At 38.8% G+C, this 236,276-nt stretch overlaps 2 protein-coding genes and 1 pseudogene across 2 annotated transcripts; 1 reads left to right on the top strand and 2 right to left on the bottom strand.

Annotated features, from left to right (window-relative positions):
- The first annotated feature begins 5,618 nt into the window (after positions 1-5,618).
- On the top strand, positions 5,619-22,835 carry LOC121954833 (annotated as a pseudogene).
- A 4,396-nt stretch (positions 22,836-27,231) lies between these two features.
- On the bottom strand, positions 27,232-64,442 carry rasgrp3 (RAS guanyl releasing protein 3 (calcium and DAG-regulated)). The gene is made up of 17 exons (XM_042502545.1): positions 64,215-64,442; positions 46,497-46,635; positions 46,048-46,150; positions 44,222-44,284; positions 42,042-42,173; positions 41,494-41,641; positions 39,269-39,442; positions 36,922-37,038; positions 34,936-35,214; positions 33,936-34,016; positions 33,300-33,413; positions 33,046-33,161; positions 32,147-32,294; positions 31,752-31,788; positions 30,808-30,957; positions 29,645-30,012; positions 27,232-28,232 (listed from the first exon to the last, which is right to left on the bottom strand). Exons 2-17 carry the CDS (start codon positions 46,564-46,566, stop codon positions 28,224-28,226), a joined length of 2,109 nt encoding a protein of 702 aa, XP_042358479.1. The 5' UTR covers positions 46,567-46,635; positions 64,215-64,442; the 3' UTR covers positions 27,232-28,223.
- Positions 64,443-80,029: 15,587 nt separating this feature from the next.
- On the bottom strand, positions 80,030-224,030 carry ltbp1 (latent transforming growth factor beta binding protein 1). The gene is given in 30 exon segments (XM_042501812.1): positions 80,030-81,128; positions 81,228-81,377; positions 82,876-83,028; positions 84,454-84,630; positions 84,992-85,132; positions 86,647-86,775; positions 90,200-90,289; positions 91,877-92,029; positions 93,342-93,479; positions 96,331-96,459; positions 97,693-97,821; positions 97,953-98,078; positions 100,319-100,441; positions 108,067-108,188; positions 108,425-108,554; positions 111,173-111,259; positions 114,513-114,615; positions 115,096-115,118; positions 119,367-119,534; positions 124,216-124,383; positions 132,536-132,658; positions 138,361-138,420; positions 144,150-144,252; positions 146,016-146,317; positions 147,826-148,023; positions 161,567-161,734; positions 173,221-173,372; positions 190,286-190,634; positions 212,747-212,817; positions 223,288-224,030. Coding segments are annotated over 30 exon segments (4,527 nt in total). The 5' UTR covers positions 223,665-224,030; the 3' UTR covers positions 80,030-80,943.
- Positions 224,031-236,276: the final 12,246 nt, after the last annotated feature.

The raw sequence follows: 236,276 nt of genomic DNA, 5'->3' as shown, positions 1-236,276 counted from the left end.
GATTTTATTGTTATGGTTGGTTGAGGTGAAGCTCCTTTTCATCTGACACCTGAGAAAATTGGAGCGATTTCTTTCAAAAGAATACAGAAAAACAAACAAATTGAGCAGCTTGGCAAAAAATGTACTACAAACTGCAGAAAAAATTGTAGAAATGAAAAAAAAAGACCTTAAAATTACCTACAAGGGGTTTATATCATTTTTTACTTGTCTTTCTCTTTTTCTGTCTCTGTCTTTCTTTCTGTCAGTCTTTCTTTTTTTTCTTCCTGCCTTAGTTTCTTTTGGTCTTTCCTCTCATTGTCAGGGAATTTGCTTGGGACTTTTCACTAATGTCTTGCTCCTTTTTGGGCCCTTGTTAAGTTGCTCATTGCCTTCTTTCCTTGTTCTTGAAAGGAATCAAGCCAATTTTCTCAGGTTTCAAAGAGAGTTAATCTGCTGATTATTTTCTTCATTAATTCATTGCTTAAAAATGGCGTTTCATTTATTCAGAGCCCAAACTGACAACCTCACAATGTTTGTTTTTTCCAACCAACAGCCTCAGCATTATTTGAAATACAAAAATAGAACCCTTTCAAAATAATTAAAAACAAAAGCAGCATAAAACCCTGTAATCCTTTTCTTCATGAAAAATCACTTAAATCATTATCAGAAAGGTTGACAATAAGTTTACCGTCAGAGTAAAAAGTACAGTATTTAAGCACAAGTCTTTCTCCTCATGCTGCTTTCTGCTTCCACTCCTTTTAGTTACATTCCACCTGAGAAGGACTTGATTTGTAATTTGCATATGTGTGACTTCCACCCACCTCAGCTGGAATGTATAAGAAGTGTCATCCGCATGCCAGAGAACATGGGGCCTCCCCACACGGACAGAACCAAAACTATTAGAAAGTATATAGCATCTGACTTCCTAGAGTGTTGAAATGTTGGAATGCTTTCTGTGTGTGTGTGTGTGTGTGTGTGTGTGTGTGTGTGTGTGTGTGTGTGTGTGTGTGTGAGTGTAGTTAAGCAGCAAATTGGAGTTGTCGTGACACGATGTGCCGTTGATGCATGTAATGTAGAGTCAAATGCAACTTTCGCCAGGAAATGTTTAGCTGTACGTCATTGGTATCAAGTTCCAGCCTGTTCTCACGCTAAATTCCGCAAATAGCGCAGCTCTGTCAGTGCTTTCAGCGTGTGAGTATGATGCCAAAAGCCATCTTCCGTGTCCAACCAGAACGTGGCTGGACAGCATCAGGTGAGAAAGCATAGGGCAGAACTATTGGCGTTGTTATTATACACGGGTGAACAGAGGGCCAGCACCAGGGGCATCCACATGCAACATGAACGGGTGGTGTCACTTGAAACGCCGCCCGTAACCGTGTAATATAAGGAGCCCAAACAGCGATTTTCTATAGGATTCACAATCATGACGACTCCATCCTAGTCTGCACCGGCCAGCACAGGTTGCGGCCAGTTGACACAAAAATCTGTAAGCAGGCATTCCCATTAACCCTCAAATTATGCAAATTAAAACGGCAAATATAAAATATGCCAAATTGAAACACAAGTTCAAAATGTATTGCAAAAAAGTTTTTACGCTGGCCTGAGGTGGTACTTCAGGTGATTTGAAAAAGCTGTATTTCACAAAACGAGTGAAAACCCTTCTTTATCTTTTCTGGGCCACATGATGCTATAGCTATGAGCTTGTCAGTAGGATCTGGCTCCCTCATGATGCAGCAGGAGCTACAAGAGCTGTTATTGCATTACATAACTATTCAAAAGTTGAGCAGATCATCTAGAAGTTTTGAATTCACAGTTCCTCTGTGAAATCGTGGACTATCATCTCACAGAAATCCCTCATATGTGGCCGCTCCAGCGTATAAGGGACTCGCCTTTCCATTATGGCTCCATAACACACCTACGTGGCCTTGGACTGGAAATAATGACAGCTAGTGTGGTGGCTGCAATAGAAATAAAGCTGCAAATGTTTTGAACATCCATCACCATGCTTCTTGCAATGTTTTCCTGAGTGAAGCTGCAGAACATCACTCAGTGGAAACGTGGTCATCTCGCAATTGTGTTTTATCGACATTTCAAAAGTATAGCTTAAGTTTTGCGCAAATCTATATTGGAAACCTGCCTAGCCAACATTGCTCAGGCTTGGATCCAGTGTGTTATGTTACTAGAAAATACTTCATTATTCACCTCACACGAATCCATACTACCCACTTCTGCCCCTACACCACTTCATCCAAATGCATTTTCTCCTTTTTTTCTTCAAAATTCCTTCAATCCCCAGACCTTCTGATTTAATTTTGTAGTTGGCAGTGCTATAAAATAAAATGCTCAGGATATAGACATACCTAAATACTGGAGTAAAATCTTTTATTCCAATGTATTGGAGTAAAAGTATGCATTTTATTTAGGAAATGTAGTTAAAAAAGTGACAAAGTTGACAGACTGCTGCATTTCACCACTGCCTGTAAGTACTCAGTGCTTACAAAATACTTAAGTAAAAGTAGTTTATCCTTTCCTCTAAAACACTCAGTAGATACCCAGGTCTTACAAAATAGTTCATTTTATTTCTTTTTTCTCTAAAATACTCAGTAGATACCCAAAATGTCAATACTAACAGTATAGGTCAGTCTCTACAGTTCTCTATGGTTACTCCATTTTTTTGCTGTACCCACATTTAAGCAACAGAAGGAACAGGGAAGTACTTCATTTGAACTGGTTCATACGGCGATTCTTCTGTTAAGAGAACTTACCCAGTAAGTATTGGGTAATAGCACAGTAAGTTGGGGGCTGTATTATAAAGTGTTACAGAATGTACTGACTGTACGTTATTATATCTTTACGAGTTTGTGAGATTGATTTGACGTGTTTGACCTCACCAGTGACTTGTCTTGTCTTGCTTGACTTACAGGGACTTTTACCACAGTAACTTTGGACTTGCTTAAGAACTGAAAGTTAAGACTTGAGACATGCGTGACTTACTCCCACTTCTTCTGGAATGTAAGATATGTCATCCGCGTGCCAGTCGTGTGTGGGGCCTTCCCACATGGACAAAAAGGAAAGTAATATGAATTATTCACCATCCTGCTTCCTGGACTCTGTTTTGAAATGTTTTTCCATTCTACTTTGTGTGTGTAAGATTATTGAAGTGGCCAACTTTAATTTATTAAGATCATTTCCCCAATTCTTGAGATACTGCATTCAAAAGAACAAGACAGATGCAAGGTCATGGTGACCTTGACCTTTGAATTATGACCACCAAAATCTTTTATTAGGGTTAGGGGTGGGTGATAAATCGATTTTATCAATTAATTCGAATTTGTGGTTCAGGGCCATTTTTAAAAATGAAAATCTCGAGACCCCCCGCCAGGCCTAAACCTTAGTGAGGTTTGCGTAGGACACCAAAGTACACTGTATCTTTCCCCTTAGGAGGTAGAAGCCAACATGCCAACACCCCCGTTTTTTTCCCTGCCATCTCCTGGTGTCCCCCCGGCTTCCCATTTCTCCTGTATTTCTCCCGATTTAGAGCCCCCGACCACACGTGTAATCTCCATGGAGAACCGGGGGTAATGTCCGCCCCAATACACGAAAGAGGAAAATTTGACGGAACATCCAACAGCAGCTGGTTAGAGACTAAATGCTGAAAATGCACAAAAATATTGTTTTGTTTTCATGAAAGGTGCCTGAATACAGACTGTGCAAAAGGTGTGTGTGCACATTTGGATACTAGAGCGCAGATCGTGCCACACATTCCTGTCTGAACCAAAGTAACTGAGCCCAAGTGATTAATTTTACTGTTTTTAAAGAGTGACAAAAAGTGGGCCTAATAAAAACAAGTATAGCACCTGGCTGATCACACAGCTGATCGATAGATCCATCAGAGCAGACTGAGAGCAGCGCAGTGACAGACCTCATCCAGCTGCTCTCTGCTGCTCTTGTTACCAGGGGCGGATTTAGTGATTTGGGGGCCTGGTGCTTCAGCCCAACTGCATGCTTTGATTTCACCCATTCTCTAAGATGGAGTGATGGTGGGCTGTTGGCAGATGTAGAGGAAGTTATGCTGTTCTCCCTCAACATAACTAATATAGACGAGTGCAGGTGATGTAGAAACACTGAAAGCTGTTACTGATACAGCCACGCTGCATATTGCTAAATATATGATACAAATGAATTCATGTAAATATGTTTTGTGAAATTACTGCAGCCTTCAGTGTTAAAGACAAGTTTGCACTTTACCCCAAAAGGGAAATTCAGTCTACTATATAAAAATCAAAAGCAAAACTTGTTTTGAATAATTTCTTTGTCATATGCAGTTTGTTCAAAAGAAGGAAAAAAAAGATTAAAATTGTTAATCAGGTTTGGTGTGAAAAAATCTGATATTTTTATTTGTAGGCCATATTGCCCAGCCCTAATTAGGGTATACCAAGGTATGTAGAAATCCCAGTGAAACTGATGTTTCATAATAAGTCAAATTGTTACTTTTAACGGGTCAAAATGTGATGTCTTAGCATGTCAAATGCGTTTTAAAAAGACAGATAATGCCTTGTTACCAAGTACTTTTCCAACATATTAAGACACTTAATGTTGGCTGCAACCATTTCATAGTTTCATAGGGGATGAAATAGTATTTTGTGTACATTGTACTGTATATGTGTAAGTATCCTTTAGATGGTAGAATTAAACTAGATTTGATTGCACTGGGCATAGAATACAGTGATGCGCAAGCTGGTTGTAAACCTTGTTCCATTGTCCTTTGTGCAATGCTTGATTTTCCTGTGTAAAACAAAACATTTGTGTTTAAGGATTATTTCTTATGCATACCAGATGGAAAACACACTGGCTACGGTACCTTGTGGATGGGAATGAGAACATGTAGAGCAAACGCTTCCTCATCAAGGACCCAAGAACAGATCCACATTGGACCACAGTATCCCTTTTTAGACTGCTGACGATAAGCTGTCTGTAATACTTAAGGCGTTACATGCGCATGCCAAAAGTGCCTTTTGTTGTCCTGCTCTTGACTGACTTCCTAGAACGTCAATCATTTTCAATAATAATATCAATAATAATCAGTAAACATCTTGTGAATACATAAGATAAATAAAGTCATTATTATAAAATCCAGATCACATTGACTAAACATAAATGCAGCATGTATTTCCCCCAAATGAGGTTTATCCCGAATGATGAGATAACGCTAAGTTGTATTTATCTGCATCCTCTTCTTCTGGTTTTGCAGGTGTAACTGTGTACATGTGCAACATGCCATCATTGGATGGATATTACGAGTGACTGGACACTCCCACAAAACGATGTGTATTAAAAGAACAGTCAGTGGTGATGTTGTTTGAACAGCAGTTTATCAACTTCTTGGTCTCATAAACAGGTGAGAGAGATGCTTTATTAAGTTATTTCAGTTAGCGAAGACTGGACTAGAAAAAGTAAATGAGAAAAGACTATTTCAATACCTGTTGTTCTGATGCCTTTTGCAAATTTCATTTTTCATTATGATGCCAGTATTTTAAAGTTTTTTACATTTAGGTTCATCTGGTGATTGTTAACCTAATAAATGCTGAGAATTATTATTATTCTCTCCCACCAGAGTTCCTTTGCTTTCCAGTGTGAAAATGGTGAATTATAAAGTGACCATGTACACTGGCAATCTCGCCGGTGCCACAACTTTTAACAGCGTCTGCATAAAGCTGGTGGGCACGGATGGGGAAAGTGACCGCACATGGCTCTTTGGTTTCAAAGGGCCTTTCGCCTTCTTGAGAGGAGCAGTAAGTCTGAAATTTTGCTCTCTGTATTTAAATGTATGTAACATTTAACTTCAGTTTTACCTATACATTATTATAGGGGTGTTAAATATTGATTTAGAGAAAATTATGTGCCGCCCTGCAAATCTTCAACCTAGGGCCACAGAGGTATCTAAAGCAACAAAAAAATGTAGCCCTGTGCAATAACTGGTGCGATAATGACAGCAATGCTCATCAATTATTCAAATGAGCAATATTCTTCAGTATCCCAGTGTATTCTTACCAACACCAATCTAGCATGTATCGAACATATGATGCATATATTGTATATATAACCTGTTCTTATTTCTACTATATATATATATATATATATATATACACACACAAACTCACAAGTTGAGTCAATGATATTTTATGCGATCTACTGTTGGTGACTTGAAATTAAAACACGTGTTTACATTTGCAAACGTAGATCTCTTAAATTAGGTTAATTCTTCTCCACATTTCATTTATTTATTAGGAAATATTTGTACATATGGCAATTTTATCATTTTTTGTTTTAATTTTCATAATGTTCTAAATTTTGGTTATGTCACTAGGGGGCAGGGGAGGGGCTGCATAGGTGTCTGACATTAATTTTATTCTGTAAACATTTTAATTGGGAGGCGCTTTGTGCTTAAGCTTGAAAAGTGCTATATAAATTATTATTATTATTATTATATTGCACATATTTCAAATTTTATATTTTATTTGAATGCACATATTTTATTTTATTTTAGATATTTTTTCTTTACTTCATTTTATTTTATATTTTCAACTTATTTTTATTTTTATATTATATTTTTATATTTTATTTTTTTATTTCTACTTCTATAATTTCTCTATACTTGACATCAGAGCAACTGAAATGAATCCCAATTAATCCCTGTTGATGAATTCAAGTGACCGTGATTCTAACCTTATTCTACATTCAGTAATGGTATGCTTATTACTGTGATCTTCATCTCTTGTTAAAAACTTTTTCAAACCATTTCTGTCATCACTCCGGGTGTCTAGTTTTACCTTGTCCTGCCCTCACTCCATCGGAAAGCTGGTTCTCATAGAGCTAGACAAACCACCGTTCCTGCTCTTCCTGGAGAAGTCTTGGTTCCCCGCCAAGGTGGAAGTCACTTCCCCGAGGGTGACACCTACACCTTTCCCATCCACCACTGGATCACTAACAGCAGGGTCCACCGCTTCAGAGAGGGAACAGGTTTGTGGAAAGTTGCTTGTCTGACATCCTGTAGACTATATCTCTGCAAGCTGTAAATTCATTCCAGCATTCTGTATATGGGTGGTTGACATAAACCCGAAAGTTGTTTTTATTTATAAAAATGTCAAATATTAGGCATGAAAATGATTGAATTGTGTTGCACTGACTCTTAGATTTCCAAAAAAATATATGTGATCTTTTAGATTCTGTCTTGGATTCTTAATTCAACCAATTTGTTGTATTAGTGCGTAATTACCATATGGTGTGACATAAAAATGGAATATACTTCATCTCTTCCTCTCTTAAATAAGGCACTTTGTCATGATTCATAAACATTACTATCCTGAGATCCAACCTGTTCTAGACCTGTGGTAGATTTACAAAATGCTTGAGAGTCTTCGGGATAATTAAGCAATATCAAACGAGAGGGAGTGATGTATATGATCACGGCTGTGATTTGGTCGTAGGGACGAGGCTGCAGGCAGAATGATTATCTTCGGCACTCGATTGATCTGTCTCACAGCAGATCCTTGTAACATCTGTAACATCTGGTTTACTCCCAGTGAACGGCAGTTTAGTAAAACCCATCCGTCACAGCTGCCCCCTCCTGGGCTTCCTCATAACTTTTAGTAACTCCACACAAAATCTGACCAACTGACAGCTACGTGAACAGCGCCAACTAGCCGTTTGATCCAACCTACACCATACTATAAACATATCTCACTTTCACTCTGGTGAACATCCGTGAAGCGGAGTGATACAGAGTTAAAAGTTAACAGTCCCAGTGATGTTGTACTCCTGTATCAGCACTCATGGAATGCCTCTCAAATTGCTTGGTCGGAACTAACTGTTGCATAATTTTTTTTTTTTTTTATCAGGAACAAAACTTTTATTGTCACAGTTTTATATGTCACACCAAGTGATAGTGTAACATCATAGCATAAACCACACTAAATCACAATTTGCCAATGCAAAAGCCTGTGTTGAGCCTCTTTTTCCACTGCACAAAAAAATCCCCCTAACACCTGCTAACATCTAGCTTTCTAAAGCCATGGGAAAGTGAACAATCAGTATTCACACTCTGGTCAATAAACTGCAGTTGACATGGGTAGTTATCAGCTCAGATCGGCATTGATGAAATCACAACACCCGTTCAAGCGGCACTCAAACATCGATCCAAATTGGTCTGCAAAGAGACTGAAAGAGAGGCTGAAGTAAGAGATACATAAAGAGAAGTAATCAGTGTAATTTTTTTACAGACCTCTATTCATGCTGCTATCTACGATTTCCTAACATGTTTTCCAGCCTGTTAATGGTGTCAAACGTGACACACCAAAAAAATCCACACACACAGAAAGGCAAACTTGTCTGCTTGTAGAGCTGTGTACACAGCCCTGGTCTACAGGCAATGGGAAAGGAATCTGTAGCCTATTTTTTTTTTTTTTTTTTCTTTAGTGGGTATACCTGGGTTTTAGAAGTCAACGCATGTGCTCAAAATTTTGGTGAAAAGGGGGTATTATATGCTTTTAACATTCAAACAAAAACAGCTTAACATTGTGCCACAAAGCTGTTAGCATGAATTAATTAATTGATAGGCTACCAAAACATGTAACAATAACTGATAACCCCAGATTATGCTGTAAACACATGAATTGGCTTACACTCAACGTCATCTATCAGAAACAATTTTTTAGTTTTAGATTAGATAGCAGAATTTAACTATAGCTATCAGCATTAATGTGTTAATCCGTCCATGATTAAGTCAGTTTTATTTATAGAGCCCATTATCACAAAACATGGTTTGCCTCAGAGGGCTTTACAGTGTACGACATCCCTCTGCCCTTAGACCCTCACATCACCCAAGGAAAAACTCCCCAAAAAGAACCCCTGAACAGGGAAAAAAAAAAAAAAAAAAGGAAGAAACCTCAGGAAGAGCGGTAGAGGATGATGAGGGATCCCTCTTCCAGGACGGACAGACGAGCAATAGATGTCGTAATAGCAAATGAAATACAATCATGGCAAAAAAGGAAAGAGAAAGAGAGAGGGGGGAGAGAGGGGGAGAGAGGCACAGCAATAAAAGAAACAGATGCATGTCATATTACAATAATGGTAGGTGTGAAATTAGTAATTGCACTCTATGATGATGTTGAGGGAGATGATAACAGTCTCATGCATATGTTGAAAGGGAGTTGTCCAAAGGCAAGATCACAGCATCGGCTCAACCAGGACCAGACCACAATCAGGGCGAGCGAGGGGCACAGTATCAGTACAGCCACAGCACGAGCACAAACAAAGGCAGGGTCGCAGCACCAGCACAGCTAGCGTAGTGCAGTTCAACAGACCCAGGCTCCGTAATCGCGAGCCCCAGGTAGTGAGAGTACCACATGGCTATCACAGAGCTAAGCTAAGCTTGCAAATGGCAATGCAGTTAACAGACATGCATGATTTCTGATGGCGGCATTGAGAGAAGGAAAGGAGCTCAGCGTATCAGAGGAAGTCCCCCGGCAGGTTAAACCTATGTCAGCCTAACTATGGGCTGGTCCAGGCAACCTGAGCCAGCCCTAATTATAAGCTTTATCAAAGAGGAAAGTCTTAAGTCTACCCTTAAAAGTTGAAACGGTGTCTGCCTCCCTGACCGAAAATGGAAGATGGTTCCACAGGAGAGGAGCGTGGTAGCTGAAGGCTCTGGTTCCTAACCTACTTTTGGAAATTTTGGGAACCACAAGTAACCCTGCATTTTCAGAGCGCAGTGATCTTGAGGGTTGGTAATTAGCACGTTAATTGTTTTAAATCGAGTTAATAGCCGGTACTGCATTGAGTTAAGCTAGAGTGATAATACTGTATCTGAAACTAAAAGACCTGAGGAATCCAGGCGCATCAACAATGTCATGCTAGCATCCCAGTAAGGTTGTGGTATAACGCTCCAAATTTAGGCTAAATTTTGGTGATAGATGAACACCATGGTCATTTCACAGGGGCCCCTGGACCTCTGACCTCAAGATATCTGAATGAAAATGTGTTCTTTGGGCAATAGGGCAGGGCAATTAATTGAGAATTAAGAATTTTAATTCTGTTAATCCTTCTCCCACTGGGATTGTCCAATGTCAAGTTTCTGCCGTGAGTCTCACGCTTTTGGGCTCTGTCTGGCACTCTCACGACACCAAGGGAAATCTTACGCCGAAACACTGTGATAGCAGAAGTGTTGAACAATCATGTAATGCAGTGAACGGCTTTGACTCTAGTATACAGCTGATTATTTGACAACTGAATCGTTTGTGCTTTCATGGCGTTTCATGAAGTGGATCAAACAGCTGATGGTCTGACAGCAGCGCAGTGAGACCGACAAATAGAGCGGAGCTTCTCCTGCACCAAAGTGTCTTAATGAACAAACAGCCAGTGGTATTAAGTGACTTCTTTAGACTTCTACAGACTACTTTGTGTTAGTTTCAGGTTTACTCAATCTATGGATTGAATTATTTAGAAACACTAGAGCGTATCACTCCGTGTCTCATCCAGCCGCTCGCGCTGAGCTCTCGTTATTTCCAGGGGCAGATGCAATGATTTGGGGGGCCTGGAGCCACAGGTACATACATTGCCTTATTTTCAACCTTTCTCTGACTCAATCGTGATACTGATTTGAGGTCAAATTGCCCAGCCATAGTGGGTACCCATGAGTCTCCCCTTTACAGACATGCCCACTTTATGATAGTCTCATGCAGTTTTTTAATGTCATTTGATTCCTAATCAAGACAATCTTGTCAGAATTGTTTTACCTTGTCAATATGGACCTCATAACTGTTTTGTAATGCAAAATAATGTAATTAAAAACATGCAATTAAAAATGTGATTAATCTTGCCACTGTTTCTAAAAAGGAAAATTGATAGCTAAACAATTAATTTAGTCTCATAATCCTGCTATAATGATCTTGGCCCAGCGTTCATTTACCTGATATTTGATATTGTGCTTTTTTCCTTAAGCTCTGAAAGCCTTTCATGATGAGCATCTGCTTGGCAAGTACAGTCGAAAGCAGGAGCTGAAGCAACGACAGAGACTATTGGTGAGAACACAGAACTCCACAATAGGCAGGTTTCCATTAACCCTAAAATTTGCGCAAATTGAAATTGTGAATATAAAATACACCCAATGAAAACACGTCAATTAAAAAAAAAAATCACATTTATTGCAAAAAGGTTTTACAACTCACTTGAGGTGGTATTTCAGGCGATTCGAAAAAGCCATATTTCACAAAACTGCAATGGAAGCACTTTTTTGTCTTTTCTAGGTCACATGATGCTATGGCTATGTGCTTGTCAGTAGGAACTGGCTCCCTCATGATGCAGCAGGAGCTACAAGAGCTGTTATTGCATCACATAACTCTTCAAAAGTTGAGCGGATCATCCAAAAATTTTAATCCACAATTCCTCCGTGAAATCCTGGACTATCACCTCCCAGAAATCCCTCATACGTGGCCACTCCCAAGTATAAGGGGCTTACCTTTCCATTATCGCTCACATAACAGGTCTATGACGCCTTCAGTTGAAAAAAAAGAAAGAAAAGAAGGCTAGTGTGGTGGCTGCAACAGAAATAAATCTGCTAATGTTTTGAACATCCATCGCCATGCTTCTTGGAATTAATTTCTAGCTAGCTTGACATTTGCAAAATTACTTTATCCACTAAAGTTATGAAGTAACCAACAGTAGATTTATGTTGAGTAACTGACAAGTATACAGCTAGCTGGATAACCTTAGCTTAGGTTATGGCTAGCTTGTTGGTCACCAATACATTGCTCTTGATGAATAGCAAGTGCTTTGTTAGTAGTTAGTATCATGAATCACGTTAGCTGGTGAAGTATTTTGGCAAGCTAGCCAACTGACATATACATTTCTATGTATATATATATATATATATATATATATATATATATATATTTTTTTTTTTCAGTAGAAAATTATTTACCTATCATTATTAATAGAATATTTTATTTACAACAAACTAATAGTAAGGGGTTCTCTTTTTGTTTTTGGCAAATAATCAAAGGGCAACTTATATATATGTATACACACACACACACACACACACACACACACACACACACACATACATATATATATAATCGACAGTCTAGATACAAGCAGATATGCTTGTATCTAGACTGTCCAAAGATGCTCACCACCCTGCTCTTCTCTATGCTTCCCAGCTGGCATGAGTATGCAGAGGGATTTCCCCACATCATGAAGACAGAAGGCCTTTTTTCGCTGCCCTGTGAGGTCCACTTCTCCTTCACCAAGTCTATGGAGCTTCTCTACACTCTAAACACAGGGTAAGATCCTCAAAGTCACTTTGATATGTACATCTATGTTGTTAAGTTGTATATATCTACATTGATATCTTTACCTATTTTCATATACCTGTATCTTTACATATCTAGATCTACAGTATATATCTACTGTATATCAGTGGAATGGAATATCCATGGAATCTATCTGTCTGTCTGTCTGTCTGTCTGTGTGTGTGTGTGTGTGTGTGTGTGTGTGTGTGTGTGTGTGTGTGTGTGTGTGTGTGTGTGTGTAAACAATTTAAGGCACAAATAAAGTTACTTTGCTTGTGTTTAGGATGGCTGAGCTGCAACTTAAGGGACTGGCTGAAATCCATGAAGCCAATCGCTATTCAGGTGACATTAGCACCCAAAAAAAGCACATAGAAAAGCTGCCCCCTTCCCCCATGCCCATGCCTAGAACCTGCCTTGTTGTTACAAGTATGTAGATGGCAGCTATGAATTGTGTCTGATAGGAGAAGCAGGCTGATAGTCAAGTCTGTCACAAACAAGTCAATTTTATTTACATGACACACAAACATTGATGTATGTGGACGGAGGAGTGAGTGCAGCTGTCGTTGTCAAGTTGACCCTGTGCTCTGGCCTACGCTTCATTGAAAATATGAATTTCCCTATAAGGTCGCAATAGAATATCTAACTAAAAAGCAGATGACATAGTAAGTGTAGTAAATAGGAAAACATAAGATAATACGAAAACATTCTTAAACACCTCACTCACTGGCCATCAGGCAATTCTAAAAACTGTATGAATGCCATTGCCATTGTGTGTTTTGGGGGGCCAGACGAGGAGGTTTCTACCGGCTCCTGAAGAGGAGCAACATGACAACTTTTCAGCAGGTGATATCGTGGAGCCCATTGTCATTGTGAAGTATTCAAATAGCGTTGCTTATGCAGTGTTGGTTGTTAGGGAGCCAAAATCCACCTTTTGTGTCAGACAGAACTAGTCAGCCGCAGCAGCATGATATGTGGACGGGCTGTGTCACTTAACACAACGCGGCTGGATGGAACCAGTTGCGTCTACATGACACACTGCAGGATTGCGCCAGGTTAAAACGCTGCCAGTACCTATGTAATGTAAGGAGTGCAAGGCCGCCTATAGGCCAGGCAGGAGGGGCAGTGGATGGGTCCAGCAAACCCCGAACTTTCATGTAGGAGTCTGGCGTTCTCTACCCATCTCAATGTAATGTTTATTTCTTCACCTTACCATGTGCCTTCTTCCTCTAATCTTAACCATCTGTGCCATTATGTGTGTTTGTTGACATCCTGGCGTTGGTTGCCATGCACTGTTGTTCCCTAAACATAACCTTGTGCAGTGTAATTCCACCATGTGCTTGTGCTGACATCACGGTAGTGGCATCCCGGAGCATAAATAACAGACACAGAAGGATACCCGGAGAGTATTATGTGAATGCAGAAGTCCACTTTAAAGCGGTAATATGTGACAGCCTAGGATAAGAACGTCATACCGCTAGTGCTAGGCTAGCTCATGTAGTGACAATGGAGCTAGCCGCAGCACAGCAAGTGCTAATGCTGTAGCTTACTACTCAGGTGGCTTCAACTTATGTCTTGTTAGGCTTTCATTGAGTGCATCTGCACTGTTAATCCAGTTTGAAATCCATTCAACAGTCAGTTATTTCTGAATAACAAACCACTGCTATGAATAACAGACCATTGCTATGGACACAGGGGAGGCTATAGGGCCAGTCCAAAGGAAAACAGCCAGGGCCAATTTTGTTCTCAAGCAGACCTTATTAAATATTACTGACATATACTGGTAATGAATCGCATGCATTAATTGAACTACATCACCCATCCTTCTCCTGCAGCTGAAGCAGAATCCAGCAGAGGACAATCCCATCTTCCTTCCTACTGATTCGGAGTATGACTGGCTGATAGCCAAGACTTTTGTGAGAAGTGCTGATTTCACTGAGCATCAACTCAATGTTCACCTGCTGCGCACTCATCTGCTGGCTGAAGTGTTTGCAGTGTCATTGCTGCGCAACATTCCCATGGTGCATCCACTCTACAAGGTAATTGCAAGGGAAAATAGTTGACTTACTGTAGTTATAGTTTTTTAACCCATAGCATCCTTATACTATATTAAGTATGTTAAGTAAAAGTTCTATAGATATTTTTCTGTTAGAGATAGAAACATTAAATTTTCTGTGTTAAGTGTCAAGACATGTGGCTACAAATGTCAAAATCAAAATTTTCAATATCTGAAATGTATCATGCCTTAATTGACAGACAAAGTTTGAAAGACAAAAAAAAAATCCAAAAAAAAACTTTAGCACAAATTTTTAAACAATAAATTTATATAAACACTGGAACAAATAACAAATTATTGAAATTCAACTTGTTCTGAATCCAGTGGTACTAAAAATGTGATATAGGTCCTTTTTTGAGATATAGCCATTTCTGTAACATTCTATTTTAGTAGTTTGTCACATAGGGTAAGTCGTTTTATCTTTTCCCACAAACCCTGGTGGAAATAAAGGTTCACATGATGGCATGTTCACAAAAATGCATGCACTTAATAACCAAATAGGCTGAAGCAAGAATAAATTATAAAATAGATTTTCCATTGTGTTTTTAGGGAGAAATTATGAGAATTATGGTTCTATGACCATGGATTTCCATGTACTCTAATGGGGTTTACTACCCCATAAAAATACATGGGAACTATTGACCTTTGTTTGAAAACACATCCAAAACAATAGGTTAGGAGTATCAGATCTTAATAATTTTTCATACACACATTGTCCAGACTCTTATTATACAGATTTAAAAAGAAAAATGATAATTCATGAATGATAATTCAGTGTGACATTGTGCACGGTATGGAGGCATTTTATATTGTATTTCTGTGGGGTTTTAAATGGGAATAAAATATCTGTTTAGACTCTCAATTTTCCACCCTTACTTAATAAAACTCACTTACTCTCACACATATACAAACACACACACACACACACACACACAAAAAAATGAAACCCAAAGTCAGACGCTTGTTGACAAACATCTTTGGTCTTTGAAATGCAGCTGCAGGTGCGGCATCAACTCTTGAATCTGACCAAAAACTGAATCTTTTATTGAAAATTTGTCCTATCTACAGTATCTTATGTCGTGGTAAAAAGTTGACACCTCTGATGATCTCTCTATAATTAACTTTAACTTGAAACTAATTTATCTAGTTCTTGCAAGCTTTCTTCAGGTTGGTGCAGATGTCTCAGTCAATGAACGCTGGAGAGGAGCAAAACCAGATGCAAAAAGAGTTTATTGCAGTCTTTGACAGAACAACAACAAACTTGAGTCAATCCCGGGATTAGACTAAATAATACTTTTGATACAGCCACGTTTATACTCTTTTTTTTGGGGACTGCTGGGGTCTCTCCTCCTTCCCAAGAGTCCCCACCTTTCTTATGCTCTCATGTTTTGGCTTCGACTGTAATGGTGTCTGGCCGCCAGCAGGGCTCTCTGTACTTTTCCACACCTCAACCCCACCTTTCACGTGCCACCGTTATTTTCGAGACCATCAGCACTATATTTTTAAAAAATCAATATATCTTGGTTTATTTACCATACACAGGTTACAAACTGGTTAAATGTTTACTTTGTTTCACATGTAGATTAGAAACTACAGCTTAAGAGACCACTCAGTAGATAAACACAAAATTAAGATTCAATTTACTTATGTAAAAATCATATTCAGCCACTTTAAAAGGGTGTGTGTGTCGTTAAACTTTTCACCTCTGCTGTGTGTGTGCTGTTAAACTTTTCACCTCTCCTGTTGCTCACATACAGTGTGATGAAGCTACATAAGGCCTCATACCAAACAGATACTTCTGGCCTTGAATCTCCTCATTAGCCTCATACAGCAAGATGTAGCTTTTCGGAGCCTAATGCCTAAAGTTGCTCTGGCCTTGAATGTCCTCATTATGCCCAGTTCTTATCTTAGCAACTACTCCTTTCGTTCCTCTGTAGGCTGCTGAACTTTTCACCCAATGGTTTCATTTTTTCATCACTACACTTACAGCACCTTTCTGTATAAATCTGTATTATTAGAGTGTGGTGAGGGGTTTAATGGAAAATCAAAAAATGACAAACCCCTTGTATGTTACAAAAAATGGGCGCTGTAGCCTCATACTTTGACTGATTTGAAAAATTCCAACTGATAGGTTCTTAGGTCAGCTAGTACTTTAAATGCTGTGAATGAAATTTTGAACTTCCACTAAGGACATTAATGGGTTAATTTGTTGATTTTTATAGATGTTTATGAATGATGTTGATGTTCTGATCTTTATATATTTGTATTTAATGTAGCTAAATGGTTTAAAAGCATCAGGATTTCTGACTTTGTTAACATGTAATAGTATTACTAACAGAATTCCCTTTTTTTCCTCAGCTTCTTGTACCTCACACTCGCTACACTCTGCAAATCAACTACTTAGCCCGACAAAGTCTCATATCTGAGGATGGATTTTTTGCAAAGGTACGAAAAGACCAACACCCTCAGTGTTTAAACAGTGTTTTTTAAGCCTCTGTACCGGCAATAGCTGTGGCAGGAGGCAATATGTTTTCAGGGTGTCCATCTTTCCGTTCCATTCTTGTGACCACAATATCTCAAGAACGCCTTGAAGGAAATTCTTCAAAATTGGCACAAATGTCTACTTGGACTCACAATGATCTGATTAGATTTTAATGCTCATAGGTCAAAGGTAAAGGTCATTTTCTTGAACGTGATATCTCTCAAACACCTTGAGGAAATTTCTTAAAATTTGGCAAAATTGTTCACTTGGACTAAAGAATGGACTGATTGGAATTGGTGGTCAAAGGTCAAGGTCCATGTGACCTCATGCATGTCATTCTTTTTTAGCGATATGTCAAGAACACCTAGACAGATTTACTCAAAATTTGGCACAAACGTTTGAGTGGAGATAAACTGATAAGATTTTGGTGGTCAAAGGTCAAGGTCATAATGACCTTGCATTCATCTTAGTCTTGTAAAAGCAATTTCTCAAGAGCGCCCTAAGGAAATTCTTCAAATTTGGCACAAACGTCCACTTGGACTCAGTGATGATCTGACTGATTTTAGTGTTCAGGAATTGGTCCCCCTTCGCAGCTTTAACAGCTTCACTCTTCTAGTTGAGGCTTTCTACCAGATTTCGGAGTGTGTCTGTGGGAATTTTCACTCATTCATCCAGAAGAGCATTTGTGAAGTCAGACACTGATGTTGGACGAGAGGGCGTGGCTCGCAATCACCTGAAATCAATGATCAAGGGGTGTGGCCCACTTTTTTCCATATAGTGTATCTCATAAACACCCTTAGGAAGTTTGCTTAAATCGGACTTAAGAATGAAATGATTAGCATTTGGTTGTAAGAGGTCACTGTGACCCCATCTGTGTCATTCTTTTGAATGTGATATCTCAAGAACATGTGCGAAGCATCCACATTTTCACACACATGCATGTAAACTGTAAATGCAACTTGTCTGGTGTACAGAGGCATAACCACACAGCAATAACTCTACTTTTCCAATACAACATACAGGATTTGTCTCTAACAATATTTCATTTATACAAATTTGATTATTCTTTAGTTTGCAGCCTCTGGTGGAGATGATCTGAGCACATTCCTTAGGAGATCAATGTCCTCATTGACCTACAGCTCCCTCTGCATACCTGAGGACATTATTGACCGTGGGCTGGGGGCTGTGCCAAACTTCTACTACAGAGATGATGGACTCCAGCTCTGGAATATCATCTACAGGTCATTAGTTTAACCAATTAAGTATCTAAACAAAAGTGTCTGACAGAGCGGCACCATGTGACGAGTTGAGATGAGAACATGTTGGTTTTAAAGAACTTGTTAACATTTCTTACAGGTTTGTGTCAGGAGTGCTTTGCTTCTACTACAAGAAAGATGCTGATGTCCAGAAGGACTCTGAACTGCAGAAGTGGATTCAGGACATTTTCAAACATGGATTCCTTCGCAAAGCAAACACAGGTGGGCTTTAAAGAAAAGCTCATTATTAAAGGCGTACTATGCAGGATAAAACAAAACAAAAACCTAATGTATGACTTATAGAAAAGTAATCACTGTCTTATTTACTACGTATCTGCAGAGACACTGCCCTCCACCTGTAAACTGAAATTTTGAAAAATTCAGAAAAAAAAAAAAATCCTGTGGTCAGGACGTTTATGGGTGTGTAGCCCACAGCTAAGAGAGTGCCTCAGGGATGATGTTTTTCTGTAGGCAAACCCAGAAGCCAAGGTTGCCCTGGTTCCCTTGTCAAAAAGTCTCTGGGATTTTCCATTAGATTTTGGATTATTGCAGAAAATAAGCAACAACAATAATAAAAACAAATGTTAATTATACTTACACATTTTGGCCAGCAAGATAATCTTCACAAATGAACACCTCTTTTACAGTTTTTGAGATCTTAGTGCAGTTGCTGGTTCGGCTTTTAGCCATTTAGCTACTTTTTAGCAATCGCCTTTTTTAAAAGACGCATTTAATGCTTCAAAGTTTGCAGGCGGGGTATTTTCTGACAAATTTTATGTTAGAGAACAGAGCCTGAAAGTCTCTTTAGTTTGTGTTAACCACAGACCTTATTTCAGGCTTCTAATCAAATATATATATATTTTAAAAAAAAAAACTGACTTTGAGATGAGGGAACCAGAAGTGCTGAAATGCCAATGGATTTCTGGGTTTTAGGACTCGATGCTGGGGTTCTCCATAATAATGTCCAGAATGGGGCTTTGTAAAAAGGTGGAGACAAGCTGCCAGACTGTAAGCAGTACACATTCAGCAGGAAGATACAAAAATTATGGACGCAGTGCCAGGAAAACACGAATACAACAAGGCGAAATGCCAAGAAGACAAAGCTCACTCACAAGAGTAAATACAGGGTTTGCTTTTACTTTCACTGGTGAGCACTGAGGGAGAGGATGGGAAGGAAGGGCGATGCAGAGTTGGCCTGCTTTCTGTTGGACAGGTAGGTGCTGGTGGTTAGCTTAGCTTGCTGAAGTATGGGCACTCCCATTACAAAAAACATAATGTTTCTTGAATAGTAGCTTGCAGTGTACATACCACAGAGTGTGAAAGTAATGGATTCAAGTAACTATTGTGTTATCACCTGTTAGTTTGTGGGCTTCAGTTTAGAAGCTTAGATTTTGGCTGTCACTATCTTGAATTTTTGGAACCAGAAGTGACCATAGTTGGGCGAGAGGCTGGCACTGTGGAGGAGTGAGGATACCATCAGCAGGCCTTAATAGTTAAAAGTGTAACTTGACCCCTGTACAGCTGTCATCTAAATAAGCTATACAGACCAAAACTGTTCTGGCTGTAAACATGTTGTGCCCCCCCAGTCCATGTCCAGCTAAAATATCCTGGATATGGTTGCTGTCATTTTGCCGTGGCGATGTCATTGAGATCCGGAGTCTGCACAGTAGGGGGGGGTTCCCGCAAAAACTAACCGGTCCGACCATTTGCAAGCAGCCCCATTGAATGCGAACGCATGGATTGGCTGTCAGTCATGGCGAAAAAAAACCTTTTTGTCAAACTCATTAAAATCGAACTTAACCTAAAACTGATCACTTACACAAACATCAGGGTTCAAAATTACCTTAAGTGACAGAAAGCATCTTTGGGAAAAATGTATTTGGCGTGTACTTTGAGTTTTTAGTTTGGCCAATGTCCCATCCATTAACATGGCATGCATTATGATGTGTACTGCAGAAACAAGGGGGCGATTAAGATTGAAAAGATACACTTTGGGGGAACTGTCATGTTGTCCATCCTTATATACAGTCTATGGGATTGAATGGAGCCAGCTTCAAGTGGCCATTCAAAGAACTGCAGTTTTTGGCACTTCCGCGTTGGCTCCTTCCCAGCCCCAGAGATTGCCATTTAGTACATCCGAGCAGCCAAGTTTGAATGTTGTGTTTACAAACAGTAACAGACACTTCCAGCAAAGTATATTTATGATGATAAATGTGCACATTTTTGTAGTTATATTATCATATAAAACATAAATCAAAGTTGCCATGCCTAAGTAATGTAGTTTTTTTCCTCTAATTCACAGGAATTCCACAAAGGTTCATGACTGTTGGTGAGGTGGTCAAGTTTGTCACCATGGTGATTTTCACATGCTCAGGACAGCACTCAGCTGTGAACCATGGACAGGTGAAGCCTTTTAATTTATCGGGATAATCGATTATAGTGTTGCTACTAATGTTTGATCAGTTTTTTCAGTTTTCTCTGAGGTGGAGAAGGATGGGTGAATTCTGGCCAACAAAATGCATTTGACTTTGAGGATTATTAGCAAGCCTTTATTGTTAACAAGAATGTAAACCCATGCTAGGGTCTGTGACGTTGCACTTTTACCAGACCCCCAGGAAAGCAGCTCAGCCTTGCCCTTAATTTTTCCCGGTGGCCTCACGGTATTGCAGCAAAAAAATCTCAAAGCATTTTCCCCGTAGGTCACCAGTATAAAAGAGATGTAATGTAAAACTTCTCACAGGACACCTTGAAACCAAGTCAATTATGACTCTTTCTCATTTTGAAGTTGTCAAATATCGCTGCTTTGACAGTGCTTTCAGCATACAATCCTCATACCCAAAGCCACCTTAAGCATCTACATGATACGCCCTTTGGTGACATCAGCTTAGATCACAGCCAGACAGGACCAGTTGCAGTATAGTTATATGGCACAGGACAGCACCTGATGTGGCAGCCGGACATGTTGGGCTGTGTCAGTTGAGACTGCAGCCAATCGGTATCTGGCGAGGTATCGTTCCAAAACCAGAATTAATAACAGTGCACATTCAGTGGACCACATGCTGTTGAAGATAACCCAGAAGCTAAACACTTTTGTTGCACATGTGCAAGGAAAACAGATCCATTGAAATGAATATGCAGCATCTCGGCATTCTGCATTTTGGTATTTTTTCTATGACTTAGGCAAGACATGCTAACATTCTCACACTGACAATGCTAACACTTTGACTTTTAGCTGTGGTAATAGTATACATATAAATAATTGCATTGACTAATATCAGTCCTAGTTTGCCATCTTAGCATGCAAATGCTTGCTAATGACGGGACTGTTGTTGGTTTGGCAGGTATTTGATCTGTACAGATTTTGCTCCAATCCAGTTTTCATGGCAATGTATCCATTAGTTGTTGTGGTGGACTGACTGACTGATGTGGCTTGACTTTAAAAAGTATCAGTCAGTCATCTGCCAATCATACATTCATTGCAGTTTGACTACGGTGGCTGGATGCCCAACACCCCCACCACCCTACAACATCCCCCACCAACCACAAAGGGAACAACAAGCAAGGCCACATTGCTGCAAACATTGCCCAACAAAAGCACAACAGTTCATGGAATGGCTGTCATGTGGCTCCTCAGCAAACCGTCCTCTGACTTTGTAAGTGTCCAAACCCTCATGAAAACACAAGAACACATCACAGTGCCCTCTTTTAACCATGGGGGAAAATCCTGCTCACTTCCTATAACTGTACATTCAATTAAAGTCTTATTAAATTAAGTCTCATTCCCAGGTCTTCAAATACCAGTGCTTTGGGTTGGTAGTTGGACTGAACCATAAACAAAGCACTGGTATTTGAGGACTTGGGAATGAGACCCAACAATCAACCATCCTTCTCTAGACTTACATACAGCACTTTTAAATGTTAATAGATTCTTTTTTTTATGTGAACCTATCATTAATCTTATCAGGTCGCTCTTGGACAGTACCCAGAAGCCAATTTCTGTGAGGAGACACCTTGCCTGCTCATAAAGGCTTTTCAGACGGAGCTTAAAGATCTAAGTGCACTCATCAAAGCCAGAAACAAGGATCTGGAAGTGGCGTATGTATACTTGGATCCAAAGGAGATGGAAAATAGCGTGGCCATTTAAATATGAGAGGGTGACATCGTCAGCTGCTGGCCAAGAATCAGCTTCATGCTGTAAAACCTTAATCAATAACCTGGGCTATCGTTTGCTTTAATTACTGAACTCAACAGGTTTATATTTGGGACAGGCATCTATATGGTATGGGCTTTTATTACCTTTCTCACAAAACTGCAGCCCAGCAAAGATGGGAAATACAATCAAATTGCTTTTTTAAACCTCTTTTTTGTGTCTTTCTTGTGTATTTCTGTCTTCTTTTATTCTCAGTTTCAGTAATATGAACTGAATGACTGAATTGTAGAGAATCTTACCAGCCTAACAATGTGTGTAGCATGCCCATGATGACAAAAGTTTAAACTTATGCACCTTCTCTCTCGATGTTACACAACTTTCCTCTTGCGATAACATTTCAGTAACCATGGCGAAGGATGTTCGAAACAATTGTAGGTTCTCTATTGCAGCCACTTATTAAAGCCAATCTGATATCACTGTAATTTCTGTCTTGTATGAAGACTTAACCCTCGTGTTGTCCTTGGGGTCATTCTGACCCCAAATGAAATCTTTTGCCGTCAAAATAAGTTTTTTATATTTATGTAAACAAGGTTTATTGGCCCTAAATTCCAAAACGAAGGGAAAAATGTCTGGTAATGGGTTGGACTGAAGTAAGACTAAAGGTGTAACACAGAATTGATTGACAATTTATACAATATGCTTTAAATAACAGTCAAACAAGGCGGGGTCAAAAGTGTATAGCAGTCAGGATGATCTCAGTCATCCACACATACCGAGCCATGTTTTGTAGAATGTCATGTGACTTTGTTGTGCTTTTTCTTCTTCTTTGGGTTTAGTGGCGTTTTGCATCCATAAAGTCGCATTACCGCCACCGTTGCACATCACATGAGCTATAAAGGCAAAAGAAGATTGCAGTTCTGAGAAATATGGTTTTTCAAATTGCTTCAAGTACCACCTCATGCAAGCATAAAAATAAACAGGAAGGGTTTTTTTTTTTGGCATTTTTTGTATTCAAATTGCTCAATTTGAGGGTTAATGGAAACCCGTCTTCTTTCTGTAGCCCTGAATGTGTAATACAGACTTCTGAAATACAGACTCAGTGTGATTCCTTTTTCCTTCTATGTGTGAGTCCTGTTATGTTCACATCAAATTTACTCTCAGTCAGCATGATGGTGACAGCATCAATAATAATCCAAATGTATGATTGACTCATGATTTGAAAGACATCTACATGTCATTGTGCTGAAAAAACGCCCTTGGACAAGAAATGCCACCACCATGGAATATTTGCTAATTTACATAATGTGAAAAATGGTAAGATCCACAGTGATCCAAAATCCAGCTCCTAGGTCTCCTTGCAAATCAGGAGCTATTGGGAGCAGCTGTGATGTTCTCCTCAGCTGCTGCTATCAGCCTGCTGGGAGGTTTTATAGGGAGGTTGGTTTCCTGCTCAGTTGGCTGATGTCTCCAGAGAGTCAACACCTTCAGCTGGCTTTCTGTGTTTTTTGTTTTGAGCGGAAATTTGAGTTGAGTGTGTTTTTGGAAGTGTGATTCTTCTTTTTCTCTTCTTCATTCGGTGACTCCCACTTTACTTTGGATTTAGGACCAATTCTTTTGTTTGTCTATATTTTGATAGAATCAGTGGCTGTGAGGGCCTAATTTTGTTTTCTTAGTTTCCCATATTGTGATCCATGTCCTTCAGGTTTTTATTTTCTGGGGATGCGTAATATGACATCTCCCCTTTCCATTTTGACAGTATGGATACCAAGTTTGGTATACAAGCATTGTGAGATGGAGCTTTACAATTTATTTCAAATTAACAAGGTCAAAAAACAATGAGTCTTTGTAAAGGGAAAATGCCATAACTCAAGTTGTGTGTGGAGTCCTGATAAAACCCAGTAGGAACATCCTGCACAAAGTCCTGAACATACATACCAAACTTTATTCACACCTGTTAAATAAAGGCGAAATTGTGGGTCTTTGAATGCTGTGTTATTAAAACTTTGCATACATTGTTGTCATGAAACAAATATTTGATTGTTTTCATATCACTGCTTCTTTAGACAAAATTATATCAGCTAAAGTGACTTTGCTCCGCTTTGTGAAGCCGTAGATCCCCTTGCTGCTGCCTGTGGCTTTGCTCTTGGCAATTGAGCTTTTTCTTTCTGTTAGCCGAAAAGGGGCTTTGACCCGGCATTGCCGCTTGAGGCTACTTTTAAATTATATTTATTGTAATTTTTCCCATTAAATATTTTAAATGCTAGAAATAAAACAGATATTAAGTCTGACTATCTGCATTCAAAGAATAGGACCCCAGGATAAATTTAAGTCATTCTGTTTCAGACATTCAACTGTTCTATTTATATACAAGTTACAAACAACACTTACTTTAGAGGACACCAGAACTCCTCCTTCCTGTCTAAGAGCTGTAATTACAATTTGACTTAAGGGTCAAACACAAGAAAACTCTATTTCTGCTGAGATCTCCCACCTGTCATCAACTCCCTGCATGTCAAACACATGCTAACACTAATGCTCTCTTCATGTCAGATTCATCTGGCACTTTCTTGTGTGTGAGCATCTTATGTTCTACAACGGTTCTTCTTGTTCCTTTATCACCACTGTTTTTTGCTACAGCAGCTTCCAAAAAAAGAAAAAAAAATGTTGGCAGTGTGCAAATATTGTTATTTATTAATAGAAGTAATGTTTAAAGGGTTTTATGACAATCTTCCTAGTATCCTCTTTCTAATTATTTGATTTTCTTGTTCTGGCTGATGTTTTATTTTTAGCCCCATAGTGTTCAATACTAATTAGATTAATAAATACTAAAATAAATAATCCCATGAATAAGGACCTGTTCTCACTCCAAAGCCATCTATACTGCTGCTGTGTCGGCAGTTTTGGCATAAGATACTGATGCCAAAAGCTATCTTCTGCGGCGGTATAATAGGCTGCAGGTGGGTTGGATAACACCTGGCAGGGCCGTATGATACGTGAAAAGGCAGTGTCAGTTGATAATGCCAGTGAACAGAACTTGCCAGAAAGAATGCTCCGACTTTGAGGGCTGTTCCCTGACTTATCCAAACATCTGAACCGGATTCAGGCGTATCTTGCTATGTGAATAATCCGCCCTTTAAATAGCAGGATTCAGACTGCGCCTTTGACTTAAGAGTAGCTTCTTTTTGGTCAATTGCACATTCGCTTTCTGTTGCCTCAATCCACCAACAATGCACCTGACCACACCTCACTTTAAGACCGACACGCCCAGGGGCGCACAGATGGGCGCAGGTACATTTGTTATTTAAAGGAAGTGGGCGCCAGGCGTGAAAATGACAACTGCGCCAGTCTGACACTAGCAATGACACTGTGCCGTGCGCCGCTGTGCACTGCCATGCACAAGGCGTAAGGTAGAGCCCCATGAGTTTTTTTTGTCCCAAACCCAACCATGTGCTTCTGTAGCCTACTTCTAACCACACAAACCCTTGAAGCCGGTTCCTAACCATATGCTTTTGTTGGCATCCCAGCATTGTTTGCCACATGCTATTGTTGCTTATACATAACCACTTACTTTTGTTGCCTACCATGTGCTTTTGTTGCCTAAACATAAACTGTTGACATCATGGTGTTGGAGGCATCCCGGAACATCACCAGCACACGCAGGACTATTCCCAGAGTGTTGATGCAGAAGTCCACTGAAAGCAGCAATGTGTAATGATTTGGTATGAGAACATGTTGCAATAAATTGTGTTAACTATGATATTTTTAAATAATTCTCTAAGAAAGTTATTCATTAAAGACACAAGAAATATTTTCATTAAAAATGCTGTTACCATAATTTTACTCATATCACTTTTATGTCATGTCAGCTTTATTTGATAATGTAACTTTGTGGTCATTTTGTTTCTAATGACTTTGCAACATGAAATGTTAGTGGTCACTTCAAACAGAGGCCTGGTTCAGTAATAACTCCATGAGTGAAGATGTGGTGGGCGGTTGTGGTGGAGGGACACGGAGCGTTTCAACTAATGAAACTTAAGTTTAGTCACAGACTAACAATAAATGCTGCTTTAAAGAAAAAAATTATCAATCACCAACATCTTAACCCTGCTTAACGAAGTTTTTTACTTCCTATACTTAACCCTTACCCTGATCTCTCCATGTACACTTCTTTTGCCCAATGGGTAAAAAAAAAAATTGAAAAAAAATCAAAGAAATACTGTAGTAAAAATAGTAAAATACAATTCATATTGTTATATATATTTGCTTTCTTTGCCTATTTTTACTGTCATAAATAAATTAAAAGCATTTGCTAGAGGGCGGTTATTTAGTTTTTTGGATTTCATTCAAATTAATTACATTTTACGCAATATTTAATAAAGATAATAGAGATCAATAGAAAAGGTCTTAACTTTAAGCTGGAGTATTTCTGTTTTTTTTTTTCTTTTATTTAGATTGAAACATCTGTGCCAAAATGAAAAGCAATCAACTGTCAGATGGATGTGGGACAGAGCTTATCATTGCTGACACGACGGTTAAAACAGTTTCATGGTGCTACTGTTAAAGGTCCATGTAGTTACGTTTGTGATAATTTAATTATGATACAGTAAATACACACACAAAATTGAAATAATAAAGCAATGTGCATCGTATTTCCCTTAATTTCTTTGATTTGTTTTTACGAGCATTCAAAATCTTACATATCTTATGATGTACAGTGCTTTTGTGAAATATATTTAAAAAAATGATTCATTTTCTCTGATCCAGGGTCAGGCCAGAAAGTCATTAAATATCATGCTGAAAAAATGTTTTTTTCAGCATTTATCTACTGTGAAAGTCATGAATGGCTCAATTTTGAGCCTTAAAGGTCCAGTGTGTTGGATTTAGGGGCATGTATTGGCAGAAATGGTATGTAATATTCATATTATTATTTTATTAGTTATTTATTATTTTATTAATTTATAATGACCTAAAATTAAGGACTGTTGTGTTTTCTCAGTAATCTCAGAAAGAGACGTTTATATCTACATACAGAGTGGGTCCTCTTCTAAGGAGTCAACCATGTTGTTTCTACAGTGGCCCAGAACAGACAAACTTAACATTCCAGTTCTCCTACACGCTTGGCACTCAGGAAAAGATTCAGTCATGTGAGCACACAGCTTGATTCTTCTAAATCCTAAACACTGGACCTACAGTATAACCAGTGGGAGGGTTAACCACACTGTGGTTGTCAGGTGCTGATAATGTAGGAATAAATAAAAACATAAACAGTCAACGCTAAAAAAAAAAACAAACAAACCATAATTTAACAATCCACTGTTTTTCAGTACTATTCATCTTCAACACTCTTTATGTCGGGAGGGTTGAATGCCCTTAACATTCACTTTCAGTTTCCCTTTTTTGCAACTCGCCATTCAAATATCTACACATTCGCATATACATCTCGCTCTTTCTGATCATTCCAACTCTGGAAGTGACATAGAACTTGCCTGATGCTTTCTCCAGATCAGGCTTTTACATTATCAAACTGTCACTAAGTTGGAATTTAAATCTAGCTCAGTTTCTCAAATGCTGATGCTATGTACATATTCGATCAAACTCAAACCTAAGTTACAGTACTTCCTGGTAATCTACACTGATCACCAGCCTATTACGGTGCACAGGATGGAGGTGTCATTCACAGTAGGTCTTAGACTGGTCCATTACTCCATCCACAGAACTGCTCTCCATCTTTGTGACCTGTCCTAGAGACCACTCATTATGTCCTTCAATGCAGCTACATGGCGTCCACATGCAGCTCTGCCTGTGCTGAAGTCTAGAGAGGACATGATAACTCCAGGTCACTGAAGGGGGACCTGAGGCAGCCCAGCACATCTCCCAGAGAAAAGAGCTTTCTGGTCCCAGCCACTAGGGACTTTCTGGACGCCCGGGACTGGACATCGCCAAAATGACCAAGTCAGCTGTCCTGGAGAGGAAGAGCAGAGATATTTAATCATTTGTATCTGGAATTATGGCAATTTTACTCAACACCTCTTTTTATTCATTTATTTTTTATTGCCTTTATTATACATAGGACAGCTGAAGTGTAAAAGGGGGAGAGAGAGGGGATGACATGCAGAGAAGGGTTGCAGGTCAGAGTCAAACTTGCAGCCGCTGTGGTGAGGACAGCAGCCTCTGTACATGGGGTGCCTGCTCTATCAGATGAACTACCAACATGTTCTCATCCCAAATCATCACATGGTGCCGCTGTGTCAGTGACCTTCCGTGTCTACTTAGGATGTTTTAGGTATCTTTATGTGTCAGCTGTTTTTGCTCTGCCGTTACTGTGATGCCAACAAATGCACATGGGGGGATAACACAGCATGGTCTCACACAGAAGCCAATGGCAACCAACACAAACTGTCATGGATGGTCAGGTTTAAGCTGAAGAGGCACATAGTAAGGTTTAGAAAAAAACCCACACATCCACACTGGAAGTGAACTCTGGACTCTTGCAAAAAGTCAGTGGTTTGTGGGACCAGTCAACCTCCCCAGCCACCTGCCCTATAAGTGCACACGTGCTCCTTATATTATGCGGTTACCTTCAGTGTTACTACCTGACACTGTCCTTCAGCATTTCATGTGCACACTATCAGTTCCATACAGCTGCATTCTCAGGTGATGCCGCACGTACACGTTGCATGTGGACGTGTCTGGTGCTTTCCAGCTGTCTGCCAGTGTATAATAACGACGCCACTGGTTTTGTCCAAGCACATTTTCATCTTCCTCATTCGGCCACGTTCCAATTGGATGCAGAAGGTGGCCTTTAGCGTCACGCTCATACGCCGAAAGCACTGATGTAGAGGACGTATTTGATGAGTTTGGACAAATTGGAGCAACTGGGCGCCCCCTAAATATCGGTTTAGCACCTAAGGGTCTGCCACTCAACCAAGGCTCCACTTAGACTCACAAGTTGTGATAAATCTGAATCCATAGTATTATAGATGCTTTGCTGCTTTTTACAGTAATGATCATTGTATACTGCTTGACCGATTAGAAAATAAATTTAGTTTCTCTGGACTTGTTCTTGTGTGGTTACAATCTTAACTAACTGGAGTACCTCAGGGCTCTGTTCTTGGTACTCAGCTCTTCTCTCTTTGTACTTGTTTATTGGCCAAATTGCTATGCTGATGTCAAATGAGCTGTATGTGCCTATAAAGGCGAATGATCAGTCCCAAATTATAAAATTGCTTGTTTGCTTAGAAAGACTGGATATCAAGTCATTTCTTGCTCCTAAACTTGGATTAAACTGCTCAGCATAGACAGCAGAAATTTGGACAACTGAGTGATCTCCCATTGTCAGACAGACAGGAAGTTTGAAGTTTGTTTTACGCTTACCTTCCCTCTGTGTGTAATCCCATTCTGTACAAGCTCTCCTGAAGTGCCTGACTTCTCCTGAGACTCCATGCCGCACCGAGAAGACACTGGCTGGTCCTTCTGGTTCTCCCAGCGGGCAAAACCTTTATTTTTAGAAGCTTTTCTGTGAGTCCTGTATTTCATTTTGGGGAAGGTGTGGGAGCCGCTGTCTGTGGCTCCCCAGCTGTGTTCGGGCCACAGGGGGTCGGTCTGGGTGGCCTGGCTGGTGGTGGCCCTCTGCAGGCGCACAGAGATCCTCTGGGCTGAGCCAGTCATCAGGGTGATGGACTGAGTGTCCAGAGCTGGACCCGCTGATGTGACGGCTGGGAACTCAAACACCTCATCTTCATCTGAAGGAGAGAGGCCAGAAAATTAGGGAACAACTCAATGTCTGATGTGTAAAAAATTTCAAAAATCTCATAAAACTGTTGCAACTACAATTTGTGATGAATACATCAAAAGTAATGTATTTATCTATTTTCCCAATTCTTTGTAGCTGGATTTCCATGAAAGATTTGTGCAAAACCTAAACGATATTTTTGAAATGTCGAGAAAACACAAGTGTGTGATGACAGCTTTTCCATTAAATGCTGTTATGCAACTTCTCCTCTGGCAATAACATTCCAAGAAGCATGGTGATGTATGTTTAAGCAGGCTTATTTCTATTGCAGCCACCACTCTAGCCATCATTATTTCCTATCCAAGGCCACGTAGGCGTGTTATGTGGGCCATAATGGAAGGACAAGTTCCTCATACGTGGGAGTGACCACGTGTAGGGGATTTCTGGAGGTGATAGTCCATGATTTCACAGAGGAATTATGGATTTAAAACTCCTGGAGGATCTGCTCAACTTTTGAAGAGTTATCTGATGCAATAACTTCTCTTGTAGCACCAGTTCCTGCTGTCAAGCTCCTAGCAGTAGCATCATGTGACCTAGAAAAGCCAAAAAATATGGCTTTTTTGACATACCACCTCATGAGAGTGTAAAAACTTTTTTTGCAATAAATGGGAGTTTTCGAAATTGATGTATTTAGACGTATAAGGCGTATTTTATATTAACAGTTTCAATTTGCGCAATTTGAGGGTTAATGGAAACCTGTCTTGTGTCACATTGTTTGGTAAAGTTTGGTGTAGTTGAGACTGACCTGTACATGTGGGCAGTGCCGGGCTGCTGGGCAGAGAGCTGTGGGTCAGTCTGGCTGGAGAAACGTTGCCTAGAGAGCTGGAGCGGATCAGCTTTCGACAGGCCAGAACCAGCAGCTCCCGGCATTGTTTATGACAGTTAACGCCACAGTCTGTGGAGGAAATACACTTACATTAGTGTATATATTAAGGGCAGTGTGTTCTAAGATTCAACAGAGGCAGATAATCTCATTTTTGTTCTTGACTGCCAGATGTTCAGCATTTATGAAAATCTGATGCGTCACAGCAGTTGTTAAATTAATATGTGTAATTGTGACTGATGTGGCATGACCCTTGAAAGTGTTAAGCCTGCTTTCACATCCCAACTCATCAAATATCCACGGCTTTGTATGTGGAACACAGGGTCAGACATTGGTGCAAAGAGGCACCTTTCACAGCAGTTTGACACGCACCAGGCAACAGCAGTTTCTGATGCCACAGGCAACTGCAGTCATCTAGAGCAGTGGTTCCCAACTGGTTCAGCCATGGCGTCCCTATTTCTCCTTCATTAGTTCAAGTCCACACATTCAATAAACCACTTATTTAATTTTGTTTCATAAAATGTAAAGAGCATGCTGGCTAAGAACACAAAGAAATAAAACTATTACAGGATTATGCAGAAATGGCATTTCAAAATAAAAGCTCTGTGCTGGAAATTCACTGCACCTCAAAATAAATTGTGCTTTATTTACAAACTTGACATGTTAATGAGTCACTTGGGGACCAGTAAGCATGGACCCATGACCCATACTGGATATAAATAACAAGATGGGCCTTATTTTACTTGTCTTTGAGGGATGACAACCATAACCTGTGACAGTTTACATTGCAGTCATTAAAGTAAATGTTTCACATTTATTCAGTTTATAGACTTTAGTAGTCTTTACAGAATGCAATGAAGCAATACCTTTGCACTTGTAGCCCTGTTTGATGATTCCCCAGAGCTGCAGATCCAGGGGAAGAGGGGGGATGTGGGTTTAGGAAATAGAAAAAATAACATTAGAAAATAAGGGCATAGAGGCATGTTCCTAATGCCATAAACAACATACAAGCCATTGCAACATTTTCTGTAACAGTGTGTGTGTCTGTTGCATGTGTGAGAACATGACCTAAGCCAGGCACAGCTGCTGATAACAAAGAAAATAAGAGCTTAACGGGTGCGAGGCAGTGGGTAATACTGACTGATTTGTGTCATGCATTAAGCCAGACCAGTCAGTTAATAGAAATGTTTGCAAATTTTCATTGCTCAGAGGAAAAAAAAGTAGATATAAAAACTGCAAAAATAGAATTGTAGATACACACAAATCCGGCGCAGTGTTCACAGAAGGTGGGCTTCAGGTACGTCATCTCCTGGAAGTTGTGGATGAACCCTGGACCCATTTTACACTGGAGCAGAGGGTTAGCCCGCAGGAAATACGCAATCATCTCATCCTTACTGATCAATCCATCTCTGAGAGAAAGAGAAATGGAAAGGGGGAGGAAAGAAAGGAGGATGAGTGGAAAAGAAAAGAAGTCATTTACTGGTGTTTCAGTCCAACAAGGTCTGACAAAATGTAGCCTACCGAATCTGTTATCTGTTATCCCTATGAAACCAAAGTTATGGTGCTATAATTTAAGCCACCAGTTCTGTCTGAGCGCGTTCTCATCTGGTGCCGTCCAACAGCATTATGGTTGGACTCGGAAGGCATTTGGTGTCACCCTCTTACGCCAAAAGCACTGACAGAATGGATGTATTTGACGAATTTGGAATGAGAACAGGCTGGCTGTGACTAGGTTGGACTAACAAATAGTAACTGTAGTCCAAGGTCCAGTGTGTAGGATTTAGGGTGATCTTTTGGCAGAAATAGAATACAATGTTCATAATTCTGTTTTCATTAGTGTATAAATGCCTAAAACTGAGAATCATTGTGTTTTTAATTGTTTAGAATGAGCTATTTACATCTACATAGGAAGCAGGTCCCCTTCCACAGAGCCTGCCATGTTGCACCGCCACATTTCTACAATAGCCCACAGCAGACAAACCAAACAATGGCTCTGGAGTGGGCCTTTCACATACTTATATTGAAGTGAAGCCCAGCGTAGGTTCTCTGACACACTAGGAAAGGGAGGGGGATTCTGTTGGTTGCAATCTGCAGCATCACCTCTAGATGGCACTAAATCCTACACACTGTTCCTTTAGTTACTTGAACATCAACACTCACTGGTCTTTGTCCAAAACGCAGAAGGAGTCCAGGAAGGGGAAATTTGCAGCGATGCTCTCAAAATCCTCTTGAGAAATGTAGCCATCACGGTCATGGTCATAATTCCTGAACACAGACTTCGAGATAACAAGAACAAAATTACACACACACACACACACACACACACACACACACACATACACCTCTACATCTGCCCAGCCAGTAACTGCTTGCAGTCTGTAGGAATAATTTAAAAAGAGTTGTTGTCGACTCACATCCACCACCTTCCTGATGTGTTTATTGACCACAGATGGGTCTGGTTTAGTGGTGACACCAGAGGCCCAGTCCAGTGGGGCCAGGGCCTTGTTGGGAGTTGTTGGAGAGGTAGGCTTTGAAGAAAGATAAAGTACATGTACAGTCTTGAGTGCAGACTTTTAATTGTCCCAAAAGTTCAACAGGAGCAAAAAGTAATTTAAAGCCCCCCCCCTCAAATCCTCCAGTCCACTGTTCCAACGATCACCACCTCTGGTTTTGTCCAAATAAACATGCTGTTTTTCCCCACAGTCTCTCTCTGCCTGCTGGCTGCCAGTTATTCACAGTCCTGTAACTTCTCTCTCCACCACTAGGTGTTACTGTGTCTTTGAGCTGCCTCTTCTACCTGTAGAGACCAGATACTGAGCTCTGGTGGTGCATTCTGTGCACTATATACCATGAATTTAAAAGAAAGAGGGGCACTTGTTTTTATGACAGTATTGAAAAAGATACCCTCTGGATTTCTAAATACCCTGGTATACTGTTATAGTCCTAGTCTAGGCCTCTAGTCTCTAATGTTGCAGTATCAAGTTTGTTGAAACTGCGCACACTCAGCTTGGAGAAAACACACACAAAATACCATTTCGGCTGAGACTTACCAATGATTTGGGGTTTCGCGGTTCCCTCAGCAATGACAGCTCATAAATCTCATCTTCAGTGTAATAAAGGTCTAAAGAAAGCTGTAAATACAAATGTTTTGAATATATTTAGATTTTAAAAAAACAATGAACATATCAATATTCAAGTGTTTTTTTCTCTGTTATAGGAATTTTGTGCTCCTCCTCCAATTGACCCTTTGAAACCTGGGTAATTTGGTTTGATTTCTTTCAAAAACATGGGAAGAGGGCAAGAAGCAACTTCACAAGACATGACCCAAAAATTAGCAAAAGAAAAAAAAGTACAATAAAATTACTTGAAAATATGAAAAAAAAAACCCAAATCAAATAAAAAACAAAAGACCTTAAAAATTTTTGAAATAAATATTATATCCAACTTGACAGGAAACGACCCATTGCAAGAAATTGGTGAAATATTATTTAAAAAATAATAATAAATAGTTTCTGGGACATTTCCCCTGTTTTTTAAAAACTATTTTTTGGTAATTTTCACATAACATTTCACCAATTTCTTGCAATTTGTGGGACATTTCATGTCAAGTTGAAATCAAATCAATTTACATGGGTATTAAAGGGTTAAATAGCATGTCAAAGTCTGAATGTAGCTCAAGAAAACTGATGTTGATCTTAGTTCCACAGGGTTAAACAAGTGCAATCCACAAAGCTCTGAGCAGCTTCGAATCCAGTGTTTCTCACCAGTATTTTGGAAGAAACAATGTGCAATGTTTATTGAGGCCTTCTTGAGCTAAATATATTTTTAGCAAAAACATGCTGTCTCATTGGCTGGATTTACTGATGATGAATTGAAAAAGGCAAATTGTGTTGGAAAGAGTTGTCCTTTATCTGTTTTGTAAACTTCTGTTAAAAAAAGGGCAAATCTATTGTAGGTGTGCACTACTTGGCCAGCAACACTCATTTTAGGCCAATCTGTCCCTAAATCTTTTGTCTTAAAGACCCTATCTGGGAAGTAGTGATCCCTCACCGTTAACAGGTAGATGAGGTCCATGTTGGGCTCCACTTGGGCCACTGCGCTCTGCAATGACACCAACTCATTGAAGGTCAGGTAGAGCTGATGCATCTTCACCAGGTTCACCTTGTTGCTGTCATGAACCCAGTCAGGGAAGACTACATGCACTGCAATCAGGTCCTTCAGATGCACGCCCAGGATGGGAATTTTAAAGCCCTGGCATTCGTTGAAAGCCTTTCGGTAGCAGGAGTAGTTGTTGTTGGAAGAGACCAGTTCGGTCATCTCACTCCAGATCTGTGGTGAGATTAAGTCACAAATTAAGTGGTGTGGCAATTCATATTATATGCCTTGACTGATAAACTCTGGGTGCATTTGTATCTCCTGGAGGACAGAAGTGGTTTGAGAGTTTTCTTAAACCACAGCCTCCTGGACTACTCCAGCAAATCAACAACAGCTGCCTTCACTATGGAGGTATTTACTTCAAGGGTTAGGGCTAGGACACGTGTCTTTTACTGGCTGAAAAACAGGAGGTCCACCACTTTCTGCTACTAGTGCACCTACTCTATGCCAACATTTAGGGTGAGAGGTTAGGTTGCATCTGATGTTGCTGAGCAACCACAATCTGCTTCTGGTGATGGTATGATAGTCTACTTTCAGAAATTCTAAGTTCAAAACTGTTCTTTTCCTGGCGTTGTTTTGAAGTGCGTGTTTAAATATTGTCTGTGTGACAGATTTAAAACTCTGGGTAGCCCTAGATGATTAACTTCTCTTTCATATTAACTACTGACTGACATTTATAGAAGAAAAGAAAGATATCTGCTGGTTGTGATTGGTTGTTCATAAAGTTGAATTTTGTCTATCTGAGGGCGCAGCACTTTTGAGCACACCTTCTGCGTGTTAACATGGACAACAATGGATTTGAGAGTGCAATGAGCACAGCATGTGTCCAAGTCCATAGTCTACATATCACTTTGATAGAAAGAGATAAAAGTGTCAAAACTGATAGTTAGTTAAACATAAAGAGGCAGATTTAGCCATGGAGACCATTGACCTCGGTGTTAACTTTTTGTTGAAAAACTGTACTGTTTTGTAATTTTAGAGAAGTTTGAGGATTTTTACACTCACTTTATTATGGACTTTGGCCAGGAGCCAGCCTCTAGTGGCCATTTGAAGAAATGCAACTACAGGCATTTTGACTTTTTCTGTTACAATCCAGAACATGTGGCTGACTATATAAACCAATCAGCTGTAAAGGTTGTTGGTTCTTGATAGCATGCCTTTATACCCCCATCATCCAATTTGGTTATTTGAGCTACTGACATGCTAAACCAATTACAAAAACAAAAACAACACTGTCCACCTAGATGAAAAAGTTCAAAACAAAACACATCTAACAATATCCTGTATCAGGTGATGCAATCTATCATGTCAGGTAAACGAACTACACACCTATTACCACCTATTAGCAGTGAACATAAGATCAGATTAGAGATATAACCTCTTAAAAGATGAGTGATTACTTTCTGTTCTTGCATGTGTGTACTTTATTGACAGAAAATGCATGCTTTATATTGCGGTATTTACTGGAAAGAATAGAGTTGTGTAGAATAGAGTTGTATAGAAAACTCATCATTTTAATTTAACAAATCAGTCCTGACAGCCAGGAATATATAGAATCAGGGCATCCAGCAAAAATTAATCTCAAATGCTGTTCCGCGTTGCAGAGAGCAAAACTTTGTTGCTTAGGTCAGTTAGGACATTTCAATAAAATGATGATGCAGTTGAACAGGTTTTGTCACTAACTCTCAAATGCATTGTAGTCAGTTTGGAAGTGATGTAAGCCTGGCCGCTTGAGAAACAAATTATCATTGGATAACCTATAATCATGTATAAACAAACCTTGTGTACAGTGGTATGCTTATGTGTATCTTCATGTGCTGAATGTGTGTGTGTGGAAAGGCCAATAGATAGAAGTACATTCAGAGTCTGGTATTGACCTACCTTCACAACCTCTGGAGCCAGAAAAGAGTGAGTCTCCTTTAGTCGAGAAATGGAGCTGTGGCTCAGCCCCCCCACCACCGCCATTAAAGTGTTGAAGTTCTGCAGCTGCAGAAGTTTCTGATGAAAGAAGGCAGGTTTCCATAACAATCAAAAAACAGCGATGCAAAACATTTTGCAAAAAACAATCATTAATCGCTAAACAGTTTTTACACTTGCATGAGGTGGTATTACAGGCAATTCAAAAAAGCCATATATTGTATACCTGCAATTGCAATACTTTTTGGCTTTTCTAGGTCACATGATGCTATGGCTATATGAACTGGCTCCCTCATGATGCACCAGGAGCTACAAGAGGTGTTATTGCATCGTATAACAATAATTCAAAAGTTCAGAAGATCATCTGGAAGTTTTGAATCCACAAATCTTCTGTGAAATCGTGGACTATCACTTCCCAGAAATCCTGCACAAGTGGCCGCTCCCACGTATAAGGGGCTTGCCTTTTCATTATGCTTGCATAACACGTTAAATGATTCCAACCTTGAGGCTGTCTGCAGACGGTCACTCCTATCATAGGAGACAGGATCACTGAGTGTGTCATTAGTACACCAATCCATTTCTTTCAATAATGGATCAGTGGAGTTATGGAGAAGCTCTTTGGCTTTCTCATAAGCTGAAGATGACATGCAAACAATATCCAAAAACCCCCAGTGAATATTAACAAGACAGCTTTTTTAATGGAAAGATATTTCATCTTCACTTGTACACGTTATAAATGGATGTTATCATCAACATCATGGCTTCATTTAAGAAATAGTTGTTTTGTTTTGTTTTTTTAAAGAAAAAGCCCAGATTTATCACCAGCATGACATCACTAATGTTCAGACATCACTGTTACCTGGAATAAAATCACAAAATAGATGTGAAATGCTGTTCATTCAAACAGATACGATGCTAATAATGTGATGATCAAAGGTTGTGTTATTGACTGCATTTATCACTAGAATTGTGTAAGAGTTGTCTATAATGATTTGCTTCCTTGGATGACCACTTACATAACACTCTAAGTTATTGCTCAGTGATGTCTGTCTTGCTCTAGGAAATAACATCATGAATATTTAAATTATGATCACTGGGAATAAAACATATAGTGTGGGAGGCACATTTGGAACAGGGGTAAAAATAAATTAAAATGTAAAAACAATTTAACAGTAAAACATGGTTAACACATTTAACAGTTAAACTATTTTTTGTGTATTTGCTTATTTGTATTTGCTTTTGATCACTAATATTTGTACATGGGCTATTAGACCTCTGCAAAACAGTTAGTTTTGTCAGATGTCCATAATTTATCCCAATGTATGCACGATTCAACAGGTCTAGGTAAAGAGTTGGTCATATCCAAAGTCTAAAATTTAATGTCACACAAATGAAATACAAATACCTTAATATTATCAGTGTCAGATAATGTCATTTTACGTTAAATTTAGGTTTCAGGAAATACTGTGCAACATGCATTTTAGGCAGAAGGGTTCTGTTTTAGAGTTCAGGACAGGATGTGAAAGTCTGGACCATGTGAAACGTATGCACTGGACTAGGGCTGGAAAATATGGCTTTAAAGTAATATTGTGATATTTTCAGGCTATATTGTGATACACAATATATACCTGTATATCTGGACATTTTTAAATTTTCTTTGAACTAGTGTTAACTACCACAATACAAAATTATTGAATGAACTGCAGTTAAAATATAGTTAAATAAAGTTGCTACTGTCATATAATAAGTTGAATAGACTACTGTTATTGCAACATTTAATAAACAATGGTTATAAGGTTATAATAAAGTACTTTTATAATGAAATTTTAAAAAGTATGATAAGATTAAATAAATGAAAGCAGGAGCCATGGTGCTTTTATTTTAAAGGACCTAATTCGTCTCTGGCAGGAAGTGTTGATGTTTTTTGCTGTGGATTTGAAGCTTCTGGTCAACAGTTGGATGTTAGCGTTAGCAGACAGTTAAACAGATACTGTGGCCGTGCTTCTGTGAGAGGCGAAAAGCCATAGGAGAGAGCGAGGGAACCTGCCTATAAATCTATGTGTCAATTTAGACTCAGTGTTCGCGATATAGTCATTTTATACACTAATACCTTGAGTGTGGGTGATATATTGAATACACTTGTCTAATCAGCTTCCTTTCTCAGTTCTGCCTTGCATATGTATTTCTTATCAGTGTTGAATGGAGAGAAAGCTGGCCATGTAATGTCTGTGTTTTGTCGACAAAAACGTCGAAAACATTTGAAATGGAAATGCGCTGTAAGGGACTGCAGTGCTCCCTTACCCTGTCTTACCTGAGCCACATGGATGTATTTGGTAATCACCTCTGCACGTGTCTGAGATGTTAGCTTGCTAAGCACCATGAGCTGGACCCACTGCGAGACCCCATTGAACAGGGCAATGGAGCGCTCCAGGGTCGGGTTATCCACCAGACAGCCATGGATCACATAGCTCTGGTAATCAGTGAACTGGAGACAAAAGGGTATTACAGATTAGAAATCCTGCTGTTAATTTTCAATCTTATTTTCTAGAGCCTGCAGAGTCCTTGGGTTATTTCACTGAACAATGTCAGAAAACACAACAGACCTGTTAAACCTGTTAAATTTTACATAAAATTTTATTTCTTAGGTACAAGTGGAAAGGCCTGATGATAGAGAAACATCGAGGGCTCACACATATTCAGATACTGAATGATCTTTTGTTAATCTTGCATGTCTTGAAAAATGTCATTGTCATGTAAACTCATGGTTTTGTCACAGCTCCATTAACGCCTTGAACATATACTTTGAACTCCTTGCTGGCATTGTTGCCCATGAACTGCCCCACAAGTGGAAACAAGGCAGTTCACCCAGAGGCCAGCGAGCTTCACATCAAGTTTACAACATGTGTTCAATTCCCAAGAGCTTTTCAGGAACATTCTTATCAGCCTTACACAAAGTTCACCCAGTTCAGAGTGTATTTCGAAGGGCTCCAAAATGTTCATTCTATGACAAGACAAGATTTAACCCATTAAGGCTGAAGTTGGAGAACTGACTCTATAATGTCGGTTACACAATAGCTACCATAACATACCAGAGTTTGTAGCATCAAAATCCCTGAGTGTCTTGAACAAGAATGTGTCATATTTCCTATAAATTTGAGTTTTAAGGAGAAGAATATCCTCTTTCAAATTATATATAGTCTTGCTTTAAATTATTGAACATGTCACAATGTAAGTCTTAGTTTTTTTCATCTACTTAGTCCGCCCTTCAGCCATTGTCTCTGACGGCTGTGGCTAAGGAAGTAGAGCAGATTGTCCACTAATTGGAAGGTTGACAGTTTGATCCCCGACGTCTCTACGTAGCCTTGGACAAGATACTTTCCCCCCTTAATTTTGGGGAAAGCCCAATTTTTTTAGGGTGTGAATGAATGTTGCTTACTTTCCTTCATGAGCCCCTTCAGTATATCCTGATGATTGACACTGTTTCCTGCCAGATTGTCAATGTAGTGTTCCCTGCTTTTCAGCCATCCAATTTCATCTGAATCTGAACCTAAACTCATGCCTGTTCCAGAAACCGTTATCTTAACTCTGGAACCTGTACCTCTATCTACCTGGCCATAAACTGTACCCTAATCTTGTAAACAAATCCCTTAACTTTTCCTGTCTGACCCTTTGTTTGCATTTGTGTCATTTCCCTTGTTGTCTCATCCTCACCCATCAGAACAATCTGATTTGAAAAGAACCCTGCAGATCTGTCATTTTCTGTTGATAAAGCAAATGAGGTAACCTAAGCAATTCAGTGCCTTCAAGTCTACTGCCAAAGCACCTCTCATAAAGAGCAAAAGGACGCAGGTCTGACACTGGACCCCAGCTAATGTCTTACCAGCCTTGATTGTTGAAATTATATGGACTGACAGAAATTTACTATCACTGTCTGGAAGCTCTGGATCTGCAAGCCCCCAGTCTGTACTCCAGCTAGCTAGCCACGAGCCTGCCTGCCTACAGCTTGCACCCCGGCTAGCCTCAAGATTGTTTGCTTCTGGTCTGCCACCTTGTCAGCTAGCCTTGGGAATATTAGCGTTTGGCCTGTCTTCCCTGGATCTCCTTCAATAAGAATGAATAGTGGAGAAACGCCACAATGCCTCAGTTGCCCATCACTGTGACTGACTTCCAGCCAGATATTTTGTCATAAGCCAAAGTATTGGACAGATTGAAACCTTGTTTATGAAGCTTGATGATAATTTAGGGGATGTCTAAAATTATTACAGTTCCGTGGTGAATACAAATATCTGTACCAACTTGTAAAGATATTTACTAACCACAAAGTTAAACTGCTGTTGGTGCTTCAGGGAAAGAAACAGAAGATCACTAAAGACAGCAGAATTCATCCTCTGGTGGCCATAAATGTCCACAAAATGTAATGGCTATTCAGATATTTCATTCTTGACCATAGTGAATGATGGACCAACCCTTGAGCCCCAGTGCTAGCATGGCAAACAAGCTTTTTTATTGGACAGAAAAACTTGTTTGTAGACATACCGATATCCTCCGTATGGACTTGAACTCCAGGAATGTGAGATGCTCAGCCAGCTCCATAGGCTCCAGGTGGTCAAACAGTAGTGACGCCTTGCCTTTTTTAACCTGCTTCTTGCGCTGGGTCAACTTCCGCATCCAGTCATATGATGGACTTCAAGAAAAACAATAAGCACAATCAATCTAGAAGAAATATGACACATTATAAATAATTTTTAGCTAAGACTAAAATCTTCAGAATAATCAATATGGTCCTTTATGGTCTTAGGGAGTTTTAGCTATGTCTATGTAGTTTTTCAGTTCTGTTGGTCCTGTGTCATGTTGCAGCTGTAAAACAAGAACAACTTGGCTTATGCATCCTTAGCGATGTTTTAACATTTACTCACGAGTGCGTGTCATTTAGATCTTTTAGGACTAGGTCCTGGATTTAGGGTTAAGATCAGAATTGGAATCAGTTTTATTTTCGGGTAAACGAAAGTGTTGGCACTGATATGTTAACAACACGGCTGATTGGTTTAATAGTTTCTACAATCTGTATGCTCTTGGGGTCTTACATGGTAGAGATGTCAAGGAGCTTGAAATGCTCCTCACAGCCAAGCTGAGCAGTTACATCTCTGAACTCCTCTGTTATCCGAATCAGACCCAAGTCCAGGTTGAACTCTGCTGGGAATGTCACAATCCAGTACCTGAGCGCACACATAGAGATTTCAGCAGCAAATATTTTGATAATAAAAAGATGAAGACATGATGAACTTGTGCCAAAATGGAAAACATCTCATTTTAACTACAGAAGAAATTTCCCCTGAACCAGGGGCAATGACCCTTGTGGTCTCATCATGTGTGACTCACATGTGATGTCCCTGTATTGTGGTGGCATGGTGACGGAAGTTCCCAAGAGCTTATATCACATATACAACTTTGAATTGTGGGACGTCCCCAGGCTTTTGAGGTGGGTTGCACACAACGTTAGTCATTGCTTGGAGTCAAGGTTAAAATGAAACCTAAATGTTCATTGTAAAATGTAACAGTCGAAGCTATCTAGCTGAGTTTCAGGAGCTGGGTCACAACTCAACCAAACAACTTCTGGCCATAAAAACCCAACAAACCCTCTCCTTGTTTGCTCTCACATTCCACACCAGAACCCTGAGCATGGGACATCGCTTTGAGTAGAAAAGAGAGCTACAACTTCATACTATGACAAAAATCATCCATCCACTTACCTCATCTTGAGTATAAACTTCAGCAAACCTTAAAGCAATGTATATAAGTTTATGCCAGAAGTTCAGAGGCTTGGCCACTCTTACAGACACCTTCTCTCTCAACACTGGTTCCCCCATTTTCGGCACAGATTTTCCTCCCATAAATCCTGCCCTAATACCCCTGATTATCAACTCCTAGAACTCCATCATCAGTAGTCTACCACCCTCAACCCTCTTCTCTTACTGGTCAGCTTGATAGAGATTGCATAACTTCCACGACTGGTACAACATAATGTTACTGTTGTTAAATCTTGTCACTATTACCCATTTTATTACCTATGCCTGTTCCATGACAGCCACCCAAAACACTTATCAAAGTTTACGTTAGCAACATAAGCATCTTCTCTAAACTCTGCACCAACAGACCTGCCCTGACCATCTACAGATAACGTCACTTTTTAGAGGACTTCTGGTTGACTTCTGTGCCGACAGCCAGCTCAAAATCCTCACTGGCTTCTTCTTTCTATAGTCTTAATGTCACTCAGCAACAAAACCATCCGCTCCAGACACAGCATTCCTCATGTTTCCCAAAACGTCAGTCATGTTCTTGCTTGCTTTTGTTGTTTCTCAGATGCTCCGAATTTGCTGCCTCAACCCCTTCACTGCCACCCAACTTTTCATATTTCTCAGACGACACCATGAAATTCTATTTAAAGTGAACTAAAACCAATTGATCTGGCCATTTTAAACCCATCTTTTACTTCATAGTCCAATCCCCACTGAATCCTGTAAAGACTCTCACAAATAGTTTGAAACTCTAAAAACCCAAGAGCATGACATCAACAGGGACAACTCCGAGTCTAAATAAGTGGCTAATTGATTCTGGTTTCACCAGTATTTCCCCTTTGCTTATCTGGCATTTCTCCCATTCATTACTCTTCTACACTCCTTCAGAATCATCAGAATGGCTACCTCTGCCTCTTGCTATGGAATACAATCATGGGCTGTTGGTCCTCTCAGGCATATCACCGCTCTATGTGCTCAGATCTCGTAGATCTTAGATTTGCTCAATCTTGTCAAAAGAAACTGGAGATAACCCATTTCTCGGACATCCCATATCCCTTCGTACGTGCTTTTTTCGTTTTTACAAATTATTTCACTCCTTCCTTCTCTGCATAAAAAGGGGTCTGTCATGCCCAGACTTTCCCTACCAACGCCTCCGCTCATTTTTCACTTTCTAAATCAACTCATCTTCACTGCAAAACTTTGCAGTGAAGACATAGGCAATGAGCATTGCAAGGCCAAAATCTAATTCTAGTATCTGATTTTCAAGTAGGCAATCTTGAAACTGTGTAAACTGGAATTGCATGCCAAACTGTAAGCTCTGGGTTAACAAAAAAGGGAAAAAAAGGATTGACATAAACATCGGTGTCAGTTGGCATTTCTGTGGTCTTGGGTTTATTAGAGGTTGAGAAATCCAGACAAAAAAATGTTATAATGTGTTGCAGTGGATGAGTGTAAATGGAGCACCTTACCTCATTAAATAACAAATCTTCAGCCTGGTTCTCTGGCAGCTGTCACCTTTGCAGTCACGGTATGTGGGTTCAGTTAAGGACCTTTTTCAAAGATCTGAGAAACTAATAGGCTGCACCAAAAACAGTGTCAAAGACCCTTAGCACGTAGTTACTAATAGGGGCAAATGAGTTAGTCAGGCGATACTATTATCAAGTGACAAAGCCACTGCTAGACTTGATACATCAGGCTTTCACACAGAAGACCACTGTTTGGATACCAAAAGATAATGTCAATAGTAGACTGCATGTTTTTTTTGTTTTTTTTTTTGTAGTTTTTTTTTTTAAGAATGACAACCTTTGCTTCATATCCTAAACCACATGGTTATTATCTCAACCATGGTGACAGAGCTACCCTGTAAATCTAGGTCAATTTTGTGTCTAAAGCTAATCAAATCTTACAGGCAGCAGAGAAATATATTTATTTTTCACCAGTGATAAGTAATGGATTTGGAAGACGGTAACATTCTTGAACTCTACTAACATACATTCATAAGTCCACAGACTACAACTGCACCATAACACTCTAGAAGTACAGCATTCCAGAGCTGATACTTTCTACAACCCACATATCCTACTACTAAAAAGCATAGAACTTCAAATCTTAAATTATACCTAAACATTCTACATCCCTAACATTCTAGAACTGTAACATTCTAAAACCCTAACGTCCTAATACTGAAAAACATTTAAAGCTTAACATTCTTAAATTGCAGCATAACATTCTAGAACCCCATCATTCTACAAATGTATCATAACATTCTAGAACTGTAACATTCCAAAACATTATTATTAAAGAACTAACGTCATTCTACAATCACATCATGACATTTTAGAACTATGAACCTTAACATTCTAGAACCCTAACATTGTAGAGCTGTAACATTCTAAAACCCTAACATCCTAACACTGAAAAAAATTATAACTCAACATTCATAGATTGCACTATAACATTTTAGTACCCTAACATCCTAATACTGAAAAAAGAATAACTTAACATTTTTAAATTGCACCATAACATTCTACTGTAGAGCCCTAGAATCCTAGAACTGTAACATTCTACAATTGTATCATAACATTCTAGAACTGTACCATGCTAGAACATTAATATTAAAGAACTAACATCACTGAACAATGTACAAAACATTTTAACATTTTAGAACCATGAACCTAACATTCTAGGACTGCATCATGCTGTGACAGCTGATTTCCTGTGACATTCACCAGCCAGCTAAGAAGCTTTCACATTCTCTTTGAAGACCACCTGAGTACACTATTCTGGGTTATTTATTGATTTTTGATTGCTTGACTTGACACTAATATCTGCGAAATAATCATAAGTAGTAATGTGAACCATGAAACATCCAAGAACTAACAACATTCTTCAGTTGCATCACACTATTCCAAAAGCATAACATTCTAGAACCCTAACATTCAAAATCTAACAATCTAGAACCCTTCTAGAACACTTATAACTTATAACATTCTACAATTGTGCCATTCTGAGCAGCTCCAATGAAGGGATCAATACTGCTACTTTGTATTAACATAAACCATAGCTAAAGAAAAGGTGAGGGAAAGGCACTCACTGTAATGAAACATCTACTGCATTGCCCTCTTGATTTGGAGTTAGCTTAGATCTCTGTGGTGAGAAATACTTTTTGTACACTTAACAGTGCACAAAAAGTACTTATCTTCAGTGGTACATATTTCAGCAAGCTGAAATACAATAGCCAGCAGTATTTCAACATATTGTTAAAGCACTGCAGGCTTTCTGCCAGATTGGATATATCATCAGTAGTTTTCCCGCAAGTTCTGAGGATGTAACGTACCAGCGATGCATCAGCAGCAGGCTGCGAGGAAGCAGGTTGGAATGCAGCTCCCCATTGTCGTCTGTGAAGAGAATCAAATTTTAAGTTGAGGCAAAAAATTTTTTGCTACACTGTTGTGCTAAGGCAAAAAATGAGCCATGAGCCCAAATTTCTCTTCTGTTTTTCCCAACTTTACTTGGTTATAAATTGATTGAATACAAATTTCTTCAAAATATGCAACATGTAAGTATAAGGTATTAAAAGTAAAAGTTTTGACTAAGGGCCCTTCTACAAGACAGGCCCCGAATAATTTCAGTTTCTGTCAATAATTTATTGAAACTACCCTAAACTGCCACATTCTGTACCCTTGGCCTTTGAGGACCTATAGGAGCAGTCTAATCTAGTCCTGGTTACAGTTTATCACTTACCAAATGCATGAATGCATTCATTTAAGAGAGCATCAAGAGATGCTGCCTTTCCCAGTGTGGATGATCCCATAGTGCCAAGCTGGAGGAAGCACAGAGGTCAACACTTCCAGCTCACTACTCTGGAGCAGTCAGGGTTTTCCTGGGAGCAGGAGAGAGAGAGAGCCATTAATATAAGAGTCTTCACATACAAGTATGAGAATAAAAGCACTGTGCTAGTTCTGTGATCATGTGTGCTAAAATTTGCCCATGTGTTGTTTGTCTTAAATCAGATAGCTTTAAGCAGATACGTGCAGATAGGCGTGCTTCCATGATGTAAACTGGCCTCAACACAATGCTAATCTGTATGAAGTCTTTATGTGTCTTCTTTAAAAGAGCAAATGCAGTCTTTAAATTATTTAAACCAATGTTCACCAGAACAGAAAAAATGTAAGTCGGTGCATCTACACATAATCTGCTAAAATCTATCTCTGCCAGCCATACTTGCCAACCTTGAGACCTCAAAATAAGGGAGGATTCTCAACAATGTGGAATAATTGACAGAAACTGAGACTAAAGCAAAGTCTTTTTCACTACTTTTTGTAAACTGTTTGCCACAGTTCAGTGTTTTGCTATTGATAACACTGAAACAACACTACACAGGTCATTGATAGTGCCATATGTTGATGACTCATTTGATATTTCGACCATGTGGACCTTCCAGCCATGTGATGCAGACAAACTGGAATTTACAGTTTACATAACCACCAGGTCATTTATTGCTTGTGTTGGAGTCGGAGTGCATTAAGTGATTAAATAAATTAAAACATGTATTTTCTGTCATGAACCAGGTTTTAAAAACCAAACCATGGGGCACCCAGTGGCTCAGTGGATACAGCAGGTACCCCATGTGTGGAGGCTGCGTCCTCGCTGCAGCGGCCGCGAGTTCGATTCCAACCTCAGCCCTTTAATGCATGTCATCCCCCCTTTCTCTCCCCCTTTCACGCTTAACCTGTCCTATGGAATAAAGACATAAAAAGCCCCAAGAATAATCTCAAAAAACCCAAACCATGTCTAACCCCTGAACAAAGAACCCTTTCCAACTATTTTCATGTTGTGTTGTGATGTTTCAATAATCCATAATGACATTTACACAGATGTCAGGAATATTTGGAACCACAACAAAGACAGTTTTACTAATAACACAGAGATGTCTATTTGCACGAGATGACATTTTTAACATAATTTATGAAAAACACCAATAACACTCGCTAAAAATCCCAACACAGGGCTATCTTAACCAACCAACAAATAGAGAGTATATGTCCAAGTCATGAAGACTATTTATATTTCTCTCTTCAAATCATGCGACCATTAAAGCAGTATCAATAGTTTATTTTTCAGTTGCCTATTTACACAACCATTAGGCATGGAGCAACATGAGCATTTATTTAAAGTCATATTGCTAACTCCTGACAGAAGTCCAATGGTATCTCTCCAAAGTCACACCAACTTATTAGGCTCTTTGGCTGCGAAATGCTCTACTACATTCCCACACTGAAAAAAAAGTGAGACTTTGGATAACAGTTGAATAAAAATTGTTACATCTAATATTTTTAGTTTTCCACAAATTAAAAAGTTCAGTTTTTTTAAATAAAATAAAATAAAACCAATGCACATTGTTCCACTTTGCATCAATTTAAATGTTTTAGCTTGGCTTGATTTAAAATCTTACATAATTAGAAAGTACTATTTTGTATTAATACAATGCATTATTTTATCTTCAGAAAAACTAATGCCATTGCGTCAACTGTGTTTTGAGTAATTAAGTTACTTTATTCTAAGTTAAAAAATTAAGTTGGTTGAAATTATTTTAAGACACGCACACAAAGTACAGTGCTCAATATTTATTATTTAAGCTTTTGCATTAAACTGGCAAATTGTCCATTGTAAGTGTTTGAGGTAAAAGTGCAGTCAACAGTACTCAATAAAGTCTCTAATTTTGCCTGTCTGCTGTGTAGTGCTTGTGAACCAAGAGATTGTCAGGGATTTTTTACTGTCTGCTGGAGCCAGAAACAAGATGAGTCTTCATTTGACTTCCTCTTTATGTTTGACCAACACTGTAAAATGTAATCTTCTTGTGATACCTCACATTAAAACAAGCTATAGATAAATGTATTCTTTCTATCTGTGAAAGCCTGATTTCATTTGCTTATTAAGAAATGACCCCAAGATACTTGAACTCCTTCGCTTGGGGCAACAACTCTCCCCCCAGCCAGAGGGAGCAGTCCACCATTTTCCGGCAGAGAATCAAGGCCTCAGATTTTGAGGTGCTGACTCTCATCCCAACCGCTTCACACTTTGCCGCAAACCACCCCAGTGCATGCTGAAGGTCCCAGTGTGATGAAGCCAAAAGAACCACATCATCTGCAAGAAGCAGAGATGCTATTCTGAGGTCCCCAAACCGGACTCCTTCCTGCCCCCTGCTGCGCCTTAAGATCCTGTCCATGAAAATCACGAACAGGATCGCAGACAAGGGACAACCCTGGCGGAGGCCAACACCCACTGGAAACGCATTTGACTTCACGACGAGTATGCAGACACAGCTCTCACTTTTGGTTATACACACCAGTACCCTGTACTCCCGCAGCACCCCCCACAGGACTCCCTGAGGGACACAGTCATAAGCCTTCTTCAAATCCACAAAATACATGTAGACCGGATAGGCAAACTCCCACACACCTCCAGCAGCCTCTACGAGTGGGGTAGAACGGAGTGTTAGACGGACATGCGGTTTGGTGCAGCATCTGCAGTAATGCGGGCGCTCCACCTGTTGTGGTGAAGAAGGATTTGAGCTGGAAGGCGAGGCTCTCGATTTACCACGCCATTCATGTACCATCCCTCACCTATGGTCATGAGCTCTGGATAATGACCAAAAGAATGAGATTGCGGATACAAGCAGCCGAAATGAGCTTCCTCCGCAAGGTGGCTGGGCTCAGCCCTAGAGATAAGGTGAATAGGATCTGAAGGAGGTACATGGGCAGGAACAGGTTCCCTGTTTTAGGGTTAAGGATTAGGGTTGTAGGGTACAGAGTTAGGAGGAGACAGGCAGGCTCCAGGGTTTAAGGGTTAGAGTTGCAGAGTACAGGATTAACCTTTTGTTAAGCCTAAATATATTTTAATGTCTTTAATGTAAAAAACATCTATTATCTGAAATTTTAAGGCAAATTCATTGAGAAAATAATTGACAAGTTTAATTGGTATCTGCTTTAAATTGGGTTTTATGTCCTATGCATTGTGTTCCTGTTTAAATCAGAGGCATTTAATTGAAACTTTTAGTATCTTGAGTGACTGATTTTAAAAAGTAAACACAAAGACGGGTGAAGTCTGGTAATTTGGCACACTTTTTAGGACAAACAATGAAAGACCACCTTGGATGTTTCTTTTAGAACTTGTAATGGTTCTCTGCTATATTTCTATAAATAAAACATGTTGCCAAGTAAAATATTTTAGAAATTTTGGATATTCAAACACATCAACCTCTACCTCACTCCAATGACGTGGTTGGGTAAAAGGTAGGTTTCAGGGTTAGGGTTGCAGGGCACAGGATAGAGAGACAGGGTTAAGAGGGGGCAGGCATGTACGGGTTTCAGGTTTCACAGTGAAAAGCAAAGGCGTCTGGAAAGAAAGGCCTGAAGCAACATCATCAGTCTGCATCTTATAGTAAATAGTGATTGGAAAATGGGTCACATTAGCAGGAAGATATTAGCGTCAGATGAGCAGGAAGGTCAGAGGACATACTATAGTTGACAGGTGGAGAACAGCACTAAAGCTTACAGAACATGGCCAAAAATAATCACAACTTTGGAAGCCATGATGACAACTATACTAATTTACAGTGCCTTGCGAAAGTATTCGGCCCCCTTGAACCTTTCAACCTTTCACCACATTTCAGGCTTCAAACATAAAGAAATAAAATTTTAATTTTTTGTCAAGAATCAACAACAAGTGGGACACAATCGTGAAGTGGAACGAAATTTATTGGATAATTTAAACTTTTTTAACAAATAAAAAACTGAAAAGTGGGGCGTGCAATATTATTCGGCCCCTTTACTTTCAATGCAGCAAACTCACTCCAGAAGTTCAGTGAGGATCTCTGAATGATCCAATGTTGTCCTAAATGACTGACGATGATAAATAGAATCCACCTGTGTGTAATCAAGTCTCCGTATAAATGCACCTGCTCTGTGATAGTCTCAGGGTTCTGTTTAAAGCGCAGAGAGCATCATGAAGACCAAGGAACACACCAGGCAGGTCCGAGATACTGTTGTGGAGAAGTTTAAAGCCGGGTTTGGATACAAAAAGATTTCCCAAGCTTTAAACATCTCAAGGAGCACTGTGCAAGCAATCATATTGAAATGGAAGGAGTATCAGACCACTGCAAATCTACCAAGACCCGGCCGTCCCTCCAAACTTTCATCTCAAACAAGGAGAAAACTGATCAGAGATGCAGCCAAGAGGCCCATGATCACTCTGGATGAACTGCAGAGATCTACAGCTGAGGTAGGAGAGTCTGTCCATTGGACAACAATCAGTCGTACACTGCACAAATCTGGCCTTTATGGAAGAGTGGCAAGAAGAAAGCCATTTCTCAAAGATATCCATAAAAAGTCTCGTTTAAAGTTTGCCACAAGCCACCTGGGAGACACACCAAACATGTGGAAGAAGGTGCTCTGGTCAGATGAAACCAAAATCGAACTTTTTGGCCACAATGCAAAACGATATGTTTGGCGTAAAAGCAATACAGCTCATCACCCTGAACACACCATCCCCACTGTCAAACATGGTGGTGGCAGCATCATGGTTTGGGCCTGCTTTTCTTCAGCAGGGACAGGGAAGATGGTTAAAATTGACGGGAAGATGGATGGAGCCAAATACAGGACCATTCTGGAAGAAAACCTGTTGGAGTCTGCACAAGACCTGAGACTGGGACGGAGATTTATCTTCCAACAGGACAATGATCCAAAACATAAAGCCAAATCTACAATGGAATGGTTCACAAATAAACGTATCCAGGTGTTAGAATGGCCAAGTCAAAGTCCAGACCTGAATCCAATCGAGAATCTGTGGAAAGAGCTGAAGACTGCTGTTCACAAACGCTCTCCATCCAACCTCACTGAGCTCGAGCTGTTTTGCAAGGAAGAATGGGCAAGAATTTCAGTCTCTCGATGTGCAAAACTGATAGAAACATACCCCAAGCGACTTGCAGCTGTAATTGGAGCAAAAGGTGGCGCTACAAAGTATTAACGCAAGGGGGCCAAATAATATTGCACGCCCCACTTTTCAGTTTTTTATTTGTTACAAAAGTTTAAATTACTCAATAAATTTCATTCCACTTCACGATTGTGTCCCACTTGTTGTTGTTTCTTGACAAAAATTTAAATTTGATATCTTTATGTTTGAAGCCTGAAATGTGGCGAAAGGTTGCAAGGTTCAAGGGGGCCGAATACTTTCGCAAGGCACTGTAATCTGTTGGTGGGCACCTTAAGTCTGTTGAGAAAACATGATGTCACAAGTGTACATTGTGGTGTAAAATCCCAGTAACATCCTGAAATCATAGAAGCAGCCTACACTTAGAGACCTATAAGATCTCCTAAAACCCTTGAAATGTGCTTAAATCATAGAAATTTCCTTGATTCCTTGAAATGTCTTAAAATCCTAGAAACATCCTAAAATCCTCGAAAAGTCCTAAAATCGCCCAAAAACGTCACAAGTGTACATTGATGTTGCGTTTATTCCCTCCTTTTAAATTGTTTTGCATGGTTTGTCTTCTTAAATACCCAGTTAGAACTGAACGGGGTCTATTTCAGTCACCCCATACACAACAACAGATACTCTCAAATCAAATCAAATCAAACTTTATTTATAGAGCACTTATCATACATTAAATGTAGCACAAAGTGCTTCAAAAGTTAAAAACATGAAACAACATCTAAACATATAAACCAACCCCCCCGCTCCCAGGTCCTCCCACCCACCAATCCCCCGCCCCTCCCCCAAAGCACACACAGAAAGACGACAGTAAAAAGGCACAGAACAGAATGGCTTTGGATAAGAAACATGGCTGAGCACAGAGGAATTAAATGAGGTAACGCCATCATGGAGGGCTGTTTGGACCAGGAGCTGATTAAAGCTCTCAGAGACATCGTTACAGAAACAAAATTTAGCCTTGGGGCACACCACAGTTTATTTTATAGTTCTACGAGGAGCAGGTATCCATACTTACTAAAAATTCTCTATCTATGAAATAGGAGGGGAAAAAAACGAAATCGAAAAATCGAAAACAGCACTTCGATCCAGTAGCACCAGGACAGAAGGTTTCTTCATGTCCATGTTATACCTGAGATCATTTACGATCTTTAACAGGGCCGTCTCTGTACTGTGGTTCGTCCTAAAACCAGATCAATATTTTTCTAAAATATTGTATTTATTTAAAAAATCATTTACTGAGTAAAAACAAGTTTTTCTAAAAAAATTGCTTGAAAACAGTTAGTTGGATACTGGTCTGTAGTTATCAAGAATGTTTGCATGTAATTTGCTCTTCTTCAGAAGAGGCTTGACCACTGCAGTCAAGGCAGTGGGGAAGAAATCATCTGAAGAGAGCAATTCATGATGTTTAAAAGTTTGTCCTTGAAGAACCCATAAAATGTTTTAAAAAGTGAACTGGGAATGAGGTGTAAAAATCAGTTTGTAAGATTTACTTGGGAAAAACTCTACCAAGCATTTCAAGCATTAACCAGGACAAAACTCTCCAGAGTTTCCTCAGATAGAAGCAAAGATTCAGGTGTGTTAAAAACCATATTCTGATATGGTAATAAAACTGATCTAATTTTATCAATATCAAAGTATAGTCTGTCATGATTGGAGGTGTTGTGATATACTGTGGAGTGTTGTTTGGGTTTTTTTGGGGGGGGTTCTGTTTTTTTTATTACTCATGTTCTGTTTCCAGTTTTATTTTGTAGTATCACTCCACATGCGTGTCTGTGTTACTTCCTTTCTTTGTGTGTTTTCCTGCCTTTGTGTTTCCCCGATTAGTCTGAGCTGTCCCTCACTAGTTGCAGTCATCACCTGTTCTCACCTGATTAGTTCTCTGTGCATATATACATACCTGTGTATCTTCTTTATTTCTTTGTCAGTTTGTGGTCCTTCCTGTTGTCTCTACTGTGTTTGCTGCTGTCTTCACCTCAGAGTTCTTTCTTGTTTTCCTGGTTGGTTTCTGTTCGGTTTTTGATTGGTATTTCATTGGTATTTGTATATGTGTTTTGGTCACCTGCGTGTTTTTTGGACATTAAAGCTAGTTTGTTGTTTGTACACCTCTCTGCCCTTTTTGTTCTGCATTTGGGTTCTTTATCTGAGCTCATATGTGACATACCTAGATATGCAGTCTTGTGTTCTACTCTGAAATATATATACTTCGACATAACATCAGAAAGAGAATTATTATATCTTGAAACAGGAAGTTTTCAGTTAGCATTTTTTATTTCAAACAAAAAAGTTCATAATTTAAAGGAACTGAAGATTTTGGTGGATTAAGTCGCATCTATGGTGACAATTGCTGATTGCAACTGGCTGAAACTTCTCCTGTTGTAATTCCTTCAGTGTCATAGTTCAGGAGGTATTTATGAGAGTTGAATTATCTTCAGAAGTCTCTTTCTCTCCAAAATAATTCAGATTAAACCAGTAAAAAAAAACTGAATCAACCATTTCATCTAAAAAGTCAAAGTCATTGTTTTGTCTCCGACAGACAAAACAATGCTACCAGAAACAGAAACAGTAGTTTCACATTTAAAAAAGTCACTGGGGGACTGCTAACAATGACAGACCCCGAAAACGTGAAGGCCTTTTCTAGAATCAGTGTTTGGTTTGTTCATTTAGGGCTACTGTAGAAACATGGTGGTGCAACATGATGATCTCAGTAGACCAGGTAACAAAAACACAACAATTCTTCTTTTCAGGTTATTACACACAAAAGAAAATATACTTATTGTGTTATATTCCATTTCTGCCATTATATCCCTCTAAATCATGTACATGGGAACTTAAAGTAAATTTTTGACAACATGACTGCTAACCAAGAAAAGGACCAGCACCTCTATGCTCCCAATAAGTGGTGGTTTCTGTCTCAAATATGTTACATGCAGCACCTTTGAAACAACATTGTTGGTTTGAAGTGAATCTTTGCTAGAACAGATTTAAATCCACTCCATAAGAAGTCTAAACCTCCAACCTAAGCCAATCACATTATTCAAGCTGCTGAAAGAGACTGAGGATTAACAGTGCATTGTGGGAGCTGGGGACTCCAGAGGTTTGGACCTTGTTAATGGCTCAATATGTAATCAGCTACCATCACCTTGGTGAGGCAAAAAAGACATCACTGGCCAGCATCTAATTTATTCTGTGACGCTTGTGTCAACAATCAATGTGTCTGTGTGTGTACACAGTGGAATGAATGAAGACATTGTTCCTTGATTATAAATGGGTAAGGTCCTTAAAGATACTATGCTTAGATGTGTCTGCCGGGGTATAATTACACTGCAACTGGTTCTGTCTGGCTGTGCTCTTACTTGATGCCCTGCAGAGGTGTATCATGCGGATGCGGAAGGTGGCTTTTAGCGTTGGGATGATACACGGAAAACAGTCAAAGAGGCAGTATTTGTTGACTTTCTGAATGAGAACAGGCTGAATAGGCTTTCTTTCCAAATGAAAATACTATCTTAGTGTTATGTACAAATTCTCCCTCTCCCCCATCTTTGCTGACACTGCAGTGGTTTTTGAAACATGTCAGGTAAGAGTCCTTTCACCCAGCCTTGGGTGGACGAAAGAGGAGGTAGAAGTGTCAAACAAAACCGGACTTTCAGCTGAGAGACGACAGTTTATGTCCAGTGGGAAACCAAAAGCAACTGTTTTAATGTAGCGTTGGACAATGTATGTATGGTAGTTGTGCACTGACATTACTCGTGATGTATTTAAATTAAATTACATACTTATTTTAAATCAAAACATGATCTTTTTTCTACACCTAACCAAGGAGTTTTGTTGCCTAAACCTAACAGCAACTGTTTCACAACATCAACCATTTGTTACTGTGTGTTTCACTTTTGTGGCCTTCATGTCACAATGAGATGCAGAGGTGTGGTGACAATTTGTCAGTATTTGATGACCTGGGGTGAGAACGTGTCTGAAATAAACTAATATATATTTGTGTCTGCAGAGCCCTGAACCCTAGTGTTTAGCCAGTGTTAGTGATAAACTCTCATGACAGCTGCGATAACTGTTGTGAGTATGGCATACTTTTGGATTCTGTTTTCATGAGCGCAGAGACAGCTCCATCCGTCTATAATTGATACCTGCTTATGCAGAGTTACAAGGGGCAAGACGTCACACCATCACAGGAGCTGCTGAGACATTCAAGCACTTGTCGAACCCATCTGTTCCATTAACCAGCCTATTTACAGAGCAGCACCAGCAGCCATCAAAGAGGACAAAATATTCTATACCAGTTAACTTCCACTGCAGTGAACATTTCGCATTTGCATTATGTTGATTAAAAAAAATGAAAGAAAACATATTACATGCTGTAAACGACTAACTGATCACTACAACCAAAAAAAAGCACTTCATTTTTATGAGACTGGGTTGCTGTTCCAGAGAAATTATTTAGATTTTTTATTTTGTTTTATTTTTGATTTTTTGAGTTCAATCCACAAAATTCCTGTGGATCCACATCAATAAATTTGTATCTTTCAAATCTCATATCACAGAGCTAACTAAAAAATAAGCAAAACATGTTGGTCTGTTCTTTAAGTTGAGACACTGCACTCCTTACTTTATAGAAAATCCTTATTTGAGCCTCATTTAAACTTCTGTAACATCATATGGTGTAACACTCACCCAAGTCATCTAAAAAAATTGCAGTCTTTCCAAAACAAAAAAGTTATTTGTGCCATAATCTGGTCGGTAGGCAGCTCTCCATCTCGCCTTCTCTTTCATAGCCTCGGTCTGAGGCGAAATTTGAGGAAATTAATATTTTCCACAATGCATGTACAATGTACCAGGTTGTTCACAAGTTGAATCTTTGTTTATGTGAGCTTGTTCCTGTTTGCTCTCCTCTACATACATATAACACCAGAACAAAACACCTCATAACAGGTAAGAAGCAAAAACTAAAATGCACAAGCTTTAGTGTCATGTGTAGAGGGCTGCAAATATGGAACAAGTTACATGACAACATTAAAACATCTCATTCCATTTACATCTTCAAAAAGAACTTAGAGCCACCTATCACAAACATATGTATGGTGCTGTTTTGTTTTACTGCTAATGTTTTGTTATGAAATGCCCATTTATGTCTACCAAAGGAACTTTGTCTAACCTTCTGTGCCAGTATTCATAATCCTTGAGGCCAGAAGTGGATGAGCATGTTTGCTTTCCTTTTGCTCTGGTACTGGAACTCTTTTATTGGATCTATGCAGATGTAGCGAATGACTGGGATCTTCTGTCTGTTTGTTTTGTTTAATGTTAGTGTTTCTTTTGTTTTGCTTATTTGTTTTGTTTTGTTTTGTTTTCGATGATACATGTTATAAATGCCTCCTCCCAAAAGCTTTAGGTAGCTTACTTGGGGTATCCTTTCACGTGTCTCTTATATTGTATTGCACTCTATTCTGTATCATTATGTTATTTTCCTTGACATGTGAAAATAAATGATAATGATGATGATGATGAATGTGATTACGTCACATCCAACATTACTCGGAAATGGTTGCAGTTTTAAAAATGTGGTTAACTTTGATTTAAAATAAGTATGTTAGTAGAATATACTGAGGTTTCGTAATGTGACGTATCTCACATGCCATGTGCCGACATGCTACATATATTTCTCAAAGGTGACTCAGTTTCATGCTAGACATAAACACCAGCTTCCTGGATGAAAGTCCTGTGCTTGTTTGACCCATCAACAGCCTTTCCCTCCCTTTCCTCTAACCCTTAGCGGCCTTTCTCGCTCTTTATTCTGTTACCTGACTTTGTCATTTGGTCCCATAAAAATTACTATGAGCACTAAAGGTGCAGCTTAAAAAAAGACATAAATGTGGGTGATAATTGAATCTTGGAAAAAACCCTATGTGGTTATATTTGGAGCAGAGAAATTCTCAGTAATCTGCATTAAACATAAAAACTGATGATAAAAAACATCTTTTCACAGTGATCAAGTTGACCGTCACAGACATGATATGTCACAGCTCTGGCCTTGACTCCAGGTTTTCCTTGTGTTCCTTTCCCTGTCTCCCTCATGTGTACACCTCCCCTGTGTGTCTGAATGTGGCTTTCCCTCACCTGACCTCTGATTCAGTCTTCACACCTGTCTTCAATCATCTCATCAGCATCCAGTATAAGAATAATAATGCATTTGTCCATTTTTTTTTATATTATCCATTTGAATCTGCAAACTAGTAACTAAAGTTATTAAATAAATGTTCTGGGGCACAATACAATATTCAGAGTAAAAGTATAAAGTAACAGAAAAAAGGGATACACAGGTAAAGTAAATGTACCTCAAAATTATGCTTCAGTTCAGTACTTGAATAAATGTACTTAGTTACTGAGAGTGTGACGCACAGATGCCTCAGCAACAACAAACAGGCCATTCTGAAAGTGTTTTTCTTTGACTTTGTGTGTGTGGACATCACGCTGCTCTCGCTGTGCGCAAAACATTAATGCGTTATATGTCAATTGCTACGGGATACACACACTGACACATTCTTATGTTTTTCCTCTTTTTGATTTCACAGCTCGGCCGTGCATGTTACAGTCAGCTGTGCCCTTTAGCATGACTTGTGCTTTTCTGCCTCCACAATGGGTCACTGTGTCTCTGCCTCTGCTCTGCAGATGCGTCATTGTGTGTTTTAATGCGTAATCCAGTGACATTCACTGCTTTTAGGTGCACATTCAGACATGCTATAATGCAAATGCACCTCTACACACACACACACACACACACACACACACACCTAACACTCTGCTTTTAAAATCCCTGCCACACATGATCTGTTTAATGTTAACAAAACACCAATTTGACAAAGTGAGAGAACTGTAATAAAATGCCATATTTGACTTTTAGCATACTTCTTACCACAAACACACACACACACACACACACACACACACACACAGAGCACACACACACACACACACACACACACACACACACACACACACATACACAGTGCTTCAGCCAAAAACTGACAGCCGTAATTACACATAATGTAGCCATAGCTAAAAGACTCCTTGCTAAAACAACCAGCCTTTCATTAAATCTTGGTCTTTGCTTTCAAAGAAACTAGCATTAATAAATATCACACAGACTACACAATTCTATATTTCACAAGCAGTCAGATCTTACCCCCGAACAGCAGCGTGACAGCACCCATCCAGGCTAAAGATCAGTCCCTTCACTGAGATAACTGTAGCTGCTGCTGGATGCTGCAGCCTGCGACTCGCTGTCAGGCAGAGACTCCCATGATGGAGCCTGTACTACGCTAAGACCTCCTCCTCCTCCTTTTGTTGGTAAACACAGCAGCCTGGAGCAGCGCAGTCCAGCCATGTGACTTTACCCACACACACACACACACGCACACGCACACACACACACACACACCCACACACACACACACACACACACATACACACACACACATACACACTGGGTTTATTACATTAAACCTTCCACTGATTACACTTTACCCTCGCCTTAATCACAACAAGCTTAAATTCTAATGTGTGCGCTTTGGGTGGAGGAACATTGCAAAATTCCAAGATTAGAAACGTTAATCAGTCCTTTGAAACCTAAACAAATTGGCTTGATTTCAAGAAAAAGTACAAGAAAATTACTAAAAAAGGAAATGATCTGGAAAAAGTGTTTAGAAATATATATTAATTTGTAACATAATTTTACATATGTAATTATGACAATTATAAATGCAGTTTTTCCCAGCTTTTTAAAAATAATTTTCTAAATCGACTAATATTTTGCAATTCATGGAACATGAATCTCACCAAGTTGCTTATCACAAACAATTGACTTTTGTGCGGGAGTCCAGAGCATATTTGAGTTGTTTTTTTATTTTTTTTCCTACACCTTACGATGAGCCTCTTTTGCCTAAACCTAACCATCTATGACTTTGCTGCCTTATCCTAACCATTGTGACACTCAGTGTTGGTTGCCATTGGCTGTTATGTATGGACTGAATGCAGCAGACAGCGTGGGGACCCCCACCAACAGCATACACTGAGCAGCTAATCAGAAATGAAACCGAAAGCGCCGCACAAAGAAAGGGAGGAGAGCCAGCATCAGGGCAAGGCTGACCCGACTTGGATCGAGAGCTTTCTTCTGACTAATGTCCACTCGCAGGAGAATAAACTGGATGAGATGCAATTGAGGCTCACTCAGGAATAGGAAATCAGACACTGCTCTGTGCACATCTTCCATCTTCACAGAGATATGGATAACCCCAAACATCCCAGATCAAGCTGTTGCACTGTATGGATGGACCTTGTTAAGAGCCAACAGGACTTTAATGCAAATTCACAAAATACACTGCAGATATTGTATGATGCCATCAGCAGCAATATGCTCAAGCAACGGGATGGGATCTTCATAGTAGCTGCCGATTTGAATCAACTCATCCTTCAACTTCAACAAATTGTAATTTCATCTTTTAAACTTTGTTTAAAAATGTTTTTTTAAACTTAGTTTGAAAAATGAGTAATAATTCAACCGTCTACCTTCTTATGAATCTCAATCCTCATTATTATGAAATTTCACAGGAATTATAAATGATTACTTACTCAATCTCTCATTTAAGATTAAGTTGTGAAAGGTACCTTTATCTGACAGTGTACAAAATGCTGCATAATCTGCAAAAAGCAGTGAAGCTGGCCTAAAAACAATTTTACCTGTCTTTCAATTTATATTTAATGTCCTCCTTATCACCCCCCACCCCCCCCCCCCCACCCAGCTTTCTCTGTAAAACCCCATGTGCGCTTGTCTAAAGTATGCTCCAGCAATGCACATTCATTCACTTTGTGTTGCTCTCACAGGGATGCAAATAGAAGCAGACACAGTGACCATGCAGTGCTTTAGCAATGGATATGATGTTCAGAGCAGAGCAGACAGGTTGGAGTCATGTGTAGTCTACTGCTGGAGACAGATGTTACATCGACCTTGGGTTCAGACAGCTGGTCAGACAGCTTAAGCAGATGGTCTCTGAGTGTATGAATTTGTGTTTGTAATTGTGGGTGTGTGTTCACAGTTCACAGCATAACTCATATATCCTGTTTCATTAGTCAGTGAATAAAAAGGATGTACGAGAATCTGACTATATTATTCAGGAAAGCACAAATATTGTGATGGAAGTAGTTCTACACAAAGTTGGTCATAATTGTTTGGGAGGGAAAGTCATGTCTAATTCATATTGTGGACTCTGATTTCACTAACTCATTGGTTCTTCATATGAAGTATAGACCCTGTAGCTATACATTTGTATGTGTTAATTCTTAAAAAGTCAACTGAAACATTGAAAAAAATCAACATTTACCTTTAGTCAATATTCATCTATATTAGATATAACATGCTGTCTGTATCAGCCCTAGGTTTTAGGAATTGTTTTACTTAGTGTTTGACCAACACCCCAGTAAATCTTCCATTGTAATTAACAGATGGAAATAAAAATTGTTAAGACAAACAAGATTAAAGATTAAAAGGCACACAAACAATTTCAGATTTGACATCAGTCCAGTCAAACCAGAGTCAGCAAGGCAAATTTGACATGTCTTCGGCAGGTCACAGTGGTTTAGAAAAAGACAGATCTATTTGTTCATCCTTTGAAATGCTCTCACAGCTGTGCATGCAAAGCTGTAAATAAAAGCCAGGGTTAATTTCAGCTTGTGTTGACATCATTTGGAAATAAACTCAGAGCAATAAAACAGTTATACTGAGGTTGTCCCATTGTAGAACAGTACAATCTGTCCTCATACAACAGCTCGTGACATATAACACCTTAGTTTTGAAAGCCAATTTACCTGAACATGAACTAAAAAGTTCAGCAAAAGTTAACAAAAACCAGCCCCGTCTCTTCAAGGGTTGAATATAAAATGTGCGCTTTCAAAACTGTTGCACTTTAAAGTACATAAACAATTACTCTGAAAAGCCAATTCAGTCAAACGGCTGGCCACTTGTTGCTTCCAAAGCACACTTTCAGCTCAAGTCTGAGTCCATAACATATAAGAATGGTGTCAGTCAATCCTACTCTCCTGAGGGTCCAGCGTGTTTTGTCTTTATGATCCAGGTACCAGTTAGGATAGGAAAAGAATAATGATTAGGGAAAGTTATGTGATGTATGTCAGACAAAGATGTGATGTGATGTAACATAAGTATGTAACTGATAATAACAACATTGACTTTTGGTTTTACACTTCATTTTCCTGTTTTTTCCCCAAATGTATTTTACAAAATGTGATGCACATACAAACTGTTGTATGTGTATCACTTTTTATATTTTACAAATCATGCCCCTAGTGATTAGTTTAAGTTAGGTTAGGTTTCGAAAAAAAATGATCAGGCATTGTCATGTTATGTACTGGATACAACGGGAGGATATGATGTGACATTATGCATGTAACTTTGAATTATTCACACGGGACACAAACACCTGTCTCCTGGGTCAAAGTTAAGTGTGTCCCAACTGCCTCCCTACGCAGACTTTGTTGCTCTTTACTACGTCAGCTGACTTACTTTTTTGCTCCCAAAACTGTCACGTGACCACAGTCTCCTGGCTCATAATTACGGAGGTTATATACATTATATACATATACATTATATACATATTCATTATAATGAATTACATTTTGTAGGTATACGTTCGATAATTGAATAGGAACAGCCTAAACAGTAAAAGGGTGTTTTAAAGATTGATTATAGTATCACACTTTTGACTAGGCTGCTTCCTTGTATAGTCAAATCAGATGTTGATCAGCTATGAATTATTCTGACACACAAATTCATGTGCAGTGTGTTCTGCACCCTTTTGATGCCCTTTATAGAGCCACCTGACATTATGTAGCGTGAGGACACTTTGTTGCACGTGACCCACATGGAACTGGAGCACACAGTGTCATTTATTGAGTTTAAGTACCAACACTTCAGTTTCTTTTTAGTCTCACAAAGATAAATATGCACACAAGAGACCCACTTGCACCCAGTAAATAATATTTTTTTAAAAAGCCTGTGTTCTTTACCAAAAGATTTGGATCTATTCTACATCCACTCAACCCTCTCAGAGAGCAAATATACTGTTGAGCAATTAGGGCCTCTTCATCTGAGAACACTTCTTTTTACAAAACATGATGTTAACATTTATGAAGAAAAAAACACAAAATTCAGCAATGAAGGTAAGGATGAGTGGCGTTTTTCCTCACAATTTTTCCAAAGTAATCAAAGGACACATTTTTCCACATTGATTAGTGCAGACTTTCACTCAGATTAATAAAATATAATTGAATATTCTATTTACTGCAAAAATAAACTGCAATCATGAACAGCTATTTAATGAAGGGAGCCAATCAGAGACTATGAAAACAAGCAGGAATAGACATCTTTATCTGAATAGACAAGGGGATATTTTGCCTGTTTGGGGGTAGTTCCCTCAGAGGAGCGATAGATAAATAGATAGATAGATAGATAGATAGATAGATAGATAGATAGATACACCTGATGGTGTAGCTCTGGGGCATGCTGTCCTCAGTTTATGGATTTATAATTCAATTCACTTAATAATTAAATGTTCCATAGACAAAGAGGAGACATAAATTGTGCACAGAGATGGAAAAAGACCAATCCAGTCACCAGAAAAAACTTTAGCAGTTATGTAGGAAATGTGCAAATTAGGGCTTTCAATTTTATGCGATTAAAATCCGTAATTAATGCATTAATGTTATTTAATGGCGTTAATGGCCAGCAGACATTCCTGTCCTTAAGAGGCTGTATCGGGTTGAGATGAGCAACATGTCATATGAAACTAGAAGACCTGAAGCATCCAGTGGTACAACAATTTCACAGGGGTCCCTTGACCTCTGACTTTAAGATATCTGGCTAAAAATGTGTTCTGTGGGTACCCACAAGTCTCCCCTTCATTGACATGCCCACTTTATGTTAGTCCCATGCAGTTTTTTTTGCTGTCATTTGCTTCCTAATCAAGACATTTTGGTAAGATTTGCTTCACCTTTCAGTATGGACCCTAAAAAATGTTTGTAATGCAGAATAATAGAATTGAAAACATGATTAAAAAATGTAATTCATTGCAATTAACTATTCAAATTCTGTAATTACTCGCAATTAAAATATATTTCTGTTTGACTGCCTTAGTGCAAATGTGATGTAAAATGAAATCCTGATGAAGACAAATATTCCACTAAATACCTGAAAGATGGGACTAGACAAGACAAGCAAGTCTTTACATGGTCAGTGTCCATCCAAACAGCACAATGTCATTACAGTCATGTTAGAGTACATTAAAACTCATATTACGGCATTATGGCACAAATTTACAAAACAATTTAGGGGGAGTCAGTAGGATTTGTTAAAAAGGCAGGCTTCTTTTCAAACATTAGGCAACCATAAATGCATCTTACCTCATCTGAGACTTTGGAGCAATCACGATCTACCAGCAGACCACATGGATCCACCTTTTAGACATGTTAATGTATAAATCCACTTTTTGTCTGTTCAAATCCACATCGTAACTCAAATCCAGCTGGATCCAAATGGCCCAACTCAACATAGCTCTGATAGTATCTCCTGACTTCTTCAGATGGCCCTCTATCATCCTACAGCCCTTTGTCTGTTGCTGCCATATAGTAGAGCTGTGCTGTGTATTGAGCCAGCACTGATCCCACTGTCTGTGTTGTTTGTCTAAATGGCCACTAGACTTCCTTCAATTCTTTCCCAACTTAGTTTTCCTGCCTGTGTTGGTTGGTTTCCCTGGACTGAGCTAAATATAGGGACCACACAAGGTAAAGTGGAAAAGAGCAGAGCAGGAAATGGATCACAACATGCTTGTGTGCACGTTCGTTATTGCGTGTCTTCCTGTCTTGAATCCTGCCAGTGTTTGGGATAACTTTGTAATCTTAATGTCATGTGGTTGCAACTTAGTTTATAGGATTTTTTTTCCTAAGAGTTATATTCTACCTAACCAGTTTACAAGAAGGGTGGAGGAAGTGTGCGAGTGCGCGTGTGTGTGTTGCCTACATTGTTACTCTGTACTTGTGAGAGGGTCAGCCCATCCCATATTCGCCTGTAATGACGTTGTACACATTGTTTTGTCTTTGTGGGCTTCTAAAAATGTCTGCCTAAACAAAAACACTGAGTGCACATCCTGCTGCCCGACTGGACAAAAATAATTGAACTCCAACTTGTATTGTCTCGCACACATTCTCAACAAGAGGCTGCATGACAGCGTATGTGGGGACGCTGGAATTTTGTATCATTAGTATGAGGTCAAATGAAGTGAAAATTGGTTAAAGTTGATCAATTCCCTGATTAAGGAATTGATTTGAGTGTTTGTAAGAGAGGACAGCCCCACATTATGACATATGTAATAAGTGTTGGGAAGGTTACTTTTTTAAGCAATAGATTACAAATTACTAATTACCACATTAACCCTTTGAAACCTGAGCAAATTGCTTTGATAGCTTTCAAAACATGGAAAGAAGGTAAAAAGCAACTTTGACATGGCCCAAAAATGAGTAAATGTAAAAAAAAGTAAACACACCTCAAAATGCTGAAAATTAAAGAAAATATACATGTTTACATTTTTGTTGTGACATTATATCAATGTACAGTATATCAAATATATTAATGTATATGTATAGTTTGGTTTTTTTTTTCAAAGAAAATACACCAATTTTCTCAGGTTTCAAAGGGTTAAATAGCATGCGAAAGGATACTGAGCCTTTCACAAGCTATTGATACACAATTGCACAGGAGAAAGTGGTGTATAGAGAGATCTGCATTGGCATTATTTAGTTTGATGTGCTGAAATTGCATTATTTTGAAAATTGCTACACACTGTCATCACTCTGCTGTATAGAATTCCAGACCAGGTTATTGAAGTTGTTATTATTTGTACATGGATTTACAAAATGCACCTTTGCATATTTTGCATACTTTGATATTGTTGACATTTTCAGCACATAATTGTTGCACAGAGCATTTGCGTAATGTGTAAAACATAGTTTGTTTTTACTGTTGTTTGCTTTATGTGTATGGCATATTGACCTTTGTGTGCTATTGCTGGTATTGTTGCAAATAGAGCAGTGACATAATTGTTTTTTGTCTAGAGCGGCAAATGTGCATCCAGCACTTTATGTCCAAGGCCAGCATTCTTGAATGCGTTGGAGTTGAACCCCAATTGACATTTTAATATATTTCAGTGTTTAAGTATTTATATCTCCACCTGACATAAGCTTCGAGGGAATCGTGTGTGTGTGTGTGTGTGTGTGTGTGTGTGTGTGTGTGTGTGTGTGTGTATGTGTGTGTGTCAACAGCTAATCTTGCAAACTACTGGACCAGTCAGTAAGTGTGTGCACATGTATGAGTGTATGTCTCACTGCTGCTGTGATGATTGTTGAAAATTTGGTTTTATTGACTGTTTTACACTCTTATTGACTGCAGACTCCTACAGTTGCATTACAGTCAGGTAGGGGCTGCAAGTTTTCCAAAAATTGTCCCAGCTAAAATCAACAAGCCTTACTTCATCTGTTGCAGGCCACGTTTTTTACTGATGTTTTTTTAGTATGGACATCAGAAAAAAACACATAATCGAGACAAATGATCACTGTCTCATCTTTTCCAAACAAAAAGCAAAACTTCAGTAAAGACAGATATACAACAAAAAACAAAAACAAAAATACAACTTGTGAGTTGTATTTTTCCGTCTCTTTTTTGTTGTACAAAACAAACAAACAAAAAGAAAAAAAAGTGCCTGTACAGTACCAGTGACTTCAGAATCTACATAATCTACCAATTCATCAAAGCAGGTGTCCGTCCCACATTAGTCAGGCATTCCCTACATTCATCTAAGGCCAAAAACAGTCCCAGATTAGATCAAAAATATTTTCCTCCCCACAATTCTGTATGTAGAATTATCAAACATGGCTATTTATATCTTTTTTTCATCTCTTTCTCCAGTGAGATATGACTTTTATCCTACTGAAGGATTATGCAACCCACTACAGTTGCATGGCTTGACCTTGACCACTAACTCACTTTCACACAAATGTTGCTGAAACTTTGAATTATAGTGAGAATCACATGATCCGGGCCTTCTCATTTGTATTTTAGGATATAACAGGCTGACATTCCTTAAATCTAAAGGAAACTGCTGTAATTCCAGAACACAGGGGATAAAACAGAGGAATATCTTCACTATTGTTTAGTGTGGTAGCAGAAAATCATTAAAATTACCAGTGCAATTAGATGTTCATACATGTAATTTATACTTTGACGAGGGCAATAATGACCTGAGGTTGCATCTTTCTCTTCAGTGGTAAACCTACAGTGAAGCTATTTTTAGTATTTATTTAATTTCCATCATCAAACATATACAAACTTCATCCACAACAAAATCCAAATGTAAAGTACATTCTGGCCACTCATTGCCGGGCAGTGCAGTGTAGAAATTCACCCAAAAAATTTACCAAAATTTATAAAAGCCCACAGTACCACCTGCTCTTTAACACTTTCTAAACACAAATTGTAATTCCCATGTGTTTTGCATTTTCAAACAAACTATTTTTTTTTCTCAAACACAACCCACTGTTAAAGGAAGCCTTACCTTAATGTGATCCAGACAAACATTACTTCCCGATGACCTCTGCCATGCTAATCGTAATCCCGTATTATTAGTGCTCATCAGGAGAGCAAATGATACGCAAAACTTAATTCAAGGGCTGCAAGTTATCTCTGTCCCTCCAATAACTTCCACAAACAGTCTCCCTCACTTTTTCACTCACATGTGGTCTATAAATAGAATCTGAGTTTACTGGAAACAAAGGCTGGTGTGCAGGATAGCTCTGCAAATATCACAGAGTAGCCTTGTTCCACATGGAGAAAGAGGGGAGGAGCAGGCAAAGCCAGAGAGACAGACAGAGTCTCATCTAGGTGGACATTTGGCATGTCCTTCTGCTAATTCAACTTCTAGTCTTCTATAAGAATACACACAGGTTTAATATGCTAATACTTAATGTCGACCTAGCAAAGAAGGAGGGAAACAAAGAGATGGAAAAATTGAATGAGTTTGCATTAGTATAACAATTATACAGAAAATCATGCATCAACAGTAAGTAAGTCAGCAGGTAAATATACAAAATCTTCTCAAGCCATTAAAGATGTCATAGTATAATACCTCAAAAGATGTTAATGGATATTGTGAAAAAAAGTCATAGTACTGTATGTAAAAAAACATGTCAGTGCATCATGTCATAGAAAATGTTATTTGATGTATGTAGTATAGGACAGTAGTCATCATAAAAACATCATAGTATAGAATGATGTCTAAAATCATGAAAAATGTCAAAGTATAGTATGTCGTCCAAATTAATGAAAAATCTTCATAGTATAGTATGTCGTCCAAAATCATTAAAAAAAAAAGTCATAGTATAGTATGTTGTCCAAAAAGATTTTTAAAAATGTCATAGCATAATGACGTCTGAAATCATGAAAAAACTTCATGGTGTAGTACGTCGTCCGAAATCATGAAAAAATGTCATAGTATAGTATGTTGTCTAAAATCATGAAAAAAACTTCATAGACTAGTATGTCAGAAAGCGTCAAATTTTGACACGTCAAAAAATGGCTGAAAACGACATATTATAGGTTGTAGAGACACGTCATAGTATACAATGTTGGGAAAAAAAAGGCCCAAAACATCATAATTTAGCATGTCCAAAAAATGGCTGACAGTGCCATAGTGTAGTATGTACATGCTGTACGTGAGGCACCCACTCTACCTTATTCAGTCAGGGGTTTTTAGACGTCAAAAAGATTACATAGTTTAAATAATAGTGACTTTATATTTCTTTAGGTATGTTCCCATATATACAGCTCTATGTTACAGAGACAAAAATGATTAATTGAAAGTTTTCATTAGTGCCTAAAGGACAGCTTTGGGGCATAAAGTAATTTCAGGACGATATTTAATTATTTAATAATTGGAATAATTTTATTAATAATTTCAGGAGGTGAAGATAGGAAGTACAACCTATATAAAATAAAAATGGGAGAGGGAGACTAAGATGTTTTCTAGAAAAAGTTTAGAAGGAATATTGTAAATTTCAATGGAGGATATCGAGCTCAACTGTATTGAGAACATTTGAGTGGAAGAGTCTCTAGATTTTCATTACACCTGCTCAGAAGCTGCAAAACCAGTGTGGCTCCCACAAAGCCAACCACTACCACATGTTTTGGGCCTATCCAAAAGTAAATGATTTTTGCCGCAAGATTTAAACAGAGTCAGGGACTATATTTGGGACAACAATTATATTCAAGTTATATTTACTTTTAATATCTACAAATGTTAAGACAAAAATCTATTTTTAATGTTGAGTTTGAACCTTATCCAGGGCAGGTAAGGTTTACAGGCTGCTTCCTGGAGAAGAGTCTGAAGGGCAACTTAAAACACAGTTGAAGTGTCTGAAGGTTTAGCTCAGTTGGTTAGAGGGCTTGCCTGCAGACTTTGAGATCATTAATTTGAACCTCACCCAGGGCAGGTGAATTTTACAAGCAGCTGTCCAAACCACAGCGGGAAAGGAACAGCGAAAACAGTTGTCAGCTCAGTGGGTTAGACAGCTGGCTAGTGTCTTTGAGGTTGTGGGATCCAGCCTTGTTTGAAACAGGTGATTTTTAAAGGTTGTTGTCCAAATGTGAAAGGTAGAGGGAACGACCAAAATGGTATGAGTGACTGAAGCGTGGCTCAGTGGGTAAGACGGCCAGTTGGTGTCTCTGAAGTTGTGGGGTGAGCCTTATTTGGGACAGGTGACTTCTAAAGATTGTAGTACAAATGTCAAAGGTAAAGAGAACGTCCAAAATGGTATAAGGAACTGAAGTGTTGCTCAGGGGATGAGACGGCCACTTAGAGTCTCCAAGGTCAAGTCAAGTCGATTTTATTTATAGAGCCCATTATCACAAAACACAGTTTGCCTCAGAGGGCTTTACAGTGTACGACATCCCTCTGCCCTTAGACCCTCACATCACCCAAGGAAAAACTCCCGAAAAAGAACCCCTGTAATGGGGAAAAAAAAGGAAGAAACCTCAGGAAGAGCGGCAGAGGATGATGAGGGATCCCTCTTCCAGGACGGACAGATGTGCAATAGATGTCATAAATAACAAATGAAATACAATTATGTAAGAAAAGGAAAGAGAAAGAGAGAGGGGGAGAGAGGGGGAGAGATGCACAGCAATAATGTAAACATACGCCATGTCATATTACAATAACGATAGGTGCGGAATTATCAAATGCACTCTATGATGATATTGTGGGTCATTGTGGGTCTATGATGATATTGATAAGAGTCTCATGCATATATTGATATGGAGGTGTCCAAAGGCATGATCACAGCATCGGCACAACCAGGACCAAGACCACAATCAGGACGTGCGGGGGGGCCCAGTATCAGTACAGCCACAGCACGAGCACAACCAAGACATGGTCACAGCACCAGCACAGATATCACACTGATCAGGCACAGCCAGGGTTGTGGCCAGGAAACTAGGAAACAAGGGAGCAGGAATGCTCCCAAGAGGCAACAGGATTAGCGTAGTGCAGTTCAACAGAACCAAGGTGGTGAGCAGTAAAAAGGATAAGCACTCAATGAGGATCCTAGTCATTGATCTGCAATTACGACTTAACTATGAATGCCAGAGAGCAGTAATAGAAAAGAAAGAAAGAGAGAGGAAGCAGAGCCAGAGTGGCAGGTCTGAACGGACTCAAAACCACCCCCACCGGATCGGGCCGAAAGCTCTGCCACCTCTCCCTGCTTCCCATCACATGGACGGGGATTTCAACTGAGTACGAGAAACTTTTGCTCCAGGAATATACACACTAACAAAACTAGGGTCACTAATCAGCTATTATGGCTTAAATATAAAGGTCAGAGTAGTGTTAGTCCCCACTGCTCTCTGACCCCTACAGAAAGTCCCCCAGCAGGTTAAACCTATGTCAGCCTAACTATGGGCAGGTCCAGGAAACCTGAGCCAGCCCTAATTATAAGCTTTATCAAAGAGGAAAGTCTTAAGTCTACCCTTAAAAGCTGAAACGGTGTCTGCCTCCCTGACCAAACCTGGACGATGGTTCCATAAGAGAGGAGCGTGGTAACTGAAGGCTCTGGTTCCTATCCTACATTTGTAAACTTTGGGAACCACAAGTAATCCTGCACTTTCAGAGCGCAGTGATCTTGAGGGTTGGTAAGGAACTATGAGCTGCAACAGATAGGATGGAGCCTGACCATTTAGAGCTTTGTAAGTAAGGAGGAGGATTTTAAATTCAATCCTGGATTTCACAGGGAGCCAGTGCAACAAAGCTAAAACAGGAGAAATATGGTCCCTTTTCTTGGTTCCCGTTAGAACACGTGCAGCAGCATTCTGCACCAGTTGGAGAGACCAAAGTGATTTGTTTGGGCTTTGTTTTTGCGATGATAGGCAAGTGAAAGAAAGCCGTCATTGAAGTTTGTTTTATATGGGAGGCAAAAGATAAATCTTGATCAAATAAAACTTTGAGGTTCCTTACAGTTGTGCTAGAGGCCAAGGTAATGCCATCTAGAGTAATAACATTGTTAGAAAGGAAGTTTCTGAGGTGTTTGGGGCCAAGAACAATAACTTCAGTTTTGTCTGAATTCAACATTAGGAAGTTACGGCTCATCCAGTCTTTTATGTCCTTAATACATGTGTGAAGTCTAGATGCTGATCAGTTTCATCTGGTTGCATAGATAGATACATTTGTGTATCATCAGCATAACAATGAGAATTTATAGAGTGTTTTCTAATAATGTTGCCTAGGTTGGCAGTTTGAGCCTCACAAGGGAAGAGGTTATGCAACAGTACAAGATCCATGGCTAAAATTTAATGGATAATGCCAAAATCAGCAAAAACAATAAATATAACAGGCAAGGAGACAAGGAGAGAATTGTGTCACAAAAAAAAAATCCAATACACTTGAATATTAAAACATGTCAGTGCTCTCTAATGGACATAGAGAGCACATCACAGTTTCTGACTTACCTGAGATTTTACTTTGACATTTTATTACTGATGTTTCTTGATTTCAACAGACACATCTGCCGATACTGGTTTTGTCTGTTTGGGGATAACTTCACCTGATTTATCGGGCAAAAAGATATATCACAACTTTACGTGCCTTAATTTGTTATGCAATATCACAATCAGTGTCTAAATGGTATGAATCTACAGCCAAATTATATTTTTATGGCATAATAAAATATCAGCTGATATATCTGTCTGCTGTATATATATACATATAATATATATAATATTATATATATATATATATATATATAATAATATATATATATATATATAAGATATATATATATATATAAATTATATATATATATATATAATATATATATATATATATATATATATATATATATATATATAGTCTATATATATAATATATATATAAATATATATATATACTAAATATATATATATATATATATATATATATATATAATTCTAGTATACATATATATATAGATATATATATGAGTCTGGCTGATAATCAACTAAGTTTTTGGCAGGGATAATTCAGTATCAGCAGAGACGTCTCACAAAAAGCATGACTGATATATGGGTCAGGCCAATAAATGAGCCTTTATTTTCTTGGAACAGATAAATGAGTATCAGTAGAGACGATTGGCATTTATCTATTGAAGTTTTTTGCTTCTTAAATTACCTCAAATTTTACTTTGAAAATTCTTGACCAATATTCCTTGATTTCGACGTATCTGCAGATACTGGTTTTGCCTGTTTCGGGACAACTTCACTAGTGTCATGAATCTGCCTTAGTTTTGTTTAGTTTATCGTTTGCATTACCTGTTTTATTTCAAGGGTTCCAGCATTTCCTCTTGTGTTCGTTCTATGTTTACTTATTCAGTATTCCCTCACCTGTCTTCTTAACTCACCTGTGTCTCGTCAATCATTCGCTCTTAGTGTATATATAGTCCTTGTGCTTCCCTGTATCTTTGTCAGTTCGTCGTCGGTGTATCCCCTGTGTTTAGTCACTGTTTCTTTTGTTTCTCCGTCCGTGTTTTCCCTGTTCCCGTGTGGATTCCCAAGTATATCCAGGCGAAGAATGGCAGAATCCCCGAGCACACTCACCCCTCCTGAACCACACCAACTACAGGAACAGATCAGCTGCAGCCATCCCCCCCCCCCCCCCCCCCCCCCCAAACATTATTGAAACACACACTTTTAACACACATATATTTAATAATTTCATTATTTATCTTGTATAAAAAAGTATTACACAGGCCTAACTAGAAAAATATATAATTTAACTGTAAAAAGGTCTAGATAAAATAGAAAGGAAAAACTTTACAAAAATCAAACCTCCAGGATCTGCTAAAAGATGAAATAAAACTGAAATGTTTGAAAAATGTATTAGTTTTTCCAATTTATTATGTCATCCAAAATCATGAAAAAAACGCCATAGTATAGTTTGCCGCTCAAAATCATGAAAAAACGTCATAGTATTGTATGCCGTCCAAAATCTTTAAAAAATGTCATAGTATGGTATATGGTCCAAAAAAAAAAAAAAAAAAGCCAATTAAAGTATGTCATCCAAAATCATGAAAAAACGTTATAGTAAAGTATGTTGTCCAAAATGGTGGACAAATGTCACAGTTTAGTATGTCATCCAAAATCATGAAAAAAACATCACAGTATAGTACGTCATCCAAAATCATGAAAACACGTCATGGTATAGTATGTCGACATCATAGTTCATGGTCCAGAATCATCAAAAAACATCATAGTATAGTATGTAATCTAAACTCACCAAATAAGGTCATAGTATAATATGTCATCCAAAATCATCAAAAAAACATCATAATGTAGTATGTAGTCCAAAATCATCAAAAACGACATAGTATAGTATGTCTTCCAAAACTCATCAAAAACGTCATAGATTAGTATGTCATCCAAAATCATGACAAAAACTTCAAAGTGTGGTATGTCGTCCAAAATCATCAAAAACACTATAGTACTGTATGTCATCCAAACTCATCAAAAAGGGCATAGTACTGTATGTCATCCAAAATGATGAAATAAGAAGTCATGACAAAAATCATGAAAAAAATGCCATAGTATAATACTGTCATCCACCATGATGACAAAACATCATAGTATAGTATGTTATCCAAAATCATAAACAAAAAAAAGTTATGGTATAGTATGTTGTCCATAATCATGAAAAAACTTCATAGTATAGTATGTCATCCTAAATCATGAAAAAATTGAATATAGTATGTTGTCCAAAATCATGAAAAAACAACATAGTATGTCATTCAAAATCATCAGAAAAACATCATAGTATAGCAAAAAACGTCATAGTTTTGTATGTCGTCCAAAATCAGCAAAAAAACGTCATAGTTTTGTATGTCGTCCAAAATCAGCAAAAAACGTCATAGTTTAGTATGTCGTCCAAAATAATGAAAAAATGTTGTAGTACAGTATGTCTTTTAAAATGATGAAAAAGTCATAGTATACTAAGTCTTCTAAAATCATGAAAAAAAACATCCACCATCCCCTCCTCCTTATGACAAACTCACTCACATACATGTCATCTGAACCATAGCACACCGTCTGTATGCAGCATGCAAACATAAAGCTGTGGTTTGTTGAAATGTACTATGTCAACATTTGATTCTGGCGACTGAGCAGTTCCAGGAATCTTTCTCAGTGTGACCTTGTGTTGATGGCTCTGTACTTTGGCTTAACTAAAAGCCACTGACAACGAAAACACAAACACTGGGAACACTGAGGCCACAGCAACACCTTCCTAAAGGTTTTTTCAAAGGTCATGCATAACACATAATACAGTGACATTTTAAGGAAAAACACATCTATGATTTGATGGCACAGTTTTTGTTATGAGGACAACAAGGTTATGGATATAAAAGGAAATGTTCTCTTGTGGATATAAGGTCTGAGTTTCTCTAGGTACCAAATGATAAGGCCGGATTCACATTGGACGCGGAGGCAGTGCATTGCGGCGACCTAGACGAACTGCAGCATGTTTTCACACTTGTGGTGTTCATACTGTGACACTTCTGCAGGGGCTGACTGACTTAATTTCCACATTGATGAAAAAAAGTCATTCATGAGGTTGTGCAGCTCCTGCATTGTCAACAAACACTGTCCTGCAAATATTTCAAAATAAAATACCTTGTGTCAACAATTTATGGGATTCTGTTGACAGAAACATAGGAAGTTTATTCTGACGGGAGCAGAAAAGCTGAAGTAAAATTGACATCTTTGTATTTCCTCATCTCTGGAGTTAATATAATCATCAAAACAGCATGTTCACTGTCTATTTCTACTGACAACTAAAAAAAAATCAGTGAGCCACTGTTTCTCTAGATGTGCCGTGGCTGCCACGCAGCTGAGACACGCCTTATGAGCGCTGCTCCTGGAGGCAGTGTGGATGCTCTGGGGCCTCATTTATAAACCTTGTGTGCGCATGCCCCTTTCTAAGCCAAATTTTTGGTTTTATAAAAAACAAACTTGCCAAGATTCACGAAGATTCAATGTTCATTCATTTTGAAAGGTGCTATACAAATAACGTTACTGATATAATAATAATAATAATTATTATTATCAATATTATATTATCACATTTTCGTTACATAGAGTTGCTTGTCAGTTCTCCACACATCTAGCTTTTCAGATACAGTCAATCGATGCGTGGATATAAAAAGGGAATCACAATGTGTAAAGACGCACTGTGGCTTATTTAGTACTGCTAGAGAATAATGCGCATGGGAGAAACTGAGATCCCTCCCAGTTTCTCATCAAGGAGCACACACACTCTGTCTGTGAAGGGCAGACCGTTTTTTTGGCCTTTACTTTAATATCTGACCACTTCTTTTTAATGTCGCCCACAGTCCGACTCTCTGAGGTCGCAGCATGTACACCATCAGCTGCTGCCACACTGCTGCCACGCTGCTGCCTTTTTGCTGTTTGTAATGCCACTGCTGTGTCTACCCAAGAAAGTTCCCGCACGTGTCAACAAGACCTTTCAGCTTCACTTTGTGTGAAATGTCTTTTCTTACTCTTTCTATCAGTGTTCTATCAGTCTTTCTATCAATGTTTCGTTATTTCTGTCAGCGTTTGCCATGCTCACTCCCATGCAGGAAGCATACATGAATATTAATGAAGACCGTTCCTCTGACCATTTGTAGGCACGTATGGGTGGGACAAGACGCTCGCTCACATGCATCAAATTTCAAGTTGATTGTGATTTATAAAGGGAAATGAGCGTGGGACGTGCATGCCCAATCAACATATTTTTGTCCATACGCCGCCTTTAGTCAGCTTTCCTGAGCAGTTTTGTAAATGGGGCTCCTGGGTTGTTTACATGGGTGCTGAAAAAAACAACAAAAAAAAAGCAAAAACAGGTTCTGAAACGCTCATGCACTGCTTCCACGTCCAATGTGAATCGAGCCAAAGATTTAGTTTTGACTTAATACTTAATCATATACATGATCATAATACTAGTCAATACTAGACTTGACTTAATAAAAAAAGAAATGCTGAGAACTTGCCGTCATGATGTCAAATGTTTCCATTTTGACTAAACATTTGCCAGAGGAATTTAAACAAAATTTTGAGTTGCAGTTTGTTATATTCCAAATTCTAAATATTATAATATGATATTGACAGAAAGAATTTTTGTTATAAATGCATATCAGTTCAAAGCGTCTGTTAGGAATCTCATTAACATAACAGGTATTTTTTCGGCCCTGAAAAAACGATATCAGTCAGCCCCTAAAATACAGTATGACCACATTCACAATAGATAATGTCATAAAAATGTTATAGCTCAAATGTCAGCAAAATAACATAATTAATAATAAAGACATTGCATAAAATAACATCAGTTGTAGCTAATTAACATAAATTCCATAATAAATCTGTACTGTATACAACTGAACATACTGGAAAACTTCAGTGAATAGCTTGGGCTATTATTTGCTTAAACCACTGAACTCAACAGGCTTATATTTGGGATAGGCCTCTATATGGTACGGGTTTTTTTTCCCTTTCACATAGAACTGCAGCTCAGCAAAGATCGAAATGCGATCAAAATACTCATTAAACCTCTTTTTCGTGTCTCTTGTTTACTCTGCTGGTGTTACTTCTTCTTTGGTGATCATGGTTTCAATAAAATGAATGGAATGACTGAATTGCAGAGAATCTTGCCAAGCTAACTGTGTGTGTAGCATGTCCAAACTGACAAAAGTTTGACCCTTTGTTTCACTGGTTTGATTTCTTCCAAGAAATATGGGGCAAAAGGCAATGAGCAACTTGGTAAGAAATGTAATTGTAATAATTGTAATACATGTAAATTATTTTTAAAAAGCTAGGGGAAAATTTCTAGTGAGTAAAAGAAAAAATCTAGGGCAAAACCATGTATAATTATCATAGCTACATATTCAAAATGCTGCTAAAAAATATCAGAATTGCTTTGGCATATTTTAGGTATTTCCTTTTTTTAATGATTCTCTGTTATTATTCCCTGTACTATTTTTTGTGCTAATTTTCTTGTAGTTGTAGCCTTTTGTTGGTCATTGCCTTCTTTCCATGGTTTTGAAGAAATCAAGCCAATTTGCTACAGTTTCAAAGGGTTAAACATTCACATTTGTGTGCATGATCTAAGCAACTAACAGTACCTCCAGCAGGTAACCAACAACCAAGTTTTTACACATCAAAAACAAAAAAATCCCCAAAAATGAAGTGCATGGTAAAAGAGCCTCTAATTGAGACAGACATTTATTTGTAAAAATGTTTTGCCATAGCGGGCTAGTAAAAGGGACCGGGTGTCTAATAAGAACTAGGCTAATATTTGAAGTTTTACAGTAAGTCAAAAAGACAATCTTTACATTCTGATTTATTAACATTTTAAACAAAATCCCACATTTTTTGGAATTGTGGTTGTAAATAATGCAAAGATATAAAAACAGGCACAGAAATCTGTAATCTGTCTATCTGTAATGACTTTTTCACTACTGTAATAACTTTCATCACACTGTTCAAATGCCAGAATTTCAGTGTAGTGAACAACAGAAAAGTACTTGCATCACTTTGCAAACATTAAAAAAGCAGCCAATGCAAATATCACAATGTGTGGTTTATTACCAAGGGGTTGAATGTACACTGTAATATGAATTCATAGAAAAAGCTATTCATTCATGTACAAATTACAAATACGTCAGCTGTTTTCTCCACTCTTTTGTTTAAATGTACACAAGTTTCTTCTCTCCCATCGCTGTCCCATAGCAGCTTTACAACCTGACAAGACTTTGCAGTGAAACGGAGATAAGAGAAGGATGAAAAATAAAAATGCTTTTCAGTAATCTCAACACATATCCTCCGAATGTGTTGGAAGAAGGTCTTATTGGTTCTTTGAGGACATAAAACATGAAATTGTTTTATGTCCCAGAAAATAAGTAGTTTTATGATTAAACGTAACAATTCTTACAAAAAAAAAAAAAAAAAAAAAGACCACAAAAAGCTTACTCCAAAGTCTTAGCGATGGCAACTTTCTTTAGAACATCAAAATGTGCATATTACAGGATTTGGTGATGCTGTAGAAACCCTTTTTTTGTTTTTTTCTTTTGATGGCAGACAGAGGGATGGCAATGGAGGAAGAGAGGAAGCACACAGTTGGCCTCTTCACAGAATTAAATATCCACAATCACTTTGAGTGGGTAGAAAAAAAAAAACAACTGGATCCCCCAGCGCAAGTCCATAGGGTTTGTCAATACGTTAAATGAGCAAAAACGGCCTCTTAGAACACACATAAAACGCCACGTAAAAACAAAATAAGAAACAGATTTTAGAAAAGCAACGGACAAAAACATACATTTTATACAATTCTGTGTTTCTATCCCCCACATAGGCACCACGTAGTAGATTAAGTTGAATCTTCATCTCAAGTAAAGTACTGTTTGTTTCATGTAGTGTGTTTCTTATACAGTGCAGAATATATGGGCTTTGATTAAGTAAGTGTGTGTGTGTGTGTGTGTGTGTATGTGTGTGTGTGTGTGTGTGTGTGTGTGGTTGTGTATGCATGTATGTTTCTATGTGCTTGTTGTATTTCTATACTTCTAAGGACCAAACATCCCCTCAGGTATAAAAAAAAGTAATAAAGCTCTTAAAGACGTAGCAGCTGATCCACAACTCTTTGAGGTTGAGGGTTAAAATTTAGAAATAATATAAAGATTATTATTAGGTTAGCAATTACATTTTTAATGTAAATGCATACCCCATAGTTTATGTCTAAAACTCCATCAAATGTTGAGCTAGCAAAGAAAAAAAAACATTGATAATTGGTAATTTTGGCAATACAGTATGTGTTGAGGGAAGTTATTAGTTACTTTTGTTGCATTATAAATATGTTGCTAGACATTTTGTAAGCATTCCTTAAAGAGTAACCAAACCCCCAAACCACTTTTTTCCCCAGTTGAAAAGCAATAACTATGGGTATTTAGTAGGATTGTTGCTTGAATCAGGTCCAACTCTTGACAGATGGAGCTGAAAAACTTTTTTCCCTCTTTTATGCTTGAAAAACAATTTTCATTCATTAGGAGGGCACCGTTTTAAAGTCCAGCATCGAGTTCCTAATATCAAGGATTTTCCTAGAACACAACGCATTACAATTTATAGGAACATTAAAAGGCCAACAGAAATTTGGAATGAGAGACAGTTCACGCAGCAGATATTTGACGTGTCTTTGCAGTAAAAGTACAAGTGGAACTTCTAACATTAACGCTGACTCTCTAATATTCAGTAACTGCTGCTGGCCCCTTTCTTATTCAGCAACATTTTAACATGAATGTTTGTCAAAACTCGACTAACAGCAGACGGAAGCCGAGTCAAGCTTCAGCTTTCTTCTGATTTTGATTTCTGTTTTTTTGTTCTCCAAACGGACATGTAAACACATTATTAGGATGTGTCCTCTTTCAGTCAATACTCATTTAAGATAAAAGAATAGTAACATTTTGGGAAAATACACTTATTAACTTTACGTGAATGGGATATGTTTTTTTTTTTTTAAACTTTTCTGTTATTTATTTATTTATCTTTTGCTGATTTTCAGGTAAAGTACTTTTTACTAATTTCTTGCTAATTTTTGGATCACTTCTTCTTAAGTTGCTCATTGCCTTTTTCTCAGGTTTCAAAGGGTTAAGACACATGTTTCTCCTGAAATGTTTTTTTAGCCGATGGTTGTTTTATCTTGTCTTAGCCTGGTGTTTCAACCAATTTTGATTTTATTTTAGGTATTTTTTATCATAAGTTTTTATCATCTTTTTTTTTATCTAACAAATGTTTTATGTTCTTTTATGTTCAGCACTTTGTGCTTCATTTTATACTTGAATTGTGCTACTTAAAGAAAGTTATCATTATTAATAGTTGTGCAGTGTATTAGTGTGAATGTAGCCTGGGTATGTTCCAAAATGCTGAACTATTCCTTTAACTAAAGAAACCAGATCAAGTTACAGTGTTAACACCATAATCAATGAAAATTCATTAAAAAATTATATTCTTGAGCTTTTTACAAAACTTGGCTTTATCATTGGGAGCACTTTACAATATTTAAACAGGGTTTACTTTAAGACGTCCAAATTCAAAAACACTAAAATTATTAAAGACATAATACAACACAAGTACTGTGGAAAAAACTCCATGGTTTAGTAAAAATACATGCGTCTGGTAAACAACAGATCTGGATTTGCATACATTTTAAATAATAGTGTAAATTTGGAATAATGACTGTGATAATTATTTCAAAGACAAGGTTTAAGATTTATGTTTATGAGGTCTGAATTACATTTTGAGCAAAGATTATGAACGGATGTCTGAACAGTCTTACTCCCCAATTTTGTCATTCCACCCCCAAATCTTCCAGGTCACTTCTGCTATAAAGTGTTTTGGAGTGCTGCAGGGCACTTTATCCAAACCAGAGAGTTAAACTATTGCAGTGTCTGATTGTGAGCGGACGTCCTCACAAGTATAGTAATACAAGCTTGTGCGTGTGGTTGTAGTGTCTCTTGACGGCCCCTAGTGTGCTTCACTACTCGCTGTGTGTGTTGTTTGGTGTGTTGCTGCCTCCACACAGTAGTTGGGTTTGTCAGAGGCGGTGAAGCCCGGCAGACACACACACTGATAGGAGCCCACCGTGTTAATGCACTTCGCATTTTTACACAACGACATCCGATTGTTTAGCTCTGAACACTCGTTCACATCTGTGGACGAAAGGAGGACAGAGATAACATAAAAACGCGACAGATGTTTTAAAGTTTTCTTTTTGTGTGTGTGTTAGTTGTGTGTAACTGCCCTCTCACCGATGCAGGCCATGCGGGACAGGTCCAGGGTGTACCCGTCGAAGCAGTCGCAGGTGTAACCCTCCTGGACCCGGACACAGCGACCATTCTCACAGCCGTTCAGTATCCCGCACTCCTCTGCTCGCAGACCCTCAAATGCCTTATAGGGATCTGTAACGGAAACAAACCAACTCAGATATTACAGTGTACAGATATGGAATGATGAAGTACACATTATCAGTAACTCATCGTCTTTAAACAAGAATCATCATGACATTGAAATCATGCCATGAAATCTGGCTTTAAGTCTCAGAAAGTGAATGAGTGAATTGGCTTGATTTTTTAAATCAAGAAATCAAGAATCAAGAAATTTATACAAAGTTACAAGAACAATGTCTGAAAATAAGAAAAAAAAATGAAAAGTAAAGAAACAAAAACATGACAGTGACCCCAGCAAATTTCAGGTTATTTTCTTGTCACCTGTTACATTTTTTTTTTTTTATTGCAATTTTGCAGGTCATTTCTTGAAAAATTGCTCATTACCTTCCCACGATCTCTTCAAAAGATATCAAACCACTTTTTTTTCCAGGTTTCAGAGGTTTAAATACTTATGACAGGCAGCTAAGCACAAGAAAAGTGATGTTGATCCAGGTGTTAAAGGGTTAAAGGAGCTCATTCTAACATGTTGTTAGTTTTATTTTCACAAGATGGCAGCAAAGTGCTGTGCACTGAGAACAAGTTTGTCCTCAGAGAGGCTGAACCTGCAGATTAATGATGTAATACATCATGATGAATAGCTGCAGCTCACAGTGCATTTTGCTTTTACTAACAGCACTTTGTAGAGCTCATTATTGTAGATGAAATGCATGGCCCTCCCTCTTTCAGTTTCTGGCTATAAACAGTGTGACTTTGAACATTTCTAAGGAAAACATGCCTTAAAAACCCAACTGCGAGTTTTGAATACTAAATACAACCACTTTGCTGACTGTCCCTCCACGAAGCCAAAACATAACTCTCTCCCCAGTGTGTAAAAAATGATCTGAAGCACCTCCCCTGTTTTGCACCATTCTCTTCCCCCTCTCAAAAATAATGAACAGTCCCCACAGATAATCAGCAAAATGCCAGATATCCACCTCGATAATCGGCCAGGCCAATAATCTTATTTGATCTTTTTAGTCAAAAAATTATTGGCCTGGCTGATTATTGAGGCCCATATTTGGCCAGAGACACAAAAGACATGGGGGAAAAAGGGTCCAGTTTGACAAACGTTAACATTGTGAAAATGGGCACTCGACATTGGTAGAGGTCTTTGCTCTCTGAGTGCCGTTCTGATTCTGTTTGGTATCAACTGGAAAATGCCTCAGGCCACTTTGTTCAAACTTTGATTGATTTTCCTCCTTTCTCTGGAGGTCTCTTGATAATCTTTTTTGGTTGAGCTGCTCACAACCAGTAGACATTGATTCATTTCATCACAAGCCAAAAAGGCTGGAAGCCACTTCCTTTGACTGCTCCCTGAATCGACTTAATTTTTACTTTATAATTCTTTACTTTGGCCACATCACAAGGACAGTGTAGAGACCTGATTAAAATCTGATTGTGTAAAGAAAGTCCTGTGTTTCAGTGCTGTTCCTCTGTTACTATAAAAGATGCATAAATTGAGGATACTAACGCTCGTCATTGTCGTAGAAAGGCAGGACAGGTTCCTGCTCAGGTGACGGTGAATAGTCCGGGCTCACTTCATATTCATGGACTGGACCGGCAACGAGGGCATCACGACCGTACGCCCGCCGCCCGCCAATGTTACACATGGAGGCATAATCCTCTGAGAGACAGACAGAGAGGGAGAAAGACACGAATCATCACATAAGAAATGCCAGGATCTGCCGTGTTCTAAAATAATTACCTAATAGATGTGAGAAGTTGGAGATAACTCATCGATTCAATAATCACTGCTTCCACAGACCTGCAGGCGACGTCTACTGATGGTTTTGTCTGTAACTGCAGCTTTGGCTAACAGCAGGGACCAGATGGTGAAGAGTGTGTGAAGAAACAGGGACTGGGCGACCAACTTTATTGATTCAATTAATTATTATAACAGAAAATTCATTTTCCATAAGTGTGTATAGTGTGTAACTACATTTAGTACATAATTCAGGGTTACCTGCACAAATTTACAATTAAAACTTAAGAATTTGCCAAACAATAATAGAAACATGTTGTCACTCACTTTACAGTTCCTTTTTTTCAATGCTGGCAAACACTGTTTATCAAACACAGCTGGTGCAACACACTGAGCCTCATGCAAGAAACAATACAAATCTTCTCTTTTTTTATGCTCGTATCCAGGATTTGTACTTATTTTGTTGGTAGCCACTGATTTTTGGGATTTACCAATGCTTTCTTATTTATGCTTATTTTACAAGTGGCCAAAGCAAGATAAGAAAAAAAAAAATCTTGTTTTCACAGACCACAAATTGTTGTCCAAACAAGGAAGAATGAGTTTTATATTTGAGGAATGTTTAAAAAATGCATGAATATAATTTTTATCAAATTTAGATGAGGTTTTGGAGTAATTATAATGACTGGATTATTACATTTCAGGGATAAAAAAAATACTACTGTACTTTGTGCAATGATCCCAGTTACTGTAATTTCAGTTACTGTGTCACTCTGCTGACCAGAGATTGAATGTAACTAAGTACATTTATTCAAGTACTTTACTTGAGTACAAATTTGGGGTTACATTTACATTACTTGAGTATTTTAATCTCATGCCACTTTCCACTTCTACTTCACTACACTTTAGAGGGAAATATTGTACTTTTAACTCCACTGCTACTATTTGATAACTACTCTACAAATTAAAGTTCTTGCACATAAACCAAAACTATGAAAATATATAAGTGTAGCTGAAACAATTAGTTGATTAATTAGATAATTAACTGGCAACTATTTCTTTCATCGTCAGTCATTTTTCATGCAAAAAAAATTACATAAACATTTTAAAGTTCTAGCTTATTATATAAACTGTATGTAAGATGACTTGCTGCTTTTTCTTCTAATTATTAAATTTTTTATTATTTTTATTTATTAAATTTATTTAAACCTTTGGGCGTCCAAAATTAAGAGAAAATAAAAGAGATGTTGCTGCATGAGGCCCAATGTAAGACACACACACTATAACGCATCTGAGACTACCTTAACACTCCATATGAGAGCAATGTGTGTGTTGCTGTGCAGTGTGTACCGGTGTTTTTGGGCGGACACAGGGCACAGTCCATGCCCCAGGCCTCTCCGTACAGACAGCAGCACTCTGTGTATGTGGTCTTCCTGTTGGGACCCAGCGGCCGTGTGCAGGTCATGGTCTCTGTCACCGTCTGCCAGCAGATCCCCTGGTAGTCTACCTGTTCCACCTCGTGTTGCTCTGCAAGCATACACAGACACAGACACAGACACAGACACACACACACACACACACACACACACACACACACACACGCACATTATTACATTACACAGTGTTAGGTTATACACTCTGCTTTCATCCAAACAGGTTTTATGTTGACTGGAGGATAGCGTCCGTTACCATGGACACGACTGAACCCTGATTAACCCTTAAATTAATTTTTGTAACCTTTTGATGGCGTGCTGTTTTGGAGCCATGTATTCATGATAAACCATGGATGTATTAGTGATAAACTCTTTCTCAAGGGACTTCCTGGTTAAATAAAGGTTAACAAATGTATTTTGAATGTGTGCATGGGATAGAAAAAATCCTGCCTTACCGGCCACATCAGGCATGAACACACATTGGTTACTGTTGTGGTCCAGCACCATGGGATGTGTACAGAAACACATGTACGAGCCATCTGTGTTCAAACACTGTCCACCAACACACGCCGACTCATCCAGACACTCATCGATGTCTACAGGACAGGAAGGAAAACAGACATTTAACAGAAAAATTACAAAATCAGAGCACTTTTTTTCATGTCAGCTGAACTTCCTTGTTCTAAACTGCCTTGAATTAGTGCATTCACTCCCTCACAAAAATTTATACAAAACCTCTTTCTCTCTTTTCCTCACCTTGCCACTTTACAACCACTAACATTGGTGAAAGCATTTAAGAAAAAGAATGAACATTAAATTAAATTAAAAAAATTAATATATTAATCCAATATAGACAAAAGATGCTAAAAGTGCTTAGCAGAGTTTTTTAAAGATTATGAGATGCAGTCAAATTGTTTTTGGAAAGTTAAGTTTATTTATTTATTTATTTATTTTAATTTGATTTCCTTTTATCCCTCTGCCTAACATCCTATATCCTCCATTATTATGTCTCTTCTTATCCTTCTTTTTATTTAGTACTTACTTTTGTAATTATTGTTCCCCCCTTCTTCACTGCCTTTCCCCTCAATATCATACAGTTTGTATGTTGGTAATCCATTCTGTGCTATGTCTTTCCATGTAACTTGCAAAAAACAAAAAAAAAGAATAGTTTTGGAAAGAATGTGTGAGTGCACGTTAAGATCATTCGGTTACTGTTTCCAAAGTCAAGACAAATTTGCAATTTCCCACTTAATATGAACTGGAATGTTTAAGTCTTAAATCTTGTAATGTACATTATTTTCTTTGAAATAATAATAGCTTTTTCATGTTGTCCGCAAACCATTGTGCACATTCTTCTTCAGAAATGAAGCTGTGCACTGTGAAAATCCACTTTTACATTATTATATATTATGTTATACTGGTCTGCTGGAGTTACTACTGTGCTTTATAACCTGTCCTGTCAAATTAACCCTTTGAAAATGACAGGAAATTAGCATTTAAACAAAAAAAGATGACCAAAAAATACACAAAAATTTGCCCCCAAAAAATTTTTTAAAAAAGTAAACAAAAGAAAAAAAAAACAGGAATTGACCTTAAAAAAAGATCTAAAAATAAAATAATAATACTAATATAAAATAATAAAAAATAATATCTGATAATTATAAATATAATGTTTGGGGGATTTTTTCTAAGTTGTAAATTTTTTTACTACTTTTTCTAACTTTTTAAGCTATTTTTTAGCAACTTGCAGGACATTTTGTGCCAAGTTGGCCAAGTTTTTCCATGTTTTTAAAAGAAATCAAACAATCTGCCTTAATGTTTTAAAGGTTTCAATTCTTGTGAAAGATCTAAATGCAGCACAGGAAAACTGATGCCGATCTTTGTTTCAAAGGGTTAATGTGTAGTCAATGTCACTGGTAACTGTGCTGTGCAAGTTATCACCTGACCAAGTTTTCAGTGTAACAGGAGATTCTCCATATTTCTTAAAGACATATTTTATCTCTCTAACACACATACACAACACACACACACACACACACACACACACACACACACGCGCGCATGCACACACACGCACGCACATGCAGCTTTTCTGTTGTGTCCCCCTGACCTCTGCACTCCAGTTTGGAGGGGTCGTAGTCCTGTCCGGTCTTGCAGTAACACTCATAGCTGCCCACCGTGTTCAAACAGAAGCCTTCTTTACACACCTCCTGGCCAAACAGTGTACATTCATCTGCGTCTACAAACAGGCATAGAGGAGACACGTCGTCTTACACGTTCACAGAGTTCATGTTCATGTGATTTCTATTTTTCATTTTTGCTGTTGAAGGTGAAAATACATGTATCTGGACAATTATATATATTTGTCCTTTCTTCATAAACATGGGCATATTTTAGATGAGGATCTGTATGGGTTTTTATTTTTGCTTGTGCAGTTTTCCACAATATGGTTCTACAAGTGAATGTTTGCCCTCTGCACTCCAGTTGTTACAGTGGAGTAACTGCACTGTGGCTCTTTGGTTAGGCTGTATCATTAACATATTTAGGGAAAACCGCATGTAGCAGTCATGTAGCATCAGCACACAGACACAGATAGCTAGAGGAGAAGATTACATCACACTCCTCATATCCTTTTGTCTGCATCAGCTGTCTGATAATGCTCCAGGAAGCAAACACACCATATGTATTTACATGGAAACGATATCAGCACCATGGTTGTAAAGGCGACTTTATGGATGCCGACCGCCATTAAACCCAAATAAAAAAAAGAGGAAGTACAACAAAGTCACATGACAGTCTACAAAACATGGCTCAGTTGGTGTGGACAGAAGAAGAGACCGAGATCTTGAACTGTCATACGAGACAAAGAAATTATGGCGACATTAGATTAGCTTTATTGAGTGGCTGCAATAGAAATACATCTGCCAGTGTTTTGAACATTCATTGCCATGCTTCTTGGAATGTTACTATCAGAGGAAAGTTGTGTAACATCACGAGAGAAGTCACATAATATCTCTCAGTGGAAACACAGTCATTTCACAATTGTGTTTTACTGAAATTTTGAAAATATCGCTCAAGTTTTGCACAAATTTGTTACGAAAAGCCAGCTAGTGTAACATGTCATTCTCTCTGTCTTTCAGTGTTGTCTTTGTTAATTCTCAATGGACTCTTTACATATAATTTTCGATTTTAGACATGAATGATGATTATTGTGTGTCAACACTGACAGGTACAGTGCTGACACAAAATGTAATCTTCAAGTATGTCCTGCCACAGTCACAGTCCCAACATCGAGGAAGCTCAAGGAAGCTTAACCTATAGAAGAGACCAACACTCAAATTGTGATGTCATTGTTCTTGGCTGCAGAGTTGCAGCTGAAAACGTCTGCAGTTTTTAATGAAGAATCCATCTGCTGCTCTGGCCTTCAGGCTTCTCTGCAGAGCCAGCAGAGGTGTGTTATCAAATATGGAGGTAAGTCCATTTATACGATTGTCAAACATTAACACATATGAATTTTGAATGGTCTCCATGTTTCTTTAACCCTCTGAAATCTGGAGCAACATCACTTTTCTTTTACTGCTTTCAGATGCCTTTTACAAGTATTTAAATCTTTAAACCCTGTGCATATTGATGCAATTTCTTTCTAAAACTTGGGGACTAAGGCAATGAGCAGCTTGGTAAGAAATGTTTCACAAATAAATAGATTTAGAAAAATTTACAAATGTCTCTGGAAAAATTCTATTCAGAACTATCATAATTATGTATTCAAAATTATGTTACAAAACTATTTGCTCATTTCTTCTTTTGTTGCTCATTGCCTTCTTTCAATGTTTTTGAAAATCAAGCCAATTTGCCCAGGTTTCAAAGGGTTAATGCTTCATATGATGCTTCATCTATTCACTTACTTCTGAGCCTCAGGACATCTTTGATACAAATTAATTTTAGATGAGACTTTGTGGGCTCATATGAGGCTTGTTTAAGCTTTTACATTCCAAATGAGCTTTAAATTTAGGTCCTCATGTACAGTATTAGCAATGCTGGAAAAACAACCTAAAGTGTGTTTAAGAGCTCAATTTATAATAGCACGATTTGAGAATGATCACACATTCACTCAGCAAAGTTTCAGGTTATAATGAGACACTGACCCTCCATTCTTACAAAAAAAATGTAATTATCTATTGCTCTCACACAAACACCTTTTATCAAGTTATTTCTGTATAAAATTAAGGTCCAGCAACAAGGCCAAAGGCTCTGACTTAACTCTCTCCGATTTTGCCTTACAGTTTTATTCATTATACATTACATAGTAATTCTATTTGCTATAAGTCACTAAACATGCTGCATATTTTTGCAATATGCAGTGTGCATATTGCAAAAATATGCAGCAACTTTAGTGACTCTAGTTTCTCAATGTTAGATGCAATGCATATGTTTATGTGCAATGTTTAGCAAAGCTTATATAGTTTATGGAATTGAGATGTTTGATTCACAAATAAATATGAATCATCCTAACAAAGAAGAGGGTCTTGAGCCATGAAGCCGACTGTAGATGTAAAGTACAGAAACCTTCACAGAGTGCATTGAGATTCCACTGAAGGTTTTGTTGACACAGCCCTAGCACTGACTCATCAGAAATATCAGAAATAAAATAAAATAGAATAAAACAATAAATGTGAATGATTTAGCTGATTAGTGTGGCCATTAATGAGGTCATAAAAACAATGTACAAAATTATTATTGATAATTATTGTATTATTGATCTGCCTATGTCAATAACATACCAAACTACATCATCTAAGTGTAGCTCCACTTTTTTTGGGATTATCACAGCCTGGGATATGTTTATGATTTGCATCAACATTGATTGTGACAGTGCACCTAGTGGAAATGTCATGTATTTGTGTAAAATGCCATCATCAGGTGGAAAACAATTTTGTTTCCACAGCATATTTTAGACTTATTGTAGGAGCTGAGCAGGACATTCACAGATTTAACAAAAATACAGTCTTGCCAAGATTTACACCTATACCTTTATACCAAAAACTAGATTTTTACTAGAGGGGGTCTTTAGGAATTTTGACCAAGACACATACTGGGCAGGATATTTTGTTTTGTAACAATCAGCTTGTCAGTGGGCTCTGGTGAAAAAAAAAATCAATCATGACAAAGTTTCTGAAGGACCTCGAACCTACCTACTGGTCAACATACAGTGACACTGACATGTCTCCAATAAGCTATATTGAACTGGACATTTTATCTAACCAGACAGTCAAAAAAATATTTTGCACTTATTCACTGGATAAATGCTAACAACAAAAGCTATCATGAAATAGGTCTACATGTTTTTATCATGTGCGACACAACATGACAACTAAAACACAGTGAAAAGTCAGAGGGAGGCACAGATGAAATGCAAAACAGGTCCAGTAACTGAAGGGTACTCTGCTTCAGTAAAAGTATTTTGGAACCTTAGCATTAGAAAATTTCTCTTTGGCAACGATGTGAGTGAAAACTACAAGCATTATGTATTACAGCAAGTAAAAAACAACACACAGAAAAAGGAAAAACAAGCTACTTAACATCACCACAAGTGTTGTATAAAACATTATTGGGCTGTGTGATTTATGTACGATGTTTAGTCGTGTAGAAGTAGCTCATCTTACCTTTGTAGCTGTCAGCTATGGGTACTCCATACAATGAGTCTCCACTGGGAATAAAACCTCTTCCAGATGGACACATCTGATTGAACTGGTCTGAAAGGGGACCAACATGGAGGTTAAGAGTCCATCATGCACTCTGGTGTGTGTGTGTGTCTGCATACCTATAGTATATACTGTGGGGACACTATCAGTTAGCTGTAGGCATACAGAGAGGTTCAGTCCTAGCTAAACTGTTAAAAATTGGCAAAACACTGATTTAAACCAATGTAAATATCATGCCATGGTAGGTGCTTTTGTTACTACACTAGATAAAACTATAAAAGCAACAATTTTGTTTTTGCTCCTATTTTTCATGAGTTGAAAAAAGGATCTAAGACTGTTTCTATGCACACAAAAGGTTAATTTCTTGACTCCTTAACCATGAGGATTCAATCACTGTGAGCGGGCAACAAACAAACAGCTCTCAAGTTCATGTATTACTTATATTTGCAGATCAGAGCTCTGCAAATACAAACACACCTCACCTGCTCACACTGCCACCACTACCACTCATTAAGTTAGACTGTTACTGTAGCACAGTTAAATCTGATGATCTATTCTCTGTGAGCTGGAAACAAACTAACAGCTCTCCATTTCAGATGTTAACAGTATTTGTAAATCGCAGCAGTGCTCCATGGTCGCAAAATGTGACTTAATAGTCAGCTCTGCAAAACCCCTGCTCTGAGAGAGAGCTGTAGGAGAAAACGAGAGAACTGAAATGCTTGTGGCTTATAAAAATCATGCAATTTATACCTGACGTTCGCAATACAGTCATCATCTTGCACATGGAACAAGCCACAATACATCAAGTATATTTGATATATGTCCCACCCCTACTCTAACAGCTAGTATTTACCAGATCTGTGTTCTGTCCAGCTCCGATCCGCCTTGGCAGACGGAGCAAATAGATCACACTCTAGTCTATATGTTTACTTCCACATGCTCTGCTGTGTTGCGTATCGACTCCGTCCCAGCTCTAGCAGCCTTGACTCTTGCTGATCAGATACACAAGACTAATATTTTTGCCGGGTGCCGGAGCACTTTATATCTTTTCAGCTGAATTAAGCACAGAGTAGTCAGGAAGTCATACAGCAACACAACATTAAAACATCCAGTTAATTTTCAAAATAAAACACTCCGTGTTGACACCTGATTGTATTTTATATAACTACATCAACAAAACGTCACACTGGGGGGATCCAGGGCTGGAGTCAACAGGTCAGAGGTTTTTTTAGAGGTCACTACCGACAACATGGACAAGCAAAAGCTAATTATGGAGGTGGAAAACCTCAAAATGATTTATGACACCACAAATATTTTTATAAGGACAACCATAGAAAGGAAATGGTGTGGAACACCATATAGGGAGTTACTGGAGTGGATGGTGAGTTATTACTAATTAGCTTCTATATTGATCTAATGCTCGTGATTCTTTAATACTGCGGGATCTCCTCGGTCTCGGCAGATTATTAAAACCACTGCCAGGTAATCATTTGAGACTCCAGAAAGTTACTGCCATTACTGCTGCTTCTCTCCAACTAGCGTCCTAAACTGGCCACTCAGAGTGGACTTGTTGCTCTGTGCACAACTGCAGCTTTTAGCTAGTGTCAGACCAGTTTCTTTTCTCCTCCTCTAACTCACCTGTGCCGTTGACAGGACAGGGGTGCACCTCACAGTTGTCTCCCCATCCAGCTCCCAGAGTGCAGCAGCACTCCTGCAGGGTGACATGGCTGGTCAGCACACTCTCACACAGGTTCTCGTCATTTAGACGGTAGTAGCACTCCTTACGCTCCACTGATGACCATAAAAGATGAATAAAGAAAGAGAGGATGGAACACAAAATCAAATTCTGATGGGAAATGAAATTTGTTTAGCTCAGCGGAAGTTGCTCGTAATAAATGATGAGCGTGTAAACAGCATTTGGCAGACGCGACTTCCTGAAAACCTTAAGAGTCTGATCTGATCCTTGAGTGCTGCAAGTCCAGCCAGTAGTTTATCGCTTACAGTAGAAAGGTTCTTATTTGTGTGTCCCATAAAGACAAACAATGCACTCTGTACAGCTGCACAGCATGCAGGGGTTGTTAGTGTTCCACTGAAGAGCCAGTTCATTTTTCCTCAGAGATTTTCCTGACTGCTTCTGAGTGAGATAAAGTGGAAAGTTCTCTACGTTGGCTTTAAACAAACTGTAAGCACTTCATCTGCAAAACGTTAACCATTTTCCAGAACTGAGGTTTATTTAGATCCCATTTCCTGAAGGACTCATATAAAGTAAACCTGAGTTCAGGCTCCGGGTGCCGTCCTGTCACATCTCTTTTTTTTTTTATCTTTTATTGTAAAGGAAGGCCTTTACTAAATATATTCATAGCCCCTTTCAGGCTCAGTACATAGTGTTTGACCTGTATTAACCCCTGCTGTACATGCTACATATCTTCAGGTAAAGGAGCAGTGTGAAGATAAAGATGGTGGAGAATTATAAGCTTGTCATTTTCCATTTACTGGAACTAATGTGAATAAAATTTAAACTAATTCACTCGACACAAAGAATCTGCAAGTATCTGAACTTCATCAATGATTGTTTGACTTTGTTATGACTGTTGCATCTTTGTATAACCAAAAAAAAAAAAAACCAAACCTGAGATGGCATCTCTGTCACATACTGAAACAGTGCAATTTACTCAGTTTTGATAAGTTTCTAAAATTCTCATCCCTAAAACTGGTTTTAAATGCCTTCGTAATTTAGTTCTGGATATTTTATGCAAATTCATCAGCAGGCAAAATAATGGTAGGGACACCAGCAGCACCATGGCTTTGATTATGGAGTCATTTATAGATTTGTGAGTACAGTCTATACGTACATGTGTTTAGCCGAAGCACATTTATTGATGTTTGTATAATGAAGAATAACGAAGATAAATTGCATTTTAGTCTCTATTGTAAATATGGACTTCACTTCTACAGGAGGACACGAATGGACAACTGTCCACTTTATGGCAGGTTGTTCATGTCAATGTTCATGGTTAATGTTGTATTGTATCCTCAGGGATTCTGTAATTGTTGTCTTTATTCATTCATCATTACATTTATTCCGAGGCTGAGGGCGGCTCACCTGTGGGAACAGGCTCACACTTGGCGATCATACCCTGATACTTCTGACCGCTGGGACACTCGCAGGTGAAGGAGCCATCAGTGTTCACACACTGGGCCTCTCCACACACACGGCTCAGCATCTCACACTCATTCACATCTGCGGAGAGGGAACAGTAGAACATATTGATAAATGTTATTTTGAATTTGTCTGGTTGTGAGCCTCTTAATAAGACACAGTATGATTTTGCATCATCAAGTGTGCAAAACTGGCAATAGAAGGGAGAATTCAGTAGCTGTTGCTAACAGGATGAAACAAAATAAAGATTAATATGTTTCGCCCCATCCTGCTCTCTATATGCTCTATATTATCCCCAAAAGTTCAGTCCACAGAATTGTCCAGTGAGTCTGCATTTTAATAAGCTACAAACATTTCCCCGTGATTTACTGTGATGACAAATTTGTATACCTTACTGTTTACTTTAGGAAGCTTACAGTTAGGGTGACTACAGTAAAGTAAGGAGGATTATATTTCACAGGCCTTCTATTTATTCCTTGGTTTTAGAGTGATGAATTATGTTTGGTGAGTAGTTTCTGTTATGTAATACATTGTAATACACTGATTCTTGTTGCACTTGTTGGGGAAATTCCTTTCCATTTGGTCCATACACAACAAATTAGAATTCACATAACTGGTTAAAAGGGACACACACACACACACACACATATATATATATAAAACCACCATTAAACCCAAATAATAAAGAAGAAGTACAACAAAGTCACATGACATTCTTCAAGACATGGCTCAGTATGTGTGGACCGAGGAAGAGACCGAGACCTTCTTAACTCTTATACGACAGAGAAATTACGGCGATATTAGATTGGCTTTATTGAGTGGCTGCAATAGAAATAAATCTGCCAATGTTTTGAGCACCTATCGCCGTGCTTCATGGAATGTTAACGTGAATGTGAACGTGATATCACGAGGGAAGTCACATAACATCACTCAGTGGAAACGCAGTCATCTCGCAATTGTGTTTTATCAAAATTTCAAAAACTATCGCTTAAGTTTGGCACAAATCTAAAATGGAAAGCCAGCTAGTGTGTAACAGGAGAAAGGAAAGCAGAAAAAGTTGGCTGATAAGGGAGAAGAGTAGACGTATGGGGAGGAAGACTGGGAGATGGTGCTCGTACTTAATGGTTAGTGGTACACCACCACTCTTGGTTTTCAAGGAGTATGTGTGTGTGTGTGTGTGTGTAAGTGAGTCCATCTGTGGTAATAACAGTACAGTGATGGTTTGGCAGTGAAGAGGAGGCAGCTGGCTGGGCTAAACTTGGGTGGGACCCAGCCGCACTGCCAAAGGACAGATGGGAAGTGTGTGTGCTGCACATACTGTATTGAGGTGAATAAGAGTGTGCTGGTAGTTCTGTATTTTAAATGTCTGTGTGTGTGTTTTGGTGGCATTGGGCACTGACAGAATGTGTGTGGGGAAGTTTTCTATCAGGGCTCAGCTGGGGGAAGTGTGCTCTGACAGCCCTTCCTGATGGAGGGGTATGGACTTGATGGGAGCAGTTGGGGCTCAGTTAGCTTGGAAAAACCACCAGCAGCCATCAGCTCAGGATCGTTCCAAACCAAACTTGAGGAAAAATGGTGATTTTTAACATTAGTTCCATGTATTCCTCATGAGGGATGGCGTGTCTGCAGTATGCTGCTTTCAAAGATTTTCTGGAAGAAACCAGTGCCGAAAGGTCAGTGGAGGGTTAATACCCTAAATTCTCTAATAATGGACGAGGCCTTCATTTACCTCAACTTAAGAGAGAAAGAGGCCTTTGTTTGAGATGTATTAGACTAGAAAAGTCCAGACTGTATGAAGAAAATTATGTTTGTAAAATACTTTCAAAGTCTCTAGAAATGTGGCTTGATATAGCAAGAATGCACATATCATATCAAAGTTAAGTGACTCAACTTAACTCAACAAAATGACTGTTGAGTTTTAAACCACAGACAGTGACATGAACTGATTTAATGTGTTAAATGTTCCTAATGATCTGTTTAGGTCTTTGTTTGTTCTAACTGATTGTTTGCTTTTTATTGTGTTATCTTCTGTGTTTGGTGGGCTGAAGACGAATTTCTTCCCTGGTGGAGATCTGTTGTATTGTATTGTATTGTATTGTATTGTATTGTATGGTATTGTGTTGTATTGTTTTGTATTGTATTGTATTGTAGTCTAGTCCACGACGACAGCCATGGAGCAAAGCAGAGTCGGCGTGGTACAGCTCTATCTGTTTTTAGCCCTGTGACTCTGGCTGCTTTCCTAAATCTAATCTGATGACACTAAAATGAGAGAGCTGCGGTTCAAAGCCATGGAGCGTTAGGTTAAGTTCATTGCTCTGTTTGGCGCTTTGCTGCTCCTTCTCCCCAGACAGAGTGCCCAGAGTGCGCTCTGACACTCCCAGAGTGCACTGCTCTGGATAAGTAAACGGTCCAACAGTGCTCTGAATATACCAACACTCAAGTTTGTGCCAGAGAATGCTCCAACATTTTTTAATGCACTCTATTGAAAGGAGTGTGGAGGGATTTCAGTTTGTCATGTTAAATTACAGTAGTATCAACTGACAGCTGGCTTTGAGTTTTTGATTGGCTTTATCCATATTACATGATATGAAACAGGGATACCCACACCCAAATCAACCAAGCTTTAGGAAACTGTGAAAAAACGAGAATGACAATATTTCAAATCTGGATTGAGGCTAATGTCTGATCATTTTTTATGCTTTTTATTATGCATATGAGACCCCAAATTACATATTAAGAAAGTTTTGGGTGATTTGGGGTCCTAGAGGCTTCAACATACTGCTTCACTGTAGCTGGATGGATGAATGCAATCATGTAGATTTTGGGGACTCATTTCCCAACATAGAGAAATAATACATTGAGTTTACATGTAATTATAATACAATGTACTACAATACCTAAAACTTCATATGCACAAAACTTCAACACTTACCCACACAGCCTCTGCCATCTTGGGACTCCTGGTAACCCTGTTCACAGAGGCAGCGGAAGGATCCCAGTCTGTTCTCACAGTAGCCACGAGGGCCACAGAGAGTCTCATTCAGGCCACACTCATCAATGTCTGGAGAGCAAACAAACAAGAAATGTCAAAGATTTTTACCTTGATAGACTTTTTCTCGACTTTTTCTCTGTCATTTGTTTCATTCTAACCCCTGTGACTTTATTTTAGATCTTTTCATCTTTTCTCAAAAACTTTGAACTGCACTGTGGTGCACAAACATCTGCTTAAGAAATGAACGCTGATAGTTTGCAGATTGAAACTTGTGTACACACACACGCTCAGCAATACACACAATTTCAGCTGTGTTTCCTTTGTTTCCTTTAAAACACATCGAGGAGGACTCATGAAAGGTGACATTTTAATGCAGTGGATTAAACAGAGTACTTCTGAAGCAGCTGGTGTAAAAAGTTGTAAATAAGATGTGAATTATTGCAACACATATTCAAACTCGTGTCAGCGTCCCTCTGCATAAATCAGGCAAAGAGCAACAAATATCCCTCTTTGTCTAGACAGCCAGCTCAAAGGCTTCCGTCTGTTTCTTTTCCTCTCATTTTTTCCCCCTTTCTTCTGTTTTTCTAAGGCAGGAAATGGCATTAAAAACAGCTCTGGCACAGCTCTGGACCAGGACTCCTGCCACGGTGGAGAAAACAGGAGCAGCATATACTGTACTGAACATAAGAGAACATGCATAACATTCTTTCTTGTTTAAAAGGCAGTGACAAAGAGGAAGGCAGAGAGGGTAGACAAGGAGGGATGAACATAAGGATGGAGACAACGACTACATACACACTAAAAGTCCGCTATTAATATACTTTTCACAGTATTCTTAATTTGACACAGGTCATGTCAACAGCATATTCCGTTACATTCCAAATTAAACCAAATGTTTCCAAATGAAGAATAATCTGATAAAGACGTGGGACATGCTGGAATAATTCAGGTTTTAAGAGCGTTTTTTGGGCAGCACATTCAGAATAAGTGTCTCAGCTGGGATTTCTGCTTCAGTTTATGACACACGGCCTGTTTCCTGTTTACAGTCCACTCTGCATGTCGTCATGGTTAATTTACACACAAACCGAATCACCAACAGTTCATAAGGCTAGTGTAGAGATGCCTGCCCAAAAGAAAAACCCACATTTCTGGGTGGAACGCAAAACAAACTTTTAAACACTACAAAAGACTGTGGGATACTTTATGCTGATCATTTCAAGGAGGTGGCTGAAGGAGGTTAAGCTGCAAGACACTGGCGGAAAAAAATAAATGAATATTCTTTTCTCTGCAGTTGCATGTTACCGTCACAGGAGGGCGTGTCGAGGTTGGCAGTGAATCCGCTCTCACACACACACAGATACGATCCCTCTGTGTTCAGGCACTCGCCGTGGGGGGAACAGAGCTCGGGATCATCCACACACTCATCAACATCTGGGAGGGCAAAGACAGAAACCCACTGAGGTGTGTGTGTGTATGTGCAAAAGTACACACACTCTATACTGTAAATCCAGACCATAAACTGGTGTGTTGGTGAGAAGATGTATCCCTGCTTGGGTGCTCACCCCTGCAGCTGGTGCCGTTGATCTGTCGGTATCCCTGAGGGCAGGTGCAGGTGTAGGAGCCCACGTTGTTAACACACTCCCCCACAGCCTCACAGGGCCTGGCTTCTTCCACACACTCATCCACATCTGCAACACACACACACACACACACACACACACACACACACACACACACGCACTTTAGTGTAATGAGAACATTAAGATTGAAACAGGCATTTAGAAAAATAATGAAATTCTTTAAAAGATAAATGTCAGTCCTCACATAATCGACATGTATGTTTTGATTATGCTAACATATGGAATCTTGATAAGTAGTTACTAGTAGTGCCAAATATGCAAATATATTCATGACTAGATTTGAGCTTGATAACATACCGCATTTACAAAAGTGAAACATAGGACCGAAAGTATCTTAGAAATGGCTACGAAGCATTCCAATTATATCACTGATATCTAATTTGACAATAGAAGCAATAGCAAAAGTGAAAAGAAAAAGCAGCAGAAAATGGAAATTTAAAAAGAAAAGGAATCTTTCCAAATGCCTGATTAAAACCTGTGCTCTTAACCAGTTTGTGAATCAATGATTTACTTATTTTAAAACAATTTTTAAATCATCTATTTATTGATTGTTTTATAATGTTTTTATAATCTTTTCAATAAAAAAAAAAAACTCAACTTTTATTTATTTTTGACTTTTTGATTTAGCTTTAATTTTCAAATAGATTTATTTATTTGGATTTTTTGTTAACATATTTTATATTAATTTGTAAAACAATTTAAGAATCCTTTTCTTTAATTTACATTAAATGCCAACTGATTCTAATTCATTTAGTTTATTTGTTAATGGAAAAATAAACAAATTTTTAAAATAGCTTATTATTCCTGTTTTTACTGTACATATTACAATAATAATTATAAATAACGAATCCTTTACAACATTTTCCATGACACTAGTGGCTCTCTATTAAATGTTCTTCTGGATTCATCACTTGAACACTCTCTGATGTTGATTAAGCTGTATTTTTATGTTCAATGAAGCTGATGTGATTGGCATTGTTTTTGCATGTACTAGAGAATTTGACAAATAGAATTTGACATTTTCCAGTTGGGTCTTGAGGCAATTCTTGTGAGTACCAGATTCCATAGCAATCTATCCAACAACTTTGCCACTCAAAACAACCAATGTCAACCTCATGGCAGTACAATGGGATAAGTAAGGGGATCACAAAAGTCAGTAAGATTCATCCTCAGGGTACCAAGAAGGCTTACACCACAAATCACAGCAATTCATCCAGTAACTATTGAGATTTTTCAGTTTTGGACGGTGTTGAACTGACCAGCCACCATTCCTGAAGCCATGCTTCTGTTTAGTCTGTTTCTAAGTGACAGTAACAGTTTGATGATTGTACACACATGCTGAGACCTTGTGGCGAAAACATTTGGTTACAACACAGTTCCAAGTTTGCATGTTGATGAAGAACATCTGCCCCTAAATGTCTATGCATTAACATTATTATTATTAATTAATCAGAGCACAGGTCAACTGATGCTTCTTATAAAATTAATACCATAACACCAACCCCTTCCCCACACAAAAACACAGTCAATTACATTTACACACAAGATACACAAGCTCATGCATAAAGTCACTCCTGGTTAGCTCTCTGCCCTCTGATGGCCATTAGAGCACATTCATTTCTAAAGACAACTAAGTACTGCAATAAAGCAAAACAGAAAATTTCCACCCACCCAGGTGTCAGCTACCGCCATACATGCACCTCATTCCCACCACAATTAGTGGGTGCACGTGGGGTTTTTAGTCATGGGTAAACCACTAAATAAGAACGATTTGACTGTATTCCCATTGCCACTGAACGTACTGCTGGAGAGCTAGTCTGCTTTTCTGTCAGCTGGCATGTGTGTGTGTGCGCAGTGTTGTCTTGTTGGTGTGTCCGTGCAACATCATGGAAAGGCAGGAGAACAGGTAAATAGCAGACAGTAGCAGGATCAGAGGCCTTTGAAAACTTTTCAGTGGTTTGTTCTTGTTATTTATCTCTTACTTAGGAAGCCCCCCTTTTAAATTCAGTGCAAATGTATTTGGATCGGTGTTTTAGCTACTTAGGAGGAGACAGGGGGTAATTAGTGATGGTGCATCATTGCATCTAACCAATTAAAGAGCCTAAGTTCCCGTGTTCACTCAGGTGTAGCCATGGTAACACACCAACTACAGTGGTCAAACCACCCTAGAGCCTTTTTTTTTTTATAAAGCACTGTGTGACTTCCTAATTGAAACACAATAATCACAGTTCATTATTCTTACTATTATTGTCACTGGGCCTTTAAAATTTGTATATTATACATCATACCGTCACACTGGTCTCCAGCCGGGGACACTCTGAAGCCTGGCCCACACTGACACATGAAGGAGCCGTCGGTGTTCAGGCAGTGGCCTCTGGTACAGACCAGCTGATCCTGGCACTCATCGATATCTGCAACAACACAAACAATGGAACAGCTAAAGTACATCACACAGGCATAATGCAAAGATTCAGATTCAGATCTGTGGAGTTTGCTCACATTATTGACCAGCATTTCAGTCACTGAACAGCAGACAATGTGCAAAATGCAGCAATTGATCTTAATTAATTAATATAAGTTAACACCTTGAAACCAAATTGGCTTGATTTCTCTCAAAAACAAGGACAATGAGCAACATAAGATGAAATGCCCAAAAAATGAGCAAGAAATTAATGAGAAGTGAAAGGAAATTACCTAAAAATTTGCACAAAAAAACCCTTAAAAAAAACAAAAAACAAAAACAAACACCACCACCACCAACAACAAAAAGGATGAAACTTAAAACAACTTATAATTCCAGCAAAAATAATTTGAAATATCTGATAATTATAAATATAGTTCTTTAGATATTTTCCCTTGCTTTTAAAAGCTAGCTACTAATTCCCTGCAATTTGTGAGATATTTCTTACCAAGTTGCTCATTGCCTTTTACCCTATGTTTTTTGAAAGAAATCAAACCAATTTGCTCGCTGTTCAAAGGTTTAAGTACTTGTAAAAGGCACCTGAACAATAAAAGTAATGTAGATCCAGGTTTCAAAGGAATAATTGTGAGAAGAATTTGTCAAGAAAAATGAAGCAGCTGCTTGAATAACATCACAAACAGCTCACTGCAATGCCTTCTCAAGCAGTGTGGACATAACATGGACTGGGATTTAAAGTGTTGAGAGCTGATCTAATTAAAAGCTGGAGGGTTGAGCACTTGAGGTAAACACAGGCAGAATGACTAGAGTGGCATATTATAATAGGCCAGTATTATATTAATACACAGTGGAAGTACTGACTGATCTTTAATAATGAAACTTTGTTTGGGTGGCACAAAATTGAAACTTGTCCATTGTATTTCAAACAGTTTTTGATTTCACGTAATTTTTCATATCTACTTGCAATATCTCTTTTTCTTTGTGCAGAAGTTGGTCATTCCAACACAAGGAGCCATCTGACTGGAATAATCTTCCTCCTTTCTTGAGATCTTTCTGTTGCTTCAGAACTTCTTTATGTTCTCATTTTAACCCTTTGAAACCTGGGCAAACTGGCTACAATTCTTCCAAAAACATGGGAAGAGGGAAAAGAGCAACTTAGAAAGAAATGGCCAAGAAATCTCCAAGAAATTGGTTTTTAAAAAAAAGCAAAAATTTAAAATTAGGCAGCAAAAAATGGAAATTATCTGACAAAAAACAACTTGATATGATATAAATTCTTTAAAATAATTTTAAATATATATTTTTGATATTTTACTAGTTTTTTTGTGCCATTTTTGGGACTTTTTTCCCTCTCAAGTCTGAATGCAACACAAGAAAAGTGACGTCAATCCAGGTTTCAAAGGGTTAAAACAACTTGCTCATGTTTTTAAGCCATTGTACCAGAAACTGCTACTAAACAATCCAAGGTCATGGTATCCAATTCCCATTTTTCCCATTTTCCCCAATTTTTCCCATTTTTCTTGTACAACAGCTGAAGGTTAGGGGTGTCGGTGGCAGATCGTGAGTGAGATTCACTATCTATGTATTTGCAGTCTTTGTTTCCTATGAAATGGAAAGTGTTTTTGTTTTGTATTTGTATCTAAAGGATCCCCTTTGAAAATTAGATGTTACATCTCAAGGGGTTATTCTTTCAATAAAGTCATAAATCAAGTTTCAGTGTGACATGCACAACTGAAAAAAGTCCTTTCAGTAAAAAAAGCCCAAAGGTTTGTGAGTGGTAAAGCCATAATGTCATTAAACACAGCCCAGACCTAATGCATGTTTATGAGCTAACAACTTCTTTTAATGGCACTCGATATTTGCAGTCATTATGCAGGTTATATTTATTGGGTCACTCTGACCACCAAAGATTCTGACCACCAGCTAGATCATTGTGGCTTCAAGTGGGTCAGTCTGATGATTCTAGCACAAGCTCTGCAGCGTATTCCAGCACAGTCCATGGGATGACTCAAAGTTATTATTGGTTTGTGGAAATCAGCACTTTATTACAACTTGGGTTTTATTTTTGTACCTCTGGCCAGTTATATCAGTCATGGTATTCTCCAAGTCAACCCTTCAAAACCTGAGCAAATTGTTCCCATTTCCTTCAAGAACATAAAAAAGGAAAGGAGGAAGAACATAATCTTAAATATTTAAGTATAATAATAATAAATATGGTTTTCAGGAAATTTTTTTTTAGAGTTTTTTGTTAACTTTCTAATAATTTCTCTCTATTGTCTTTTGGAAGTTATTTTTCTTGTCACCTTTTACTAATTTCTTGCCATTTGTGGGACATTTCTTTCCAAGTTGCTCACTGTTTTTTTTCCCATCTATTAAAAATAAAGCAAACTAATTTGCTTGGGTTTTAAATGTTTAAATGCATGTGAAAGGCATTGATCCAGATTTCAAAGGGATAATTGCTTTAAGTCTTTCATGTAATCTGTAGTTTTTACTGCACTTCAGGGATTCTTAAGTCGCATTTCAAGACACCACTACACCACCTTGTTGGATTTTTAGTGATGTCGCATTTTTCTGAGATCTAAGCAGTAACTTTTGTGAGTACAAAGTTATCATAGCTGACAATGCACAGTTGATTGTTTTTTAAGGAGGATGAAGGACTTTAAATGGATTGAAGACTGAAAAGTTGTATCAGCCAAAACATGAAAACAACTGGTGGGTAAAGTTAATAAGATGGATCATTTCTTTACGATGCAATGTTCTGCTGGGAAACCATGAGTCCTGGTGTTCATGTGGATGCCACTTGACATGCTCCACTCACTTCCACTCACCTAAATGGCACTTTAGACCTACTACACCCCCTTATAGCAATGGCACTCCCTGATGGCAGTGGCTCCCCCAGCAGGAGAATGAACCATGAAATCTGCTCAGGAATGACCAGAAGAACATGAAAAAGATTGAGAAGTGTCGACCTGGCGTCCAAATTTCCATCATCCCAGTCAGATTTAGCATCTGTGGGACTTGCTGGTACTCCAACTCACAACCCACAGGTCTTAAAGGATTTGCTGCCACGCCCTGGTCCAAAGGACTCAACCAAAGGACACCTTCCAGAGGTTCTGTCTCAACAGGTTAGAGCCAAGTCCGAATCAAGGAGCCCCCCTCATGGATTGGGGGTAACAGCAGTTCCACAAAAGCTAGATCAGGCTGGGATTTTAATAATTTTGAGACAAGTTTGATGTCTTAAATTCTTTGCACATTCCTTAGGCCACTCCTGAGTAGTTTTTATGGTGTGGCATGATATACTGTCCTGCAGTGGGGGGCACCACCATCAGGTGCTGCTGCCGTGAGGAGAGTACTTTGACTACAGAGGTGGTTTTTATGTTTTGGCTGATCGGTGTATATCAGCAAGCAAATCAACAACAAAAAAAACTCTGACTCAGATAGAGTGAGTGAATAAGACCCTCCATAGAGTCAATACCAAGGCCATGATGTGTTTAGAATTCGATTGTTGCAACAGCAGCACTAGACAACAAAAACTCCATTCATTACGGACATAAGCAAGATCTGGAACTACTTTAGATTCAGGTCTTACACGCGCGCACACACACACACACACACACACACACACACACACACACTGTTAGATGTGACATTTCCCTGAGCTTGGCAGTGCCGTTCAAACATCTGTGCACAGGGTTATTAACTTCTATAAAGGACTCTGTTGCCTGGCCTAATTATTTCCTCTCTCTCACCACCACCACTCACTGCCACCCCACTGTGGTATGCACTGCCTGGCTTGATGTGTCAACAGTCAAAATCCGAACCTCAGAGCTGACCCTGTGTCACATGGGATACAGGAGCAGCAGGATACTGAAAGAGGAGGGATGGCCACACCTTTGGTTTCCAGAAAAATGTGTTGCTTGGATCAGCTCATGGTTTTAATTGCTTGATTCTGCAAGCGTTTCCTGGGCTGATTTCTCTGTGTGCTGATGGCTAGACATTATTTAGGTACAATGAGTTTAGGATTAAGTCGAACTTTTTCAAGTCGGTTTAGTGGTAGGTTGAATTCAAATATTAAATAAGTGAGACTAGGACTACTTCTACTTGAAGTGTTTAGAACACAGTGATAATGTGCTTTCAGTACAACTCTAATTCCAAAAAGTTGTGACACTGTGTAAAATATAAAAAACAGAATACAATGATTTGCAAATCAGTTTTGACCAATATTCAGTTAAATACAGTAAAAAGACAAGATATTTTATGTTCAAACTGATAAACTTTATGGGGTATTTTTACACAAATTCTGAATTTGATGCCTGCCAAACATTTCATTAAAGTTGGTACACAGGCAACAAAAACCTGGGAAAGTGGTGAACTGCTCAAAAAACGCTTAAGGTTCACCAATTTGTGAAAAACAGCGCAGACAAGAAGTCCAACAGTTTAAGAGCAACATTATTCAACGCAGAATTGTAAAGAATTCAGGAATTTCACCACTGACGTGATACTATCATCAAAAGAATGAGAAAATCTGGAGAAATCTCTGCACATAAGGGATAAGACTGAAAATCAACATAGAATAGCTGTGACAATTGATCATTTGGACTGCACCCTATTTAAAACCAACATGATTGTATTAAAGACATTACCACATCAGGAACACTTTGGAAAACCGTTGTCAGTAAACACAGTTCATCACTGCATCTATAAATGTAAGTTCAGACTCTACTATTCAAAATGAAAGCCAGATATCAAGAACATCCAGAAGCATGGCTGACTTCTCTGGACCGGAGCTCATCTGAGACGGATAGACAAAAAATGGAAAAGTGTGCAGCTTTCAGATCAGATATCATGGACATGGTGACCTCCAGGCTAAAGAGGCAAATGACCATCCAAATTGTTACCAGCTCAACGTCCAAAGCATTTGTGATGGTATAGGAGTGTGCCTATGACATTATGGGTAACTTCACATCTATGAAGGCACCATGAGTGCTGAAAGATGCACACAGGTTTTGGAGCAACATATGCTGCCATCCAGACGACATCTTTTTCAGGGACGTCCCTGTTTATTCCAGAAGGACAATGAGACACATTCTGCACGTGTTACAACAGTGTGGTTTGATAGTTAAAGAGTGCAGCTACTAGACTGAACTGCTGCAGTCCAGACCTGACTCCCATTAACCATGTGTGGCGCAATAAAAAACACAGAATAGGACAACATGGACCCCGGACTGTTAAGCAACTAAAGTTGTATATTGAGTAAAATTTAGGAAAGAATTTCACTTTCAAAGCTTCAAAAGCTATTGTCCTCAGTTCCCAAATACCTACTTACATACTGAGTGCTGTTAATAGAAAAGGTGGAACTGGAAAGGTAGAAAAGTTTTTTTGTGTCAAAAAGGATTTGCAAATCATTGCATTCTGTTTTTACTCATATTTTACACAATGTCCCAACTTTTTGGAATTGAGGTTGTACAAGTTAGTGTGAGCTGTACTTTCAGGCAAAAGCGCCATCATGTAAGGTAGGCTAAGCTCCTAGACATAATCTGTTGAAGTAAAAAAAAAAAAAAACAAATCTGCAGTAAGCCTCCTTTTATACATTATTGTAATAAATCTTTTTTTTTTTTTTTTTTATCTCCAGCTGTCTGATGCATTACATCTGAAAAATCTGAAGCTTTGACGAGATGGTGGCTTTCAACCTTTCAAAATTAAGTGCTTTGGCTCTGTATAATAATAGCACCAGGGCAGACAGGTTCCAGAGTCAAATATGCAAGTCTGCAAAGTCTATTTGGTTGACTGCACCAGAGTGTAATGACTTTTTTTAGGATTCCAAATTAAGTCTAAAAGTTCCTCCACCTATTTTGGTATCGATCTTATTAATAGATACCTTGGTTGCATATCCACATCCACATAAACCTCTCAAAGAAGTCATAAGCGGATCCCTCATCCTGCGCAGCTGAGTAGAACAGATTTTATTGCCGCTCTGGAGAAACAACCATCAGGCCTGTTTGCCCTCACAACTCTAATTCAGTATCATTTTGGTGGGTGGGGAAAGCTGTGTTGAAATGGCAGGAAACCACGTAATGACAGAGTGCCGCAAATTTATATCCCAATAAGGGGGACGAAACAGGGAGGAGGGTGGTGCAGATGCTGGTAACAGCTGCTCTATGGTCTTGTCCAAAATTCCACTTACTTATAATTCTATTAGTTTGCACTTGTTAGTGTGCAGGGTATATGTTTAATCTGCTGTGTTCTTTCCAATACCTGAATGATTTCCCTGAAATTTAACAATATTCACAACTCTAATTCAGTATCATTTTGGTGGGTGGGGAAAGCTGTGTTGAAATGGCAGGAAAATTATTGTGAGAGTTCTTATTGTGAGAGTTCGTACCAATAATGTAATACTTTTCAGGGGAGTCATTTAAATCTTCTGGGTTTTTTTTTTTTTGTTCTTCTTCAAAAAGAAGAAACAAATTCTCACAAAAACGAAGCAAGTGTCTGCACAGTCTGGGGCTTTATGTGGAAATGAAAACGTACAACTGATAGCAAGTGCTACATTGTTATCAGGCAAAGCTGTATTTACCAAAATCCCCAACAGTGAGAAATTAACCCATAGAGACATTGTGTAAGGATCGTCCATTTGATGAACTTTGATCTTAAATTAGACATTATCAGAAATAAAAGCTTCAGAAGATATCTAACTTTGCACATGTGAATGATGAAGGCAGAATAGTTTAATCTCCTTGAAATGTCCTTTTTCATCTGCACCTACAATGCTTTTTCCTGAATGAAGTGTATTCCTTCCCTCACTTGATCTTATCAAAATTGCTGCATTTCAAAGAGAGGCTTTCAAATCAAATTTGAAATGAAGAAAAAGTTGAATTTCCTAAATAAATACATTTAAAAGAAGGAACATGACGACATTGCATTAATTGATGTAAATAAATGTTATTTAACATAGTCAGAAGATTTTATGACATTATTGTTTAAGATCTTACATTCTTGGGTTTTATTACATTTTCAATCAGGTTAAGCGCAAATTTGATTACATGTTTAGGAAATTTCTACATAATTTGGTGCTACAAGTTGATGTGTAGACCAGTGCCAGGGGCTGCTGTAAGTGTCTGATTGACCTATCGTTAAACCCTGCCCTTAAAAACAAAGAGCAAATCACATTTTGTGCAACTACACAATGCACTCGGACATCCTGCTTGTAGACCTCCATAGAAAAGTGTCAGAAGTTTGGATTTTCCTGCAGTTTTATTCAAATTAATGCTGTTATAACTGAAAAAAATGGTCAAACGATGTGCATGGGTAAATGCAACACTGTTACAAGGTTTCTAAGTGGCTAGAAAATGGAGTGTATTTTATCCCATTCCTTAAACATCACATAAACATAGCGTGTGTCTCATTTGCATTAAGCTGTGTGGTGGATCACACAGTCAGCTCAACATAAAGAAGATAACAAAGATGTCTACATTTGTTCTCAGGTAGGGCAACATAGTGTTAGCAAACTGTTGGGTATATGTTACATACAGTATGTTTTACTGTGTGCATAAGAAAATTGAAGTGTGCATGTAGTGAAGTCTTTCAAAGAATCAAAATGTGCTTGTTGTGGGTACATACCAACACAACTGGTTCCCTCTTCGTCGATGAGGAATCCTTGCGGACACACACACACAAAACTGCCCTCTGTGTTTCTGCAGCGCCCGCCAAGGCACAAAGATGGATTTTCCAAACACTCTCATCTGACGCACACAAACATCTGGACGCACACAACAGAGCACACAACATAGGACAACATCAGTATATAATTAAATGGAACCAAATGATTCACCCATTTATGTCGCTGTAGTCCCTTTTTGTCACTTTCTTTGATCCATTGAGAAAAAAAAACATTTTAGGTAGATGCTGCAAATTTTTGTGCACATTACAATATGACTTTTGAACTCAATGACTGGCTTCCACCACTGGACTGAACTACTCACCTACACAAGTGGTTTGGGCATCATCAAGGTGGTATCCCTCATTACAGTGGCAGGTGTAACCCTCAGCTGTGTTGTAACAAATCCCCTGGCCACAAATATAAGGGTTGATCTGGCACTCATCCACCTCTAGGCCAGACGAGACAGAGAGAGCAGAGTATTAATACAGCAGCAGTTATACAGCTAATAACAGGTCCCCACAAAATACTATAGAGAGCCATGAGGAAGCAAAACATACCATTAATGTACCGCAGGTTAAGAGCTTAATAAAAAAAGAGCACTACAAGTTCACAACATGTGACACAAAGTAACCTCAGTGAAGTGACTGCAATACAAAAAACCCAACAGAATGAAATCACTGTGATTCCTTAGTTTCATTCATTAACTTTTTATTGACATTTAAACCAGTATCCCTGTGTTTCTTCAGTTAAGCTGATTTATTCACAGCAACTCATGAAGACATTGATAATTTCATTACAGTTCAATGTTCTGCTGGGAATCCTTGGGTCCTGTCATTCATGTACATGTCACTTGATGCGCTCGACTCACCCAAATGCTGTTTCAGATCAAGAACTCCCCCTTATGGCAATGGCATTCCGTGATGATAGTGGCTCCCCCAGCAGGACAATGAACCATGCCACACCATGAAAACTGCTCCATGAAAATGTGTCAAAGACCTCAAGGCATCAACTCAACCTCCAAATTTCCATCATCCCAATCGGATCAAGCATCTGTGGGACTAGCTGGTACTCCAACTCACAACCCACATGGCTCAAAGGATCAGCCGTCAATGCCCCCATTCAAAGGACCCAACCAAGCTTCCAGACATTCCAGAGGTCCTGTCTCAACAAATCAGAGCCAAGTCCGATCCAAGGAGGCCCCATTGTGGATTGGGGGTACCTCTGGGGAACCAGAAAGTCCCACAAAAGCTCAATCATATTGAGATCTCAAAAATTTGGAGGCAAGGACGATGTCCTAAGCTCTTGGTCCTGTTCCTTGGGCCATTCCTGAGAAGTTTTTATGGTGTTGCATGGTGCATTGTCCTGCAGGGGGCACTGCCATCATGGAGTGCTGCTACCATGAGGAGTGCTTGGACTGTAGAGGAGTTTTAATATTTTAGCTGATCGGTGTACATGTCTTAATTATTTCAGCTCTTCATAAATACCTGCTAAAAGATTAACTGGTTTTGGTCTTTCTTGAGGTCAGCAGTCTGTTTAACTCTCTTGTGTGCTGCCTTACTCAGAGTCTAATCACATCCCATACAAAACAGCATTAGCTTGGAGTGAAATTAAAAGAATAAGCTCATTTTCCTGACGTATGAATTATTCCTTAAAGTATATAAGCTAATTGTCTGGTAGGCTTGGACGCTATCACACTATAACGATAAATCAGAGTATTTTTAAATCCCAAAAGTTTGTTTTTCAATACCATTATAAATACAGAAGCTCCTCTTACTATTAAACTCAGTGTATGTAGTGCACAGCACGCACCACAAGAGCTCAGTCTACAGACTCTACTAGTGGAACAGGGAGCTAAGCCGAAAGACACACTGACAGTGGTGAAGGTTGAAGTTACAGGACTGTAAACACTCAGTGGCCAGCAGGCAGAGAGAGAGCGTGGAGAATAACAGCATGTGTTTTTTTACATCTAACTTGCTGAATTAAGGATTTATTTCAACCAAACCAGAACTGGTGATTGCTGGAACAGTGGACTTACTAACTAGATTACTAACAAGAGTAACCAAAACAGTGAGTTTTATTTTGTTTTTGTCTATTTTGAATGAAGTGTGTGTTTTATGATGCGTTAATGAGGCAATTCAGCCTTGTCAGTCTCCCATTAGAGGTTGCTAAATGTACTAAATATAACTAGTAAATAGACCTTCAGTTGAGTTTGTTTTGTCAAAAGACCTGCAAAAACATTTATACAGTTCATACAAATGAATTAAAATTACTTGTTACAGGCAAGATCCATATGAAGTCATCTACGTACCACAGATATGACTCACATAGAACCTAGCTCAGCACAAAGACTGGGGACAGCAGAAAACAACAAGCCATCTTTAAAAAAAAGGGAAGAATTATGGCTTCCAATATCTCCAAAGCTGCCTTACTGAATGACGCTGCCAGTATGCCAAGATTTGTGAACTTATACAGTATTACAAATGGAGGCTGTGTATATCCCTTTAAAAGGCACCATACTGCTAAAAATATCACAGCTAAGACACATTCCTACAGCAAAGGAGACAGAGGAAACACTGATGATTACATCAGAAGTTCAAACATCAAAATCTGTGGGCAGCTTCTCCTTATAGAATTATTTTTAGTTTTAAAGATTCAGGACCAAGGACCAGGGATACCAAGGACACAATACTGGTTCAGATATACGTGATCTTAGTTTATCCCACCACCCAGTGGGGGGGGGGGGGGGGCATGCTGGAAATGGTACATACCAAGGACAGGTCTATTAGAGACCTGTCAGCTGTGCCCCACCTGCTCACTGACTGAGAATAGAACGCTCAAAACAGACAAGAACATACCAGATAAGCAGAAAAGAAAAGAAAAAAAGGATATAATAAAAGGAAAAGAAAGGGAGAAAAGAGTAAGGAAAAGAAAAAACTTGAAGATAATATGAGAAAAAGAAAGAAAGGGGAGGTGAATATATATACAGAAAAACAGGAGAAAATGGAGGAAAACAAAGAAAACAAAAATAGAAGAAAAAAGAAAAGAAAACAAAAGTGTTCTTCTTACCAGCTGACTGGGTGGGAGCAATGTCCTGTCCTGCGTTGGATGGGAGGATCTCGACTGGTGCAGGTGGAGAAGTCCTCTCAACAACCTCTACTCAATCAAAAAATATATATATATTTATATAATCATATATATTAATTCCCTCCAGTTTATATTTATGTAAGTCAACATATTTTCCACCAAATATCATACTTGCTCTTTTTCATTTTTTATATAAAGGCCCAAGGGTTTAGTCTGGAGAGATGAGTTTTCAGTCTGCTAGAGAACTACTTCTTTAAAAAAGTGAAGGATTCAAGTTGTCATCTCATCACTTCTCCAGAAGAGCCATTAAATATTCTCAGTTATGTTTGCACAGCTTATACTCTCCACAAACATGAACATGTAGCTGCCTGTTACTTATTATTGTAATATTTTTCTTCTACTTGTGACCAGTACATACTTCCAAAAAGGTAACCTGTATGTCACAGCTTCCACAAATACTCAGTCCAGTGACTCCATCTGTTTCCACATCTGGATCTGCCAAGGGAACACTTTCAGGATGCTAATCATTAAAAAACACTGAAATATACAGCTGATGAATCATAAGAAACTGCATATTGTTCTCGAGACAAACAGGGTTTTTTGTTTTTGTGGCAGGCACATCACTTGATTAATTTCCCAATGAGTGTTAATCATTGCACATCATCACAGACCTACAGGCTATTAAGAGAATAAAACAACAACCCATGAACATTGTCTGTGCTGTGATGTTGCTGCATGTCACTTTTGTATCTACTCATTATTTTCACCACTGCTGAGACACGCTTGCTCAGTGAAACTGGGACCCACTTGACCTTCATCAGATCACCTTTTTAGCATTACAGAGGTCTCCTTGTGCAAATGTGGGCACGATTTTTCAAAAACAATCAACACAGAGCTCGTACAAAGACCCAATACAAACAAAAGGAAAACATCTATTTACAGAGAATTTACTTGTGATGCAACCATGTGAAACTCATGCACAATTCTTTGATGAACTGCACCCTTTGCATAGTTGCTTTCAGCTTCTCCCCTCTGGGAAGAGGTTTTCAGTCGCAAAGTGTAAAACTTAGTGATATAAAAACAGTTGTGTTCTAGCTGCTATCACACAGGTGAACCAGCTGTAGAAAAAAATTTCACAAAATTGCACAAGATATTTGGATGCCTGTATTTCTGATAAATTTATTCACAGTTTTTTAGATTGTTTTTATTTAAGGTTTGGTTTTTGTAATTAGTTTTTTTATTGGTATTTATTACATATTTAAAATGTTGATTAGCACTGGGGCACTTTGTTTTATCATATATATATATATATATATATATATATATATATATATATATATATATAAATAGAGAGAGAGAGAGAGAGAGAGAGAGAGAGAGAGAGAGAGAGAGGGGGGGGAGAGAGATTCATTTTATTCTTCTTTTTTAGTGTGCTGTTGCTTGTTTTATGTGTTTTTATTTTATCAGATTTTATTTGTATTTTTTTTATGTACAGCACTTTGTTTAGGCTATTGTTGCTCTTTAAGGTGCTTTATAAATAAAGTTGATTGACTGATTGATTGATTGATTGATAATCTTTTTATCTTGTATCTTTTTATCTTTCTGTCATGTGTTTATCCTGTTTGTTGTCTGTGGTGTCTGACAACCACGTTGAATGGATGCCTTGCACTAAATGATGCTAACCAAATCCACCTAGGGTACAATTATTAACCTGAACCTGAATCAGCAATCAGTCTCAATCATAAATTAAAAAAAATAAATCAGTTTGAGGGCAACACAAATAGTTAAAAAAGTGCAGGCGCAGAGTGCAGCATGGTTTGTTATCTCTGGTAATTTCATCTCTAAAGAAAAGAATGCAACTCATGCTGTGATATACTTGCTTACCTTTTTTTGCACATACTATAACCAGTGGTGTAGCGGTAGTTGATGAGGTGAGTGCACTACTAGATGGGAAGGTTACTGAGGAGGTAGCAGGTATACTCTCCAATACAGTATATTCCAATAAGTATTTGGCTGATAGATAGGTATACTGTAAACAGACAGAAAAAGGTGAGTTTACCTGCTTATACCCCTCACTACACCACTGACTATAAGTGAACTATCAACACGTGGCACAGGCATGAAGCACAAATTACCATACTGTTGAACTGGTTCATATTGAAAGCTGTGTTTTTGTTGTCAATTGTGTAACAATTGGTTGAAAAATATGCCTATTTTAGCTGAGGTTTGGAAAGATTTGCCTGTTTGTGTGTGTGTACTGTCGAGCATTTTGTAAAAATAAAAAAAAAAGTGTCATTTTGGCCAGTGAGTTTAAGTTTAGGCCTGTATGTGAACTGCTTTGAAAATGAAACTTCTAAATGGACAAATACAATGCATACCTACACATGCATATACGTATATATATATATATATATATATATATATATATATATATATATATATATATATATATATATATATATATATATACGTTTCAAATTTCATGCCAACTGCATTGGGGAGAATTTTTTTTTTTTTTTTTAACTCACTCTAATTTTATTAGGCCCAAAGTTATATATTTAGGGGCAGGGCTGACTGAGAGACAGGTTGTCTGTGAGGCAGCACTTCAGTCACTTCTGAACACACACACACACACAAAAAAAGAAAATATGCCAAATTTAAGGCCCCAAAATGGACATCCACAAACCTCCTCATACAGACTACGCTTTGTTTACACATGGGCCTAAACCTAAAGTAGCTGTCCAAAATGACGATTTTCACAAAATACTCAAAACATAAAAAATGCACTCTCTCACACACACACACACACTGACACACACACACACACACACACACACACACAAACATGACAAAAACAAATATTTCCATTATACAGCACATGTAATATGGCTATATCTTTTACTAAAGATTAGAAAAGAATATGTGGAGTTAAATCAATAAATAAATTATTGAATAAAAACATCTTTTATCACCTACTTTTCCTAATGCCAGTGTAAGAGATCACAGTACATGTGGCCTTTTTAGGACATCAGACTGATCTCGTCAGCAGCAGCAGCTCATCAGCAGTCTGAGCTGCACTTTGTCTTCTTCACTGTGCTTCTTCACATTTCATCACACATTAGCATGCATTTTCTTTTTACCTTTTACTCACATTTCTGCCTCTGTTAGCATTCTAACATTACAGCACAATTGGACCTGACAAACTAGAGCTGAACTTAAGCACAGTTCAGTTGACAAAGTGCTCTGAGCTTGACAAGTTCTGTCTGAGATGTCCTGAACTGGCCACCGTAGCACAAAGTTTAAACAGTAATGAAGCAGACACCTGGGTAGGCTGCCTCGATCTTGACAGTGGATACACCCGGAGAGAGCTGGGGCAGGATAGGTTCAACTACTGGCCTATTACTAACCGCAGGGATTACCAGCTCCTTCAATGACAAGACACAGACAATAATACCAAATCAAGGTCAACAGAGCACCGTATGCATTGTTTTTCTTTGCTTTCGGTGTATTATTTAAGCTTTGCACACTGCTTCTGTCATGCAATAGCAGTGCAGGCACTGTGCTGTGAAGCAGATTGGTGTTCAGCCTGTATGGCAAATGACAGCAGTTTAAAACAGGGCATAAATTAACAGCTCAGCGAGCAAGCCGTGGACTTATGCACACACTTCAGTTTGGATTATATTTTTGGAGCAGTGTTAAGGACTTTTATCTTTTTGGGGTACTTGCGCACATAGTATATAAACACATTGAAGATTTACACATTGCTCAGTGCTGACCAGCTGATCATGCAGCAATGTCGCTGACTTCATGCAAAGGTGAATCTGCAGCTCCTCAGCAGCTGAGAGGAGCGTCTGTGTGCATGCAAACTGCTTCGGCATTTTCACTCTTTAAAGCGCCCAACCTACCTGATCGGGTGCAGCTGTTGCTACTGACCACAGGAAAAAAAAAGAAACATATTTTTCAATGTAACTTTGTGACATAATACTCTGTATGTAACTATGTCACATAGTTTACAGTCAGGTGTTTCCATAATTTTGTCCACTGCATTTATATCAGTGAGGGTAGGTTAAATAACAGAAACACATCTCAGTATTTTTAAGTTACATCACAAGAGAGGGAGTGCTGCTGTACTGTATATCATCATGGCTGTGATTTGGTTGCAGATAATCACAGCTGTGATGATATACAGTACAACAGCACAACCTTGAGTGTAATATATAATGATATTGCTTTTATACAACACTTCTACAATCACCATTAATTAGTTAACAGTAATAAGTGACAACAGATTATGATATGTTTGTTTATTTAATAATTTTTTTGGCCCCGCCAACAAATAGTTCTAAAACCACTGGAAGTGACAGGTGTTGCCTAGCAACATGTACATATACTCCTACATACCAATTTACCACTATGAGTTAGTTTTAACAGACAGTTCGTCGCTCCAACATGTGTCCACTCACTACTGTGATCTCTGTCACCTTGTGTCCTGTATTATTATTATTTACTCCCAGTAAGTGATGATGCCAGTCAGATGGGATTTCCTTGCTCTTCCAACACTGATTCAACCTACGGTAAAGTTAAATAAGAACTGGCCATTAATGTTTGCCTAAATAACGGTTTAGAACAGCTTAGAGCGGAGTGATATATGTAGAGTTAAAAGTCCCAGTGATGTTATACTGTAGCCTATATCATGACTCATGGAATGCCTCTCAACCAATCAAATTGCTTGGTTGGAAATAACTGTTGTATAAAACCTATTATAGTTCAACAGCACAACAAACTAGAACCTCCAAAATAATCATACACAGTTTCAACATAGACTGACAACATTGAAACCTCTAATAAGGAGGATTTTCTTCAGCACAGCTATATTGGAATACATTTGTTTTAGCTTAGTGTACTTAATTAATGGCTATCTGAATATTGACATTAGAGCCTTGGTCTTCAACAGGTGGTCTGTGACCCCTTGGAGGCCCTCAGAGATAGATGTTTAATAAGCCCCACCCTCTTAGCTCATTTGTACAAACAGTCGGCGCTGCCTAAACTAACAATGACGGCTGTCAGTGTCAAAGACATAACCAAAGACATAACCAAAGATGCTATGAAGGGTCTTCACTATGCCATGGTGGTCACTTTGCTGCCGGTTATGTCCAGCAGCATTCTCAAGTGACACTGCCAGTGCACGTTGCCATCCGGCCGCCTGCCAGGATAAAATAACAACGCCACTGAATCTGTCAGAGTTTGTTCTCATCTGACGCTTTCCAGCCACGCAGCAGTTTGACGCAGAAAGTGGCTTTTGGCATCATGCTCATATGCCAAAAGCACCGACAGTGACGAGATTAGACTCGTTCTTGTTCTTGTGTACTGATTTTGCAACAATGTGCATAACTCTTATAGCAGCTTATATCTGCAGGATAGTTTTGATGATCATGACGAGAGTTTATAAAATAATTTTAAACAATATCCTAAGTTATTATTCTGCAAGCTCAGAAGAAGCCAGTTTTTAACACCTTCATTGTATAAATACCATACCTTAATCTTTACTAAATGCTACAGAATTATTCTCAGACCCACATTTCCATGTTGTGAAAAGGTCAAAAATATTCCAGACCACATTCTAAGGTCTAAAATATATTTTTAAAAAACTCCTCTCTTCCTTCCACCTAGCATTGGTTTCTTCAGTGCCAAAATGCCAATAAGTAACGCTGCCAAGGACCACATTACTATCTGGTGCTATCCAAACTAATCTGTGCAGGTTTTGGGTGGTGGATTTCTACCAGATTGTTTTTTGAGGCCTGTCCTGTGTGCCTGGAAAACTCTGCTCTGCTCTGCTCCAGAGAAGCTTAGCAGCAATTTGGACTCTGTCTGGCTTTGGCTAAGATGTTGCAAAGTTTCTCCTTCCCGTGGTGGCTGCCAAGCCTGCCCTGAGTAAGAACAGGGGAGGGTGAAGCTCCAGTTTACCTCACTCTCCCTCCTGAAATGCTGTGGGCTGGGCTGTGTTTGAAAGGAAAGGGAAGTGAGCCAAAGCACTTCCATCCCTCTCATCTAAAAACAAATGTTACATGAGGGATGTTAAAGATGTGGGTTCCTCATCATATGCAAGAGGGATCATACGTCAGGTTTGTTACTCTGGAGCTGTAATTTGCAGAAGTGAGGCTGCTATTCATTCCACAGTGTAGTCATTCGTCACAGTGACACTGGCACTGTGAGGCTGATAAATTAAGAGTGCACTTCAAACAAGAGAGGGGCTGCTGATTTCGTTCAAAGTTCATTGACTTCAGTCACTTAAAAGCATGACAGATGAAATACAGCTGAATAATAGCCAACTGCAGACCACTGTACAAGACAAACAATGACGCTGGTTGCTTTTTGGCAAATAGAGCCAGTGTTTTTTCCCAAGTGGGACTTAAGCCAAAGACCCTGTTTTTCACCAACCCGTCCCTGCTTTCCAGCAGACAAATAATTTGATTATCAATTGAGGATTTTAAAGTGTTTTTACATCAAGTCTGAAATTATGTGAGATAGTCACTAAGGATGAAGATGGACCGGTTCCGCTTTTTTCGAAACTCGTAAATCAATCATTTTTGAAAGTCCTGTGGGTCCTACAACGTCGGCATATGGTCCCTCATTGTACAGTCTCGATCACTTCTGGAGGGCAACCTTACAGATGATGTACAGATGTTTTTATGTGTTTTTTATGCTATTGTGTTGATTGTTGAGAGCTTGTGGATGCAAGACAAATTTCTGTGAAAACAGATGATTACATATCATCTTATCTTATCTTGACGTAGCATTACATCTCGAGTCGAGTCATGTCATTTAAATCCAATCACTGGAGAGCCAGCACCAGGGCAAGGCTGACCCGACTTGGACCGAGAGCTGTTTCTCTCCCAAACCTTTTTCTGGCTAATGTCCCATCACAGGAGAATAAAGTGGATGAGATGCGATTGAGGCTCGCTCAGCAACTGGAGATCAGAGACTGATCTGTGCACATCTTCACAGAGACATAGTTAGCCCCTAACATCCCAGATCAAGCTGTTGCACTGCAAATACAAAAGAATGCAGGAATTGTATGATGCCATTGGCAACAAAATGCCTAAACAACTGGATGGAATTTCCATAGTAGCTGCTGATTTTAAACAACTCATCTTTCACCTCCACAGATGTAGCAGGATCAAGGACAAATTGTAATTTCATTTTTAGATTTTGTTTAAAAAATGACTAATGGATCGACCTTCTACCTTCTTCTACCTTATCTGGAGTCCCTATAGGGTGCTCCTTATATGACATCGTTATCCGAACATTTCACCCAGACCCGATAGTGGCATAACATGCTGAAGTGGCAGGTGCTAATCAGTCATCCTGCAGCATATCTCAGCTTATCAGCTGACACCATCCAACGGCATATTATTCAGATGTGAATGGGGGCTTTTGGCATCGGGATTTTATGCCAAGCACTCCAAAAGCAGTAGAAAATGTTGCATTATTTATAAATACATTTTTTAAAATTACTGGCAGGCTGTGTAAACCCATTAAGACTTGTAAATTTAGCATGAAATAGTGACGGGTAGTTTAGGGACAAATGAGTAAATGGAACAAAAATAACTGGCGGGCAGCATAAGGTCAGTGACCTCAAATATTGTTGTGCTCTGCACTATTTCGCATTAATTCATAAAATTAGAAGGTAAACTACTAAACCAAAATGATCATCTCATCTTGCATCTTGTATAAAATGCTGCTGCTATTTGCTTATAAAAACAGGAAAGAGAACATAACGCCCAGTCTTTCAACCTGGCAACCACTCGTAGAATTGGTGGTGAACTTTTGAGTCGACCTCAGAGGATATTCAGGTTCAAACATTCAAAACACTGTGTGAGATGGATAATGAAATGTTCCAAAAGTCAAGAACAAAAACAAAAGGACACAGAGCTCTTGCAGTGTGGTCCCAAAATAATACAATGGCTTACTGCAAAATAATAAGAAAGAATATGTCTGCCGAGATCAGCAGTCCAGGTATCTTTTTAATTGTTTTAATTGTTTTAACAAGTCATGATTTCAAATGAAAAAAAAAAAGCTTGTGAGATTAATACTTATGCCACACCTTTCAAATTAAACTAAACAAACTGAACATGCACTGATTTTAACTGGTTTGATTTAAATGGTAGTGACTCACCTGGTATAATCTCCTCTGGTCTTCCAAAGGCCTCCACTGGTCTCTCTGGTGTTGGCAGGGGTTCGGGGAGTTGCGGGTCAACAGGCTCCTGGTAAACTGGTTTACTGACAGGTGGATTTGGTAGAACAGTGTAGCCCATTCCTCCAGGACAGATGTCTTTGAACTTGGCTACAATGAAAACATGTATGAGTGTTGTAGTACCATTTAAAATAAGAAGTTTTACAATGAATTTTAATTGCAAATCATGTATATATGTTGGTGATTTCTTGACATTAACTACGTATATAGTCTGCACAGCAATATGCTATGATGGATCTGACAATGCTAATTTTAACTAGTGAACAGTTATTTGAGTAGCCTGTGGTGGAACACCAGCCCACTTTTTAAAAATACTCTTGAATGGTCAAATTTTGCGGCTCAAATTGCAGTTATAGGAAGATAAATAAAACAGGATATTCACAATGTTCAGATTGTGATTTGCAGCTCAACTCAATACCAATGTGAGACACTTTTACCGAAAATTCCCTGGAAAGAGACAAAGATAGAAGCAAAGAAATTGTCTCTTGGCTCCGTTAGTGCACAATTTTCACATCAAACAAATCTATGTGCTATATCTTTTCTATCTCTACTTCAGCAGCTTGTTTGTAAGAGGCTAATGTAAAATTGCATTGTCCCTATCAAATACACTATATAGACAAAATATTTTTTAGGAGTGTAATGATCCATTGATCTGGATCCATATATTAAATCAATGATTAACGATGTAATATGATTCACATCATCATCATCTCTAAGACACACCTTTATTTTGGATGTACTGTGTCACTGTCAAACAGTGGCAGGCAGATAAGTGACCTTCACTGCACTAAGCAAGTTACAATCAACAGAATTACTTAAGTGATATTTTTATATTTTATAGTTAAAACCAAAAAAGAAAGCTTCTTCTGTAATAGATTGTGTTAAATGGCCAATGATATTGAATCAAATAGGAACAAAATCATTTCATGGCAGACTCTGTGATATCAGCAAATATCGTAAGGTTGTCTAAATAATCAACATAATATCGTGACTAAACAGATTTACATCCCTATTTTTTTTTAGGAGAAATATTTCTTAGCTTCATTTAATGTTTTTTTTTAACCAGTTACACATCTCCCATGTGATAATGAGATAATGACATTGACAAAAAAGGAAATAATAGATGCATTCAGAATGCAGCGCAAGAAGGATGAAGTGCTCAATTCCCATAGAGAGATGATGGCGAAATAACTAACAGACATTACATTAGAGTGCACACATATTGCTTGGCTTGTATAGTGTTCAAAGTTTCCAATAGTTCAATTTCTGAGAAAAACAAGGCATAGTACAGGGTCTTACCAAGCAAAGCATTCTTCCTCAACCATCAGCTCTACCACATCTGATTAATCTAATATAACTAAAGACATTCAGTGTTGAAGACAAGAGTGGCTGATCAGGTTTGCACATTAATCCCTCTGACACATTGTATTGTTTAACAACCTCAAAACTCAACCATTATGCTGATGATATCGCTCTGTTTTTTAAGGTCCATCAGAAACCTTTGTTTCTGTTGTCTTGGCTACAAAAATGATTTTAGTTTCTTTTGAAGGTACAGTGGCAATACTTGTATGTTTGAGCCTTTATCCACTAGCTACAGCTTAATGTGATTTATGAGAATATACAGCTGAATGTGAGATTGCTTTATTTAAGAGCAGTGTGTCCATAAGTACATAGTAGATTTTTCATGGATTTTTGAGGGTATGGAGGACAAACTAATGCTTTTTTGGGGGAAAAAGTGAAATTGTGCTGTGATGAACACTATAAAATGTGACTAAGATTAATATATAGTGCAATGAAGTGCTCTAGTTGTAATTTACTACTTCAAAAAGTGTTAACTTCCTTGTAGAGGAATAATAAAGCTCTAACAGAAGCCTTTGTGATTGAGAAAACAATGCGCTATCTATCATATGACAAGCAAGCTCAGTAATGATGTGTCCTGCTGATAAATCTCTGAGAGCTGGCAAGACAAGGAACCTAGAGAATCAAAACTGTAAAAATTTCTACTTGAAGTATCTAAAGGCATCCAAGAATGTTAGTAGTGCAGAGAGTCCAGACTTTGACAGAGACAATGCTTATGCTTGTTCCATGACTGAATGTTTTTGCATAATGGAATGCTTGGCTTGTTTTCATTATCTTGCAATGGTACAATGTTGTTGTTTTTTGTGTGTAACTATAGACATAAAGAAGAAGCAAAGGCATTCTGCACTGAGTGTTGAGAACATTATGCAAATAATTAAAGCTACGTCAAACACTGTTAACACTAGTAAATGAAGTAAAAGGTCAGTGGTTCAAGTTGCATTACATGGTTCTGATTACCATTACTAAGATTTCAATTACTTTGAAACTCGTTAGTTCTATTTAGATAATCTGTTGAAATTATTGGAATAACTTGGAATCCTGTGCAATAGTGTGCATATAAATACATCTATGTATGTTAACCTTGTGCAATAGTACTTGCACACACGTCAATGTGTGCAAACCTTGCACAATGAATGGGGCATCATTAAATACACACTATCACTTTACAAACTTATACATTGCAATAGGGCAATGTGTAACTTCAATGTGTATTAGCACATTATAATAAATATTTTGCAATAACACCAGCATTTTAACACATTAGCACTTTAACACCTTAGCACTCTATTTTCTATGGTCCTCCTAATCCCAGTCTGTCTTGTACATCTTTGATTTTTGGACCGTTTTCTATGCGTCTTTGTCCATTAGTGTAAAGACTATTATTACTGTTGTTACTATGCCTTCATTGTTACCTCTCATACTGAATGTGTTGTGATGGCCATGTTCAAGTATGTTTTTATGTATTTAAAATCAACCTGCCATGGGACTTAAGATGGATAGCACTTTAATTGTAGAATATCAGCATAGAAAAGGTCTAGATCTTCATGCATGCTGCCACGATTATAAATATATACAAATATATTTATGCCAAACCATGAGGTGATGAAGTTCCTGCCATAAAACTTTTAAAATACATGAAAATGCACAGGCTTCTTAGGAATGCAACTACAATGACTTGATATAATAAGTTGTGTGAAAAATGAAATAAAGATAAACAAGAAAGTAGCAAAGTATCACCTTAGCCAGTCTTTGAAGCCCGTGCAGGCAGTGTATCAAGGATAAAAGAATGGAACATACAATGGGTCTTTTTCCTCCATGCTTACTCCATGCCACACAAGTTTGATGAAAACAATGACCTTTTGATCTTTTGACGAAGATCCAAGTAGGATCCAATTGAAGTCTTCATTAAACTTGTGTTGCATGGATTAAGTGTGCAGGCGTTACAAGCTTTGAGTTTGAGTCTAAAGACATGCTGGTGGATTTCTGAGGCTGTACTTGGACACAGCAGTGATTCAGCTAAACATCAGCACTCTAACATGCTTAAAATGACATGCTGATGATTAACAGGTAATGTTTACCATTTTCACTCATCTAGTTTAATGTATTAGCATACTAACATTTGCAAATTAACACTAAACAAAAAGCAAATGTGAGGCTGATGAGTATGTCGTTAGTTCTGCAGGAATTTAGTCATAAACCATTAGGCAAATTACAATTGGTGCTGGATAAAAACATAGTTTAACCTGGATCAAAGTGGTTGAATGATGGACAGAATGATCTAGCGAAAACTCAACATTTCCTAATTTTGCTGCTTCACTTCTGGGCTGATGTATCTACTCAAACCAAACCAAGCCATGCCAGCACAAGTGTGAAAAAGGGTTTATGTGTTGCATTGAGGTACAAACCTTTGCTAATAGGTTGTTTGCACATGACCACACATCACATCACCCCAAAGAACTGCAGATGGGGGGAGGAAGGGATTTCTGTATGGAGAAGCGCTATAAAAATGCCAGTTTTGTGCTGTTTATGGCTGTCCCAACCAGTCAAATTAGCAAAAAAAAGAACTACTTTTGAGTCTGGAAAGTAGTGACACATAAAGGTGAAAAGTTGAAAAAAACTCATGGAGAAAACGACAGCAGACATGGATTAAAACCCTCCATCCAATGTCTTGAGGAGTGGAATCAGACAACGCTCACTTATGTTTCGTATGTCACATTTTCAGCTGTGTTCCTGAAAAACTCTGAGAACAGTTGACCTAACAAAACAAAGTAAAAAATGATAGCTACAGTTAGCCAGCTAGCGCATACCCTGATGCTAGTTCTGCATCCGTCTATGTAAAGTTAGAGCTGAAGCAGCAATATAAAAAGACAGTGATTCTCAACTAAATATACACAGTCGGGCAAAACAAGACAGCAGTCACTCAATTCTGTTTTCGATCCAATGTTGTTGACCAGCCACACACAAAATAGTTTTAAGCGTCAAGACTCTTGTACACCTTAACTTGGCTCACTGTGTAGTAGGAGATCTGCAGGATTAAGTAATTTGTGATATCGATCACCTGCACGCCAGACAAATTGTACAAGCCGTGGGAAAAGTCACTTTTCCACAGTGTGTATCCAATTAGTCTAGTAATGTTCTGATGATATCTGATACATGCAGGTCTATACAAGGCTTTAACATTTTCACTTTCCTCCATTCCCAACAATTCCCCTCCAGTGCTCTTAACTTCCTGTCCCCATCGGACTTTCGTGCATCATCAGGATTATATGACTGCACTGACAACAAGCTATATATAAGGCCAAGCTACACAGCAAAATCCAAGGGTGTTTGGCATTCTCTTCTCTTCATACATGAGAAAGGTTTGGGGTCTTATAGAGACAGGGTCAGTGTCTGACGTGGCTTGGGGCCTTACCTGTTCCTGGAGGGGGGCATTTGTCACAACGAGGGCCCCAGGCTTTGCCCACACTGCAGCAGCAGAGCTGTTTGCTCAGCTGGGTAGCCACTGGGTGCAAACACTGCCTCCCTGAGCTGACCAAACGGAAGCAAGCCCCCTTCTCCTCTTGGATGGCAGGTGTGTTGGCTACAGAGGAGCGCAGGAGGAGGAGGAGGAGGAGGAGGTGGAGGTGGAGGTGGAAGGGAATGCAGGAAGTGGTGCACCAGAGTGATGGAGACACATACATAGGGGAAAGAGAGAACAGAGAATGGAGAAATAAAGAGGTCCCCTTCACCAAAGAAATTTTGCTTTCTCACCTAAACAAACTTCTGCCACAAACACACATCGCCTAACACATTTTTAAAACAACACGGGTGCATAGAGAAGAAAACAACTACAATTAAACAGTTCAAGCCAGACACACAAAAAACAAAACACATTCAAAGCACAGGCAACATGAAGGAAAAGAAACCATTTCATGCAAATGCATTATACACTATCAAAGTCAAGGTGAAGGCATGCAGGAGAGTTTTGGCTCAGTTTGTGTTTTTTTTTCAATCTTGTGGTGTAATCCAATATTCTTACAAAACTGGAAGCTGTTCTAATTGGAACACAAACAAAATAATGACCTTTACAGGGAACCCAGAATGATTGGTTCAAATTTCCCTGTTTGCCAAAGTCATTACCTGGAGTAAATCATTTCAATTACTGGCAAAATACTTGACCTGTTCTCCCAACAGGTGGTCAGACTGCAAAACATCAGGAATAGCTGTTATGAAAGTTTGACCGAAGCTTTTTCTATTAGCTTGTAGTTTAATGCTGCATATTTTCACATATTCACACGCAGAATTTAGGCCATTATCTGTTGCACTCTTGTGTTGTAAGGGTTCAACATTCTGGAAAAATCACATATTCACTTTCTTCTTGAGTGTGAGATGAAAAGATTTTGACCAGTTTTAAGTCTGTGTGTTGAGTTTGGCGTTGGAGTCAGGGGGGCGGTGAACCTATAGATTGTATATAAAGATGGACGACGCGGCTCCATGTCCTCCTCTCATACAAAAAAGTAATACTACAGATATGACTCCTGCCATCTTGCCTGGTGGTGTTATTTGGAGCCAGAGTCTGAGCAGAGGCAATCTCAACTGTATTGAGTTCCCACCATATAACGAATATAAAGATGGCCGACATGCCCCCGCTTACCCCCACTATGCTGATGTGAGGTTAAAATATCCCAGATATGGCTGCTGCCACCTTGTGATGGTGATGTCACTGAGAGCAGGAGTCTACATAGTGGTATTATCCACAGTGGGGGAGTTCCCGCCAAAATACCCGTCCGACCAATCGCGGGCAGCTCCATTGAATGTGAGTGCATGGATTGGCTGTCTCAGCTGTCAATCATGGTGGAAAAGCCCCCTTTTGTATAATTTAATATATTATTAAAACAGAACTTATCAGAATTTATGACCTATACTGCAGCCAGGCACCAGGACAGAAGATAGTTTTGTGTCACCTTTAAGCAGTTGTCATGCCATCCATCTTAAGCCTATACACAGTCTACTGGTTGACCTATGGAGTCAGGCGCTAACAGCTAGCTTAGCCTTGTCCAAAGATATATGCCTACCAGCACACTACAGTTAAGTAAGTCACACTTTGTGTGTGTGTATGTTTAATATATACCCAAACAGAGACTGTTGGGCACAGCAGGCCTTAGCTTAACACTAATGCTAGAATGCTAACATGGGCACACTGACAGTGGTTACATGCTAATGTTCAGCAGATACACTGTTTACCATGTTAGCCATCTTAGTTTAATGTGCTAGCAAGCAACGTACAGGGTACAAGGTAGATTTATTGTCATTTTTCTTAAACGTTGTATAAGAAGAAATTAAATTTAAGTTGATCATAAATCCTGCTACATCTTTTTGGCGTCAAAGGAGGAGTTGAGGAGTGTCACAACCTGTGAAGAGAAGCTGCTCTGTAGTCTGGTGGTTCTGCAGTGGATACTTCTGTATCTGAGCCAACTCCTCTGTAAGGGAAGTAGCAGTTGGCTCTCCAAAAAGTAGCTAGATGTAGCTAGATGAAGTAATCGACTAATTTGCATAATATGTAATTCTGAAAGAGGCTAAATGAATACAAAAGGCTGACTGGGTAGTTTACAAACAAACTATTTACCTATTTACAAATTTGTTTTTGTTGCCATATAACTATAACGTTAGCTTTTTTCTTGTCTTTTTTAGTGACCTAATGAATGTAGCGCAAAACAACGTGGTCTTATATTTGGCCAGAGGAACTGTGTGTGAGGGAGACTGACTGAGACAGAGTGAACTGTGTAAGGGATTTTGGAATGTGTCACTAAAAAAGTGAATATTTGAACAAAATATACATCGACAAAAATGTACTGAGCAAGGGCTCTGCTGTAGCTGTACAAAATCGTTGTCTGTGCATGTGTGATTCATTTGAAGGGTAGGCAGCTCTCAGAGCAGTCACAGAGGCCGCTGCAGGTTGGGACTGCGGGGCTGCTGGTCAGACTGGCTGCATAAGTAGTGAGTAAGAGGTGAGGAAGAGGAGACAGCAGCCGCCCTCATTGTGTTCAACTGTCGTGAGTTTGGTTGTAATGCAAACCACGGAACGGGATATGTTTGGATGCTTTTGCAGAGCTCTGTCAGCACAATCATTCCTCAAATGTCCAGAAAAAGTCACTAGATTTGTCGCTGTTTGCTTTTGACTAATTAAGTCGCCAAGGGGGTCCAGAAAGTCCTAGAGAAAGAGACAAAGTCACCAAGTTGGCAACACTGATGGGAACCAGTGATGTTCTGGGCAGTTTTAATCACCTGCTGTAGAGCCTTCCTGTCCTGGGCCGTGCACGAACCAGGCCAGTTTGTGATGTTTCCAGTCAGTATGCTTTCCATTGCTCCTCTGTAGAAGTTAAACAGGATCTTGCTCTGGAATTTAGCCTTCCTAAGTTTCTGTAGGAAGTAGAGTCTTTTCTGTGTTTTTTTTAACCTGGGTGGTGATGTGTGATGACCATGGTAGGTTCTCAGTGATAGTAATTCCAAAGAACCTCTAGCTGTTGACCTGCTCCACCTCAGCTCCACTGATGTAGACAGGGGTGTGTGTCTTTACCTCCTTCTTTCTAATATTAACAATCAGCTCCTTGGTTTTACTGACGCTGAGCAGCAGGTTGTTCTCTGTGCACCACTCTGCAAGACTGTTGATTTCCTCCCAGTATGAACTGTCATTGTTGTTTGTAATACGGCCGATGATGATGGCGTCATCTGCAAATCATCATCATCCTCTACCACTCTTCCTGAGGTTTCTTCCTCTTTTTTTTCCCCGTTACAGGGGTTCTTTTTCGGGAGTTTTTCCTTGGGTGATGTGAGGGTCTAAGGGCAGAGGGATGTCGTACACTGTAAAGCCCTCTGAGTTCAGTTGATGTTTGGACCATCAAGTGACTAACAAACCTAATGTGCAACTCCTTTTTCTTTGTAATAAATAGACAGATCAGAGCATTGTAACTTTCCCTAAAAAAGTAATTGTAATTTCTACATTGCTGTGTGACCTTCTCAGGTGTTGGTTGGAAAAAAATGAACTTTGTTAGAGCAAGGCGAGGTGTTCTCGACCTGTTTTCATTCCTTATGATTAGCTAGGCTTACTGCCTACTGTCTCCAACTCCATAACTAATGAACAACAAAGTTCCAGTGTGTAGGATTTAATGGAAGCTTGCAGCAAGGTTACAGAACTCACACCTCTAACATGTGCCATGTAGGGAGAACTATGGTGACCAAACTGTAAACACAAATGGCTCTTTCTATAACCAGTGTTTAGTTTGTCTCTTCTGGGCTACTGTAGAACAACCTAGGGAACTCGTGAAAGAGGACCTGCTCTGTATGTAGAGATAAATGGCTCATTCTAAGGTAACAAATACACAACTGCTCTTAGTTTCAGGTAATTATAAACTAATGACAACATAGTTATGAATATTATATTTCATTTCTAACAATAGATGCCCCTTAATCCTACACACTGGAACTCTAATTAATATAACATTGATGTCCATTTTCTGATCTTATTCGTAGAAGAAAAGCAAATAAGCATTTTTGTGAAACTGTTGAACTATTTCATTAATGCTTCCTGATTCCTTTGATTGTCCTTGAGGTGTCACCATTGACAGTCACAGTCCACTACGATTTACAAAGGCATATGTCCATATTATTCATAAAACACGTTGTGGCGTTGTAGGGAAAGGTATAAAAAACATTTAAAGTTCCCAGGAGCATAGTGAACTCTCATCATTGTGAAATGGAAGAAGTCTGAAACCCTCAAGTCTCTAATTCACAGTGGGCTGTCTGCCCAAAATGAGTCAATAGGCAGGGAGGGCTTTGGTCAGGATGGTAACCAAGAAATCAATGGCCTCTTGCTGCAGATTTTGTCTGCAGAAATGGGACAACCTGTCAGAAGGAAAACCAACCCTGCAGCACTCTGCCAGTCTGGCCTTCACAGTGAGTAGATGGAGAGTCTGCTGAGTAAAAGGCAGATGACAGCCATACTGGAGTTTGCCAAACTGCACATAGTTTAAGGACTATGAGGACATCAGGAAAATGTGTCTGTAGGTCGATGAGACAAAAAGTAAGCTCTTCGGTCTTAATGCTGAGCTACTGCTGCAGCATGATGATATGGTATAGATTTCATCATGAGGGAGTCAATGTTTGATCAATGGGGAAAATTAAATCAGGAAAAAACGGAAACTTAAATGGGGAAAAAGCGGAAACGAGTCCTCTAAAATAAGCTACCTCAGGCTCGAGACCTTGGAATGCTCCAAACGGACATGTCAAGATCCTAACATGATTGAAGCAGACCTTGCATATTCAGTTAAGGGTCGTGGGAGGATATTCACGTTCCACCGACAAGAATTTTGCCAAATACAGACTGTTTTCACCACCACCTGGACTCAGATAAGTGGCAAACCGGCAGTTGTATGCCTCTGCAAGTCCAGGAACCAGATGCAGTTTACATTGATGTCTGTCCAGACTTCTATTTAGCCATGTAAGTTGATAATGCATCAGATATGGATGGTGCTACAAAGAAACTACATATTCTAAGACATGAACACTCCACAAAGATCCAAACCAGACAGCACAGAAGATCTCAGATAAGCACAGGTTGAGCACCCTGGAGTGTGTCATCAATTCAGTGTCTGTCCAAATCTCCCCTCAAGTCTCCCCTTCTATTCCTAAATTATGGTGTTGAGTACTGACCAGGAAAACATTATGATGTCAAAGTAAAGTTATCCTTTAACCTCTTGGATATAAAATATTACCACTATAATTTTATCCTATTAGACATTTGTGTGAAATGTTGTCATAAAGTGGTATAGGAATTCTTGAAAATCTAATCAGTTCAGCCTCAGTCAAGTAGACGTTTGAGGCAAATTAAAGGAAAGTCTCTGAGGGCCTTCATGTTCACAAGAATGAGATGGATGCAAGATCACAGTGGCCTTGACCTTTGATGACTAAATTCTAAACAGCTCATTTTAAAGTCCAAGTGGATGTTTGTGCCAGATTCAAGAAAACTCCTTCGCAGCCTCCTTGAAATGTCACATGAAGGAGAATGAGATGGACACGAGATCACAGTGACCACCAAAATCTAATCAGTGTCTGTGATACCAAGTGGACATTTGTGCTAAATTTGAAGAAATTCTTTCATGGCATTCTTGGGATATCGCACTCAAGAGAATTTAAGAACATCCTGAAGATATGATACCTTCAGCCACAGCTATTGCTGACGTAGAAGCATTTAGAATAAATGGACAGTTGAAGTAGCTCATCATGAGTGGCAAAAGTCACAGGTAGGCCTGATGCTATCATTAAAAACTCTCCTGACTAGGATTATTTAGCTCACTGTGATAATTTAACATAATCATTACATTTCTGAATCAAGGGAATTTGAGGTCAATGTTAGAAATATCACAACAAATAAAATGCAAATTAGGTGCATCCCATCAAACCTGAACAAAAAGTTTTAAGGTCTTTAAAAACATGGTGTATTTGATGGCTCTGGGGAGAGATGCTGGAGTGATGCTTTACAGACCATACAGATCTTTAACTCCAGTATGTTTAATCCCAGATTAGAACGTTTGTGCTGTGTAATCAGACTCCATCACTTCAAAATGCTGGGATGGATGTCTTGTGTTTCACACACATACACCCACAGTGACTGAAATAGGATAACACTGGATAGAAAATCCAGAACAGCGCTGTCTTGAAAATAACATGATTGTGTTGTTAAATTAATGAAATTAAAGTGATGGGAAAATGCATTATGGTTATTTAGCATGCACATTATATAACTGGCCCCAGGAGATTATCCATCATTTATTTGTTTGTGAGGACAATGCTCCCAAAAATATTAGACTACCAGCTTTTATTTGAGAATATATATGGTTTATACTATAATTGCTGCATAAAATGAAGAGGAAAAGACAAATCTTTAACCGCCCTAGTTTTTGCAGTGTGCAAAGTTGGCCCTGCATTTTTTTCCAGCTGATTCAGCATGATTAATCATTGTCAGACTGGGCAGCACCCATCTGTCAATGAAGTAGTTCTGATCGACTGTTCTCAGTGCACCATGAAGAGGTGACGAAAGCAAACAAACAGCTGTATAGAAGGTGTGAGAGCATAACAAACTTGTTGCATCAGGTGAGATTATTTTTTTAGACACTGAGCTCTTAAGCAGAAACGGTTTGTACTTTGTTATTGTTTGTTAGCCCACGGTAAATGACATTTAATCTTTCAACATCAGGTTGTTTTTTCAATGTGCCAGCGAGTGGCGCTAATTACTTTCAGCTTATCAAACTGATAAATACACAATAGAAATCCACAAAATGAGACCTTTTGAATTCAGCTTTTGGTGGTGATGAAACACACTTCATTCAAACTCAACAGAAACCATCTTGGCTACTTTTTTACTTTTGTTAGTAATCTAGTTAGTGAGTCCACTATTTAAGCAATCACCAGCTGTTCCACCAATAGAGACCAGAGACTGAGCTCTGGTGGTACGTGCTGTGTACCTCATACAGTGAGTTAAACAGAAAGAGGAGCTCCTCTATCAATGACAGTTTTGAAGAAATACCTTTGGGATATCAGATTTCTGGTCAAGAAACAGGTGAGGTGACACAATAGTCCACCTTTGTCACCACTAGTTCTTTGATGTTGTTTTGGTCCGTCTGGGCATTTACATGTCAATTTCATTAATGGTTTACTACATTTATGCTTACACCTGATTTTAATCATCAGGGACCAGGCAGCAAAGCAGCCGATCCTTCTTGTTTTCCTCAATGTTGTTATTGTTATAAAAAAAACAAGCTCGCTGGGATAGTGACTTGCCCTTGTCAGAGGTTACGAGTTTGGGCCTCATGTGATGCAGAATGCACATTCTACTGCAGAGTTGTTGCTGCTGAAAATGCCTGGCCTCGACCCATTGCTGCATAGCTATAATTCTGTTTTTTCTTTATCTTTTGTTGTTTTTTTTCTTTTACTGTTAAGAAGTCTATTTTAACATCTGGCCAAGGACTACCAGTGAAAACCAGCCTTTTGGATAATTCAGGAACATTTGCAGCAATATTATTTATTGTGCACTGTCCCTGTACAAATAAACCAAACTAAACTGAATTTTTAAACACTTTTCTGCTTGCCTTTCATAGGCCATGAGCTAAAAGAGGACAGCACCCTTTTACAACCCCACTTTATCACACACACACACACACACACACACACACACACACACACACACTGGCAAACATACACAGAAACTTGCTGCACTGTAAAAACAGGGAACACATGCTCACAGCATGTCAAGACTGAAGAAAATTGATGACAAACATCGCTCATTTATCATGTTCAAGATTGATGACTTTGGCCCCTGTGCATGAACAGTTGCTTTTCTAACTACTCTTCTCTCTGTTCCCCAGATTATCTACTTGATCTCTTCCTGTCTCCCCTTGTCCTCTCTGCCCTGCTGCTTTCACATGAGAGCCATGAGATGGGTTGGGTTATATGTTCTGCCTTGCAGTACATGCTTTAGGGGGAGTCAGATTATACAATGAATACCATGCTTTCATCCATGCACTGTGGTCATATGCATACCATCAAACACACATTCACAGCAGTCTTTGCTGCTGTACCTTTGGAGCAGGTGGCAGGAGGAGATAATAAACCTTATATTTCCCATATTGCTTGTGTTGTTAAGTGATGGGAAATATCAAACTCATATAGGAAAGCTTTTGTATGAGAAAAGGACTTACATATGCATGTTGTAAGCGTGGGGTCAGGGACATAACCGGGTTTACACATGCACCTGTAGCTGCCCACAGTGTTCAGACAGTTTCCATTGGGACACACACCCTGCACCTGGCACTCATCGAAATCTGTGAATCAACAACAACAACAAATACAATCAGTCCAGGGAATTTTGAAATTTTCATTGCAAGCATGGGAACAGACATTTTCACTACTTTTTAAATAAATGTACGTACAACATGATATACATGTTGTAAGTACACAAATACAGTTTTAATTTCTGGTGGAATGTTCTAGAATCTTGTGAACTGCAACATTCTATAAATGCATCATAACTTTCTAGAACCCTCACATTCTAAAACTGTAAAATTCTACAAGTGATGTTAGTTCTAAAATGTTGCTGTTCTAGAAAGTTATGATTCAATTGTAGAATGTTACAGTTCTAAAATATTTTTTTGCAATTGTAGAATGACGTCATTTCTAGGATATTATTTTTCTAGAATGTTATGATGCAACTGTAGAATGTTACAGTTCTAGAATGTTATAGTTCTAGAGTGCTGTGGACTGTAACATTCTACAACTGCATCATAACTTTCAAGAACTATTAAATTTCTAGAACTGTAGCATTCTATAAATCCATTACAACTTAATGGAACCCTACCATTCTAGAACTAACATTCTACAGTTCCTTCATAACATTCTAGAATTAAAACATCCTACAACCATAACTTTCTAGAACCCTACGACTTTAGAACTGTAACATTCTGCAGTGCCATCATAACATTCTAGAACTATAACAATCTACAACATTGAACTAACTAACACGAACTAGAACCCTAGCATTCTAGAACTGACATTCTACAACTGCATCATAACATTCTAGAACTATGACATTTTAGAGGTATTATATTTTAGAACTAACAACACTCTACAGCTGCATCACAACATTGTAGAACTATAATAATCAAGACCTAATGTCATTCTACTATTGTAATACAACATTCTAGAACTGTAATGAATAATTAATTTGGCCTCTACTGTAATTTTACTGTTCTTCAAAAACATCTATTCCACATCTGTCAGTCCTGGAGGAGGGATCCCTTCTCAGTTGCTCTTACTGAAGTTTCACCATTGTTTTCCCCATTATAGGGCTGTAATATGTATGGGATGTAATATGTTGTAAAGCCCTCTGAAGCAAACTGTGATTTGTGATAATGGGCTTTATGAATAAAATTGAATTGAATTGAAGTTGCAAATGTTTGTTAGCTGTAGAATTTTGGGATTTTTCAAATGTTAAACATCTAGAATTTTTGTAAAATGTAATTGTAGAATTTTACAATTCAGGTATGTCATAGCTCTAGAATATATCACCATTAATTACATCCACATTCTAGAAGAGATAATATGCTACCATTCAGATGTTTTATGGTACTTTTTGTCATCTGTTTTCCAACTTTGAACAACAGCTCTGAAGCTGAAATGTTTTTGGGACATTCCTCGTCCTCCATCTTGGAGCAGCTGTACAGAGGTGGTACATGTTGAAATCCAGAAACCTCAGCAGCTGGCTTCAGCACTGGTATCGATCAACAACCTCATTAACATCCACAGATGCATCATGGTCATTATGTGCTACATAACGGTAGAAAATGGTACTTAATGCCAGTTTAAGGGCTCTGCTCTGGACTCACATGGCCTACTATCAACATTAGTCCAAGACATAAGGAAACGCTTACAGAGCTCGCTGAGTTAGCGGAGGAAGCAAAGAGAAGAGCCACCATCTGTGGTTTGCAGGATCAGCAGACGAGAGGGAAAAATTCTACTCACCATTCAAGTCTGAACAATAGTGTACATGCACATGGATACTAACAGTTAAATCTAGATGTTAATCAAATGTGAAAATAATTAACAGTATATCAGGTGGTGTATATCATGGTCTCGTGTGAATTAGCAGAATGAAGAGTTGTTAAAAAAGGCAACAGTCTAGGGCTGCAATTCAGAAAGTACTGAGAGTCAGACCAGTGCATTGTTGCTTTTGGCCTTTTTATGAGATTTGCTGATAATAAGATAAATAGAATAACAGCAGCCCTATGCTTTCAAATCATACTTATATATATCTTTGTATTAACAATGATATGAATGTCTATGTGTAATGTGAAACAGGTTGCTCATTGTGATGAACAAGCCCCTTCTTATTCCAAAGACGTCAAATACCACCGCTTTGACAGTATGATCCCAACGCCAAAAGCCACCTTTCGCATCCACGTGAAATGCCACTGGACAGCATCACCTGAGAATGCGGACGGATGGAACTTATCCCATCCCCATAATACACCACAGAGCAGCATCAGGTTGAAACGCTGCTGGTAATGGCGTAATATGAGGAGTGTGAGGGTACCTATAGGGCAGGCTGGGGGGGTAGTGGATGGGTCCAACAAACCTCGGACTTTCATGCTGGAGTCCAGTGTTCACTTACTATCAGAATGTGTTTTTTTTAACACCTTACCATGTGCCTCCTTCCCATGAATGCTCTAAATCTTACACACTGTTCCTTTAAGGTATCACCAGTTATTACAATTCATCCTGAGGATGTTTTGCACTAAATTCACTGCAATATACCCAATAGTTATTAAAACATTTTCATTTAAATCTGCAAGCTACAACCTCGTGATGGCACTATAAATTCAGAGGATCACTCGGAGTCACTCGGCCCATAAATGTCTGAACCAAATTTCATAGCAATCCATCCAATAGTCATTGAGATATTTCAGTCTGGACCAAAGTGATGGATGGACTGACAGACTAACTTTGCTGTCCTGAGAATTGTGCCATTAGCATTTCAGATATTCCAGAATAGCTTTATTGTCCTCTTCCAGCTCACTAGTGATGTTCTGAAACTCCTCTGTGAAATATGTCAAGTTTTAGCAAGTCAAATTCCTCTAGTGAGAACACACTTGGCACGTATTGCAGACTGTGACTCATGTCTGTATCCCACCATGACATCCAATTTATAGGTGAAAGGGAGCACACAGTTTTCAGCCAGGACATTTAAACAGGCTGTTGACAGCCTATTAGGTTGTTCTTTTATTGGTGAGGCCCTTCGTGTTCGCTTTTTATTGCCGAATTATAACATGATTATATTTATTACAAGGCTTTGCAAGATTATGGCTAGATCAGGAAAAACTGAGTATTCAAGATGAGAGTAGAGGATGTGCGTCAGTAAGGTGAGACCATCATCAAAATTTGGTTCACAAATTTATCATTCCAAAACACAGACGTGATGAGATTTAAATTAGTGGCTGATCGTCCCAACACTTGAATTTCAAAGTTGAGTAGGTTTAAACCAATCTTTTCTCCTAGACTTCCATTAAAAAAATCATGATTTTCAAATATATAAAACTGGATGGAATATCCTGTGATTTTAATATAATGATGACAACAGGACACAACACGGACGAACAGGAGGATAATAGTGTGAGGACAGTGTCAATAATGAATGGGAAGAAAAGGATGTGGTGGATTACAGAGAGTCCCGGCAACTCCTGAGGGATAGTTAAGTCTTTGACCACACACACACACACACATACACACACACACACACACACACGCACGCACGCGCACGCAAACACGCAAACACACACACACACACGCACGCACGCACACACAAACACACACACACACACACACACACACACACACACACACACACACACACACACACACCGGTCTGGCAGCAGTGTGAATGGGCAGCAGGCCGTTTCTTTCTCCTGCCAGAGTCCTTCTGCTTGCAGCCACAGAGCTGGCAGACACTGTGGATTACATGGCACTGTGCCGCCATTACTAGCAGTGATGTGAATTCAGCTCTCGCCATTGGTGCTATAGAGAACCACATATTATTGTGGGCAATGACTTTACTGATAGAAAAGTATTACATTGCAACAGCCATATGCCCATATGAACACTGAATCAGCTTTTGCTTTCTGTAACCTGTAGCTGGGTTTCCATTACAGATTTGCGCAAAACTTAATTGATATTTTCGAAATTTCAATAAAACACACTTGTGAGATGACTGCTTTTCCATTGAGTGATGTTATGCCACTTCTCTGGCGATGTTATGTGACTTCCCTCTTGCAATAACGTTCCACTAACCAAGGCGATGGATGTCCACAACATAACAGGTTTATTTCTATTGCAGCCGCTAAATAAAGCCAATCTAATATCGCCGTAATTTCTTTGTCTCGTATAAGAGTTCAGGATATCTCAGTCTCTTCTTCCCTCCACACGCACAGAGTCATGTTTTGTAAAATGCCATGTGACTTTGTTGTACTTTATCTTCTTCTTTGGATTTCATGGTAGCTGGCATCCATAAAGTTGCATTTCTGCGACTACTGCTATAAAAGCGAAAAAAAGTGTTTCCATCGCAGTTATACAAAATATGGCTTTTTCGAATCATATGAAATACCACTTTATGCAAGCATAAAAACTTTTATGCTATAAACAGGAGGGTTGTTTGGGTTTTTTTTTTTAATGGATGTGTTTCCATTAGACGTATTTTGTATTCTCAAATTTAATTTGGACAATTTGAGGGTTAATGGAAACCCGTCTGGTGCCTCTGTTCATACTGGCTAGTAGTCCCTCTTACAGTGCTTTCAATGGAAGTGACAGGGACTTCATTCATAGTCTGTTCTGTTGGAAAATGCATCCTGGAGTCCAACTAATGCTAAACTAAGGCTTCATTAGTTCATTAAATTAATTATATCTTCCATGTAACAGTCTTTTTAGTACAACATTTCTTGTATGTGGTAAGGATGTTAATGATGAACACCATAGCTCTTACAACAAAACATATCAACAATGGACTGAGGACCTGTCTAAGCTCACTGAAGACTACAGTTAGTATCTTAGAAATAGTGAAAAAAAAAATCATATTCCTCATATTCCTCTGCCTGCTCTACTGCCTTGGAGCACTTCTAATTAGACTACTTAATGATCTGAGCCTTTATTGATACCACTGTTGATACTTTTCTATTATTTGGTGAAAAGACAAGTAGACAATGTGTTTTTAACAGGACTGGTGTTGCTTTGATGTTTAATAATTGACTGTTTATGAATGGACTGCTGGCCACTTTTAAGGGGAAACGTTGTAGGGTTACTCGATGCATGAGCGGACGACGTGAATCCATCAACACACTTTAAATTTCAATATGACAACTTTGATCACTCCATCTGTTTTTTTTGTCTCTGTTGATGACAGATGACAGACACTTTAAGTAATGAGTGGATCTTCAAGTGTTAAAAAGATGTAATGTAATACATGTGTGAACAGCATATTGTAACCCTGACTTAGAGGGGGAAAAAACATGTCAGAGCTTTGTACTCTGTGCTCGGGCAGCACCAAACCCCTGCTCTTGTCTGACAAAGAGTCAATGCACAAATCCGCTATTTATAAATATCCCATTAAGAGAGACCCTCGCTCTAGAATATGTCAACTTGCAGCCCTTTTCTGTGGATGAAACAAGGTGCAGACTTCACTTTGTATCACCTGTGACAGAGGAAATACAGTGAGTGCTGCTGGACAGAGGAGTATGTGACAGCCCACCCACATGTAGGAGTACTGTCTGCGGTGGAGACGCTAAACATATCTAGGGTCTAAGTAAATGTTTGTAAATGTTAACTTTTGGTTCCAAAGGTATTATACCGAAAGCCTTTGATGATCAGTCAAGCCATGCCCCACATACAGCCCTTTTGTTTAATGAACAAGACGACTGACACTGGATTGTGCTGATCCATCCTGTACATATTGAGATATTTCAACAAAAGCAGGCGCTCTTACCTTGGCAATGAGAGCTGTTGATTCTCTTGTAACCTGGAGGACAATCTATCAGAGGAATAGCTGAGCAGATGAGGAGAAAGGAAAGATGAGAGCAAACATGTCTTGACATTTGATATAAACAAACAGACAAACAGTCATGAACAAAAACATTACAAACAATGCTGTTTTGTTGTGTTGGTAGCACAACAACAAAAAGGCTCAGTGTGTTCCAGTCTCCCAGAATCACCACCATTTTCATTTGCACCCACATACTATAGCAAGCACTTCACAACTAACAGTAGCCAACAGCCGGCAAGCTAACAACCAGTTAAACCTGCAATAACTGATTTCTTTGTCCACTTGTGCAGCGCTGTTCAGTATTAAAGAGAAATGAAGATTATCTTGCAGTGGGATCACTCTAGCTGCAATGCAGCTGTCCACAATATAAAATGTGTCTGGTCCACAGGTGTAAAGTGGAGGGGCAAATGGCCCCTTTCCCCACTCCTACCCACCTACTTCTTCCCTTTTATGATGACCACACCAATCATAAAACTCCATGTTTTGCAAAATTGCAACGGAAACACTTTTTGGGGCTTTTCTAGGTCACATGATGCTATGGCTATGTGCTTGTCAGTAGGAACTGGCTCCCTCATGAGCAGGCGCTACAAGAGGTGTTATTGCATCACATAACTCTTCAAAAGTTGAGCGGATCATCCAGAATCCACAATTCCTCTGAAGTAGTGGACTATCACTTCCCAGAAATTGCACGTGCATTGACAGCTGCCACAGGTAGAGACTGACAAAGCCCTTTGTTTTACTCACCCACTGCCTGCACCTATTTTGGATAAAAATACTTCATAAACTTCTTTTTCTTTTCACTCTCTTCCATATTCACCTGCTTCCACATTTGCCTGCTTCAACTGCACAATAACTTCAAAATTAAACTGTAAAGGGTCATATCAGTGGCTTCCATCTTTATCATGGAATTCTTCTCCTTGTTTACTTCCGTATGAACAGCGTGCTGTGTGTGACATGTTGATGTTCTTCTGGACATGCGAGCACATCAGGGCCATGACCGCTTTACATTGGAATCTAAATATTGGCCACATTTTAAACGCTAATGTGAACATCAGAGAAGTCAGACTCGTGTGAACCTCCGCTGTAGGTTGGAGCCTGGGTCCTGCTGTAACGCTGGACAAAGGCACCAGTGGGGAATTGGTACCCAAATACCTGAAAGCAGATTGATATTTTTGCTCAATGGGTAACAACAAGGCAATGTTTGTTTAAGCGATAAAGCCAATTTATTCACCAGCTACCAGTGTCTCCGTGGCACAATGGACTGTTTCACACTGGACTGTAAAGCAGAAATCTAAACTCTTGCCCTCTGCCATTCCTGAGGAGAGCGGACGGAGAGACAAAGCTCAATGAAGTCTGTGACCAGCACTGCTGAAATTTCCCTCTCATGGTGTTTATGAGGCATGTGGGCTAAAAGCTGGCATGAGTCACTCCTGATTAACAGCGTCTGTTCTACTTTACATGCACAGTATGACAGAGAGGGTGAACTTTCTCTGAACCTAAATAATCTGTGAACAGAGTCAAAGTTTTCATGTATCGATACATCACGAGCTGTTATTGTTCATTTCAGAAGTAAACAAAGCAAAGCAGGTTCTGGATCACAAAACACTCCATATTCTCTCTTGTTCAATTGTTTTACCATATTTGACTTACCGTGTGGAGCTTTGGGGAAAAACTACAAAAGTTCTATATGTTCACTTTCTATTTTTTACAAAAAAAAAAGCAATACGGATCATTCACAATGTCACATATCTGGATCACACTCACTCATTATTCTTACAGTTGAGATTATTGAAGTTTAAAGATCCAGTTTCTGATGGCAAAAATAACATTTCAGGCTAAAATTATTCCAGGAAATATTCAAAAACTGTTCAGTTATGTATAAGGTGGTTACAGTTTAAAGGGAATTAATTTCCCTTTAAACTGTAACCACAGTTAACCACACTTAATTTCAAAACCTGCAGTGTTCATACCACCAGAGAAAGTTTTTGTGTATGTGCAGCTACGGAACAGTTTAACTGTGGTCCAACCATAAACCAGTTTAAAATAATGTATAAAAACATGATTTCCACGAGGCACAGGCATGAAGAGAAGGTTTCACAATCACCGGCTGTTTACAGGGGTTACTGTTTATTTTTTATTTGGTTATTTAACATTTATTTTTTCCTTGTTTATCTTCCTTTTTTCTGTAAATAATAATGTAGAATTGTAGATATTCCACTTTGGGTATTTGTATGTATGTATATAGGTTTAATTATTAAGAGTATAGGCTTAAATAAATAAGGAAGGAAAATTCAATAACTTATGTAGAAGGAGCAGAGTTAAATAAGTTTGTACTTCTCACTCCTTCTCAAATATGTAAACCAAGTCATGATGTGTTTGACAATTTCTTTTGCTTTATGTTTTTCATTGTCTGCAAAGTTTAATTTTTTGGACTCTTTGCTTGTTTTAGTTTCATTTCTACATTTTCTTTTTTTAAAAAAAAGTCTTTTTAAAAATATTTTTTGGGGGCTTTTTGCCTTTATTTGACAGGACAGCTATAGTGTGAAAGGAGGAGAGAGAGAAGGGATGACATGCATCAAATCGAATTAAATGAAATCAAATCAAATCAAACCTTTATAGATCCCTTAAACCTAATTTGTGTCCTTTCCATGCAACATAACAAGTCTGTAATGAGTGTAAACCACATATCAAACTGAAGTTGTATTGGGTTGTATGTAAATCTGGGATAGTTGTCCATATTGTAGTGGGTTGTATAAAATTAAGAAAGTCGTTTATACAGAATGGGAATGTATATATAGGAGTACGAATAAATAATTGAGTACTTCTTCCAAATCCTTTTTGAACATGTGATATCTAAATTTAAGGCCAACTTTAGTGGTTCTACTAAAAATGGAAAAGTCTTTCCTTTGCATTTTTAAAAACATCTACATTCATATAATAACACTATAAAAACAATACTCGTGTGCATGAATCAGCAAAAACAACACCCGAAAATGCTGTAGTATGCATGTCCGGCCAGTAGTTGGCAGTGTAACTTTGTAATGGCATCAAAGGCCGTTCCACCAAAGCATTAAAAAAATGTTAGAAAAATGTTCACCTTTTGAGCGAAAGCTGCAATCATCACTGTCACTGCAGCTCAGTCACAGTGGAGTAGCCACAAACAGCCCACCGCAAAGACTAACTGTCACACCTGATATGAGCAAGTGCTGAACAACAACAACAATGGAGGAGATATCTGTTCATTTACTGAATATATATATATATACATATATATACATATATATTACCATAAAACTTCAAATACGAGCCTGGTCCCAATTAGATGCCCAGTCCTTTTTACTAGTCTGGTGTGGTGACACATTTTGACAAATAAAGGCCTGTTTGAATTAGAGGCTTGGTCTGGTTACCATGCAGTTCATTTCCATGGCAGTTCTTTGGATGTATAAAACTGGGTTGTTGGCTGCCTGCTGGAGATAATGTTAGTTAGCTGCTTTGATCATGCATACAAATATAAATGTTTAAACTTTTGTTGATATGGACATGATACACACATGTGCCATTCTCTTCAATTATTTGGTTCATTTTACTGAAACCATGAGCACCAAAGAAGACAGAAATATGAGCAGAGTAAGCCAGAGAGTTGGAAAAAAGGTTTAAACAAACAATTTGATTGTATTTCCATCTTTGCTGAGCTGCAGTTTTATGTGTAAGGAATTAAAAGCTTGTCTCATATAGACGCCTGTCCCAAATATAAGCCTGTTGAGTTTAGTGGTTTAAGCAAATAACAGGCTATTGAAGTTTTACAGAATGTTTCCTCTCATGAACCCCACAGACCGGTGGGAGCATTCTCTCTCCCAGCATGCCTCAGTCTTCCCCTCATCCAAAGAGCAGGTACTCTACCATTGTGCCAATATGTTTACTTCCGCAGATATTCCGAATCACAGCAACCAGACGCAACCAAAGTGTATCAGCTGAAAAAACGCTGCGCTTTCAAAATGCTCTCAGCTGGGAGTTTCCTGAGGAGCACCTGGACTTTTAGCTGAAAAAAAAAAACAAACTCTGGTGGACACGAGGCTTAGGCTATTCACATGAATCTACCTATCAAGCCTCTACTTAAATGGAATATGACTTCAATTGCTTTGGCTTTAAATTGACCTTCCATTGTTCTACAAAGGGAGTTAGATTGAATAGCTAGCTACTGTCAAAAGCACATTCTGGCTGGCAGCCCTTCCAACTTCCTCTACCAACCCAGACACGCACACACACACACACACACGCACGCACGCACGCACACACACACACACACACACACACACACACACACACACACACACACGCACACACACACACACACACACAGTCTAGCTAGGTAACAACCTCTCTAAAAAGACGTCGAGTGGGGGCCGGCACCACATGCCACCAGGGCATTTAGTGCATTTCCTCTCCTCAAATAACTCCTGCTGTTGAAGTCACCTGTCTTTTAAAACCCCGACCAGTACAAGGATCATACGTATAACGTTTCCTCATGGCTCTGATTCAGCATCTTTATTTTGCATGTTGCTAGCTGAAGCACAAGCGTGCAGACACTGAGTTGTGTAAATACATACTTATAGGGTGTATGTTTCCTGACGGCTGGACACTGACTGTGTTTCATTTGAACTACAGCTCATCAAGATGATTCTTAAAACAGTGTTAGTTTTAGCAGCTTGGTTGTGTTCACACTACGCCAACAGGACTGCTCAGACGCATGCCGCGGAAATAACAATCCATTTTATGTGTGATATGAAATCATATGCTGCGTAAATGAAAATTAAATAAAATCCTGTATGTTCCTTTAATCTATGCACAGCACCATTGATGTCACCAATAACATCAATGAATTCACTGAGTCTGTTGTGTTTTTAATTTGTAAAACAACAAGCAACTCTACCCAAAACTACAGTTAACCCTTTGAAACCTGAGCAAATTGGTTTCATTCCTTTCAAAATCATGGGTGAAAGGCAATGAGAAACTTAACAAGACATGTTTTTTTCCCTCCTTTCTGTGCCATAAAGCTGCTGGATTTTGGACGATAATTGTGCTTCTTGATGGCAGCTTGTAAGCTGAGTCAGAGGATGCTCCCTGTAAAGCCTCTGATAACCGCCCTGTCCATCCACTGCAATCCATGTTGCAGAGAGCTAGTTAGTCAGTCACATGTAAACTTGAGGTGATATTTCAGGCTTGAAGTACTCCAATGGTATGAAAATTCATGTTACAAAGCCACTGTGACGCGTCGGATCAAAGGGAACCACAGACGCCGTTAATCAATGTTAATTTGATAGATGGAAATATAGATAGATAGATAGATAGATAGATAGATAGATAGATAGATAGATAGATAGATAGATAAAGAGGTGTAAAAAGAGGAGTAAAAAAACTAAACCAAACAATTTCTTCCTGACAAAATTAGCTAAAAATTATTAAAAAAAGGACAATAAAATTACCTGAAAATTTGTAAGGAAAGAAGGGTACAATAATAACTCTAATAACATAATTTTAAATATGTCATTTTAAATACAGCTTTTCCCTAGCTTTTTTCCTTATAGACATTTTTTTTCTATTACTATTTTCTACTACTACACAGACGCACAAAGAGCCGCAAATGTTTGGAGGCAGATGTTTTAAAAAGAAATGTATCAATCAGGTGTCCAAAGAGCCAACAACTAACATCTGAGAAACACAGCTGTACTTACATGGTTTCTTTGGACACTTCTGGCATTTGTGGAAACCCCAGGACGTCCCAATGGTCCCGCAGCACTGCTCCTGCTTAGTGAGACCTGGCAGAGCCTTCCCACACTGACACATACACATGTACACACAGCAGAGACAGATGGGAATGGAAGAAGAATCATTATTTTGATTTAATAACTAGAATTACCACCTGGCGCTGGTATGCCCCCATGCACCAGTCAAGCTGCATTCACAGTTTACATCCATGTCAGTGAAAACATGTTGCTTCACACACATCTTGCCCCCCACAGCACAGACGATCTCTACAGTCAGCATAATTCCAAGATTAGTTTCAGCAAATTCAGTATCTGACCAAATGTCTCTCCATCTGTCAGAAAAGGCCAGAAAAGATGTTACATTAAAGTTGACGTTTGAAGTTTGACCTTTTGGATATAAAATACAGGTACAGGGGACAAGGTCGATTTATTGTCATTTTTCTTCAATGTGGTTTAAGAAGAAATTAGATTAAGAAATTAAATTTAAGTTGATCATAAATCCTGCTACATTTTTTTGGTGTTGAAGGAGGAGTTGAGGAGTCTCACAGTTTGGGGAAAGAATCTGCTCCGTAGTCTGCTGGTTCTGCAGTGGATAGTTTTGTATCTTTTTCCAGATGGCAGCAGGGTGAACAGACTGGCTGGGGTGGCTGCTGTCTTTCAGTATCCTTTGGGCTCTGTGCAGACACCTCACTTCACTGATGCTCTGTAAATGGGAACCAGTGATGTTCTGGGCAGTTTTAATCACCCGCTGTAGAGCCTTCCTGTCCTGGGCCGTGCACGAACCAGGCCAGTTTGTGATGTTTCCAGTCAGTATGCTTTCCATTGCTCCTCTGTAGAAGTTAAACAGGATCTTGCTCTGGAATTTAGCCTTCCTAAGTTTCTGTAGGAAGTAGAGTCTTTTCTGTGTTTTTTAACCTGGGTGGTGATGTGTGATGACCATGGTAGGTTCTCAGTGACAGTAATTTTAAGGAACCTCTAGCTGTTACCTGCTCCACCTCATCTCCACTGATGTAGACAGGGGTGTGTGTCTTTGCCTCCTTCTTTCTAAAATCAACAATCAGCTCCTTGGTTTTGCTGATGATTGAGTTAGACCCAAAATCACAGTGACCTTGACCTTTGACTACCAGTCTGATCAGTTCAACCTTGACTCAAAGGGGATATTTGTGCCAAATTTGAGGAAATTCCCTGAGGGTGTTCTTTAAATATCCCATTTACAAGAATAAGAGGGATGCAAGATCACAGTGACCTTAACCTTTGACCACCAAAATGTAATCAGTTCATCTTTGATTCCAAGTAAACATTTCCGCCAGATCTGAAAGAAATTACCTCAAGGTGTTCACGAGATTGTGCTTACAAGAATGGGACAGACAGCCCTAAAATATGACGACCTTGGCCTTGGCTATGACCAGCACGGAGGCAAAAAAAAAAACGGACACACGTGCAGATAAGAACAGGCTGACAGTCTCTTATCTTTATGGCAACATCCTTGCTGTAAATGTTACCTGGTGATGGAGTGACTCACGATTTATGGATGTCACTTAAACTCAACATTGTGAACTTTAACTTTGAGACAATTAATTTGTTCTTCATTTTACATCCCTCACCTCCAGGACTTGATATAAGGTATGGTTGTTTTTTTGGCTGTGGCTGTGTAACTACATTTGTCAGTTTTACAGGCTCATTCTAGTCTTTGGGCTTTTGCGTTATCTTGGTTTGATTTGTTATTTGATTACAGAGATGAAAGTGATATTAATCCTTTGATATGACATATGTTACGTCCTTCATAAAGGTGAGCAGAACACATGCACTCAGTCGACAGTGGTGACAGAATACCTGACTGCCTGCTGTCTCCTGGAAGCAGCGGCCCAGTGTGTTCTTGGAGGTGACCGGCTGGTACTGGGGCACCTGGTAGCCATGCTGGCCGGGGTAGACAAAATTGTAGCCATGGTGCTGGATCTTCTGGCTGCTCTCTGAATGGTGATAGGAGTAGCTGGTGGATGAGGAGGAGCCTGTCTGCGGACCTGTGAGCTGCTGTCCATTGCTGTGGTAGTTATCCAGCTGGGACACCTGGTGGACCTGGACTGAGGCCTCTGGAGGGTGTTTGATGTGGATGTTGACAATGCTGGGGCTGAACACTGGAGACACATGAGACAATATGAGCAATACAGGTATTGCAGTGACCATCTCCTACTATCTGGTAGGCATAAGATAAGATAAAAAAATATGGCAAATCAACTCCGATTGGCCGTGAAAAAAAAATGGATCAAAATTAGGCATGAGAGTCCTACGAGAATGATTCTGAACTTACCCAAGATGCATTGAAAAGTTCTTTTATTTGGTGTAGATCTAGACTACAGTTCACTGAAAGAACATAGCGGGCATGCCTTATTATGCAATCCAAATCTGTGCCTAAACTTGCCATTTTTAGCATGTAGCTTGTTAGCTCAGGGGTTGTGGTTTGTTTCCCATAGCAAAGGGAATTTTGAAAATGGTTACAGCAAACCTCCTGTATCGTACACACTGACTTTGTGTGTGTTTGTGTGTGTGTGTGTGTGTGTGTGTGTGTCTCGCTTGTTTATCAATCTGGGTCCCCTCTCTAAATTTGGAGGTTTTGAAAGGTCTGTAAATGCAACGCAGACAGAACTTCATGAGTTCTTTTCCCTCAGCAGCAGTTTGTGGAGGTTGAGTCATGAGGTAGACAATTAATCCATCAGTCCAGTTAGAAGCAGCTGCTACAGAGGGGGTGAATGCAACTTTTTAGACCCATCGCAAATAACAGTTAAGTTTCACTTTCACTGTATATGGTGCTCTGCTGCTCCGCCTGTGACTAGAGTACACTCTGCACTCCAATAATGTGGTGTGCTACACATCCAGATGTTTTAATCATGGCAGGTTGCCACAAATAAGTGGTCTCTCTAACAGACTACATGACCTTCCAGCTTACTTTAACAATCTCCCCAACTCCATTACTAAATCACAGGAATGTCCCTTTAACAACCAAAACTGATGTACAAAAGTAACACTTTTCATTTCTTGCTCTTACACTAACATTTCACATGCTTACTCTGACTGTGTACCAGAGCAGGCTGAGGAGAAAAAATTTCTAAAAATGGCAAAATTCAGACACTAATAGCAGGTGGGGAGACGATTACAGTGACTAACACAGTTACTCAGTGTAATGTACTCCTACATTTTACTGAAAAGGGTCATGAGTTGAAATTTTTAAATGACCCTCTTGAGAATTACTGAGAATGTTTCCTTTTTCCTCGTTAATCAGTCTTTAGTTACAGACCAATGAGCTGTTTCATATGGACTTTCTTAAAAGACCATTGCAGTGTTAATACATGTTTCAGACCATTTACTACAAACAACCTCCACTTTACATTCCCGCTGGCCTCCTTCCAGAGATGCACTGATCAGTATTTTTTGTTTTCTTATTATTATCGGTCTTTATACTTTTGCACTGTGTTTATTGTACAAAATCCCCAAGTCAAATTTCTTGTTTGTGCAGTTTCTGATTCTGATTGTTTTCACATCCTTCTATGCAGCCTCTGCAATGCATGACTTGCAGTAAATGGGCTCAAACGTGTATCCGTTAGCCTTTAATTGTCCCCCTAGCCTCCCAGTTGTGCCTTTCACTCACCGGGATTCTGGCCGTTGCTGTAGGTCAGAGGCAGTGTGTGTGTGGAGTGGACCTGAGTCTGGCTGTAGCCACCTGAAGGCTGCTGGTGACCATTCTGAACGGGCATCTGGCAGAACTTTCCGGTGAAGTTGGGAGGGCACTGACACTTGTCCCTGGTGCTGCACTTCCCGCCATTTATACACGGCAGGTGACACACCACTGAGAAGAGAAAACAGGATGGAGACGATGTTGATGCACTAATGGTCTCGCAAACAAACAAACCAAAAAAGGACTTGGCATCATAAACACATCTGGGGGTGTATTTGGATTCACATTTGTCTGACTTTTCAGCACATCTGTCAATAATTAGGCTTCAGTACGTCATAGTGGGATTAGGCTGTGTCTGGAAGCTAAGCAAATTCAGAGCTGAAGTAAAGCTCAGGGAATCTAAAATGTGCACAGGGGCCATCCAACAGAACTGAATACAAAAGCTTTGTTGTCAGAAATCCATATAACCATGCATGTCACCAACAGGATAATATACATTAGAGCTGCACCTAATGATTACTTTTTTATCGATTAATCTATCGAATATTTTTTTGATTAATCTATTGATATTTTTATTACTCGATTAATATAACAACGAATTCACAGGAAATAATATTTTAAAACTTGTCATTTATATTTCAATATTTTATTCAATCATCTTCAATCATGACAGAGTATACACTGCAGGGCATTATTCTCCAACAAAGAACAGCCCAGTCTTAACTGGTAATCTGTGTTTTACAGTCTGATATAAAGTGTCTCGAAAATAAAATAATAACAAGCTTGTTCCATTCAAGTTAAAGGAATGTAGTGCAATCTACATTTAGCAATCCAACAGCAAAATAAGTAAAACAATGTAAAATTCAAGTCACTTTTAGTAGGACTAATAAACATATTATATTAAATTAGTGCAATTTGAATAGCACTATAACTTTTCTCTAACAGAAATAATTATAACTAGTCCATTCTTTCTGCATCAAAATAGTCCAGCCTTAACTGGGCCTTAAGGCATATCGCTGCCTGCTGATATGAGTGCTGTATTTGACAACACCACCCTGTTAATGTATCAAAATAAAACGCATTGTATCAGCAGCTGATGGCATTCTATCCACAGATACACAGCCAGAGGGCTTTTGTTTTGAAAGGGAAGCTAGGAAGTTCAGGTAAAACAAATATCTTTGTATTTCCTCATCTCTGTAACAGAGAGAGACTTTAAACTGCAGTATGAAGTGATACAGAGTCAATGTAATCATCAAAACACCATATTCAGTGTTTATTCATGCTGACAAACTTGGCATCGTGTGTAAAAAAATGGCAAGCCACCATTTCTCTAGATGTGCTGCAGCTGACACGCAGCTGAGACGCACCTGACAAACACTACTCAAGCAGGCAGTGTGAATGCTCTCATTTGATAATATGAGCGCAGAAACAAAAACAAAAATACTTGGCGCTGCTCACGCTCTCATGACGTGCACTGTGTAATACGGTGCGACGCATCGACGCACATTGTGTGAATCAACATATTTACGTAATTGATTACGTCAACGCGTCGCCCCAGCCCTAATATACATTTTAAACTTTCTTTTCTTTTATGGTAAATGGATGGACTTCTGAAAAATCAAAGCATGTTTACAATACATGTCACATTCACACTTTCACACATACATTTACACACTGGTGGCCGAGGCTACTGTACAAGGTGCCACCTGCTGCTCAAGAACCATTCTCACACACACTCACACACTGATAGAGCAGCCTATCAGGAGCAATTTGGGGTTCAGTATGTCGCCCACCTGTTTTTATGCACATTTTCAATCTGGGCATAAGAGTAGCCCCAAAAGGGCTGTCCTCACCATTATGTTAGTCAAATCAGATTTGATTCAATACCAATATTCAATGATTCGTTTTGTTTTCCAAACAAAGTTTTAAAGTTTGAACCGGGCCGAGCGGGAAATTCAATGTGACAGCAGCATCTGCATCATATAGTAAACATCACAATGTACAACATCATTTTTTGCCAACACTAGATATCAACAAAAGCCAGAAACTATATCTTATTAACTAGCTGTGAGCTGCAAATTCACCACTTGTCAACTTTATGGTACAGTCTCTCTCTCCCTCCGTGCTGCTGCCTGCATGTCTGCAGCTGCAAAGAGTAGCAAGAAAGTCAAGAGCACTCACTTTGCAGCAAATTTTGAAGACTAAAACATCTGCTCTCTTAATTATGCCCTCTTATTATGCTCCTCCTACAAAGGTTTAATGGCTCTGGACTGGAGAATTAAGGATCATCAGCTGTATATCTCAGTGACCACACTCCACACCAATGTAGTTCGCACTTTCTTTTGTCAATTTCCTTGAAATTCAATTAAAAACAACAGGAGAGGTGGCTGTAGGAATGAAAGAGTGGGTGAGTTCACACAGTCGAACAAGTCTGCTACATGTATCAAACTTTAAAAAAAATCCTATTTTGATGCAAATAAATTGAATAAATAAGATTGCACAAGTCACAGCTTTTCCAATTTTTCCACATTTTGATGTGAATAAGTGATATGTTAAGGCACATTAATCAGAATCTGCACTGCTGCATGTAAACTGGAATATTAGTGGAATATTCATTAGACATATAAATTGATTAGCAGGAATATTGTTGTTCTCGGAATAAAAAACAAACACGAGAGTATTCTGTGCATGTAATCATAGCTATTGAAATAGGTAATGAAGGTGCAAAAAAAAAAAAAACACATCCAAAGCTAAGGTGAGGACAATTTGCCTCTGCAGTAAACCTCACCCTTACTGAATGCTGCAGTTCCCACAGACCACAAACACGCCAAAGCAACAGGTGTCAGCTCAACACACACACAACAGGCTGCAGCACTCTTTCAATCAGACAGATAAACCAGCAGTGTGCTGCTTATGTAAGAAGCCAGAGTGAAGAAAGGGATACAGTGACTACACTGTTCTGCAGCCAAAAGGCGTAAACACACAGCACAGAGGAGGTGATGATGTACACATGTATGCACCACAGTCAGTTCAATGTGGTATTGTTCTGTAAGATTGGCTCATCAGTTGTAAGTGTAGAGAAACACTAGAAACAGGTGGAATCCGGACTGTTACAAACACAGCTAAGCTCCATTTCCTGTTTGAAAAGCTCGATCCCAGACACATAGACAAAACATGATACATAGCTGATATCCCTCCCGGGTCTCGCTGACTCATTTCTCCTCTCTTCTCATCTTTTCTTTCCAAAAAACCTCACAAAGTCTGATGAGAAATGACACAAATCAGTGAGTAGGAAAGTGACACTGTTTGTGATTCACATGCAAAAACTGCAGCCGCGTACAGCCATTACTCATATCAGCCTCCAGTCATCCACCACGGGTTACCATGTCATTACATATTTAGCTGCCCAAACCATCAACTCCCCGATATCAAATCACCGTCATGGGACTTCCCACATATCATCAATTTCACCAGCAAATATGCTGTACATCATCACTCAGAAATCATTTATTCCGCTGAGCTCTTGAGGGATTCAGGACTGTAAAGTTGAGGGTTAATGTTGTTTAACATGTTGTAGGCCATGTATGCAGTCAATGTTAAAGGGCCATCTTGTTTATATTTACTGATATCTGTTGGTTACATAATACCGTCCACACCAAAAGAACATGTACTGGCGTAAACAGGGCCGGCTCTACCTAATTTGGTGCCCTAGGCGCCCTAACCCTAACCCGCACCTCCACACCCAATAACGACACATCTAGTGCTCACACATAATTTAGGAACATGTCACTGTTTATTTATTTGTAATGTTAATATATATATTTTTTCTAGACAGAAAACACTAAGTGAGGGCGCCAGTGGGCATAGAAAATTATTATTTTATTATTATTGTACAGGGCTGACACATGTACCCTTTTCCAACAAAAATCAGCGTGTGCACAGTTTTTCCAAACACAGGTAAACCCACTAAATGTTGCTGGCCGTATGTGGCTCTTGATGATATCACTGGAGCTTGTGTCGAGTGGAACTGATTGGTACGTTGGTGAAGTCACTGAAGTCAACTAAACTATGTTGTATTCATTTATCACAAATGATACAGCCATTTAGTGCCTCCTCTTTGATTGACTTTCAGTTTTAGCATTCCTAACACTTTCTATGAAGAGGACATCTAGCCTTCAGTCTTTTACATTTCAAAGTATTCTGGTGTATGGTAGGTATTAAAAACTTATGATGCAGCATAGATTCTTATAAATGAGTAATATGTACCTCACTTTACTTAACACACACAATGACAATTTATGATACAGCATGGATTGTTAAATCACACTATGGGTCCTTACTACAGTTAACTGTTGATGTGTGTATAGGTGAGTATAAGAATATATAATACATTATAAGCCCCATCATTCAACCTCTAGTTTATAACTAGTCAAGAGCATCTATAAGATACTTGAAACTTATAATTCATTGCAAGTCACATCTATAACATTTCATGACTGTTGACATAGTGCATCAGTAAGCATTATGTGTGTTTTTGAGTGTAATGATAAAGCATTATGAATGCATTTTAATTAACTATGAATGTCTTCATAATGCATTATAGATGTGGGTTTTCATGAAAAGTGTTACTTTAACATCTTTTTAGTAGAATATTATACCTATTAACCCATATATTCCCATACTGTGTCTGTAAATATCCTAAGTAAAGCCTGGTTTTTCACAACACAAACTCAAAATAGTTACTTTAGTTGCTTTGTGGCTGTAGCAAAATATGACACATCTGTGCAGAAATCATTGTACATAAAATGTAAGGCATGACCAGGAGAATGCCAAACTACTTTCCTCTGAATAAGTGCTACACCTGTCTTTCTCCTTTAAGCTCCTGCTTTCCCTTCCACACTCAACTCACCTCCCATTCCTCCCAAAAGTTACCAAAACCTATTTGTTCTAAATGACTTGACATTGTCTGGACGGCGACTGACACAAATGAGCTGGCAATCACAGGCGTCTTTAATAAAGGAAGCTCAAGCTGAGGGCCAAAAAGCTCTCAGCACTCGGTGAGCCGCTGGGCTTACCTGGGAGAATACGCCAGAGGAGCTGGAAAAACGCCACTAAAAATCTACTCTCCAGGGACTGCTGTAGGCCAAATGGGATACACATACAACAGGCGGAATCATTCTGGTTTAAAAAAGAATCCCCATGAGTGGTATCAAGTCATTCCCAGAATATTCTCCTATCACCAAATGGTCAAATATTTTTCACTTCACCTCTGCCAGGAACTAGATTTTCTCCATCTGCTGAACTGACCATATCAGGAGTGAAAAAAAGGTCCATAGCTTTTTTTTATGTGATCAGGAACAACAATGGGGGAGGAAACTCTTCACACACACGTAAAAAGAAATCTTTTTCCAAGATGCCTGATTGTCAAAGATAACGGCTGACAAATTCTTTTCATGAAAAGACAAAAACCGGAGGTACAATATTCTGGGGAATTTTATGCCCTTGCTTGCTAAGCGATGAAGATCGAGAATTGCCCTTTTAACACAAAGTTTTAGTATGTAGTTGTTACAGTGTTAGCAGTTGATAGTGGTTAATAGTGGGTGCAGATCAAGTTGCACATTAGCACTAATACAGACGCAAAGATAGCAGGAGCTTTATTATGAACATTGCTGGACCCTCCTGTTTCCAGCTGTTACTTGGGCATGGCTTTTATGTGCCTTCTCAAAACTTTGTGCCAATGTCACCATGAATTTCTCAAAATACGCCCTATGTTAACAAATATAAGCAAACAAAAAAAAAATCCTACATTTCAGAGAATTAGTATAAAAGAAGACTAAAAATCATCTGTCTGTGGCTCTATAGGGCTGTACATTTAGCTGTAAAGCAATACTTTGACTTAAACATCAGAATGCTAATATGCTCACAATTACAATGCTAACATGTTGACATTTACAACACTTTATTTTAACACAAGTAACAACTTATGCTGTTGATGGTGATTTCATTATTTTGCAGGCACTTGTCTGGAAAGTATTGGACAAACTGAGATATTGACCTGCTGGTAGCAACAGATGAATCACAAACTTGTTCTTTTCTTCATTGCTGTCAATGTAATTACACAGAATTAGATATAAGCGCTGAGAACAAGGACAGTAAAGCTGAACAGGCAAAGCCTGAGACCCTTAAATGTCCAAATCTTGTGCCAGTCCATATGGCGGCAGCGCACAAGAGGAAAAGTCAGATGATCACCAAAGTCATTACGCTTTAACCTCTCTGTACCATGAGTGTCTGCAAAATTTTATCAAACAAATTGTCATCCCAACTTGTAGGATGGTGTCTTTTTAAAATACACTTCTGTTTTTTGAGAAAATGCACCGCTTCAGCTCATTAGGTGCATACAGTCTTTTGCAGAATAAACTTCCAATATTGGTTAAACATATTATGTTTACATGTATTTCCCCGTGCAACAACAGCAAAGCATGAGGGCAGAATTCATTCAAAGTTCAGTTTCTGAGATAAAATTCTGAAATGTTACACACTCAATCTACCATGACTACAAAACCTTGTCACTTTTTCATGAACCTTGAAGATTTATTTGTAAGAACTTGTAAGTGTATGTTTATAGCACCATTCACAATAAAACAAATTTAAAAAGCGCAATACTGGTAAAAACTACACGAAAATAACCTGAAAATTAGTTTAAAAAAAGAAAATCTAGTAATGTCTTGGAATTTGTGAAAACTTTTCTTACCAGGGTACTCATTGCCCATTTCACGTGTTTTTGAAAGAAATCAAACCAATTTTCTCAGGATTCAAGGGTGAAATACTTGTGAAAGGCATCTGAGAGCAGCACATGAAAAGTGATGTTGCTCCAGGTTTCAAAGGTTTAACAGAACAAACCTTCACAGTGCAAAATCAGACTAATAAAATCAAGATCTCACCAATCCAACAAAAAAATGAAAAGCCTCTATAAAACATCATGTTGCTGATATAACATCGAAGAGAATCAGCTCTGATGAGGTAAGAGCCAGGTGCTTCCCATCATGTCATGGAATTTTGCAGTTGGCGGAGAGCAGCTGGGGTCTAAAAAATGTCACCCATCTTGGTCCCATGAGGTTATTGCTGTTTGAGTTTGCATGATGTCAGAGCAAGTCAGCAACAGGTCTAACAGAGATGTAGCCAGCTGCATTGTGCAGCCATCACTGGTGATCAAACATCTCAGACAAGCCAACTGATGTGCACCTCCATACTTTGCACTTTGCACGGGAGACATCGAGCTTGTTCCAAAAGAGGAGTGAATGACAGGAAAACCAGAGAAGCTATTTTTTTTAGCAATGGAGCTAGTAACTACATCATGAGATATTCTCGGAGGAATAAAGAGTGCAATATTTCCATCTTCAATGTAGTCGAGTTAAAGTCATAAATTGAAAACTTCAAGTGGTCTGAACGCATGTGACACAAAAAGAGACATGAAAAACAGAGACGGAAGCAGTCAGGCTGAGAGACAAGCAGACAGATGGATGAAGAACTGGGCTGCTTTCCCAAGGAGCATTCCTGTTGCTGATTAGCTGGTGAAAGTTCAGGCATCTACTGTATCAAACATTTAACTAGACTACATTTGGTTGAAAAGTCAGTTTATTTCATTGCGATATGATAATTATTTTGGTTCCACGAAACAAGACAATCTAAGGCTAGAAAACATTTTTATACTTTCTACACCTGTGAAGTTAATATTTTTCCTTAGTTCATAAGAACCTGCTGATGAATCTGTTTCCAAGCCTTATCATCTGGACTTAGCTGGCTCTGTTAATTATAAAACCTGACTTCATGCGTTGTGGGCTGAGTTTAAAAAGATCCTCCCCTTCCTTCCATTGCAACATAAATCAAAACACCTCCCAAACCGCCTCTCTCATTGGGTAACTATGATAAACAAGAAAAGTCAATGTATTATGTCTCGGCTCTTTGAGCTTGGTCTAGACTGCAAATAAACTTTCTGCTACCCAGTTTCTTGGCTCAGGTCAGCAGCCTATTGAACAGATGAGAAAGACGGAGGAAGGAAGGGAAGAAAGACTGAGGTGAGGGGAGGAATCAAACGAGCCTGGACAGGCTCGTGAGACTAAAGCTTTGTTTCGCCACCTTCAGTTAGATGCATGTGCAATGGGAATCTGCATCAACAGTCTCTTAAGATACCAACAGGAGGCTGGAAAAATAAATAAGTAAATAAATATCTATTTTACTGTTCTGAATCTTGGTTGGTGGCAGAAGTAAAGAAGCCACCATTAATACAGTGGCAGCTAACGTGAACCTGCAGATAACACTAGAGTGTGTGAATTATTCACTTAGAGCCTTTGCTATCCAAAGGATTCAGTAGAACCTTTGACATGTTGAAGCTGTGGTTATTAAATGTCATTAAAATTACAATCTAAACAATTTGAACTTTTGTCCATTTAGGGCTTGCGATATGACTTTAAAATATAGCCATGATATTTTAAGGGTATATAGAGATACAAAGTATATATAACAATATTTTTAAATGTCTAAACTAATGTTAACTACTAAAATACAAAATTATTGAATTATCTGCAATTACAGTAAAGTTAAAGTTTAATGAAGCAGCTACTGTCATAAAATAAAATATGGTTATATGAAAGTTAAATAAAGTACTTTTATGATGAAATTTTAAAAAGTATTGTTACAATTAAATAAATCAAAGCAGGGCCCATGGTGTTTTTATTTAAAGAACATGGCACGTCTCAGGCAGGAAGTGTCAATGTTTTTGCTGTGGACTTGAAGCTTCCAGTCAACAGTTGGATTTCAGTTCATCCTTGACCAAAAGTGCCAATTTTGATTAAATTACCCCGAGGAGTTCTCAAGATATCACATTTACAAAAATAAGAAAGATACAAGATTACCGTGACATTGACCTCTGACCACCAAAATGTAATCAGTTCATCTTTGATTCCAAGATTTTAATCAGATCTAATCAGGTCATTCTTTAGTCCAAGTATACATTTGTGCTAAATTTTCAGAAATTCCTACAAGGTGTCCTTAAGATATCATGTTCACAATAATGAAAGGGATGCAAGGTCACACTGACTTAACCTTTGATCACCAAATTCTATACAGTCCATCTGTGATCCCAAGTGGGCGTTTGTGCCAAATTTAAAGAAGTTCCCTCACTTTGTCCTTGAGTTATTGTGTAAACAAGAATAAGAGGGATGCGAGGAAACACTACCCTTGACCTTTGATTCCAAGTATGTTTGTGCCAAATTTGAAAAAGCGCCTTGTCATTGGTGCGGAGGCAAAAAAATTAAATATTTTTGTGCATTTTGTTAGTGCCTGTACTCTGTGAAATGGCAATAAATCAAACATAATCTGATGTAATATACTCCAAAAATGTGCATGCAGATGGTGCCCATGCACACACTGGTGGCCCAGGCTACCATACAGGGTGTCACCTGCAACTCAGTTTGGACTTTCATATTGGGACCAATTTGGGGTTCAGTATTTTGCCCAAGGATACTCCGACATGTGGGCTAGAGGAACCTGGGTTCAACACCCAAACTCATGAACTCACAATTAGTGGACGACTTGCTGTATCTCCTGAGCTACAGCCGCTCTTTTATTCCCAGTTAAAATGCTTTAACTTTTGCTATTCCTTTAGCTGATCTAAATTCCAGGTTTTCCTATGAAAGACATCATGGCTGGATTACTGTGTTAAGCTCACACGGTTACACTCAATTATGTATGATGACTGATGGTAAACCACGCCCATGGCTTCTTTCACTGCCATTTTTAACTGTTTTCTGTGAACCAAAACATAACCACCAGTTAACAGAAGAAAACCCTCCCTCCAGGTCACCCTAAGTGAACAGTGTCTGTTTGAACTGGTGATACTCCAGTTATACTAATTTGTTCAGCTGAGTCAGACAGGAATTCATCTTGTTCCACTCTTCCCATGTTTCTGCATGTGTCAGAGCTAGAGATCTGCTCCTTGTAAGGACAGGTTCAGACACAGTTTGCCGGGCCTGTGCAATACATTAGCGAACACCCACATCAACTGCTCCTAACAGAACTTGTTTCATGATGTCCTGAGGCTGCAAGCTTATTCTACACGCTCAGTTCAAGGACATTGATCCTATGGTTTGGATTCACAACCTGACACATCAAACCAATTCAATCATGATACTTTCCTTACAAACAACGAATCTAGACTCCTAAAGGAAACAGTAGGTCCAAATTGATTAAAAGGTGTAAAAATAGATACATGGGTTAGTCAAAGCGTATACACATATCGCATCTCAGTTAAATCATATTCAAGCAAACTCGTCAACAAGTTACAAATCTATTTAATCTCCACAAGAGCTCAAGATGAGGGTCAGTCTAAAATCAATGTTTGTCAGCCAAGAAAAGTTGCTCTTTTAACATTTCTATGAGTTTGTCCAACTTCTTATTTAGCACCTTTTGAAGGGATTAACTGATTAACGGCCTGGGCAATTATTGGGACCAATATTTGGCATTTTGCAGATTATCTGTATCTGCGTTTAATTTCAGTGATTGCCAATAAAATTAATTACAATTACAAAGTGCAAAGAATGTGTCAGGGAAATTTATGTTGTAAAACTTCAGGGAGCTACTTTTATTTATTCATTTTTATTTGAATTTTCACTTGCTGTATATGAAGTTGAAAGTTTCAGTTTTGATTTAATATTTGCTAAAAGCAGTTTAACAAAGTTTTGTGTTAGAGTTTGTTTTATTTCAAATTCTAAATACTGACAGAAAGATTTTCATTGTTATTGTAAATGCATATCAACTCCAAATACTGGTGATTGATTTCATTAACTACTAGTAATAAGTATCAGTATCAGCCCTGAAAAAACAATATCTGTCGACTTCTTCCAATTTGGAAATATATATCTGAAAAATGATGCTTGGGATTGGCTGGATTCATCATCAGTCTAACCAGTCAGAAGAGAGTATCAGTGTGAGTTTAACATAAGGTTTATCTGTAGTATAGTACAGAGTGGGTTCTGGAACATGGATATCACATTTCAAAACAGACGCTGGAAGCAGGAGGGAAGTGATAGTTTAGTCACAAGTGAAACAAGACGTGGTTCAAACCAAGTATTTGGCTGGGCTGTGTACAGTGGTTCCCAACATATTTCCTTAGAAGAATCCTTTATTATCATTGAGTAAACAGAGGACGTACTGTATTTTAGGGATATTTCAAATTATATTAAATTCATAACAAAAACAAAAGAGAAACTGATAATCTGTGCAATTAACTCAAATGCCTAACTGCAGTTTGTGTTAAATTAGCAATCATGATCAATTTTGAGCACATTATTTCATGTGAATATTGCATCAGAGATGAGTTTTCCTGATATTTTCTGAAACTTTGTACAGGATTTTTGTATAATAAATAAAACTAAAATGAACTGAATTTAAATAAGACAAAATTTATAATTTTTGGGAACTGCTTGACTGGCCCAAACAAAAAACTCATGATAAATGACATGGAAATTGAAAGAGTGTCTGAAATCAAAATTTTTGGAGTAATTATACACAATTAACTATGCTAGAAACCACATGTAAAATACTTCAAGGCCACTATATCAAAGTCAATTGCAATGTTATATAAGGTCAAAGATCTCCTGAAACAGGCTTCATTATACACCCTGTAATGGACCTTTGTCCTTCCAGATATAACTTACTGTGTGGAAGTGTGGGAACATACATGTAAGACAACCACAAATCCAGTTTTGATCCTTCAAAAAAGAGCCTTAAGAATTGTAAACAACAACTCTTACAGAGAATCAACAAATCCACTTTTTTCTTTTTTTTTAAGATTATTTTTTGGGCATTTTTGCCTCTATTAGATAGGACAGAGTGACAGCATGAAAGGGGGAGAGAGAGGGCACGACATGCAGTAAAGGGCTGTGAGCTGGAGTTGAACCCAAGGTCACTGCAGCAAGGACATTGCTTTCATATATGGTGCGCCTGCTCTATCTACTGAGCCACCAGATGCCCCACAAATCCACTTTTATCAGATTAAAAGTACTTAAATTTAAGGATCTGGTTGACTTCAAAACAATTCAAATCATGTAAGGAGCTAAAAAATCTTATTCCTCATAATGTCCAAAAGTTGTTTCAAATCAAGAGAAATTCACATGATGTGAGAGGAACTTTTCTGTTCAAGAAACAGTTTGTGAGGACTAACACGAAATATCATTGTATTACAGTAAAAGGAGTGAGTTGATTTATGGAACAACTATAGTGTGGAACTGAAAACATGCAAAACATTTAATGAGTTTAAACATGTCTTTAAAAATAGTATATTGAAGGGATATAAGATGGTAGAACAGAGAGGGAAACGGGCAGTAAGAGGTGATACAAGACAGGACCCTCTGGGAAGCTTTGGCAACCCACCATGTGGTCAAAACCCCCAGGTTTGGAACCAGTGATGTACAAAACGCTTAAGGGCTTTTCATTTGAAAGGAGGATTTTTAATTTGAAACAGAGAGTGGCGGCCACTGACTTTCGTCACCTTCACTTCCGCCTACACAGCTGGTGTTAGCTGTCCCTACTGGTGTAGACCAGCCCAAAATTCATGTAGCCTGAATACATGTTAAACTGGAGAACAATACATTAAACATTAGACACAGTTACACAGCTGAAGAAACTTGCTTTCTCTGGGGCTGCACCCACTGATAATTTGATTCATCCTCCCTCTGCAGCTCGGTCAGATGTGGGGATGAATGTTTCTTTGTGACCGGTGGAGGCTGCGCTGCCTGCGCCGCTATCAGAGCGAAGCTCGGCTGATACCGATAGTTGTGAATTGTCCTATTGCCACTAATTAACAAAGACAATATTCCATCAGTTTGTCAGCACCTGATATCGCATAACAGACTAATTTAGAGTTCTGGACACAAATTGTTGTACCGCGTAACTGTTGAATGTTTTTTAAGCCTTACAAACTATAAAGTGTCATAATAGCTGACAAGCAGTCGGATGCACACCAGGCGCTCTCTTCCCTAACACTGAAGCTCTGTGATGCACAGTGTCTCTCTCTCACCTGAAACACTGAAACTGTTAGGGGTCAAAATCCCATCTCTCCCTCATCCTCCCTCATCCATGAAGCGCATGGTCTCTCCCTCACCCACCTGACGGTGAAGCTCTGAAGCACAAGGTATTGGCATGATGTTGTCAAACACCCCCTGACCAAAGTTCTGATTATTCACTGCTGATTGATGCTAACGCTCCAGGGCTCAGAAAATGGTATTCGGGACAGCCCTTCAAACTTGGCAGAACAGCAGCACCCTTTGGCAGAAGGGTATTATACAGCTGCAGTTAGCTGCACTTCAAATGACGTTATACAATAAACAAGTGTATGCTACCCGGTGATCACAGATCACAGGAGATAAAGAAATGCTGTGTTTTTAGCATGTAATTTAGTCTGAGTGTGATCGCAACAGTATTCTGAAGCCTGCTTGTGTAAGTTAATGTGTTAGTTGAATTAAAGATTCTGATATCAACAAATATGTTTTTCATCATCAGCTCAAAGATCACAGCTGGCTAGAAGATATCCATACAGGTAAGTGCGTGCGCGCGCGCGTGCGTGCGTGCGTGCGTGCGTGCATGCGTGCGTGCCTGCGTGCGGACTGGTGAAAATACAGGATGTCAGTGGGGCTAAACAGGAGTCAGGATCACTTACCTACTCTGAAGTTGGGGGCTGTCAGGGTGTCAGTGGCGTGGCCGTTCTCACTGATGATGGTGGTGGTGTTTCCCAGCTCGCAGTTGTTGTGACATCTGCCTCCAATGCAGGTTAATTTGCAGATGGTTGGCGTGAAGACCACCTTGATCCTTCCTGTATGGTTCCCCACTGCAGATGAAAACATGGCAGAAAGCAGGACGAGGGGGAGATAGAGCAGCAGTCTGGTTACTCTTTGATCCATTGGAAAATGTGAAATCACAAGTTCGAGCTCGTTACAATCAACCGACGAGGCTCCAGTCAAAACAAAAAAAAAAAAAAAGGACTTTGTTAAATTCAATTCTGAAAAAAGCGTGATGTGTCTCCTCCCTGTACTTATACACTTCCAAGTACCCCTCTCTATCTGTTTCTCCTCCTCTTCCACTGCTCCTAAATCCAGTGGCGCCTCTGAAACGTGAGCAGGAATACAGAAAAAAAAAATTGTGGAGAGAGAAGTCGGCAAACAAAACTCTGGGACGTCTTCCAATTCTTCATTAGAAGTCTCTGAGAGGTGGACATTGGCATATGAGCATACCAAGCTTTATTCCAAAACAGACAAACAGCAGGCATGCTACCTTCAGCTTCTGTGCCTGCTCTCCTTGCTCTCTGGTTTTCCTCTCATTCTTTCTCCTCAGTTTTTACTGTTGAGGTTTAGCAAACTATTCTCGGGAACTTAAGCACCTCAAATAAAGAAAAAGGCTCCAAAAGGTTGCAATGAGACAAGGAGGAAGAAGCAGTAGTCTTTAGAAGTACAAAAGCTATCCGTCTCCCTGTCCGCTGACTTTTCCTCCGCCCTGATAAAAGCCAGCCCTGAGTAAAGACTGACAGGAAGAAGAGATGAGTAATGAGTACAAGCTTTGACAGAGTTCCTGGATCCCATCTCAAAGTGTCTGACACATTTCATCTGTCTGCTTACTATACACCAAAATCTTACATACATCCCCTCAGGTAAATTTAGCTTTTTCCTCCAATTCTTTCAGCTTAATTCACTTTTAATATCTCTTCCCGGCGCGGTTGTTCTTGGCATCCCTGTGTCAGCTCCAAACCCCTGTCTCCAGCGCTCACTGCTTTGTCTGTGGCTGTCAGCTGTTCACACCAGAGAGTGCAGACACGTGGAGCGACGCCAAGCAGCCGGAGGAATGTTTTCTAAACCTGAGAGGCAGGAAAAACCACTGGATAAGACGCCCCGAGGCTACCTTAACATTCGCTAATAGGTGCAAAAATTAACTTCTAATGTGATTTAGGGGTTATAAGCAGATGCCAATGGAAAGGTGGTTTCAGAAATTCTGCCAGGACCATATATGGACATCCACAATTTCAAGTCTAAACATGGTTTTCCCCAATTCCCTTAAAGATTATTTCCTAAAAGAATTAGGAAGGAGAAGGCAAAGTAAGGTGAGTCTGAATGGGGAGACTCTCAGTTCACAATCTGTTATTTTTCTGAATAGTGTTGTAAAACTTAAAAAAAAAAAAAAAATTAGCAAGAAATCAGTGAAAAGTAGAAAAACATTTGAAAAAAAAGAATAAAAAAATATTTTTAAACTCTAATTGCTTGGAAAAGGGCTTTAAAAAATGAGACAATTTTTAACAAAATTTTTAAAATGTAACAATGATAATTATAAATACAGCTGATCTGCTTTCTTCTTTTTTCCCTAGGCATTTTCCCAACTTTTTTCCTATTTCCTATTTTCCAAGCTTTTGAAAATAATAATTTTCTAAATCTATTAATTTATTGCAAATTGTGAAACATTTATTACCAAAGTTCTCATCTCCTTTTTCCTGTGTTTTTGAAAGAAATCGCACCTATTTGCTCTGGGTTCAGCTGAATACTTGTAAAAGGTGTCTGAAAGCAGCAGAACAAAAGTAATGTCACTACTCAAATGCCTTAGTTATGTTAAAGTAGTATTTTTCTATTATTAAAACCTTAAAGACTGGGTCTTTGACAACCTCCAGTTGTAAGGTGTTTAAGTCTCTGGTCTAATATCAGGTTACTATCAGGACAACTATAACCCCTTCTACCCTGCCTGTTCAAGGCGGGGATATCATGCTGTTATGCTGCCTTGCTGTTCTTTGTATAACGCTGAATCACAGAAAGGGGGGACAGTGTAATCTTACCTCTGAGCAGGTAACGGAGGTAGTAACAGACCTGAAACAAGGTCTGAGTAAAAGCTGAAAAGACATGAACGCACGGTTCTGACGTTTGATGATGTGTTATGCTTGCGACCCACTGCGGGAGATTTAAAAAAGCAGCTGTTAGGATAGCGGCTGATTCAAAAAAGAAGAATGCCGACAAGGAAGGACAAAGGAAACATGCAGCCAAATGATGCCTTAAGAAGAAAACGCCAGTTCAATTTGTCAGGCCCATCTGGAACAACACTGAGAAATATCCAAAGCAACCAATGGCTTAATTAGTGATAGACTTATCATGTCTGTTTGCAGCAGTTACTTTAATGTGGTTGCCAACAGGTAGAACAGATACCTGTGTTGCGGAGGAATATGCCTCGAAAACCACTGAAAATTCTCTTCACAAAATAAAAGGACAAACGACGTATTGTCCTCTAACAGCTTTTCAAGCTTTTATGCAGTCTAACAATCACACCCATCCCAGCCTGTCAAAACGACTTTGTCAAGTCTGTGAGCAGCAGGTTCCCTGGCCACAGCAATGATAAAACATTTCCAAATCCCCTGACAGCTGCCTCCCTCCTCCAGCTTCACTCCAATGCCTCTGTAAGTATGCGCACGTTGCTGGCAGATTTCTATGGCTGTCGAGCATATGGAAAGGGAGTCAGGAGAGCATCTTAGACACAACACAGACATCAATCAACCTGAAGGACAAAAATGTTGAGGGTGAGATTTATCCAGGCTGGAGAGGCTGCAGAGAGAGACTACCACAGAGGACTTATAGCATAAATAGTGAAGTCAGGGGGGGGTATTTCTTTTCTTTCTTTCTGATGTTTTCCATTGGATCGCGGGAGGTTTGTGATCCATGTAAGGAAATACAAGTGCAGAGGCCTCAGGGGTAAAGCGTGCACAGCACAGACGCCGTAGTCAGATCAACATAAATGAATTTTCAAGATAATTTGTGATGTTTTGCACCTCATGGCTGTTAACTACTTGCAGAGAATCGATGCATATGTTCTCTTCAGGGTTTCCTGATCCAAGGTAAAAGGTCCTCTCTGGCTGCTGGCTTTATTGAGTGGCAAGAAGTCTTGTTTTTAAAAAAATAAAAATAAAAAAAGCTTGTATAAAGCCTTTAGTGTTTGAGAGAGCTGTGCAAAGGCTGATAAATTTTATCTTTTGTTTTTTTCAATTGTCCATTATGAGTCTGCCAATGTTGTAGGAAAGCAATGCTAAATAGGTAAAATGCTAAAAAAAACAAAACAACTTGTGGCCTACATCATGATCACTGACATGGACTTGGTTTGGGCATTATCATGGTATTGCAGTGTACCAGGATATTTAGAGTTCCAAAAAGTTTTGTCTTTCAGTACTGTCACAAATACAGGCACTCCTCTTTCTGTTAAACAGAGCGAGAGCATGGGGAATAACAGCATGTTTTTTTACATCTAACTTGATGCATTAAGGACTTTTTGACCAAATGTTGGCACAGTGGTGGACTAACTTGACTACTAGCAAAAGTAACCAAGATGGTTTGGATGAGTTAAATTCTGTTTTGTTGAGTCTGAATGAAGTGCATTTCATGATGACTTATCGAGGCAATTAAGCTTCATCAGTCTTCAATGACAGAGAGAAAGTTGAATTCAAAAGGTGTACAGTTGGATTTCCTTCAATAAGGAAAACAGGTGTAAGAATATTACTTCTCTTAATATTTTGTGGGTTTCTATTGCATATTTTCTGGTCTGAAAAGCTGAAAATAAGCAGCGCACTCCCTGCCAAAGAGCGTGTAGCCCAACATATTTATACCATCATATGTCATATTACCTAGTGAAATTTCAGGAAGGTTTAAAGGTGTAAAATATTACATGCTGCCCAAGCCTAATGTGACTGTGATTAAGCCCAGCCAAAGAGGACAATGTCATATTTCTCAAGAAAAAAAGCAGTCAGATTAGTTTTTTTATCATCAAGGGTTTATTTCTAGGGAGCATTAATGATACTTTCTCATGTAAAAAGACGATATAGTGGTGTTTTCTAACTTGGTGAAGTTCTGCCAGATATCCATTCTCTGATTGCACACCACCATGGCACTCTCATTTGGTCACTGTAGTGATGGCGAGGTGATCCTCTCTGCCCAAACTTTCAGTCAGGGCCAAGACTATTAACATCAGTCTGAGGGTGTTCTGGCAGTGTGGGAGAGCTGAGGGATAGTTGAGGGGAGACGGGGAATAACTTTCCCAGATGTGGCACCAAAGCCAGTTGCTGACAGGCTGTCTGTCGCGTGAGACAGGACTGAAAGAAAGGCTGCAAGCTTCCTGTTTTAGAGGAGCAAACACGTCTCACAAAGTGTGGTGCAGCTTGCATAAAGGGGAAAAAGCTGCAGTGTTATTTCCATTAATATAGACTCAGAGGATTTAGGTGCCATTCGTAGATATACTAATTTGCTGTTAGAGGATCAGCCCGAATGGACAGTTGTTATGACATACTGAGACTGTTCTCTTCCAGACAGGACCACACTGGTAGTTTTGTTAGGCAGCAAAAAATGTATTTGGCGTGCACTTGTTCATGTGAGATTTTAGTTTGGCCTATGTCCTTTCACTGACATGGAGGGGGCGTGCTTTATGATCTACACTGCAGACAGACACCAGTGGGCAATCCACATTGAAAAGTTACACTTTGAGGGAATTGTCATGTTGTCCATCTTTATATACAGTCTATGATGTGGGGAAGATGTTCAAACAAACACCAGACTTTCATCCAGGACACCTGTGCACGTGTCCCATGTGAAACCAAAAGTCACCAATGAGTTATTTTTAAAATGTGACATGTCAACCTGCGTCACATGCGATACGTCACCTTACTTTACGTTAATGACAAATGAATTTATTTTTAGCTAAAGCATGGTCTTTTTTCTAAACTTTAGCCAAGAGTTTGTTGCTCAAACATAACCAAGATGTTCTGGCCCAACTGTGGCTATTTGCTAACACTACTCATGTGTTAAAAACTGGGTCTGCCAACAGTCATTTATGACCTATTCCGTCTTCCACCAGTGGGTGTGCTATTTTACAATAAAACTCCCATGGGTTGTATTCAGAGGTGGGACTAGCATATAACTTATGGGATCATGGGACTTGCTGGATGTACGTGACAGCAGCTTCGTTGCAAATGTTTAGTTGGACCCCTACGTTCAGGCACACACACACCCCTCCTCCATCACAACACCCTGATTAATGCAGTAATTTCAGCTCCTTAACCAGTGAGATGAAATGAACTGCTACTGATTACTATCCGTCTTCACCTGAGCAGTGCTAAAATATCAGTCCAAATTAGTCTGCACGGAGTTTGAAAGACACTGAAGTAAGAGATATATAAAAAGAAGAAACCACTGAAAAGTTTTCAAAGACCTCCGTTCCTACTGCTGTCTACTGTTCTCCTGTTCTCATGACGCTGCACGAATACACCAACAAAACAACCCCGCCCCCACACACACACACAAGCTGACAGAGAGGCAGGCTTGTCTGCTGCAGCAGTGTGTTCACAAGTAATGGGAACGCAGTCTATTACCTATATTTAGTGGGTTCACCCATGCTTGAAAATCCCCCTGTGCAAAGCGCTAATTTTGGTGGTAAAAGGGGTATAACTCTTGCCATAGACAACAATGACATGGAAAACAGTTACATTTAAGGCTTAATCTCAGGCCAGTGTCACTGTAACGATCACCAAATAGACTGAATTCGACAAAACTAACAATTTATTTATCAGTATAAAAAAAATCTTTTCAAAGTAGGAAATACATTCATTGCATTGTATTATTGCATTCCTAGTACAAGGTGTGCGCTGGGTCCCGATTGACCTGCCGTCCATCCAGATCCAGACCAGAGTCTGGACTTTGAGAGAATCTGATCTAAGGCGTACTTCTGTTAGGCCATGAACTGTTCTTCAAATAAGAAAATAAGGCATGGCTTTGCTAAATATTTATTGAGAAGACATATATAAAAACAGCTATTTCTCCCTTCTTTTCCAGCACATGTATGGAATAGGAATGATTTGGAAATGTTGGCAATCGTCTTCTCCTCTCTCTATGTGTTTATGTCCCATTTCCCTACCTTTGATGTCTGGCCATTTTCCTGGCATTTACAAACTGCTAGCTGAAATTAAACTGAGCTGAGGAGGTTATTTTGAAACCGGGTCTGGGTCACTGTGTCCACGTCTGGGTCTGCCTTAAGTCTACAGTGCTGTAAAACCAAGCATCAACACTGTCTGCTGACCTCCCCTTTAATATCCCCACGTCTGTCCGTCTGCATGTGGCCAGAGGCACAACCACTCAAACTGCAGCCTACAGAGTCTTTGAAAAATATTGACTTATTCATAGATGCACACTGGCGAGGTCTGACGTTGGAGTTCGGCCTTGAATTTATGACAAGCCACAATACCCGACCACGAGCTGGTGAATTATAGCTGTTGTTGATCTGTCAGATCTATAGAGTTTGACTGCCAGCCAGAGTTGGTCCACAAATGTTTTTTTTGTCTCTAAATGGTTTGTGCAGCTCAGGAATAAAATGTGTCTCATAAAAATGGGAATGCCACAGCCAATGGCAGTCGTCAGAGGAACCTAAGCCATACACATGTGGTGTATTAGCTGTTTGTCTATAAAAACATATAAAGCACAGGGGGTAACAAATTGAAAATGTCTGGCAGTGTTTACTTTTAGCAGCCATTCAACACTAAGTTCCACTTCAGTCTGTGAATGGGAGACGATGTGTCTACTGAATGGCAGGGAGAGTTTAATAGTAGGTAGATAACAGGTATTCAGAGGCTCCGCCTTGACAGCCATCCCCTATTCATATCCAGCCAGGCCCTTGTTTTTCCAGCAAATTGAGGGGTTCTCCCCCAGATGACACAGCTCTTTCATTCCATCTTGTCCAGCCCTACTCTCATACTCTGCCTTTGTCTGAAATTGCCCACAGAAAATGAGACTAATAACTCATTTTCGACAGCCCCGAGCAGCAGGCAATGCTTAAGTCTTTATGCCATTACCGCTGGGGCTGCAATTTGAACAAATCCTGTTATTGCCCAATTGCAAACTCTGTATTCTCTCCATATCCTCACAGTTTTGAAGCACGTGTGATGTGTTCTGCAGGCTTTTGTGTGTGCTATGTGCATATATTTACAATCTAGGTTTTCCCATGGTTTCTATATGATCATTTCCTAATGATGTAATAGGTTTTTCCTTGGATTCACTATTTACTAAAATAAAAGTCTGGCTTTGAGAAGAGAACTATGGCTGATAAATTATAAAATTGTATCAACATTTTCTGATGTTCTTTCATGTTTAGTTATTATACGGTAATATTTCAGTAGAGGAGCAAGTTCGATTTGGAGTTTAAAAAAACAAGGGCTTTCAGTGTTAAAAGTTCATCTTGATGTAATTGTAGAAAGTTATATTTCAAGAAAATTATTGTAGAACGTAACAGTTCTAGAATATTATGATGTAACTGTAGAATGATACAGTTCTAGAATGTTATGATGTAATTTTGTTAATTTGTTTTGGTGTGAATTGGTTGTGTTGACTGCTGTTGCAGACCAAATTGCCCCTCAGGGACAATAAAGAATTTATTTTTTTCTCCTTTTTTATTGTAGAATGATGCAGAATGTCATGATGTAACTGTAGAATGATGATGTAGAATTGGTCAGTCAGCGCACTGTGTGAAACTGTAGAAATATACAATTCTAGAAAATTATAATGTAAATGTAACAAGTCATAGCTCTACGAGATGAAATTGTAGCATTACACAGTTCTAGATGTTTTGTTGTAGTTGTAGACTTAAGGCTTTAAAGTTATGATGTTATTGTAGAATGTTATAGTTCTAGAATGTTATGATATAATTATAGAAATTCACAATTCTAGAATGTTATGATGCAAGTGTTGAATGTTACAGTTCTAGAATGTTATGATGTAATATTGGAATGTTACAGTTCTAGAATGTTATGGTGTAATTGCCAAATGTCACAGTTGAAGAATGTTAGGATGTAATTGTACAATGATACAGCTCTAGAATGTTACAATGTAATTGTAAAATGTTATGGTTCTAGAATGTTTAGATGTAACTGTAGAATGCTAAGGTTTGAGAGGAGTACTTTGTAACTGTAGAATGATACAGTTCTAGAATGCTGTGATGTACTTGTAGAATGTTACAGTTCTAGCGTGTTATGATGTAATTGTAGAATGATACCATTCTAGAATATCATGATGTCTTTTTTAGAATGTTACAGTTCTAGAATGTTATGATGCTATACAGAACAATACAGTTCTAGAATGCTACGACATATTAGTAGAATATTAGAGTTCCAGAAGGTTATGATGTCAAGTAGAATGATACAGATCTATAACGTTATGATGTAACTGTAAATTATTAAGGTTCTAGAATGTTATGATGTAACTGTAGAATGATACAGTTTTAGAATATTATGATGTAACTGTAGAATCCTACAGTTCTAGAATATTATAATATCACTGTAGAATGTTACAGATCTAGAATGTAATTGTAAAATGTTAAGGTTCTAGAATGTTTAGCTGTAACTGTAAAATGATACAGTTCTAGAATGTTATGATGGACTTGTAGAATGTTACAGTTCTAGCATGTTATGATGTAATTGTAGAATGATGTAATTCTATATGTCACAATGTTTTTTTAGAATGTTACAGTTCTTGAATACTATGATGTAATAATAGAATATTACAGTTCCAGAACGTTATGATGACATGTAGAATGGTACAGATCTCAAAAGTTATGATGTAATTGTAAATTATTAAGGTTTTAGAATGTTATGATGTAATTGTAGAATGATACATTTCTAGAAAAATAGAATTTCAGTGATTAAATGCGATTTCATTATATAAAATATAAAAATTAATAATCTGAACGTACTATAAAAACACAATCCTGACCAAACAGAACGGCTCATGATATAGTGCATCAGTAAGCATTATGTGTGTTTATGAGTGTTTTCATAAAGCATTATAAATGCATTCTAATTCACTATGAATGTCATGATAATGCATTGTAGATATGGTACTAGACGTGTTACCCAAATATCTGACCAAACTGTTGCAGTGAAGTTGCACTGTGGGTAATTTAAGTGCCACATTTTGAAGGAAAACAGAATATCTCTGGTTCTGCTGCACTGATTTGATTCTGTTTAAAACTGTCCATTAAGTAAGTCTGTAATGATGTATCAGTGCATAAGTAGCTCTGTGGAGTATCCCTTTGAGAACATCTTCTGTTTGGTCAGGATTGTGTTTTTATAGGGCTTTCAGATGATTAATTTTTATATTTTACATTATAAAATCGCATTTAATCACAGAAATTATTTTTTTCTAGAACTGTATCATTCTACAATTACATCATAACAGTCTATGAACGCCATGATAATGCATTATGTGGTATTCATACAAAGTGTTACCGATATTTGTGTTATAGCCAGTATTGACTAGTGTAACCTCAAACAGAAATGAGGAGTAGAGTGCAAAACTCACTTTTTTCTAACTTCACAACTTGAACTTCTTTTTATTTTCAAACTTCCAGTCTTTGAAAATGTACTTGCTGGGCTAGTAATTTATCAGACTTTGCACAGCTCCCTCTGGAGAGACAGAAGGCTTCATACAACCTGTTTCACAGTGCAGTAGTACTTCCCAGCACCTCCAAACAGACTTTGACGTTTGCGTTAATGGAATGCCACTTTAAGAGATTTACATCTTAACGGTTATATGGGAGTGTTGAACTGTCCTCATACAGTTGTGCTGACCTGAGGATGTTTCTGCACGCAGTGGCAGGAAGGAACATCTGCATCACAACATGCAGCAAGTTTGGCAGGTTGTGTCCAACACATTCTCATTCCAGCTTGTCAATAACCACCGCTTTGTCAGTGGACCTGAGATGAGAACGCAGCTGGACAGAACAGGCGGCGTTGTTATTATTCACCAGTGGATGTCATCAGGTTCGTCCACATGCAAGGCTCACAGGCGGCATCACTTGGGAATGTGGCCAGATAGAATCTGTCGCATACGCATGAAACGCAGAAGGACGGCACCAAGTAAAAGCACTGCCAGTAACAACATACTAGAAAGCACAGGTGCACTTGTAGGTGAAACATTTCGTATTTCGATGGGTTACTTTAAGCTGCTTAGAACTAACTCAAGCTGGTCACCGGGGACTTGGTAGACTTTAAGAGGATTTCTTTATTTAGCCTTATTGGCCGACAATGGCCTTTTCTTAAAAGACAGAAATTTGCTTGTCAGAGGCATCCACGTCGAACATACTGGAGGTTTCTCCCATCTAAACCAGCCAAACAGTTTATCTCTGTTTGCTTCCATAGCAAACATCTGATAGATCATTCCACTGTGGTGTTACAGAGTTTCACTCAACACTCTCACCTCCCACCTCCCACCTTCCCCAGTGCTGTATTGCTTTAGTTTTCTTTGTGATTTTTCTTTATTGCAGGCATCCATTGGTTTTCAAAGGATTCCTGTTTGCATAAAAAAACTTGTTAAGACCTGAAACTTTCTTGAATCAGGTAAGCCACCGCTCATCAATCTTTATGTCTGCTTTTGTATTGATCAAAGTGAAAGCCAGGTCATTTTCGGCAGTAATACAAGCACTGACATTCACAATTATGGACCTCAAGCAGCATCCAGTCTCTGAAGATTAATATTCAGACAACTCTATATACTACAAAATACGTCTAATGGAAACACGTCGATTTCGAAAAAGTTTTAACACTCACATGTGGTGGTATTTCAGGCAATTCATAAAAGGCCATATTTCACAAAACTGCAGTGAAGCCCATTTTTGGCTTTTCTAGGTCACATGATGACTATGTGTTTGTCAGTAGGAACTGGCTCCCTCATGATGCAGCAGGAGCTACAAGAGGCGTTATTGCATCACATAACTCTTCAAAAGTTGAGTAGACTATCCAAAAGTTTTGAATCCACCATTCCTCTGTGAAATCATGGACTATCACCTCCCAGAAATCCCTCATATGTGGCCGCTCCCACCTATAAGGGGCTCGCCTTTCCATTATGGCTCCATAACACGCCTACGTGGCCTTGGACTGGAAATAATGACGGCTAGTGTGGTGGCTGCAATTGAAATAAAGCTGCTAATGTTTGAACATCCATCACCATGTTTCTTGGAATGTTATCACCAGAGGAGAAGTCATAGAACATCACTCAGTGGAACACAGTCATCCTACATTTGTGTTTTATCGATATTTCAGAAATACCACTTAAGTTTTGCATTTTCTGTAATGGAAACCCACATAATGACATTAGTATGGCTGCCAAGAAAGTACTAGAATGCATTTTCAATGTTGGTGCTCAGTCTTGCAGTTATCAGCTAAATCTTCTCCACAGCATACTTTTCTATCTCTTAACTCACTCAGAGCTTCATTAACATTCAGTACCCAATCAAAGCAAAAGGTGATCTGCAAGGTGACTTACTTACCATGGATGGGGTTATGTCCCACTGTGAGGGGGATGGGCCTCTCAGGTTGGGGCTGGAGGTGCGTCTGTGTGTGCGTAGTGTGTGTGTGGTAGTATTTGGGCTTTACAACATACTGCTGACTCTGAGCTGGGTGCATGGGCATGGGCCTGATCCTGGAGGGAAAGAAGAAAATAATCAGTCCAAGAGTATCTAAGAAGGCACATCCAGAAGTGCTTCAAAGTCTCCACCCTTAGTGAGCAGAGCAGCAGCATCTCCTCTTTGGAGAAGGCGATGCTTTAACATTGGCAGACGCTTATTGCTAAATAATCTGTTTTTAATTAAATTTTTCATAAAAAACATACACTGACCAGGGCCCTGAAATCACTGCACTGTTCCTGGATCAATTCTCTGAGTTAACATCACTTCCTCATGTGTTCCCAAATTGTTCTTTATGAACAGTGACATCGATTTCTTCTGGCTTTTACTACCCTTCTTATCAGTCTGAGACTCAGTCAGACCACTGGGCTTTAAACCTCGCCAATATCTTTAATGATGTTTGGTAATGTTTGTTTCTTTTTTCATTTTGAATGTCCGATAGACCACTGACACTTTCATCTTGTCTCTTCAACAAAAACAAAACTTAGATTTTGTCATAGTTTCCATTATTAAATCTACTTTTAGCTCGTCATTGTCCTGTTTTCATCATGGAAAAATGGTCGTTGACGAATACATTTCATCATAGTTTTCATTAAAGACATTAACACTGCAGCAGTGGCATTGGCTGATGTTTTTCCGTTGTGTCACATCAGTTTTGAGCAGGCTTAAAAGCAGGGCTCCAGACTAAAGGGCTGAACACATCCAGATACATCGCTAGAAAAGCGACAACAACAAAACCATTGTTTCCCCTGTGGTACAGCACACCTGTTGCTGCTATGTGACACATTTTTCTGGGGTTTTCGGGTGCGCAAAAAGTTAAAATATTTTGAATATTTTGAACTAGACACACCACTCATCATTGTCACTTTTGATCTTTTTTTTGATCATTTTGGCTGTGTTCATGCATATGACGTACATTTTCATGAGATTGTGTATTTTTGTTTAATCTGTGAATTTCCAGTTCAGCTCCTTCAGTAAGTGTAAAATACACTGTGGAAACTAAATTGTTACATTCAGACTGTTAAGTGCAAAAAATGCTCCATTAAAACCCATTCAAACTGCACTTTTTGATCCCACAGCCATCAAAGTATAAAAGCATGCATTGTATTATTTCTGGGTGTAATTCTGGGCTTTTGATTTGGAATTTGTCATTTTGACTATTTTACACCTGATGATGTCATCTTTACCATATTTGGCATATGGACAAAATACATGCTATTTCCACTAAGTGCACTGTCAAAATCAATGTTGCTGCTAATCACTGTCATATCCCAGGCTGTCATCATCAAAAAAAATCTACTTTGCATGTAGCATATTGAAAATAATTCTTTTTTTTTTAATCCAAAAACATAGTGGCATCATGACAAAAATGAATGAATACTTTATATTTATGATTAGGACAAAAAAAATGTAATCAATGAATGTAGAAATATAACATTAATGTATAATATTTTTTTAAAGCCTGATTATGAAATGCTCATTTTATGTGCACACCAATGCAGCGTGCAATATTAAAGTGGAAAAGTGAAAACTACTTTTTCCATTGGGATGACAGTAACACTACCAATCACACTGCGTATAAAATATGGCGATGTTTGCGATGTGTGCAAAGAAAAAGGGTCGAAAGAAAAGTGTCGAGCAGCACTTTTTTCTGTCAAAAATACATAATTCTTTGAAAGTATCGTGCACCCATAAATTATGCTTTAGGGTTCATTATTTTCAGAAAAGTAACTCCTTTTTGTCAATACTGACCATTAAAAATGAAAAAAAACAGTGCAAAAGGTAGTCCTCTAAAGGACATACATGTGGACTTTTCCATATTAAAAAACTGTATTTGATTGACTCTGTGCCAAATTTCAAGGGCTCTAATGTCATCAGAATCTGAGATATGGCATGCCAGGATTTGGATTAGTTGATGCCAGATGGCATAGTCATTCCTGCAACCATGAATATTTGTTTGAAAAGAGGTCTTAGTAGTCTAGAGGACATTTAGTATGCAAAGTAATAAGTTCCTTCTATGTTGTCTTCATATTTAAGTTGAACAATATATGTAGCAACATATTCATACTGTATATTGGCGTGAATACATTCTAGCTGGCTACTTCTTTTCCACTGGCTGTCACAAATGACTTTCCACATGTGTCGTCCAGCTCATACTCACACCTGGGCTTAATACCAGGATTAGACACCATTAACACTATAAAACATGATGCAATCAAATTCAGTCATTCAGCAACAATTTTAACCTTTGTGAAACTTGTAACATTCCATTTCTGCTGAGACTGCTTCAAGAAGATGTTGACTCAACTTTCTGGTAATTCTTGAGTCCACTGCACGGACAAACCATCAAACACATTACAATTAAAGCAATGCAGCATCACAAACTTTGATCCATAGTGAATTTAATTTAAATTTAAATGTGAAGCAGCAATTAGAATGCTCTGGAATGTTGTTTCCTTACATTCCAAACAGCGCATCATGAGTCAGCTCCATTAAACAGATGGCATGGAGCAGAGTGAGGGAGCTGCATGTCATAAAGGTATCATGTCTGATTTCAAAGGCAGGATTTAGTGAGCAGAGGGGATGGGTTGTAACCTTGTGCCCTGACGCTGCTCTTTTTAAACAGGAACAGCAGTGAGTGAAGGCTACAGTATGAGAGCAGGGGTATTTCTATGCTCTTACTTCACAGGCTGTATCCGCTGCTTCCTGAGGCAGTGAGTCATCGAGTGTTAATGTATTCTCAAGAGTGCCACCAAATGTGGCCTGGGAGGATTCAGTCATGTTGCAGCACAGTAGGAGAAAAGGGACAGAGCAGAGATTACAGATTATAATAAAACCTAATCAATGGTATAAAACTATCATATCAGTTTTGGTTGTAAAATAGCTTCACAGGCACCATCAACATGTGACCAATACCAGATGCTGTTGTGCAGGCAGCTATAAAAGGCTGATGCTTGACTATCCAGTTTCAAGTGCATGAATATATATATTCTTTATAGCCATTATTCAACCAGGTAAAGGTCTCTTCGAGAATAGAAATCTCCTTTTCAAGAGTGACCTTGCCAAGAAGGGCAGCATAAGCATCGAATCACTGAAGTAGTTTACCACATGCCCTAATATGAACATTATGTTCAATGTTTTCTATCACCTCAATTAAGATGAAGGATATATTGCATATACTCGAGGTATCGCGAGTTGTTCAATGCACGATATATACTATACTATACTATATATACTATACTACTATACTATATCGCGAATGTTGAGTATAAATTGTCACATCGTTTTTATAAGCCATTACCGTTTCAGTTCTCTCGCTCTCTCCTGCAGCCCTCTGACACACATACACACACACACACAAAGCAGAGTTTTTGCAGAGCTCCCGCTGTTATTATTTAGTCACAATTTGCAACCACAGAGCACTATGTGTTTTGCAAGTACCATTAATATATGAACTGGAGACCAAACCGCAACAAAGGTTTAACATTTCATACAAGAACCATGCCGTGTAAACAGCCCCTAGTGATTCCCCTCAGCTAATTTCCAGGTCATTTCCTTGTCACCTTACTAAATTTTTGCAATTTGGGAACATTTCTTGGAAAGTTTCTCGTCACATTTTTTCACCACGTTTTTTAAATAAATCAAACCAATTTTCCCAGTTAAGAGCAATTGCAATGCTACTTAAAAGGTGCCTAAATGAAGAATACTGTTTTGATCCAGGTGATAAAGCCTTAAGCAACTTGTTGAGCACTTAATGTGTAGCGCTCTGCTGCTTCTTTTCCTCAAACCACGCTCTGCCACTCAGAGAGTGCGGTACTTTGAATCACGTTACCAACAGCAGTTTTACAAAAATTTACAAACAATCCAGTTTGTGCCAGAGTGCGCTCTGGGGGCGGGGGGCATATTTGCAAGTCACATAGGCGCTCCTTGTTATAAAATGTAGTTGCACTATCTTCGAAGACGGTTGCAAAAAGTGTGCATCATTGCCCCATGGCATTTTGTGTCTCACCCTGCTCTAGGACAGTGAGACATTTTGTATAAATGTTAAAATAAATTCCGACGTCATTTGACAACACTTTGCACAAACTACACCTGCTTTGAGTGTTGGTACTGTGAATGGCAATGCAGGATTAGTTGACCCAGTCATCTGGAGGAATTTTTTGGGTCCAAAACTTCTAGGAGAGAAGCTGAAGTCACCTACACAGTCAGAGATGACCATCAGCAGTTTAAGTTTGAGACTTTATTTGTCTTGACATATTGCCACACTGGACTGTTTGTGTATCATTTTTGTGCAAAAATAGTATGTCTATTTAAGCCCTCAGATCCTGGCATGCGCTTGTGGTAAAAATAAAAGTCAGCATGAATATGTGTACATGTGTGCTCATCTTTTTTTTCTGTTTGGTCAGCTGTTAGCTATCGGAACCACCAGGCATCCTCTACATCCTCTAATATGAAAAGTAAGTGGTTGAATGTTTGTGGTCTGCTTGGAGATATACCGTATTTACATATGTCTCCTTAAGAGGGTCAAATTAAGTTGATACAGTCGTCCCTGTTTGCCACAGACTGGATGGCAGAACATCACTCAGCCAAACGGGGCATGTGCTCTGAATTGTGAACATGCAGTCTGATATTAGTGGAGATAAACAGCTTATCTCAACTTAGTAACAGAGATCAATTCCTCCGCAGCAGATATAGGGGAATGCTTTGACATAAAGGCCGGGGATTCTCTGGTGCTGACAATGTATGAAAGTAGACAGAATGATTGCTTCATCTTGTCCACATGCATCCATCCATCAAGCAAATAAAGGGTACCTGTGCCTGTACAAGAAAAGTATCTTTAATGTGAGGGTCTTTGTGATCTTCTTGGTACCGAAATTTTGAGACTCATCAAGCACACAATATATAATAATTATATATAATCTCAGGCTCTAGAACACATTCCATTTTAACATGTCTCAAGTCTTTGGCTCAATATGTCTCATACCTGAGAGGATCCAAGCAGACTTGCTTCTACTGACTTTTCTCTAATTGGTCTGTTAAGTTTGACCACATTTGTATTACCATAGGGTCTATTTCAAGCCTGTTCCCATCCTCATTATTTTTGGATGGGTCCCTCAAGGCCTGTATCCCAGAAGAAGTTTTTGGTCAGGCTTGCAACTAAGTCTAGGTAGGGCAATGTCTTGGTCAGGGGGTCTACCTCTTTGGTTCAGACTGAAATATCTTAATAACTACTGGATGGATTACCATGAACTGTGGTACAGTCATCCAAGGTCCCCAGAGTATTGCCGTTAATAACTAACTAATACGATGAAGATGGTAAATATTCCACGTTTCACGTGACCATGTAACAGGATAGGTTCACAATCACAAGTCTGTCCTAACAGTAGTCAGGTGGTCATATGAACATATAAAAATAAATAACAGCATACAATTTGATCCTTGAAACCATAAATCCTGTCTATCCTCACCAAGATCCCCTCTTATCTCAATTTTAAGGTAAATGACGAGTGCAAAAATCCATGCAAAAATGTATTACGCAGTTTGGCTTCAGCAGTTAGAATCTTCCAAAGTTTAAGTGTTTCCTTCCAACGCAGCTCAGCAAGTGACACTCTCCAAGGAAACAGGTAAAGATAATTTCATATTTAAATATTTATTTTGGAAGATACTGGCTTGATTTATCCAACTCAGACTGCTGATACCTCACATTAACTTAAATAATTTCCTAAAAGCATTTCACAGGTATGACAGGTATTATCAGGAGGAATGATTACATCAAGAAAGGACACCTAAGTATTGTTATCCATTAATTTCTAGAATTTTAGCTCTTAAAATGCAAGTTTTTTGTCTTGATACCACTATGTTTTTAGTTTTTTTTTTGGTTATTACAGCCTGGCAAATGTCAGTGATTAGCAGCAACATTGATTGTGACCTTGCAGCTAGTGGAAATAGTATTTGTATTATGTGTTTTCTCCATATGCGAAATTGGTACAAATAACGTCATCATTCAGGTGGAACATAGTAAAAATGACGCATTCCAAGGTAAAAGCCCAGAATGACACCCAGAAACCTATTAAGGACCTTTAAGATTATCATTAAGCATTCTAACATGCAAATTAAGTTTACAAAAAACACTCTGAGGAAATTAAGATAAAAGTAGCCACAACTTTATGACTTTAAATTTTGTTGTTTTTCTGAAGTAACCCAGTGCAAAGTTCCTCTTAATGGTGATTAGGCTTGGGCAGTATCACAGTTTGACAGTACACCAGGGTATTCAGAAGTCTCGAAGGTATGTTTTTCAATACCATCATAAATACAAGCACTCTTCTTTTTATTTAAGTCTATTGCATGTAGTGCACAGCATGTCCCACCAGAGCTCAGTCTCTGGTCTCAACTGGTGGAATAGGCAGCTAAGCTGAAAGACACTGCGACACATAGTGGTGGAGAGAGAAGTTACAGGACTGTAAACAGCCAACGGCCAGCAGGCAGAGAGAGAGCGTGGGGAATAACAACATGTTTTTTTTACATCTAACTCGGTGAATTAAGGATTTATTTTGACAAAATTGAAACTGCTGATCGGTGGAACAGTGGACTTAGTAAAATACCGGCAAGATTAAGAAAGTATTTAAAAAATGAAATAATACATACTGGCCAAGCCTAATGGTGACTCTCATAGATACAGTCAAAAGGTCTCTAGAAAACTTCATATCAACAAATACCTTCCCGGGGTTGTCCACTTACAGACACAAGGAGAGTGCAGACACATAAAGGAGATGATAAACATGTAGGAAGAGTAATCTGTCGACAAGGCATATTTTCATCTCATTCATACGATAGGCCCCTTCCATGGTATAAATAAACAGAAAATGATAGCCTTGTAAATAGCTCTGCTATGACCCTGTAATGTCCTAAATAGATCTTCTGTTTAGGTTATGAAGCGGGTATATTACTCTCCTGCAGATACACACCCATGTGTTTACATGTATTCATTTGTGAATGTTTATTTCTACTACTTAGTCATAAAACAATCCTTGGGATAAACCATCTGAACATTCCTTTAGGATTATTAGTCAATTTGTGTTCATGTGTAAACATGTGCAACACAAGTGTAAGTACAGTATGTTCACATTGGCATCTCTTGTAATGGGGTGGGGGCTGGAATCTATATTCAGACAGGCAAAAGAGGCATGCCTTTTTATTACCACTGTTTGCAAGTCTGCATCTGTGACAAATTCATTCCTTTTCATTCATTTGTGCTGCAAAACAACAACAAAAAAGTTGTTCGACACTTCATGTGATTCTGACTAGATCGCATTTATTAACAATTTTTTTTTTAAACCGTAAAGTAGCATTAAAGATATCTTTTGACATGCAAGTGCAAGAAGTAATGGTTTCATACCAGAAGGGGGGCCATAGGAAGACAATAGCTAGCAAGTAAACATGCAGGGTTTTCCATGCATTCATTCATTTGTATCAGTCCACTATGATTACAAACATCTGCCACCACAAATAGCTTTTCATCAGGAGCACTGTTGGAATATACACACTGTTATTACTGTTACACGGTTATTTATAGCACCACATTGTCGGGGAGCAGAGCGCACTGTGGGCAGAGACAGAACAGCAGCACATCTGGCGCATTCAAAGTGAAATTTTATTCATTCTGCTGCGTCTAAAAAGTTGCTTACACTCACAAACAGCTGCACCTCTCACCCATTGATCTAATTTGATCAACTCTGAATGGATCTACAGATCAATTATCCACCCTGTGAGTCACAAACTGCTGCTGAGGAAAAATTAGAGCTCATGGAGAGCTCTGCCTGAGCTGCATACACGGACCTACAAAAACCTCCACAAAAACTCAGCTTTTGAAACTTTACATTTATCCTTTATCAGATTTTTTGGCAGCAAAAAAAAATCTGAAAACACACAGTGACATGTCATCCTATAAAGCTGACAAGGCAAACATGTAAACAGCAGAGAACTGCCAACTTATACATAACAGACAAGAAGCAACTTAGCATTTATCCACAGTACAAATGAAATAAATAAGACACAACAAGTTTTTTATTTTTTCATTTAGAGGTGTTGGTTGGCATATAATTTCCCAATGGACAAAGCCAGGCTTTGACTTCCCCTATGCACTTAAAGGAGGGCTGCACTAATTTAGTATTTTAACTCAGAGTCTCGATGGACAGTTTAATAAAAGAATGAAAAGAGATGCAGCGGAACCAGAGATAGTGTCTATTTTATTCCACCTATTCTTCTTCCTTGTCAGACCAGGTTGCCTGCCAACATCTTGATAAGAGATTCAGGTGTTTCAGTTAGCTTGTAGCAGCCTCAAACCTCCAGCCTAAAGCAGAGATAAGGAGCATGAGACAGCGATCTGATAAGCATTTTTTACAACTCCACACCTCAAATTTTCTTCATTTTAAAACTTGTGGTCTACAGCCCCGACTGACTCTTTCTCCTATGTAGTAGTACTCCCCAACACCTGGATACACACTGTGATGTGCAAACCCTGTAACACACAGGGATAAGAATGATATCAATCTTGCCACATATCTCTATAAAAATGGAGTTGGCAGCCATTGCTGGTGTCTCTACTCTCTCTACAATCCCATTACTGTTATTTGCTGCAGTGACACAATTTCCTCTTGGGAAACAATAAGGCTTATTTGATCTTGTGTCATATCTTTTAACTAGAAAGTCTCATAATTTAGTAAGTTCCTCTCCAAGGATGTAGGATTTACTGCATGCTAGCTTACCAAGGATTTACCTGCATGCTAGCTTTCCATCATTTCAGACTCTGGAATAACCCTTGTTCCAGCCTTGGGTTTCAATGTGTTAACGATGTCAGTTAGATTTGGTTAGGTCAAGGCAACAGAATATTAAATAATCCATATTTTCTCAATACATCACAGCCTTCCTTACCCTCAGGTATGCATAAGCTACAGGTTATAGACTTCTTTTTGTGAAATATATATTTGAAAAAAAATTCAGTTATCATATTGGTATTGGCCATGAGAAGCAGGTAATCCTAATCAATGGTTGTAAAATAAATCCATATCATGCGTCTAGGGTTGCATATACCGTTTTCGAGGTATACTCTGGAATGAAAATCAATAGTTATATCAAGTACAGGGTCATTATAACTGATAATGATAATAATAATAATAATAATAATTGTGTAATACCCTGATACTGTGAAACCACAATATTTTTTTAAACTGATATTATACTGTGAAAATCTCGTGCCACTGCAACCCTTCTGACTACTCCCCATTATGAGGTCCACCTGCTCACCTGCTCTACTTCCAGCCCATTTCCAATTATTCCCTGTCAAATCCTGTTTTGTGCTCCTCGCTAAGCATTCCAGCTTCTTCACCTGCCTGCCTATTATCCACATGCATGATCTTCTGTCCGCTGACTTTTGTCCTTTCACTGACTCCATCTGGCTACATTTGCTTTTCTTTTTTTGCCTGTCTGGTTTCCACACTCCAGTTTGCCCTTTGGTCTTGGAGTTAAGACTTTCTTATTCCTATCTACTTGGTCACTGGGTTGTGCTTTTGGATCTTAACCTGTGAGACTGCACCTCCCTATCTCTGCCTTCACGTCTTTGTCAGTCTACGTCTGGTGCAGGTCTAAATTTTACTTCTCTATTCGACTTTACATAGTTTTTTTCACACGTAGCTGCAGGAATAAGCATGTTGAAACTGTAGGTTTTAGACAGTGATGCAGAATTGTGTATGAGTTTTTCTTGGCATTGTTCATTGTACTGTATAAACTCAAAATATTATGGATTAACAACTACTTGTACAGAGGATTAGACCTAAATTTGGCAACAACAAAGAACTTACAACCTGAGCTGTGAGATGGAGAGAATAGTGACGGCAAAAAAAGAAGTTCTAAACATCAGATCTTATTCCAGTTTTAGCAAAATATCTAGCATGGCCATGTGTGTTGGCAATGATTGAGCCATTTAAGGAAAAAAGAGAGTTTGGAGCGGTTCCAAGGAATGGATACAAGAGCCTGCTAGTCTTAAATATCAGACAGGAGATTTCACTCATTTCTACATAAACAGATCGGTGAGTCAGGGTCGAGAAAGTGAGGTGTGTGTGTGTGTGTGTGTGTGTGTGTGTGTGTGTGTGTGTGTATGTAGGGGCTGAATCTGTTCACTCTCGGCCTTCACTGCTCTGGCCACAATCGCAATCCGCCGCCGACCTCTACGCTCGTCCAAGTCTTCTTCCCCACGAGGGCTGACATACTCTGGTCTAACGTAATGAACCCACTGAACCTCACCAGAGTTCTCTCATTTATTAGTTATATCACAACTGAGGCAGGCGGACTCCAGGGAGGAAAAGGAAGAATATCTCTGCAGTGTAGATCAGTGCTTTGTTCTGGGTAACTGGCTGTGTGACTGGCTGACTAAGGGGATCAGAGAGACTCTTCCATGGCTCTTATAGGGTGTAAGAACCATGAAAGAGTTTCTCTAAACCCTTAGGGACCGCTTTTATATTACACTCACTCTGCACACAAAATGCACTTTTCAAAATCAAGCTTTAAAAAATATCATACATTAATATTATTTTCTACTTTCACTGTGTTATTTTTTTAACCAACATCAGTCCTAATCATAAATATCAAATATTCATTACTTTTTCTTTTTTTTTTTTAAATTCTAACTCTTTAAATGCCAGTTTTTGTCATGATGCCATAACGTTTTTGATTAAAAAAAAAAATCAGAAACAGAAAAAATAATTATTTTCAATATACTACATGCTAAGTAGATTTATTTGATTATCACAGCCTGGGATAAGTTAATGATTAGCAGCAACACTGATTTTTATACATTCTTATTATTTGTGCAGTGCCAAATACTCACACCCATGTCGCTCTCGAGTTTATTTTTTCAACTAACATTATCAGTCCTAATCATAAACATCAAATATCCATTAATTTCTAGAATTTTAGCTCTTAAAATGCAAGTTTTTTGTCTTGATACCACTATGTTTTTAGATTTCTTTTGGTTATTACAGCCTGGCAAATGTCAGTGATTAGTTGATTGATTGGTCACTGATCGTGACCATGCAGCTAGTGGAAATAGTATGTATTTTCTCCATATGCGAAATTGGTACAAATAACATCATCAGGTGTAAAATAGTAAAAATGACATATTCCAAGGTAAAAGCCCAGAATGACACCCAGAAATAATAATAATGATAATGGCTTTATGCTTTGATAGCTGTGGGATCCAAAATGTCAGTTTGAATGGGTTTCAATGGTGCATTTTTGCACTTAACAGTATGAATGTAAAAATTTAGTTTCCACAGTGTATTTTAGACTTATTGTAGGAGCTGAGCTGGAAATTCCAAGATTAAACAAAAATACACAGTCTTGCCAAAATATATGCCACATCCATGACCACCAGCCAACAGCCAAAATGATCAAAAATGAAGAAAGAAAACCGTGTAAAATGCATCAAACAGTCTCTAAGGGATAAATAATGTGCTGTTACCTGTCATTGTTTGATGCCCTTTATTGAGCTGGTATTTATGTCAGGAGGTATAGAACGATTCTCTCATCAGTTTCTGCTGTGTCGGTAATTGCGATCGACTATACTTCCATTGATCTATTTTCAGGGTGCATATCTGAGGCCAGGTTAAGGTGGCAGCAGGGTAAGTTAGACGTCCCTCCCCAAAGCCTCATCCTCCGGTGATTTTTGGCAGATCTGGGCATGGATTATGGAATATGTACTCCTTCCTGCGTATTCTGGCACTGCCATATGGCATCCTCCCAGCTAGACCTGTATAGACAGTCTCCATCAGGAGGGTTCCAGGGAGCAACCTGATGCCCAAACCAGCAAAATTGGCTCCTTGCAATGTCAAAGAGCAACAGTTGTACCCTGAGCTTCTTCTGGACGTCTGAGCTCCTCACCCTGTCTCTAAGGTCGACACCCTATGAAGGAAACTCATTTTGATCACCTGAATGCCTGATGCATAAAGCTCATGACCATAGCTGTAAGGGTAGAATAGAGTGCAGACTGACTGCTAAATTGACAGATCACCTTCAATCTCAAATACTTTTTCAACACTACAATCCAGTACATCTCCCACATTAATTGACCTGCACTTGTATAGCGCTTTTGTAGTCATTTAATCACTTAAAGCGTTTTCATACTGCAAGTCAAATTCACCCATTCACACTCACACGCTGGTAGCCGAGGCAACCGTACAATGGGTCTTTTTTAACCATTTATACACATTCAATCACACACTAATGGAACAGCCATCAGAAATACTTCACAAAGGATACTTCAGCATGTTGACTGGAAGAGCCGGGGATCAAACTGCCAACCTTTCCACTGGAAAATGACCCGCCCTACCTCCTGAGGGCCTCCACAGCCGCCCATTTACTGCCAAAGCTTTACCAATCCTTACAGTCTTTGTCTGACAATCATTATGATAATTTTCTCAAGGATTTAAGCAATGATTTCACCACTCTGTTTGCAGAACTCATGGACCTCAGGGAAGCAGGTGGATTTTTTTTAGTTCTGTAGCTCTTTGCATGATCAGCAAACACTTTCTAAAACTCACTACATTGCAAAGGAGCCCACCCATGACCAACAAAAGGCCCTAAAATGGCTGCACCCTGTCAGGCACCTGCACTGCCCTGAAGCTAAGACTAACAGGAGGAAGCAACTTTCATATGAGGTTGTTTGACTCCTCCTACTATCCCAGTTGGGACAAACACCCAAAACAAATGGTCTGTCAATGGTACCAGCCCTGCCCCCCCACCCTGGCCCTATGCCCTGGCACCACCCTTTCGCACTTAAAGGCTTTTAAGTTATTATAATCACTTTTGGGCATTTGGCCACTGGACTCTGTTACTGCTGTCGGTCATCTACTGTCACTGCTGTGGACTGTAAAGCCTTGTGTCATTTATTTTTTGTCCTCATGTCATGTTATATGTTTCATCTCCTCAGCCTGCCACAGAAATTGTAACAAAATAGTTTGTTTTTTAAATTGAATTGAACTGAATAATCACACTAATAAATATTTAATAGGAACACACAAACATGTTAAGAAAAGTAATATTCTCAGACCTATTAAACAGAGAAATACAACCATACAACTTTTGAATTCAACCTTCCCTCGGTCACTGAAGACTGACAACTGTCTCGTTAACTCATCAAAAAACATACTCCATTCAAACCGTCATTGTTACTCTTACTAGTAATTTAGTGTTACAGCAATCACCAGCTCCAGTTTGGTCAAAATAAATCCCAAATATACCAACATTCCTCACAGTTTCTCTGTGCCTGTTGGCCGCTGGCAGTTTACAGTCCTGTAAATTCTCTCTCCACCTCTAGGTGTCGCTGTGTCTTTCAGCTCAGCTGCCTCTTTCACCAGTAGAGCCCAGAGACTGAGCTCTGGTGGTGCGTGCTGTGCACTTCATAAAATGAGTTTAAAGAAAGAGGGGATCCTGTGGTTATGCTGGTACTGAAAAAACAAAACACCCTGGTAAACCGTAACACCATGATACCTCCCAAGCCCGATAATTTTCCTTGTTGTATTAAGTGTTGTTTGAAATATAACCAATGCACATGACTATAGCTGAAGTTACCTGAAAACAAGTAAATTTCCTAGGTTTCCGGGGATAGTGTGCTTCTGTTCTCGGGACATAAGATGTCTCATTTTCAGAAAATATATTAATCTCTACATGTGACTGTCCTGATGCATTGTTCCTTACCTTGAGATTATTGCCCTGTCTTGTCTCATATCAGATGACAAACTGCTCTGTTGTTGGAACCAATATAAGAATGGCTCCTTGTGAGAGATAAATCCCTTCTGCAAATTGAGAGCAGCTTGCGAGGACACAGATCTGGTAGCAATTACTAGTGCATGTGCATACATAACCCCTCTTTGCATTTATAGAGTGCATGTGAAACACAGGATATAAAATGTATTCATAAACATTCTAAATAACATTCATCAGTAGGGCTGCACCTAAGGATTATTTTGGATTAATCTATTGATTATTTTTTCAATTACTCGATTAATCTATTGATTAATTTTTTTTATTGATCTAACTTTTAATTTTTTTATTACTTGATTAATAGAACAACAAATTTACAGAAAATAACATTTTGAAACACTACAGGGCATTATTCCCAAACAAAACATATCCAAGTCTTAACTGGTAATCTTTGTTTTACAGTCTGATATAAAATTAATGCAAGAGCTTGTTCCACTCAAGTAAAAGGAAGGTAGTGCAATCTACTTTTAGCAATCCAACAGCAAAATAAATAAAACAATGTAAAATTAAAGTTACTTTTAGTAGGAGTAACAAAACAGGTACTCTTTGTTACAGTAACAAACCTCAAATCTAGCAGTCAAACAAAACATATTACAGTAAAATTAACAGAAATAATTATAACTAGTCCATTCTTTCTGCATCAAAATAGTCCAGCCTTAACTGGGCCTTAAGGCATATTGCTGCCTGCTGATATGAGTGCTGTATTTTCATATTTATAAGCACATATTCCACTCATTTATAAAGTTGTGCAAGCCCTTGCACAGCTGACAACCCCGTCCTGTAAATGTTTCAAAATAAAATGCATTGTATCAGCAACTGATGGCATTGTGTCCACAGAGACACAGTCAGATAGCTTTTGTTTTGAAAGGGATGCAAGGAAGTTGAGGTAAAACCAAGCATCTTTGTATTTCCTCATCTCTGTGACAGAGAGAGGCTTTATACTGCAGTATAAAGTGACACAGAGTCAATGTAATCATTCAGACTAATAAATATTTCAGTTTGCGTCACGTGTAAAAAAAAACGGCAAGCCACATTTCTCTAGATGTGCTGCAGCTGACAAGCAGCTCAGACGCGCCTAATGCGCTACTCAGTGTGCACGCTCTAACTTGTTAACATGAGCGCCGAAACAAAAACAACACGATCTGCGCTGCTCACGCTCTTATGGCGCGCGCTGTGTGAAACGGTGCAAAGCGTCGAGTGGTGAGATCTGTGTCAATATTAATTGGACCCTGTGCCAACTGATTCTGGATGTTTCCATCTGCATGCTGCAGTAACACTGACTTGAAAAGCAGCAATTTGTGTGAAGTCTACACTCATCGTCTGTGTCTGACTGCACATTCTCAGGTCATCTGCTGCAGTGACAGGCAAAGCAAACCAGCAGTTGACCACAGCAGGAGTTAGTGGCATTTCAACTGCACTTATGAAGTGCCGGAAGAAGTATTACCAACGACTACACTGATAGTCGATGATAATGAGAGTATACTGGCCAGGAAAATCACAATTGCAATGTTCACAGTGAGGGATCCGTGTAAAAAAATTTCCCTTTGCTCATATCAGCAATTGCGTCGAGTTGGCTTGCAGGCTTCACCATTCAGCACCCTGTCAAACACTCAGCATGCTACTAAACACACTGACTGTGTGGTTATCAGATAAAGCCTCATATCAAGTTAGGATAACATTTGATAGACGCCATACCTGGACTGTATCTCAGATTTCTCACTGCAGCCGATTAGCCAAAAAAATGAAGGCCATGATGTTAGAGATATGGGCTTGCAGCAAGAGGGTCATTGTTGTATATCCAACAACTAGGGAAAAGTGGCAAAGTACACGCACATTGGGATATTCATGTTAATATGGACCTGAACTGTGCAGACACTAGAAGCATTGCTGGTATAATCCAAGGTTTTTCTCAGGACACACAACTCCTTTGAAGCAGGGGCACATGCTGGTGCTGAGACAACACTTGCTATCTGACTGCAAGCAAAGAATATTAGGGCTATCACCGTTTCTCTAGATGTGCTGCAGCTGACACGCAGCTCAGACGCGCCTGACAGGCGCTGCTCAGGCGCTGCTCAGGCAGGCACTGTGCATGCTCTAACTTGACACATGAGCGCGAAACAAAACAACACAATCAGCGCTGCTCAAGCTCGATTACATCGATTACATTGATGCGTCGCCGCAGCCCTAAACAATATGATTTGGAAACAAGAAATTAGTGCCATTGCTAGCTGGCCAAGTTTCAGTTACACTCTTGTCTTCTGTTCAGACTCATATGTAGCCATGACAGTAGACAACTCTTCAAATATTGATGTCACTGCAAAGAAGCTACAAATTCTAAAACATGGACGCTTCACACATAGCAAAATTTGCACCAAATTTGGCATTCTTGAGATATTGCATTCACAAGTATGGGACAGTATGATGGACATCCTAAAAACATGTGGCTGCAGCTAAAAGTCTGCATCGTAGAGATGATTATATTAGTTTGTCTGTTCTGCATCTTTCCTTGTTGCTCCTGGTAGAGCCAGGTAAATATTTTTGAACTAAAGTAGGTCGTCACACGATCGACAAATGTTTCTCAGTTACAATTCTGACGAATTCTGTGCTCACTTCCACACCTGTGGTGTTAACTGACAAAGAATCCTAGTTCACAAAGATTGTTAGATGAGTAAAAGCAAATCTGTGGTTTGCATGTATTTCATGAGATCATGTTGGGTTTTCTTGTTCTTCTCATACAGTTTTACTTAAGTTCAAGAGAAAAAAAGCCTTTAATGGATGAGGCCTTCCATTTTTCTGTTTAGAGGATGTGAGTGATCTGTTTTTGATTTGATTTTGTTCCCAGTTTCTCAATCCTGTGTTCAAAATGGTAATCCATCACTCTACCATGCCATACCCTTGAGCAACACGCTGTACCCTCCAGCTGCTCCAGTGGAGTTGCTCAAGGTTATCAGTAGCAGAATTTATGAGCAGATCAGCAGTGGAGGACAAGGAGTGGTTCTAGTGACCTTCTCCAAAAGCCAATTGGTGAAAATACATGAATTTGGGGTTGAACAGTATGGAGCTCATTTTATTTTTCATGAGCAAATTACGGTTGATTCTAAACGTGGGTACTTACTGTTGTTGGATGTGCTGTTGGATGTAATGTGGTCGAACGAGCTGGGGGGCCGGCTTGACACTTAGTTTCATCTGGGCCATGTTGTTTGAAGGAGCGGGGGCAGGGGCATAACCGTTGGGAGGAACTTGCTGAGGTATGGGCCGCTGGGGGACCACATTGTGTCCATTAGTGTGTCCATTTGAGTTAGCAGTGGTGTGCCCGTTGGTGGGCCCACTCCCAGGCACTGCTGGAAAGGGCTGTGTGGGCACCGTCTTCTGTTCGCATGCCTTCCCCTTTGAGCCAGGCTTGCAGACACAGAGCTGAGGCCTGAGGCACATTCCTCCGTTCTGGCATTGAGGGATGCAGTTGGCTACAACACAAAATCCAGAAAGAGCAGAGAGAGGAGAAGAGAAGAAAGAGAGGAAGGAGAAACAGATGGAGAATAAAAATGAGTGATGACAGCAAGAGATACAAAACAATAAAATACTGGATGCAAGTATATACCTTCAGATAAACTAAACTTGATGTTTCGTGATTTTAAACAAGCATTCATGCACATGCACCTCAGTCATTGGGGATTTAAAGGCTGCAACAGCCACCTTTTTTTTCCTTTTGGAAGCTAACGATCTTGCAAACAGTGACCCTGAAAGTTCCTTTGCAAAGTCTGATCCTGTGACTAAAAACTCTCTGACTTCTGACACACTGTCTTAAGATGTGGAGCATGTCAAACATCAGTCTTCTAAATGTAATTACAAAGTTTTCTAGTGTGTGGAAGGCATTAATCAGTTATGATTTTATTGTTTTATTTATATATTGGTTTATTTGTCAGTGACAATGCAATGAACTTAGTAGCAAGTTCGAGAAGAAATCACTGATGTGTTGAGTACAGGGTTCCTAGCCTAGGCTAATTTGCAACACATGTCCCTTATTGGGCTTTTCTCTCTAAGAATAAAGAAAACAAAGCAAAACATATCACAAAACATAACATAACATCCTAAACGGTGTATAAGACAGATTGGGCACATTATAAAGAGTTACATCTGCATATTAGATGATCCAATAATGTGTGTGTGTGTGTTCTCTAATTCATGACAGAATACGTATTTCACATAATGTTTGTGTTTCTGTAAGCATGAATGTGGTCTTTATGATAATATGTGTACATCTGTCTGTGTGTGACTGTTCTGCCATCTGTGTCCATGTCTGTGTATGCATAAGCAGTAATCAGTGATCGCGTAGATGCTTACAAATGCTTGAAAATGTGTTAAACTTGTTACAACAATGAAACATACTGATGAAGGATAAATTACTTTGAGATACATACTTTCAATATGTACCTCACTTTACTTAACACATACAGTGATAACTTATGTTACAGCATGGATTGTTATATCACACTGAGTCCTTACTACAGTTAAATGTTGATGTGTGTATAGGTGAGTATTGGTATTTATAATGCATCATAAGCTCCATCAGTCAGCCTCTATTTCATAACTAGTCAAGAGCATCAATAGGACACATTTATAAATCATTATAAGTCACATCTACAATGCAAATACAGTGCATCAGTAAGCATTATGTGTTGTTTGTATATACAATTGTTTATATGTGTCATAAAGCATTATGAATGCATTACAAAAACTGCTCCAGACCAGGTTAAGTTTGCCGTATAAGTTTCCGTAGTGATCTAGCCAGGTTAAAAGAGAGTCACCTTTACAGTGCAGGAAATCCGGACTTTAGAGTCAACATGCCTCACTGGCACATTAATCTCACTTTGTGGTACAGCCCTCTGGTGCGATACACATAAACTCTGGTGTGTCTAACTTTTTAATCCTTAAAGAATCAAATGTCTCCTTTTGAAAAGCTGAATCTTCCATCTGCACAACAAACTTGCCCTCAGGTATTAAAGTACCTTTGAGCCTTGAACCTTTACCCTTTAGCCTTGAAAGTTGTAAATCGAACAGGTCATAAATTGGTGTGGACCAAACACCTGGACTGAGACAGTTTGAGGCAGTGGGTTGCAGAGATATGTTGTGTGTCGTGCCACATGTATTTTGGTATATTCCTAAATAATAAGTGATGTATAAGTAGAAGCTACAAAGTAGATATCCAAGGTCCCCATCCTCAGCCCTCTTTTTTGTCCTGTTTCTACAATGACCCTGAAAGCTCAACACACTGAAAATTCTGAAAACATCTGCAAAAAGACGCAACACAATAAAATAAAGAAAAATCTTCACTAATCTCAAAAAACGCATACACATCAAAGGGAGGCTTTTGGACCCATCATCATAGATGCTTTAAGTTATGCTGTATTAATGAGGACATTAATTTCACGTATCCTATCATTTGTCTTTTTACCACAAGCGATTCATAAAATGACTTTATCGCAAACATCAAGTATAAATTGTCACATCGTTTTTATAAGCCACCAGCACTTTGGTTCTCTTGCTCTCATGTATGGGTTTCCACCTCTCACAGACACACACACAAAGCAGGGCTTTTGCAGAGCTCCAATCGAGACTATTTAGTAACATTTAGCAACCACGGAGCACCAGAGCGACTTGCAAATATTAGTAATAAATAAACTGGAGAGCTGTTAGTTTGTTGCTCGCTCACAGCGGATGAATCCGTCATGGTTATAGGCGCTGTGGTAACTGTTTATTGTCTGCTACCACTGACTTCTTACAGTTGACTGAAAGTCAACAGCTCAACATTTCCAGCCAGAGACAAGCAGTCCACATTGAGCCATGACCAATCTAGTTATTCACTTCAAATCAATTTCAGACAGGTGTCCAGCAGTTATTCTGTTGACAGCTGGTGAAAAGAGTTGTCTAACATCCTTTTAAAGCCATTAAAAAACAACTTTATAAACCATATTGTTCTAAGCTTGTCAATTTCATAGATCTGAATAAGCAACTCCACATTTCAGGGCTATGAATCAAATATTTACTTCAGCAGCTCTAGCTCTCAACAGCATCTTTACATCGCTGGTGTCAGAGGAGAGGATGATCATCATCAGCCAAATTACAACTGAAACTGGTGCTTCAACAGACAGGACACTGAGATAGGATAATAATAGTAGTACCTCTCATTGGATGGACAGGCCCTGGACATTGCTTTTGTCTTGCATTGCAAATTGTTTAGGCTTACCTTTTATTATATTGTAAAGAGACATTAGGCCAGTTTCCATTAACCCTCAAATTGCGCAAATTGAAATTGTGAATATAAAATACACTTAATGGAAACACAGCAATTTAAAAAACTCTTTGGGCTTGCATGAGGTGATATCTGAAGCAATTCCAAAAGAACATATTTCGTATATTTTAGTCTTTTCTAGGTTACATGATGCTATGGCGATGTGCTTATCAGTAGGAACTGGCTTCCTCATGATGCAGCAGGCGTTACAAAAGGTGTTATTGCATGACATAACTGCAAAAGTCGAGCGGATCATCCAGGAGTTTTGATCTACACTTCCTCTGTGAAATCATGGACTATCACCTCCCAGAAATCCCTCATACGTGGCCGCTCCCATATGTTAGGAGCTTGCCTGTCATTTATTGCTCGCATAACATGCCTACATGGCCTTGGACTGGAAATAATGACGGCTAGTGCAGTGGATGCAATAGAAATAAAGCTGCAAATGTTTTGAACATCAATCACCATGCTTCTGGGAATGTTATCACCAGAGGAAAAGTCACAGAACATCGCTCAGTGGAAACGCAGTCATCTCACAATTGTGTTTTATCGATATTTTTAAAAGAATAAAAAAAGTTAAGTAATAAAAAGTTTTGCGCAAATCTGTAACGAAAACCTACCTTGTGTGAGCACAAAGCAGACTACAAACAAAAGACAGCAATCTTTTTTTCTGTGGTCTGAACCTAGTAAACCTGCAGGTGTGAAAGAAACCTAATTAACACAAAAATCTTATATAGTAAGACTGAAAATTTATAATAGAATGTTAACACACGTATATACTGTGCTAATGTTGACACAATGTCACATTTAAATGTGTGGTGTCATCCCAGCTGGTAACACCTCTCAGTCATTTTTCAGTGAAGCTGGTTAAAGATAGTCATTTCAGTCACTTTATTAGCCTCTTCCAGAACCATCTGCTGCTATTAGATGTCATGACCTCCGGCGTACATCTATAAACGCGGCATACACACAGCAAAAGAGCTCCAAGTGCATGTTTACATAATATCCACATGGACGACAGGATGGCTTTTCAGTTTCTCTTATGATCCTTTAACAAATACATTTTATGTTTTGTTAGTTGATCTTGTATGGATTTCAAATTTTCTCACTCCACCTAAAGCAAACAGTGACTTATAATAACAATATAATGCATTATAACTCTGATTATAATGCATTATAAACTGATTTTGATGTATTACAGCAGAAAAAGAGCTACAATTCATGGTTCAAACTTTATAAATGCCCATTTTTTGTCACATGCAACAAGCTCGGCTTTAGTTAACATTAAGTAATTATAAAATGCTTTATAATGTATTGTTTTATGAAGCATTATGAATATTTATGAGTTCTTCTAACTATAATTATACAGTGCTATGAGAAGAATATAATGTATGCATTATTGACATGGGTGTCATAGAAAGTGTTATCTTGAATTTTAATCTTTTTCTGTATAATGATGAGATGAAATAAAATAAAGCTCCTGTGAAGCAGTGTGTGGAGGGATTTTTGGTTCTTTACTGTGACAAAATGAGGCTGTTGGCTTAATTTGTAAAAAGCAGCTGCCTTACTCTACAACAGATTTTCTTAAAGTCCAGACTCCAGTCTGGGTTTGGACCAGATGACAAGTTAATACGGACCCAGCCCACATCTCATATTAGGAATGTAATAATCCAATGTAATGAAACTTACGTTTCCTACTTTGAAAAAAAAATGATACTGATCAATAAATTATTAGTTTTGTAGAATATAGTCTATTTAGAGATAATTACTGTGATCCTGGCCTTAGATTAAGTCTTAAATGTAGTCATTTCCCAGTTTGACATAATTGTCATGGCAGTGTTGACAGCCAGTAGTTGTATGACGTTAAATCATAACCTGTCAGAGTGCCAGGGTCAGCAAACAGGCGTCACCTTATTTTGTTCAAAATGAAGAAGTAAGTTAACAGCTAATAGGCTAAGCATTCTGTCCTGCTAGCACCAGACTTCAGTGTCCTTTGTCAGTGTACATTACGTCGCCAATGCCTTCAGGATGTCACTATCCAAATGTATGTATGTGAATGTATTTTGTCTCAGACTGCATTCAACTTGAATGTACGTTGTTTGTAAGTTATCAGCAAGTTCCATAAGTTTCCAAACAGTCATTCTGCTTATCTGGTTATTCGGGACCTTTGACTTCATTCGGACCTTTAAATATTAAGTTTGAGAACCCCTGCTCTACAGCCACAACAAATCTGAGGATTGACCTGATGGCTGCAATACAAAATAGGCAGTGGAGCCACCATATGACTGCCTACTTTTATGACCCAGATGCATGTAACTAATTGGCACTGTCTTCCAGTGTATTGTCATTGTGACAGGAAGCTTTCAGAATGACAAAATAACTGCAGCCACCATGTAAAATTCCACTTAGCAACCCAAGAAAGACACATAATGACCTTATGTGACACCACATGGTTCAATGTAGATGTAACTGAAGGGACTACAGATGGTTGGACATCTCTGTTTCTGTGTGCGATATGCTTTAGGTGATTGTTCAAGTTAGTATCAGAGGCAGCTATTAGGCAGCTTGGCAATCAACAAGTGACAGCTGGCAGACACAGTTGTCTGGGATTTCTGTTCAATCTCCATGCACATTATCTTGTTGCTATAAAGCTGCAATAACTGACTCAGTATTACTAGTGGCCACTACACTAGCCATCATTATTCCCAATTGAAGATGACATAGTCATGTGATGCAAGCAATAATGTAAAGGCAATTATATCTGTGATATCTGAGATGATAGTCCATGATTTCACAGAGGAATTGTGGATTCAAAACTTAAGGATGATCCCCTCAACTTTTGAAGAGTTATGTGATGCAATAACACCTCTTGTAGCCCCTGCTGCATCATGAGGCCATAGCATCATGTGACCTAAAAAAGCCAAAAAAGGGTTTCCATTGCAGTTTTGTAAAATGTGGCTTTTTCCAATCACCTGAAAAATCACCTCATGCAAGCGCAAAACTTTTATGCACTAATTGGTAGTTTGATTTTTAATTGACATGATTCCATTTGGTGTATTTTTTTTATATTTGCAATTTAAATTCTAATGTAAACGACATACTTATTCATGATGGCCATAAGTAGCCAACTATGAAGCACATCCACTAATCTCTTGCAATGTGTGAAACATTTGTTACCAAGTTGCTTTTTCACTTGTTTACCATGTTTTTAAAAGAAATCACACTAAATTATATGAACCTTTGAACCCTGAGCAAATTAAACACTTGAATTATGGCTGAAAGCAGCACAAGAAAACTGATTTTGCTCCAGGTTTCAAACGGTTAAAGAAGTCTTTTAACTGTATGCCCTATTTCTTTGTTCTTTTGCTTTGTAGTTTTTTAAGAAGTCTTGTGTAACACCTTAAGGTTAAGGGAATACAGATGAAAAATAGCCTCTTGGATAATTTTGGCATTTTTATACCCTGTGTATTTATGAATTTGCACTGTCCCTTTTTAAATAAACCTAAACCGAAGTTAGCAGACAACAAAAATTAGACCCAGAACATTAAAGGTAGTTGTTGTGTAAACCCTAAATTAAGACTTTTGACAAGTAAAGCTAAACAATTAATTATTTGAGGTCATTAAGTCATTTTGCAAATAACTAACTGACCAGTCCAGCTATCAAATACTGTCTTGACTGGATGCATATGTTCCTGTGCATACAAGTATACATGTTTTTGTCCTAGTGTACAGGAGACCATAAAAAGCGTGTAATTGCACAGGGCTCTTCTCTCCCCGCGCAGATCAAGGGCATCCATTTATCAACTACAAAGCGTGTCGCACACACAACATGGCAGGAGTTTAAACACTGCTCTCCAACACACATATGCACATGCATGCTTAGATATGTTTAGATAAAAACCACACAAAGGAAGTTAATAGCAGATAATACACCCCCATCTGGACTGTTCTCATTCCTCAATGTAAACATGCTGTTACCTTAACAGTAATCTTAATAATTTGATAAAGTCAGGTCCTAACAGTGAGCCTAAGAAACAGTAAGGTTTGATTGTTCTCCAATAAGACCTGCTTTAACAAAGACAGAAGTACCAGAACACACAAACACACACACTCAGCCACCTTTAAATGATACACTTTCCTAAAAGCCTTTCACTGTGTGTGTGTGTGTGTGTGTGTGTGTGTGTGTGTGTGTGTGTGTGTGTGTGTGTGTGTGTGTGTGGAGCCAGTGGGAGAAATGACTCAGAGAGAGGCCCTCTCATTCTCCCCAGGGTCCCAGAGGGTGTGTCACCTCCTCACTAAGCTTGTTAGTCTAATTAGTGGCTTTGAGATTTGTGAAAATGATGAAGGAAAAACTAAATGGCTGATGAAAGACATCTGCTGGCACCAGGAAAAGTTACCTCCTCTGTGGTTGTCCACATTTCTCAAGACAATCACAACATAGTCAATGTATGAGTAATGAGTCTTTTCTTATAAATTAGATCTGGCCAAGTCTGTAGACCCCACATATGACAAATATGATGCTGTTTGATTGATCAGCATATTTTACAGGTCCAGTGTTGAGGATTTAGGGTCATCTATTGGTAGAATTGGAATATAATATTCACAGCTATGTTTTTATTAGTGTATAATCAACTGGCACTAAGAACAGTTGTGTTTTCATTACCTGAGAATGAGACGTTCATATCTGCATAGTCCACCATATTGTTTATACATAACTGGCCCTAGGTATTAGGCTTGGGTGGTATCACTGTAAGATACTATACCAGGGTATTTAGAAATCCTAAAGGTATGTTTTTCAATACCTTCATAAATACAGGCACTCATTTTTCTATTCAACTTACTGTATGTAGTGCACAGCACGCACCACCAGAGCTCAGTCTCTGGTCTCTACTGGCAGAACAGGCAGCCAACTGAAAGACACAGTGACACCTAGTGATGGAGGGAAAGTTACAGGACTGAAACAGCTGGCAGCCAGCAGGGAGAGAACGAGTCATGTCATGTTGTTTATATCTAACTTGGTGAATTAAGGATTTATTTCTACCAAACCGGAGCTGGTGATTGTTGGAACAGTGGACTTACTAACTAGATTACTAGTAAACAAGATGGTTTGGGTGAGTTTTATTTTGTTTCTGTCCAGTTTGAATGAAGATAAAAAGGCAATAAAGCCCCGTCAGTCTTCTGTGACCGAGAAAAAGTTGAATTCAAAAGGTGTACCTTTTGAATTTCTCTATTTTAATAAAGAAAATAGGTGTGAGAATATTACTTTTCTTAACATTTTGTGGGTTTATATTGTGTATTTTGTATTTCTGAAAAGCAGAATTTAAGTAGCACACTTTTAGGAAGGTATGAGGGTATGAAACATTAAGTACTACCCAAACTACTAGGTATTCATGTTTTTTGCATTTTCACGTGTCCACCGTAGTTCTCGTACATGCTTGGCACACCTGAGAAATTTCATTTCTGCAACTTTTTTCTTTTTATTTTTTGAGGGGCTTTTATTGCCTTTAATTGACAGGACAGTGTGAGCATAAAAGGGGGCGAGAGAGAAAGGGAAACATGCAGCAAAGGGCCAAGGCCGGACTTGAACCCGAGGCCATTGCAGCGAGGACATAGCCTCTGTACATGGGGTGCTGCTTTATCCACTGAGCCACCAGACGCCACGAGTTCTGCAACTTTAATGCTGGATGCCACTAAATTCTACACTGGACCTTTAAACATCACTGTTGTCTAACAGCATCTGAAAATTGTTTAAGAAGCTATTTTTGTCAGGTTTCATGTGTACAACTGAGTGAAATATGTAAGCCTTTGAAAGAAGCTATCCCCATTGCACAATGGCTTTCTGTTTAATGATGGCGTCATGCCTTTGAGTGGTGGCGTTGCCTTTCACTTTACATGGTGTTCTACAAAGAAGCATCCCACCACACAAACTGGCACAAACTAATATGTTGGTGGTTGACTTCCATTGAAGAATACTAGTTTTATGTATTATGAATGCAACATTAAACATCTTCATTTCCTGTCAGGTGTTTATACAGGTGCATATCAAAAAATGTGAATATTGTGAAAAAGTTCAATATTTTCCATCAGTTATTTAAGAAAGTGAAAATTTAATATATTCTAGACTCATTACATATATTAAAATGTAGCAAGGATTTTTTCTATTTTAATTTTGATAATTATAGCCTAGAGTTAAAACATGTGAAAAAGAAAAACAAACACAAAACATATTTCAAAAAATTAAAAACACCCAGCCCAAAAATATAAATGAGCTGAAGGCTGAATAGTATTGAGTATAGTACTGAGTATTTAAATAAACATACTTCTAAGAGGTGGGATAAAAGGAAATATTGTAATAATCTGAGATACTAGATTTCTACTAGTCATACTATACTAGTCATCAAAATTAACACAAAAAAGCTTGAAATATCTAAATCTATGTATAATGAATATACAATATATGACAGCTAACCTTTTTGAATTTAAAAATCAATACGTGGTAGAATCTTAGTAACATTGTGCGGACAGGACGGTATGTTGACACAATGAATGGAAGGCAACAAATTTGTACCATCTACTTCTGTCTTATGACTGACCGCAAAACATGCTACATGTCCTCTGTGGATCAGTTCTTTCAGGATATGATGGCTTCATCCATTTCGGATTCACCTGGTTATAAACATAACAGTGTTCTTTATTACAAAATAAGCTCTGTCCAGACTATTTACAGTTTGCCAACAGCACACATTTTTGTGTCAAAGTTCAACAGATTTTCCTCTACCTACCCTGTCGGTGACTCTAATAATTATGGTGATTCTACTGAAATTTCACTGATGGTCTGAAATTTTTTTGTTTCAAGTGCTCGGCTCAGATTAAAGGCCCTGACACACCAAGCTGCAGTCAACCAACAGTCCTCTTTGTGGTCTCCCAAACAGTTGGGCCTTATTGATTGCAGTTTTTTTTTACTGAAATGTCAAATCAGTGGTGGCAATGGCAGAGTCTATCAGTTAATGAGATCACTCTGACTGGCGGTAAAGTTCAGCTCATGAGACGAGAAATAGAAGTGAGGAAAGTAAACAAGAGCTAAAGTCAAGAGGGAGCAAGGTCGAAACGCACATAACATGTAAGTTAAGAAACCGTCTTGAATCAGTTCTCTCGACCTTCCTGTTTCCATTTTTTAATGGTACATACAGATGACTGCTGCTTGCTGGTATATAGAGTTATTTCTTCTCACACAAGCATAGAACACACATGCTAGTTAGCTGTCAGTTGTAGTCTTTAAAGGGGGGTGTTAATGTGCAACTTTTTGGCCAAGACACCACAGACAGCTTTAATCACTGCTAGTTCTTTGATGATGGCTTGTGTGTCTGGCCGTAAGTCTGTTTACGTTGATGCCTCCAGGTGCCCTCTATTTCCCTGACAACCTTAAAACTAAACCAATTAAACATTTAAAGGGATAACTTAATTAACACATCCGAGGTGGAAGTGTTCAACCCAACTGCCAGAATAAATGTTGGCATTGAACATGACTGCACACCATAGATATGTTATATTTGTACGTTATGATGTAAGGTGTACGTTAAAACCTAACATTTTAAAAATGCTGGGCTTGTAAGGGCTGTGTATCTTCACTGGTTTCTCGATTAAGTAATGACTATCATGTAAACAATTCAATTTGATTCCACGATGCATCACAATGCATTGCATCCTCAATTTTCTATATAAATGCACATGGCTACTTTTCTTCAATAAACACAAGGAGTCAGCTAGCTCCGTTCTTCCACCATTTAAATGCAACATGGCTACTATCCTGTGCTGGTTGCTACCAGAAAATTCCATTGAACTGTAAAACTTTATTGTCCAGCCGCAGCCGCAAAAATCAACAAGCAATGTTACGTGGCTTTAATTAATTATGTGCTGTCATCCACATCGTGATGCATCTCGAACGATTCATTTCAACACCCCTACAACTATTGTGGGGTTGGGTTTAGGAAAAAAAACACTTGGTTATGGTAAGGAAAAGATTATATTTTGGCTTCACATACCAGCTTTTGGTGGCAAAATCCCAGTAAGAAACATAGTGAAAAAACTGCCAGTCTTGAGCACTGGTCTACAGCTTGGCAGGTGTCTCGCTTCAGTTACACACCATACACCATCCCCTCCACTTTAGACATGTTGATATAATGTTGAAATGTACATATATAATGTATCCATGGTTAGCAGAAAAGTAAAACATTCACTGTGGTGATGCGTAAAAGATAGTACTTGCATAGAAACAGTAACACCACCATATATATAACCACAGCAATTTCAGTCCAAAACAATGTGTCCCTACTTTCAACATCTAATATCAGTTGAGTTACACCTCTCTTCTACAGAATGATTACCTCAAAGATGACATCATGCTGCCCCCCCCCAGCCCATTTATGTTTGAGTTTTGAAATAACCCCATAATTTTTCCCCCCCGGGCGAAGTTTTTTTGTTTCTTTTCCGACTAGCGTAAATAGTCTTCATTTCCCCCACCCCTCTCTGGCCTGGAGCTGAGGCTGCCATCTGTTCTGTGAATAGTTTTCTCTCTCCATCTCTCTCAGACTGAGGTCAGCTACATAAAAGCTCCGTTCTGTGACAAGGGTGACGGACTAAGTGATGGTAATTTACTTGTTAGCTGCGGACAAGAAATAGATCAGTCATGCTGATGTCCTTGACCTTTCCATCGCCCTCAGAGAGCCCCTCCACACTCACACTGAGGGCTGCAAGAGTTAAAAATATTTTTGGGTGTGTGAGTGAGTGTGCGGCTCTGTTCATGTGGTAGGGATCCAAGGTGAGAAGCAGAAACTGGGAGGCATAATGATTTTCTTTGTGTCTCTGCCTTGATGCAAGACCTTAACACTCCAAAGTGAGGGGAAAGAAAATTGCTCAGACTTTATGGGTAACTGCAACAGTCTGTTTAACCTTGCATGTGGCTGGGACAGATGCTCACTACATTCAGAAATATGTAGCAGTGGAGAGCTATGACATCCATATATGAGGTATTGGATTCCACATTATCTGAGTCACTGCTGGCCCCCGGAGTTCAGATTAGCTCTGATAAGAATCTGACGAGAATCTCTGATCGAGAGATACACTTATCTTTCCACTGGCCAACTGTGACACCATCGAAATCCTATCATATTAAACATCCGCGTTATTCACTCACTTGGCTTCAATGATGTATCTATCACAAGGCAAACAACCACTTATACACCTATAAAAGATCATTCTAACATACCAAGGTGGATAAAACCTTTGGATGGATGTTGTTTGCCAGCGTACGCAGGGTTACATCGCCAGGTTAACCCAACTATGGTTCATTACAATGTTTTTATGTTCATGGCCCTTAGCTCTATCGGAAATAGCACTGTAGTTTCCATAGCTTTACCAATTTTTACCAGGTGTTCCTCATGATTCAGCACTCAATCCTCAGTGGAACACTGAGGATTGACACCATGTCCACGTAGCATTCCATAATACCGGACATTCTGTCCATGCTGAATCCATTAAATATCCACCACTGTTACTTCATGTAAACAAACCATGTAGCTATCTGCTGTGCAGAGGTAACCATTGGATGAGTAGCTGACTTGCTACCTTTCTAAGATTGTAATTTTACTTTTTAAATCAGAAAGCACACATTTTATATTGTGATATTTATTGGAAATTACAGACAGTATAGCCAACATCAAGTTATCTTAGCCTAGCTTGTTTTTTAGCTATGGTCATTCATCTCAGAAGAAACTTTCAGCTTCCTTTTGATCTACCTCTAGCCAGCTGACACTTTGTGTAGGCTTTTATAATGACATGAGGTTTTGTATAAATAATTCCTCATTTAAACATTACGAGTCAGCCGGTCCGCTACCATTGCAGCACTTTCAAAGCAAGCATCAGATATAAATAGTAACACGGTGTCAGACAAAAGTTCATCAGCACCTACACCCAGCGAGGACAGCTCTTCCTCAGCTTCAAATCCAAAGAAAAAGTATTTTTGGGCCACAGGATACCACAAAATTTTTAATTTCAATTACAAAATTGGCTTCAAAGCCAGGCACACTTCCTGGGGACAGAGTTATCTTCACTTTGTCTGGAGGTAAAACTGAAATTGAGTGTGCCTATCATAATGGTAAGTGGTATGAAGGGAAAGACTGTAGATTAAAGTTGAATCAACTACTTAATTAATGTCATTTTACTGTTCACTTTATTTTTTTCCTTTCCTCCAAATAAGTTTGTTTACAACCCGTCTGATCATCTGTCTGCTTGTGCCTGTGTCGAATAGTTCTCAGGTCAGAGCAGTTACTCTGGTGAGTACAATGCCATTATAACTGTACTGTAACTATATAATTGATTGGCAGTTACAAAAACAAAACGTTGTAACAAACTATAATTTTCTTTTTTAAGTCCAGAGCATGCACTAAATGACAGCCTTATTCACAGATCCTCATACAAGGGTTTGTAGTAGCTGATGATTTTAATCAACTCATCCTTCAACTCCAAAGATGTAGCAGGATCAAAGCCAAATTTTAATTTCATTTTTCTAACTAATAAATCTACCTTGTACTTTCTACCTTGTATGACATACAACAAATTTGTTTTGCATGAATTATGTTACGTCATTAAAATTATGTAAAAAATAAAAATAAATTGGAAAAAAAGTTAAGTTACAAAGGTTAGATTTAGGTAATTAAAGTTACTGTAGTTAGGTTTAGGAAAAGAAACATGGTAACAACATAACTTAAGAAGATAATTCACCAAGTTCTATCGCTTCTTTCCTGAGAAAAATCCCTGTTTTGGGACCCATCTACCACCCCAGCTAGGGACCACTTACTCCCATCAGCGCATTAGTCATGTGATCACAGCCTTCCAAAATATGTGGATTAAAATACTTGCTCATCAATATAGAGGATATATACGAATTTTGGTGCATTACTTTTCACTGAAAAACGTAGAAAGAGTACATGAGAAAAACCTGCCTCCTTTGCCAAGAGATACAAAGACCAACCAGTACTTTTAACCCACCTGTCCCACTTCTTTTTTGTTTGTTTGCTTGTTTTCATTTACAAATACTGATTGATTAACCCCTGAAAACCTGTGCAAATGGGCTTGATTTCTTTGAAAAACTTGGGAAGAAGGCAATGACCAAAAATTTGCAAGAAATTACTAAAAAGTTCAAAGAAAATGATCTGATGATAACCACAAAAACAAGAGAAAAAAAGTTGTTTTTTTAATTGAAAATTGTTCAAATAACTATTTTGATTCTTTAACATACTTAAATATAGGTTTGTTATTATTATACTTATAGCTTCCTACATCCTGTTCATTTGGCTTTTTTCCTTCAAAATACATTTCCCATGTGGCTCTGACACACAGTCTTACGATCTACAGTCATGTTCGATGGAGGAGTTCGGAGAGGCAACAAATGTTGATCCACAGCATGGTGCTTTTTTAATTTGGAGCCTGTAAAAGGGATAACATAGCATTTAAGAAAGTCCATCTCAGCCTTTATGTTGGATATGATCCTAGAGAAATCAAACGAAGCAATGGATGATCAGAGGGGGCGTTTATCTCAGATTCTCTTACGCGGGTGTTTTCTTTTTCTCTCATTTTTTTAAATAGTATCCTTAAAGAATGTCCTCGATTACAACTGTTGTCACTCTAACAGTCAAAAAAGAAAAAAAAAGGAAATTAACATTAAATGCTAAACTAAACCTGCAAATGTTTTTGAATTTTCAGAGTATTCATTGCAAAGTTGCTCAGTGGATCTTTGCCTTTTGTTTCGACAGAAGTCAAATCACTTTGTTCAAGTTCAGGAGGTTTAAATACTTCCAAAAGGCATGTGAATTGAATAAAAATTTATGTCGATTCAGGCTTCAAAGGGTTAAACAAGAACCAATATTTAAAAAAGGAAAAAAAAGAAAAAAAGAAAGAAAAAAGCCCTTACTGTTCCAAACAGAAACTGGCGAACATGAACATGATGTCAGGCTGAATGAATGGAGAGAAACAAAAATGGTAAATCAGTCTGATTATCGGGTTAGTCATCAGTCTGTCTCTTCACTTTTATTTGTTTCTTGTCAGAAAAACTTGCTTCTTGCCAAAATACTGGCATCTTCTGTTCACTTCCCTACATATTTTTTGTATTTCTTTGGAATGCCATAGCCTCCAGGTGTGTGTAAAATCTCTGGGTCAGCTGTCATGCATTCTTTGCAAAAGCCGCCTTTTCCTGTCTTCAAAAGCTGCACACTCTTTCGTTACCAAAAAGGAAAGCTATTAAAATGAGACTGAGGAAACCACATTAAAGATCTTATCGGGGAAATCAGCCTCTGCTGTTGACAATGAGATTGGCTAACGCTGGAGAACACTGATGACTTCAGTGCCTGCTGTTGGCTATTACCTCCCGCCGCAAGAACTCATTCCACTGTTAAAAAAACTAATCCAGAGAGCTCGTATCTGCAGCGGCGGCTAAGTGGGGTGAGTGTGGACGTCATCCAGACACAATACCCACAATACCCAGCGACAGTCACGTCTAAATCGACTTGACTCCCCCACTGCCATGTGAACTGAGGTGTCAGGCACATTGCTGAACATTTACAGTGCCTCCCCTTTCACTTTATAACACCTGCATTCACACACAGCCCTCAGAGCAGTTGATGGACACAATAATGAGCTGTAATGGACTTGGCCACAGCAAAACACCTGATTTAGCAAGTTGGCAGGTGGGGGGCTGGTCCCTTCTTTTTTGTGGTAAGATGTTGCCATATGTAAACAATATTTTTGGATTATCAAATGGATAGGGGAACCGCAGCACCTGACCAATTTATGCCCACACTTATCTCGTAGTTCATTTTCAATAAATACAAGCACATTTGACCACATTTCGTATTTAATAACCTCATAATTAATTGGACTAAACTTTCTCGTGCTTTTCTAGTCTTTCAACTACTCAAAGCATTTTCACACTACGTGTCACATTCACCCATTCACACACTGCTGGCCAAGGCTACTGCTCAAGGTACCACTTGTTATTCAGTACCCATTCAAACAGTCACACTGCAATGGTGCCATATTGGGAGCAATTTGGGTTTCGGTATCTTGCCCAAAGCCAGGAGGAGCCGAGAATCAAACCACCAACCTTTAGCTGAAGTATTTTGTGAATAACCCATCATCTAGAAACTATCACTAGCAGAGAGGAACACTGATCTCCAGCACTTACAAGACCAGCAGAACATGTCACACTGCAAGTCACAGTGGATTCACTCACTTATGCAATAGTGAATATTCAGCTATTTAAACATTCGTAAATTTTGTTGGGTTAATATGAGTAGATTATAGGTCTATGATAATTTTCCATGATAATTAAAGTTGTCACAAGCTGTGTAATTTCACAAAAAGTATGTAAAAAGGTCACTAAACCCTACACATCTTTGGAATACCTTATTCACTCCCTTCAGGATTTTGCAATGTTGCAATTGCAACTCTGTATGTGCCCAAAATACACTCTGTGCTCAGGTGCACTCACCAGCCAAGTATATTGCAACAGTGCTCCTAATGACCAGTCCAGCTCAAAAATATTAAATCAGAACTTGGTGGTAGATCTAGGTGGTACTCTTAATGTTTGCCACTTATTCAATTATTTGTGGTGACCAGCCACAAATAATTGAATAAGTGGCAAACATTAAGAGTACAGTTCAGACAGGATCTGCATTTAACAGGCTTTATTTTAACTGATAGCACTCTATTAAAACAAGCCTAGATCTACCAGAACCAAGGCAGGTGTTGCATTGCAGTACTATTGATATGATCCTGGCTTCCTCAGTTTTATCAATTAAATTTATGCACACACAGTTATAGAGGAAGGTGTAGTCCATACACCAGTGTTTTCCCTCAAATTTTGGCTGCTTTCTTTCAGGAAAGTAAAAAATTCTAATTCTACAAAGTCACAAAATGTTTTCTCTGTGAGAAAACCATGGCGTGTTCAATTTAGGCCAATTGGACAAAGGGCCCTTCTGCCCTGCAATTCAATAATGTGCCCACATTTGACTTTATCCAGTCTGGAGGAGGAACTGGAATGTCTCCTGATCAGTTCTCCTGAATCAGACAAGGTCTGTGCAGCTGAATCACATGCTGTCAACAACGGCTGCAAAGATAGAAGAAGATGAACACAATCTGTGCTCTACAGCAACGAGTAAACAACCAACATACATCTTTGTACCTTTTCTATCTTATTTATGGCAGTCTGGGAAGAACACGAGGAACAATCCCTGAATGACCAGCATTAATAACAGGAGGTGAAGAATTATGCAGCAATAACAAGTTTGACTTATTATCTACAGTACTTCAACTCTACAGCCTATATTCAGCCAAAATTTCACTTAAAGACAATAAGTCCAGAATCAACTCTAAAAGAAACATTATGTAGCCAGTGACTTATAGAGAGTTAAAACTGGACTTTCTGCTCCAGAAGTAACAAATCCACATTCAGAACTCACACAGACATTTAAGATCATGCGAATGACAAAAAATCCAGCCTCGAACATAACCTTGGCAGAATGCTGTGTGGATTCACACAAGCCCAAGCCCATTACCAGTTGAAGGGCCACGGTTGTGAAGACATGGCAGTTACAGCTAAAAAGTTGCAGAGATGGCATCAGAAGAGAGAATGGGCAGATATGTTGGCCCTGAAGAAGAAGTGCGCTGTCACGCTGGTAAAATTTTATTGAAGCATCAATTTCATTGAAAACAGAGTTCAAATTCTAATTCTAATTGCTGTAGTTGATACTCATTTATCTTGGAAAATGGATGGTATATTACATTAACTACACAGTGCCTCCAATGTAAGCTGTCGGCTGGAGGGAGTATGGGTAAACTGTGAGAGGCTAAGATCCAGAGGACTGTGCCCTGTTAGTCTTTGTCCAGGGTTTGCAGTGTTTGCTTCAGTGTTCCTGTGCCTCTGTAAACAAAAGGAGTTTTCTAGCATCCTGTTGATAGGGGCTCCTGAAGGCTGTAAACCCAAACTATTTTCACTGCCAGGGCAAACCTTGAGTAAAGGCACAGTAGTGCTGGAGTAAAGATAATGGAGTGACTAAACCAAGTTGGGCAAACCCTGTGAGTAGCTACCCAAGCACAAATTTGTTGAGCAACTTTTCGTGCAATAGAGTTTGGTCGATTTCTGGTTTTGGAGTTTAAACCAGTTTGATTTATGCAAACCTTCTGGCAATTTAAAAAAGTCTACCACAGAGCTGACTCCAGCTCAAGTGATAAGCAACATGATGGTGCGATTAAGATATATATATATATATATATATATATATATATATATATATATATATATATATATATATGTATGTATGTATGTATTATATATATATATACATATATATAATACATGTTTTCAAACGGACGGTAGTAGATTAACATTACAAGCATTGAAAGAAAGACAGCAGTTACTCATCTGTCTTTTAAATGGTTATGTATCCAGTCTGGTCTCGAGTGCACAGCTGATAGCTAAGTGGTTTGTTTACATGAAGTAATGGAAGTGCATATTCAATGGATTCAGTGTGAACAGAGGTTTTTGATGTTATGTGATGCTGAGTGATATTATGATCGTGTTCTGTTGGCACATAGTGTCATCATTTTCCATTGCTGAGTCAAAAGAAAAAAGGTGTGAGGTGTGGCAATCAGTAGGTCAGTGGTGCCAACTTGTATGTATGAGTGAAAGAATAGTGAATGGAATGTTGTGTATAGGAAAGATCAAGATAAGGACCGGGAGTGTAGAGAACTGACTTTTCCCTTCCTCTCCCCATGGAACAAGTTAGGTACTCTTTATAGAGCTGGGAACACCGGGCCCCAAATGTTCCCAATAACTGACAACCACTGACCACATTTACTGGCACCTACAACACACAATACAAAGACAAGCAGCCATCCCAGGAGCCAACAGAGGCGGCGTTGAACAGCAACCAATGAGATAACCACAGCGTGTGTCATGGCCTTGAGCAAGCCAGTAAAGTAATGCATAGAAAAATGTGAATTTGATGTGTGTCCATAAACTGGGTAAATAAATCGTCTACCTGAACACAAGGTTCCCATGTGACAAAAAAAAAGAGCTTGGCTGTCAAGACCTTACTGCTGTTGGGCAGGTTCTTCTGCCTCAGCTCATATGAGACTATATTTATTGCTTACTGGAGCCAGATGATGACAGAGAGGACCAACAACAGGTCTCTTTATTTATTATGGAGTCTCCCGTACGAGTGCAGCAGTGCGTTTGACAGCTCTGGGGAAAGTTATGCTGGAGAGCATTTACAGACAGTGCTTTGCGGCTTAATTTCAGTTTGTTTAAAGCCAAAATGGAACGGACGGACGGACAGACAGACGAATGGACAAACAGATGGATGGACGCAAACACAGATGCACAGACAACCTGAAAACATAATGTATAAAAACACCTCAAGCCAGTGTGAAACCTTTTTAGCAAACTATTTGAGATTAAGATTGACACTCCCTTGCTAACAAAATAAGAAATTAAGAACATGGATTTAGATTTAACAGGAAGGAAATCCAGGAACTACAAAAATGTAGAAACCATTAAAAACAAGGAGGTATTACATTAAAAAAGCCTTTATTTTTAGTTGCTACATCATTAAAAAAAAGCCAATATGTTTTTGACCACTGCCAGTTAGGGCTGTGTAATAAGACAAAAACACATAATGTGACAATAAAAAAAAGTCTATTGTTTCATATTAATCTATATTGTTTATTTCTTTTGGTATTTCTTTGATTTATTTAATTATAACAATGCTTCATTTAACTTTTCTATAACAGTACTTAATTTAACTTTATACTTTACTTTATTTAACATTATAACAGCATTTTATTAAACTATATTATCACAGTAGTTTATGTAACTTTATTTTATAGCAGCAGCTACTTTATTTGTAAATGTGGTTTATTTCATAATTTTGTATTTTCGTAGTTAACAGTAGTTTAAAAGAGATTTCAAAATATAGAGATACATATTGTGTATTGCGATATAGCCCAATATTGTGATTATAATTTAAAGCCATATCACCCAGCACTACTGTCGGTCTTTGTCAGGGCTTTTGCAATATAGGTATGAACCCACCTATACAGCGGCAAGAACAAATAGGAAGCCACTGGATGGCCATCCATACTTGCATAGGCGTTATGATATATCCACTATAATAAAGGCTTTCTAAAGTAACTCCTTCTCGTTTTCCACATTTTTGGAGTGCCTGGATTTCCTTCTGAGTGATCTGTCGGTTCCTGTTTCCATGAGCACTCAACCGATGTTTAATCATAGCCTACAGAGCGACCAGTCTTTTGTCTTTTTCATGTATTTTGGGTTTTTTTACAAAGCCAAACACAACAGCAGCATTGTGGGCACATTTTAGTTCTATTTCATTTCATAAATTATTTGTATTATCATGGTTGGGCAAGATACTTAAAAAAGTGCATTGACCTAAGCTTCCAGTAACTGTGCAATAAATGAAGCTTCAGTACACCAAAAGTGCCCTCCAGAGGAATGTAGCAAGATAAGCTCCAGCATCATGGCAAAACTAGTTTAACGGCATCAAAGCAGTTTTTTCTTTTACATTAAACTCCTTTCCAAGTCTATCTCACTGATCAATAAACTAAATCAGGCACACAATCTGAGGTAATGCTGCTCCTTGTCGTGCCACTGCTGCCCCACATTGTGTATTATTAGTCTGTTATTAGTCTTACACTAGTATAGTGGCAAAAGCCGAAGTAAGAAAATCTTAACTGCATGATTGTGACGGCACTGGTCAGAAAACATAAACGACAAAACACAATTTAACCAGGTGTTCTCGAAAATACAAAAAATATTTGATCTTCTACACACAAAAACATGGAAAACTCCTGGTATTCTCCACAGAACTTGCGCAGTCTTCCTCCCTTCTCCCTTCAGAAACTCTAACTGATGGGCACAGCACTGGAGAAAAGCTGTTTACTTTTTAAATAACAAGTTGGCAAAGACCTGCAAATAAGAAAGTGATCTGGCCAGTGGGCCTGAGCCAAGAAGTACAATCCATTTCAAATCTGTTTCTCTTTCACTCAGACACGTGCTCCTGCCAGCCAGACGGTATTAAAAAAAAAAAAACTGTCCAGACACAGGGCCTCATTCATGAAATGCATGTTTGCACACATTTGATCTTGACTTATGCATACAGTCACTAACAACCACTGTAGAATTTATCGATTTTTACTTTATTATGAAATAGTTGTAAGTAAAAAAAAAAAAGTGTGCAGTTGGAACAACTTTAAAAGTGATATGTGCTAATCCTTTTTGTGCTCTGTGGAAAACTCTAAGCCATGAGATAACGCAGCAGAAGTGAATAATCAACTACAACATGTCAGTTTAATTATAAAAACCCTGAAAACTGAGAGTTGCCAAATTAAGCAGAGCTAACAATTAGCATGTGCTGGGTTTTTAGTTTGTGTGTTTTTGAAAGGAACGGTGTGTAAGGTTAAGGGGAATTTAGAGTGGTGAAGACTAGAGATTGCAACCAGTTCATTGCTGAGGAGAGGTTTTAACCAGGAGCCAAATATTCACAGACACCTCTTCCTCCAAAACAGATAGGCTAGGTGATCAAAATTGGTAACCACACCGAATAAACTTCCACATTACAAATTAGGGTTTCTCTGGCGCTGACTGGCATGTCAGAGATGGACCAATAGCTTAGCATTATCTAATCTGTACTTAATTCCTGATTCAGACCTTCAGGAGGTTTTTTACCAGGAGCCGAATTATCCACAGAAGTCTCTTCCTCTTCAAAACAAATGAACCCAATTATTTCAGCTGCTAAAAACACTGAGTAAAGCTTCAAGTTTAAAAAATCTGCGTTTTCTCGATGCTCTGGCCATAGAGGGGGCCTCTGACAACAGTTCCCGGTGAAAAATGCAATAGCCCAATCTGGAGCCAGTGTTTTGTTTCTCCCTTCTGGACTACTGTAGAAACAGTGGCAGTGCAATATGTAAACCTCTGAAGATGAAAACACAACAATTCGTATTTTCAGGTGATTATACGCTGAAGGACAAAATATTTATTAAAACATATGCCATTTCTGCCAATATACCCCCCTAAATCCTACATACTGAAACATTTATGTTTACACACCAAGAAGCCAAAATCCTACTCCCTGATTTGCAGCAGCAAATACGTTTGGAAATAAAATTAAGACTGTACAGAACTTTTTAATTGAAAGGAGTTTATTGTCTACTTACGCTTCGTGCATCGCTGCGACCCCTGAGCTTTACTCCATCCATGACAGCACTGTCCGCCACAAACATTCACCCTGCAAAAAGGAAAAACAATACAGTTGAGCTACATTTAAAGATTCCAAAGAAATAACAATGACAGCCCATAATTTTCAATCTGGTGGGACTTTAAAGTTTTACCTCTGAGGTGTGTTGTTAGGGCCCGCTTTAATATTACACATACTCATATTGCTCTGTACACAAAATGTGCTTTTCAGAATCAAGCTACATTAATATTTTTTTCTTCCATTGAGTTGATCTTTAACCAAAATCAGTCCTAATCATAATTATCAAATATTTATTAATTTTCAGAATTTAAACCCTTTAAATGCCAGGTTTTTGTCATGATGCCACTATGTTTTTAGATTGGGAAAAAAACACTGAAATTTTTTATATATATATGTATATATATATATATATATATACTACATGCTTAGTAGATTCTTTTTTATGATGACAGTCTGGGATATGTCAATGATTTGCTGCAACATTTACTGTGACAGTGCAACTGTGTGGAAACAGCATGTATTTTTTCTATGTGCGCAATATGGTAAAACAAATAATAAATTAAATTAAATTTAAAAAGTCATAGATGGAAAATTATAAATGACAAATTCCAAGGCAAACGCCAAGAATGAAACCCAGAAATAATACAATGCATGTTTTTATGCTTTGATGGCTGAGAGACTTATTGAAGGAGCTGAGCTGGAAATTCCAAGATTAGCCAAAAATACACAATCTTGCCAAAATGTATGCCATATGCATGAACACAGTCATTTTTTACATTTTTTTAAAGAAGAATGAAAAGCGCTTAAAATGTGCCAAACATTCCCTAAGGGTTAAAAGTAGACTACTTTGGATGACTGACAGTTAACTCTTGTACTAAAATGTCAATATCAACCGTTTCTACAGCTGGCTGGTCAAATGCACCATTTGCTGTAATGTTATATCTTTTTCAAGCTGGAGGTTGTTTCGGAATGCATGTAAGGTTAAAAATAAGCCACATAAAGTTTCATTTGAGGTCTGTAATGCCTGGTAATAATTGTTGTCCACAAGGTTCAGGGGGTTTGAGACAAGTCACGTCATCATACAAATGTTCCACCATAGTTATCTGATTTTTGGCACAACTCTGCTGGGCTCCACCAATTCTCACCGGATGTTTTCCAGACTTGACTCCTGTCCCAAACGCAAAGCTCATGAGATGTGGTTTGGCCGTGTGGTACTAAATATCACTGGGAAGGCAGGAATTTTCTATGACACTGGTGTAGTGCTGTGTAGTGTGGTTTGTGAGCCTTGCAATGCCAACCTGAATCTCACAAGTTTAGTTTTACTACAAAACTTTGGATGGAGAAGGTCCATGGAGACTTGATTGAGTCAGGCTGTTGGAAGCTGAAACAACCCGGGAACTCACGACTCACATCATCATCAAAGAGACTGGCCTGGATGAACTGATGTGAGTCACAGCCTCTTTGACCTTTTGATGAGTTTAAGAGACAAAGCGAAAGTGAATTCTACAACAGTACAGGGTGAGACTGCAGGGTTTCCCACATATTCATTTATTTGTGGCAGCCTGTCACGATCAAATCATGGCACTACGCATTGATTTTAACAAATACATTATTATATGTATAAATTATACATACTATCATAAATTGCACTGGGTCTAAAAGTTTGTTACCATTTGCTTCTGCAGCATCTGCTCCTCTCACCTATTGATCTTATTTGCTCTGACCGGAATAGACAGATTTATTATACATCCTGCAACTTAAACGTCACAAACTGCTGCTGAGTAAAAACAAAAACTCATGATGACTTTCGCCTGAGTTGTGTTCACAGACCCGCTAAGACACCTGAATTTAGAGAGGGGACACAGAAAACTTTGAAGAGAAACAGAGGTCATAGGTGATTTTCAGCAGGTTTCCATTACAGACCTAAGTGGTATTTTCTAAATGTTGATATAACAAAGTTGCAAGATGACTGTGTTTTTCCATTAAGTGATGCAAGAAGCATGGCGATGGATGTTCAAAACATAAGCAGTTTTGTTCTATTGCAGCCACCACACTAGCTGTCATTACTTCCAATTGAAAGCGATGTATAGGCGTGTTATGCGAGCCCCTTATACATGGGCCCGGCCACGTATGAGAGATTTCTGGGAGGTGATAGTCAACGACGTCACAGAGGAATTGTGGATTCAAAACTTCCAGATGATCTGCTCAACTTTTGAAGAGTTAAGCGCCTGCTGCATCATAGCTGTGGGAGCCAGTTTGGTTCCAGTTCCAGTGCATAGCCATAGCATCATGTGACCTACAAAAGCCAAAAAAGTGTTTCCATTGAAGTTTTGTAAAATCTGGCTTTTTCAAATCGTCTTTCGTGCCACCTCATGTGAGCGCAAGAACTTCTTGTGTTAAATGGGAGGTTACTTTAAATTGATGTCTTTCCATTAAATTTAGACACATAAAGACACCTGCTCACCAAAGCTGGGAAAGGGACTATGAAGGAGGATCAGCTGAAACTCCCTGACCCAGTCACACAGGCCGCCAACGCTGATTTGATCTGGGGATTTATCTGCAGTGGTCAACCCCAGTGGGATGAGGAGGGTTGTTCATGTGCTAGTGAGAAGCTCCAACACTTGAGAATCAGCCGTAAAACAGCGCTGTATTTGCTGTAATTTACTCAAAAAACATGGACATTTCTAACTTGAGGACAGTCACAAGGGCCATAAAACTCACATCAACAGTGCTAATGTCACATACACCCTGTTCACACCTGGTATTTACATGTGCCTTGGGTGACTGGATCATCATTGGACATCTCTACGATTAGGTGTGAGCGCAACCAATGTGTATTTAATGATTTTTGAGGTCTGATTGTTTAGACCACATTCGGAGGTGGTCTCGGCCACATATGGCCACATTCTTTCAGGTGTTGTCTGTTGCTGCACACTAAGGATGCCAAAAATATCTGCACATCATCTGTAGCGCCAGATATTGGCTTTTAAATGATTATTGGCATTGACCAACATGCTGATTTCTGACAATATCACAAACCAATTCTTTTTATCATTATTGATTAAGTGAACATGTACAAATCATCAACCCTAAGATGAAGTAATTTCCTATTTTGTGCAATGAATGAGTATTACAGACACATTGTATTTCATGTCTCCATCTGCTGGCGGGCCATCACGGTAAGGGTATGCATAATATGATGTTAATTCCAATACAGAAGAGACTTCAGTTTCACTAAAATTAGGTGGTGAAAAAAAGTCGCTATATCCATATCAGTACTGGCAACATGAGTTGTTATATATCAGCTTATGTATTATCAGCAAATAATCTTGTAATGTGCATCCCTGCTGCTGACACCACGATTACTCTGCACAATTAATAAAAATATTATCAAAATTGCTTAGTGCAATATCCAATCTTAAGAGCTGCAATTTTTTGACAGTAGTAAAATGTGTCACGTCATTATTAATGGTCACAAGTGGTCATTTGAGATGCATGTGAACACACAGTCTAATGCCAGGTGTGATCAGGCAGACTTACAGGCTGTCCACTTGCGATTTGATCGCCAAAGACACATGTTAATACCATGTCTGAACCGCCTTAATGATTCAATTATGAGCAGCATTACAAGCATCTGCTGCATTTGTCAACTCTGTGTCACTTTCTCAAATGAAGTTGCAGCAACAACAAAAACAAACGCCTTGTATGCTGGTAATGACTGAGTCATCTGCTTTCATGGGAGTGACAGCAATTCACAGCTGAACTAGTCACACATCATAGCACTCTCACAAGCCACAAACGGAGCAGCTGAGGTCAGGCTGCAGGACCACACACAGTCTGGTGGCCTCCTCTTTTTCACCCTTGTGTTTCCCCTCTTCTTATTCTGACGTAAACTCTTTGCATGTACAGTTTATAGTACCAGAGGCCGAAGTTATCGGCAGAACACCCTGGGCGCTCTGTCTGGGAAGACGGAGCAGCAGAGCGCAGAACGGAGTGAATGTGTGATGACATACCGTTAGTTCATGTAGAAATAGAACTCTACATGACTTCAAACGTCATCTCTCTCACTTTAGTGCAGAGCATCAGATTATATTTACACATGCACCCAATGTAAGCAACTTCCATCTTGAGCATAACTATTCTTTTTTAGAATGTTGGACCTTTAAATGCCAGTCTGTTTAGATAATACCATTGCTGTCTTATGGGGGGGAAACCCAACACAAAATCTTATTAATTTATGTGTACTAAATGCTTGGGGGAATTTTGTTTTTTATTTTTTCACAGTCTTGAATATGTCAGCGATTCCTAACACCAGTGGGCCTCAGTCACCAATATCTTGTTTTCTGAAATTTGTTCCTCAGACAGGTCTGACGAATAGTCAGACTCATGGCCTGTTCATTGACTGCAGAAGTGGTTGCACCTGTGTTCTTACAATGATTTTTGATTTTATCCTCTCAAATTTAAATTGTGACCGGTCAACATATTTATTGCATATTTTGAACCCAATTTTTCTGCTGCAAATGCCATTTACACCACCTTATATTACGTGTTGTGGGGTATTTCATGCATAACTGTAAAGGGGAGGGGTTTGTGTGTAATATTAATAACATGAATGAAGGTCAGGCTTTCACAAATCGACTGTAGCTTTTTATTTTCTGCAGTTATGTTCTTAAGTTAGCCAAGTTTTGTTTAAGAAAATAAACACAGGAAATGAAATGCTGCAGTTTATTTGTGAAAGCCTAACCAGCCACCATATTTTCTGACATTCTTGAAATTTTCAACCAGCTCTGTGTCACCACAGTGTGGGCAGTATGTGCAGATGAAGAGTGTTTGGCATTGCTTCATGCTGCCCGGAGCTCCCCACTCATCCACTGCATCAAGGGTTTCCAGTCCTCTAGCAGACTTAATCAGCAGAAGAACGGGGAACTCCAGGCGCTGGCTGATGACAGCCAAGCATTGTTCATCTGCACTTAACGTTACTGCCCATGATTGTATCAATGATTTTCAGAAATAGTTTCTCAAGAAATTGTTTTTCAGCTCTAACTTCAAATACAAGTAACAGCAATGTTGGCCATTCCTGATTACCATTTAGTATGGAGGCTGCATACACACAGTCAAGGTACTGTCAATGTGTACCTGAGAATCTCAGTTGACTTTGAGAGTAAATAATCACTCACGAAATAAAAATCACACCCACATAGATTTTTTTGTCAGTTAGTTTGATGTTCAAGGTCCAGATTTATTTATTACATATAGCCGCAAGCTGCAATCATGGGATCCAAGCAGATTACGACCCGGATGACCTCAACGAGCACTTGAAAGCACACCACATGCATTAAATGCTACATTGTTGGCAAGTAGGACCTCACCCCCATGGGGATTTCAACACTGGACCTTTGTGTCCTCATAGAAGGTGACTTACCCACTGCACCACTGGGGAGACATCATTTTCCACACACCTTCTCATAAGTTGAGGCAATGACATCATGAGCAAAACTGAGGTGGTTTTTGTGTATTTAAATTTAAAACACAACAAATGTTGGTAACAAAATTCTGAGGACATCAAACATCACCCTGCTTATGTTGGATGTCTTGTCAAATACTGTAAATGCTGTGCATGCGCTTTGGCCATTATGGTATTTTCCCATCAACTTTGCTTTTTTTTCTTTATTTTTTCGCAGTAAAATCATGTGTTTCCTACATATTAGGACTGTAAAAATAAATGTTTTTTACTGTCTCTTGATTTACGGTTACTTGGTGTCTTGTTTCCATAAAAATGAAGGCACGTGTTTGCTAAATGGTTAACTAATTTAAACTAATTTTAGGGTAATAACATGCCTTAATATTACGTGTTTTTTCATTAAATTTAGAATTGTTCTTAATTTTCACAGTAAAATTGTGTTATTTTTATATTTTATGACAGTATAAATCAGTTTTGTACTGTTTTTCTGCAATACAGTTATTCAATGTATTTAATACAGTGATATATAATTTCTGATTTGACGGTCTTTTACTGTTGCTATTTCACAATATTTTATTATATTTTCTATTGACTTTTCTTATAGTGTACTAATTCCAGTAGACACTGAATGTCACTGCAGACTGATTGTTTGACCAATCAGAACACCATCTGAAATGTGATATCTCATATCCAAAGAATGTCTGTGTTCATTTTTGTAGCATTCAAATGAAGAGCTGTTGCAAAATAAATTCTAATTAATTATTTGTATTTTGACAAACACGATGTGACAGACTTCTAAATTGGCCTTAGGTTGTAGTGATGGAAACCTTTATCACAAATGGATGTGCTGGAAAAATGTCTAGCTCTGTTGGACATTCTGGTGAATTATGTAGACTTTTTTTAAGCATGGAATGTAAAATGTGTAGAAAATTGGATTTGTTTTAATGCCCACATTAATAAACCTTTACCAAATGTTATACCTCCACTGAGTCAAACCCTACATTGTGCATACCAAATATTGTTCAAATCCCTGTAACCAATGGCGAGATTTGTAGCACGCTTTAGTTGCTGAACATTCCAAAACTGCATTTTCAAACTGTTTTAATATCTGAACACTTTCACCATGTTTGGATACAGTTGCTTAAACCAAATTTGACAAAGTTTTGAGCATTTATGTAAAATTACACTTAAAGACAGAGATTTGAATTAGGGTTGGAAATGGTAAGCACTTTGATTAATTAATTGATTAATCATTTTTAAAAAATTAATATTATTTTTTGGACTTTTTAGTGCCTTTTTTCAACAGGACAGTGAAAACTTGAAAGGAGAGAGATGGGGTGACATGCAGCAAAGCGCCGAGGCCAGAATCAAACCCGCAGCTGCTGCGGCGAGGACACCGTGTGTGTACATGGGGCGCCCACTCTATCCACTGAGCCGCCAGGCGCCCCAGATTAATTGGTAAAATTAACGATTGATTAACCAAAAAATCATTATTTGAAAAAGCCATAAATACTTTGCTTATTTCAAACTCACAGTAACATATTGCATATAATCTGACACTATTTCAAAGCCTATCAATTAATTGATTTAATTTCACATGTTCTATTAAATCCTTAAGGACGGATTAATCAATCGTCGATTAATTGTTAACATTTCCGGTTTTAATCATGTAAAATTTCACAAAGGAATGACATATCAAAATTCCCTCAAAAACTCATATCAGAAGATCCATAAATGATTCTGACAAAGTTTCGAGACAGTTAGCACAACAGTTTCTGACAAGCTCTTGAAAAACTGATTTGGAGAAAGTTCACAAAAAATTGTAAAATTTTAACATTTTTGAGGTGTAGCACAAAGACACGGATGAATTGAGTGGTTAAAACCAAAATAAAAACAGCGCTCTGGAAGTGAGTGACACTGCTTAAACCCTAGTTACTTTGGGTTGGTGTTCGGTTCCAGATTTACATATTTATTTCGATGTATTTCTTTGAGATTGTTACTTATATACAGCTTTTTCCTGCTCCATACTGTTGCAGTGAAATCTACTGCACTGAAGGAATGGAGAAGCTCTCCAATCTCGTTATACACTGTATAATGACAATAAAGAGCATTCTGATTCTGATTCTGATTTTGCTTCAGTCTCAACTCATCAGCAACTTGTACAGGGAAGTACGCCCTCAAGGAATACTAAGTATATCCAACATTGATTGGTGCCAGCATCTAACGGTCCTTGGAAACCGGTGACTTGGCTAAAATGCTCTCAAATATTCATTTTTCACCTTGTTTACCATTTAAACCCTATACATTGAACTTCTGTCAGGACATGTGATGTTTTCACTGCTCACCAGCCTGTACATCTGCCACAGTTCTGTCACTGCCTCACAGCATCTGCTGTACATTTCCAGCCAATTTTCATATACACTTTTCCATAATAAAAAACTGAAAAGATGACTAAAGTTAGATATTTATTTCCCTTCTTCTACTTGATTTAGTTGTTTCTGTTACATTCACACACTGATCTTTAGTCTCTGCACACCCAGGCAGGTGTTTTCACTTATTCAGGCGAGTTAAACCTCTGCTTGATGAACCAAGAAAGGCATATTTACATCATCGCTGAAGAACAGCTTAAGCACGCGCCTCTTATTGTGAATGCAGTGTGTCGCAGCTCAGCGCAGATGTCTGGAGCAGGGGTACGCCAAAAGTTTAAATTTTCTCAACTTTAACCTTAGATGAACATTGTAGGCACTGGGTTGCAGCCTATCGCTGTTCACCACTGTTTGAACTGAAGGACAAATAATTTGTTCCCAAATTTCCAGATGTGTACCATCAAACTGGCCTCATATAAAGACCAGACAAAAACATATTTGCTTAGCAAAATATCATCATGCAGATGCAGCTACAAGGTTTGTTTGAGTATCCGAAACACAGTGATCTTGTGCTAGATACATAGCAGCTGTTCAATACAACAACCAGGAGTTCAGGAATACACAAAAGTGTGGGAATCTGTAATAAACAAAGTTGATGGGACACTGGCAACTGCGGAGGGTAGACGGAGAGGTAGTGACTTGAAGCCTTTAACAGTCAATTAATTCCTTTGCATGTTGTGTGACTTAACAGAACATTTGTATGTAGAGCTCTTGTGGTTAGTAAATGGGCTGAAGAATGGGCGCTATATGGAATTGCCCATAGATTCCTTAATGGCCCAATGCCAATTACCCATGAGGGTGGGTTAACCCAAGTGGGCCCCACATAGGTTATAGTAGAGCACCAACTGGGTAAGGTCCTAAAATGGGCATCTTACCTGGGGCCCACGGGTAAGCCCATGTTGGTTGTGTTGGGCACTGGCAAGTAGCATGTAATTAAATTACAAAATAAATGTATTTGTCATCAGTCACAGGTACTGAAAAAAGTTTATATGTAAACCAGGGGTGTTCAAGTGTTTTTGAATGGGGGCCAGATTATATAATGTGAATACCTGGGAGCCAGCTGCTTTTCGCATCAAATAGGTAATTACATTTTAAATAATGAAAAATCACAAACAAACAAGGCAAACACAACTGTTTCACTTTAGTGAAAATGTATTTGACTTTCCACTGCTCCTAAGAGCATGCCTCACTGTCCACTTTATGTTTCTTTAATGTGGCCATGTCTGGGACCTCGCTTGAAATGTCTGCTGTTAGGTAACCACACCATTTGCTTTTTTACTGTCTGTTTATAAAAAGAGTAGAAATGTTAGTTTCTACCTAATGCATGTCTACAAGCTGAATTATAGTTCTTTTATTGTGAGGTGAAGGGAAAAGGTGCAAAGTGATCATGCTTGATTAAAAATATATTTTTGTGGGCCATAGTAGATTTTGGAAGTGAAGCTGAGGGCAGTTTAAAATTGGTCCCAGGGCCACGATTGTCCCCTGGGCTGGACTTTGAACATGTCTGATGTTAAGTATAATATTCATTCTATAGCTTTGCATCTTTTCACTGTGCAGGAATGCCTTCGTTTTGGTGTAGCCTACATTTTTAACAGGGTAACTTGTAGTCTGCAATCCAATTCCATTTCAAAAGTAACCTTCCCAACACTGCCCATCTGTCTTTGAGTTAGGACTAATTGCAACATATTGGAAATATACAATGTCATCAGCTTGAGTAAAATCCAACAGATCAGACAGTTCGAGCAGCCTAGTTAGTGTGCAAACACTCAATCTACACTGTCAACTCCAATTAGTGTCACTGAAAGGCAGTACCTGATAACAAAAGTACATTCTGTGTTCTTGAGCACACTGAGCGGGAAACCACCAAATCTGCAGGATGAAATTAGGTCTGTGCCATTAAGATAAGGCTGTAATACTATAGCTGATATCATACCAGTACCCAATTTATGAAGTGTAGTTTTACGGTGAGGCATCTTTTTGTTAATATGGCCCACATTTGTGGAACAGCCTGCCTGAAGGCAGTAGAGAGGCGGATATTTTTAAAAGCAAGACCTTTAGTTTGGCTTTTATTTCAACTTTATCTATTGACTTTTTATGTATGCATTTTAGTCTGTTTCATAGTTCTACTATATAATTTTATTATCTTTAATATATTCCTTTTAATATTCTTTAGCTCGTTTTACTTTGTGCTGTCATCCTTTCAGTTACCTCTTATTTTTTTTATCTTTCTATTTATAGGTTTTATCCTGCCTCTGGTGTTTCCTCACATATGGTAGTATTTCCTCTGTTCCTGGAGTCCGTGTTTGATTTTTTGTTTTTTGTGTTTATTCACATGCTTGTTTGTGTGTGTGTGTGTGTGTGTGTGTGTGTGTGTGTGTGTGTGTGGATTTTGGTTTTACTGTATGAAGCACTTTGTGTTACAGTTTGTATGAAAGGTGCTATACAAATAAAGTCCGATTGATTGATTGATTAATTGATTCATTTTAGGGCACTCCTCTTAAAGTTTAGTGCTTGTTTGGTTGATGGGAAGTAAGCAAGTCATGAAGTGACAGGAGGTCATTAGGCGCGCCGTGATTTTCCCTCTAGCTCACACTCCTACCCGCAGTCTCTTACCCGGACAGCTTGATGATCTGCTGCTGCTGCTGACTCTGCTCCTGGCCGCCCTGCCGGACCACCGGCTGCTGGTGGCTGTACTGCGGGGCTGAGGCCGCCTGGTTCCCCATCCTGCGGGTCCTGACCTGGCCGCCGTAGTTCGCGGTGAGCTCCACGTTATACGTGTGCGGCTGTCCCGCCGCGCCGTGATGTGTCGAGATGGAGCTGACTCTCAGCCCGCCGTTGGCTCCAGCCGACCCCGGCCCCGGCCCCGGCCCGGGCTGCAGCACATAAAGCCGCCTGACGCCGCTCTGCTGCTGCCGCTGCTCCGCTGACACACATACCGGGGAGAGGAACAAACCCAAGGAAAATAAGAGGCCCCATCTTATCCAAGCCATATCCACACCGAAAAGGAAGTCAAAGAAATGTTTTATAGGAAAAAATGGTTAATTTCGACTCCTTTCACTTTTTACGAGTGGAGCAAACGGTGGTATTCCTGAGCATATTCCTGTAGGTACCGACCTCCAGCCCGGTGTGGGAATGCACCAAATAAGCTAACGTTGCCAAGGAAAAAACTTCAGCCCCACTTTGAAACGTTTGAAAGAAAGTAGGGCATGTAACAAAACGTTCCTTGGGTGAAGAAGTGAGTGTAGTCCTGCTTTCTGGAGGGCCTCCGAGCTTGCTGCCGTCTCCTCCGGGCAGAATATGTGACTCGGTCCGCGGTGTGAGGAGCCTTAGAACTCCAGGAAAGTTTCTCTGTTGGAGGTGAGCAGAGTCAGCGGCGCGAGCAGCCAGCCTCCAGACGTGACGTCGGTGCGGGGTGGGGGGCGTGGGGAGGTGGGGGGTGTTTCTTACTGAGACTTTCTTGGGGCCCAAGGGTGTCAGGGGACCCACACCAAAGCCCCCGCCCACACACTGACTGACCCACCCCGACACCTACTCACCCCACACACACTCATTCTCAGTCCCAGCTCTGTAAATTGACACTGACTTCCAGTTTAAATGTGTAAACTCCACATTAGAAGCAGATTGGGTTTAGTTCCACTTACCCCTCAGCAGGTGGAAATCATCACCACATATATGGAAGCTCAGAGCTGCAAATGTTTACAGATGTTATCAGCCTGTTATCTCCAAAGTCACAACTTAATTATCCCCTTATCTTTACATTTTCATACTTTGTCAACATCATACAGTGTCTCGGTGTTTACAACCCCATTATGTCATTATTCAAAATATTAAGTGTTTCTTATAGTAACTTTGAGTCCAGGGCCGCAATTCAAACTTTTTTTGAGTTTTTGTTTATATCACCAAGGGAGAGTCATATTTCCCCTTGAATGTTGTCAAAGCACTTCACATTTAGTAAAAGCTTTTGTTTTTATCTGCTCCATATGGTTTACAAAAAACCCGCAATGTGTTCAGTATGCTGTTCTCAGAACTGCCTTTCAAACACTCATTCCTGGTCCTATCATGCACTTTTGTTACACAGCGTCCACGTTAACTTGTGCAGACCGCTTCCATGTAGGAATAGGAGAATGACTTACATGAACGGATTACATAACAGGCCTACTAGGCACAGGCCCAGGGGCCCAATGTGTCAGCTCCCCAGCCCGACCCACCAAAGAGGCAAAAAATACTACAAACAGGGAAAAAAAAAACACAAAGAGACATAAAATGACCACAAAGTACCAAAAACTACATACATGGTGACACAAAATGACTAAAAAAGAGACAATCAATTACAAGGAGACAAATTATCAATACAAAGCAATACGAAATGTGTGCAAAGAGACATGAAACAACTACAGGGAGACACAAAATGACTACAAAGCACACAAAATGTCTACAGAGTGACAAAAAAAACTAAACCGTGACACAAAACAACAAAGCGACACAATCACTACCAAGTGACACAAAATCACTACAAAGTAACACAGCATGACTACAAAGATACACAAAACAATTACAAAGACACACAAATGACAACAAGGAGACACGAAATCACTACAGAGCGACACAAAATGACTACAAAGCATCACAAAATGGCTAGAAAGATACAGAAAACTACTACAGGGAGACATAAAAGAACTACAAAGCAACACAAAGCAACAACAAATGACTACAATGTGACAAAATTGACTACTAAGAAACACAAAATGACTACAAAAAGACATGACACAACTACAAGGAGACACAAATTGACTACGAAGCAACCCAACCAACTACAACATGGCAAAAAATAACAACAGGACACACAAAACAAAAAGGAGACACTCAATCACTACCAACTGACACAAACTGATTACAAAGCAGCACTGACTCCAAAGCTACACAAGATGACTACAAAGATACCTAAAACAATCACACTGAGACAAAATCACACACAAAGCAACTACAAAGGTAAATGATAACTACAAAGACACAAAATCACTGCACAGCAGCTACAAAGTGGCACAAAACAACTACAAAGAGACATAAAATGACAACTAGGAGACATAAAATGATTACAAAGCAACACAAAACAACCAAAAAGTTATTAAAAAAAAAAACTATAATGAGATACAAAACAATAATGAGACACAAAAGCACTACCAGCTTGGTTTGAAGAGCTGGAGGTACATGACTAAATATCGCAATAACTTGTGGAGCCTTCGCACTTGGCACTAGATACTCAATGATGTCATTTTTGCATGCGCCTCCTCACACCAGGGACTGTGACGAGCATACACCTCGCTTAAGTTAGCAGCAACCACTAGTTCAGGGACTGTTTGTGATTACTTGTTTTTAGGGAGAGAGACTAAGGAAAGGCCCTGATTAGAGAGAGCGCTTATTTCAGCTTGCTGTGTCTAGTTTTTAAATTGTTGCTGGAAACTATTGAATCACTTTCTCTCTGTACCTAAAAATCTACATTAAAACGTTCAGGCGGAAATCAGAATCAGAATCAGAATACTTTATTCATCCCAAGGGAAATTCTGTTCGTAACAGTGCTCCGCTCAACAACAACAAACAGGTAAGAAAAACAAGACAATGCACATAGTGCACATAATGACAGAATAAACTATATACATAGTGCAAAGAGCAGTGCGCAAGAAATAAATAAGACTGTACAATAAGTGGGTCATTTATGAAATAACCTGACACTGTGCAGTGAGTGTGGAAGTGCTTGCTCTGGCTCTGACTGACGGTTAGGAGGATATTTCCAAATTGGTCATGGGGAAACGAAGGATTGAGTGGGCATATGAGACCCTCAGAAAGAAGAGAAACCATGGGGAGTACCATAGGGGTCGACAGATTATCGGTCTGGCTGATTATTAATATTATGAATATTTGGCATTTTGACTATTATCTGTATTGTCATTTTAATGTAATGATCGCCGATAAAATTAGTTAATAAAAAGTGCAAAGAAAGTGTCAGCATGGGAGGAACTTTTAACAATTTTTTAAATTCATTTTTTATTAAAATTTTCACTTGATTTTATAAAAAAAAAAGTTGCTGGGAACTTGCTGTATATGATGTGTAAGTGTTTCAGTTTTCACATTTAAACATTTGCTAAAAGAGTTTAACCAAAGTTTTGTGTTTGTTATATTCCAAATTCGAAGTACTGATGGAAAGATTTTTATTTTCATTGTAAATGCATATTAGGTTCAAATAAAGGTTATTGGTCTCATTAACTATTAATAATCTGTATCGGAATCTGCTCTAAAAAAACAATATTGGTCGACCCCTAAAGTACCACCAGCTAGTTCAGGAGCTTTTTCTGATGATGGACTGTTCAGGGCTTATTGTAGAATGAGTCGACAGTCCGACAATCTACTGTCAATTGTCAGGCCTAATTATGGTTGGTAAAACATTAGAAAGTAATTGAGGTGAGGTGTCTTGTAGCTTACCTTGGGCTCACTGAGAGGGAGCTAATGTTAGCTTCCCACAAACATTTGTTGTTATTACCACCACAGAGTGCCTGCCTCTCAATTCATCTATATGGAAAGGGGGGGGGGGGGATTAACGGCCTTGCTTTGTACTGATGTTTTCTGAACATTTATTGCTGTGCTCTTGCTTCATTACGGTTAAACACATTCAGACACCATACACACTGTGAAAACTATGACAAAGTAAAGGACATAAAAGTGTAAATAAAAAACATCCATTTTCCACCCACTCAGTCTTTCATTTCCTAGTTCAATTCAGCACAACAAAATGTGCCTAAATAAAATACCACCACCAATGTCCATGTAATGCACATTAACAACATTATACATAACATGAAACAAAATGTGAAACAATTACCGTGTGCACCTCTCGGGCCACGTGTAGGAAATCGTTGCTCTGGAGTCGAGCGTTCATCGCCGGCAGCCATGTTGCTGTTACCCACAATGCTACTGACGTATGTATGACCTCTCCAAATGACATCACATTTCCCACAATATGCCATTAACAACACTGGGGTGGTGTTACTCTGCATTAAGTTGAAAACTTTTCATTAAAGCAATGCATTTTCAAGTACTTTCCATATACATTTTTATCGCATCATTTAACTCTTTTTAACACCTTATTTAATACATTTTTAATGACCTTTTTAACAACTATGGATTTAAAGGAACTAAATTTATAACTTTAACATATAAAATAATCACATTATTAAAAGTGTCTTAGAGAAAGTTACAGATGATTAAAAAAATTGCCTGCACAAGTCAACTTAAAGCACTCTGAGTGCCTTTTCAAAATGTCTCCTCTGGCTCCCCCTAGTGGCGGTAAAGAGAGGCAGACAGAGAGAGAGCAAGAGAGAAAAGGTCCACATTGTCTGTTCAAGGCGAGAATTTCTTGCTGTTAGTCTGCCTTGCTGTTCTTTATAAAGCCTTTTTTACACAGAGGTCAGACTAGAGAACAGCTAAGTCCCTTCTTTATGCTGCCTTTTGTATTTTGACACAGAACCAAACAACAGCAGCATCATCCAGTGTGTGACTTTAGACAGCATGCCGGCGCCACAGAAACAAAAGAGCGGCATTACAGGCCTAACGTTTATTAAAACAGCATGAACCTCTAGTGTGACATATAACATACACACTGGCAGCAATTTATAAACAATAATAAAACATTAGCATAAAAATAATAATTATTTAGCATCCCTGTTATATGGCAGCTAATCTTGTCCTCTGCTCAGAGAATAAGGAGCTCTTGAATCTCATTGTCTTCCTAATTAGTGGACATTTACAGCTGCTGTACTTCTTATTTGAGTTAGCAGTCAACTGCTGCTAAGTTCTTTATAAATTGCCCGTGGTGAGTCACACATTAATACGTCATCAAACATTATACCTGTCCAGCCCAGGAGGGCTGCGAGGAGGCATAACAGCCCAACATTCGCACCTTGAGCAGGCAGTGTAAAAGGGGCGTAAACGGGTTCATTTGAGGAATGGGGGACAGAATTGTCTCGTCTTTAAGCCAGCAGCTGAGGTAGTAACAGCGTTAAATTGAAGTCTGTGAAAAGGGAAAGCCGATAAAATGGGATTATGGGCAGGACGGGTGTGACATTGTAACAACATGTCATGTGCGCAACCCATCGCAATCAATATTTACAATAACAGCAAAATATTCAAACATAGAATATTTACAATAACAGCTAACAGCAGCAGCTAACTCAAATAAGATGATTTTTATTCTTTTAACACCAAGTCAAATTCCTTGTATATGTAAATGTATTTGGCAATAAAACCGGATTCTGATGAACAAATCTGAAAAGCAACGAGGTTTTAGGGCTCCTTACGCTCCGAGCAGAGGATAAGATCAGTCACTAAGAAAAGTACTTTGTAAACTCCATAGTAGAGCTTGCAACAGCTGATTTCACAGAAAATAGTGTGTGTATGCCCATAACACATACTCATTCTGGATCAGGCGTGTTTCAAACTCATGGCGTGAGTGGTACAAGAGCAGAACTAGAGCTTTAGACAAGGGCTGTCAGTCGATTAGAATATTTAATCGTGATTAATCACATGATTGTCCATAGTTAACGTGCAATTTATCGCAAATTAATTGCACGTTTTTTATCTGTTGTAAATGTAACCCAATTAAAAGGTCATGGTTAAAAATGTTTTTAAAAAACAGTAGATATTAAACATTTCTTTTAATAAGAAGAGTTCATTATAACAGATTAAAGGTCATTTTATGTAGAGTTCATAATAAATACAATAGATTAAAAGCTATTTCATGTACACAAACAAGGTAAAATATGTTTTTGTATTTCATGTTTAAAATCTATGGCATACTATACTGTAGTACAAGTTTAAAAAAGATAATATGCAGGTTAAATATGTGTTTGTGAAGAGTTCATGGTTTTTTCTTTGTAACTGGGTCTAATACTGTTTTCCCATTGGTTGACGCCTGGGAGCATGAGAGGAGTGCGTGATCTGAGAGAGTGGGTAAAGCATGAGTGAGGGAGTGCCAGGGTGCGACAGAGCGGACAGAGGAGAAAGGTGTTGGCTTTGCTAGCAAAAACAAGGTCAGAAGTTTTAACAGATATTCATACTAACTTGACTGATTCTGTAACTGTCAACTTGACATGACAACTGGACATTCGGCAATGGGATTGTGTTCTGCTGGTTTGTGTGAGCAGCAGATGATTTCGACATGGACTTTTTGAAGGCTGTTTCACCAGGTGTGTAATACTAGCTAATTAAGTAGCATAGTATACTAAAGGGGACATCAATTAGCAGAGTGTATGGATAGTAGGCCGCTTATTAGCTGACAAAGCTAACTGAGGACATTCAGCCAACGTATTAGACGAGGGAACGCTGAGGAGAACCAGACAGCGCTCTTAGTTACCGGGCCACTCAGAGTTCCTCTTGTCATGATGGAAGAAAGTACGCAGCAGGATCTTCTCTCTCGTGCCCGAAGGTTCCAACGCCATGTTTGGAACTCAAGGGACACTGACAGACAGGTTTTCAACGTTAATAATGTTATCAACGTTATTATGACATTATTAATGTGTGAACTTTAAGGGGCCCTACTTCAGACACATAATACAACCTGAACTGTTGCATATGGCTTCAGGCTAACATATCATGCCTTCTGAAAATGCTTATGTATCTCCTTTAACGTGACATTGGCTCATCTGCAGTATTTTCTATCTAAAGTAGTTTATTTAGCAAATCTCATTTTCTTGTGCATAGATATTGACTTGAATGTGAAGCAAGCTGTGAATGTGACGACTAAGCTGTTGGATGATAAATAGATGGCTTTATTAAACAGGTTGAAGGCTTTGCTACATGACCAATATCCAGTTGCTTTATTGAAATCCTGTGGGTGGCCTTGCAGGGACAGGGAGTTCATTTTGTTCCATATCTTGTCATATACAAACTGTACAGGCTGCTGAATTCTATTATTAAAACATACAACTTTGAGATTGTCCACAGACATAAGATTCATGATGAAAATGTTCTAGAAACTTTCAGACAGTTGCACCAGACTTAATGTAGCTCCCAAGTCTTCAAGTTCATCACGTAGATGAGCATGTTCCAAGGAGGAAAAGTGAATATCAGCAGACACACATCTGTTTCAGATAAACTCCATGCACGTAGCTGTCTGACAGGTGCACTGGTATAAATCCAAATGTATGTCTGAATTCCGACTTGTTCAATTTTGATATGAATTCCTTACACACTCTTGCAATATCTCAACTCTACAGTCCACTGACTTATAAGGGAACCTTGAATTTCTGTACCAACTTTTATTGGGATCATTCCCAATAGCTGTCAAGATATGCCATTCAAAACCAAAAGTGTCTACTCCATGGGGGTACTGTAGAGGAAGTCAGGGATGAGCAAAAAGGTCTCAGGGACCAGCTTCTCACCTTCAGTGCTTTCTAGAATGGCTGTACACCAACAAACATGAGATCATAGTTCTGCTGACGTCCCACTGGAGGACTTCGGTCAGCACTTTATTTCCTCAACCTGATTATGTGGTTGCTGTGAAGTGGAGTATTAATGGGCTGCTCTGGCAGAGCTGTTGGAGAAACATCACTGGGTTCAAGAAAAACTGTGTTGACTACATCCTTTTAAACTTTTAGGTCTGTCTTTTGAACTGAATTTCTGGTCAGCCCCTCCAGGATTTTGCAGGCTGTTTCATGGCCTGAAATACCTGATTTCACGGCAGCTTTTCTAAAAAGTTGCACCATTTCTTGCAATGAAATTAAAGGAGCAAATGAAAATTGCAAAAATTGTTGTGATGATGTCTCACATTTGGAGCCTTTCATTATGAGCATTTAGTTTTTCCCACAGAATTTGAATCTATATTTAATGGAAGGAGGGCAGAATCAGCTAATCACTGGCCAGCAACTGCATCTGACATTCCGAAGCAGCGCTGAAGGTCGATCTGTAAGTTGCTCTCCTCCTGCTTTCTCCACCCAACATGTGCTAACATAACAGCAGCGGCAAACAGTAGAACCCTGAGCCATTAAATAATCCCAACAATCTCACACTGACAGCAGAACAGCTCAACTCAGTAATTAAGCCTATTGATAAATGTTGGGTAGCCTTAGCCATGTGATGCTAATAGTGAACCCTGTCACTGTGTGTGTGATTGTGTCACAGGTGTAGCAGTCATCTTAGGACAAACAGAGAGTGAGGGGCAAGGAGGGGCTGAGTGGATCAATACACTGCACTCAGCTCTACAAGCTTGCCAGGCACAGCATTTTGGCAAGTTTGCCATCAGGCGCTGTTCACACATGCAGTGTTTCCTGGGCATGATATACCAGATCAAGCAATAGCACTTGGTAGATGAACCTGCACTTGTATAGCACTTTTCTAGTCATTTGACTACTCAAAGTGCTTTCAAACTAAGAGTCACATTCACCCATTAACACACACATTCATACACTGGCAGCCGAGGCAACCATACAAGGTGCCATCAGCTACTCAGTTTAGAAACACTCACACGCAGTCACACACCAATGGTACAGCCATCAGGAGCAGCTTGGGGTTCAGTGTCTTGCCCAGCGATACTTTGACATGTTGACTGACGGAGCTGGGGATTGAACTGCCAGCCCTCCAATTAGTGGACAGCCTACTCTAGCACCTAAGTCAAAGTTGCCCCTGCAGTGTTGGATTCCATAAAGACTGTATGCGCCGTCAGAGAGACAAGACTCCAGAGAGATGAGCGTTTCTGTTGCTGCTGTTTCTGTTGTTTCTGTTTCTGTTGTGTTTCTGTTGCTGCTGTTCACATTCTTTCTGATTCTTTCTGTCAAAAAATGCACTACAAGAGCTATATGACATCACCAGTAGTCACATGACAAAAATACCAGATAGTATTTCTATTGTAGCTGGAGATTTTAATCCAACAGACCTCGGACCTGTTTTACCTCAGTTCCACCAGCATGTCCACACCCCCACCAGAGGAAACAATACCCTGGACAATGTTTGGATGAGCATTCCTGACAGCTACAAAGCCCATCCCCCAGATCACATTTCCCTGCTTCTCCTTCCTACTAACTCCCAGCTGATTTAAAGGGTCAAACCATGAGAGAGAGTGTAGACAGATGACGCTACGGCAGCTCTACAGGACTGTTTTGAGTGCATGTTCAGAGATACTGTCAGCCAGGAGCATACATCAACAGTTACATCAGCAAATGTATTAATAATGTGGTGATAAACAGAATAGAACAATTGCCCATACAGAAAGCCAGGAATAATCCTTTTTGCATTGAAGGTCCTATCCAGAACCAAACAGCTGCCTCTTGGTTGGTTGACCAGAAATCATACAGCATCGCCAGAGCGAGACTGAAAGCTGGCATCACGGACATGCATCAGACAGGTGATCCAGACCATCACAGGCTATAAAGTAGGAGCACCCTCATCATGTGGGAGGCCATGTTGCCAAATGAGCTAAACACCTTATACACTCGCTTTGATCTGCTTAACAAAGAGCCAGCTGTCAAGTCTGCATCACCTCCAGAGGACCAGCCACTGTTTGTACACATAATGGATGTAAAAAAAAACCCTAAGGAGGGTGAATATGAGTAAAGCTGCTGGGCCTGATAACTGTGGACTCAGAGCATGTGCCATACTAATATTTTTGTGGGTTAGCGTTTTTCTCTGTTTTTCTCACCTGCTTCAAGATAGATACCATCATCCCTGTACCCAAAAAAGTCTGTAGCGTCTAATCAAAATGACTGCCGCCCAGTGTAACCCACTTCCATTCCAAGAAACTGGTCCTCCAGTACGTTAGAAACAACATCAAAGACAGTCTGGACCCTCACCAGTTTGCATTCCAAGCCAACAGATTCACAGAGGATGTCATCTCCCCTGTCCTACACTTAGCCATCACGTATCTCTAACATAACTAACTACGTCAATGTCAATCTACATTTGAATGTTGATTTCAGCTCAGCATTCAAGACAATCTTGACATAAAATGACTAGAGAGCAACACATAAGGACTACAAGGCAATACAAAATCGCAAAACGACAACACAGATACATTAGACAACTACGAGGAGACACAAAATAACTACAAAGGGACATGAAGAACTACAAGGAGACACAAAACATGAACAAGGAGACACAAAATGTTACAAAGTGACACAACATTACTACAAAAATACATTAGACAACTACAAAGAAACACAAAACCACTACAAAGCTACACAAAATGACAATAAGGAACCACAAAATCACTACAAAGTTACACACGACTATGAGACACAAACAACTACAAGAGACCCAAAATCACTGCAACAAAACAAATATAAAGCAACACAACACAAAAATCACCACAAAGCAGCACAAAACAACTACAGTACGGTATAAACTGACACAAAGAGACAAAATGGCAACACAAAATGACTACAAAGATACATTGGACAACTACAAGGAGACATAAAATCACTACAAAGTGACACAAAACCACTACAAAGCTACACAAAATGACAATAAGGAACCACAAAATCACCAAAAAGTGAAAAAAAAAACCAAATACACTGTGACATAAACTGGCACAAAGAGACAAAATGGCAAACAAGGAGAAGTGAAACAAGATGACTACAAAGATATGTAAAACAACTATAAGGGGACAAAATAACTTAAGTTTGACAAGATGACTACAAAGATAGAAACAACTACAAGCAGACAAAATCACTACAAAGTAACACACAATTACAAAGATACATAAAATAACTTCAAGAAGACAAAATCACTACAATGTGACACACAATGACTACAAAGTGACACAAAGAGACATAAATAACTACAAGGAGACACAAAAACACTATAAAGCAACACAAAACTATGCAACATAAACCAGCACATAGAGACAAAAAGTGACACAACATAACTACAAACATGTTAAAAAAAACTACAAGAAGGTTCAAAATGACCATTAAGTGTGACAAAACGACCACAGAGAGACTTAAACAACTATGAGACACAAAATCACTTTAAAGTAACACAAAACGACTACAAAGATATACAATAAAACAAATACAAAATCACTACAATGTGATACAGAACAACACAAAATTACTACAAACGAACAACTTCAGGGACACAAAACCAAAACAAGGAGACACAAAGTCCCTACAAAGTGCCAAAAACTTCAATTATACCCAAAATCACTAAAAAGAGACACACAAACAAAAACAACACAATTAGAGACCCTGAGAACCTGACCCTGGGAACTGTTCATGTATGTTCCTCTAGATTGTTGTGGCTCTCCTGGGTGGTGGCATCTATGAACATGTCTGTACACAAAACAGTCCTGTAGATCTGTCCACAATGCAACCCTCTGGAACTCACTCCAATCCTGATGAAGTACGATAATAAACCGGTTCTTAAGCACATCAGGAACAACATCCATGACAGTCGGGACCATCACCAGTTTGCATTCCGAGTCAACAGATTCTTGGAGGATGCCATCTCCAATTTACTCCACTCAGCCATCACAAATCTTTAAATTAAAAACACCTCCATCAGAATTCTGTTTGTTGATTTCAACTCAGCATTCAACACAATCTTTCCCCAACTTAACAGTAACAGACCCAAGCCACTTTACATTTGCTCCTGCACTCTAGGGTTGAAACTGGAGCCCCCCAGGGCTATGTACTTTGCCCCCTCCTGTTCACACTGTACGCACATAATTGCAGCCCTCCACATAGAGAAAACTCTGCTATCATCAACTGGATTACAAACAATAATGAGACTTCACATAGCAAAAGGAATCCTCTGAAATCCTCAAATCTTGCAGAGTGGTGCTCGAAGAAGAGAACAACCTACTGCTCAATATCAGCAAAAACACAGATCTCATCAACTGTTTTAGGGAACAGGAGGCAAAGACACACACCTCTGTCTACATTAAGGAGGTGAGGTTGAGTAAGTGAAAAGTTCTAGGTTACTGAAAGTCAGAATCAACTTGACATGGCCACCAAACATTTCTATCCTGATGAATAAGTTTCAAAAATAGTTGTATTTCTTAAGGAAATGTAAGAAAAATAACACAAGGACAAAATTATGTGCCAAGTTCTTGTTCACTTTTATCGTGAAGCAATGGAAAACTTCCTGACTGGAAAAATTACAACCTTGTATGATTAAAGGCCCATTCAGACAGAACGGGATTTGAGTTGCATTTGCCGCTGGGTTCAGCACACGCAGCCCAGCGCTCCATCCAAAGTTCAGCCTAGTATTTCTTCAGAGTTGAGCTTACATGCACTAACACCAACAGTAAACGTATAGCCAGTTGTTTTTGTCAATGTGGTAAAACTCTTGGCATCTCCTTAATAACATATTACTGTGGGCTTACGAGGACACACAAAATAATGTCTTTTTAAATTGTTTTGATGCACATGAAAAACTGTATGAAAAACTCCCCAGAAACCAAAAATCTAGGCCTATTGTGTACAGGAAAGTATCTGTAGTTCTTCAGAAACACTTGTTTCGTCACATGTACCAGGTCATCCCTGTCTTAACCATTTTTAAAGACAAATTGCAGGAGCCAGATGCACAATTTGTATACTAGTCTGAAGTATGGTGAGGAG

The sequence above is a fragment of the Plectropomus leopardus genome, chromosome 15 (assembly GCF_008729295.1).
Source record: "Plectropomus leopardus isolate mb chromosome 15, YSFRI_Pleo_2.0, whole genome shotgun sequence".
Classification (NCBI taxonomy): domain Eukaryota; kingdom Metazoa; phylum Chordata; class Actinopteri; order Perciformes; family Serranidae; genus Plectropomus; species Plectropomus leopardus.
Note: the sequence above shows the minus strand (reverse complement) of the source record. Positions and strands in the feature narration are given on the sequence as shown.

Excerpts from the sequence above, each read along its gene's own strand:
- rasgrp3 (XM_042502545.1), bottom strand. The coding sequence starts at position 46,566 with ATGGGATCATCCACACTGGGAAAGGCAGCATCTCTTGATGCTCTCTTA. Across the intron at positions 44,285-46,047 it reads GCGGGAAAACTACTGATGAT|ATACCGTGACTGCAAAGGTG; the intron begins ATATCCAATCTG and ends AACTGAACCCAC. Across the intron at positions 31,789-32,146 it reads GTGAACACTGCGCCGGATTT|CTCTGGGGAATCATCAAACA; the intron begins GTGTGTATCTAC and ends CTGGATCTGCAG.